At 35.0% G+C, this 243,793-nt stretch overlaps 3 protein-coding genes across 11 annotated transcripts; 1 reads left to right on the top strand and 2 right to left on the bottom strand.

Annotated features, from left to right (window-relative positions):
• Window positions 1-206: 206 nt before the first annotated feature.
• On the bottom strand, window positions 207-54,684 carry Culd (CUB and LDLa domain). Of its 2 annotated transcripts, none has more exons than XM_069833152.1 (13): window positions 54,584-54,684; window positions 52,261-52,455; window positions 44,771-45,091; window positions 39,799-40,028; window positions 35,921-36,074; window positions 31,434-31,469; window positions 30,140-30,304; window positions 26,629-26,835; window positions 25,995-26,114; window positions 22,458-22,580; window positions 15,007-15,117; window positions 11,724-11,934; window positions 207-4,603 (listed from the first exon to the last, which is right to left on the bottom strand). In XM_069833152.1, exons 1-13 carry the CDS (start codon window positions 54,603-54,605, stop codon window positions 3,193-3,195), a joined length of 3,306 nt encoding a protein of 1,101 aa, XP_069689253.1. In that variant the 5' UTR covers window positions 54,606-54,684; the 3' UTR covers window positions 207-3,192. The 2 variants fall into 2 exon arrangements, with proteins under 2 accessions (XP_069689253.1, XP_069689254.1); XM_069833153.1 differs by having other exon boundaries at window positions 11,724-11,913.
• Window positions 54,685-64,698: 10,014 nt separating this feature from the next.
• Prim1 (DNA primase small subunit) lies at window positions 64,699-91,367 on the bottom strand. 3 transcript variants are annotated; one of them, XM_069833149.1, is made up of 8 exons: window positions 91,111-91,367; window positions 86,602-86,755; window positions 82,227-82,402; window positions 78,648-78,846; window positions 74,761-74,971; window positions 71,008-71,213; window positions 67,453-67,628; window positions 64,699-66,303 (listed from the first exon to the last, which is right to left on the bottom strand). In XM_069833149.1, the coding sequence occupies exons 1-8, from the start codon at window positions 91,226-91,228 to the stop codon at window positions 66,284-66,286; spliced, it is 1,260 nt and encodes a 419-aa protein (XP_069689250.1). In that variant the 5' UTR covers window positions 91,229-91,367; the 3' UTR covers window positions 64,699-66,283. The 3 variants fall into 3 exon arrangements, with proteins under 3 accessions (XP_069689250.1, XP_069689251.1, XP_069689252.1); XM_069833150.1 differs by lacking the exon at window positions 91,111-91,367 and adding an exon at window positions 89,919-89,938; XM_069833151.1 differs by lacking the exon at window positions 91,111-91,367 and adding an exon at window positions 87,230-87,479.
• Window positions 91,368-91,516: 149 nt separating this feature from the next.
• On the top strand, window positions 91,517-237,637 carry Pex23 (peroxin 23). 6 transcript variants are annotated; one of them, XM_069833143.1, is made up of 26 exons: window positions 91,517-92,337; window positions 97,108-97,290; window positions 102,222-102,380; window positions 103,202-103,324; window positions 120,914-121,006; window positions 123,780-123,960; window positions 127,535-127,755; window positions 135,398-135,813; window positions 138,096-138,455; window positions 142,531-142,662; window positions 142,750-142,909; window positions 146,147-146,312; window positions 148,379-148,482; window positions 154,410-154,552; window positions 157,041-157,257; window positions 158,855-158,974; window positions 166,439-166,589; window positions 176,273-176,472; window positions 179,502-179,711; window positions 183,334-183,435; window positions 187,087-187,222; window positions 193,415-193,603; window positions 195,446-195,624; window positions 195,844-195,975; window positions 217,377-217,539; window positions 237,420-237,637. In XM_069833143.1, the coding sequence occupies exons 1-24, from the start codon at window positions 92,113-92,115 to the stop codon at window positions 195,901-195,903; spliced, it is 4,230 nt and encodes a 1,409-aa protein (XP_069689244.1). In that variant the 5' UTR covers window positions 91,517-92,112; the 3' UTR covers window positions 195,904-195,975; window positions 217,377-217,539; window positions 237,420-237,637. The 6 variants fall into 6 exon arrangements, with proteins under 6 accessions (XP_069689244.1, XP_069689245.1, XP_069689246.1 ...); XM_069833145.1 differs by lacking the exon at window positions 217,377-217,539 and having other exon boundaries at window positions 91,518-92,337; window positions 102,222-102,374; XM_069833142.1 differs by lacking the exon at window positions 217,377-217,539 and having other exon boundaries at window positions 91,518-92,337.
• The last annotated feature ends 6,156 nt before the right edge of the window (window positions 237,638-243,793 follow it).

The following is a 243,793-nucleotide window of genomic DNA, read 5'->3' as shown; positions in this document are numbered from 1 at the left end:
GTAGTACCAATACCTAATTTATTGAAGTTGCAACTGTATGAGCAATGGTAGGCTTTTCTTGGAAGATGATACGTGTGTTTGATAATAATTTAGAGTGCAATGTTAAGGATGAAATATGTACATTAGGAACTGATATGTTAAGGAAACAAAATATCGTATACCGGTAATCATTATCAGTAGGCTGTAGGATTAACAAGAAATATTCTAAAAAAAAGTGATACCAACTTTTAATAAGTTTAACTTACTATTACATCAAATTATAAGTTTACACACTATTACTCATTTTATAATATATTTGTGTTACATCAGCATTTGAACTAAATTCTACAAAAATATTATCCCACAATTGTATTATATACCGGTAATATACAGAATAATGATATGAATTAACATTATGGGAATATAAAAAGATAACTAAGTTATTTCCCAAACTGCCAATCTTAACATATCACAGCTTTTTCGTTCCACTCAATTATGGCTTTGTTTTTTAATATAACTTACTATTATTTCAATACAATTATTTTTAATTAAATTAAATTTATTTGACGTCCACCTACAACAAACTACTAATCATATAAAAGAATTAAAGAATTGAAACAATCCTACATATAAAAATAACATAATATTGCTGTCATATTTACGAGACTCGAAAATATATAAGTATTCCATTGTTTTATTAAATTTTAAATATATTTTAAAATTAACAAATATACTGTTACTTTTCCTTATGGAAGTATTATTACTTCCTAATTACCCTAATGAAATAATTAATTGAGTGAAATATTTGACCTGTCGAATTTAGCCAGCACATCATTTTAGAATGGCTTATACTGGTATAACTGGTTTTTCTATTATTTTTCCAAATTTGTTTTATTTCCTTTATTGTAGGCATCAGGTGATAGATTTTATAATCCTTCACATATTTTCTTACAATTGAGAGAAAAAAATAAACTGCTCCTTTAGCCAAATATTTATTTAAAACCATGGATATATAAGTAAAAAATTAAATAAAAATGAAATTTTGAGATCTACATAATATCAAATTAAATAATTTTATTTAGATAACACTTTTTAAAATATTCTTATTCTTTATTAAGGTAGTACTAGTAGTAAATAATTTGTATAGAACAAATAAAGAATTTTTGGTCCTGACTAAAAGTTTCTTGAAACTATGTAATTAGTATCTTCATGTAAAAACTCATAAAACTATAAAAGAACTGGTACTGGTATTAAAAATAACAACTGTAATACATCTCCTCAATTATTTAAATCTTAGCACCATTTACAAATTGAGAGAACAATATTTAAAAAAACCACCATTTCAGAAACTTGTTACTTAATAGTTATTAAATTTATCTTTATCACAATCCTTTAATTTGTGTTTGGAAAATTATAAAAAATGGCTTAATTACTGAATTTAAATACTGAATTCTGGCAAAAATCTATATTGTCAGAAAACTTAAATCACGAACATCTTTCTTCAAAATATACACATAATACCGTTAAGTGTTAGTGTATTGTACACAGGATGCGTACCTGTATCATGTGTACCTAAGTAGTTTATTAGCCATAAAGGGTTGATGAATAATATATAATAAATCTCTTGAATGAAAGACTATGCATGACGTGTGAAATATTTTTCTACAATATTTACATAACTTTGCGAGTAAAATAATACTGTATGTACCAAGTAAAGTCTGTTAAAAAGGTGAGGATGAGAGGGAAATTTCAGGAAGGCTTCAATCAAAGAACACGTTTACTGCAATCAATTTACAAAGAAGATCCTACTTTCATTTAAATACACATTTGAACAACTAGGTTCGGACAAAATATGAAATCCTTTATTAATTTGGGAACTGAATCCTGAAACAGTCAATTAATAATCAAAAGGCTTCCTCAAACGTGATTGATATTCATTTTCTAAGAATTTTAAAATATAAAAAATAGTACCTAAACTTAATAATGTAAGATTACAAGTTAAGAGGAATCTTCTGTAAATTAAATAATAAAACATGGGTAACACAAACATTACATTGCTACCTATTCCTAGTGGTATATTACAATTTTATATGGCATTTAGAGTTTAACCCTAGCACTACTAAGGTGCAATAAGTCACGTGGATGTCTGGGGAAGGAAGGGCAAAATTACCCGCATTTTATTTTTATTTTTTTTAATGGACTAGGAATTTAAACTTCAGACTTTTCTGTACTAAGTAATCAACAAAAACATATGGTACTATTGCAAACCACAAATAGCAAAACTGAAAATCAAAGTCACAAATTGCTTAATTTTCAGGAGCTTTTTCTTCGCTCACTTTCACTTTCACGTTCACAATTTGTGCATATATGTGTAAAGAGAGGGGGGCAAAAATTGTAGGCACTATAAATAAAGATTATAGGCAGATTTAAATAATTAATAAAAATTATAACTTCGGAAAACATATTTGTGTCTTTCACATGTTAAATTTTATTACCTTGTTAACATGTTTCGGCCTGCTATTGGCCATCTTCAGAACTGGCTGTTGCTGATCTTGGCGCCTTTTGTTTTGTTTCCTGTGGGGGTGTGTTTGTGTAGTGTAATGTAGAGTCAAAGAGTGTGTGTGTGTGTTCTGAATTGAATTGAGTGCTGAGAATTTAATTCGGGTGTGTTTTTGTGTGTCTGTATATTTCGTATTTTGACTCCACATTACACTACACAAACACACCCCCACAGAAAACAAAACAAAAGGCGCCAAGGCCAGCAACAGCCAGTTCTGAAGATGGCCAATAGCAGGCCGAAACATGTTAACAAGGTAATAAAATTTAACACGTGAAAGACACAAAATACGTTTTCCGAAGTGATACAGTTTTAAAAAATTATAAATCCATGTCATTATATACTTGAGATATTAATCTACAACGACCTAAAATATTGCTTCTTTAGTTCAACAATTACATAATATACGTTATTACACAAATAAAACCAATACTGCGGGCAATTTCTACCCCCCCCCCCCCCCTAGCAGTGCTAGGATTAATATTCCCTCCAGTTTTAAATACTTCGCATAGAATATTCTAAATCAGAGCAACAAATATGAAATGTATGTTCTAAAGTCTTTATGAAAATTGTATTATTACTCTAGATAAGAACAATGTCCTCAGTGGTCCTTTATAGGAATAAATGAACAAAAACGATCAAAAAACGTTCCATATTTATGTTTGCGTAATAATATTTCCCTCTAGAATCTCCCATATACTTCTTGAATCAGTCTGCCATTTATCTGCATTAATCTGATCACCTGAAGTGTTGCAATTTTGTAATGGTAGAACAGGAGTAGTCAGCTGTTTGAAACCAACTTCATGTTGAGAAAAGTATATATCTAATTCTCGCAAATGCCTAGACCTGGGCGAGCTGGATGAAGTTGATGGAAATCCTGCTGACAGGCTTCTCTTATGCTTTCCTTTTTTGTTTACATTTGATTTTAAGTTTGTGTGATTATCAATTGTTGCACATCCGCAAGCCCCTTCACATTCACAATTAGATATACTCGAAGAACAGATATTATTAGTCAAATTTCCATCAATAGGTGATCTATTTTTTGTAAGTTCCTTTACTGCCATTTCTTTATTTTCTACAAACAGACCTATATCTCTTCCAATTTGTGGATGTACTCTGCTACTACGCACATTGATGCTGGTCCTCTTGCGATTTGAATCCAATTCTGAATCACTACTGAATTCGCGTGAAGGTGCTGATTGCGGACATAGGCCTACTGAATTATGTGACGAACATCTACGATTAATTAGTGTGGGGAAATTAGCAGTTAAATCTTCCTGCCTCATTGGTAGTATTGAATGACGGATTCCTTCAGTAATCAAATCATCAAATGAAATAAAATTTCTTTGTAAATGTTTCACTTCTAACATTGTTTCTCTGCGCATACTTGTTTTCCCATTTTCCATAGATATCATCTGTGAGATACTGAAATCATCAGTCAGATTCGGAGATAATGATTGTGATGATGATGCTTCTTCAATTGAAATGAGATTAGTAACAGATTGAGGATCCACTTCTTCACGATGGTTCATTCTGTTTAACTTGTCAGGATGAAATAATGTTGGAGAACAATTTGAAAATAAACCATTTTCAGTTAATGGTGTAAGCAGTTTGTAGTTGGGAATCGCAATCGCAGGTTGGAAGGCATCATTTGTGTCCTGATCAACTGGTGGACACCCAACACCAGTAATTACAACTGACAGTAGCTGATCTTGTGCACTTTCCTGTCTAAAGAGAAGCCAGGATTGACGCAAAGTACGACCACGCTTGCTAAGTCTGTCAGATTTACATTTTCGTGATGTGTCATGAGGAGAGATCATCTGTTGGTGTGAACTGGGCCCTGGAGTCACAGAGTGTGTAGCATCTGCATATGGAGGTGGAGGAGAGTCAGGGATGGGGGTGGTCTGGCAACTGCGACTTGTTATCCCACAAGATAACTGAGATGGTCCACTGCTTGCATGAAGACTTGGTGTCGAACAGGCTACTGGGTTTGGAAGAGTCACTTCCAACAGTGCAGCAGGCTGAGTGCAGCATTGTTCATTTGCCACTGGAATGTTACCATTTCTCCTAGAATAACAGGATTAATTTAATTACTCGTGCACTATTTTTGGGCCCTTGTTAGCCGAATTACTGGAGCAAGTCCCTGTCAACGTTTATGAACACACTTTTGCGCTTTTTATACATTATTCATATTCATTTTCATTTATTGCGTCCAACTGATCACATATTATATGATATGGAACATGTTAAGAGTAACATATAACTACTAAGATACAACATACAGAATTTCAGCATAAATTATAAATAATTTCAACATTAACAAATACTGACCACAAAAACAGATGTAACACTTGACAAGACAAATTACATTTCATTTACCTAACAGTTTTACTATGATTATGATTATACTATCAATTGATTATGATTATACTACCAATTCCTAGCTATTATTAGTAATATTGCTCACTCAGAGACCTATGGCCATGACCAGTTGCCATGAGATTAAAAAAATTATGGTTTATTTAACGACATTCGCAACTGCAGATGTTATATTAGCATCGCCGGTGTGCCGGAATTTTGTTCCGCAGGAGTTCTTTTACTTGCCATTAAATCTACTGACATGAGCCTGTCGCATTTAAACATACTTAAATGCCATCGACCTCAGCTGGGATCGAACCCGCAACCTCGAGCATAGAAGGCCAGCGCTGTACCAAGTACGCTACCGAGGCCGACTCCATGAGGTTTGTCACAAACTAACAAATTAGAAACATCCAGCTTGAGACTGGTAGGATCCTGTAACAATATTCTATTCTATATACATGAAACATGTCCTTGAACTACGTTGTTGTTATATTTAATATTGTTTGCATGATAAATGTTCATTTTTTAAATAAAATGACATATGGTATAAATGAATTGTTATTTTAATGTTCTTAAAAACAGTATGTAGTAGGGTAATTAGTTAAATGAATAATTATTGTACTGATGCCGTCGATGTATTTTTCCTTGGTGCCTAATGTGTTTTTATCGTAATAATGAATTAATGTAAATGGATGTTTCTCATTTCACTGATAATGAACATTTTAATCAAATACAGAATAGAATATGACTGCATTGTTTAATAATATTTCAGTTAATAATAATAATAGTAATAATAATAATAATAATAATAATGATAATAATAATAATAATAATAATAATAATAATAATAATAATAATAAAATATTGAATTTTTGGTTCCCCATATGGAATGCATACAGGATAAGTTTCTCTGGGATATCTGTAACTCAGCGAATAGGGATTAATAAGAATGGACACTGAGCGAAATTCCCGGCTCTGCTTTTTTGTGTGTATGCGCTAGGTTAGCATTTGATTCCACTTTCAAACGCTAGAGGTCAATAATCGAGAATCCACGAATGGTGGAGTTGGAACAGCAATCCTTATTTGCTGGCAAGTCTGCTAAAAGTATTTCTACTATCGATTGCTGGTGCGATATTAGTGCAAACTCTAGGGAAAAAGGCAGAACCTAACGCTGATGCAGATAGGCTGGTTTGGTCATTGAAATAAGTCACTGCTACATCAAAGGTAGGACACGCAGTGTCCATACTTACATTTTATTTATTTTAGTAGGTTATTTTACGACGCTTTATCAACAGCTCAGGTTATTTAGCGTCTGAATGAGATGAAGGTGATAATGCCGGTGAAATGAGTCCGGAGTCCAACACCGAAAGTTACCCAGCATTTGCTCATATTGGGTTGAGGGAAAATCCCGGAAAAAACCTCAACCAGGTAACTTGCCCCAACCGGGAATCGAACCCGGGCCACCTGGTTTCGCGGCTAGGCATGCTAACCATTACTCCACAGGTGTGGACTCCATACTTACAATTCCCTATACACTGGGTAACCCTGGTTCCACGAGATTCATTGTGAGTTGACTTGTGATACAAATTAATTCGATGTGCAGTAAAGTGCAACTTTAGCGAGTGAATGACGACATTAAGTGCTTTGCGTCATATGGATATTGAAAGTTTATTATGTACCAGTACTCGTTTCATCGATTCTTCACTCTTCAGTAACAAAATCAAAATGAGTACCGGGTATTTTAGTGTCCAGCACCAGCACTTAGTAAAAAGCAGACAGATGAAGCAGGCCCATCACCATCAATTTAGCCTATTGGTTTGAAAAATGTTGAAGATAAAGGTGCGAGATCTCATCCAGCCTGCATCTTGTGAGATCATTTGGCAAAGAAAAGTGCCATTACAGTCAACAATGAAAACGGAAATATAGTTGGCTGACAAACAGGGAAGAAAAGAAACGTATTTTGTAAATTACCAGTATGTCAAAATTGAATGAAAATTTATGCAAAAGTTCTGCAAAAACAGGTAGGATGGACATAACCATTCCATTCACAATTTTCAAAAAAGATTTAGGAAAAAATGGAAAATCAGAGAAGCTTGAACACTCTTCAGCTCACACTGTAGGTGTAGAAATGGAAAACCTTAGGGGTGCTATGCATAGACATTTCGCTAGCCCGCGCTACGTGCGTGCTAAACTAGCCGCGGCTATTGAGTGATTACTTGTACTATCGAGTGATATCATATCATGTTGCTAACACTGGTTTATGAATACGAAAAACGTTAGTTCGCTGATCATCCACCGGAAGCCCACGCTAAGAATGTCTATGAATATGGCCTAGGAGGCTGCAAAATACAGTCAATTCACCACTTACTGTTTCTAGTTTAGCGTAAAACTGAATTGGAGTTGAGTGTTGATTGATTATATATACTCCGTTAGGGATTGGGAGTGATCGGGATGTTTATCGAGCATTCCAGTGGTTTATATATCTTCCACTAGGGTTCGTGATATCGAGACTTCTCCCCAGCATTGAAAATTCCTTTGTTCAGTATTGATTCTTCATGCTTTCCAAAAGAGTTGCAACTACTGTACTGATGTGCTGCAATATTCCACATTGCGAAACAGTGTGTCATAATCCAAAAAAATTTGAGAATCACTGGATTACAGAGTACAGAATATGCATACAGGCTAATAGTATCTGGATTCACTGTTTGAGCCAATGTAAATGACACGTCTCTTTATTCTAGAGCCACACAAGTCATGGAGCTTATGTGCTCCACCACTTCTTACACTCACTCTCTGCTGTTTCTTGTTTTCTGCGACGATGGTCTTGGGCTTGTTTGATTCATCTTCGGATGCCGGTTTTCTTGTTGTGCTCGTCACCACTTTTGCATTCTCTCATTATTTGAATTTCGGACCATTTTGAAAGTTCACAAATTTTCACGACTCCTTTTCAAAAGTTGAGGACTCAATTTACAACAGATCTTTTTTTTTTTCTCGTGTTTATTTAGTCGAAGTCGTTGCTCTCTGTATGCAGCATCTATCTAACACCAAACAATAATAATATAGCAACAGCAGAAAATGGTATTTATGTTCTTCAGAAAACCAACTTTTTAATTCTTCCCTTAGAAAAAAACTTGAAATAAAGGTCCTAGGAAGACCGCTTCCACTTTAAGCAATTTTTCTAGACGAATTATGTAAGGATAAATCGTTTTGCAGAGTATTAAAACTTTAAATTTATTAAAGAAATAACTGGATCAGTGGATGTAAAATCACAAACAAATTGTTCTATTTTTCATATTTGCTCTTTGTTAAAGGGAGTGATACAAGTTGAGTAAATCAGGGTGTGTGATTTAAGTAATCTGACTCAAATAATTAAAAAAAAAAACACGAATGTATGGTTCATAAGAATTCAACATTTGGAAAAAGAAATATCAGAGAATAACTCGACACTGCATTCTGGAGAGTATACTTGCAAGGCATAATGACGTTGCGAGAAAGAATATTTGATTTCAATGAGAGAGTGATCATATTTTCAACAAAAAAGAGAGAAGGTTGGATTTTCACTACACATATTCAACATTAACACAGACCTCTTCGAATTTATTGCGATAGGTGAGGGCTTATTTGATTCTTGTCTTATTTTATGTATAATTTATAGCATTCTTTTTCGTGGACATGAACTCGTTCTCAGATAAAAATATAATGTAGTAACTTGTGAGTATTCAATATGTGACCTTCTAACACCAAATCTCATGAGCCGCCACTGCGTCTTTGTATTCGGCACAGTACGTCGCCAACTGCTCGATAATAATGTCGGAAAAAAAGTGTTACATTAGAATTGCTTATAATTAAAAAAAAATAAAAACAGAGAAATGAAAAGTATATCTCCGTGTAGACAAAGGAGTACCCTAACCATAAACATCCACACAAAACCAGTCGGACCCTCAAGGCCGGCGAGACAGGTGGGGCAAAACTTGCCTCAAAAACTACGTTATGTTATCCATTTTACGTGCATAATTCTTTGATATCTGAACCGATCCAGATGTTTAAGGTATTGATCGACAGGTTCCATCATCAGGGTAAGACCAGAGAGGTAGTCTATTCTGTTGGGCTTATTGGAACTGAGCTCGGTTCACTCCGATTAGCCAGGCAAAACGAGCCCAACAGAATAGGCCATCTCTCTGGTCTTAACCAACCTGATGATGGAACCTGTACATACTTCCGAAATGTTGGAAATGTCAAGTTTCAGGACATGGTGGATTACCCAAATACCTAATTCCAAAAGAGAAGCCTGTTCCATAGGTAGCTTCGGAGAGAGAAGTGTGAATGACAGAGATGGGTAGTGTATGACAGAGAAAAACAGTATTGAAGCCACAACTTTCGTTGGCGACTACAATGTTTTTCTTAAACACTGTTTCCCTCTACTTCTTAAAACTTGCCCATCGCCACAGGCTGTTTTAAAAGCTCATGCTGGTTCACATCTGAGAATGAACCTAGCGATGCCACTGTATTTCATCCGACTTCACTGGCTATAGCTCGCTTATGCTCTAACCAAAGGAAACAGAACGTCTAGCAGTTTCTTTTCTGCAGTTACCCTTAAAATGATAATTATGAAATGAGTGGCGCAAGGGGCAGGGGTTTCAGTGAATCTAATGATGAGCCGCGCCTGCAAAGACGTGCGGTAATTCTAAGTTAAAAAGCAAAATATTTTGCATGAAATTCAAGCAGTAATCAATGATACAATTCTCAAGATTCCAGAATGTACTGTATTGAAGTAAAATGGTTGTCACACTAAGAATGGTGAATGCTGTCTTCAGAGCTTGAAGTCAATTTTAATGGCTTGTGAGCACATACAAAAGGAAAGTGCAGACTTTGCTTCGCCTGCAGAAAGCATCTTACTGGAAATTAGAAATGAGAGTTCCCTCATCACCTGCCATCTGATGAATGGATTCCACAGTGCGTGCACTCTCTTATCTCAGTAATGCTTTGCGAAAGGACTCGAATCTGGTCCAAGTCATCCCCCTAATTCAGTGGTTCCCAAACTTTTTCGCGCCATTGCCCACCTGACTCCATAAACTCATCCTCAGTGGCCCCCCTACCTTACCCAGTTCCACCTTATGATATGATATTTATTATTATTATTATTATTATTATTATTATTATTAATATCTCTCTCTATTGTCAAATCCACCCCTACTCTTATTTCTTCTTTTTTAGCCATTTTCTCTAAATGTTTTGTATACATTTTCTCTGTTTTACAGCACTTACATCCTTTATTATTCCCCTACTGTTCTCTTCTGTATTTATTTACATACTTATCACTTTCTTTTCGTTTCTACTTCCTTATTGCTATTCCTCTTTTATTGCTAATTCCACCATATATTTAGAAAAGCAATTCACACAACCCACAAGAAATGGTAATAAGTAATAACACTAATTAAGACTTTATAATAGCGTTAAGTTTTTTTACTTCTTCCATATTCTAGCTGTGAAGCAATGTACGAATACCATGGAATGTTAATAAATACAATACAATACAATACAATAACATTTTCAAAACAAATTATTAATTTAAATTTATTCTAAATTCAATATAAAACATTTAACTTTAACAGTAGCTTTACATTAAAATCTAATAAAACATTGTATTATCACGTTGTTGACTTGAATGTCCAGAAAATCCTTAATATGATAGATGAGCTAATGAAGTGATATCAGTTTTCCTACGTCTGATTTAATATCACATAACAGCGGTTATAAACTTCCACATTGAGTTATCTAGAGTCTATTTCTTTGCTTCGAAAGAAGTTACATTACCACACTATAATCACATTCCACTACATCATGTTGGAAATGCAATGAGGAGCTTTTTAACCATTCCCTAAAGTGAAGAATACTGAGCAAAGATCTCTTTCTGAACCAAAAATCCTGATAAGATTTCTTAAATTTTTGCTTGAAGTCAAAGTCATTTTATAGCTCAATTCGTTTTTCCTCTATGACTATCACTACAAAATTTATTACGCAGTCATAACCTCCTGAGTCCTGAGATATTTTTTGTTTTATTTTTAAAGTTCAATATAATTCTACACTTCTAAAAAAAGGTCACTAAAATGAGGCAAAATGCTGAAATATTTCTACAGGTTACAGTAAGGGCACAAAAACAGGTTTATTATACTATACTTCGGGTGTGTGCACATACACATCTTATATCATAATTTTTTTTACCATTATAGCCACTTATCAAAGAAAATAAATATCATGCCACTCCACTATAAGCGACTTTGACATCAGTTTCATATGTAGCTTTATTTTTATGTTTGCTGTTCCTTTTACGACAGTTATATTCATCTTCACATTGTATTTTACTTGTCTATCATTTATTGACGTCTAAGTTACTTATAGTGAAGTGGCATGATATTTATCTGATAAGTGACTATAAGGGTAAAAAAAAATTATGATATTGAAACTAAATGCATGTATGAAGTATAGTATACTATATTCCAGGACCCAGGAGGATAATAATAGTACAAATAGATTTTTTCATATGAAATGCGCTTTTATTTTCATTTTGCACTGTAACTAATGCACAATAAAATATGTTTCATAAATCATTTCCCATCTAAAGCATTGTCCCACTTACTATGCTTGAAGGTCACAGTCCCTTTATGAGCGCATTAACGAGGTTATACAACACTTCGTTTCGTGTAATGAGAAATTAAAACTGAATACAGAAGTGGTAATGAAACATTTTACTATAACAGCTAATCATCCTAAGGATTTTATTATAGTTCGAGAAGCACAGATGGTTTAATTTTAATATAATACTTACGGTGTGTTTCTTTGCGTGGATCTGCTTCTTCTCGTAGACCTTCCACGACGAGGTAATTGACACTTTTTCTTCTTCTGCCTCTGACAGTCGATTGGCTCTAAGAACACCTTGATAACTTCGTCATAATCAGGTGGTGCTTCGTACACTGGAGGGTCATCTGGAGGTCCTGCTTCATCTATCCGTGCTCCATCTTCAAACAAATCAATGTAAACTACCAAAGTTTTCCTAATGCTGCTGTATTAGAATGAAAAAAAAGAGTGGAAGGAATACGAAGAATAGAGGAAGAAGACAAGGAAAAGAAAGAAAAGGAATATAATGGTATTGAGAAGGAAGAAAGAGTGGGTTCACGTGACACCAAATCGGTAGTTTTACTGAATTGATTATTTCAATGTATACAGCAGTGGTAGTGAATGTTCTCATGAAACAGATCTAAACCATGTATGGTAAAATCACCGAATCGGTCGTTGATGACAGATTTTGTCACTGCAAACCATAAGATGCGATAAGGTTAAAAAAAAGGATTAGGTCGCCAGTGATGCATGTATTATATGAAATAATTTGATATCAAAATCATGAAGTTTTTGGACCATCAAATGCATTTTTCAAGGAGTGAAGACCATGAGAATCGACATCTATCATTTTACAGGAATCTTTTACCCTCCTTGGCATCACTTGATGATGATGAAGCTTTGCAATTTCAATCCTGTGATTTAAATTTGCGACAGACTATAAAAAGGGAAGAAAAAAACACCATATAACAATGTCCCACAATATTGTAAACAACAAATGATTTATTACGAAAGGCAAAAACCAAGTTACTTCACTCATTTACAAACGAATCTCTCTGCTTCAGTATCAATGATGAACTCAGTGGCTGACTAAGCGCAATCAACTGGAGCAGTATCAACTGTATATACCGCAAGTGAATCTGACTCTGATTTGAATCTGGATTTATCTGATTTTTTAATTTATGATTTGTGAAAATGTTAATATTTGTTAAGTGGTTTTGATTGATACCGTTAACATATAAATTAAAGGGACTGAATCTGACTCTTTTAAATTTCAATTCATACAGCTTTTGAATTTATGTTTTGTGAAAATGTTCTAATTATTTTGATTGATAAAAAAAATTAATTAGAAAGGCAATCTGATTCTGTTTTATATCTGGATTGATCTAACTTTCGAATTTATATTTTTGAAAGTATGAATAAATGCTAAGTGATATTGATTATAATAATAAAATAAATTGAAAAGAACTCACTTTATGCATATTGCTCATTTTTCTTAATGACTAATGCTTTTTCTCAGAGTTGTGTTTTGTTTTGTCAAAATTCCTTCAATTCTTAACAGATAATCAAAAGTAGACATCAACATTCGAAAACAATAAAATTGAAAAATTTCAGTTCATCTCTCCTCAATTTGCATATCATTGTGTGCAGCTTGTATATCCTATTGTTACTATGACGACGACAACGATACCAATACAGGGCCAGAAACAAAATTTAGACCACCTGAGTTTTCTAAGTTCCAGTTATTACATATGTGCATGCTCATTGCAGTACCGGTATGCTATAACTGGAACTTGGAAAATTCAGGTGGCAGAATTTTTTTCTGGGTCTGAACATAAGGAGAAACATAATCAGGTTCTTCTTGAGATTAGGCTCACTGGCGAGTGCGTCGCAATGCGGTAAAATACCGAAACATGTGAACACTAGTTACAGTTTACAGATTCAGTGAAATGGCTGATTCAGTTAAAATGCTGTATTCTGTGAACGTGCCCAAAGGTAGAATTTGAAAAGTGGTGGAGAAGAAAAGGGGATTAAGAGAGTTAAAGAAGAGGAGAATAAGATAGGTAGAAGAAAAGAAAACGGAAAATTTGGAAGCAAAAAAAAAAAAAAAAAAGAGGATTGAAGGTAAAAAAAAAAACAGAAGAACAATGCAACATGAGGGAAAGAGAAAGGACAGAAATGGCAGTGATGGTATTAACAATGCAAAAATGACGAAGACAAAAATTAATATAATTACAAAAGAATAAGAGAAGGAAGAAGAGGAGGAGAGAGTAAGAAGAAAAAGAGGAGAACATGAAATAAGAGAAAGAAAAGGAAAGGAAGGGACAAAAGAGGAAGAGAAAGCAAAAGAAGGATGAAGATGGGAGGAGAAGTAGAAGAGAAGGTGAGAAAAAGAAAGGAGGAGAAACAGAAAAGGAGAAATAAGTAGAACAAATGAAGAACAGAAGAATAGAGCAAAGAGAAAGAAGGAATAAAATGATAGTGATTGTGCTAATGATGTCAAAATGATGAAGGCGACAAAGAATTTGATTACCTACATTATAAGTTTTGTAAGTACCTAGTGCTGAAATGCTGGTTGGGGTTGCAAATGTTTCGAAATATGATTAGCTAGGACCCTTCTGGGACTGCCTCATTGATGTAGTTGTTAGCTTTGCCTGACTATGAACCAAAATATCCCAGATCTGATTCTCGGCTATATTGAAGAAATTTTTCAAAGGTGTAGGGTCTGAAATGGGGTCCACAAGCCTCATGATCGGAAAATTTTATAAAAAGGATGGATGGCGAAATCCAGTCAAAGAAAAGCTGATTAATAATACCTTTGTGAGATAGCAGCACTGATCATGCAGCTTCCCTTTTTCTTCTAGTTTCGTTTTATGACCTTTCTGAATCCGGCTAAACTTGCAATACTCAACTCCATATGTGAGGTGGGGGCAACAGTAAGGTGGAGTTCATTTCTTTCGATGACAGAAGGAAGAGTTAGTCAGCAGAAGCAACTGCACTTGATAATAAGAACGTTAGGCCATTATTAATTTTACTAATACATTAATGGTCCAATGCCATAAATTTTAAATTATCAAAAACTTTGTATGACTACCATGTCTTACTTACAAAAATAATCTCTCCATTAAATTTTCCAGCCTCATTTCACGTCACAGTATGTGAAGCAAGTCCAGACATATCCCTTATTCAGTTCTTATCAACAGATTACACTTTTCTTTAAGTAATAACTTTTACATGTGTAATGAAATTAGGTTTGTTTTTACCTTTTGTTTTTCCTAGCCATAATTTAGTCAGCTAGCTATTTATATTCCAAGAGATTAATAAAAGAAAATGTATAGATAGGTTAATGAATCGTTCATTTCTTTACAAAAAAATTAACAGAAAAGTAATTGTACTACACAAATTTTATAGACAGATAGTAGATAGACTACATCAGAAGTACTAGTCTCAGAGAATATTCGATGCTACTACCAACATTTAATGGAAATACATACCAAGAAGCTCACTTATTGTTTGCAGACGGTTTTGAATCTCTCTCTGCTGTCTGGCACGTGCTCCCATGCGATACAGTAGTATCATTAATGCAACAATCAGAAGTATCAATCCTATAGAAATAAAGATACAAATTAAAATTCTGAATTAAAATGAGAAGTAGCTTGGATTTTTACTAAATTGCTAGTGACAAACATATAATAATAATCTGTGGCGCTATAGCCCATGAAGGGCCTAGACCGACCAGCCGGCTGCCGAAGCAGAGGTGGATGATTATCCAACCACAATGGAGGTATCATGTGGTTAGCACGATGATCCCCCCAGCCGTTATAGCTGGTATTCGCAACCGGATTTCGCTACCTATCGTAGCTCCCAAAGTGCATCATGATGCTGGGTTGGCACCGGTCCCATACACTGGCCGAAATTTCATGAGAAAATTTCTTCCTCCATGATGACTCGAACCAGCGTGCATTCCGTAACGCAAGTCCTAGGCGGGATGCCTTAGACCGCGACGCTACGGCACGGGTCAGCGACATACATATACTGCACATAAAACTCACACCATTTTGAAGGTTTATTCATCTATCTTCGTCTACAATTGAACGAAGAGGTGAGAAGAGCTTCCCACTCGCTATGTGAGTTATAAATGGCTAGATTCACGACTCATTCACGAAGGTTGATCTAATCCACGAAATATTGCATCTGAGTTTTTACACACTTCACTAGCAATGGAAAAAGTTCAAGCTACACTTCTTAATATAATTCCATTGTTTTCTCACTTGTTTAAAAAATTGTTTAACTCAGGTAGGCTATATAAAAATGTTTGCTTTTTAAGTATGGTACAGAGAGTTTTAAACAAGAGAATAGTTTCATAAAATAATATACCAATAACATATTTTATTATTAATTAATTTTGTGATGTATGTTGATTTCAATCAACGAATATTAAAACTTATGTGTCACAAAAACCCATTTACGATAATGAAAGTATTCTATGATGTGTAACTTTTCAAGAACTGATGAATTTATATGACTAAATAACTTTTCCTTTAAATTGTAAATTCAAGTATCGGTATAGTTATTAAAATTACCTTGATTGATAATTTAAAAATTGTAAGTTACGGTACTCATAGTGATTTATGTTTTTTTTTCATGATGTTCAATCCATCTTCGACATGTAAGTATTTTTAAGAGAAATTTCCATCGTTCTGATATTGTTAATGGTGGTTTTAAAGAATAACAAAATGTGATGATAGTGGTGATGGTGGTGATCTGTATTTAGATATACACAAAATATATTTTTGAACTATTCAAGGTTAACAGATGCTGGGTAACTTTCGGTGCTGGATCCCGGACTTATTTCACCGGCATTATCACCTTCATTTCATTCAGACACTAAATAACACTAGATGTTGATACAGCGTCGTAAAATAACCCAATAAAAAAAAAGGTTAACAGTAAACATTTCCGAAATAGATTTCTAAATTTCTTAAATCGTATTTGTCTAGTAGAAAATCCACTCCAAGATTGCAGCATTGGGTAATTGTTATTCCAGTACTCAAAAAAGGAGATATAAGAAATTTTGAAAATTATGGAGGGAGTAGTTTCCTTAATGCAGGCTACAAGATATACTTCAACATTGTAAAAAGTAAATTGAATATTTTTTTATATAACTGGCAATACTTCACCTGATGAGAAAAATGGTTTTTCAGAAAAGAAGATCATATGCAGATGAATAGTTCACATTAAAACTTCTGATCGAAAGGAGATGCGAGTTCATTTTAGAAATACATCTCAAATTTATAGATTGCAAAAAAAGCTTTTGACAAATGAAATAGATATATTTTAATTTATATATTAAAAGAATACGGAATTCCAAATTACATTGCAGCCATTTACAACAACTATATAAACACAAATGTAGCTAAAAAAAAACAATTGTGAACTCTCAGAATTCAAATTGAAACAGCTGGATCAGACAGGAATACCCACTTTCTCCATTAATATTCATTATATAGGTACGTGAACATCCTGATAAACAACTGAAGGAACACGTTAGCCTACATTCAAATCAACAGGTACGAAAATAGATACCATACTATCCTTTTTGCAGACGACCAAGTTTTTTTAGCTAAAACTGAAGATGAACTCCAAAGAGCGACATAGACATTAAATTTAATCGCAAAAAAAAAAAAAATCTCCAACTAAATCCAAAATTATGGCTTTCACGGGAGAGGAACCAATTAGAACCAAAATAAGCCTTCACAATATAATCGTGGAACGAAACAAATTAATAATTTAAAATATCTCAGCTACACTATATAATATCAAAGAAGACATAGATTTGCAAAAGAAGGTTACCGTCAAATGGGATGAATTGAGACTGCATGGTGTCTTGAGACAAATGTGCCTTTCTCTGTTTAACCTAATCTGCATACAATTATTTAAATAGGCTCGCGATTTTTTTACCATTGGTTTTGACGGTTAGAGGAAGGCATCACTTCAGTTATAAACCAGTTTCAGGTTCGGCAAGTCTTCGAAACATATCGTGAATATACCTTCATTTATTCAAATTGTAAGTATTCGTTAAACTTCTGCATATTTTACTAACAATGAATATATTGAGTACCACTATTTTTTGAAGTATATACCGTATAATATAAAATGTATTTATTGACGATCCATTAAATTCGCAATGTTTGGTTTGCATTCTACATTTGTATTTAAGGCAGATTTTGGTTTTAGGTGTTTCTGTGGGGGTGAAATGAGACATGCCGAGGGTTTATAAGAAAAGTATGAATCAAAATGTTATCGAAACTATAACCCTTAGAATTTAATGAAAGCAGTGGAATTCATCCGTACACATTCTGGTCAGTCCCCAAGGGACACTGCTGAGTAAAAGGCACATACTTTAGTATGCCTGTAAGTGAACGAGTTTTAACTTCAGATAAAAAACAATTGGTTGACGAAATCATTGTCGCAAGTATATGAGGATTTCCATTTACCACTATAGACATCAGATTTATAGTGAAAGGTTACCTGGGCAGTAAAGGTAGAAACGAAAAGAGGTTCCGAGATAACAAACCGAAAGTATACTGGACAAATTCATTTCTCTGTCGGCCCTCCAGTGTCCTAACGCAAAAACTTGTTGAAAATATTAGTCATGCTAGGGCAGGAGTGAGCCATAAAACAATTAATGCTTACTGTGACAACTTAAAGCAGAGCATCGAAAGAATTCTGCCATCCTACATTGTCAACTATGACGAAACTAACTTCGTGTATGATCCTGGTCACACAAAAGTTGTAGTCAAGCGTTGTATAAAACATGCAGAAAACATAATTAATTCATGAATTAAACAATTTTGTTGGGCCACCTGTGCTTATCTTCTTAAACAGTTTTTATAGTTTTTATATAACATTAACGTTATCGATACTACTTACGTATCATCATCAGATGTTAGAGCATTGTGTTGACTATATGTAATGAAAACCTTGCCTCATGGTATTTTATGAATTTACTATTTGGTTGCATATTACTTATCATAAGATAAGCACAGGTGGCCCAAAAAATTGTTTAATTCATAATAGCAGCTTATCGGTATGCAATAAAATGAAAGTGATAATTAATTCATCCAAAGCAGCTATTTCAGTCATGTTTCCTGGCAGTGCCAATGGAACTTTACTGCCACTGTATATGTGCTACTATGTCGACCACCTCTGGAAATTGTGCTGCGAAAATGGCCCTCCAGGAACATGGCACAACCGAACAAAATGTGGTTGTTTGACCAGCATGTATTTGAGAATTGGTTCATGTTCATCTGACTTCACTCAGATGAAAAGAAAGTTTCTCATTGAAGACAACCTGTCCAGCCATCTTTCACAATAGGTGATCAATATTTGTCAGATCGAGAACATAAACTTGTGCTGTTAGTTCCAAACAGCACTCATTTGCATTTTTTGCTTCCTTCAAGAAAATATGATGCGTTGTTCTTTTGGCACTGAAGAAGAGAAACAGAGGTTGTTTGGCGAAAAGCTGAAATGATAACTTCGTGTAGGTCCTTGATTTTTTTTTATTTCTAATAGGATTTTGTTTCACATTTATATGTTTATATTTGTGTTTCATTTATCTTAAATTTGTTCATAAATGTGATTTTTAATCATAATGTTGCATATTAGGTAGTTCTTAAGTGATTTTCAAATTAGTGGATGTTTCTGTGGCATTAAAATATTTTTAAAAACAATATATCTCTCTCTAATTACACCTCAATTACAGTGTTACTTGAGATTTTAATTGATTTCCATGTGTGTTTCAAGTCATCCCCACTAACGGGTGACATGAGACAACATATTTATAAAAAAAGAAAGATACACTTAAGATATATAAATGTAATGAATTGCTAAAATATATCCTGAAATAAGAATACACTATCGGATTATAAAAAAATAGCAAAAAAAGAGAAAGATTGCAAAAATAATATAGAACATAATATCTAAAATCTGTCTCAATTCACCCCATTTGACGGTACAAATTTTGTGGCAGGCATAATTCAGTGTTCAAGCTGACTTTAATCCAGATGCATATCAAATTAAGAGTATCGTATATAACATATTGACTAAACCGATACTGGCATATGACTGTGAAACCTGGACTATTAGAAAACAGGATATATGGAAGATAACATGTAGCAAAATGAAATGAATGTGTGAAACAACTGGCTATATAATGCTTAACAAAAAGAGATCAGATCATATCCTAAAAGAATTAAGAGTACCACAAATTACCAGTATAACTTTCCTCCAAGACTACAGAAGAAAATGGAAAGCTCATGTTGACAGGCTGGAAGATCGTAGATGGCCTAAACAAATGCTGCATTACCGACCAACTGGTAAATGCTCATAGAGATGTGTCTTGAAGCTTTGGCATGAATCTGTTTTTGAGACAGCAATGTATCACTAGGTCCAATGCTTGCCAGGATGATGATGATGATGATGATGATGTTGATGATGATGATGATGATGATGATGATGATGATGATGACTGTGACTATGACGACGACAAAAACGATGATAACAAAATATACTCAAACAATCCAACAGAATAAAATGTAAAAATTGATAAAGCTTGGTTCCATGTCAGTAAAATAAAAACATGAATTGCTGTAGATACAGATACATACATGGCAAAATTCAGCTTCAAAAAAGACGAAACAATACCTACCGTACATCTGTAGTGATGAAGAATGCATAATTGAAACATTTGAAGTAAGAGTATGTATAGAACACTATAGAATTCTTCACTGATTTCATACAACAAGCAGTTAATTTTGCAAAGTTTGAGACAAACTCTATAGCAAGTACTAACAGAATACTCAATATAGAATTCCCTCACAAAAAATATAAAGAATTGGATTAACTTCTCCGAAGAAACTGGCTTCGCCGAAATTAATATCGAAATATTTAAATTCTCAAGTATGATGGGTCGTTTCATACGAATGACCGTCAAAATGTAAAACTTCCCCCTTCCTTTCTGTTTGTGGGAGAGATTGGTTCAAATCAGTGGCACTTCAAATACTGGAAGTATTTTGGCTTCATACACAATTTCTCTCATACTTTTCATCAACAGTGTTATCATAATCATAGTCATCATCATCATCATCATCGTCGTCGTCGTCGACGTCATCGTCATCATCATAATACCACACTTAACTAATGAATAATGAGTAGGGCCAGGAAGTTCATGTCCTAAAAACCTACTAAATATGCATGCAAGTATGCCTTTAAAAACCTTAAAAATGCCAATAAATATGCACTAATAAAATTCTATATTTCTTGATATATCATTAATAAATAAATATCAGTAATAAATGATGATGATGATGATGATAATAATAATAATAATAATAATAATAATAATAATAATAATAATAATAATAAGCAAAAAATATAATAATATTGTAGGCCAAACTAGGTAAGATTAAATTTAAATTTATATTTAAGAAGTTGAAGCATATGAATCCCTGTCCAAAAGAAATGATGGATTGCAGTTTACGATAATTATATGGCGTAGATTTTCAGTAGATATGGTATAGTATCTATTGTTTCTAAAGATGGATTTGTATCTTGAAAAGCTTCTCTCAACTTCACAAGACATTATTAGGCCATACTTAAATACTGCTGTTCCACAGTAAAAGATAATTCACTGTGATTAATGGAGAATTTTCCATTTAAATATTTCTAATTTTGCACATTTGTTTGTATCCAGGATTTTCTTTGATACTGATACCATGTAACTTATTTTATCCTTAAACTTTTCCCCTACACTAACAGGGACGGGGATTTAGACTGATATTGTTTCTTCAAACACTTACAATGCCACATTTAAAGATATGCCTACCAGAGACGACCGTGGCCTACCATTTCCAAGGATGTTATTGCTTTAGACACACTACTACTATGCTGCGAGATTCGCTAGGTGTGCCACAAAAATTTCAATACTTTTCTGGTAAAAATAATTATAATAGTCCACACCTGTGGAGTAACAGTTAGCACGTCTGGCCGAGAAACCAGGTGGCCCGGGTTCGATTCCTGGTTGAAGTTTTTTCCGGGGTTTTTCCTCAAACCATTATAAGCAAATGCTGGGTAACTTTCAGTGTTGGACCCCGGACTCATTTCACCTGCATTATCACTTTCATCTCATTCAGACGCTAAATAACCTAAGATGTTGATTTTATTTTATTTTAGTAGGTTATTTTACGACGCTTTATCAACATCTCAGGTTATTTAGCGTCTGAATGAGATGAAGGTGATAATGCCGGTGAAATGAGTCCGGGGTCCAACACCGAAAGTTACCCAGCATTTGCTCATATTGGGTTGAGGGAAAACCCCAGAAAAAACCTCAACCAGGTAACTTGCCCCGACCGGGAATCGAACCTGGGCCACCTGGTTTCGCGGCTAGACGCGCTAACCGTTACTCCACAGATGTGGACCCTAAGATGTTGATAAAGCATCGTAAAATAAGCTACTAAATTAAAAAAATACTGTAATTGTAATAATTTCACTCAATATCAGTTTTCAAAAATAGAATATGATACTTTTATTTAAAATCCAAACTAAGCATTTTTATGCAACATAAAATGAGCTTTGATGAGCTTAAGCCTGAAATATGCTACCGTACAATAATATAAATATCATGAAATATTATGCATTTATAAAAAAAAACAAAATATGCAAATATATGGAACATAAAATTTGGTTTGATAAGCTTAAATGTTAATGATTCGTGAAGATAAATTAATCAGCAATTAATTATAGCCAATTGAAAAATATATGCAAATGCATGAACTTCCTGGCCCTAATAATGAGCCATCATAACTCGAATGTAAAACTAGTCAGGCGAAATTAGCATAATTTTTCTTAAACAGCTAAATTCTCTGAAATCGAAATATCTTCTTACCAAGGCTGCATACTATAAAAATTAGCGTTGCAGTTTTTAAGTCAGGGTAGCGTTCCATCTTGGGAAAAAAGTAATTAGGAGTGTGTGAGTACCAGCGTCGGTCCTGAGGCTCAGCTTCCCAATCTGTCACATAAACCATACATTCGAAATTAACGTAGAAATATTTTCATTCTTATGTTTAGTGTGTTGTGTGTATCATTTACTGTGAAATGATCCTCGAGTTGTAAAAGTATAAAGCTAGGGGGCAATTTGGTCACATTGGTACCCTTTTCACTCTGTATTTTACACTTCGATTCTCCAAAGTTTCGGTCTCAGTCACAATTTTCCTGCACTGCTCTCTGTCTGCTGTCTGGCTTAGATATCCTATTTATTGGAGATACATTAGAATTGATTTTTCCATCTAAGCTTGGGTATGCCTGTGAATCTTGAGTCCATGAAAATTTTTTCATGAAGTTTCATGACTGTAGTCTCGTGCTTTTTGGATTAATACAATATCTGATTCTGTATAATTATATCATGGTAAAGATATAAATATACGTAACATTTTATGAATAATACTATGCACTACTCTCAGAAACAAACCAATTCTAGAGCTGCAAATCCTGTGACATAAACTCAACACACCCAGAGCTATGAAATGACGCATATTTTACATTAATAATTCATAATGTGTTTAAAAATTATAATTTTTTATTTAGGTTTCTACAACTATCTCATGAGTAAAAAAGGATAATTGAGGCATGCAAATGGAAAAGACTGAAAGTGCCGCAAATAAGAACTTGTAGAAATTACATAAAACTGTTTGAAGCTGGCATGTTTTAGTTTTAATTATTGAAAAAAAAGCGTTAATCCGAACTGTACTTTTTTTCATTTCATTTTCTTTATTTTGTAAGGAGAATGCATGGATAAAGGGGAAAGTTCTTTGTTCATAAACCTGGAGAATGGTGTAAGTACCACCTGGCTATTTATGAAAGGATGAAAGTTCATGGTACAAGGAGAAAATAGTGTTACATATTTTTATGTTATTTATTTTGTAACTTGAGAAGTACGAAGTGTAGACGAACTCTAATACTGCCTGTTAAAAAAAAAAACAATTCCTCTCATGGCACAAAATAAACTAATAGTAATATCTGCATGCTCTGACATAGGTTACAATAATCATTATGTACATTCTCAAGCACAAAGTAAATTAAATAATAAAATATGTACATTCTCAGTGGGAGACCCTATCAAATTTTTTTTGACAGATGCAACGAATGTCCTTCAACAAGGTGCACTACATTTTTGTTCCCGAAAATGACTCAGGGTCCCTTCTTTTTGGATTTTAAGAGAAGTTCTACTTTCTCAAGGTAGTTTATCATCCCCAGTAGATCTTGGTCTTTTCGGTGCTGATTTTGGAAACAAACTGAATCCTTGGCAAGTTTTGCTAGAAAATGTACACTGACGCCTACTCTCTCCTGGATCATCATATTTTCCACGAAACCTACGATCCACATTTTACATGTGTATTCATCTCAGTAAATAATTTACTTGTAGGATTTCATTAATTTTGTAGAATTTTACAACAGCTCCTTCTGTTCAGGTGCAAGATCTTTACATGCAAACTTACATGAACAGGTAGCTTGTTGTGGAAGTGGTTTTTACTTGCAGTTTGTTGTCCTGAGCTTGTTACATAGGGTTTTCCGTTCTGTCTTGCCTGTCCACGAATTTTCAACACAGTCACTTTACTAACAGGACGATCTAGGTTCATTTATTTGATAGACAACTGAACTTAGACTCAGACTACAAACACGTTCACAGCGAGCACAGCGAAGCAAACAGTACACAAGATGCGCACTTGGCACATTCACCCTTACTCAGATTTCGTTCACAGTGACTTCAACCTCAGCTCTACCTATCACTAGAAACTAAACCAATACCTTAAGGAATTTCTATATCATCCCACATTGTTGGTGACGTCATTTTCACCTGTTTTCAGATACAAAACTATATTCTGAAGTTTGGCACTTTCAGCCTTTTCCATTTACATGCCTCAATTAGTGCTGTTGATCGATCAAAATATTTAATTGATTACTGCTTTGAATTTAATGGACTAATCGATAGATTAATCGAGCTTTGGTCGATTTGAAAAAAAGTTTTAATGTACTGTAACACACAATTTACTGTTAAATTTAATTTGTGTTCGTTGATAAGCATAAGTTTAAAATGTTGTATACGTATATCTCTGTATACCGGTACTGTATCGTTATATTACAAAATAATACTATTATAGTTACTTACTAACATATTTATTATGTAGGCTTATAATTTATTGTGTCAATTTCTCTGGGGATCTTTGAGATAAACACAAATAAAAAAAGTATGAAGATTTACCTAGTTAATACTGCTTCATCCACAATTTTAAACATGCAGGTGCATTTACATGCTCCAAATTAAGTGCTGCTCTACGTTTAGTAACAATGTTTCCTGTATCACTAAACACGAAAAAAACTTTTTTTTCTGTCAAGCACTTCTCCATGATCATTCAATTGAAACCAAACGTTTCACCGAGTTTACGTCTCAAATTTTCATACAATATAATGGAGTCTTCACTTTTCACGGACCACAGAAATCTGATTTTTTTCTTTAGCAAACTAAACAAACAAGCTTCATCTACGAACACAGTAAAGAAATTGCAATAGTGTAGTGGTGAAAACAGCAGACTGGCTCCTATTGTAATTGGGTTACAAAACTTTAGAAAGAGAAGAAGATAGTTATTCTCTCACTTGCACGCAGTGTAGCCATGTCTAAAGGATGAGGGGGCGAATCCCAGAAAAGTATGTAATTCATATCTGACAACATGGCGGAAGTTTTCTTGGAAAACCGTAAAACTTAACAAAGGTTTTCAATAGGGATAGACCAGGTCACTATCCTCATATCTCCATCTTTTTCTGAAGTGTTTATACAAAGATTTGTCCTATGCTACCTGCTATCTATTGTGCAGTTACAAAATAATGGTACTACTGTGCTTTGAAGGAAGCAATTTCTTAGAGAGAAATATTGTCTGAAGTTTTAGTCTGACTTTGCTTTAACAAAATAATAATTACTATCAAGTACAACTGATTAATTTTAATCGACTCGATTATTCGATTAATATTACAACAGAAATTTATCAATTAATCGATTAAATCCCACAACACTAATAATACCGGGTAATATAAACATTGAAAGAAAATTATTGTAAAGATACATGAAGTAAGGAACACAATATTTCATGAATTAACATTCTTTAACAAATTTGTTTAATTTAATTCGCATAAATATAATTACAACTTTTGAAATTACACATTGTTCCTTGAGCTTCATTAGGGAAAATATGGCTTCCACTTCTCTTTCTAATTTATTTATATTCTGGGTTTATGTACCGGTAATTTCAGACCAAAAGTCTTCTTTGCAGTACTGGTAGTGAATGTAAGTGTACCTACACTGTAGTAAAGAAGAGTCCGATTAGCCGTGAATAACTACAGTTTTTCATTTAAGAATAATTGAATTTGTAACCTTGGTAACAAGTGTTGGGTTCATCACTGTTATCACCACAGTGGTCGAAACCATCACAGCTTAATTGAGATGGGATACAGCGATGGTTCTGACACAGAAAATCAGGACCTGTGAAGCAATCTGTAAACAGAGAAATATTTTAAATAAATTAAGCCATCTTCACATTTTCTCAGTAATAAAAAGTGATAGATAATAGTAAATGTAAATGGCAAGTTAAGATGATATGTAACTTAAACATCTATTTCTGATACTTTAACTCTATAGGTAAGACCAATAAATGGGATCAGTACTGATTTGCTTACGAATATACTTTACAGTCTGGGAACATTTGGCATCCCAGACACACACTATCGGGACAGGGGGACAGATGTTAGAAATTCGGGCATGTCTTGGTTAAACCGGGATGTCTGGGAGCTCTACCTATGCTTGCGTGGAAGCAGGAGGAAGTGAACACATTCTTCATGAAAGGATTCTGTAGGATATACCCACAAAACACTGAAGTCAGGATGATTGCGGAAATTTCGACGAATAATTGTGACTAGAGCTACGTCCCTTGCCCATGTAGAGTGCAGTGAAACATTTTTTTTAACACCTCTGTTTCTAGACAAAGTATAGAAGTTAAGAAGTGTCTTACCCATGTAGCTGAAAGCTGTGTAGACTATAGCAAGACGTGAATGAGGCCCAAATGTTCCACGCAGACTAACATAGAATCCAACATTTATTGGGACCACGTGCTCTCTGTGACTGGAAGATTGTGCATGGGCTGCTGGATGACGTAATATCTCCAAAATAGGAGTTTCGGATGTTTGGCCTTGCAGAACCTGCAGCTCAGTGCTGCCAGCTGTAATTATACACCATATATACATTATTTTTTTTTGTTTCTTATTTTTATTGTGTAATCAAGTAAATCGTGTTTATTTATTACTTAACGCCAATATGTATCCCACTGTGTTGTTTTTTATTATTAATCTATTTTTGTGTACATTTTATTCAATTGTCGGTTTCTGGTTTAATTATGTAAATCCTACTTAATTGTAATCTAATACTAATATGTACACTAATGTGTTTATTTTTATTTCTACTGTGTACATTTTTTATTGAATTATCGGCTTCTGTTTTTATGTGATTCGTATTATTGATTCCAACAACATTAATATGTATTCCACTATGTTTATTTTTATTTTATGAGGTAAATTTTTATGTAACTACCTCTTTTGATCTCATTATGTACCGGTACCTAAATTGTATCAGTATGTAATTACTTAATTCTGATCCAGTTTTATGTTGAATTATACAAGCAAGTAATTAATTGATGAATTAGTGGACTTACTCGTGTTAAATATGTAATATTTGTCCGGCTTACAGCTGTTTCAGTGCTTCACGCACCATCATCAGAGCCTACTAGATCGCGGCGTCATCTCGAACTTCTCTGCCTGTTAGGAGGGTGTGTTTTATTGTTGGAAGGTGTTGAAGTGTGGAGTCGAATAGTGTGTGTGTACTGAAATTGATCTGTGTGTTGAGGATTTGATCGGGGTGTGTATATTTCGTATTGTTCTAGTGTGTTGAGTTTTTGGTTCTTGGGTTGTGTGTGTAGGATTTCCATGTCCGTATTTATGTTATTGTATGTATGGTTAGTATTGGTTATATGATCGGCGTATGTAGATGTATTGTGTCCCCTGGTTATAGCTTTAATGTGTTCTTTGTAGCGTGTTTGGAATGATCTGCCTGTCTGTCCTATGTAGAACTTGTCGCAACTATTACATTTGAGTTTGTATACACCTGTGTGGTCGTATTTATTTGTTTGTGTTTTTTGTGTGTTGAGATGTCTTTGTAGTATATATATTGTATATCTGTATATTATGTTGTATTTCTGTTTTCTGAATGAAGATGCGATCTTATGTGTGCTTTTGTTTTCATATGTTAGTGTGATGTATTTCTTGTGTTCTTGTGTTTGTGTTGTGTTTTGTGTATTTTTGTGTTTGTTAAGTTTTTGTTTTGTCTTCCTTATGATGTTGTCTATTATGTTTGGATTGTATCCGTTTTCTTGTGCTATGTATTTGATTGTGTTCACTTCTTCATTGTAGTGTTGTTGGTTCATGGGTATGTTGAGTAATCTGTGTACCATTGTCCTGAATGCAGCATGTTTGTGTTGTATGGGGTGGTTAGATGTGTTGTGTATGTGTGTGGTGGTGGTGGTTGGTTTTCTGTATATTTTGAAGGTGTGTTTGTTGTCGATTTTTGTTATGGTGATGTCTAGGAAATTTATGGAGTTATTGTTTTCAAGTTCTAGTGTGTATTGAAGTTTTGGGTGTAATTAGTTTATGTATTGGTGTAGTTTGTGTATTTGTCTTTTGTTTCCTTTGTATAGTATGAATATATCGTCTACATATGTGTGCCAGTATATTATGTTGTCTACATACTTGTTGTGTTCATTGTTGAGTATGTATGTTTGTTCTATGTTGTTTAAAAATATCTCTGCTAGTATGCTGGATATGGGTGATCCCATTAGTAATCCTTCTGTTTGGGTGTAGTATTTGTTGTTGTGTGTGAAATAGTTTTGCTTTGTTATGATGTCTGTGATTTCGATGATTTCTTCGATGTATTCTTGTGGTGTGTTGTTATCTGTGAGCATTTGTTTTAGTATCTGTAATGTGTCCTGTATTGGTATATTAGTGTATAAGTTGGTGATATCGAATGATGCTAGTGTTGCACTGTGTGGTATGTGTTGTTGTTTTGTTTTGTTGACGAGGTCTATAGTGTTCTTTATTGTTGTCTGTTCTCTGAATTTTATGTTGTTTCTGATGATTTTGTCCATGTGTGTGGCTAGTTTGTGTGCTGTGTGCTGTGTGCTGGTGCAAGCAAGTTTTAATCCTGGTTGAGTGTAAGAGAAGGCCTTGCGTCCTTAACTCTGCCAGGTTAAATAAAGCCATTATTATTATTATTATTATTATTATTATTATTATTATTATTATTATTATTATTATTATTATTATTATTATTATAGAAAAAAATGTAATTTTGAAGAATGATGAGCAAAAAGGAAATAAACTATTATTTCCTCAGAATTAAAATTTGTTTTAGGAAAATTAAGAAGACAATCAAGTTCATAAACTATTAAATAAGTATCAATCAATCTTCTTAATGTATCCAGCTGTTTGCTGATAACATAAAGTCTACTATAATCCACTGTAGTCTATTCAATTGTTATTTTTCACGAGAAATGAGGGGTATTTTGATTGGCGTTCATTATAGATGCCTGTTGCTAGTAGCCAAAGGTGGGGTGTAGTAAATATATACTGTAGAGCTGTGTCTTCTGCACCTTGTCGTGGTGAGGGGGCTTAAACTTGTTGTTTAAGCTAACAAGTAACAAAGAGGTACCCACATAAGCTGCATTACCACCAACGCAGTCCCATTATATTTTTCACTGTTTATATTCATGGCGTCCCTAAGTGTAAAATTCTCCGGAGGTAAAATTAAATAAGTATATTTAATATAAAATACGGAGAACTATAGTACTCCAGAAAATTAATGTTAAACGAAAAGAGATGTTTAGGACCATCCAGGAGACGATGGTTGAGACCACATAGCCTAAGATGTGGAATGTTGGTGTTAGTAATTACTGATTTTATGGTTATTCAATGCATATTTTACCTCTTTGGAAGTAATATTGGTAATAGTGAGGATGAAGCTCAAACATCAAAGAAAAATTTCGATTACCACATTCTTATCACAAACAAACGAAAACAAAACATAAAGCTAAAATTCTACATAAATTTACTTCGTACTCTCAAGAAAAAAGACGGATAGTCCTTGATAGGTACTGAAAAACTGAGAAATGCTACTGTTAAAAGCCAATATGAGAAGTGTCACCATATTTAAGTTGAAATCAGACCGTGAATAGGTACCTTGCCATTTTTCTGTAAAGAATTAAAAGCGAAAGATGGGGATATACACTTCGTAAATGGCAAGACCCGAGAAAAGATCAAGAGCTCTGGTGAAATGTAGTGGACTCACGAAGACACTATAGCAATGAAGATATCTAAACAGACTTTATTGAGAGACTAGACACAAACTTGTTTAAGTGTGAACTAGCAGAAAGCAAGAAGTAATAACAAAACTTGTATATAAAGATAGAAAATACTCACCCATATCCTTAAATGTGGCCACCTTCAGAAGTAAATGTGTCCTGAGATGCAGATAATTTTTAGGTGGTCGGATGAGCCATACACAGTCATACGTTTTGACACCATGCTGTACCATGTTCATCATAGTAATAGCTCCTCCCAAGTTCTCCACATAGCCACCACAATCTGTTATTAACCAAAATACAGTACATACGTGCACACACAGCAAGCATACAGAAACAGAGATTTTCGTTTCCGTGTTCTGGTGCCTTTCTTAGGTGGGTGAAAGTGTGAAGGTAAACTAAAGAGATGTCGATGGTGTTTAGGTAAAAGGACTTGACTCTCATTTTTTTTAAATTGACTTTTTTACTGTAATTACTTCAATTTTAATTACAAAATGTGAACATATGGCTTTGGCAATTATGGCACATGGTATATTAGGTAACTAATAATAATGTGTTAAATTTTAATTTTTGTTGCTTCTGAAACATTTTCTGCTTTGTGGGATAAGCCCTTTTACCCAAACACTATCGATATAAGGAAGTTCTTGATGGGGTAAGAAGGTGATAAATGTATGCCTCTTCAGACACCATGAAGGCGTAAAATTCTATACTTCAATGACCTAGGTATTAGAATGAGGTGGTGTAGTCAGCACCATCCTTCGACCTCCTTTTTAGCCCCAGGAAGGACCGGATACTCAATTGGACGGGAGACTGAGTGAATCCTGGGTCTATTCTGTAACTTTAAGAATGAGAAAAATCCCACCATCACCCAGGACCTTCCAGTCCATAGTCAGTTGCTCTACCAACTGAACTCTCCGGTCTCTTAATGGTAGGAAGTGAATTATATGAGATAGTAGGCAGTGGTGATATTCAAGAAGTTTAACAACCAGTTCTCTCATGCGTACCTATGTTAAACATATACGGTATATGTCCATGTTAATTGCAAATATTACCTAGAAATAATTTAACAACCAGTTCGTCCGAACCAGACGAATATCACCACTGATAGTAGGTATCTTTTAAATTACTATGAGAAACCTATCTTTAAATTGCACACACTTGTACATTGCAAAATTAATTGAGTGAGGGGCAACCTCTGTAATTATAACAGGAAAAGTGACTCTGATGTGTATAAAAACTTACATAGGTATTTTAAGGTGACTGAAATGGGAGACAACCTACTTAATTACAATAGAACTAGCTTCGAAATTAATACACTCACTGAGTGATTGTACACATTTCTGCATATGAAGCAAAGGTTTAATGAATACTTGTTCATGTCAGTGAAAGTACCACAAAATATCTGATCTTACCTGTTACTGGAATTATAGCACTTTCTTGAAAATTTTCTGAAACAAATAAAACAACATAGTTTTACTACAAACAAATGAGTGCTGATTTTTATTTCAATAAGTGTATGGTTCAATAGTTGTAGATGCTGGTGGAACAAATTATACAATTTTTTTTTCGTGTTTTTTTTTTAATCACTCCAGACAACTGCTCTGAGAGTTAGGTAGGTATTTAAAGTAAACTTCTTCCCAAGCCCTGTGGTTAACAATTCATATTCATCTTATCATCATAAAGATAACAGATGGAGTAACGGTCAGAGCGTCTGGCCGCGAAACCAGGTGGCCCGGGTTCGAATCCCGGTTGGGGCAAGTTACCTGGTTGAGGTTTTTTCCGGGGTTTTCCCTCAACCCAATACGAGCAAATGCTGGGTAACTTTCGGTGCTGGACCCCGGACTCATTTCACCGGCATTATCACCTTCATATCATTCAGACGCTAAATAACCTAGATGTTGATACAGTGTCGTAAAATAACTCAATAAAAAAAAAAAAAGATAACAGATCGAATCTACATTTTAGGCCAGTAATCATGCTCTAAGTACTCTGTTTGTAATGCAATCATCTAATCAGTAAAACATCCTTAATAAATTGACAGTGATATGAAATGAAACAAATAAATTAAAATATCATTAGCAGTAGGCCTACAAAAATTGAGACGAAATAAAAACTATTTGGGAGCAAAAACCTGAATAGCTTATAAAATGATGATAATAATACTGCTACTAATATTAGTAATAACAGTAATAGTTACAGACTATATAATTCGATATTCTTTCTTTGTGTTATATTCCTAATCTTACAATATTAAGCAATTTTTGTTATGTTTAAAATTCGTGTAAAATTTAAAGGGGAACACAACACGTATATCAAATGTAAGTTGAGTGTTGGATAACTGAGATTAGCTTATTTTAAATCGAATGGTGCAACGTTAATATCTCAGCGACAATTAGAAGTCGAGTTATTCGCAATTTAAGATTTCCCACATGACGTCAGTAAGCCAGGCGCTGACCTTGCAGTCTGCTGGAGTTACGTTATGTAACACTCGAGTTAAATGGCTTCATGTGTTTCCCTTTTTATAACCATTGTTAACAACTTACTATTCACAACAATAACAATAAATTAACTTCATTAATAAAATCAGTAATGTAAACTTTACATCCAAATGTTATTTTGTTGCAATACATTAATATGAAGTGTATTTTCGCATTGATGGTTAATTTTTCTCTAATCTAAACCAATACTAATAAAATTCTGTCACGAACTACTGGACCTGCGTCTGACATTAAATTATTATAAAATATATAAACAAGCCTACCTCTTATCAGTGTTGTGTAGGAAACTGGGTAAACTTTCTGTGACTCATTTCCCCTGCAGGTGGCTTGTGAAATACACTTAACTGCATTCCAGATAACATTAATGCCAATGCAATTAACACATTGCCTCTTGGATTTCGACCTTGCATTTCCTGTGAATACCACTGTACATTATTACCCTCTTCACAAATAGTCGTAACACACAATATTGCCCCTTTAGTGTAACGACTCACTTTTATAACAGGCGATGCACAGCACGAACAAAACAACTCCATAAAATTAGAAACCAAGTTACTTCAATACAAGTTTCGTTGTTTATGTCTTCGCTATCATTGTCTTCAAACACTATCACTTTCGGAATTTTTACTCGGTTCACAACTTCCATCATTACTATTGTCAAAAGTTTTGTCGATAAATAATTTTCAAAATATTTCAGTTCCCATTCGCACTGAACTTCTTTATCTACATTAAATGTTTCTTCCGGATCACGGAATAAAATTTCCTCATTAACTATCACATCACAAGGTGTTTGAAGAAGCGTGAAACAATCTTCTTCCTCACTTTTGTCTCATATCGTAAATTTCTTGGTTTGTTTTCTTCAACTTTCAATATATTCACAGTTGGTATTATTCCAGATTTAAGGGCAGGTCCTTTTCTTTTATCAGGCATTAATTTAAACTTCATAATCTCAGATTCATCGTAATCATCGTAATGGCCAGAGCAAATAACTGCATTAGATATTGGGATGAAGTGTTTTCTCTTGGAAAACTGCACCCAGGCCAAGTGCCGCTTTGGAGAGCAATCTCTCTTAGGAAATGAGTAGAGGAAGAAACTCATTGTGACACGTGCCTTACTGCTACAGCTATGCGACTGCTTGGCAAAGTAACGTCATACTATTTCTAAGAATCTCTCTCCTGTGAAAACGGTGGTGAGCTGGAAGTAAAAAACTATTGCATTGCTGTGCAAATCTGGCTTTCATGTATAGCTCCCCGTGAAGCATACTTGAATAATTTCAAGGGAAAAATTGTTTCGGTGCCGGGTATCGATTCCGGTACCCTTTGCTTAGCGCACGAATGCTCTACCGACTGAGCTACCCAGGAACTACACCTGACACCGTCTCAATTTTTCCCTTTATATCCACACAACTCAAGTGGGCTGATAGGCACCATAAACCCAACTTTGAGTGCACACAAACTCTGTGTGACTTGAATAGTGGTTGAAATTATGAAGTCTGCTTCACAGGGAGTTATACCTGAAAGCCAGATTTGCATAATATATACGTTACTGCAGGTACATTAACAGAAAACCACAATTCAAGTCACACAGAGTTTGTGTGCACTCAAAGTTGGGTTTATGGCGCCTTGTCAGCCCATTTCAGTTGTGTGAATATAAAGGGAAAAATTGGGACAGTGTCGGGTGTAATTCCTGGCTAGCTCAGTCAGTAGAGCATTCGTGCACTAAGTGAAGAGTCCCGGGATCGATACCCGGCCCCAGAACAATTTTTCCCTTGGAAAAGGACGAGTACATTCATTTAAAAAATAGATATATTTTTTGTGTTGTGTTCCCCTTTAATATCATTCCATTAATTTAAAGATTATAGACAAAATAATGATGCTTTCTTGGCGCCAATTTTTTTAATTTACCAGCCAGAGATCATTTTCCTAAACTTTGCTTGTTTTACAGTTTTCCTTTTCTTTTATCCTCTTTCTATTTACTAATACAAACACAACACCATGCCTGGAGCAGGACTCGAACATACAGCCCTTTGGACCAAGTGGTAGAGACATTTTGTGCCTCTCTATTTGCGCCATCCAGACTGGCACCACTTGATCATAGGCATTTATAAGATAGGCCTACTGGTAACGTAAACACGTGTAAAAATATTGCCACCATTTAGACTTCAGTACTGAACTATGATTTTTACATGATCAGTCCGAAATTACCACATGATATTTTACACGAATACTTAAGAAAACTTTTAATACTTTGATCAGCTATTAGGGTTAAATACCATATTATTATTATTATTATTATTATTATTATTATTATTATTATTATTATTATTATTGTTATTTACTTACAAATGGCTTTTAGAGAACCCTGAGGTTCATTGCCGCCCTCACATAAGCCTGCCATCAGTCTCTATCCAGTCTTTTGCATCATATCCCACATCCCTCAAATCCATTTTAATATTATCTTCCCATCTACGTCTTGGCCTCCCCAAAGGTCTTTTTCCTTCTGGACTCCCAACTAACACTCTATATGCATTTCTGGATTCGCCCACATGTGCTACATGCCCTGCCCATTTCAATCGTCTGGATTTAATGTTCCTAATTATGTCAGGTGAAGAATACAACACATGCAGTTCTGCATTGTGTAACTTTCTCCATTCTCCTGTAACTTCATCAATCTTAGCCCCAAATATTTTCCTAAGTACCTTACTCTCGAACACACTTAACCTCTGTTCCTCTTTCAAAGTGAGAGACCAAGTTTCATAACCATACAGAACAAATGGTAATATAACCGTTTTAGAAATTCTTTTAATTTTTTTGAAAGCAGACTGGATGACAAAAACTTTTCAACCGAATAATAGCAGGCATTTCCTATATTTATTCTGCGTTTAATTTCTTCTCGAGTGTCATTTATATTTGTTACTATTGCTCCAAGGTATTTGAATTTTTCCACCTTTTCAAAAGATAAATTTCCCATTTTTATATTTCAATTCTGCACTGTGTTCTGGTCATGACCATATACTTTGTTCCTTTGGGATTTACTTCCAAACCTGTCTCATTACTTGCTTCAAGTTAAATTCTCACGTTTTCCCTAATAGTATGTGGATTTTCTCCTAACATATTCACGTCATCTGCATTAACAAGCAGCAGATGTAAACCGTTCAATTCCAGACCCTCTCTGTTTTCCTGGACTTTCCTAATGGCATATTATTATTACCCATTATTATTATTATTATTATTATTATTATTATTATTATTATTATTATTATTATTATTATTATTATTATTATATTAGCTAGACCTACTTGAAACGACTAGGCTGAATTTAATTGGAAACTACAATAACTCAGCCAAATGTGAAAATATACATCATACATGACACTATACTGAAGTTGTATAATATCTTACCTGTTACAAATGAATAAATAGCCTTAAATCCCGAACCAGTTCCGCCATTAGCATAGAAACGCACAAGCATTGATGGACCAGTTGTAAGAATCACAGGGGGGCGAAATAATGATCCGCTACTGACATCAAGTCGATGACCATTCCAGTCATAGAACTAAAAATAATAAGAATTAGAAAATTAAAAGAATATAATCAATTTTACTAATATCTTTCTGATCAGCTTTACTTTTGATATCAGCAATATATACATGCTATGCAGAATGTAGAATAGTAGTGAATAAAATTTCGGTTTTCTTTAATAGTAGGCCTACGACTTACATTGGATTCTGAATTAAACCTCTGTCATGAGATAAAATTAAATCACAATACTCCACATATGGAGATTACCCATGACCTGCATAAAGACATGAGAGTGTTGTACTTCGTTTCTTTCTCTTAATCACTAACATTAGTTACTACTATCCTTCCCTTCTTCATCCTCTTCCTGTTCCTCCTCGTTATTATTCCTCTTCTTTGCTGTCACTGCTATTATTAGTATTCTTTTCCTTTTTCCTCCTCCTCCTCCTCTTTCCCACATTCATTTACTACCATACATTAATTATGCTGGGTAAAATTGGTCATGACAGAAACAGGTTAAGTCCAGGGAGAACCATATTTGTGTGTATCAAACGAACTTTCGCCATATTGAATTCAACATCTCTACAATTTTAAATGTGAAGGGAGTGATGCAATACATGAAATAAGGCTGGAATTTCACGAGAAATGCAGTGGTGAAAGTTTTCTCAACATATCTTCAACCAATAAAAAGTTATGTGCATATCTTTCAGTTACAATTTGCTCAATATATTTTCCATATTCCAGGGGCGTATTTTGCGGGCTACCGGGGCTACCGGCGGTAGCCCAAGGAAATTACAAAAGAAAAAGTTTATAATATAACATAATGTAATAATTTTGTATTATTAGTTTTACCATAGTAATTAAAATTAAAGTAATTGTTAGATATATTTTATGTAATAATAGGGTCAGCGGTAGCCCAAACCCTTTAACCAGTATATGCCACTGCCATATTCCTGTATTAAACTCGTAGGCGTCTCTCAAACTCACGCAGAATTTTTTGTAACATAGCAGATGTGATAGTATCACAAACAGCAACTAAGCATTCTCTCAGATGGTCAGTATCACGGATTTTCACTGCTTATACAATTGTCTTCAAATGTCCCCAAAAGTAAAAGGCCAATGGCGTTGGATACGGGGAACGTGGAGGCCATTCAATAGCTTTCCATCTGCCAGTCAATCTACTGGGAAATTAAGCATGAAGAAACTGTCTCGCAATCTTTCTGTAGTGTGGTGGTGCTCCATTCTGTTGAACAACTCTGGAAAAGTACCATCCTCCATAAACAAGGATGGAAACATCTGTTCACGTAATAAATCCAAGCATTTCTTAGCATTAAAGGTTACATCAAAGAAAAACGAACCAACCACTCACTTTCCCCATACACCACACCATGCCATAAGCTTACCACCACCAACCATTCAGCTGGAGTCTGTCCAATGTGGGTTATGAGATGACAGATGTCGCATATTCTACTAGTTAATTAACTTCATCATGAACATAAAAATTGGCCTCGTCACTATGAAGAATTTTTATTCCAAAGGAAGGGTCAGGCGTTAATTGTTTGAGATACCATTCACAAAATTCAACTCGATCTGGTCATCCTCATTGAAACATTCTAACGCTTTTTTCTCACACCTGGAAAAGGAGAAACTGGTTGTTATCAGTATAATAAAGCATTTACCAGTTATAGATGGGTTGAAAAAACTGTCACTACGCATTTCTGTCTTATTTGATGTACTGCATCACCTCCTTTCCATTTAAATTGAGATGAATTCAATATGGCAGCGAATCTTATCGAAGATTTATTTCTCAGCTCCTCCAGGATGCACACTTTAGGAAAGTACAGGGTCCGACAGAGAAACCTGACAGTTTTTAAATTGAAATAAGAACTGCACGGAATGGTTTATATTCAATATTTTATTTTAGAATTACAGTTTAACTCAAAGTATTTACTGTCAATACATTGTTTGAGCCTCAACAATAGAAATAACAACAGTTTCAAAGGATTGCGCATAAGTGCATGGAGTGGGGAGTGAGGGGTGGGGTGACTGCGAGAGAGAGAAGGCGGGACGGGACAGTGGCAGCAGTGACTGACCTAGACCACATGTTTTCACCATTTCAGTCAGAATGGAGCGCTGGTCGGTACAACATCGAGCTTTTGTAGTGGAGACATTTTTTAAAAACAACAGTTCAGTTATTGTGACTCAGCGCGCATTTCGCCAGCATTTTGACATTCATCAAAATGACAGTGTTCCAAGCCGCAATACCATCTTGTTGTGGGTGAGGAACTTTCGAGAAACGGCTTGTGCCACAAAGAAGAAACTACCAGGGAAACAGCGTACTGGTCGAACCCTGGAGAATGTTGAACGAGTGCGTTACACTGTTCTTCGTAGTCCTAGACGTTCGGCAGTGAAACAGGCAAATGCTCTAGGGATTTCTGATCTCTCTGTACGCAGAATTTTGCATATGGACCTCCACTTTCATCCATACAAAATTGTTACGATGCAAGAACTCAGTGAGCGGGATAAGAGAACTCGCAGTGTTTGCTGTAATGAACTGCTGACTACTGTGAATGACCAGGTTCTAAACCAGCTTCTCATGACAGATGAGACAAATTTCCACGTTTGTGGCTATGTGAATACTCACAACTGTCGGTTCTGGGCATTGGACAATCCTCAAGAGATGCATGAACGACCTTTACACAGCAAAAAGGTTGTTGTGTGGTGTGGGGTAGCGTCGTTTGGGATAATTGGTCCCTATTTCTTTGAAGACAGAGAAGGGAGAGCAGTAACTGTAACTTCACAGCGTTACATCACTATGCTGCAGACATTTCTTGCACCTGAGTTAAGGCAACGGGGTATTGCAGATGTCACGTGGTTCCAGCAGGATGGAGCAACTGCTCACACTTCAAGAGCGTCGATGGGCGAATTGAGAGAGATGTTTGGAGCTAGAGTGATCTCACACCAAGGGGACGTTCAATGGCCTCCAAGATCCCCCGACCTCAACGCTTGCGATTACTTCCTTTGGGGTTATCTCAAGAGTAGAGTGTACCAGGACCGACCAAGGACAATTCAAGATTTGAAGCGGAACATTAGGACTGAAGTGGCAGCAATTTCTCCAAATGTTTTGCAGCGAGTGATGTGGAGTCTCCCATTGAGGCTCCAAGAATGTGCTGACAATGACGGACACCATCTTCGGAATACAATTTTCAAAAAGTAAAGCAATTTATGCAAATACTTTGAGTTAAACTGTAATTCAAAAATAAAATATTGAATATAAACCATTCCCTGTAGTTCTTATTTCAATTTAAAAACCGTCAGGTTTCTCTGCCGTACCCTGTATTATATAGCCCTATAAAACTTGTCTGTTTCAGAATGTACTGTACATGTTCACTTTGTTTCTCACTAACAGTTACTGTCAGGAACAACTCTCTTACTAATAGCAGTGGAGACCAACCGTCAGAGAGGCCATGCCTACAGTACTGTACAGATTTTATGCCACGTCTGTCTCCAGATAATAAGTGCACCATGTATGTATACATAAAGGCATGTATAATGTTGTTTTCGAAAGACGTATGGTAAGCTTGTAATTTTAAACCACTTGCTTTCTGGCAACCCAATATGAAGCTATCAGATCTTCCCCATCTCTAGTTAAACTTTCTCTTGTCACCAAGTGGTCCTTATTTGCGCGCGCGCATGCATGCATATACACACAGTGAGAGTTGAATTTTAAGTTAGTATTTCAATACTGGTAAGTTGCTTACTTCCATAATGGAGGCTGAGGCAAGTTGGAAGTCTCTGAAGACGATGCGAACTCGGCAACTGCTTGTATTGGTGGAGTCAGGCTGACATGTGACAACATATTCAATGCCCAAGTCCCGTGGATATTGGGAAGGAAAGAATGGCGAAGCCAGCACTCCGCTGTGACTCACATTGCTGGAGGGAGACACAACTGAACCATCACCAGGCGATCCCTTTATGTAGTGTCTGTTACCTGAAGCAGTATGGTTTACATTATCAATACTAGGGATTCTAAGATGATTATTATTTATTATTTAATGATATTATCATACCCGTATAAATTCTAGGATAAGTAGCAGAACACCCCTTCAAGCATTAACAGAAGTTTCTCGAGTAAAAAGTGTTACATATAGAATTTATTTTATGCTAAAGAGTAAGTTGCCATCTATTAATGACTTCGTTCATATAAAACTGGCGAAAGAAGGACAAGCTCATCTAACGCCTTGATTAATTTCAGAAAATAATCTAGAACTTAGTAGGAGGAAGAAGAATAAAGTGCATAAGATTTGCTGATATGGTGGTGTTAGCAGAAGAGGAGATGATATTAAGGAATATGTTACTGGCGCTAAATAACAGCTATGAGCAGTATGGGATGAAGATAAATGCACATAAGACAAAGGCCATGGTTATCAGAAGAAAAATAAAGATAGTAAACGTGCGAATTCGAGATGAGGCAGTAGAACAAGTGGACAGCTTCAAATACTTAGGGTATACTATAAGCAGTAACATGAACAGCTGTCAGGAAGTCAAAAGGAGGATAGCAATGGCAAAGGAAGCTTTTAATAGAAAAAGGAGGATCTTCTGCGGACCTCTGGAAAAAGAACTAAGGAAGAGATTAGTGAAGTGCTTTGTGTGGAGTGTAGCACTGTATGGCGCAGAAACATGGATATTACGACGAAGTGAAGAGAAACGACAGGAAGCATTTGATATGGATATGGAGAAGAATGGAGCATGTGAAATGGACAGACAGAATAAGAAATGAAGCTTTACAGAAAGAGTGAGTGAAAGCCATTCACCGTTGTCATATTTCGTTGTATAATGATAGAATTTCCTTCTCGTCTTCACCCAAGCATTTCACTAACTCAATGGGGAAAATATATATAGGCTATACAAGGTGGCCATAATTAAAGGGAGATATTTGAGGGGATCATAAATAAATTAAGGTGAGGCTAAATAAATTGTGATGTGGTGTACATACGTTTTAGACAGTGGGAATTCCATTCCGGAAAGAAAAATAATTTAATTGCGAAAGTCCGAAACATGTGCAGTGGACAGACAGAATAAGAAATGAAGCTGTGTTAGAAAGAGTGGGGGAAGAAAGAATGATGCTGAAATTGATCAGGAAGACGAAAAGGAATTGGTTGGGTCACTGGCTGAGACCAAACTGCCTACTGAAGATATATATATATATATACATACATATATATGAGAGAGAGAGAGATCAGATGAGATCTGGACAGGAGCGATGGGGTTTTCACTGTGCACTGCTGACATATTCGTGGCTGAGAACGGACAGTGTAGAGTCACGGTAATATAACCATACAAGTTTCCGTAAATATTTTAAAAAGTATCTTACTTAATAACTTACTTGATGGAGTTGCTGAACTGGCCACCTTCGTTGTCCACACATTTTTGGCACCTCTTTCTGAAATGTCCTATAACTTGCTGTAGTTCTGTTAGATTACTGCTGTTAATTTAGTGACAGATATTACCTTTCAGTTCTTCCAGGGTGCATAGAGTACTTCGTCATGAACAATATCAGGTTTCTCAGCACTCCAATAACGATTGTTTTGTGAACACACACAATCATAGAGCTGGAGCCCATGCCTCGTCTGAGAAAAATGTTAAATGTGAGTCTGTTAGTATGTTATGAATATTATTCAGCATCCACTCACAAAATGCGCGCCTACGTGCAAGATCATCCGGTTGAAGAGCATGTGTCTTAGTTGTTTTATATGGCTGCAACTTTAATAATTTAGTTGCTTTTTGCACAGAGCTATAAGAAATTCGTACTTGTTGTGAAAGACACCTAAGTGATATTCTAGGAGACTGTTCCAATCGATGACCAATGTCATCTAATGTTTCTTCTGTGAGAACCCTACGCTGTCTGTTTTTTTTCTTAAAGGAGCAGTCCGCGATAAAATTCGAAATTTTGATTATATTATAGGATGTTTACCTAAGTAATCCTTAGATTAACGGCGTTTGTCTCATCTCTCTCTATGCCTTTTAGTTTGTGAAATATTAAAGGTCTTACTGCAAGCTCTGACGTCATAACCACCCGATCGCTTCATAAGACTGCATTGTAGTTCCGTTTGACATACAGTGGTGTAGAACGAGTAAATACATATATGTTACAGTCAGTTATTATTAACTCACTTAGGACCTATCACATGCATATACTGTAATAGTAATAATAATAATAATAATAATAATAATAATAATAATAATAATAATAATAGTAATAATAGGCTACTACTAATAAGTTACCGAAACTCTATCCCACTTTAAATCCCGTGTACAATGCATTCTGTTCCATTCTGTGATTAGAACGACTTGGGTCTGATAAGGGTTCAAACTGAAAAGGTTTAATATTTTGATCAATTATAACCTAAGTCAACGTCTTCACTGAGTGAGTGAATGTATGTGAGACGTGAAATATTCGTTCAAAATCGTTCATATAAAAGAAAATAGCCCTACATAAAACCACAACGTTGGTATGTGCTATTTTATGATTAAGTGAAAAGCAAAATACGACTTCACTCAATCAAACTAAGTCCGAAATTCTGTTCACGTGTACTACGGCGTGAGAAGATTATTTAATACAAAGCACTGCACTCGGGATGTTCTTGGCCTACTACGCAATCACACCAGATTAGTGGATATGACGTCATAAGTATTTGTGCGAAGTCAGTAACTCAAGAACTATGCCTCGCATTGACATGCGGCAAATTACATTCTACTTAGATTGAAAACGTGTTTGATTAAAGCCAACTTAATTTTATCGCGAACTGCTCCTTTAAGCTGAACACTGCCCTTTGCCTGAAACAAATTATGAAGATTATAGACTTTTGTATGCGATGGAATTTTTACACCCGGGAATCTTGTTTCAAACCACCTTCATACTTTGCTGGCAGACTAGGAATCATAAATGTATACACATAGTTCAGTTGAAAATATTTGATTAGCCATTATACAGTTATGCATATAAGTGAAAGTGTATTATACGAGTTTTCTTATGCATATAAGAAAACTCGTATAATACACCATAGTATGTACCGTATCACTCGCCAGTCACTTTGAGACTGATTCACTAATCTCTACACGAGTCAGGACAAACACGTACATACTTATATCATCGTTATGGAAACTTGTATGGTTATATCACCGTGACTCTACACTGTCTGTTCCCCACAGTGAGTGTGTCAGCAGCACACAGTGAAAACCCTTCGCTCTTGTCCAGACCTTATCTGATCTCTTTATATATACAGCCTGTATCTCTTGTCCCTATTTTTCGGGATGTAAGCAACATTGCATTTTAAGGGATGACAGTAGAATTCAGGTGACATTCGTATAGGGAAATCTCCCTGCATACAAGTCAGATGCTTTACTTCTACACTACTGGTGACTTTGATAAACAAGGGAACAGTTAGTTGTACACACGAAACTGTCTCCATAAATGATATGCACACCAGCTCAAGGAGTAATTTGGGAACAATAATAACTAGTGATGGAAGAGTAGATCAAGAAGTACTGAACAGGGTAAAGAAAGCAACATCAGCATCCTATCAAACAAATAATACAATAGTTGAGAAAAAAGAAATAACTACTAAGACTAAAATACAGATATATAATTCAATTATTAAACCTTTAATGCAATATAGTACCAAAAGCTTACCACTCTTAGATAAACATCGAAGTAAATTAACAGCAGTGGAAATGAAATATCTTAGAAGAGCTGTAGGAAAGAGCAGAAGAGATAGGATAAGGAATGACAGGATAAGAGAAGAAGTTAAAATGAGAAAAGCATTAACAGAGGTGATTGATGAAAGGCAGTTGAAATGGTTTGGGCATGTATATCATATAGGAGAGGAAAGGAAGGTTAAACAGGTGATGGAAATGAGAGTGGAAGGAAGAAAGAGAAGAGGAAGGCCAAGGATTAAATGGGAGGGTACAATAGAAAGAATAGGCCAACAGAAAGGAAAAACAATGCTAGAGATGAAGAGAATGTGTACAGACCGGGAAAAATGGATGAAATGGACGGAGAGAGGCGAACCCGATGCTTAGCAGAAGGAGAAGAAGAAGAAGAATTACACTTGGTACATATAAACATAATTTACAAACAATTTGTTACACGAAATGTGTAAAAACATTTCAGTACTGATACTGAATGGTAGTCATTTGATGAAAAACAATGAAAAGAATTATACTTTTCACGAATTCCTGTGTGGTATACACAATGTAGTCGTTTGAAAATTATGCTTGCTAAATGGTTAATGCCTGACCAAGTGCCTGACTCAGGAATTATTCTTGATAGTTATGTTTTTTGAAAGAGTGCCAGTTTGAAAAATTTCATTTGTGATGCAGGGATGACAATGATGATGATGATGATGATGATGATGATGATGGTGATGATGATGATGATGATGATGATGATTAAATTAGATAAGATTAGATTAGCTATTTATTAGCTGTAAAAATTACAAGTATTCATGGCATCGTTAATACACAAGAAAAAATACATAATTTAAAATAATATACAATACAAATTTAATTGAGTGATGCCTTATTGGTGTTACTTGTGACGTTCTAACCAATTTTCGGACTGCTGTCTAAACATAACTTCACACATTGTAACCATTGGACCACCGACTTGTATACCATATTTTATAATCACTGCACTTCATTTACTTCAATTTTACAAGTAAGTCTACTTACGTTCAGCTGTATACTCCAATGTGAAGGCATGTTTATGTGTCTCACTGTAGAGAAGACTTATAGCTAGTGAACGTGTTTGAGATCGATACTTGAGTGGAGAATTTCCTATGGATGCCAGTAGTCCACAAAAAGGGACACCAGACTGGTCTTCATACGGGGGTTCTGATAGCCAAACATAGTCACAGCGGCAAGGACTATCCATTAGCATGTTCCCTCCTCCACAGTGGTGAGGAAGATCCAGATGGTGAAATGTCACCGACACAATACATGCTGGACATGTCACCAGTTCTAGGCCACATTGCTCATGTGAGCTCATATTTCCTAAAAGAAAAATTTTTATTTAAATGAAAGGGAGAGTAGCTCAAGTTATAGAATTTCTGGCTATAAATTTAACATACCCCAATTCGATTCCCAGCAAGAAAGCGGAGATTCATTGAGTTCCTTCCTTATTTTGTATTTACTCTGAGTTATTTTAAACAGTGGCATTATGCCATGCTAATCACATGTCTAGGGAATCATATTATTAGTGAAAGTCTAGTGGGGATGAAATAGGTTGAAAGGTCCAAATTTTGAAAGATGCATAAAAAAAAAAACGAAAACAGAGATGAGAAAGGGAAAGGAAAATGGTTTTATGTTATGTACAGGGTGGAAGTAATGTTACTGTGCAGATTTTAACAGCTTATTTCTTGGATAGAGTACAACAAAAATTCTAATACCATATTAATCCCAAATGAATATGGCCTTCATTTGAAAAGTTCGTGGTGTGACACATAGATGGCATTGAAAACGTGTCAACAATGCCACCATTGTTAGCAGTCATTTTTTACTAGTTCAAGCACGAAAAATCATAATTTTCTGTTGACTACGTTTCCGGATCTTACAGACATAGAGACAAAATTCAAAATTCTGATCTTAAAGCTCTAAATCAACTACATGAATGGAATACATCAAATTTGATGACACTCAATTTAAGCAAAAGTAACTACCAAATATTTTCACTCGGTAAAAAAGAAAGAGAATTCAATATCCAATACAATGGCCAACACCTTCCTAGGACTTATGAATCCAAATATCTTGGAGTTATTTTCGATAGTAAGTTAACATGGAGCAACCATTTGAAATACATTTCTGAAAAAGCTCGTAAAAGATTCTCCCTTCTAAAAAGACTAGCAGGGGGACTAGAAATGGGGATGCTCTAGGAATACTTTGAACACTACATACAAAATGTTTATATAGCCAGTGCTGACATACTGCGGAGAAATTTTAATTACTTCACCTTTCATAAACGACATAGAATATGTTCAAAACCAAGCTCTCAGACTCATTACTGGTGGAATCAAAACAACTCCAACAGATTCTATGAGATTCCTCACTAATATTAACAGCATCAAAGTGACAATAGAAGAAAAAGCACTGATTCAATATGAAAAACTTATCAGATTACCAGGAAACAATTGGCTTTCATACAGTCCTCTCTGTAGATTGAAAACTCAAAAAAGTTTCATATCCATTGTTCAAGAATTAAAACAGAAAATCAATATCCCGAATTTCAAAGAAAACTTACAAATTAAACCAAACCCTTTAACTCTATTAAATATAGAAAATTTAATAGAAGAAATACTGAAATCAGAAGTAAACACTGAAATACTGAAACAATTGTCTTTAGAGACAATTAATATTAGGTATCCTCCACAAAACTGGCTTCATTTATACACCGATGGATCCTTGATCTCCAGAGAACAAGGTGCCGGTGCAGGTGTTATGTGCTGTCTCTTCTCACTTTATAGATCTCTTGGATATGGAACAACAAGTTTTGATGGTGAAATCATTGCAATAAGTGAAAGTCTCAGGAATCTTCTATGCCACATCAATAAATTTAGGAATGCAGTTATATGGTCAGACTCCAAAGCAGCTATTCTATCAATAGTCTCTAAACACACACCTTCATCTCAAACAGCAGAAATAACTAAAATGCTCTCTCAATTAATATCAGTCAATAAAAGAATTGTATTCCAATGGATACCATCCCATTGTGGAATCCTGGGAAACGAGAATGCGGATGCTTTAGCAAAGAAGGGCAGCACTGCTACTTACAGACCTGGTACTAAATCTACATATTACTCTGTGAAAAGATTTATTAAATCTACATACTGTACTTAGACTACAACAAACAAAATTTGATAACAATCCCAAGAGAAAAAATGGAACTCTCTGCATCATAATCCACAGTTAATTCCCGATTTACCACGAAAATCGTCTGTAGCTGCATTTAGATTGGCAACAGGCCATGATTGTTTGGCCAAACACCTACATAGAATTGGAATATATCAGTCCTCTAACTGCCCATTGTGTAACTCAAACCAAGAAATGGATTCGGAACACCTCAAAATCTGTGCTTCAGTGGCTGGCCATGATAATATCTTTGAAAAATATTGGAGTGCAAGAGGTCAAATGACTTTATTGTCAAACGCCTGGCATTAGAAAACAACAACAACAACAACAACAACAACGTTTTGTGCAGTTCATTTTTGAAGTTGGTGCGCTGAACAGATTGGCAAAAATGGAAAATATCGAGCTTTGTGCTATCATTAAATATTTTATTAAAAAGGGAATGAGTCCAACAGAAAATATTTTATTAAAAAAGGGAATGAGTCCAACAGAAATTAAAACAGACATGAGTGCTACAGAGGGAGAATTTGCTTCAGCATATTCGACCGAGAAAAAATGGGTAGCAGTATTTAAACATGGTCGAGAGTGTGTGGAAGATGACCCTCCGCAATGGACATCCAGTAACAATAAGACTTATTGATGAAATCGTAGAAAAAATCCACAACAGCGTGTTGAATGACAAATGACTGAAAGTACGCGAAATTAGCGAGATTATGCGTATCTCAACTGAACGTGTGCGCCACATCGTAATATCCTGGGCATGTCCAAGTCTTCACAAGGTGGGTTCTGCAGTTGTTAATAATAGAAAAAAAGCACATCCAATGTCAAATTTCGAAAGATTGTCTGGCTCGATTCGAGAAAAATATGCTCAATTTTTTTAGACAATTTGTGACCACTGGTGAAATCTGGATCCACTAACTTACTACATACCAGAGATAAAACAGCAGTTGAAATAGAAGCACAATGATTCTCTGCCTCAAAAGAAAGCAACAGCTGTTTAATTGACTGGAAAAGTCATGGCATCCATGTTCTAGGATTCTATGGGTATAATCATGATTGACTATCTAGCAAAGGAGATATCATTAACCAAAGAATATTATTCGAATCCACTGCAGCAAATGAAAGGAAAAATTCGCGAGAAGAGGCTGGGTATGGCCAAGAGGAAAGTGTTATTTCATACTATAATGCACCTCTCACACATCTGCAATCACGGTTGTCAAACTACACGAACTACGGTTCGAATTGTTGCTGCATCCTCCCTACTCACCAGATCTCGCACCCTTAAACTTCTTTGTTTTACCAAAGCTCAAAACTCACTTGGCTGGAAAGATATTTTCGACAAATGAAGAGGTTATCGCAGCAGCAGAAGGCTTTTTTTTTTTGCAGATCTCGAGGAATCTGTGTACAAGAAGGCTATAGCACATTGCAGTACATGTGGACCAAGTGTGTGAATCTCATGAGGAATTATATTGAGAAATAAAAATTGTTTGAGAATAATCCCAATTTAATTTCTATACCAGGCTATGAACTTTTCAAACAACCCTCGTAATTTCCTCAGAAAAAAATATTTTTTTTTTCCTAAACTTTAACACGGTTTTGCTCAATAAATATTATCCATACGATTATGATTTTTACTCTTATCAATAGAGAAACTGATAAATGATTTGAAGACTGGACATAAAAAAAAGGTTGTAAGTGCCAAAGAGACAAACTGCAGAAAACAGAGCTTTTCATGTGCATTTAGTAATGTAACATCATATGTTTTGCACATCTACTGGAGAAGCTAGGCTCTAAATAAAATTACAGTGAGACTTATCATTTTTCTCAGTGGATTGAGCCAGGGACATAGACTCTTTAAAAAAAAAACTAATTTTAAAAATATTGGCACTAACAGCCTTTTTTATATCCAGTCCCTTTGCAGTTTTTCAATAAAAATGGAAGGTTTTCTTTTTTAATTACGGTAAGCGAAAATATTAAGAGGTAACGTTATTTCCTGCTGTTAGAAAGTCTGGTGGATTGCAGTAACCGAAGGGGTGTAAGTTATTGGTTGCGTTCAACCGGGACCGCTGCGGTAGCATTGAGATAGCGACAGCACTGAACGCCTTGCTGGCCGACAGCGCTGGAATAGCGGCCGCCATTTTTCGCAGCAAAATTTTTTTCGCTGCAAGTCTGCTGCTAGCCAGCGAAAGTGGAGGGGGTAGACCTCAACCAATGGTGCCGGAGTAGACAGAACAATGGCGTGTTTGTTTGTAAACACAGCGGACATTTTGCAGTCTGGTCGTTCAGCCACTAACAGCTGCTGTAACTCAGCAAAAGTGAATCGCTACTCCAGCGCTGTCCCGGCTGAATGCAGCCATTGTTCAGACTAAATACGTGTGTGTATTCGTAGGTGAGCAGGCAAAGTACTATTGTCAAATTATGCAGACTTTCAGCCCTTTTATATCACACAGTTAAGTTATATCATTTCCAATCTATATGATAAAATTAATTACTGGTATATTTTACAGATATCAATCAATTCATTGCAGAAAATTACATGTTGTTTGTATATCATCATCATCATCATCATCCTCACAGGTTGTAGTCCATTGAAGAACTGTTACGGTCTACCAAAGTTTTCTTTCAGTCGTTTTTGAGGACGTCCAACAACCTTTTTCCTGTTGAATTATAATTCAGGATTGATTTTGTATTCTATTGTTCGACATTCGATTTACATGTTGGAACCAATTGTTTTGATATGGATGTAATGATCCAGAACAGGTATCATTTGGAACTCGTTCAAGACCTCTTAATTTCTTTTCCTGTCCCATTTTGTTTAACCTGCTGTACAGTGCATGAATTTCATTTCACTAGCAGTAATGCGATTTTCATCACGTCTTCGAAGAATCCAAGCCTCACTGCCATAACACAGAATAGGTCTCGCCAAGGTTTTATAGAGGTGAAGGCATATACATTTTTGGACTAATGATGGTTTCATAATGCTGTTGATGTTACCCATAGATTTATTAAATTTAAGAATTTTGTCTCGTATATCAGGTTTTGCCATAAATGATATTTTATAACTAAGATAGCTGAATTAATTTACTCTTTCTAATATTTGATTACGATACAAATTTTGCTTGATATTGTTCTTTTCCATAAAAAGCCATAACTTTAGATTTGTCTGTAGAAATTTTCATTGAATACCTATCTGCTATTGATTTCAAATTATGTACAGATCATTGTAGGTCATCTTCTGTAGAGGCTAAAAGTACTAAGTTATCTGCAAAGATTAATATATCTAAATGTAGATGCCGAGTTACAGTTATATACCCATGTCATGTCAATTTAAATTCTTTGATGATAGCTTTCATTTCATTTAGTGTTCTGCCCAAGGGCAGGTCTTTCACTGCAAACCCAGCTTCCTCCAATCTTTCCTATTTTCTGCCTCTTTGTTTTCTCATATGATCCATATATCTATCCAGTTCAGTCAGTCCAATCCAGCCGGTCAGTCCAGTTCAGTACAGTCAGTCCAGTCCAGTCAGTTAGTTCCTCCCAGTTGGTAATTCCTATTTTCATACATTCCTTCTGAATTTCATCTTTCCTTCTACTTCGAGGTCTTCCCAGTGGCCTTGTGTTGTTAAAGGTATTCATATATATTCGTTTTGCGCTGCTGAAGTCATCCATACGTATAACATGTCCTGCCCAATTTAATCTTCTGGTCAAGTGGATCAAAACTTGGACCAAAAATTTTCTTCAACACTTTGTTTTCAGAAACCATTAATTTGTGTTTTTCGTTTTTAGTTAAGCTCCATGTTTCCGATCCTTATAATAGTACAGGTTGGATTAGTATTTTATACAAAATGATTTTTAAATTTCTGGTTAAAAAACGAAAAGATAATAATTTGTGAACAGCATAAAAAGTTTTGTTTGCATTATGTAGTCTGTTACGTAATTCATATTAGGAAATTTTATTACATTGTTCCCACAAAGAAGGAAATAATCCTTCAGTAGTATCTAGTCTACTTAAAATTGTTGAAAACACAATTACTATTTCAATAATATGTGATTTAATATAATAAATTCTTCCTTTCTATAAAAATTTTATGAATATTTTGTGTTTTCCTTTCTCTAAAATAATTAAATACTAAAACTGTCTTTAGAGACAATTAATATTAGTTACCTTCCACAAAACTGGCTTCATTTATACACTGACGGATCCTTGATCTCCAGAGAACAAGGTGCTGGTGCAGGTGTTACGTGCTGTCTCTTCTCACTTTACAGATCTCTTGGGTACGGAACAACAAGTTTTGATGGAGAAATCATTGCAATCAGTGAAAGTCTCAGAAATCTTCTATGCCACATCAATAAATTTAAGAATGCAGTTATATTGTCAGACTCCAAAGCAGCTATTCTGTCAATAGTCTCTAAACACACACCTTCATCTCAAACAGCAGAAATAACTAAAATGCTCTCTCAATTAATATCACTCAATAAAAGAATTGTATTCTAATGGATACCATCCCATTGTGGAATCCTGGGAAACGAGAATGCGGATGCTTTAGCAAAGAAGGGCAGCACTGCTACTTACAGACCTGTTACTAAATCTACATATTACTCTGTGAAAAGATTTATTAAATCTACATACTTAGACTTCAACAAACAAAATTTGATAACACAATCTCAAGGGAAAAAATGGAACTCTCTGCATCATAACCCACAGTTAATTCCCGATTTACCACGAAAATCGCCTGTAGCTGCATTTAGATTGGCAACAGGCCATGATTGTTTTGCCAAACACGTGCATAGAATTGGAATATATCAGTCCCCTATCTGCCCATTGTGCGACTCAGACCAAGAGATGGAATCGAAACACCTCAAAATCTGTGCTTCAGTGGCTGGCCATGATAATATCTTTGAAAAGTATTGGATTGCAAGAGGTCAAATGACTTTATTGTCAAACGCCTGGCATTAGAAAAGAACAACAACAAATAATATCTAAAATTGGGCAGGCCCTCTTGGTGCCTGAGCACCTCCACTTGAGTGGCGTCGTGCCCCCCTTCTATGGGCGGCCGTGTATTGACCTTTAATATGAAACATCATGTTTTTCCAGATACCTTGGTAAGGAGGCTTTTCTGCTTATGAGTTCCCTCTCAAAACATTAAAATGTTTCATCCAGATCCTTCCTTGAAGTTTTTGGTTAGAGTTCAGTTATATCCTGCATATAACATTTTCTTTATTATTAACACACTCGAATCTGGAGTTAAAAAAATAAAAATTTCCAGCTCTGGATATGTTGTTAGCCACCATTTGACAATGAAGATGATTCTATTAAATTTTACCTCCAGAATTTGTCTGCTGGAGATGTGGAGCAAATGTTGAAGTTACATTTATGGCAGTCAATGCTCCACGTTCTCCCAGTTCCAAATATAATCGACGTCCATTTGAATTTCCACAAATATTGTCTTGATGAAGTCCGGAACAAGGTGCGTTACAGTAGTAAGCAATGATGAATGCAGTCAAATGGGCAGCACCAACTGTAAAGTAAAAATATTCTATAAATTTATAGTGTATGGTATAGATTTCTGATGTGGGAGTGGTAAGGGATGCACGTGTATAAAATTTGGCTGGTTTCAAGTGCTTCAAAATATAGCCAACTAAGATTTTCTTTCATCTTGCCAATTTGGTATCGTCACAGAGATGTTGGTGGAATTTGTTAACCCATTTCCCAACTGATAGAATGATATGAGAGGATGATGACTAGCAAAGTTGAATTTTCATATACTCGTAGACTGGGAATAAGGTCCGTTTATTGACATAAGCATATGCCACGAAAGCCTACACTTTGCTTACATACTATGGAGTTTCTATCGTCCCAGGAAGTGTTAACCAGTGAACTATGCTATTAGGCGAGTATGGTAATTGAGGGCATATGTACATGAAACTTGGTTAAAAAATTAAAAAAGAGAGAGAGAGAAATTGAGAAAGTATCAGGAATATGAGATAACATTTAAATATTTTTTTATCAAATCAAATCTTCTTGTCATTTAACGTCACCCCATCCTATTGCATTTTAACGCTGGTAATATAGAAATGGTATTATAAAGTGACATCAAAAACTTTTGTTTCCGTGCATTTTTAATGTAGACTACCGTAATTACCAAGTACTGGTAATGTAGAAATGATATTATAAAGTGACATCAGAAACTTTTGTTTTCTTGCATTTTTAACTATGTCCTGATTGTACCTATGCAGTGTAAAATATTACCATGGCAACTAAGGAGAGGTATTTTTTGGCGAAAAATGAGTAAATTAAAAAAAAATTTTTTTTTTTTCTTTAAAATACCCTTTGATATGTGTGGAATGCATTATATAACATTTTGTGGGTATTTGTCCCCTTATTGGATGTTCGGACGCCATTTTTAAACGTCCTGCGCTATGGATTTTGTTGTTTTCGGTAACTTCATTTTTTTTTTTTGCTAGTTTACAAGTGTAGGGACTAATATCAAAATTCTGTTAAGACAGTTTGTAGAACATGATTTTGCAAGTACATTGCAAAAAATTGTTTGAATCTATCTTTAAAAATGACTTAGATATATCGGTTTTAGTAAAATCCTGCATTGGGTACATTATTTTTTCAAATCTGGGCCTCCAAAAATTTTTTTTTCAAAATATTTATATTTGGTTGAATTGCTACAGCCATGAGCTCTCTACAGGTACAACAAATTAATATTTTAAACCAAATAGGAAAAAAGTTAAAAAAAAAAATACCATCCTCTCCCCATAGCAAAGTCTGCATGGTATAGTAAAAAAAAAAAACAAGGTACAATAGAAATGTAAGGAAAAAGTTTTTGATGTCACTGTATAAGCAAGAATAAACATAAAATACATTTTCAGCAGTTAGAATACAATAAAAAAAATAATGAATCATATTCACAAGCCATTCTTCTCAATGAATTACCGTGTCTTAATATGTAGGCTACCAGGAATCGAATCTTGATTCTCTTTCCGAGATGAAGTTACACATCCGGTAAATCATGACTGAACTTATAGATATCGCAAATAAATGTTTAATAGATTGTACTATACGAAACAATCAAAGTCAATTCATATGCTACCAAGATACTTATATCTAAGGGAGCACTTCTTTCATTCATGATTAGCCTACTATCAATACAATGAACTAAATGGAGATAATAATGGTTTGCAGCTTATTCGCCCAGAACACTTTCAAGCTCTTTTGTTAAAACATATTTTAATAATTTACGGTAAAATGGGGAGAAATTCATTATGTATTTACAACACAATCAATACCAAAAAGGAAATAACATTTCTTGCGAATTGATGCAAAATAATTGTTTACAATTTAATAGGTCTGTATTACACTAAAACATTTAACTTAGAATAAGGGAAGATAATATTAAAATGGATTTGAGAGAGGTGGAATATGATTGTAGAAACTGGATTAATCTCGCCCAGGATAGGGACCTATGGCAGGCTTATGTGATGCCGGCAATGAACCTCCAGGTTCCTTAAAAGCCGTAACTAAGTAAGTAAATAGCTATATCTTTTTGACGTTAATGCTAAGGTATGTTTATAGTTAAATAATAAGTAAATTCAACCTTAATTTATGTAAAAATTACATTTTTTCCCCAAGAGACTTACCTTGTATGAAAAGTCCCATCATCACCTCTGTCTTGTACAATATATCTAGTGAGACGTTGGTATTGGGAAAGGAGTCTCGACGGCTGTTCCTTTTCACAGTAGACCCCACTAAATTGCATTAGACTTAATCATTACGGCTGTAATACCTGGCTAGCACCTTCCCTTTTAACAGTTGTAGGGTTTCAACATCAGGTGTCAGTAACATGTGACATTGCATATGCTACATACATTCTTTTCTATTTACTGCAATACAAGTTTCTCACACATGACTTCGAGCTATTTTCAACATTTCTGTTCAAGTTTAGAAGCTTGCAGCGTAAACAGGAGTAGATAGGTTTCTGTTATATCACACTGTTATATCAAAACCCCAGAATAGTCCAATAGAATATCCTTCACCCACTGATGACGCAGTTACTTGCCCCTCACATTATGCTACTATTGTGAAATCCCAATTTCATCATAAGCAGCTTACCTTCTTAGATATGTAGGCCTACGAAGTTCTATATTCAGAAGCCACATATTTTTATTATTATTATTAAATTTTTATTTTGGTTATTCAATGCGGCTTTATCAACTACCTACTAAGTTATGTAGTGTCATTGAAATTGGTGATAGCAAGATGGTATTCAGCGAAATTAGGCCGAGAATTCGCCATAGATTAGCTGACATTTGCCTTATAGTCGGGAAAACTTAGGAAAAAAACTCAACCAGATAATTAGCCAGAGTGGGAATCGAACCCACACCTTTGAACAACTCCAGATCAGCCTACTTTCTGAACTACGCAAGTTGATTTTTCTTCTTATTTATTATTATTATTATTATTATTATTATTATTATTATTATTATTATTATTATTATTATTATTACTACTACTACTACTACTACTACTACTACTACTACTACTACTACTACTACTACTACTAGCTGACTATTTCATCAGTTAGACTTGAAAGCACATCATACATCTCTTCAACTAGTTGCTGGCAGGGAGGTAAGTTCAGTGGTGGGGATACCACCTTTCTGCTCCTGGATAAGTGGAATGGTATTACACTTGCTCAATACAAGGGATGGAATAGTTATTCTGTTATGACTCAGATTTCAGAGTCTCATCTGTTAAAGTAGGTTGCACCAAGTTCAAATCTTTCGTTTATACCAGGACAGGACAACTGGAGCAAATAAGAGCAGTGAGCGTTATAGACGCTAGCGAGTGGCAGCTGAGAATGCAGTGTTAGATCTGTTACGTGGTCAGAGCTGGATTCATACATTTGACTGCAGTACGATAGCACTTTGATATTGAATGTGACCAGATCCATTGTTCTATATATTGAAAAAACCTGTTGAAATGACAGCAAAAATTTCGCAAATCAAGCAAATAAATGTTTCGTAGATTTTAATTACCGGTACTTTTTAAAATGATTGATTTAAGATAACTGATGAGAGAATAAATATTTCTTCCACTAGTGTTTTTATTATAAATATTTAGATATTTAAAAGTATATAGATTGTTGTACGAGGCGCATCCAGAAAGTAAGTTTCCCTATTTAAAAAAAAAAAAGAACACACACTTTCAGGAAAATGTTTATTGGCAACAGGTACAGCAATGTTTCAGCTATTTTTAACATAGCCACCATCAGAATTGAGACACTTGTCGTATCGTGGGATCAACTTTTGTATCCCTCTGTCGTAGAACTCTGTCGCCTGTGAATGAAACCAGCGTGTGACAGACGTCTTCAGCTCTTCGTCGTTGCCAAAACGCTCACCGGAGGACAGGAATTTCTTGAGGTGCAAGAAAACGTGAAAATCGTTGGGAACAAGATCAGGACTGTAGGGTGGATGATCAAACAACTCCCAGCCAAATTCCATCACAACAGTTGCTGTGCGCCGAGCCGTATGTGGACGAGCATTGTCATGGAGGAGCACAACACCTGCAGTAAGCATTCCACGCCTCTTGTTTTGAATGGCACGTCGCAATTTTCGCAGTGTTTCACAGTAACGGTCGGCGTTCACTGTTTCACCTCTTGGAAGGAAGTCAATGAGCAGAATGCCCTTCCTGTCCCAGAACACCGTGCACATCACTTTCCGTATCGACAGCATCTGTTTGAATTTCGTCCTGACCGGAGATCCACTATGCCGCCAATGCATTGACTGCTGCTTGGTTTCCGGGGTGAAGTGCGAAATCCAACTCTCATCGCCCGTCACAATCCTGTTGAGGAACTCGTCGCCGTCATCGTGATACTGTTGCAGAAATGTCAGTGCTGCTCCTAAACGTTGCATTTTGTGTTCGGGTATCAGGTTTTTCGGCACCCACCTGGCACACACTTTTTTGAACAGAAGGTGCTTAGTGACAATCTCATGCAACAAGGATCGCGATATCTGCGGAAAATGGCTGCTCCGTAATCGTGAAGCGACGGTTCTCCATGATGCACTGCCACACCAGCTCAACACGATGATCACTGATGAGGGATGGTCACCCACTGCGCTCTTCATCATGAACACTTTGACGACCTTCGGAAAACAGCCTACACCAGCGATGCACCATCTGCTTATTCATGATGTTCGGCCCATAGACCTGACAGAGCTGCCGATGAATTTCAATTGGCGCAATGCGGCAGCGGGAGAAGGAATAAGAGCTTCCATTTCGGACCACTGCTGCCATGCTACTGGCACCAGGCGGGACTTGTCCGGCTGGCATATGACTGATACGTCATAGATCTGTTATGCATGCGCAATTGACACGGCTATTTACGTTTACTTTCAAGGGGAAAAAATCGGGAAACTTACTTTCTGGATGCGCCTCGTATATACTGTATTTAGGAAGTAGCAGATATTTGGATGCATATTTGTCTCGTATTCTTAGGATAGGTCGGACTTGTTAAAAAAACTTAAGTTTTGTATACACTCAGTTGCTTCATGAATTTATATCAGAACTAGCCGTACCCGTGTGCTCCGCTGCACCCGTTAGAAATAAATATAAAGTAATTACATAATTAAAATAGGACATTTGATCCAGGGAACATTCGTGTTTGATATAAGGATAAATCGTTTATTATGTTACTTAATTTAAATTGTATTTGTATAATTAAAATGCGATCATTTTGATCCAGAGACACTCATTTGGTCATAAAAATTATTTTAGGAAATACAGGAAACGAATGTACAGAATAGCCTATCAAGTTTTCTGTGCTTAAGAAGCTATTTTAATCTTATCTGTCCTCGATTCACTCAGAAGTTACTCTAATAACATTATAGCATTATGTCCATCTAGAGAAACTACACTTTCCAATGGTGAATTAATAATTAATTATACAAATCGGTTAATTTAGCTTCTGATATTACTTCATACAAACACAGAAACATTATCTGTAGGCTATCTTTCATAGCTTTCGATTGTTGCTGTCCAAGGCCCCTTATAGACGAAGTCACTTGTTTTCTAATTCATTACACGTCCTTAGATGGCAGTTATTTTAATTTTAAAACTCATTTATCTCATTAAATATCAGTCCTATCAAAATTTTTCAAGGAATAAAACTTATCGGAAATTATTTTTAAAGAAACTTTTGTTATGTAACATTTTTCACAAAAATCAATAATAAGCGAGATATTTCGATTTATTTAATTCATGCCCCCTTATAACCCCTCTTTTAAATAATGTATTTTGAATGCCATATAGCCTAAAATCTAAGTTACAACGAACTTAATTTATATTCCAATTTTCATCGAAATCAGTTCAGCCATTATCGCGTGAAAAGGTAACAAACATACATACATACATAGACAGACAAACAGACAGACAGACAAAAATTTCAAAAAAGCGATTTTCGGTTTCAGGGTGGTTAATTGTATATGTTAGGTCCAATTATTTTTGGAAAATCGAAAATTACCAGAAAAATTTCGACTACAGATTTATTATTAGTATAGATTAGTTACTACTACTTTAAAATTTAAGGGATAATAATTTCTATCTTGCTCAATTAGAAAATGAGAAATTTTTACGAATAATTTTTAATTCATTATTGTATCAGACTTCAATAATTTGTAGAACAGATGAAGGATTTTTTTTTTCATAAACAGAAATGAATACAGATGGAATTACTTTCAGAATATTCATACTACATAATGTACTGCTATTAAATGCTATGTGTAAGTTTATTTTCTCAAATACGAATGTTTTGATTATTTGAAACCAATATGTTTACTTCGGAATATATATATAGTAGAGCATTGATTATCTGAATACTGATCAACCGAAACATCGGTTAACCAAAAGCGTTCTAGTCGGCAAATTCAAATTTACACGCACGCCATATAGAAGTTCTGCAAGCGTTGTTTGCGAGATTTGGTGGCAAAAAAAAAGAATCTCAGCTCTGAAGAAAAAAAAAATTGGACTTTTTTCCTAAACTGTAGGTCTACTGTAATGGTCATTTTGAACTTGTCAAACTAGGCTAGTCAGTTCTCTGTTTTATTTGTAACACGTGTGATACAAAATACATATGTACAGTTTTGTGTTTAATATCAGTGTTTCTTTGTTTCATACTGCTCCCATGACACCACCGGTACAATTTATTTTCGTATATGATCGGTTATCCAAAAAATCAGTTATCAGTTCCTAATTGTTTTGGATAATAGATGCTTTATTACCTTGTTGGAGATTAGTGTTAAAAGTTGTGTAATCAAGATGTACAATATGTTATTTCAATCCCATTTAAAGCCTATTAATTGCTGAGAGAGTGCATATGATTCCTGTTATATCCATGCATGATAGATATCTGTAATTTATAATACACCTCTGCACAGATTTTGCAGTATTATTTCGTGAGCAAGAGCCACTCTCTGCTGCTCCACAGAGCGTTCAGTTGTCTGGCTATGATTTATGCCATAAGTTCTCATAAGAACTAATATTTGCCAGGAATAATATTACCAGGATGAAACTATACAAAATTCTGATCAGACCCACTCTTGTCTAAAGTAGTGATGCGTGGATGATCTGTAGAGTAGAACAAAGAAAGAGTAACAAATTGTAGAAATGTGATTTATGTGCTTAACACTTCTGGACAAGAAAAAATTCTGAAGATGTTTTAAAGGAACTCGAAGTAGAACCTATAATAGATTATGTACCTACATCAGTATAGGCAGTCTTGGAAAGAAAATGTTCTCTGAATGAACAACAATAGAATGCCAAAAGTAATGTTCATATATGTTTCTTCTGGCCAAAGAAGTGCAGAGCAACAGTACAATGATGGATTGAGACCATAACAGACAAATGCGGTCTGATAACTGAAGAAGACCATCATCATTCAATGATTAGTATTTTGTCTACAAATTTAGCAGCAGGAGCAGCAGCAGCAGCAGCAACAATAGTAATGATGATGGTAATAATAATAATAATAATAATAATAATAATAATAATGATAATGATACCATTTAGAAGACGAAAAAGATGAAGTGAATGAATAGTAAGACATGATAAAATTGACTAACATTCCTCGTGCACTTGGATCAATCATGTAGGCTCATTGTGCCACTTCCAAATTTTGACATGGAAGGGAAATGGCTGTATATTTTGCCTGGTGCAATCTCGTTCACAGACAGGATTCTTTTACATGCTGTGAATCTATGATATGAAATCCTGAGTATTACGTCCGAGTTAGAAAGAGAAAGATATAGAGTGGTCATTGCGCCGCCATGTTTGAAGAAAATTGAACGACCGTTGATAATGAACTTATGTGCCCAAAACAAAGTGGGCGTGGTGATAACTGACATTAGAATCGTCAGCTGTCTTAATTTCGTTTGCATAAATCAGTTAAACTGAAGTGGAAAAACCTAGTATTTCGTCAAATACGTGCTAGGAACTTAATCTAAACTTATGTACGCTAAATTTAAAACACTTGAGCAATTCCTAGAAGGAATGCTTAAAAGAATAACCTAAGCAAAATTGTCATGTAGTATGACAAGAAATCCTAGCAAATATACTGAAGAAAATGTTAATATTCCTAGGTTCTTTTAAATGCGACCTGCAAGATTGCCTATAAAATGAACGAGTATGATTCGGATGATTTTATTAAATTGTTTTCCCAGTCTCTACACGTTGCAAAACTATTTACTATACCATAAGATATAGAATGAAAGTAGGCCCTATTTGTAGTAAACAACCTTTACCTCCAAGCTTGTAAAGTGGGTGAAACATGATAAAACACGCTTTCAGTTTTTTTGTTACAGTAAAGTATAATTATTATCGAAATGTGAACGTGAGGCCAACAGCCGGCTGGTCTGTCTGAGCCTTTCAAGGGCTGTGGCACCACAGATAATTATTAGTGTATAATTGAGCACCCACGAGGGAAAAATTGGATCGGTGTCGGTTAGAGTTCCCGAGTAGCTCAGTGGTAAAGCATTGGTATGTTAAACCAAAGGTCCCGGGTTCGATACCCGGCTCCGGAACAATTTTTCCCTCGAAATTATTCATTTGCATTACACTTCAATCATCCGGATCCCAGTAATCAACGTCACTTGACAGATGATTTTCAATAAATCTTAGTATTAAACAATCTCTGATACGTGACTATCCATAATATCATACAGCAGAAGCTATAACAAACATAACCTAAATAATATAAACAAGTGTTAGAAAAATTTTAATTAGGGTGATGAAATAAACAAGAAACGTTTTAATTAACGATGATGAAATAAAAAATAAACATGAATAATTTTAAAAGAAACAATTATTGAAAGTATAATTTTCAAATTTGAATGTTTTAGTGGTTAGTGGTTTAGTTGATATTATATTGGACGTGTGTATAAAAGAAGTGATCTCGTTGATGTACATGTGTAATCCTCAACTTATTCAGGATTTCCGAATGGTGCTCTTCATATATGACCAGTGATCTTGATTAATTCTTGTTCTTGAATGCCAATGCGAGTCATATTTGAAAGTCCTGTGCATCGACTGGAGTGGTTTGTAATTTTCTGTTTTTTTGACATCCAGACCAGTGCAGTTTGAAACATTGGCAAACAAAGAAACAAATGCTAGGGTAGCGATAAAATTGTGCGATAAGCAGCCATGATTGGTTGAAAGACATCCTTTCGTACCGTTTTATTGGTCAAAAGTAGTGTGACATAGTAAAAGTGTAATAGTCAGTGTAAACATTTTTGTGTTAAGATATTTTCTACTCAGATTAGTTTCACTGTTCCTCCTCTGTGCACCAAGATCATTCTTTGCTTTGTGTCTGTTGCCATGTCATTATAGATTCGTCAGTGCTTTTTGACTGCTAACAACTATGTAGTAGCTAATTTTACTGAGGCTGTTTGTAATAGTTTACAGATTTTGTTTTTTTTTATGGTAGAACAGCCAAACTTAAGATAGTGTTACCATTACAGCAACTTTATTCTACAGTTGCATCGCTGTTATTTCCGGCATGACTTCTCCTCTTTGCTTATGCCTTAGGAAGTGAAGGCTCTATAAAGTCTAGGTAGGTAGTATCATTTGCCATTTTTGTTCTTTCGTTGCCGAGCTATCAGACGGACCGTTAAACATTATCATGTTGTAGCTCCTATGATAATAAATCAAACACACTGTAATTGAGCAAATAATTGAACGACAAATAACATCCACGTGTGCTTTCTGCGAATGCCAACGAAAGAGCCAAAATGGCGAGCGATTATATTAAGTATTTATTGAGCCTTAGGAAGTGCATAATGTCATCAGCAGCGAATGACAAGAGACACACGTTTAAAAGTAGCCGACCTGCAACATGATTGGCTGCCAGAAATAAGAGTGACGAGACTATAGATGCCACAACTTTTAAATATTGTTACCAACAATTTACGTCTTAGTGACTAACAAGAAGTCTAGACATTTTGAGATTGCAGCAGTAACTTTGTTACTAATATGTATAATCTTAGACACAAAAAATGGCCAATCTCCTATAGCATGAATTTATCTAAGTCCAGCTTTGGACAACGCCTGATTCACAAGAGGAAAAATCTGTTGTATTTATAACCATTAATAGGAGGATTATTATGTTACACCTAATTTAACCCTTGTATATATCTTTGTTATAAATTATTTATAATATATGATGTATAAACACGACAAAAAAAGATACTGTGGTTTAATGTAACAGTATTATTTGAAACATTAACAAATTATTGGAACTTTGCCGCTGCATAAGAAATTCATTCACATGTAAACCTAAGTTCTCACGAAATCAACCGAAGTCTTCCAAAGAGGACTTAGCATATGGCAGGCAGTTGGTATTAATTTTTTTTGTCTACGATGATACACTTCTGAAAATAAAAAAGACTGATCTTGATGGTTAATTGTCTGGACTTGAAATAAAGATAGTACCTAAAATTGATCTATTTCCTTTCGTTAAATTATTATTTTATTTAAAAGTGTCTGCACATTAGAAACTAACCAGATGTAATTGTTATTCAATCCCTGCATCTGGAAATGAAGCCAATAGCGCTCTTGCGATTGCTACTAAGATGCGGAAGAAAATGCTGTTAATAACTGTAAAACTTAAACTAAATATAGATAGCCTTTTACATTTTTTATATCATTTGTAATTTTTAACGTAGTTATGATATGAAAAAACGTAAATAACTGATATTAGAATAGTGACAGAAAATTGCATGTATGTTTACAGTAAAGTGAACTCATTCTTTCATTACACATAACACTAATGGAGTAACAGTATGTCTGACTATGAAATGAGTGGGTCCAGATTCAAATCCTGGTTCAGACAAGTTACTTTGTTAGGTTTTCTTCCGAGGTTTTCTCTTGCTGGGTAACTTTCAGTGCTGACTCCTGGACTCATTTCGCTGGCATTATCACCTTCAATTCACTTAGATGCTAGATAACCATCGAAGTTGATACAGTATCATAAATAAGCCAATTAAAAAAAAGCAGTAATGTATTTTTTTTTGTAAAACAGTCTTATTTTTTAATATTTTCAACGATTAATTAAATACTGTAGTTGAGTTTATTGCCATTTCTGTTATTTATTTTTATTAAACAGTTTGAGTATACACTGAAACTTCGATGTTGATGACCCTGAAAAATCTGAGAAGTTTATCCAGATACATGACAGCCACTCTATTTCAGGTGCTCTAAAAGTAATTTAGAATCACCTCCAGACAGATTGGATAGAGTAGAAACTAGGACTATATAGTCAAGAGTCTTCAGTTGGAAGCAATTTCGAATTAATCTGGAATTGGTAAAATTACACTGACTTCAGTCTTAAATTAAAATTATAAAAAATACTGTTTTAAAACTTTTGCTATCTCTTATTGGCTGTCTCGTGTTTAGGAGGATATAATGAATGATACAGGGGAAAGGAACTGGCCATCCTACCCCATTATCTCCTGGCCTAGTTGCCTCATAAGTAGTGTGTTTTGGTATCACTTGTAAGGTTTAGACCTGTCTTCGGACAGTTGACTGAACAATGAATGATACAATGAACCACATGTGTGGAAATAAGACTTTGCAACACATGCTACCACCAAGCAAACAAAAAAATCGCCAAACTTTCAGTAATACAGTATTTGCCAAAAAAATCACTAGCCATGGTGTAATAGACTAATAAAATATTTATCAGTATAGTGCCATGAAACTAAGAAAACATATTCTACTTGGCCATGAGCTATCAACAAATTACGGGAAACTAAAAGTTTGATCATTCGTCTTCCTGACTCATAATACTGTGGAAATATTGTCAACAACTTTCTTTCAGTATTTAGGGACACAGTAGTATTCTTCGTGGTAAATGGTTCATTTACTGCAATATTCTGCATTTTCGGGGTTGGGCAAGAATAAATCATATTTCTGAGCCTCAGCATATTGTAACTACGTCTTTTTATTGAACAGTTTTGCATTCCTTATTTTCAAATAAATTTAAACAGGTCACATGGTATCTCAGTAATGCACCGTAATTTAGACTATATTATTAGTTTGTCTTTGTGTCACTTAACTTCCATTGAGCAACAAGAGATACATCACAAAAATTTGTACTTTGGCTACTGAAAAAAGGAGAAATGAGAAGAAAAATAAAATAGAAACATTTGATTAAAAACAGTATCTATTAACAAATGTGCATTTTTTTTTTATTACATACAGATCAACATAGAGACCAAGAGATGTCTTGAAGTGTGATAAAATTATTGTATTTATTGCATATTTGCAATTACAAGAATTACAAATGTTGTACCGGAAATCATATTGCCCTTTGAATTTGAGGAAAAAGTGGGGAACATAATAATTGTTCTGAATAGGACATAACGACATTATGTTGGTGTATCGTGAAAACTAACGCAAAGGTGCTAGCCTTGCTAAGGCCCCACAATAAGTTCAAAAGATGGCAGACTACTGTGTTCTATTTTGACAAAGCACTACCTTAGAATTTCCTTGAAAAAGAACATTTCACCTTTGGAAATTTATGAACGATTTGATTACAGAAACTTACGAATTGTCTTGTTATTATTTGGAGATGGGTGCATTTTAAATCTAGCAATATAGATATTTCTGATAAACCCCGCTCTAATAGAAGACGAGAAGAGACATGACATCCTTATAAATGAGAATCACCATGTAACGGTTCGAGAAATGGCTATCAAGGTTAATGTAGATCATAATGTCATCCGAAGTCTGTTGGAGAATCTGCACTACAGAAAAATTTGTGCATAATGAATGCCTATTTTGCTTTCAGAAGAACAAAAGTTGCAGCATTAAAACATATGCTATCAATTACTTCAGCAGTACAGTGAACAGGATGATGACTTTCTCTTAAGCAGAAATGCCAAAGCACAGAATGGCATGATCCATGATTGCTGACAAAGAAGAAATTAAGAACCATGCCCTTGGCTTTCAAGGTTCAGGGAACAGTGTTCTGGAATGCTGAAGGTGTTGTGATTTACTTCCTGGCTCACAAGAAATTTTTAATATAGATCAGTATCAGAAAAATTTGAAAAAGTTTCGAGTGTTTCGTGACAAAAACCTGGCAGAAAAGTCATTCTTTAACATGACAATGCACTACCAGTACATTGCACCATGTAATGGATTGAAAGAAATTGCTGGGAGACTCTTCCACCCCCCACCCCCTTTAAAGCCCAAACTTAGCAACATAACATTTCCAACTCTTTGGTTTCGTCAAGGAAGGCCTGAGAGGACAACATTTAAAGATAGATGAAGAGGCTGCCCATTGCTGAACAGATGTCTACTGCACAGGCTTATATTAAAACTGACAGTACTGCCAAATACGAGTTGATCAAACTGGATTATATAAGAAATAAAGAATCTTTAAGAAGTAATTTTATATATTTTCCTTTTACATGACATTGGATCTCAACAAAATATTAGCGATCATGACTTTCAGTACAACTTTGATAATATATAAAAATATAGTGAGAAGCAAATATCTCTTATTCAATTACGAAAATAGACTATTCTCCAGTGCTTACTGCGGTTGATATTGAAGTTAATTCACTTAATTAAAAAAAAAAGGGCTACAGCCACACTGTATATAAAAATATAACAAATTTTACATGCAGTTTTTTATATGTAGTTGCAGATAAACGTAACAATTTTCCTTTCTTAAATAATTATCTTCGTTAACATAAAAATGCCTAAAAGAATTCACTGCATTAATTTAAATTCTTCTTTTCTTCATATCTTCACTTCAAAAACTTCTATTCAGGCACTGTTAATATTCAAAATTCCATTTTCATATCTGTTAGAACAGAGAAACAAAACAATAGATTTAAGATGGTTGAACTGAGTAGATTTGAGGTTTTTTATTAACATAATGCAAAAGTGTTTCCAATGCTTCAAAATTTCTAGTTCAATCTTCAAAGACAGATAAGTGATGTAATCCTAAGATGTCTGTCTATTGTATACAGTATGTTTCATAACATGTGAGCCCACTTCATCGGTAGACAGGAGGGACAACAACAATGCAAAAGGTTTATATAAACATTTGTCCCATTTGATCTTAGTTCCATGTTTGTATGTATGTATGTAATGTGGAGCTGCTTACCATTACATAAAGAGTTCAAAACGACCATCTTCAGTCTGAATGCAAGCTGCAATCATCATTGTCACAGACTGTTGTATACTTTAAAAAAACAACTGGAATTTACTGGAAAAGTTGACAGTAGTCTTAGATATGCTAATAAAGTATTTCAATGTTGGGAATAAACAGTTGTTTTCAAGTTGCCCCACAAATAAAAGTATAATAAAATTTAGGTATGGAGAATGCGCAGACCAGCCATATCATACCTAATAAACAGATGAAGAGATAGCATGTATGCACAGTTCACTTGATTTTAACTTGACAACAAGAATGCAAGGGATAAATGTGTATATGAACTTTTTTCAAAGTCTCTGTGTCTCCTGTCCACCAATGAAGTGGGTTCCACATGTGGAACATTCTGTATTAATAAGTTCTCTGATTCTGTAAAGAACATGTAAAATAGCATCTTCTTTTTCCTCACTAAGAGTGTAGAAAACTACAAACAGCCTATTGTGTGTAAAACACCTTATACCCCTGACATCTGTCTTGCACTGGAAGGAATGGTGAACAGGAGAAGAGTTCGGGAGAAAAGAAGATATCAGATGATAGACGACATTAACCTATATGGATCATATGTGGAGACTAAGAGCAAGACAGAAAATAGGAAAGATTGGAGAAAGCTGGGTATGCAGTGAAAAACCTTTGGGCAGAATACTATGAATGAATTAGATATCTTTATTTGTGTATCTAGCATTCTATGAATATCTATTTTCTTTTACATTTTGATAATTTCACATCAAATAGAGTTTAAACTCTAACATGTATTAACATGTATTAAAGATGATTTTGTTTCATTGTCAGACTTACCACTAGCTTCAAGTCTTTTTCCTTTCCAGGTCTGTTCAAGTTTGCGAAGAAATTCTTCAAATATAACAACACCTTTCAGCATACTAGTTTTCTTATAATCTTTCACTCGTTTTGTTTCATCTGTAGATATCTCTTTAGTCTTTGCATCAAATTCACTGACCTCTTCTATTAATTTACTGAAAAATAAATCATAAGATTTAATTTACAATAGTTATTAAAAATTCGTTCTCTGATGAGTCCTATATAATTACAATTTCAACAATCTGTTCAAGAAATACTTCTTTATTTACCATTTTATATTACTGTACTACTCTTTCAGTTGTGTTGGTTATTAAGAGTTTGATAGGGTAATAGGATTATGAGTGGCACACACAAACAGATTCAGAAGGAAACAATATGTTATGGCTCATGATAAAGGTACTTTCTGAATCAGATGTCACATATACTATCCAGTTAAAGTTAATATGCCTATTGTTGTTGTTTAGTCAACTATCCAAAGACAGGTCTGAACCTCACAAATGATACCAAGAAGGCACCACTTATGAGGCAACTAGGCCAAGAGATACTGGGGTAGGGTGGCCAGTTCTTTTCCCCCTCCATTGCATACATCGCCGACTAGCTACATACAACACTAGTCATACTTCAGATGCATACAAACAATTGTTCTTCCTCTGACACATCGTCAAGTGAAATGTACTGCCTGATAATAGATATCATGCATATTTTACAGCGAAAATTTATTTATTTATCTTTTACTTTGACCATTCATGAGACATTTATAAATAATCATTTCAGAGGTTAGAAGAATCTCCTTATTTCAGCTCCAGCCTATCATCTCTAATGTGAACAATCAGCATACATTTTTGCTTATTATTATACGAGGAACCTTGTTTCACTATTCTTTCTCTGCTCATTCTGTTTGTTCACTGGATTCTATATTTTATTTCGTTAAGTTCTTATGTAGTTTTTATACTTTAAAATCTGAACATCTTCACTCTTGATAATCCATTTTGAATCTTGCGTACACCACTTTTAACACTTGAATATAATTAATTGATGAACTAGTGGACTTACTCATGTTAAATATATACAGCTGTTTCAGTGCTTCATGCACCATCATAAGAGCCTACTAGATCGCGACGTCATCTCGAACTTCTCTGCCTGTTAAGAGGGTGTGTTTTATTGTTGGAAGGTGTTGAAGTGTGGAGTCGAATAGTGTGTGTGTACTGAAACTGATGAGTAAGTCCACTAGTTCATCAATTAATTATCTTCACTCTCCTCAAATATTCTTTTTATTTTAGTATTATTGCATCCTATGTATGAAGTAGCAGTAATGTGGCTTAGTTTTATTATTATTTATCTTTTTTGCTGGCATATAAGACAGATCCCCCCTTTTTAATTTTTTTTTAAGGGAAAAAATATTATGACAATATTTCAAATATAAATAATATGTAGCTCTACATTCATGAAATACCTTATCTAACAAGGAAAGAATATCTTTTAATCTTCTTCGTCAAAATCCAAAAATTCATCTCCAGAGCTAAATGAAGAGTCACTTGAAACTTTAAATCAGAAGTCCTCATACAACAAATTGTTCTCTATATCATCCAGTGCATTACTAATGCCAAACTTCTTAAATGATTTCATCACTGTTTCAGTTTTCACAGCATCCCATGAAGCTTTGACTCATTCACAAACTGAATATTGGCATATAAGATGCACCCTGTTTTCCAGAATTATTTTCAAAGAAAAAAAAAATTGTGTCTTATATGCAGAAAATATGCATCTTTCTTTACAGATTGTTACTTACAGTATCACAAGCATTTCGATATTTCTTTAACAATATTTACCGTCTCTGGACCTTGGTTAGTATGATAGGCCAGCATCTCAGCTTTGTGACAATTTATTCGAGCGTGTTGATAATTATCAGTGAGGGGAAAAACTTTTTACACAAACATATGATGGAGCCCCCATGATGTCAGGTGAACTTGGTTATTTTTAAACTCTTGTTATGCAGAAATATTTGCATGCCATATTTATCCACTGCTACGTGCATAAGCTTAATTTGGTTTTACAGAAATCTGTTAGCTTTTGTAAAGAGTCTATTGAAATTGTCTCAGGGTGTTCTGTGTTCTTTACAAAATCCTCTGAGAGAACAAAAGCTCTGAATCATACAGTTGGCAGGTGTTTTCCAACCATTTCACATACAAGATGGAATTACAGAAACAGGGTGATAGATCTGATTTTTAATTTCAAGAGAGAGGTGTCAGACTTTTTTAAGTCCATGATGGAAAATACCGATAAATGGGATCTGAAACATGAGCTTGTGCATCAATTAAAATTTTTGCTTCATGTATGTTCAATTGTACTTCCAAAATCTGACGTTTTGTTCAGCATTTTTCAGAAGAAAATTAATGCTGTAGGAAACAGCAAAACGAAGATCTATGATTTCTTATGTGATCTCACAACAATACGCAACAATTTTAATGTGCTGTGGTTAAAAATTGATTGTACAAATGACACTGAAATGGAGCCACTGTCAAAAAGAAGGAAAGTTACTAAAGGCAGTGCCACTGTGAAAGATCTCTACTGGTGTCTATTCTATAAGATCATACACACACTAAAAGGCCAAGTGACTTAAGTTTTCAATTATTGAAAAACTGGAATTCCTGGCATTGCATGATGGTGATAAATGCCCTGAGTTATTCAGAGGTCTTTCCTGAAAAATGACTAAAGGTTCTGTTGCAAAACTATGGACAGTTTTCAGCATAATTTGTTTGAAGAATGAACTTTCTTAGTTATATTCTGCTTCAGAATTCACATCATCAGATTACGAGTTAAACACGAAAATACATGCACTGGGACTCACAACAGCTTTACTGGATGTGACAAAACTGTGTGCTTAGAATCTACTGATTCCTGTGACAAGTGCTTCAACTTATAATAACTTTAAGTTACTGGGGATTTTGTAGACTTTATGTTTTAAAAATATTAATTTTGGAAATTAATGAAGAGATGGAATATCTTTTCTCTAGAGTTTTAAAGGTGTTCCTAACGATCATTTTCTGATTTGCAGCAGATACACACATACAAGCGGACACTCAGGGTCAGAATAGAAGAAGTTCAACTTGTCTGTGATTGACAATAGAAAAAAAATCTACTTAAAAATCTGAAGAAAAACCCTAAATTTTATGACTTCGTTATAGATGTATTTGCGGAAAAGAATTGCTGAATTGATATGATGTACAAATAGACTTCCTGTAAGTACGTAATTTACTGTTTTTTATAGCATTTGTTAGCTTAACACATAATTAAATAAAAGAGCATGACTGGTAATAACTTTCAAAACGTCACATCATGCCACTGGAGAGAAGTTTTCTTTGCATTAACATTTCATTACTGCTCCACTATTCTCATATTTTCATCACACTATGGAGTTCAAATACAACCTTAAATAAAAAATATTCAATATACTTGCATTCACAACACACTTGCCACGTTATTTTATTTGAAAATTATCTATGATAACAATTACATTTTACTAGTCATACTTACGTTATAGTGGGGACTGTAGTGGGATTGAACTTATCAGCAGCTCGAGGATTGAATGGAATGCACACTTTTCCAGTTTTAGGATGAATACAAAATGGTGACTTCAACAAGTGATTGAGTCCTTTGGTAACATTAATATCAAGTCGAGGATAGGCATATTGCAACATCATTTCTTCTAATAGAAACTGGCGTCTTCGTTTCAGTTGTCCCTGTGAATAAAGAGAAGGAAATTAAATCTCAGTTTATATCAGGTATGTTAAATAAAATTATTCAAATGAAAAAAAGCTAAAGAAAAAAAAATGTAAGGCATAAACTATACAATACTTGGATAGTCTCAATACTAATGTATGGCAGTAACATTTGAAAACAAGACACTTGAAGAACAAACTAGCAGAGATGAGATTCCTCAGATATCTAAAATAGATGTATCTTTGTTAGATCACAAAAGAATCACAAAATTCCACAGGAATTGGAAATCATATAAATTCTTGACAGAATAAATAATACAGATTAACTCTTATTAAGTTTGGAACTAAATAAAGATAAAATGACTATAAAGATCTGTGAAATTTTTGCTGAAATGGATCACTTGGTGCGATATCATGAACAATGATAAGATTTTTTTTACTGTAAAAATCCGAACATTTACTTAAAGAAATACTGTTGCAAGAATACATCGCCAACTCTTCTGATTACATTTAATTATCAATCACTCAATCAATCAATCAATCAATCAATCGATCAATCAATCAATCAGTTTTCTTAATGTATCCAGCATGATGTTTATAACATAAAGTCCACTGCAGTCTTCAATTAGAGTTTCTTCTAACAAATCGGGGTACTTTGATCAGTATTCATTATAGACACTTGCCACCAGTAGCCAGAGTAGGTGTCATCAACATGTGTTGCAGAGCTGAGTTTGGTGCAACTGGTTTTGAAGACTTTAATTTGCTTTGTTTAGTATTTATGGTTGTGCAATACAAACGAATGTGTTTCAGATTTTTTTCATGATTATTAGGCTGTAGTATATAGGACAATAAAAATATATAATTTATTTCCAAGAAATAGTCCGCCCAGGCATCCTGGGTTGCCAAAAACACAGAATAATACACATATAAGAATAATAACGATTACAGTAAATAGATGAGTCAAATTGAAATGTGAACTTAGAACTTAAATTTAAGAATTAATAAATTTGTACATATATTGTAACAATCACACACTAATAGATAGAAGGGGGGGAAGATTATGATATTCCGTATAAATGATTTTTCAGAATCGCCACAGACCCTTTAATGCTAGAAGTAATTGTTTTTGGAATGATATGTAACTGCTATGGTCAAAAGAGAAACAAGGAAAAGACAGATAACATCTCGGAAAAAGTTCATAATAAACATAATAGAATACAATTTATACAGAACAAAACCAAATATCGTACTGAAAAAATTATAAACATATACATAAAGTTATTAAAGAAACAGCTAATATAAAAGGGATGTAAGTGAAAATACTACGTAGTATTCATAACAAGTAAGATACCATTCCCCTTTTTACCTAAAGATGAGTCAGTCTTCAAAATGTTGTGAATTCCTTTTTCATTATCAGCAATGATGAAGTCCATCCATACCACTTCTTAACAATGCACCATTGCTTACTTTCTCTTTTAGATTGAGAAGCATGTTATGCATACAATTCTGTGCAAATATGAATTTATATCCTTGGATGCAGTCGGCTTCCACTGTTGGAAACAAAAACTTTCAATTTCATACTGATCTATCTGACCTCAAAATTAATTGGGCTACTGACTTCATGGTGATAGTACACGAGAATGTGTCACCACTGTGACATGTCTGACTGTGAAACTAGCGGGCCTGGGTTCAAATCCTGGTTGGGATTATTCCGAGGTTTTCCCTCCTCAACCAAATGAAGCAGAATTGCTGGGTAACTTTCAGCATTAGACCTCCGACTCATTTCGCCTTCATTAATTTCAACTTCATCTATCATCTTTCAATCAGAAGGTGCAACAGAATGTACTATTGTGACTTGCATAAAGATGGCATTGATCTGAGGAGGCTGAAGAATTCTCTAGGGGATAGAGAGGAGAGTTCAAGGGCTTCAATATGGACTCCATTCGGAACTGAGTGTTGTGTAGCTGAATCAACAGATGGCACCTAACAGTGGATAACGATACTTAAAAGAATGTGGTCTTACAGACTTAAAACAATCATCTCTAACAAAGGAGGTAATCAACATTGGTCACCACAAGATTATCACATTATCAAATATTAATGACAATGAATACAACTGCAATAAAAAGGAATGGCAACAACATATCTGCAGTTCACAAGATTCATTCATTCGGTATAACTAGTAAAAGTGAGTAAAAATATTGATATAACAAGAGTTGCAATGGAATTCTTCGAGGATGTAATTTATACTATAACTACTGACCATGAGTGTCTAGCTCTTATCGACATAGACTCAACATCTACTCCTCAGCTAAACACCTGATAAAGAGCGTGAAACTGTTCCAACTAGTGGACATGAAAGTTCATCTACCCAGACTCAATATCTCTTTATCACCTTAGTGCATCTTTTGCAAATGGATACAATCATGAAAGGAGGCAAGGCAAAGAATAAAACAAATCCAGAATTAGCAAACAACAGTAACAATAACAATTAAGAAAATTAATTTAAAGAGATGAGTCCATATGTACAGTCAACACCAAGCTATTCTCAAGACTTTCCCAGAACCACGAGTAGGTCAAGGCTGATCAGTCTGCACAGTTGCATACACTGGAATTAAGTTTCATGTCTTGCCTAGTTATGAAAGTAAGTTACATTCACTTGAAAGTTTCATGATGCAAAATAATCTTAGGACAGTCAAGAGTTGCAGAATTGGAATAGGAAGACCACGACCTGTCCTTGGTCCTTCAACCAATAATAGAATAGAAATTCCATTTAGAACAGTATCCTCCGTGAAGCTTTAGCATTTGTAAAAGTGATCATTGTAAATTTGTGTGAATTTTCATTGTCTCTAAAATATCTTCTTGGTAACCATCGTTCATGTTCAATGTCATCTTCATTTCCAATAAAATCAAGAAACTCGATCGTAATCTAAAATAGATGCCATTTTTTTCTCACAGGCAACTGAGATCACCTCAAGATCACTGGCAGTCTCAAAAACTTGAATGTGCATACAAATACTGTGGCATTTTCTCAAGACAACCTCAAGAATGGTATCAAATGTGACTATGCATATGGGCTATACAAAAACTCCATCACTATTAATATCAGGAAAATAATGGAAAGGGAAGGATGGGGACTTCAACATGTCACGAGTATAGTGAGTGCATTTTTCGAAAAAGTCTAGTTAAATATAACTTATTAGTATGTATCCAAATGACAGAAAACTGAAATTAATATACTGTGCCTGTATAAATGGCTATGTGATTCAGTCAATTTTACAGAAGAATGAGAACACTTTAAAAAAAACTTGCGTGTATGTCACTGCACTAAAATATTATTTTCTTTATTACTTTACCAACAATGCAAATATATCAACTATTCTGCTCCTTTCCATGCAAGTAAATCATTTTGTAAAAAATGCATAAAGCCACTTTTGCAGGCACAGTGATGATTTACTGTACCAATATTTTTTCATTGAACATGTTTAATATTAAATATTCACACATTTTCTGAGAATCTCAAAACCTGCTGAATGTATTACATAATTATTTACATACATACACGCACCTTTGCTCTTAGGTCTTTAACATATGCAACTACTGCATCCCATCGCTTATTTGATGTGGAATATTTCTTTAATTCTTTCTCAAGCTCTTGTCTCAATGGCTCATCAGGAACCAAGCACAAAAACTTCTGCATTGCCTCTGGGGTTCCTAGTATGTCTTGTTCCTCTACACACATACTTATGAATTGTTTTTCAATTATGTCAGCTGCTCGTCTATGAAACAGAGAAATATGTGTGCATAAGATTGCAAGGAATTCTAATTAATTTTAATTAATTTAAGATTAGTTACCAGTAGTTTATATGTACAACTTTATATTGTGAAAATAGGCTAACTTAAATATAACAGATTATATATATTTTTAATTACAGACAATTTGATGATTTATATCATTCTAACATTCTTCATTCTGAGAAGAGGTCGCAACAAAAAATTAAATATTTTAAAATTAATTATCAGAACTCAAGATTTGTTTACAGCAGAATTAAAAAATTATAATCACTTGGAACTCGTTTCTAAGGTAATTTTTAATAGGAATGTTTATATGTGCATGGGTTAAAAGTACATTATGAATTAGGCTTCAGTAGGTCGACAAAGTTTTGGTTACCAATTGGCTTGTTTACATTTTCCAGCTATCCAGTGAGCTGTCTGTACAGTGTGAGGCACTTAAAACTACCACCTTAAAGGTGCTGTCCAGTTAAATTTCATATCTTTATAATTGAAGAGATTATTCTTTCACAAAAACAGCAAAGAAAATCAGAATCAGAGATTTCAGTGTCATGAAGTTAGCTAATTACGAAAATATTATAAAAAAAAAAAAACGAATAACACAACTTTATACCAATTTGTCAGAAATCGGTACACAGTGTGAAATGGGATATGAAATACAAGAAATTATGAAATTGAAAGTGAGAACTACAATGAAACAGCGACAATCCAGGATAAACCATTCAAAACCATTCACAGTATCAGACAATAATGACAGTTGTGAGAAGAAAAAAAAAAAGTGATGATGTATTTGTAGAAGTGAAGGAGTGAAAAATAAAATGTTCTTGGTAACATCTAGTATCTTTTTATGTATGCTGTATGAAATGTGGTAACTGGATACAACTCTAAAACCTTCAAGCACGAGATCATGTTTACATGTTGAAACTGAGTACACAGGCCACAGAAATATGTGGTAACAGAAAAACGTGAGTAGACATTCTTCAATGTGTGAGTTTATCTATATCAATTATGTAAAATGGTATGGGCTTTTAATTTTCAACTGTTTTTTTTTTTTAACAATAAAATTAGCAACTCTCGGACATGATAATATACAGAGTGTTTCTGGGCTGGTGTTACTAACGTTCAGGGATGATGGGGAAGGGCACATATATCAATTTGAGATAAGGAACCATGGTCCGGAAATGACTGAGTCGAAAGTTATAAACAAAAATAGTTGTGTGGAAATGAAACTGTAATTTGGCACCATGTGCCCTCCTTCCCTTAACCTTTGAAACAGTCGCAGAAAGATGGTATGGGCCGGAAGTCTCCTACATGGGTACTTGGCCCGATACAATCTGTGAGCTTGTCTACTGTTCCCATTGGCTCATCTGTATTCGAAAATCATGTCTGCATATTCCGCTTTCGTGTACTCCTCCATTTCACTAGGACTGATCGATTGGGCACTGCAACTTGTACACATACACTGTTGTCTACAGATGTGCATATCAGGAACGACCATGTCCGTTACACATTACGCCATTTGCATTGCTTTAGGGTAGCTTCCTGTCTCCACCCATCAGAGAGTGCATTGAATGGAATACTGTAGGTAGACAACGTAAACAATGTCAGATGAATACAGTATGTGTAAGATGTACAGATAAATACACATAAATAAGGTATACAGAGGAATAAAATTATTTGAAAGTTAGTAACACTAGCCCGGAAACACCCTGTATATTATATTAGCTTCAGTGGCTGGCCATGATAATACCTTTAAAAAATATTGGAGTGCAAGAGGTCAAATGACTTTATTGTCAAACGCCTGGCATTAGAAAACAACAACAACATATTAGTAAAAAACATATTAGGAGAGTGTGTGGGGGTGAACAGTTGTAAATTATAGTAAAGTAAAACAGAGTGTGAATAGCTGGTGATAGCCAATATGAGAGCCCTGGTTTTAGTGGCAAATGCGTAACATAGCTATACAACAATGGATATGACAGGCAACATTTTAAATTTTGTGGTGGTGCTGTGAAAGGAATTACTAAAGGAAAAATCGGCATAAAAAACACTGATTACTAGTCTCTTATCTAAAGGCCTCTGCACTAACCATCATTAAATGCATAGCTTATTTAGTGTATCTATATTTAGAACAGCATTTTCGAAAGAATCGTGAATAGTTATATACACTCTGCACTGCCTTTTAATATCATTTATACTAATATTTCGCAGCAGCAAAACCATTCTTCTGTTATTGACGTTACCTTACATTCATCACATTTACACCATTCCGTGTTGTTAGGGCTCATTTCTCTTTTCAATTGAACTGACTTCTGGCACTTCCACGCTAGGTTCAAACTGGTACAGTTCAATTCTGGCCATTGCTTTAGAAATACTGAAAGCCATGACAAGCACAGATTTAATACTGTCTAGTGTTTCTTTGTTTACATGCGCAGAATCAGTCCTGGGTGATGTTACATCATCCCCTGTAATATGCAATATTACAATGGCAAATAAGTGTTCCAGACCTCATAGAAAAGCACTGCTCTTTATTAGTGGTTTACTGTCATTATTATTATTATTATTATTATTATTATGTGGACTGAAGCTGTTTTGTTTCATTTTCGTGTCTTAGCACAAGAGCCATTTCAATTCAAACCTATCAAGTTTCATATTGCTATCTCCAATTTCTTTTTTTTTCTTCGGGCACTAATTTTAATTCTAAAATAAATTTGATCCATGTATATTTTTTCTCGAAATCTAATTTCGGCAGATATTAAATTACGAAATTTTCGAAAAACTGTTTATACCAATTTCTCAGATCTACTATCTCCGGTTCTAATCATTCATATTATTTAGTCTTGAGCTCAGATGAAAGGTAAAAATCGCAGTGAAATGAGATATTCAACATATCAGGATTTGTGGCTTGTCCACTTCTTTCACTGGACCCCTCAATAATTTCAGAGAGACTTATATTTTTAGATTATTGACATTATAAACTAATATGCTGAGTATTTATTAATTATATAAAATATGCTTATTTGAATGCATATGTGAACACTGTTTTTTTCATTAAACTATTATTGCTAGCCTAATTTCCAGCATGAACGAAACCCCGCCACTGAAATACTATATACCCACCAGCAGCAACGGATGCACTAGTGAGCTTGTGGGTAAGAGACACTAGCCCAAGAGTGCACTGTGATGATGACTGCTGGTTTAAAGACTTGAAATCGTTACACATAATAGCAGCATTTCCTCGCACTGAACATCCTGAGCCCTAGTCTACAAGCAATTGCCAATATGTTAGTAACAACATCAGTTTTAACCAGTAACCAAAAGTAAGACTTTCAACATTCTATATTGTGAGCATATACTTGAAAATGTGGTTTTGCAAGTGTTTTTTCGTAATTATTACAAATACAATTTTATTATTACATTTAGGCTCTGTATTCTCTTGGGATTCAAACTATTATAGCACTAATGACTGAGGAATGTACCTTTCTTTTAATTTTTTCACTGAAAAGGATCACAAGTAGGCCTATACATTCCATCAGAGTATTATATCTTCGTGAATCATTCTGTATAAAAATAATGTATCACTGAACACTAAAGTGTTTAGTTTTCTATATACAATGAACTGTGTAATATGTAACAAAGAGATAAAAAGAGATTAATATTTACTTGACTGAAGTATGCAATTTGTCTCCTGAGAGAACAACTTTCTTTGACTGATTTTCTCCACCAGTAATAAGTTGTAAATATTCTGCAACAACTGATCTTGCTCCAACATCCAATGTACGGGCAGTTTCATCACACACCCAACAATGGACACCTCGACGTCCAGAAAACACCCACAATAAATGTTCAAAGCCAAAATCCTCTGAAAGTAAGACATTCACATAATTTGAACAATAACAAATAATAAAAATATGAAACAAAATTAACTATTTTTATTTACATCATTATTATCATTATCTATCACAAATTAGGCCTCTGTGCACTGCTTCTGCTGCATCCAGTAATCGTTTGAGAAGTCTGTCTGGTCTTGTGTGTTCTCTTGGTCTATAAAACATCATTATCTTTGGAATTATTGTGCTGTCTTAATGGTACTACAGTGAAACCTGTCCATAACGGAATCACATAGTAACATATTTTTTTCCATTGTGCATAGGTACCTGTTGAGTACAGTTTAAAGTAAAATAAGTCCCATTTTACATACCTATTTTGTACTGGAATTCTGTAATGTGTGATGTTCTCCTATTGTTTTGGTGAACCATACACCCATAATCCAATATATTATACTATAACACTCTTATTACACTTTATTAAACTTCACAGAAGAAAACGTTATCAATTAGCTTTTCACTGTTTTGCGTCTTCACAATGGAATGCATTATTTGCAAAGAATTACTGGACTCTGGACGGAAGATTAATTACACCCTTGTCCATGCTGCGAATCGAACCATGAACCATTGGGTTAGGAAGTATATATGCTATCTACATAGCCACAACAGGAAAAAAAAAAATACAAAAAAAGTTCTGCAAACAGGACAAGGTAACGAAAATCAATTGGAATCAACAACAAAAAAAGCCTGGATATACGTAGGAAAATGCAATGAAAATAAAGCTTACATCACGAAAAAAGAACTTCACTGTGTTCCTGAAAACATACTTACTGAATGTGAAGAATGCATCCAACAGGGAGATCGTAATTACGACATTCTACTGTAAGTAGAAAAACTATGTAAAAACTGACTTGCAATTTATAAGACACTGGTGCACCAATTTGATTGAGGCTACTGCATAGTTGGAAATTAAGAGGAGGAAACTTATTGTCTGATATAACAATCCCTAAATGCAAAGTGCTTTCTTGTGCAAAGTAGGAGTCAAAATTATAATGGACATGTGAGAAGAAATAAACATTTACTCAATCTTACTTTTCAGTAAAGACAACTAGAATCTAATCTGTAAATGACTGGATAACCTCATTGTAAGCTAAGGTCCTAAAAATGTATTTTTGGTGTCTAAAATACGCATTTACTTAGAATGTGTTACGAAAAACACTGAAAATGAATCAGTATTTAAATGAAATCCAGAATCCAAAAAGACACGTAGTTTGTTAATCTTAACATAATATTTAGTCAGTTAACAACACTGTGACAACTACTAAGTTTAGAATTAGGATTTTGGGTAATCCACTGTGTCCTGAAACTTGACACTGAAATGTCACCATGAAAGCCTAAAAGCTCATATAACTACACACATCAAAATTGTCTAATAATAATAATTTAATAATTTATTTATTTATTTAATCTGGCAGAGCTAAGCCAGTAGGCCTTCTCTTCCGCCCAGCCAGACTCTAATTCTAATTGAATACAATTGGTTATATAGTTAAGGAACAACTTAAAAATTAGAAGTATTAAGAAAATTTACCAAGTTACAAAACTGAATGGAAGTGAATATTAAAGTACTAGTCATTTGTCGTTCTATTAGGTTACCATAGTAACCAACGTTATTTTGTATTGTTACATTGGAAAGAATTAAATTAGTGTGTTTTAACAGGGGACATAATATGTCATGTTGTTTGAATTAACCCAAGATGCCCCAACCAGAAATAGGAAAAAGTAGCGCTTGTTTGTTGTAGCCCTGTGCTCCACATAAGGACTTAAAGGAAATACTATACTATCCAAAGAAGCATCTGCATACACACTTATACCACATACTGTTACATCAAGTTAATATAACATGTTCAGCATATCACTGCTGCTTCTGGCAACGCCATATTGTATCTTTGGTCCAGGGAAAATACAATATGTCATTGCAGAAAGTGGCAGGATTGAGTCTTTCCATAAATGACGAGCACTTTTCGTGGACCAAGAATATAGTATGGCTTTCCTAAGAGGTGGGGGTGATGTACTAAGCATTTACCACTTTCGAAACATCAGTCAATGGAACCAATTTTACTTTTCTCACATATACCTCTACCACCACTAATACAGGCTTAGTTTTAAGAATCGATGCATGTGAGGTGCAAGCTGGCACTTTGTACCATCTTCACAATGATGTGCGAGGCTTGTGGTTTCTCACACTGAGGATTTAGTGGATCAGTTGCTGAATGCATGTTGTGGCCAATGAATCTCTTTGCCTGTTTGCCACTTTTGGGAAAGGAAGTTAAGGATGAAGAGGAAATTATCCTGCACACTTTAGTGGAGAAGAGAGTTATATCTTCAGTAGACTGTCAATACTCCAGTCAGTACTCAAGCACTGGTCAGCTTGATGAGTTAATGACTGAATTTGGTATAATTTTCCTCTAACCAATACCTAATTCCCTCTTTACCCTTTCCTATCCAGTCCTCTGACTGAACTCTTACTTTATTCGACCCCGACGGCATTAGAGCATTCGAGGCCTAGGGGTTCATTTCCCTCTCCTTCCTCCTCTTTCTATTTTTCTGTTCCTAGTGCTGACCTGCTATGGCACTAAAATCGTCCTCCAGTGGCTTAAGGAGGTAAAGCTGGTGATCAACAAGATCTCCCAGCTAGGTCCAATGGACCCGTCGACCAACAGCAGGTGTGGTCCTTCAGACATTCTGGGGGTTGTGTGTGAATGAAGTAGCCACAAAAACGTTAAAATATGGTGTTCACTTAAATCGGCTACAACTTCCATTTTTCACTCTAGAATTGGAATATATCTGTCCCCTAACTGCCCATTGTGCAACTCAAACCAAGAAATGGATTCGGAACACCTCAAAATCTGTGCTTCAGTGGCTGGTCATGATAATATCTTTGAAAAATATTGGAGTGCAAGAGGTCAAATGACTTTATTGTCAAACGGCTGGCATTAGAAAACAACAACAACATAATATGTAACTAAAAACCATGTAAAATCGTAATAAACAGTTAAGAATAGTTTTAATGATGATTGCATGAAAGCGGCCTTCATGACCTTTAAGGTGTCCAGCTATTCACCATGGAAATCGAGCACGTCGTGTTTTTTTGGTGCCAACAACATCAAAATTGGATAGTGGATCAATGGGGACAGGTCCTCTTTACAGATGAATCATGCTTCACAGAACTCGTGTACTCACATCTACATATTCATGAAATTGCATATACAATATTGTAGGCATATATAAGAACAGGAAAAGAAAAGTTTTTTTGTTTAAACAAAATCTACTACCTATTAGTAATCTAATCAAATACCTCTTACATGTCAGGTGAAAGACACAAGAAACGAGTGAATGTTTAAAACTGATATCAGACCTCTGAGTGCTGTATCCAGTACTTTGCAGGCAATGGCCATAAAGCGCCAACATTTAACACATATGTCAGCTCCACTGCAACATGAACGGACTTCATCATAGTCTGTCATATCTATGTCAAACACTAATTCCTTTTCCAGAGGATGAAATGATGGCAGCGTTCTATGTTCTTTAGGCCTGTAAAGCACAAAGGTACTCATAATTCTCTTACTACTTGTCATTCATAAAATCCTTAAATATATATATATATATATATATATATATATATATATATATATAATTTTATTTTATAATTTTATTTGTGCTTTGTGTGGAGTGTGGCATTGTATGGGGCAGAAAGATGGACATTATGATAAAGTGAAGAGAAATGACTAGAAGCATTGGATATGGAGATGAATGGAGCATATGAAATGGACAGTCAGAATAAGAAATGAAGTTGTGTTGAAAAGAATAATGCTGAAACTGATCAGGAACAGGGGAAGAAATTGGGCTGGGTCACTGGATAAGAAGAAATCAGATGATAGATAACATTAATATGTGTATGGATCATTATACAGAGACAAAAAGGATGGCAGAAAATAGGGAAGATTAGAGAATGCTGGATTTGCAGTGAGAGACCTGCCTTGGACAGATAACTATGAATGAATGAAGTAATTATTTTCATTTAATTAACTATTGTTATTATTGTAAAAATTAAAATTAAGAGGAAAAATTTGTGACAGGAGAATAAAAAAGAAATCAATCTTTTAAGCAGTACAATATCTTCGTTATAATAAAATTGTTAGAGTTTCATCTGTTGTAAACTAGAACTAGAAGAAACTAACAGAACAGATCACATTATTCAAATACTTGAAGTCGAAATAACTATTAACGTTAATTTGCAAAAAGCTGTAAAAAAACATCAAATTAATGAGAGCTGTAGAATGTCTGGATAATCATGTGATGTAATGTGGGGGAGAGAGGAATTGTTAATACAGGTTAAGCTTAAGGCATGTAAAACAATGATTAAGCCAATAACATACTAGAAGAGAGTTTAGAGTCTTACAGTTTCTTCTTTCTTATCCTGTGGTCCTTAGACCAAGTCCATGAGGTTGTGTTGTTGCAGCTGTTGTATCACTTTTTTTTTTTGGTTCTGAGTGTATATGGTCTGGAGTGAGGCCTATACATGTCAGAATATGATTTGATGAGGCTGGATCGTGTTGCATTTTGTACATAAGTTAATGACAATATCTTCTGAAATGCTATTATCTTCATATGCTTTGTGTGCCCACTTTTTAACCTTGCTAATGCAATTTGTGATTGACTAAATTGGCAGTTGATGGCTGCTCCTGGTTTTTACTTTTTATACCATTCATGTTATGGTGGCTGTTTCCAGATTTTATTTAGGCCTGCTTGTTTATTGTATCTGGAAAATAACCTGGTAACTATCCTGTTGTGCCAATGTTACAAAATGGAAACAGAGGAAATTATAATACAATAAACCAAATGAATAAATTAGCATTCAATGTTGTATATGTTGATAGGTTTATATACATATGCCTTTGTATCTCTGCACTCTGTTTACTTTATTGTGAGAAAGAGAAAGTACATGAAAGAAAGAGATGGAGCATTGTGCACATGTGCACAAGAACTTATCACAGTTCGTAAATGTCCCCAAGAAACATAAGAATTATTTTTTGAACAGTGACTACATGTACTTTTAAAATTGCAAGCTGCTTATCTGATCTCACATTTGAGGCTGTAAAGTATGTGTAAAGATTTATCATAATGAATTAGTATAAAAAAAAAAATTTCCCCTTCAGATACCATCTGGAACTTCGGCAATAAAAAAAATTCCGTCAGTCCATAGCCATATGCTCCATCATCTGAAATATCTGGCTGTCATGAATTGATAACGTATTCATAAATTAATTTGATTTATTATGTATGCTAAATTTACAGTGAGATTAGTTGGGGACACTCGGGTTTTGCAGAAGCTGTTCCCAACCAAGAGATGGCATGATCATCAGGAATAGCATTCTTGACGCGCAAGCATGAGTGACACTGCAGTTTCGCTTTAGTTGTGTTGTATTGTGTTGTGAGATGTAAATTGGCGGTGAAAGTTATAATCTTAAAAGTTTACATTAAGTTTAAAGTGCTCCATGTAGACTACTGTTGTAATGACTTGACTTATTCATTATGTGAATGTACTTATCTATACAATACATACATACAGAAATGAAATCTTGTGAGGCAACAAAATGCAAATTTTGGGAAAAGTTTCCAGAGAGACCTGTTCCAGCTGCCAGTACAATAAGAGGACTTTATAAGAAGTTCATGTGGACAGGTTCGGCAAATAATGAAAAACCGACAAGAGAATGCTGTGTTCTGTCAGGAGAGGAATTAGATGAGATTAGTGAAAGATTGGAACACCCTCAAAAATCCCTCAGACGTTCAGCACAGGAAACTGGAATAAGTAAAACTGTAACAACAAAATTACTTAAATTAAGGCCCTACAGAATGCAAGAAACCTACACTCCATGAACGAACTTAAACAGAATATAAGAGATGCAATAAATTCTATCAGTGCTGAAGAACTTGCGAGAGTGACTGCATATTTCATAAAAGAGATGTCAAATGTGTGTTGCAGTAAATGGAGGACATTTTGAGCAACGAATGTGAGCTTAGTAAGTACCGGTACTGTAACTTTTAAGCATTATAACAGTAAGACTGTAGGCCTAAAAGTGCCAGAGACATGCGCGTGTTCCTTGCAGTAACCAACACATTGATAGCCAGGCTGGCTCTGAACAAAAACCTGAGCGTCCCCCACTAACTTCATTGTAGTTACATTAAAATTCATGCACAGTGGATGTCTTTACCACGATAAACAATTTGGTGGTTTCTTTCCTCTTTGAAGTCATAGTGTGTATAGATGAGTAGCTGGAATATTAACTTACCTACCGGTACCCTTCAAATACAATAAAAATAGTTGATTAGCTGGTGCCAATACCTTATGGTAAAATCTAGATTTTGTTATAACATTTCTAGGCTAGCAGTGTGAGATATTCCATTTTTAAAGCAGGCAGGGACATTTTAAAACTGAATTCATTACCTCCTGGTGATAGAATAAGAGAGTATGATGACTAAGAAAGTTGAATTTAGATGGGAGTGAGAAATAGCTGATAAATTTAGCCTTGAAATAGGAGCAGGATTCTTTTATGTGCCAAAAATCCCCAGGTTTACTTATCTTCTGAAGAATGACACGCTGATGTTTATTTCGCCCCTACTAATCTACTGCCCTTAGGAACTAAGATTTTTTTGTGCAATAGCAGAGCGCTTAACTTCCCATTATTCGCCCCAATTGTACAAGTGTGGCTCATAGATGTCACTAGTGACAAGAAGCATAGACCACTTCGTTCGTCGAGATTATCCAGAGTACACCAAAGCAATGGGTCCACAATACACTCGTAATGAATGATGGAGAATTGTTGGGATGTCACAAGAGAACCAGAGTACCTGGATAAAACCCCCGTGTTGCTGGACCACAAACTTGTCCGAAAGGAAGATTCGTTATAAAAATAATCCATTGAAGTATGTACTTACTCTTTATAACAGTGAATTTCATTATACACTGCTATAAGCATAACTAAGACATTCTATAAAGCTTTCACATCAATCTTAATTTCTTTTAATGTGTTTTCAGTTCAAGTACCAAGCCCTTACCATGTGTCATGTTACAAATTTGACTACCCAGGTTAGGCACTTACTCATTGAGCAGTGATAAAAAATGAAATGTTAGTGAAATTATGGCAGTACAGGAGTTCACTGAGGAATCCTACTCTAATACTATTTTTGTCCACTAATAATAATTTAACTTAAGATTAAAGGGTTTATAATGTAAGTCGAAACTTTTGTTCAATGGTTTTGTAGATAATGAGTCAAAGTTACGTGAACCAATAAAATTCTTGTGGAAGGTGTCATTGACATTAGTGAAGTATTTTATCGCTTGCCCAAAAAAGCAAGTTTTATACATTAGGCCTAACCAGCCTCCTATGGTGCACTCTGGGCAACAGCTATCAGTAAATTGGTCTTATAGAACTGGTGCTTTACATGAGCGAATGACAAACAGTCAAGTACCCGCCGTTAGTAAAAAAAAAAGTATTCATTTTCTGCCATAACTAGGTGGTGAGAAAGGAATCATAAGTATCAAGAAATGATGATGATGTACTTTGCACTGTTATATGTTTACAAAAAAAAACATTTGAGGGTCACATGCAGCCTACTGGTTGCAATATCATTGCTTTAATCATTCAATTACTGGTATGCCAATTGAATTGAAGCAGTGGCTACTACAATGTACTGTTTATTCTCGTATTATTAATTTAAAAATGACGTACCTGTGTGAATAAATTGCTCCGATATCGATCTTGTATGGGCTTCTTTTGCGTATTTCATTTTCCATTTCTTCTTGATTTGTGAAGGATTGAAATCTTATATAAATGTCATCAGCCAGTGTGAATGAAAATTCCCGGTGATCAAAGTTATTTTCCACTATAAAATCAGAAAAAACATAGTTTAAAAAAGTCGTCAAGTTACAATTTCTCATTGTCAATGTAAGTAGCAAGTGCAGATTCACAGCTTGGACCTTGTCAAGCCATTCCATCGTAAGGTTCCATGGATTTTAGTTCTGAAGAAAATTTTTGTGTATCTATCATCCAGTATTCTCAGAGCATGACAAATCCCATTAAAAATACTACTTACAAGATGTTAGTAATAGTAATGTTTTCAAGGGTATCATAATGGCCACTGGCAATCTTTTCAAAATGCTAGAAATTTAATCCCAGAGAAAAATACATGTTGATAGTGGTAATTCTGCCGAACAAGTAAACCAAAAGAGACACATAGCCTATTTATATATTTTTTAATGCTTTATGCGAGGTCTAGGCCTAAAGGCTATACAGATAAGCACGAGGTTTTACTTTCTGTTTACAGATAGTTTAAACGCAACAATGGAAAGATACTTACCTGTATATTATTAATATTCTTATGGAGTGTAGCTATAGATATTCTATATTGAGTGAAGAAGGGCCTCTCATTTTTTCCCTTCCTCACGTTCACTGCACAGAGATTTGTCATGGACTTCCACTTTGGCATTGATGTAATTCCACAGTGAATTTACATCACATGGCATGAAGGAAAACATTTCCATTCAAGTTCAATACTTGGTTACATACTATGTCATAGGATGCTTTTGCACAACGATCTCTTTCCTGGATTTTTACTTTGCTGAGATGTCCAGGAAGAATTGCTGGGGAATCAAAAAATTTCAGCTCACATATGAAGAAGTTGATTCCAAACTGGCTATTAAGTCAAAACAAGTTAAGAGAAAAATGACAGAAACTGATAAAACAAATTTGAAGTTCCTAGTGCCTACATATTTTACTTCATTAGGTAGCTGAATTTGTTTTGACACTTCTCTGAAGCATTTACAGTCCCTCTGCTTGTTATACAGATTTAATGAACTAAGTATTTTCAAATGGACCTAATTCAAGACTTACGAGAGTCTAGTCTGGAAAATAAACTTACACAGGTATATATTGCCTTGCAAAGGATAAATTAAAACATGAATGAAACAATTTTTTAAATTTTGAGAAGGAGCAAATTTTATGTCCTAATCATTTCTTTCACATTTCCACACAAGCCATAGTTTCGTAACACTGGACTCAGGGAGGGAAGATAGCTTCTTGCACTATTTTCCCCTACCATAATGGCTCTCTCAACATTAAATTTCGAAATAAATGCAATGATCGAATCTCAGACGTGCACATCCCTTGTAGTTTGCCTGCTACCCCTCTCTTCTTTCTGATCTACTGTGACCTTGATTCATAAAATACTTACATAAACCATTCATTCTCTTCGTTGAACTTGGGTGATTGATAAGAGTATTTTTTTAGTGTGAACAGTAACAGGTAAGCCATTCCAAACACTATTTTGTAACTGTAGATTTATTTTAAAAATAATTTACGTCACTAGTTGTTTAATTATTAGCATTATAATCATCTGTTTCTTTATGAGAACAGGTTATATGTACTTTGTCTTTCATACCTCAGTGAAAAATATGGCATTTCGCTTTACAACTGGGATGTTACAGGCTTACTATTTGGAGCGAGGGGTTGTTTACCAAAATTTACATGTAATATTCTTAAATCCTTTAAAATTCCCTTTTATGAGGTTCAGAAGATTGTGATGGAAATTCTGACGGCCTCTCTTCAAATTCTACACTATCATTTAGGCCTATATGTTAACATATAAATTTTTGTTTTAATGTACAAATCGAATAATTATTTTACTCGTTTAATTTCCCTTTATATTTTCATGTTTGTTAATTCCAGATCCCAGTGGTCAACCTCACTTGAGGACGGATGATTTTAAATAAATCTTAGTAGTAGGTTTCCGTCTTGCATATGAAACTGAACTATTGCTCACATAATTTAGAATACATTTAATATCTTTCACTGCTTGTAAGAAATTATTTATAGCACTATAAAATATATGTTTACATCCCTTTGATAGAAGGTGAAACAATAATTCTGAAGCTACATTCAGTTAAAATCTTAAAAAAATTATCTTAGAACACTTTGGAATCAATCTCTTCATATATGGTGATATGTTTACTCCAACACAATTTTAAACAATCCTACATTACACCAAGTAAACGCCATTATTCTCAAAAGACTGCAATGTTAACCCTTCCTCTTAAATCACTGATGAGAGGTCCATGAAAAATTACTGGAGAACCGGAAAATTTCAGTTCACATATAGTGATTCGCTTACTTCTACACAAACAACCCTACATTACACCGACTAAGCTTACATACCATTATTCTTAATGAACTAATTACTTTTACTGCAAATATTAACCCTTCTTCTTAAATCAATGCTATGAGGTCAATGGCGAATTACTGAAAAAAAAAAAAAAAAATAAAAGTTAACATATTGCTATGATGTACCGAAGTACATATGATATTTCCATGCAAGAATTTTGCATTACCGTACCGTTCTACCCATTCTTCACCATCAATTGACATGCTCCTGTTTAACAAGAATTAGGTTAGGTTTGTTTTTGTGTATAGTTAAATGGAGGCGAAGTCTTCAAGATTTATTCTATAAATAAATCAGCCATATTGAGCAACATAATCTAGACAACAAGTATTTTTTTGTTTATAAATATTAAAGAGTTCCAATTCACCTATTTTCATAATGTATTTTTCATTACAAATTACTTATAAAGACTTCTTTAAAAGATAAGATGAAAAACTAAACACAATTAGGTTTTATTTAGAGACAGGGTTACAAAATATGAACATTCATCATCACCATCATCATAATTAAGCTTTTGGGTATTTCACCGTGTACTGGGACTTGACATTTCCAACGTTTCGGATATATAAAACAGTTCGGATTTACCTGGCGTAATGAGCCCAACAGAGTAGGTGACTCCCCTGATTTTACCTATCTGTCTTGACAGAAACGTCAGAAATGTCAAGTTCCAGGACACAAAGGAATACCCAAAACCCTAATTGTGATCACAGACACCGAGAAAACCTAAACATGTTAAATGTTATGTTTTATTTAACGACACTCGCAACTGCAGAGTTTCATCAGCATTGCCGGATGTGCCAGAATTTTGTCCCGCAGGAGTTCTTTTACTCACTTAAATGCCATCGACCTGGCCAGGGATCGAACCCGCAATCTTGTGCATAGAAGGCCAGCGCTATACCAACTCGCCAACCAGGTCGATACCTAAAAATGTATAGGGCTGTAAGTCATTCTGCATCTTCATCATGGGCGCAAACTCTACCATACTGAAGCAGCCAATGTTTAATGCATAGTAAATGGGCTTCAGAGCTTATTGCCAACAAAATGTAAGAACTATTATAAAGTTACGGCGAGATGTCAGCAGCTGGATAATTTTTATTTGTAATTTGAAGGCAAAACAGTTAGACCTCTATTACCAGTGGTTAAACTCCGTTTACATTTCTAATTTATATAGCCTAGTTTAAAAATATTTAAAACACTACACTTTCACTGTAGAAATAAAGGAGACTTTTACAAATACTTAAAGATTAAATAAATCTCATTAACATCTTCAATGTCACGCCAACAAAATGTAAGAACTATTATAAAGTTATGGCGAGATGTCAGCAGCTGGATGATTTTTATTTGTAATTTGAAGGCAAAACAGTTAGACCTTTATTACCAGTTGTCATATATGGTTGTGAAACTTGGACTCTCACTTTGAGAGAGGAACAGAGATTAAGGGTGTTTGAGAATAAGGTTCTTAGAAAAATATTTGGGGCTAAGAGGGATGAAGTTACAGGAGAATGGAGAAAGTTACACAATGTAGAACTGCACACATTGTACTCGTATTCTTCACCTGACATAATTAAGAACATTAAATCCAGACGTTTAGGATGGCCGGGGCGTATGGGTGAATCCAGAAATGTAGGCTATATAGATAGTTGGGATGTCGGTGGGAATAAGACCTTTGGGGAAGCCGAGACATTGATGGGAGGATAATATTAAAATGGATTTGAGGGGGGTAGGATATGGTGATAGAGACTGGATTAATCTTCCACAGGATAGGGACCGATGGCGGGCTTCTGTGAGGGCGCCAATGAACCTCCGGGTTCCTTTAATAGTCACATGTATGTATGTATAATTTCAAGGCAAGTAGCCTATTCAGAAAAGTAACAAATTGCTAAATACGACCATAATGTAAAGATGGTTTCATTGGCTAAATATGAATGAAAACACTTGTAATAAATATGTGGCTTCTGAGAAGTCAATGATCAAATATACCGTACTGAAAAGTCCTGCTTATTTCAATACATCGTGGTACATACCATTTCCGTAACTCAGCCACCTGTAATAAGGTCCATACGGAAAAAGCCGCTTATAATATAAGGGCAGAAGATCAGGCAAAGAATCTGGATTAAACTCGTCACATGCCGTATTATCCATTTAGACACCGGAGTGCAAAAAAATTGATATTTAACACAATTATTCTTTACTGCTTCGGGATATAGTATTTTACAATATTTACGCGCCAAAAGGTCGTCTCCAGTGTTGCCAATTCAGCGGTTTTCCTGCTAGATCTAGCGTTTTTCAGTGTTAGTTTAGCGGGTAAAATTTATGAAATTTGTATTGCTCATATAGGGATTTAGCGGTTTTTTAACACTCACAGCGGTAAAATATTTTTTTACATTGACAATATAGCAATTTAGCAGTTTCTGAACCGTATCTTCACAAGGCTTTAAGACTCGAGTTGGCAACATTGATTGTCTCCGTAACAAATGGTTGCCAATCAGGGGCACCAATATACGTGCTAATAGAACATTCGAAATGTCAAACGAAGATAGAATATATTGCTTTATTTGACGTTATCGTTAGTATATACTCAGACATACATATACATTATATAAAAAACGGCGTACTTAAATTGATTGGTGTTCAGATTAATTAGCAACTCTAAACTTTGTAAACATTTTGGTTTCGACCATTGCTATTCACGTTCAAAGATGAGTCACTGACGTATGAGAAAAAAAAGGAAGGAAAAAGTGTTTACTTTGATGGTGGAGGGGATGAGTCAGAATTGCAGAAGTGTTGTAAACTACTGTCAAGTGCTTCGTGTTTAGCCAAATACCAATATTTAAAATAATGTTATAATCATTTTAGTAGATGACATTACAGAAAATGGTGTACCGTCGTCTATGATAGTGATGTGCTCTTTAATAACATATATCAGGGCTTTCTTGCCTGATATCTTAATATTTTTCTGTTTGTCCTGAAGGGTGTAACTTTGATTGTTTAATACATTTCATCAACTGTATATCTGGATATGTAAAATGCCAAGCTCACTCTTATTCGCTATAAATAATGAGGGACGAGTGTTTGGCCTCTCAACCAATGGGACGAAATGGAGAGAATTTGTGTATCTCGGTTTGGAGTTTAAACATTTGTCTGCTGTTCCACATTTTATGTGGGCAGTTGGTGGTGATAGACAAATTTATGTCCATGTGCATGGGTTGGATATTCCCATTCGCATTAAAGAAGAGGCTTATGAAAATGAGGTATGCACAGAGTTAAAATGTCAACGTACACGATTGTACAGTATATATTTAGGCCTACAAAGATATTGTTATACCGGTAGATTAGTATTCATGCTTTTACGATATAGGTATATTCTGTTTTATTTAGTTTGCATTGTAGAGCGATATGTGGAAGGGATTTTTCGTCATGCTATAAAGAATCACTAAGTGATACTTACGCATATCATATCATTATGCTGTACCGAAGTGCATATGATATTTCCGTGCAGGAATTCTGTGTTATCATGTGATGAAGGATGGATAGAACAGAGAAAAATTCTCTCTGACACCGGGACTTGAACCCCGGTTTTCAGCTCTATGTTGTGCTGACGCTTTATCCACTAAGCCACACCGGATTCCAGTTCCACTGATTTAAGACGGCGCTCATCCCATCCAATCCCGGCCACTTAAGTCACTCGTAATGATTGTATCTCAGTACATAATGCATTGGACATTGTCACTGTCACATATTGTGACACAACACAGTACATGAGAGCAGGCCATCAAACGGAGAACTGAGAGATAGAGCTTAAACTAAGGGGATTCGATCGATGCAGTGTGGCTTAGTGGATAAAGCGTCAGCATATAGATCTGAAAACCCGGGTTCGAGTCCCGGTGCCAGAGAGAATTTTTCTCTGTTTTATCTATTCTTCATCATACGATAACGCAGAATTCCTGCACGGAAATATCATATGTACTTCGGTGCATCATAATAATACTGTATAATAATAAGTAATTGAGTCATGCTTCATATTTTAGCTGTATCTTTAAACTACTTATTTACGATTTTAAGGAACCTGGAGGTTCACTGCCGTCCTCAGATAAGTGCGCCATTGGCCCCTGTCCTGTGCAAGATTAATCCAGTCTCTATCATCACATCCCACCTCCCTCAAATCTATTGTAGCATCATCCTCCCATCTATGTCTCGGTCTCCCCAAAGGTCTTTTTCCCTTCGGCCTCCCAACTAATACACTATGCATTTCTGGATTCGTCCATACGTGCTACATGCCTTGCCCATCTCAAACATGTGGATTTAATTTTTTTAGTAGGTTATTTTACGACGCTTTATCAACATCTTAGGTTATTTAGCGTCTGAATGAGATGAAGGTGATAATGCCAGTGAAATGAGTTCAGGGTCTAGCACCGAAAGTTACCCAGCATTTGCTCATATTGGGTTGAGGGAAAACCCCGAAATCTGGATTTAATGTTCCTAATTATGTCAGGTGAAGAATATAATGCATGAAGCTCTGCGTTGTGTAACTTTCTCCATTCTCCTGTAACTTCTTCCCTCTTAGCCCAAATATTTTCCTAAGAACCTTATTCTCGAACACTATTAATCTTTGCTCCTCTCTCAAGAGCAAGAGTCCAAGTTTCACAACCATACAGAACAACTGGTAATATAACTGTTTTATAATTCTAACTTTCAGATTTTTTGATGGCAGACTAGATGACGTCTTTAAACTACATCAAAATTAATTTCATATTTCTGTGGTCTATTCGTTTATATTTGTGATCACTGCCAAGCATGTCATTTTGTTGTAGGAAGAATAGCAGGCTACTTCACTTCTTTCTACCATGGTGAGTTAGTTTATTTTCTGCAACCAGCAATGAATGAAACACTGAAACTGCTAATGATTTAGGATGAACAATTTTATTTAGGGCGCATATAAGATTCTACAACTCTGATATAGCATTTGCCTCATTTTCCGCATCTCGGCAATAGATTCCTCGTAATAGCCTACACTGCTGAAAATTCACTGGGTAATACATAAATAACTTAAGTCTCTGATCTTCCGCCATTAGCAATTCATTACGAGCTTATGGAAAATTATACGTCTTGATTCAACATATGCTAACATGGCCAAAATGATGTTCAGCATTCACAGGTACCTAATACACTCCAAACATTGTCAAATATTGTTGCTAACAATCTTTATGCTATTTCCTACAAATATTGGCAAATGAAGAAAATGTGCCATCTGCAGATTTAAGTTTCATTGATCATATTGAGTTACATCAACGGTGATATAATAAACTTACTGCAGAGGACATTACGGGTGTTTTTATCTACATAGATGGTGAGCTACCTAAATACCATTATGTTGTGTATGGCAGACATGAGGGACCAAATTAAGCTCTCACTATGATCTGATTAAATATATCCCCTCCTTTTCCCTGATGAATCACAATTGCAACATGCTCCACGCCAGCAAAACAAGCTCACTAGAAAGACTTTACTTCAGTTTGAACCATTTCAGATTGATGTTCGTAACCATTTCTCACACATTAATTAGTCACACAAGTTAATCCAGCAATATTTGGTTGATCAGTATTGTCTGGAGGAAGCGCAAAAATTATAATTTCTAAGAAAAGACCAAAAGGTATTACTTACTGACAAAATAAAAGGTGTACAAGATTTTGTAGTCTCTTGATCACCTCAGCAAGATCTCTTAGCAGGAAAAAGTGATTCTGCCCTCTACATTTCAAGGTAGTTCACGAAACATGTAGCAGCTATACCAAGGTGCTATGTCTTTTGTTCGAAAGTATGACAAACCTGACATTTTCTTAACTCTTACCTACAATCTGCACTGTCCTAAAATAGCTACTGGATTAACTTTGAAAATGTCTGGTATTCTTCATTGAAAATAACATTTTTATTTCATACGATGTAAGAGTAATGGAACGGAGAAAAATTCTCTCCGGCGCTGGGATTTGAACACGGGTTTTCAGCTCTACGTGCTGATGCTTTATCCACTAAGCCACACCAGATACCACCCCGGCGTCGGACAGAATCGTCTCAGATTAAGCTCCAACTCTTGGGTTCCCTCTAGTGGCCACCCTCTGCACTACGTCATAGATGTCTATGAACGTAGGACCGAAGTCCACACATGTGCTGAGGTTCACTCGTTATGAGTGACTAGTTGACCGGGATCTGACGGAATAAGCACCGTCTTAAATCACGAAGTGATTTACGCATATCATATATATTATTTTAATGTACCGAAGTACATATGATCGGTCCTACGTTCATAGACATCTATGACGTAGTGCAGAGGGCGGCCACTAGAGGGAACCCAAGAGTTGGAGCTTAATCTGAGATCGGTCCTACGTTCATAGATATCTATGATGTAGTGCAGAGGGCGGCCACTAGAGGGAACCCAAGAGTTGGAGCTTAATCTGAGACGATTCTGTCCGACGCCGGGGTGGTATCCGGTGTGGCTTAGTGGATAAAGCATCAGCACGTAGAGCTGAAAACCCGGGTTCAAATCCCGGCGCCGGAGAGAATTTTTCTCCGTTCCATTACTCTTACATTGTATGATGACGCAGAATATCTGCATGGAAATATCATATGTACTTCGGTACATTAAAATAATATATATGATATGCGTAAATCACTTCGTGATTTAAGACGGCGCTTATTCCGTCGGATCCTGGCCAACTAGTCACTCATAATGAGTGCACCTCAGCACATGTGTGGACTTTGGTCCTACGTTCATAGACATCTATGATGTAGTGCAGAGGGCGGCCACTAGAGGGAACCCAAGAGTTGGAGCTTAATCTGAGACGATTCTGTCCGACGCCAGGGTGGTATCCGATGTGGCTTAGTGGATAAAGCATCAGCACGTAGAGCTGAAAACCCAGGTTCAAATCCCGGCGCCGGAGAGAATTTTTCTCCGTTCCATTACTCTTACATCGTATGATGACGCAGAATATCTGCATGGAAATATCATATGTACTTCGGTACATTAAAATAATATATATGATATGCGTAAATCACTTCGTGATTTAAGACGGCGCTTATTCCGTCGGATCCCGGCCAACTAGTCACTCATAATGAGTGCACCTCAGCACATGTGTGGACTTTGGTCCTACGTTCATAGACATCTATGACGTGGTGCAGAGGGCGGCCACTAGAGGGAACCCAAGAGTTGGAGCTTAATCTGAGACGATTCTGTCCGACGCCGGGGTGGTATCTGGTGTGGCTTAGTGGATAAAGCATCAGCACGTACAGCTGAAAACCCGGGTTCAAATCCTGGCGCCGGAGAGAATTTTTCTCCGTTCCATTACTCTTACATCGTATGATGACGCAGAATATCTGCATGGAAATATCATATGTACTTCGGTACATTAAAATAATATATAAAATAATATATATTTTTATTTCAACTTCTAATGAACTTCGTTTGCAGTATTTTCTGCACGAGCCACTTGTATTAATATAACTTAATTACTATTACATTGACTTCATTATAATGAAAACAGATATTCCCCTACGGGCTTATTATTAACAACAACTTGTTCACATATAAATGTGAAAATGTTTGCATTTAGGTTGTAATAAACACATTGATAATTGGTTCGGTATTGAATTAATGAAATTCAAAGTTAAGAGTGTAAGTTACTATAAAAATGACAACAAACATAATATTATGAAAATATTCATGTGATACAGTATTTATTGTATTGAATACATTAAGCTATGTTCAAATATGTTTTCTTTTTAAGATCAGCCTAAAAAAATGAGTTATTTGCCTTCTTTATGTGCAGCCTATTTTTCACAATATTAAATAATAAAATTAAAACCTACAGTCACCAGATAATTTTTTCCATTTATGATTTCCGTCATGAAAGTACTTTAAGTAAAATTTAGTTTTAGACCTAGAACAAAATCTGAATTTCAGTCACAAATGGACATCTCTCCCAGTTTTTGTATGATGTGCTTTTTATTTATGTTGTTGTGTACTCTTGCAGCGTTGGCTTCCCTTGGAAGGATTTAGTGGACGTTTGTTACCAACGGATAGATTCCATTATTCTAGTCAAGATGGCACTCGTGACCGAAGTTTGGATAAGATTCGATTACCTTCTATGGCGTGGCAGTGGGAAGGAGAATGGCATCTAGAAACAACTCTTGAAGGACAACCATTAGACCATGATGTAAGTTCGATATACACATAATTAGTGGCTGACCATGATAATATCTTTGAAAAATATTGGCATGCAAGAGGTCAAATGACTTTATTGTCAAACGCCTGGCATTAAAAAACAACAACAGCATTATATATTATCGTATGTTATATTGTAATATTGTATTACATTACATTATACTACAGGGTCTTTCATAAGTAACGAGTCTATTGAAAAATGAACTATTTTGGATAATTTTTTGAAATGATGTTCATCCTCACGAGAAAGAACCCTTCCCAGTGCCGTACAGTCGATTTGGAAACAAACATCCCTTCCCCTCGCCGCCAGAGCTAAAAACGAAAGACTGATTAGTGTTTTAAACCTTTATTAAAACACATAAATCTAAAAACATTTTCAATTGTTGACAAATTATAGTGTACAATTTGCAAAATGCCTTCCTTTCTGCTGAATGCACAAATGTAAATGACGTATCAACTCTTTATGGACTCTGGTGAGCTGCGTGACATTTTATCATTCCAGTCTATCACAACAATGTGTATAGGCATGGCCATGTGCCATTATCCTTGGTGTATAGAAGGCTATGTTGCTGCAGGTCATTTTAAGTTGGCATCAAATGCACATTACATATTGACAGTGCTGACATACTGCAGAGAAATTTTAATTACTTCACCTTTCATAAACGACATAGAATATGTTCAAAACCAAGCTCTCAGACTCATTACTGGTGGAATCAAAACAACGCCAATAGGTTCTATGAGATTCCTCACTAATATTAACAGCATCAAAATGACAATAGAAGAAAAAGCACTGATTCAATATGAAAAACTTATCAGATTACCAGGTAACAATTGGCATTCATATAGTCCTCTTTGTAGATTGAAAACTCAAAAAAGTTTCATATCCATTGTTCAAGAATTAAAACAGAAAATCAATATCCCGAATTTAAAAGAAAACTTACAAATTAAACCAAACCCTTTAACTCTATTAAATATAGAATATAATCTAAATTTAACAGAAGAAATACTGAAATCAGAAGTAAACACTGAAATGCTGAAACAATTGTCTTTAGAGACAATTAATATTAGGTACCCTCCACAAAACTGGCTTCATTTATACACCGACGGATCCTTGATTTCCAGAGAACAAGGTGCCGGTGCAGGTGTTACGTGCTGTCTCTTCTCACTTTATAGATCTCTTGGATATGGAACAACAAGTTTTGATGGTGAAATCATTGCAATAAGTGAAAGTCTCAGGAATCTTCTATGCCACATCAATAAATTTAGGAATGCAGTTATATTGTCGGACTCCAAAGCAGCTATTCTATCAATCGTCTCTAAACACATACCTTCATCTCAAACAGCAGAAATAACTAAAATGCTCTCTCAATTATTATCACTCAATAAAAGAGTTGTGTTCCAATGGATACCATCCCATTGTGGAATCCTGGGAAACGAGAATGCGGATGCTTTAGCAAAGAAGGGCAGCACTGCTACTTACAGACCTGTTACTAAATCTACGTATTACTCTGTGAAGAGATTTATTAAATCTACATAGTTAGACTTCAACAAACAAAATTTGATAACTCAATCCCAAGGGAAAAAATGGAATTCTCTGCATCAGAATCCACAGTTAATTCCCGATTTACCACGAAAATCGTCTGTAGCTGCATTTAGATTGGCAACAGGCCATGATTGTTTGGCCAAACACCTACATAGAATTGGAATATATCTGTCCCCTAACTGTCCATTGTGCAACTCAAACCAAGAAATGGATTCGGAACACCTCAAAATCTGTGCTTCAGTGGCTAGTCATGATAATATTTTTGAAAAATATTGGAGTGCAAGAGGTCAAATGACTTTATTGTCAAATGCCTGGCATTAGAAAACAACAACAACATTACATATTGATAAGTAGCTTCCTCTGGCAGCTGGGGGAGGGGGTGTTTGTTTCCAGATTGACTGTATGGCACCAGAAAAGTTCTTTTTCGTGAGGATGAACATCATTTCAGAAAATTATCCAAAATAGTTGATTTTTCGATAGGGTCATTACTTATGAAAGACTCTGTATATTATATTCATCATTATCATCATCATTGGTGCTACAGCTTATTGCAGGCCTTGATTGCCGCTACAATGCACATTCATTCCTTCCTATCTATCTACCTTTCACTTCCACTATTGTACTCCCAGTAAGTACTTTAAAATTCTATTCAATGCTGCCAGCCACCTGATGTTAGGACTTCCAACTCTTCTCTTACCATCCATTTTTGCCATTGAAATTTTATGACATGAATCTGTCTCCTTTTTTCTATACAGGTGTCCAAGCCATCTAATGCTTCCTTCAAACTTTAAGGATGTTAACAAAATAAGGCATAAAATTTTGAATAATATGTTGATTGGAACAGTCTAGTGAACAATGTGGGTTCTGGAATTGCGACTCAGGATTTTGAGAATATTTGGAACCAGAACAAATAATTGACTTTCTTTCTTCAAAAGAAAATACTTTATGTTTGTTTCTTTTTGAGTCTTATAAAATATTAAGCTGAAAAATATTAGTCGTACTGTACTACAAAAACACTACAAATAGTTACACTTACTGCAACACGGCATACTAAAGTAAATAAGCAAGCAATACTGCAATGATGCAATCTAACTGCACTTGTTGGGGCTCAGCTGACGTCATCGTCACTGTGAAACGAACTTCACAAGGGGACTGCTAGAGAATGAATCGACCTACAACATTCGGATTTTCTGTACAGTTTTTGTGAGAGAATAATCTCTTCAATTATACAAAACATGAAATTTAACCAGACAAAGCCTTGCAATTAACAACTTAAATAAAGTTTGAAAATGGCATAAAGTCCTGCCGAAAGTAGTAAAGTAGTATATACATTAGAAGCTCGATTGTCTGCCCCTCTATTAACCATTCTGTGGATTATCCACCACCTAAAGAAAACGCAATTTTTAAGCAGTGCACAGTAATGACTTACAGTATAATTGCTCTTGTCTACTTTCTGAATTGTGCCTACCACGATTGCATAACTTTGTGGCATTCATAATTTTCGTTAGGTTCTCTCAAGCTTAATAAACACCTTCACTCCTTTGGACTATCATAAAAGATTTCACTTTGCACCCACTTGCTGGAACATTTCTTTCTAATTATTAAGTTTAGAATGGATATAAAAAACAAAATTGGTTGTAATGAAGTGCAGAAAAAATAACCGACTATATTCAAAGTACTATCTTAAAAGGCATCAGATTGATTTAAGGTCCATAAAAATTCGTAATACAGATTATCTGTTCTTCTTGAGTAACCGTTCAGTATACACCTTCCATTAAAATGTATAATCGAGATTGTACTGTAGTTTCAATATTTAATGTAGTGAAGGTATTTAAGTTGTTAATTTAACAGGTGTAATAATATCTTTTAGTGTTAATTTAGAGTTTAAGAAATTTTAATCCTTATGTACATCAGTCTCTTAGTGCTTTATGCATACATACTGCTAAATACCTAAGTTTCATTATCCCAGTTCTGTTTCTTGTAAAAATTGAAACATCTTGACTTAATACCGTTATTAGTATCTTTAATTTCTCCAGTTAAGTGAGACTCAAAGTAATTTCCATTTTGCAGCTTTTGAGTGCCTCATGCTTCAGACTTTGTGTTGCATTATTTTCTCCCTCCTTTCAAGTTTGAACTTATATGCATTTATTAGAAAAATATGTTTTTTTATATTTAGTATCTCACAGACCTAGTAATTTAAATTTAATTAAGATTCCTGAAAAATTAGTCAGTCTTTTGGCAGAAATTATTCTCTAGTCTTGCAGTTTTTTCTCTTTACTTCAGGTTTGAACTTGTAATGTTCATTTATTAGGGAAATGTCTCTTTTTATATTAAAGTATCTCAGAGATTTAGTAAGAACAATAATTTTCCTACGATATCCACATCCTGGAAAGTTGGTGGTATTCAGGGAGAAGTCAGGGAAGTTAAATTTCCTCATGGAAAGTTATGAATATCATTCTAATTCTTGAAAAGTCTGGGAAATTTCCCAGTGATGAAACTTGAGTGAAAAATTTTATGCTCTATCAGTCTTTTTCAATATGTGGCACACTAAAGTTGTAATTTAAATTCCCCCGGCACACTCTTATAATCTAAACCAGTGGTTTCTAACAGGGGGTGAGGGGATTTTTTTTTTCATAGAAACAACTAAGAAGAACAATATTTTTTTAAGATTGGTCCATAGTGACACTTGTGGCAGAAAAGGTCACAGTTGGGATTTACCTCGGAGCTCTCCTGTTTCTCTATATTAGGCATCTACATCATTCTGTCAACATTTCTTCAATCTGTCATCATTCCATAGCATTCACCGAACACCGGCTGGCGACACACAGAGGAGGCTGGCCTAGAGATGAGTGTGGATGCCTGCTCGAAACCTGGATACGCAGCGAACCTTAATATAGCGAGCTGGTGTGGGTTGGAAGTGCACCTAGTTTGAAGTTCAGGGCAATGGATCTTATAAGGTCGTAGCGATGGATCGTAGTGCCCCCGTCCTAAATTTAAATTCAGTTTAATTCAAGGTTGTGCCGAAATTTAGATTTTTTTAACAAATCGTAGGACCCCCGTATAGAAATTTCTTTCGGACTTCACGAAGAATGAACGAGCAAATGTCTAGACAAGGGATTTTGAAAATATGCATTGTTTTACCAAGTTGTTTGTAAAATAATTACTCTGTCACAACAACGAGAGGAATTTTACACAGAAAAGCTAAGAATGACAGAACCATGTAAAATTATCGCATTATTCGTGTTTATTGCTATATTAATCTTCATTATGGAGATTTGATTGCATGATTATGTTTATGATGATGATTATTGTTATTATTATTATTATTATTATTATTATTATTATTATTATTATTGTTATTATTAATGTTATAATTTTAGGGCTGGACATATGCAGTGGATTTTCCTGCCACGTTTCATCCTAAGAAGCAATGGAAGTCATGTGTGAGGCGTAGGAAATGGATTAGATATCGACGTTACAGTGCCATGAACTCTTGGTGTGCTATAGCACCACTGCATAAAGATCCTACCCAGGTACTAGTAATGATGAGTCCAGTGATATATAGAACGAAATCAAATAGTATGTTTCTTTTGAAGGCTTTACAGAGTTTCATGAAATATAAACACCACCTTAAAAAGCAGGCATTATTATATTTAAATTTCTTGACCGAGGAAATCGAATAACTTAGTTACCAATGAAACCTTTCTTGCCTAACAGAAGGAAGCCATAGACCTCGAGGTAAACTGTCCAGTCGGGTTTTCATCTGTACTAAAAAATCATCTTTTCCTGTGCGAGCTGAAGATAACTTTGTTGTTGCTGAAATAAATGTCAAACTAGGTTCCCGATAAATAAACTCTTGTAGCATACTGAAATCACCTGCTGCGTGATCCAATAGCAAGTTATAATTTTGCACACACAAGGTAAGAAGGTGAATGAGCACAGTTGGTGTGTCAACCGATTAGAAATAATACAGATGAGCAGATTCTTTGCCCTGGTAAAGAATTTTTGCTTTCGTCATAACTTACTGAACAGTTTCGGTGTGAAGTCAATGATGCGTTGTGTTAACCTCTTCATGCAGAGTAGGAAAGAATTGGAGCTTTTACCTTTTTGCCTCTTGTACAAATATATAGCAAATTTTCTGACTAGCTGTCTTTGTTTGATCAATTTTAAGTAATATTGGATTTTGTTTGTGTTTTATATTTATCAGTAAATTTAATCTCTAATGCTTTCACAGCAACAAGGTTGCTGGTAACTTGTATTAACATCAGTATCTTAAAGACTTTAAAAAAAATTGTAATGCTTAATTGTAGTTCGTTTGGTAAGAAAACAAATTGTTTGATCACGAGAATTATGTGTCTAGGTTACTCATGGTGGAGCTTCAGCTTCTGATGATTTTTCTGTTACACCACCCTCCTATGGTGCCTCAGCTCTGATGTCTTCTTCCGTTGGTCTCTGTTTTTCCCTTGCTCATCCCGTTGTCACTGTGAGTTTTTTTTTTAGGTTTTCAACTGTGTTATACAGCTTTTGATTTGTGAGTTTTCACAGTCACATTAGTTAATTGCCTTAACTTCTGAGCAGATGAAGCATTAGCTGTGAATGAACTAAAAATAGTCTAGACAAATGTACATTATCACTAAACCACTAATACATAAATTAAGCTACAATTTGATAGACTCTTAAAAGATATAGGCAACCTCTGATAAAATAAATTATTGAAGAAGATAAGATATTATATATGATGAATTGCTAGAGAATTAAAATTTTAAAGAAAATGGACATTTGTTGCAATTGCATAAGAGGTTGATAGAAAATAAATCGTTATAAATATACATGACTTGACTTATTTTGTCGACCTAGGTAGCGTAGTTGGTATAGCACTGGCCTTCTGTGCTCGAGGTTGCAGGTTTGATCCCGGCCCAGGTCGATGGCATTTAAGTGTGTTTAAATGCGACAGGCTCATGTCAGTAGATTTACTGGCATATAAAAAACTCCTGTGGGACAAAATTCCGGCACACCGACGACTCTGATATAATCTCTGCAGTTGTGAGTGTCGTTAAATAAACTATAATTAATTAAATTGACTTATTTCATGTGTCTTGCCTTGGCTTGATTTTTCAAGGATTCGACTTGGGATGGATCCATTGACTCATTGTGCTTGCCTCTATATATGTGATTGTCCAAGTCGGACAAGGTGGCCTGGATAGTGTTAGTGAATTTGATACTGACAGGTGGGCCATTCTGCCTCAGTCCTGACAGAACCAGATCCCAATCCCAGATAAGCAGCTGATATACCCAGTGCCCGGATATTTAGTGTGTCATAAGGGTATAACCTCTCTTTCATTGAAGTTCTCAGCCATCTCTTGAGTCTTCTCATTGCAGAAAACTCCTTTTACCAACTGCTGGTAGCAGCAGCTATTGGAACTTCATGCAAATTTGAGTGTAGGTTTTTCTTTACTACATGTTTAAATGACTGAAGCACTGAAGCCAGTGCAATTGAATTCAACTGCTCTGTTTCTAATACAGTTTGTTATAATTGAAATTTCTATTATAATTGAAATTTATACTTTGAGAAGAGTTTCATCTTCTTTCAAACACTCATTGTAATTCCTAACAAATGGATGTACCTTCTCAAAATCTAAGTTAAACAGACCAATTGTATTTGCCAGGGACAAGGATTTTTCACTGGACCTGTACCTTACTTCACTCGTCAAAACAAGAGAACTTTGAAATATACGTTTATTTTGTCTTCCAGTAGTCCTGATCACTTTGACTAATTTCACACTTCTCAGACTTCCCAACAGTTGAGAGTACAACTGTCTTTCAGGATCACATTTCCTTGATGCCTTCTTTTCTTGGATGCTTTTGAATTTTCTAAGCAGATACTGTTTTTAACAGTAAACTCTTAAATATTCCTTCAGATTTTAGAAAATTTATCGACAATTCTTTTCTCTTCTAATGTTTCTATAGTAGGCCTATCTTCTATCAGTTCTCTAGCACTTCCAAGTGTTACCTCAGAACGTTGCATATACTTGCTTAACATGTAACACCATAGTGCTTATCAGAAATTCACGTCTGATATCTGTAGGTCCATCTTGTACTTAGTGACATGATTTCAAAGGGTTTTTATCTTCAATGCTTCTTACATCTTTTAGAATAACATGATTAGAAGGTTTTAAGAACTGCACATACAGTGATTTAAGGACATTAAATTATATTTTTTTGCATTTTCCATGCATTTACAATGAGCTATAATAGCAAAAAAGTTAACAGCTTTTAACCTTCATAAAATTTTTTTCAAGTAAAATGTAGAAATAATGCTAATCATTTCATTCTCTATAGTTTTACTGCAAAATTCAATATTTTTATTAGGATTTTTTAAAATTAATTTATAATACTGGGCGAAAACCTCATACAATTTTAAGAAATTATCCTTGTTCTTTGGCTCTTTTGTTTCATCATGTATCCTAAAATAAACCTTGTCTTCAAAGAACCATAATAATGTAAAAAATTATCCGGTAGCTCTGGTTCTCCTTCGGCATCCCATCAAATCCCTATCTTTATCTCATCTCATTGTGGGTGTAGCATAGACCAGCCTCCTGTGGCGCACCCTGGCCAACGACTCTGTCGGTAAATTGGTCTACACAACTGGCTTCATATGGATGAATGACATAAGATAAGTGCCCGCCATTAGTAAAAAAAAAAAAAAATTGCTACTGATATGGTATTGTTAGCAGAAGAGGAGATGGTACGAAGGGATGGGTACCTATGCTACTGGAGCTAAATGACAGCTGTGAGCAGTTAGGGATGAAGATTAGTGCAAAGAAGGCGAAAATCATAGTTATCAGGAGAAAAGTAAAGAAGGTAAACGTGAGAACTCCAAATGAGGCACTAGAACAAGTGTGGATTGCTTCATATAGGGAGTACTGTAAGTAGTAACATGAGCTGCTGCCAGGAAATCAGAAGGAGGATAGCAATGGCAAAGAAGCTTTTAAAAGGTATAGGAGCATCTTCTGCGGATTTCTGGAAAAAGAACTAAGAAAGAGACTAGTGAAGTGCATTGTTTGGAGTGTGACATTGTACGGGACAGAAACATGAGCATTACAACGAAGTGAAGAGAAACAAATAGAAGCATCTGAAATGTGGATATGGAGAAGATGGAACATGTGAAATGGACAGACAGAATAAGAAATGAAACTGTATTGGAAAGAGTGAGTGAAGAAAGAATGATGCTGAAACTGATCAGGAAGAGAAAAAGGAATTGGTTGAGTCACTGGCTGAGAATAAACTGCATACTGAAGGATGAACTGGAAGGAATAATGAATGGGAGAAAAGTTTGGGGCAGAAGAAGATCTCAGATGATAGACAACATTAAGGTATATAGGTCATATGTGGAGACTGAAAGGAAGGCGGAAAATAGGAAAGATGTTGAGTTTGCAGTGAAAGACCTGCCCTTGGGTAGAAAACTATGTATGATTGAATGATTATTAGACTTCTTGTGCATTCTTTTCAAGTAAATTTATTCAGAGATCTTGTGGATGGCGATGCTGATATAACCTCTGCAGTTGCGAGCGTCATTAAATAAACCATAACATTTTAACATTTTTTTCTTATGGATGATAAGTTTTGTGGGTTAATGTAGAGAAAGAAATCTGTATATGTATGAAAAGACAGATAGAGCTTATATTCAAAATTTTCGTTATTGTGGCTACTAGAAACATATATTTTCACAAATGTCTCAAAATCAGTATTTTGCAGTGTCACAGTACTTTCTCAAAATTTTGTATACAATAAAGAAAAACAACAAAACGGAAAAGCTGTAGTTATTTCCCTCTCTTTGACTTCAACATATACAACGAAAATGAGACATTGAAATTGAAAATGGGCAAGAAATGACTGATAGATTTTGCCTGGGGTCCTCTATCAAAAACAAGTTCTTTTAGGTTCCATAATTCTATGACAGGGGCATTCTAACTTTATTTTCCCGATAGATTTTATCACCCTTTAAAATTCATTAACCTTGGACCAGGTTTGGATCCTCGAATCTCGGGTTCAGTGGTCAACATGGTAACCACTTATGTAGATCGACTAAAAGAAAGTATACTGATAGAAATTGAGCACTGAAATTTTTTAAAACTAAATATTAGCTAGCTGCAGGATATAACTCATATGTTGTACATATCTGAAACGGCTGTTGTCTAATGCTCATCTGTTCATAATATGACTGAAATATAACACTTGTGTATTTTGCCTTTTTTCCCCCAAAATTAATCTCTGTCTCTTGGCTGTAGCAACAACAATTGAAATGAGACACGTGGTCTGCTGCTGCCTTGAAGTTAACATAATCAGTAACCAACAGGCCCAAGATATCTTGCAAAAACGTGTGAATTCGCATACATCTTATTTAACTTTCTTTCTTCTCCTCGTTTTGTCTAATTTACATTACCCAGAAAGCAATCCTTTTAGTGCTTTCTTTGATGATACTGTGACTTCGAAGATTATATTCACGTAAAAGTGCTAATATAATACCGTATCTGTATACTTTACATTAGATAATATTCATCCAAGTAAATTATGTTTTGAATTGAATTTAGGGACTGAACAAATATTGTAAATTTGGCACTAGAAAGTAAAATACCCTGGCATGAATTGGTGTATTGCTACATAACGAAATGAAATATTATTGCAGTGAAAATAATATACATTTTTAATAACAATTGTGAATTTCTGACTGGTACGAGTATAAAAATTACTGTACTTTCTTGAGGTCCCAAGTATCATAGGTTTGAACCCAGATGAGAACAATACTTTTTTGAGTGAAAAAATTTCTAACCACGACATCCGTCAGATAAGGATGTAAAACTATTGACCCCATTTAGTATAATATGTAATGAATAGAAAAAATTCTTTCTTCATGAAAAAGGATGAATAAATGCGAAATTTTCGCTTAGCTACAGAGAAGACTAGGAACATATTGATTTAAAATTTGAATGGTCCACAGGCTTCTTTGTGGAACAGTATTCGTAACATAAATGTGAGTACAGAAATTAAAACTATATCTTATATAACAAGCACAAAGAAGTCAAGGAAGGCTAGTGATTTGGTTGACACTGAAGAGCAATGAAACAAAATTTTTTCTTATGTACTTGTAATGGTCAGTATTTAGATTTGTTTATTATATAATATATACCGGACATTATTTTCTTTTGGCTCTGATATGGGGTTGCCTGTATCTCTGTAAAGCATGTTATTATGCACTTAACACATACTTTTAATTGAGACGAGAAACTATGTGGTTTGGTCATCAGTTCCATGAATATGTGTAGTGAAGAATGAATCATTTTAAGAGGACTGAGTAAGACCCATTTTTCTATTCCGAATGTTCCAACATGTTAGAGTTGTCTATGAAACCATTAAGTTTGAGAGTACGGTACCTAAACAAATATGTGATGTGATATTCTAAGAGAATTTTTGCTTCACGGTGCCTTATATTTTGGTCAGTTTGTGACTGATTTCTGGCAAAAGAACGCTCAGCATTCTTGTAGTCAGAATATGACTTACTTTCATTTTACACGATTATTAAAATTTTGTTCAATATCCGTTATTTTTTATGGTATCCTGTATGAACCATTATTTACAGAAAATGTTCACGATTTAAATTTTTTTTATTTTATTATCGCTGGTTTGTTTAATGAAAAGATAAACTTTCCTGCTTTGCTAGAAGAGTTGAAGAGTTTCTTGTTCTGTCATGTTTGCGAGACCAAACTTCATATCTTTGATACTTGAGATGTATTACAGAAATAAGAGTTCAGCATACATTATCCGAAATCCATTCTTTAAATTGTGTACTGACAATTGCAATAACACAATAATTCAGTCATTTAATAAGGACACTGGCATATGCACACACAGATATTCGTAGCACACATCTCCATCATCATATTAACATGGCCATTGGGACATAATGTGACCGCTAGCGACACACAGACACTATCACAAATACACCCACTTGCATATTATTTATACATTCACTTGTACAGTAAGTTACACTAGCATAAATGCTCATTTGTAACACATACATTTGCAGTGCCAATAGCTAGTAGCATATTCACATGTCTACTGGCACATGCTGTACTTACTTGAATATAACTCTCATTATTTTCCCCAAAATTTAATTTTAAAGAAGTTGGAGTGCGTGATATATGCCGAGATTTTTAGAAACTAAAGTTTTTAAAGAAAAAAATTTAATTGACACTTATAATTAAATCCTCTATGGCTACCCAGACACTGGTGGAAGCATTATGGCCTTCAATCAAGTAAGCGAAAAAATGGCCTAATGGTGGATGTTAACAAAATAAAATATGTCATTTGGCAAAGCTTACTGCTGTAATTTATCGTAAAGAATTAATTTAATTTGATTGTATTTGAACGAGCTGCTTTCTTGCATCTTGATCGCAATAATAATTATATCTGTGAACAGGCTATAAGGTGTGTAATTCCTAAGTTATTGATTGTTGTCAGGTTGCTAGTGATGATAATACAGAAATATTACTTTGGTTGCTTACTTCGTACTTTATAAAGTACATATATTCGTATTAAAACAATTATATTTTGTGAGGGGGATAGACGTTATCCCTGGCATGGATGTTAATATAAATTTATGAGAAGAGGATAACTTTCCAAAATTCCCCTCATCCCCCTCCCCCTGTTAATTCCCACCCTGATGGAAATTACCCATAAGTTTCCAGTAGGTGGACACACATTCCTGTCTTGTGATCGGGACTTCGCATTGATCGAAAAATCTAAACAAGGCAAAAAACCATTTGTTCTCAGAGACCTTTTTGAAATAATAGCTCATGCAAACCAAAAATATCCATTTTTAGTAGTTAACAACACAGAGTTCTTTGACTGTATGGAAGTAGCAAACAAACTTTTGAATACCAAGGAAATGAATATTTGCAGAGTGACTGCGACAAAAGTTACTCACAACTTTGAAATGCTATTCATCTTTGGGGAGGGGGGAGTTTTGTGTGTGTGTGTGTGTGCGTGCGTGCGTGCGTGCTTGCGTGCGTGCGTGTGTGCGTGCGCGCTTCCTCTGTGACATTGCTTTTCTTTGTTTCTGAATTGGATGTTGAATCTGAGTTGGTGTACCGCAAATGTCTGCGGATGGGAACTCTTGTATCTAAGATTTTTTGTGATTTCATTTTTCTGTTTGTTATGTAATCACTAGTTTATGAATTCCCATGACAATTTCAGAAAGTAATTTTTGTTGGACTTTTTGGGAGAAGAAAGTGTTTGTATTCGTAGTTCTCAGTCCATTTTCTGCACAAAATTCAGCAGGCATTCGCTATTTTCGTTTCTTACGTCTTTATCTTTTTATGTTATTCCTGGCAAAGCGTGTTTCTGATTCTAGCATTGAAGTCATTGACTATTATAATGTTTTCTTTATTATTTTTTATTTTGTTTCTTGAAGGGCATTGTATAACTTTGCTACGTCGCTTCAGGTTTACTTTCTTCCAGGTCATAAATATTGACGATCATAAGTCCTTGAATTCCACCACGACTCTTCTCTCTGCTATATAACAGTATTCAGTTATTTTTTCTTTCATATTGACATAAGTCAAAATACCAGCTCTTTCTTTGGGACATTGGAGTTTTTTTAACCCACTATTTTTTAATATGTAATCTTGCAGTTTAGCAATAGATTTTCCTCATTTCTGTGTCTTGAAAGTTGTATAGATCTTTATTTTATATTTCTTCAATTTGTCTTTTACATACTCTTTCCCACTACAATACTCTTTCCCACTACAATAATTGGTCTAACATTCCAGAAGACATCTTCCTTATACTTTTCTTCTGTTCTACTTTTATTTTATTCCGATTTATCAGTCTGGCTGTCTCTGTGAATACTTCTGTGAGTAATGGAAAAATTTACATTTTTAAAATGATTTACTTGCCCTTCTTCGATGGGTATTTCTTTCTATCTGGTTCGTCCTCCATGACCTGCCAGGCAAGAGAGGCCCTATGGGTAGTTATGCTACCACCTGTATAGCTCATGAATTCATCAGGACACACTAGTCCCACCACCACGTCAATGTAGAAATAATGAGATACTTCATAGTATAAATTAGCAGAATTTAGTATCATGAGATACGAGGGGGATCCAGGAAATAACGACCGTTCGCGCATACGCGCCGCACAGCTGACTCCCCTTCCTTGTTTGAAGGTCAACTGGCTTCCTTAACATGTGTTCTCATAATGTTGTGAGTACTGGTTGCAACAAGTCGCCATTGTGCATTTTGTGTTACTTCAAAATGAACGACGTGATTGATAATCCCCTCCGACTGTGAGGTGAGGAGTGTGATTCGATTTTTGAATGCCCGACATTTGAAACCTGCAGAAATTTACCGGCAATTGAAAGAAGTGTATGGTGATACTGTAATGAATGAAAGAAATGTGAGAAAATAGTGCGAAATGTTCAACAATGGGCGAACAAATGTCCACAATGAAACTCGACCCGGACACCCATCACTCATCACAGAAGACCTGAAGACTAAAGTGAACGACAGAATCTTGCAAGACAGGCGCACATCACTCGACGAATTGCATATTGTCTTTCCTGACATTTCTCGTTCTTTGCTTGGTGAAATTGTGTCGCAACATCTTGGCTACCACAAAATCTGTGCCCGCCCGCACACTGCTGCTTCAACTCGAGAATTGCTGGAAATCTTTGATCATCCGCCCTATAGTCCAGACCTTGCTCCTAGCGATTTTCACCTTTTCACTAAGCTGAAAGACTTTCTGGGTGGTACGCGTTTTGGAAGTGATGAAGAGTTGAAGACAGTGAACGCCTGGCTTAATGAACTGGCGGCAGAGGAGTATAACACGGGAATTCTAAAGCTAGTGAACAGATACGACAAATGTTTAAATGTAGGTGGTGATTATGTAGAGAAGTAAAGGAAGCTTCAGTTATGTAACAGACTTTGTTTTTTCAAATAAATATATATTTTTTTAATTATTACAACAAAACGGTCGTTATTTCCTGGATCCCCCTCGTACTAGGAAGTCGGAGGAAGTATAATAGTTAGGTAGACGAGAATTTCAATGCAGTGAGGTTTTTTCTAGATCGCTTTTAGTGAACAATTGGAGTATGAGCTTTCTGCATAGAAGACTTTGATTTAAATTCTAGCAAGTTCAAGTGGAATTTCTGATGGGTGAAGACTATGTTTGGTTCAGGCTTTTGTGGGATGTTCCATCATCCTTTGTGCAAAGTGTTTCACCTTCACATGCATTGCAAGCTAGGCTATACACAAAGGAGGAGGTTTTTGGGAGTTAATCTTCCATTAAAAAAAGTTGCGAGAAATAAAAAAAATCCCCAAAATAGGTAAATAATAAATATAAATTACCGTTTTAATCGTTTATTTCAATTAACGTTAAGATTAATATGAAGAAAATACTTCACATTCTCAAGAATTAACAACCTACAGGACATCTCTCTTCTCTCTTCGATTTCCAAATCCTATACATGAACTTGATGCAAGCAACATCTAAGATTATGAAGTGAAACGTCTTCACTCCGTCACTTATGGAAGGAGACACATGGTTCAATAACGTTACCGTGAAGTACTCTTTGTTAAGGCATGATATAGTTAAATGACAAAATGTCAGATCAATTTGGTCTATTATGAGCAAGTACGACATATTACATGCAGATATTAATTGATTTTAAGGTTAATATTTCAATGAAATAAACTATGATTACAAGATATTGAGTTGAGGGATAGTTTTGATCTCTAAGAAACGATTATCTCTTTTTAATAAAATTTCATTCTTCAGTGATCTCTTAACTTTCATGACCATACCACATGGATATCACATTTTATCTGATAAGTATTTGGCATGAATCTTTCAACTTAAAATTGTGCCTTTGAGAGGAACTACGTTTCTTTGTAGCTGTAGAACATTGCTTGTTCTGTTAAAGCTTTTTAATTACTAGTTTTTCTTCATGCTTGGTGACAGCTTTGACCTTAAATTGTAGGAATTACCAGAGTTTGTCAGTTTATTTAAATTTTATCTTTTGCAGTAAAGAGCCTTGTGACAGCTCTCTTCCTCGTCCATTTTCTGTGTAAGAGCTTTGCTACTGAATTATGTACATGACACTTGTTTCCTTCGGATGATTACAGAATTTAAAAAAATGTTAATCTTTTTAGACTGTTAGTACTTTTTGTCTTTCTGAATAGATACATTGTTTCTGAACTATTTCTAGCAACATAAAGGCCCAGTGACAATAATGTGCCTAAGCTATATGATTGACTACTTTGGAGACGAATTTTGATTCACAGAATGTTTTAAGAAATGATACAGAGCAATTGGTGTAAGATTTATATAGGCATGTACGTTGTATATGTAATTAGAAATCTTACTTACTTATGGCTTTTAAGGAACCCGGAGGTTCATTGCTGTCCTCATATAAGCCTGCCATCAGTCCTTATCCTGAGCAGCGTATTAAAACTTATAAAAACTTCTACAGTTATCTGCTAACCAGACAAAGTTAAGAGCAATGTTATGTTCGGTTTAAGTGTTAAGTGTTATGAGTTAAACTTAATAGTTTGTAAATATAATTTATTGCATTTGAATTTAATTTACACCGTGTATGATAAATTAAGAAATCTGAACAGAATCACGAGTAATTAAAAAATTAACATTATTCCTTAACGGAATGTAGACATAAGGAGGAGATAGTGCGACATTCACTTTCGCTTAATGGTTGGACTAATGCACTTAATTAGAGTGGTTCAGTAGTGGAATGAGCTTACTCCGCAGTAAAAAAAAAAAAAAAAAAAGAAAAGAAACATTCTAAATTATGCTGTTATAATAATTGTAGACCTGAATTGACAAATATCTCGAGTACATTGTAGTAGTAAAGTTTTCAGGAGACCATAAAAACTATGTAAGCTTACCTTATGAAAGTATGGAAATAAATATTGTATAATTAGAAAACACAGGCTTAGATTTGGACTTCGGATATTCTTTTTTTACAGGATGGTAACCTATGCAGAACACAACATATATCAGGTAAAATGTCACGTTCGTAAATATTGGACTTTAAATGTTTGTCAATCCTAGGTCTTCAATTCTCATTTACATTATTCACGAATAACTTCTTATTTCAGAATGTTTTCGGATGCATTTTATGAGAAAAATTTTACGTTTTATTGCCTTATGAAAGATTAATAGAATTGTCATTGCCGTGTTTCATTATTTTGTATGTATTTTAAAAAACTGTTTGTGTTAATTGATATTAAGGGGATTAGTGATAACTAATTTTTTATCCATTCGTGCCCCTAATGATGAATTTGAGAAAATAAAAAAATTACATAATCTTTTTTAGTTGTCTGGGCTCGATCACTTTGTCACTGGAATGCTGTAGGTAATGTGCGTAAAATTATTCGTTTTCTGCAGTTAGTAACTAGGACACTAACACGATTGTTGATTACCAATTTGTAATTTTTGTTACTTTTTTACTAGGGATAGTCGCTATTGCATGATAGGAAAATTATATTTTTTAAGTACCGATACATTCTTAACACAAAGGCATGAACATGTTTTAAAAGAGAATTATTTAGAATTCATCTACACAGAACTGCATGTGATATTTAGGCTTACTTTTTATTATAGCATTTATAATAATCTGGAGTAGAGTTATGAATTAAAAGGATGCGATGAACTCTTGGGTTTTGCAAACATGGGTAGGGATTTAATTTCTCAAACGTTTCAAAGTAACTTTCGAGTTCTATCTTGTGGTATCATCACTGGAAACGTGGAAGATATTCGTAATACGTGAATGTTTGATCTGTTGTGCTTCACTTCAACCAGATGGGAAACCACACCAAAAGTGCTGTGTTTATTGGTGTAATGCGCATAATGTGACATAGCAAGGCACAATATGAAATTAATAATTATGGTAGCTTTTACTGTCAAATGTAATATTTATTTTTTTATCTGTGGCATGACAGCATAAGAGGACAAGGCTGACCTCATGTTTACATGCCTCTGCAGAGATGAACGATCATCCAACTAGTATGGGATTAATATGTGATTAGGAAGATGATTCTCCCCAGTCATTATACTGTAGTTCGAAACTGGATTTCGCTATATACTGTAGCTCTCCAAATTCATTACGATGCTGTGTGGGCTCCAGTACCATACACTGGCTAAAATTTCATGAAAAATTTCTTCCCTCCTGTCTACTCGAATCAGCGCTCATTATTGCTAGTCTAAGACATGATGTTTAGACAACACAGCTACAGTACTGGGAACATTTAATGTTTTATGCTGGGATTAAACTGTTAACACGACATCTGTTATACCTTTTATGCAAGAAAGGTGAATTACAAAGAAACACTCGTCATTACTGTGTCAGATCAGCCTTGGTATCTGCATTAAGAGAACTGAATTGGCAAGTCTTTGAAGATTCCCTAACTATCATCTACAGGTTCTATACAAGACATGCTGATATAGTTACCATTCATTGCAAAAGAAAAAAATAAAATAAAGCTTTAGTTACTGAACCAAGCATCTGTTTTGAACATGATGTCGAACAAGCAAGGGAAATAATTAATGAAGAGAAGAAAAATATTTATGAGCCATGTATTCATAACCTCAGCCAAAAATATAACTTCCAGCTTGAAAACTTATGTGTATTTGGATTATTCTTTGGAAGCAGAGAAAGTCTTACGAAATTTACATGGGAGATCATGAAAAGACTAGACATCACTAACGAGATAACTAAAAAAAAAATTCTCAACATCATTGAAGACTTTTTAAGTATCTTATATCATCATTTATAGTTTCAATTAAAAAAAATATTCTCAATGTCATTCAAAACTTTTTAAGTATCTTACATCATCATTTATATTTTCAATAGATAAGTCTTCATGTGATCCTACACAAAAAAAGTCTAATGGGCTTAGATCTGGTGACTTAGCAGGCTAGGATATTGGACCATCACACCCAATCCATTCACCACGAAAAGCATTGTCAAAGTGCCCAAATATATCAGCCTGAAAATATGCTATACTGTTTTGGGTTGTGGACTGAATTAAGGTACAGTGCAAGCGCATACATAAGTGTAGGAAGTAATTTTATTATCAAATTCTTTACTGGACACTTTTGTACCTTGTTGCTAAGAAAAAAAGGGTTTCCAGCATGTAGTTTACTACCTCAAAATACTTTAAATGATTCTCCTATCAGTCAACACAGTTTGTCGGTTGAATTTGAATTCACTCTTTATGAAATGGTATGCCAATTATTAGGTTGATGCATAAGTTCGTAGTGTTTTTGTTCATCTTCACAACAGTACATTATTAGGAGATTGTTCAACATTTGTAATTTGGAGTGTTGTGCTTGTAAATACGCCTTGAATATTGCGGATTTAAAGAAAATTTGTACTGTTTGTGAGCTAAAGAAGATGGAGTTTGAAGTGGAAAAAAAAACTAACGCTTCCGACATATATTCTATTTGAGTTTAATAGAGAAGCAAAGGCAGTGGAGACGACTTGGAACATTTATGCCGTATACAGGGATAATTCCATCAGAGAAAGCACTGCAAGAAAATGTAAATGCATTTATTTTTGCTAATAATTGTAACATAAAATATAAACAGATAAAGCTTTAATAATTTCAAGGGCAAATTGTTCCAGAGTCGGGTATCAATTCCGGGATCCTTCACTTAGCTGTCCACACCTGTGGAGTAACGGTCAGCACGTCTGGCCGCGAAACCAGGTGGCCCGGGTTCGAATCCCGGTCAGGGCAAGTTACCTGGTTGAGGTTTTTTCCGGGGTTTTCCCTCAACCCAATACGAGCAAATGCTGGGTAACTTTCGGTGCTGGACCCCGGATTCATTTCACCGGCATTATCACCTTCATTTCATTCAGACGCTAAATAACCTAGATGTTGATAAAGCGTCGTAAAATAACCCAATAAAATAAAATAAATTCACTTAGCTCATGAATGCTCTACCGTCTGAGCTACCCAGGAACTACACCCGACACCGTTCCAATTTTTCCCTTTATATCCACACAACTCAAGTGGACTGACAAGGCGCCAGAAACCCAACTTTGAGTGCACACAAACTCTGTGTGACTCAAATTGTGGTTTTCTGTTAACGTACCTATAGTGACGTATATATTATGCAAATATGACTTTCAGGTATAGTTCCCTGAGTTGTGTGGATATAAAGGAAAAAATTGGAACGGTGTCAGGTGTAGTTCCTGGGTAGCTCAGTCGGTAGAGCATTCGTGCTCTAAGTGAAGGGTCCCGGGATCAATACCTGGCCCCGAAACAATTTTTCCCTTGAAATTATTCAAGTCTGCTTCACAGGTAGCTAAACCTGAAAGCCAGATTTGCATAATTGATAAAACTTAGCTCACCCCTGAAAGAGTAGAACTCGATTCTGTCATTTCAGCACATAAAACCCCATACAAAAGTGTGTCCATCCACAGAAGATGATGTTATGCATCTGGTGGGATAAGAAGGTGTCCTGTACTACGAATTGCGTCCCAGGAATGTAACCATAACTACTGACATTTATTTTCAACAACTCAGACGTCTTGTAGCCACAATTGAAGAAAAACAACTGGGAAGACTGCATCGAGTGCTGCTACAACATGATAATACATGTTCATTCCTCTAACATAACGAAAGCAGCTAATCCAGGAAACATCTTCGATAATGAAGATGCTTTACAAACTTGACTTGACGACTCTTTTAACTCCAAACCAGCAAATTTCTTTAGGTACAGAATCCAGAATTATACCCAGTATTGGCACAGAGTCATAGATAATATAGGAGACTATATTACCGATTAATTTCTGTCTTCTGTTCATTTCACAAACATTTGTCACAGAATAAAAAGGCTACGAACTTTTGCATCAGCTCAATATGTGCAACCATATAATTATGCAGTGATCTAATGATTGTATTAATACAAGATGATCATAATGTTTCGTTAAGAAGAGTCAGTGGTTTTGTTAAATGTACCACATTAGAAACAGATCACATCTACATATATATTACGTGTTTCTTCCTTTGTCCTGTTTGGGATAATAAGCTTAACTGAGAAAACAGTGTAAGGAATGCTATCTTGAGTGACACTATCCAGAGAACAAGTCCCGTAAGAAGTTTTGATCAGTCTTACATGGTTGCAATATATAAAAATTTCACTTAAATGTGAAAGTCTGAAATTCATATGACTTAATCATTGCTTTCTCGGAGGTAAGCGTCTTTTTAATGTGTTAGTGTTAGTACTCCAGAACTACCCAGAGGAGCTTGTATGCCTTCTGTATTGTCGGTATTGGGATTAAATTGGTCAGTGCATGTTTATAACCACTTACCTCATTCTACTGTTGATGTTGAGAAAGCCATGCAGTGCTAGTTTACCTATCTGATAAGAAAAGAAATTTCTGTATATCAGACCTGTGTTAAAATGTTCAATCTCAAGATTGATAGTGCAAATAGGAGGCATAGTTTTTATTATTGTGTGTGTGTTTGTGTGCATGTCTTAAATTGACAGTAGTAGGAGAGTCATGGTATAATTGTACAAACCTTTTAAGTCTGATTTTATAAAAGTGTCTTTTTCTCTTTTTGAATATGAGTACCTCACTATCTGTCATTCAATTTACAGCATGATTATAGGAGTGTGATGCTAGAAATGAATATTTTTATTTATTGAAGCGAATTTTAAGAAATAAAAAATTGATTCATATCTGGAGTCTGCTAAAACTAGTATTGAAATATGCAAGCAAATACGTTCAGAATGCCCTGACCATGAAACGAGCAGGCCCGTTCAAATCCTGGTCGAGGTTCTTCCCATGGGTTTCTCTCAACCCATTAAGAGCAAATGATCGGTACCGGTAACTTTCAGCACTGGACCCTGAACTCATCTTGCTAGCATTATCACCTTCATCTCAATCAGATTCTAGATAACCATAGAAGTTGGTAAAGCTTCGTAAAATAACCAATTAAAAACGTTAAAAATGTATTGGTAGGCCTACTGAAATATGTACTATAAATGTGCATTTACAACTAATGAAACTATAATATAATATCATGCCAGTAAATTTACCTGAATGTCTACTGTTACAGAAGATAATGGAAGTTACTTTGAGATTTTCCGAAACTTTTGCATCTGTAGCTGAAATACATTTTATGCAGTAAATATGTTCGTCCTACTGGCTGAATAGATTTTAGAGAAACTGCACTGTGACAACCTGGCTCTTGACAGAGCAGCTTGGAGTTCTTGTTATACAGAGAACACATTATGCATGATACACATGATATGCACTGAGTATTGGTAATTCGACACACCTCAAACTATATGTACAATTGTATTAAAATGAAGTAGTTAAGACATCATTTACTCACCCAAATTAAGAAAGGAGATGCTGAAACTGTCCGCCTCCTTGTTTTAAATACTTAGACCTATTGTATCTGTTAAAGAAGTGACACATCACTTGCTACAATTCTCGTTCAGAGATGGAGGCGATGTTTTCCTGGATGCTATTTTTCAGTTCTTCTAGGGTATGTGCATTATTTTTGTGCAGTTTATCGATACCCCGACCTAACACTTCGTGACTTATACTGTATATTTGGGACACTCTAAAAGACAGAGCTGAAGAAAGAAGCTGCGTAAATTAGTGAAAAATGACAATTTTGCCAGTTTTGCATATAAAAGAATTCGAAGAGTCAACAAGTTGTGTAATGATTTTAATGAAGAGAATTCTCCAACAGAACTAGAAGAGTCTTTCAGAGTGAATGTTTTTCTGAAAGCATTTGACTTAGTAACATCCGAACTGTGTACAGGATTTTCAGCCTTAAAAGGTAGTTTCGAAGTTTTCATTTTTGTTTCCCCAAAACACGTTGACTTAAGCGAAAATGAAATGTTTAACAATACTGAAATTTTACAAAGGTTTTATAACACAGATTATTGAACATTTCCTTCTATTGAAGTTTTCTCAACATTTCATAGAATACATAAAATAATAGAAAACTGTCAATTGAACTGCAGACTTATTGACTGTGAAGTATTTCTAACTCTGACTGTGAATATATGTATTGCAGAATGATCCTTTTCAAACCGCACACTCGTTAAGAATTACTTTAGCAACAAGATATGAGAGGACAGGATCTGTGGATTGAACTTTATTGCAATAAATTCAAGTGAAACTAAGGAAATGGACACCCAAACATTAATTAAAAATTTTTCCGAAGTAAAGTAAGAAGAAAATATGTTTCTTATTGAAGCTGTAATATTCTTTCCTATTGAAACCATGTATAACTTTGTTATTTTTCAATAAGTGTTGTGTTGCTAATGTATAGTATATTATAAAAGTAAAATCAGTGTTAACCTAGGTAGTACCCCTATTTTAAATGCAGTCACATAAATCTTCGCTAAAAAAAAAAAAAAAGATCGCTCTTTAATAGAACTTGTTTCAATATCACATGTAAAACATTCACACAAAATTTGTCGAATTTTTGTTGAAATAATTAAAAGAAACTTGTTTCATGATAAACAAAATGTGATTTGAAGTATTTTTTATATATGGAAAGTTCTGTGAGTTACCAGGAGAATATTAAATTGTTTAATGTACTCAAGCAACATAGATTTATTACTAAAAGTTTAAATTTTAGCTGTCAAAACTTTGCGAAACTGGAACAGCTCTAACAGGTGTAATTCACGTAATGTTTCTTGTGGTGGTAATGCTGATGATTATGATAATTATTGATATTATTATTTTTATTATTACAAATACGAGGATATTATGTTCGAAATTCAGGTTTTAAAATTAAATAATCGCACATACTTTTGAAACGTTATTCATAGTGTATAAAATTTTAGAAAAAAAAAATGTTCACGGGTATATACATTTTTGCACAAATTTACATACACAAATGTTCATATCACAAATCTGCGGATTTATTTGGAGTAAGGTAAAATCAGTACTGTGTACTAATCTTTTAGATAAATAACTTACAATGCTATTGGAAATGATGATAATTTTTATTTACAAATTCAGGAGCCTTTCATTGGAGTAGCTGTAGGTGGCCAGAGTATACCAGGAGGGAATCCTGGAAATCTTCTAGTGTGGGCTATCACAGCACATGGACGTGTAAGTATAAGTAACATTATTTCTTCCATTGTTTATTTACATAGGAAGATAGATGCATAATTTGCCAGATGGCTGTCACATTTGCTTTCCATTGGTTTAAAATCTTATATATTTCAAACAGAATTTAGGAAGTGCCCAGTGTTGGCAACTATGGTTACAGTTAAGTCCATTCTCTGACATACAGTAGTGGCTTCATAACTGAACATTTGCTTGAGATGAAAAAGAAAGATAGAGAGAGAAATCGTTTTTGTTTTATTGAAATATTTCAATCTTAGTGTGATAAATTGACTTTTTGTATGTTCAGGAATGCCAAAAAATTATATGGATTTTAAAATCTTACATCCTTATCATAGAAAAAAAAAAAGACAAATTGGACGTGTGTCGAACTCAGGAGTTTTTTTATTATCTGTTCAGAATTTAAGATCTGACTGCTGTAGCTACATGATATAGATGAGAAAGAGGTAGCAGGGACGGCTCTACAATAAGAACTGCAGAGCTGCAGAACCACCATTTACATGGACCTGTAAAATTAAAAATGTAAAACATGCTTTTATGTAATCTAGTTCATTGTTTCATTTATATTTCCAATTCATTCTCTTTTGATTCGAGATTTTACTGTCTGTAGGATCCTTGAACTGCTTGAAAATTTTTATCTATAGTGTACTTTTCGGATCTGCGATCAGCAGTTTCTGGAGCTCAATGTAGGGTAGTCGGCAGCAGGAAACTGGTATCTGTCACTGTCCTGCAAGACTGCGTTAGAGCTGCAGCTGAAGCAGCTAACTCTCCGAATATAGAAAAAAACCGTCAACACTCTTATCTCTTTATGATCTGCGTTGGAGAACACATAGGCTTCTGGACTTACTGTATATCATTAGTTCATTACAGTTCCAGTGTCGAAAAGATTGTGTTATAGTACTGTGGGTGATGTGATGTGTTTAGTCAGTGTTCTAAGAAAATATTTTGTATTAAAAATGAATGAAGTGAAAAACTGATCAACCAACACTTTTCGAAATTAAACGAGAAATTGCATGTTAACTTAAGGAATTAGGACGTCCTACACCAAATTTAAATATTTAAATTTCTGGAAAAAGTCGAGGAAAATTATATACTAGTCATTTTAATACTGAAATGTGTAATGGAAACAATTGGTTTTTTTGTTGCGCTCATGAAAAGCTCTTTTTTTCTCATGTCTTCTGTTTGGAGGAGAAAATATCTGGACAAAGACCGGAGTGAAGGATTTAGTTCATTTGACTTAAAAAATACAAAAGCATGAAAATTCGAAAACTCATTTCTACAATTGAACAGATTTGTCACTGCTAGAGATATTAAAATATTCAAACATAACTTTATTCTGTGTGTTGGACTAACATTCAGAAACAGGATGAAAATGTTTCTAATAGATATGTGCTATCTAAAATAATTAACTGTGTGAAATTGTGTGGCACATTTGAATTAGCAACGTGAGGACTTGCCGAATCGGAAGATTCAACATACTGCAGGATATTTCAGGGTTTGACTGACATTTAGTTTAAACTTTCAAAAATCATTTATAGGGCTCGTTACAATTCAAAGAAACTACAAAACCAATTCAAAATGAATTGCTGGATAGCATGTTAGCAGTTATCCATGAAGAATACAATTATAGTGTGCATGCGTGTGTGTGTGTGTGTGTGTGTGCGTGCGTGCGTGCGTGCGTGCGCGCGCGCGTGTGTGTGTGTGCGCGCGCGCGTGCGTGCGTGTGTGTGTCCCCCCCCCCTATAGCTCATTTCTTGTTTTTTGCGCTGTTATGCCAAAGAATTAAATTTAATAATGCAAGAAACATGTTCACAAACTAGTAAGTTACAATACTTTATTGCAAATTTGTAGGAACTCCAGCTTTTTGACGTGATGATGTCTTATAGTTCTGTCTGCTGGTATAGGTGTAGGCTAGAAAAGTTGGCATAACGTAATTCGGTAGGAGTTAAAAGTGTTCGTGTGATAGAAAGTTCCTGATGGTTGTTCATTCAGGTATCAACATGTGGGGCATATCCTCCACTACGTGACTAGTTGTGCCAGGTGGGAAAGGTGTTGTGCTCGAAGTGGGTAGAGCACGCAGATTGTTGGAGTAAAGTCTCGGGTGCACAGTCAACTTCGAGAAGGCGCTGTGATTACACGTGTTGTCCAATTTAGATGCAATAAATTGCATGCATTTGCTAATTACACCTATTTTTGATGCATAACTGCCAACTATTATAATTGCAGGCCTCTACTGGGAGGTAGGCATATTAACTAAAGAGGTTGCAGATTGTAACTTTTGCTGGCAATAATTCGATAACCTTTGAGTGATGTTCAATTTACCCTTTGCTTTGCTTAGTTTCACATCATTAACTTCCATCCAGAATAGAATTACCAAAATTTGTGATCTCAAAATTGTATCTTTTCTTTGTCAGTCAATTAGTTGATGGCTTCTTACATAAGTAAACCTTGGGCTGATTCTGTGAATTTTCAGTTTCTCATTCCATTATTATTCCAATTGCTCAACTGTCTCCATTTCATTTCCTTAGTTCCAAATAGCTTAATTAGAGAATTCCTAATCGATCTCTTACAGATTGTACGAGATTTATGATGTAAAAATACTTGTTATGCAGATATTTCTTTTTTAAACATTACTTTGTTTTTGTTAAGAGACCTACCATAAATATGAGTAATATATGTAACTGGAAAACATTTTGAAATAATTACATAACATGACATCTGTATACTCTGAAGATAAAAACATTATGTGCTTTTCCAGGTGATGTTTCGTACAGGCGTTAGCACAACAGCACCTGAAGGCTTGCGGTGGACGTCAATCTCAGTTCCTCCTGGTTGTGAAGTCAACCAGATCAGTGTAGGTCCCACAGGTCTTGTATGGGCTGTTCTCTGGAATGGACGTGCCCTTGTGAGGGCAGGCGTTACTAGAGAAAGTCCTACTGGTAAGAAATTACAGAATAGGAATGAAATTCTTTGAAAATAACATAAATAACACATGATGAGTGTCTTTTGCTTTCATTGTAAAATAAGTTTCATGTTTGGAATTGAGTTAGAATTTACAGTTTAAAATACTAGAATTTCACCTTAAAATGCATTAATGCGGTCAATATTGCTTTCACCTAATTCTTTACTTCTCACCAATTTTATCCTATTCTTGTCGATGGTCTAATGAAAACTATGCTTGCCTTTGGACCCAAGTTTAATGGGTTCAAATCTAATTGGAGGTGATGGGTTTTTTAAGGGACAGTAAAAATAATCATTAGCATTGCTTCCTTCGTGCAGATGTCTTTGCAGTGCATCCTCTCTCAAGACCACAGAGGCTTTTACGAACAAAATAAGAAACAAAGTAAAACCACGAAATGCAGCAGTCTTAAAAAGTCGCAGAATTTAAGGGGCCAAAAATGGAGACAATTTAGATCCTGTCAGAGCAAATAACTCGAATTAATTTAAAATATTGAGAGAAGCTATTATTATTTTTTTTTTTGTATAGATCTTATTGATTTTTCAGTGCTGTGGCACTACACAGATCTGTGAGAAAAGACAGTCATAACAACAAATAAATACATAATAAGAAGGAGGTCAACCAATTTATAGGTCCCTCTGTGACAGAAAATATAAGAATATTTGAATACAATTTGTTAACTTTATGCAATTATATATTCTTCATCACATGAATTGAATGAATCTGAAAATTTTAGTAGAATATCCTGTAGAAGACAACTCTTGATTCTTGTGAGTTGAGTGGATCTTTTCCCGAGAGAAAAGAAAGCTGCTCCTGAGACATTGTTAAGTTGCGAGAAGAATGTTTTTGCCTGCCTACAGATTCATTCTTGTATAGTGTTTAATCCCAGTTCTCTATGTCTGTATGTAGTTGTGAGTTACAAATAAACCAAGGTTATTAACAGCAATTCGTATTACTTTGTTTTGAAATGATTGTATCCTTCGAATTTTGTTTGGCGCTGCACCATCCTATTTGGACATGCATAAGTGATTAGAGGGCAGAGTAACCAAGTGTATAATAGAACTAGAGGTGGGATGTCACAGCATTTTGTCGTCACAGCTCCGAACTGTAACAGCTCCAGAAAAATCGCTGTGACAGATAATAGCAATTTTATAGATCTAGATTCATTTTTCAGGCTGAGAGGCCGTGGTCTGTTGGTTGGTTTTCTACCAGACGTTTCGTCTGCAACTGCGGCAGACATCTTCAGTGGAGTGGTATCCGAGGTCGCAAAACTCTTCTCGGTGTACCTGAGGCAACTGATCCTGTGGCTGGTTGTGCGGGCATATTTATAGTGCAACTAGCAGGCCGAGGCCTGTTGTCGCTGCGGTCCGCACCACTTTGTTCGCTGCTCCTGTTCTGGGTTCCGTCCTTTTGTTGTAGTGGCTTCTTATCTGTTCTGTTTAGGACTGGGTACCAACACTTGTTTAGCTTTACGCCTTCTTCCTTGCGATTAAAGTTGTTGTCATGTTTATAGATTTCGATCGCTTCTCTATGTAGATGGGGGAAGAAGTGCGTCGTCGTGCTCAAGATGTCCGTGTCCTTGAATCATATGTTGTGATCGTCCTCTTGATAGGCATGTGCTGCCACTGCCAATTTGTCGATCTGTCCTAGGTGGCAATTCCTATTGTGTTCTGTCAGTCTCGTCCTGACAACAGGCCTCGGCCTGCTAGTTGCACTATAAATACGCCCGCACAACCAGCCACAGGATCAGTTGCCTCAGGTACGCCGAGAAGAGTTTTGCGACCTCGGATACCACTCCACTGAAGATGTCTGCCGCAGTTGCAGATGAAATGTCTGGTAGAAAACCAACCAACAGACCACGGCCTCTCAGCCCGGAAAATGAATCTAGATCTATAGACTCCGGCCGTGAAAGCCTACACTACAAGAATAGCAATTTTGTCACAGTATGATTTTTGTGTTCAGATGATTCTTGACGATTGTGGGGCTCCATTATCTCAGTGGCAGTGGCCATAATTAGGAACATTAAATCCAGACGTTTGAGATGGACAGGTCATGTAGCATGTATGGGTTAATCCAGAAATGCTTATAGAGTGTTAGTTGGAAGACCTGAGGGAAAAGACCTTTGGGGAGGCTAAGACGCAGATGGGAGGTTAATATTAAAATGGATTTGAGGGAGGTGGGATAAGATGCTAGGATAGGGACCGATGGTGGTCTTATGTGAGGGTGGCAATGAACCTCCAGCTGCCTTTTAAACCATTTGTAAGTAAGTAACTAAATATAAAACAAAATCGGAGTATATTTGCTGATGATATAATTCATTTTTTAAATTTTCTTTAGCAAGCTTTGTTATATAAATAATGTCAATTTTTTTATATTATTTAGGACTGAAAAATAAATAATTGACCTACTTGAACCAAGAGAGTGCAATGTTCAAATGCCGATTTCCACAACAAAAAGTAAAAGAATTTTAACAGGATTATTGCTAGTACAATGCAAATTTCAGAAGACACTGTTTAAAAAAAGCACATAATTCGGAAGCAATACAATACGGAATGGTTGAAAAATAATAATCTTCTTACTACATGCAGAAAGTTCTTATATCGTAACATTATTCATAGCCTTCATCATAGTTCTTTAAGGAGATCGTAACATCATAGTCTTCTGCACTTTTTATTCTTTCTTGGACCCAGCATCTTTCGTATTTTGTAGTTTAATGTTTTTACTCTATTTTATAATTAAAAGAGGTGATAAGTAAGCTGTCGAATGAGTTTCATAATCTGAAACTCTGATGCAAACATAACCACAAAATGCAATTTGAAGAATCAACACAGAGATACAAAGCTACAGTTAAACTACGGCTGCAGTAGCGTCTTGTGTGTGAATAGACTTGCAAACTCTAGTAGCAACTTTTGCAGCACTCGGATTGTGCAGCACAAAAAGTAGTGTCAATGTGTGAACACGACACGCAACTTTTGCAGCTGTAATAGAAAAAAGTTGTACAGCAAAAATAGCGATGTGTGATTGTGCTTTAAGGAAGCTAATTAGTCCAGTGTCCTCATCTGTATTTGAACCTGGGAACTTTGAATCTAGCTCACTTATGGGAGTTTTTGATGACAGCCTAATCATATCACTCAGAAATATAGGAACAATATAAGGACTATTTTTCACAATTTTAAGACACATTATTACCGAAAATTGGCCAAGAATACTGATAAATAAGACAAAGACCAAGACACTGTAAAAAGCTTTGCAATGACCAATTTCATCTAGACACAGAACTTTGTCTATTCCCAGAACTTCTGCTGCTGCTACTGATGATGATTACTGCTGCTACTACTACTACCACCACCACCACCACCACCACCACCACCACCACCACCACCACCACCATCACTACTACCACTCTTAGTTACTGCTACTCCTACTTCCACTACTGCTACTACTTTTTTACCTTTTACAAACAAAATTAAAAATATATTATTTGGACTTACTGTAATATGTTTTGTGTGAATAGATGTTTGGTATTTTGGTAAGTCAATGATTAACTGTTTCAGGTGAATTCTGGTTGGAAGTGGCGTCACCAGAGGATTTGAAACTGTCTCATGTTTCTGTTGGGACAAATGCTGTGTGGGCTGTTACTAGGGACCATCGTGTGTGGTTTCGGAAAGGTGTACGGGGAGAGAGTGCAGGCATCAGTGAGGAGTTAGCACGAGGTTCTGGTTGGGTGGAAATGGTTGGCAACATGGCTTTAGTATCTGTAGCTGCAAATGATCAAGTATGTGACGCTATAATTGTAGTATAACTTTTAATATCACATATTTTTTTATTCTATGACAGTTCTAAAATTTTTATTCTACATTGAGAAGGAAACTTCTGAAATTTTTCAGAAACTCTTTATATTTATGTCTTGAGTTGAGAGATTGTGTAATTAGAGATTGAAAGACATAAAACCCGAATTTCTCCATACAATTTAACCAACTCATCAACCTTCAATGTACTTAACTCATCTACTCAGTACTTAATGAAAAATACTAAAATCACGGAATAAAAAATAAATAAATAAATAAAAGTGAAAAATCAACATTCAGTTATAATAAAATATTCTTCTGGGCGATTATTTATTTGGTGAATCCCAACTTGTAAATTGAAATTTTGCTGTAAAATGAAGGCTGATATCAATGAAAGTGCAAATATTTGTTACTATACTTACCACAACATTCCAGTTTTATTAACAAAAGAGAGAGAGAGAGAGGGAGAGAGAGAGAGAGAGAGAGAGAGAGAGAGAGAGAGAGAGTTGAAGAATGTCTTAAAGACTAGAAACTTAAAAAAGTAGCATTTTGAGATAGGGAGATCTTCAAACCTATCAATTTACTATAGGACTAACCAGCTATGGATGTGTGTTACCATATTAAAATCATGCTTATTACTCATGTGAAGTTAGATCACTAAGTATCCTTCTCTCTCTCTCTCTCTCTCTCTCTCTCTCTCTCTTCTTTCGAGGTCCTGGCAAAATTCCTATACTTTCTATGTTAATTTATTTCGGAAATACGATTTTTGTTTACTGGTTTTTTACACTTATATAATGGTATTCTAAACCTCAGGAGATACGAAACTTTATACGTTCTAAATCAATTTTACTCGAAATCAGGTTTACCGTGAAAATGTAAGGACAGGAAAATATGGTACGTGTTTATAAGATGCGGCCTGTTTTGAAATTTGTAGAACATAGAAGCTGCCAATGCTTATTCTGTTATGTGCTAGCTTCAGTAAACCAGTTTTGCGTGAGTGGGAGAATCTATTCAGAGAGGTGAGATAAGTATGTGAATGAACTCTCACATCATGGTTTGTCGCACAGAGGGATCTGACACCAAAGCTATGACCACATTGAATGCCTACCTTAACATCCCTACAAACTGAAAATATTGTGATGTAACTGAACAAATGATGTAACAGTCATCACAATTCGAGGGCATTGGCTTATTTCTTGAGCAAATAAAAGCAAGAAGTCCAAAATAACTGACATTCTTGTAAAACAATCACATGCTATTAAATAATGTTATATCAGATATTACTAAATGCCATTTCATTTGGAAGTTTTTTCACATAACGGTATGCGTTTTTTCTTCAGACCCTATAAAATGAAGTTTAACTTACATTGGTACAGAATTTGTAAGTTACCACACATTATATTTAGGACAAAGACTGTTTTTGGTGCAAATTTTCGCTGGATCATCTACTGGGTATTTCAGATGAAGTGTATGATTCTGTAACTCTTGAACCGTCATTGCACTGTTTGATATCATTTGGTGTTATAAATTCAGTGACGAAAATATGGTCATTGTATTAAACCCACAAAAGGAAATCGTGTGATCTTAAATCAGGTGATTATGCAAGCCACCCTGAGGATCACGATATCCTAACCATTTACTAGAGACTTGGGTGTGCAACTCTTCCACAGCACAATGCACAGAATGGGCTGGATGATCTTCATGATGAATCCACATGCACATTTGATAAGTTGTTTTGTGGTGCTGGAACACTTAACATTGACATGTTGCTAGTGTTTCTGTACTTCATATTTACTTCACCTTACTAGCTGTAGTTGGACCAAGCATCCAGCTGTATTGGTGAAATATTGAAATAAACATCTTAAGTCATTCTTGACAATTGCAGACCATACGTAACATCAAACCTGTTAACTTATGAGAGATGAAATGTGGGAGATGGAAATTTTGTAGAAATTCTTCGTTGTGATGATGATGTTGACAATGACAATGAGAGCAATCACAGTGGGCCAGACTGAGTAAAAAATAGGACAAAATTGAAAAAATGAACTTTTTTTTACAATACTTTTGACAGTGTATACTCATAGTAGGGATCCTGGTGAGCAGTAAACTCATGTTGCATCATTGGTAACATGTTTTAACAACTGTGGCTACAGCCCTGAAAGAGAGCTATTGTAACAAGGCGATAGCGCACCAGTCAGTCCTAGGTCGTGCACTTGAGACAGTGGTGTGTGTTACGTGGTCATATTCGTGAATAAAGAAATGACAATGGCTGAGAATGTTAGAACAAAGGGTAGGTTTCATTAGGAATACTTGTAATTTTGAATTGGTTTATATAGAGTGTAAATATTTGTGATAACTCGGAGGAATGCAATTTAAGCTAATATATTTTAGTTTTCAATATTTAAAGAGAGTTATAAAGTGCGTGTCACTCGAAGTTACGAAAACTTTCGTGTCGATGGTTTAAACAGACTCTATAGATTGCAGAAAAGTCATATTCATCTGCAGCTACTTGCACTTTTCTGTTTAATGTGCGAAAATTCAGATACCGACGTACAGTATTATTTGTTACTATTCCAGATGACCGCTGTTTTTTACACCGTGAAATCATGGAAGCCTTGCTACAAAATAATAATGATAAGACAACTGTTTGTGAGTTTGATATTTCATAATTAGGATTTCGTGAAAAATGTCAACAAGATTTTTGTTCAGAACTAAAGAAAAAATTAGTTAATTCTGCAGTAATTTGAATAAAAGATAGCAGAATTGCTATGGAATGAAAAATAAATAGGAAGAAAAATATGGCAGTTCATTGGATCAAGAATTTAAGCTGCTCCCATGTAATAAATTTCATGTTGAACATGTGGCTGGATGTTCATAGTTGTATAGTCATTCTGGTCATCCAAGAAAATTGTTCTCTAAATCATCTCAGAAGACCAAGAGGAGGAAAATTGAACATCTCAGAGAAGCTGCTGATCCTGCTGTGCTTGCTCTTGCTACTCAGATAAGTCTGAAGGTTTCTGGTAAAAAGAAACAGCTAAACTAATGGAAAATGCTGTAAGTACACCAACCCGTGCGGCAAAAATTCCAACTCCATATAACGAGCATAGTGGTTCCTGCAAAAATGTTGCAAAATAGTGATAATGACGTTTTAACCCTGATAATGGATACGAAATTATCTAAGTACCAGTACACTTTATTGAGACTACAAGCAAAATGCAGAAATGTAGATTTATATCCAGCGTACAATGTAGTTCGAGAAGCAAAGCTGCATTGCTATGCATGTGATATTACTCTGACAGAAATAAGTGCAGAAGTCAAGTTACAGAGTCTGTTAGATCATACAGCCACACGAATTTATGAAAAGGAGAAAGGAAGAAATTCAGAGTCTGTTTCCAAATGAGATGGTACTTCTTGTGGACAAACCTAAACCAGCAGAGAGTGGAACCTCAAACAACGGGAATACTCCTAGAAGATTCTTCTCAAATCCCGAATTAACATCCATAACCGGGATAGATAAAGACTTAAGTATACATTTTGCAGTTGTTCTTCGAGTAATTTCTAGTGGAAGAGACATTAAAGTTGATTCTTTCAATCAATATGCGCTAGAAAATGCAAAATTGTTCATTCAGAAGTATCCCTAGTTTAACCTCCCAGCTAGCGTACACAAAATTCTCATCCATAGGTATAAGATTATTAACTCAGCTCTGCTTCCAATTGCACAGTTATCTGAGGAGGCTCAGGAGGCTCATAATAAAGATATTAAAATAATATATCGAGAGCCCCACACAAGGAAAAGTTCTCGTAAAAACACAATGACAGATTTAGTCAACAACCTTCTCATATCTTCCGATCCTCTCATTTCAAATATCAGAAAGTCACATAAAAAACACAAAACTCCCTTGTGGAAGGAAGGATTATAGCTATTGAAAGACTCTAGTGAGGAAGAAGAAGAAAGTGCCATTCATGAAGAAAATGTCAGTAATGAAAATGTAATGACGAGGAATCAGATATTGAATAAAAAACTATTATGTTGTGAAAATGCTTTTAACTTAAATAAAAAGTGAAAACTATTAAATAACTATTGATTTTATGCATCCAAGAAAACAATAGAGACATAAAATAATGTTGTCCCATTTTGAGTCGATTCTGGCCCACTGTGCAATGGAACAACAAAATAATATTAAAAACAGAAGTTGTACAATCACCTTTAAATTCATGAGATTGTGTGAATGCTGGAGAGCAGAAATTGTAAGCTAATTGCTGGTGACTTGAAGCTGGAGAGCAGAAATTGTGAGTTAATTGTGGCTAGCTAGAATGCTGGAGAGCAGAAATTGTGAGTTAATTGCAGGTGACTGCTGGTGACTTGAATGCTGAAGAGCAGAAATTGTGAGTTAATTGTGACTGACTAGAATGCTGGAGAGCAGAAATTGTGAGTTAATTGCTGGTGACTTGAATGTTGGAGAGCAGAAATTGTGAGTTATTTGCATGTATCTTGAATTCTAGAGAGTAGAAATTGTGAATTAATTGTGGGTGACTTGAGTATTATGCAGAAGACTTGGTAGGTTTGTAACGTAACCACAAACTGAGCAAAACAAACTGACAGTAGTGACCAGCTTGCGATACAACTTTTCCATTGGACATACAATACAGCATAGCAAACTAAAGCTCATTTGTTTGTGCACCTTGTCATTGATAATAGACAGCATATGGATTTGTTCGATGTCCAACATGCAGAATAGAATAAAACCTCAATCATTGAAAGATACAATAAAAACAGCCCTGTTGGGAGAGAAAAAAACCCAACACTGATGTCTCGTGGATGAAGGTCAGCACAGTCGGATTGTAACTACTGTGTAGTAACAAATATTGTGAAATTTCGCACCATTTAACTTCGAAACAAGTGAAGGTAGAAACATGATTCAAACGGTGATGTATTTCAGATAATATCTTTCTAACACGTAATAGAAAATGGTTATATCCCATTAAAAATACATTAGGACCATAACTTCGAATAAAGTGAATACATTCATCTCCTCCTCTTCCCCCCATTTCAAGTACATTCAAACAACTGAAATAGAACTTTCCTCATGCTATTGGTTCTAAAGGCACAGACATAAGCACTTAATGTGAAACACAATGTGCTTGCGCGCTTGTGTGTGTAAAAATGTGTTACTGTATACTGAGCAGTTCACTTTAATCAGTAACCACTTATGGTCAGTTTTTACATAATCTATATAGCATAGTTCGTATGTGGATTACATCTTGTTGCATGCTGCATACGTCATGAAAAACATAGCTCTGCATCTCATAGTGCCCTTTAATTATTAAACACGCAAAAGAATCTACACTTTAGCGTGTAATCCATAGTTCCGCTATGGATTGCATCTTGCTGTATGCTGAAATGTGAAAGTTAGGTTAGAGTGTTGATCAATGCTTGTATTTATCTTTTGAAATTCTTTTGATTTAGATGTATATCTTCAGGCCTGCACAATTAGATTATCTTTGGAGCCAAACCCAACTTGGGTAATCTGCTCTCACTTGGGACCTTGAATCATACAGGAGAATAGTCCAATTCATTTATAGCCTACATAAGTATTCAGATGATATAAATTCGGAATAGGCATTGATAAAAATCAACTCTGTTAGCAGTAAACTTGCTGCTGGCACAGTATATAGTGCTCAATATTTAGTCCTTAGATAATGTAAAAAAATATATATATTCGTTTATCCCCTCAGGTTTAAATACTTTATGTTTCGAATGTGTCTATGCTTTTTACTTTTTCGTACTGTCTTGGGATTAAAAGTAATGATGAAAAATGCACAATAATTAAGGTTATGAGATAATTGTTATGACTTTTACATATTGCACTAGCTGCAAACAATTGCCAAAGCTAGTTTTTCTTAATTGCTTATTTTACACTGCTTTAGAAAGCTCATGATATTAGCAGAATCACAACATGTGAGATGAGATTCATGAGGAGGACTGCAGGATACACTAAATTCGATCACAAGCAGAATGCGGATATCATGGAGGAACTCGAGACTGAACTAGTGATGGAATACATTTGGCGATATCAAGAAAACTGAGCCACTGGCGTGGCTCAGTCGGTTAAGGCACTTGCCTGCCGGTCTGAAGTTGCGTTCGGGCGCGGGTTCGATCCCCACTTGGGCTGATTACCTGGTTGGGTTTTTTCCGAGGTTTTCCCCAACCGTAATGTGAATGCAAGGTAATCTATGGCGAATCCTCGGCCTCATGTCGCCAAATATCATCTCGCTATCACCAATTTCATCGACGCTAAATAACCTAGCAGTTGATACAGCGTCGTTAAATAACCAACTAAAATTTAAAAAAAAATCAAGAAAACTGGAAAAATCACGTCAGTAGAATGAGCAACAACAGATTTCCAAAAGAAATTTTAAATTATCGACTGAGGGGAAAAAGATCCATTGGCAGACCTCAAAAGAGATGGACAGAAAACAAGACCGTAACAGGCTACTGGCCTAATACTTGTCAGGCTGATGATGACAATGCTTTATCAACTGCTTTGGTTATCTCATAGCTTCTGAATGAGATGAAGGTGATAATGCTAGCAACATGAGCTCAGGGTCCAGTGCTGAAAGTTACCCAGCATTTGTTCTTAATGGGTTGAGGGAAAACTCCGAAAAAACCTCAACCAAGTAATTTTTCCCAACCAGGATTTGTATTCGGGCCCCTTTGTTTCATGGTCAGGTATGCTAACCGTTACTTCACAGTGGTGGACTCCAAAGCTCATCATGGCCCCATGGTATAGCTGACTTGGTGCACGTACATTTTATTCTCGACCGTAGCAAGATTGTAGCAAGCATCATGTTGGGCATGGTCATGGAGACTTAATTTTATGTTGTTTCACAGCAATACAAACACTGCTAGAACCTTGTAATATGTTTTACATGGCAGCAGGAAATGCCTATACACAGTTTATTGTTGATTTGATGAATTACATAAAGGAAAACATGTTTAATCTTGGCAAAAATTGAATTTAATGCTGTTAAAAATCGTCTTATTTCATATTCCCCTTATGAAAAATTAATTTCAATCCGACAGCTGGACTGAAAATGTTTATGAGTTGCACATATGCAATATACTGGAATGGTGACATATGGAGTTGTGGCTTGATACCTGCCATGTGTATAACAACCAAAATGTAAATATGAAGTAATGTAAACACTTCATTATTGTTACAAAATGTTTTTCTGAATTTAACGAAAGAATGAAAGGTTATAAATGTGAAAGTTCCAATGTTATCATGTTCGTTATTTGAATGCAAAGACCATTAAACTGTAATGGTCGATAAAGTTCTTAGCAGGACTTCTTTCAGCAAGGAAGTAAATTCAGAAGCTTTTATTTGCAGAGTTTTGGGCGGTAAAGACTCATCTCATTCATTGAAAGAGCACCAAGCAAAGTTTATCAGTGAGCTGTTTCGTCACTTTATGAAGTTCCCTGTTTTGTTGACAGATATCTTTGGTATCAATTCAAGGGACAGATTTTCTTTGCATGATATCTTGTGAGACTTATTACAAGTGTGGTATCTAATAGATGCCTGAAGACAATATAATCTGAACATCATGTAAGTTTTACTTCTTTTGCAGGTTTTTGCAATAGGTAGTGAAGATCGCTGCTTATACTTCCGTACAGGAGTTCTGCCTTCAGAGTTGACAGGCAAAAAGTGGCGTGCTATCCATGCACCAACTCAGTTGAGTCGCACCAGCAGCAATGCGAGCTTGTGGTCTGCCAACTACAGGAACAGTCTGTCTGGGGGCACACCAAGGGAGAAGCGAGTTCGCAGTTGGAGCTCTCTTGCTAGGAACAGCTGTTCTGGTGAGGCACAGAGCTTAATACGGGACTGGGAAGAAACGTCACGGTCAGCACCAACACCCACGTCTCTAAGACTGCAACCAGCCCTGTGGCAGAGGAGTAGTGATGGTGCATCCCTTGCTCTTCATAGGCCGAGTTGCTCAGAGGATTCGGTCAGTGAAAGCAGTGGGGCAGGACAACTGGAAAGGAGGTGAGCAGTGCTGAACAGCTCCACAGGAGTAGCCAGCATTCACGTAGTTGCGAAAAAATTTCGTCATTAGTATAATGAAATTAAGATTAAAGAATGACTTCATATATTTCTTCAAGAATATTAGTTTGTCAATATATGCAGTACTTACATATCAACATTTATTTCCGAAACTATAAGGTCTAAAATAAAAAACAATACATTTAAAGGAAAAGAAATTGCTTGTATAGTTCAAATTAATCACTAATGAAATTACTGCAGGTTTAACAATCTGGTATAAATTAATAAATAAAATAATGAAAATTGAGCACTGAGTACAATTAACTACATTGCGCACAAGAGAAAATTGGCACATATATAGAATATTTTTTTTTATACTTCCCTCCTTTACAGAGCTTTCTGTAGTCCACAGCCTACTGCAGTGCATAGAGTAGAATATTTTTCCTTCTCCCTTACTTAGAACTGAGAACTCTTATTGTTTTCCTGTGGCTTGATATTAGCCTATTTCATTAATTTTCTTCTTTTCCAATATAGGTCTGCTAAGGTTAGTCGTCTTTGTTTTTCTGGATTAAATTTTATGCTTTGAGTCGTATCTCATTAAAATATTTTATGCACCCTTCATTAAAAATACAATAAAATTCCATTTATACGTTTTTATGAGGTTCTGAAGAAGAAAACATATAACTGAAATTACATTTGATAACTACATACGCACACACACACACACACACACACACACACACACACACACACACGCACGCACGCACACACACGAATGGGATAAAAGGCAACTACAACAAACCAGATTGACATAGAGATAAAAACAAAAAATAATTTCTTTAAATCAAAGGAAAACATTTTGACTAGGGAAAACCCGTTAATATCTCAACCAATTCACATTCAATTAGAGTTAAAAAACCAATTAGAAAATCCGAAACACCAATACCAGTATTAAAAACATTAGCGTTGAAAGTTACGATTACCAGGTACCACCAGAAGAATGGCTACATGTTTACACATACAGATCAACGAAAAATGACAGCTCAGGATCAGGAATAACATGTCCACCATTTTCATTATACCAACCAGTTAGACACAATACAGCAAACTTTGATGCAGAAATAACAGCTATCCACATCTTGCGAATCTTTTTAGTCCTTTTTAGGGAAAATACTTAACATTAAAAATAAACTATGGATTGAGAGCAATAGTTACAATCGATAGAATTAAGCTAAGAAGACAAAAATGCGTTGAAAACTGTAATTTTGTTTTGTAGATTAAAGATGTACAACATTTTAGCACGACCTACTTTAGTCTTTGGATCAGAAGCCTGGACTTTGACAAAAAAGATGTTCAACGTATAACTATCAACGAAATTAAATTCATGAGAAAAACGGCATGATACACACTTTAGGATAGAAAACGAAATACAGAAATTTTGGAAGATTTAAACGTCCAACCTATATTAAATTTTCTTCAAATCTATTGAGTTAATTGGAAACAGCATTTCAAGAGAATGCGAACAGAATGATGGCCAAAGGCAGTGCTACATTACCGCCTTTCTGGACAACAATCTGTTGGAAGGCCATTAAAAAGATGGCATGAGACCACTGGTACCACAACAGATCATCACTAGCTGTAGTGCTTGAATTGGATGATGATGATGATGATTATTATTATTATTATTATTATTATTATTATTATTATTATTCCACCCCCCCCCCCTCAACACTGCCAGTTTCTTTGATGAGATCACTATGCAGTCTTGTATATTTTCAGTAAAGTTTCATTGTTAATAGTAATGCATTTTAAAATAAGTTCTAGAAATTTGTTTTTACCCATAATTTTGACAGTTATGCATCAAATGGTGTTGATTTTACTTTTGTTGGAAATAAATTACTGTAATTATTGCATTTTCTCCAAAATCTTGTGAACTTAATTTTAAAAACCCAATAAGATATATCAAAAGTTCATTACTGCCTGGTGACAACAACGACAATATAGAGAAATTGTGAAATGTGACAAGGGACAGGATCATCCTAAGGAAACCTGTTTCATATTGTCTTTGTCAACCACAAATTCTACTTGATTGTGATTGATATTTGAATCCGAGTATCTGACATGGGAAGTCAGTGCTGTTTAGATTTCTTTTATGGTGTGATTTAGTGCGACAGAATGTTGACTTAGAATCCGTGGAAATCTCCGTCATTTTGTTTCACATTGTGTTTATGCATATAAGGACAAGATCTGTTGTTATTTTCTATGTATCTTACGCTATTTTGCAGATATGATGAAGATACACAGTCGAGTCAGAGCAGCAGTGAGATGATAAACACGACCACTACAATCCAGGAACATTCTGAAGGGGCAGTAACGGAGATCCAGCCTGTGTTTGTTGTTGGGAAGGGTGTTGAAGTGAAAAAGAACCCAACAGTGTGGAGTCCTATCCGAAGTGTAGGGTCCATGGTGGGAATGGAAGTGCATCCAGAGTCTGATGGAAGTGTCTTCGATCCTGTATCTGGAGATTCTGGGGTGTTCGGAGAAGACGAGGATGCAGAAGCTATGTACTGGGCTGAGGGTGATGCAGTGTGGTGCATGGTGGAGGCTGGAGCCTGCATTGTGGATCCACTATATCCACCTAATTGGTAATTAAATTTTATGCCATTAGCTTTCATTATCGCCATTGTCTCATTATCTGAAGTGTTTCAGTCTTTAAAGAGTTGCATTAAATTCTCATAACTTTCATTATTTTACAATTTTTAATTGTAGAGTATACCTATTTTTTCTGTCTGATTTTCCTGTTTCTTTTTCTGTTTATTTTATTCTTCCTCGTCTTTTCCCTTTTTTATTTTTCGTAGTCTTTTTCAACAATTCCTTTCTCTCTTCTCTCCATTTCTTTTTTCTTTACTTCCTCTTCTTTTTGTCTTCTTTGTTTTCTTCTTTTCCTGCATTTCTTTTTCCTCCTTTTCATTTTCATCCTTATCTTCTTCTTTCCTCGCATATTCCTTCTCCTTTCCCTCTTATTTATAGTCTTCCTTCTTCATCTTTCTCTCTTTCTTCTCATACACCTTATCTGATTAAAAATTCAGCTGTATGAACTTCCACCGACTATTTGTCCAATGTGAAATTTTTCCACTGTTAGAGATCCTGTGTATACAGTAACTTGCATTAATGCTATTGCGAAATCATATCTAGTGCATTAACTTTGGTCCCCAGCAGCGAACTTTTCTTCTTCCTACTCTCTCCACTAAATTGTCAAGGGTAACTATTTGTCATTATGTGCGTTAGAAAATATTGCAGTGGTGTGTGGGGTGTGTGGGCTCTTTTCTTCATCTTCCTTGTTTCTTTTTCTCCTAATTTTAAAAATCGCTACCTAAGTTGAGTAATAACTGTAGACTTGATAAATGGGTGAACATGTAAGTAATAACTATAATATTTTTATAAATTGGCTGGGCTACTGCTAAGAAGAAACTGCCTACTGAAGGATGCATTGAAAGGGATGGTGAATGGGTGAAAAGTTAGGGACAGAAGAAATCAGGTGATAGACAACACTAAGATATATGGATTGTATGTGGAGGCGAAGAGGAAGGCAGAAAGTAGGAAAGATTGGAGAAAGCTGGGTTTACAGTGAAAGACCTGCCCTATTTCTTCTTCTTCTTCTTCTTCTTCTTCTTCTTCTTCTTCTTCTTCTTCTTCTTTTGCTTAGGCCTTATGGCTTGTTACAATCTCATAGTTGAATTTTCAACCCATTGTTTCATTGGACGAACTAGAGATCTCTTCCTGTTTGGACAATAGAGAAACATAGCTTTTGGGATTCATGTGATGCCGATGATTTATACATTAAGTTCTGATAATCTTGTATGTGATTCATAACAGATTCTAATTGTAATTCTTCCATTACATCCTCATTGCGTTTATGATCCCATTTAGTATATCCTGCTGTGTATCTTATAAATTTAATTTCTTTAGCCATTATTCTGCTTTTGTCTTTCTTAATGCCCATGCCTCACTACTGTAACAAAGTACGGGTCTCACCAAGGTCTTGTGTAAGTGAATTCTAGTATGTCTTTGTACTAAAGAAGGTTTTATAATACTATTAATTATTACCAATGACATTAGGGAGGAAATGAAATGCAGAATAAATATGGGAAATGCGTGTTATTATTCGGTTGAGAAGCTTTTGTCATCTAGTCTGCTGTCAAAAAAATATGAAAGTTAAAATTTATAAAACACTTACATTACCGGTTGCACTTATATTACGGGTTGTTTTGTATAGTTGTGAAACTTGGACTCTCACTTTGAGAGAGGAACAGAGATTAAGAGTTTTTGAGAATAAGGTTCTTAGGAAAATATTTGGATCTGAGAGGGATGAAGTTACAGGAGAACGGAGAAAGTTACACAACGCAGAACTGCACGCATTGTATTCTTCACGTGACATAATTAGGAACATTATATCCGGACGTTTGAAATGAGCAGGGCATTTAGCACGTATGAGCGAAATCAGAAATGCATATAGAGTGTTAATTAGGAGGGAAAAAGACCTTTGGGGAGGCCGAGACGTAAATGGGAGGATAATATTAAAATGGATTTGAGGGAGGTAGGATATGATGATAGATACTGGATTAATCTTGCACAGGATAGGAACTGATGGTGGGCTTATGTGAGGGCAGCAATGAACTTGCGAGTTCCTTAAAAGCCATTTGTAAGTAAGTATTATTATTATTTATTATTATTATTATTAGGATTACTATTAATAATAATATAATAGTAATAATAATAATAATAATAATAATAATAATAATAATAATAATAATAATGTGTAGACCACGAGAATGTTGGTTGGATGAGATTTGACGGAGCATGTGGAGAAGACTAAGTGATGATGATGTTATGGACAGGGACATATGGCAACAGGAGATTGGTGTGGGTTGAAGGAGTAGAATATTTCTAACAAAAAAATATTATTCCTGCTGCTAGTTACATTACCGGTTGTTCTGTATGACTATGAAACTTGGACTCTCACTTTGAGAGAGGAACAGAGGTTAAGAGTGTTCCAGAATAAGGTACTAAGGGTTAATATTTAGGGTTAAGAGGGATAAAGTTACAGGAGAATGGAGAAAATTACACGACACAGATCTGCACGCATTGCATTATTCACCTAACATAATATCATAGGAACATTAAATCCAGACGTTTGAAATGGGCAGGGCATGTAGCACATATGGGTGAATCCAGAAATGCAGATAGAGTGTTAGTTGGAAGATCTGAGGGAAAACGACCTTTGGGAAGGCCGAGATGTAGATGGGAGGATAATATTAAACGAATTTGAAGGAGATGGGATATGATGCTAGGAACTGAATTAATCTTGCTCAGGATAGGGGCCAATGGTGGGCTTATGTGAGGGTGACAGTGAATCTCCTGGTTCTTTAAAAGCCATTTATAAGTATTATTATTATTGTTACCGTAATTATTATTATTGTTACTACTGTAATTATTATTATTATTATTATTATTATTATTATTATTATTATTATTATTATTATTATTATTATTAGTCCATAGTCCATATCTGTGGAGTAACGGTTAGTGCATCTAGCCACGAAACCAGGTGGCCTGGGTTCGATTCCCGATCGGGGCAAGTTACCTGGTTGAACTTTTTTCCGGGGTTTTCCCTCAACCTAATATGAGCAAATGCTGGGTAACTTTTGGTGTTGGACCCCGGACTCATTTCACCGGCATTATCAGCTTCATCTCATTCAGACGCTAAATAACCTAAGCTGTTGATAAAGCGTCGTAAAATAACGTACTAAAATAAAAATTATTATTATTATTATTATTTCTGTACTTTTGCAAAAAATGACTTGGCGAGTCACCTATTCAATTACTTCTGAACCACTCTGAATTCATAAATGCCCCTAACTGCTTAAAAATTATCTTTCAATACAAATATTTTAATGTTTTATAGATATTAATTTCCATTTTGTACAGCAAATGGAGAAGATTCGAAACCAAGAGCATTAATGAACAGCACCTTTTATTTTCTGACCTCATTATGTTATTATACCACCAAATAATAAGTAATGTCTTAGAGTACTAGAGTACTACAATTGAGGCCATTAGGGCCACAGTGATATAAGTAACAAATTTACGAAAAATGAGAAAAGTGCACTGGCATATACCTAAATATTGTATCTACTGAGGGACAAAGTGATATGCATGAGCTCCGTCATCTACATGCATTATTTGGGCAAAAGGTTTACTACGTGAACTGAAGGTATGCAGTCTCCCAACTTTCAAAGTGAAATATCTCAGAATATCTCCGATGCTACTTACATCACTGTGGTTTTAATGGCCTCAATAAAATTATTTAATTTTGTTTTATTAATTATTTTATTGTGTAATTGTGTAACTGTCTCTAATATACTGTTTTTCTTACAGGTTTGTTGAGTCACATGTTGCTCCAGAAGTGGAATTTATTAAACCCTGGAGAGTAAAAATATTGCAAGAACTTAATTTGTTTTATTAATTATTTTATTGTGTAATTGTGTAACTGTCTCTAATATACTGCTCTTCTTACAGGTTTGTTGAGTCACATGTTGCTCCAGAAGTGGAATTTATTAAACCCTGGAGAGTAAAAATATTGCAAGAACTTAATTTGTTTTATTAATTATTTTATTGTGTAATTGTGTAACTGTCTCTAATATACTGCTTTTCTTACAGGTTTGTTGAGTCACATGTTGCTCCAGAAGTGGAATTTATTAAACCCTGGAGAGTAAAAATATTGCAAGAACTTAAAAAACGGTTACCAGAAGAAGGTTCGAGCTTTGAAAATTACGAAAAAGCTGTTGAAATGTGAGTACAAGTCTAAATTTTAATTATAAGATTTCATAAAAACCAAATTTAAAAAAATTCTACTTTTTCTATATGCTTTTATTACAGGTCATCATGGACCAAATCTGGAAAAGCGCGGTGTCAGCTTAAAGACTCAAACCAACAGTTTGAAGACTGCATGTTGGAATTGGAATGGGTAGGCAGTGAAAAGGGAAGTTTGGATTCTGGTACACTGTCTATACTGAGTCTGGACAAGAAACATACAAAGGTACAGTCAGACTTACATGAAATAGAAGTTACTGGTACTTTAAATACAGTAAAATCCCATTATACCAAAGCTCTGTATACCGTGGAATCAGACACACCACAGATGAAATCATTTCCCACTTTATTCGAGGTATTTATGTTGTGATATATAGTGTCTATATTTTTCTGAGGTCATGCACTCTATACATGTTTTTCTAAAGTTGTGACATGACATAAGCACTACGATCGGAAAAACAACTGAATATCGCATAGCCTGAGAGACCTCTAGCTATGGTAACAAATGTTGTGTTGCAAAGTTACAGCTCGCACATGGTGTGTGCTTAATAGCTCTCTTGGCATCATTTTTTGTACATACAATGTCTGCTACTAATACATTTATTGGAGAGTTGACATGCAAAACTTTTATGCCCTGCAATGCTGCCAAGTGCATCATCTAATGGGATGGGCTCAATAGTAGACATGTCATCTTCATCACTGTTACTTTTCTGGTTGTCACCACATACAGGATCTTGAGTCATTTCTGCAAAAACTTCATCCTACTCATCACTTCTGTTGAAGTATTCAACCTCTCGGTTACTGCAGAAAAATTCATCTCAGCACAGATGATTAAGTTTACTAACATCCTCCATCACCAGAGTTAGAATTTTTAGGCACTATTTTCATAGGAAGAAAGGAGGGGAAAAGGTGCTAAAATAAGACAAAAAGGGGACAAAAAGGTACTGTTTCACTCAACTATTTCGGTGAATGCTCGTTCTCCTGTTTTATCTAATTGAAATCAACTTATTCAAAACTACGTACATCTCTATAATATGGGCTGTATTCAGTATGTAGTAGGTTACATATGAGTATCATTCACTAGAGGAAACGGTGCATTGTATCACAGTTCCATCAGTTTCGATCAAATCTTGCTTGAATTCCTGAGTCAGGATGAAAAATCCTTTGACATGACGAAATCTTGTATTAAACTCGTTAAGCAATATATTTACATTCACTAACAGGAGACTACTGATTCCAGTGAAATTAAAAAGAGAGTTGGTTCCATGTTTCTGCCCCATACAGTGCTACACTCCATACAAAGCACTTCACTAATCTCTTCCTTAAGAGGTCCGCAGAAGATGCTCCTTCATCTATTAAAGACTTCCTTTGCCATTGCTATTCTCCTTTCGACTTCTTGGAAGCAGTTCATGTCACTGCTTATAGTACGCCCCAAGTATTTGAAGCTGTCCATTTGCTCTACTGCCTCATTTAGAATTCGCAAGTTTACTTTCTTTACTTTTCTTCCTTTGACCTTGATCTTCGTCTTGTTGGCATTTATTTTCATCCCATACTGCTCACAGCTGCCATTTAGCTCCAGTAGCATATCCCTTAGTATCATCTCCTCTTCTGCTAATAATGCTATATCAGCAGCAAATCTTATACACTTTATTCTTCTTCTTCCTACTATCACTCCTCTCATGTTCTGAAAACAATCATTCACTAAAACCTCCAAGTAGATGTTGAACAGAGTAGGTGATAAAGGACATCCTTGTCGTATTCCTCTCCCTATTTCACTTACTTCTGACATTTCTTCTGTCCTGATGTAAGCAAGCAGAGGGAGATAAAATGTGTGCACTGTATATTAAACATTTAATGTGAATAAATGGTATAAAAAGTAGTGATTTATAGAATCATAATTTAAAAGTTTGTCCTGAAATCCAATAAAATGATACCAAATGTTGTTGTTTTCTAATGCCAGGTGTTTGACAATAAAGGCATTTGACCTCTTGCACTCCAATATTTTTCAAAGATATTATCATGACTAGCCACTGAAGCACAGATTTATTAAATGGCAAGTTGTAGCCGATTTAAGTGAACACCATAAATGATACCAAATGTATTTTACCTACCAAAAAACACATTTTTAAATTGTCCCACAAAATCTGCGCGCAAAAATAAATAGGTTCCACAAAACCGACAAAATATCTGCTAACTGAAAGGACACTGTTGCTTGTAAACTGTAAATATTCTACAAGCTTCCAATTGACTGAAAAATGGAATATCTGTGATCGTATGAAGCATAATGGATAATTTTTTTGGTAAATAATTGTGTTCTGTATGCTTATTGTTTTGACTTAAGATGTAAACAAGTTAACTTACGAATACATAAAATCATCTGCAGTTAAATATGCCATAAACTATGCCCAATTTCCACGCTTAAGAATTTTTCTAAATAAAGATTAAGCAGCTACTTGTTTGAAAAGACATTTTTCAGAAAAGTGTCTGGTGCGCATTTCATTGTGTTTTGTGGATTGTGGAAAGAAATTGTTAAAAATTAATTTAAATTATTCTCTTGTCAGAATTTTTCTGTAAAAAGATTTCAAGTACAGTACTAGTAATGTGAATAACAGAAACACTTTGTCTATTCTTTTGATACAATATATTTTATCAGTTATATAGTGATACATACAGTAGCACTCCCATTTAATATTTTTATAAGAGCAAAGAAAATTTTAACTTAAATGAGGATTTAAACGAAATGGAGATAATGGGATAAATTGTGGGACTGTACATTATCAATGTTAAATACGGAAAACGTTAAATCGAGGTTTATTTATGTATTTATTTGTATACCCCCCTCTCTCTCTCCCCCTCCCTCCCTCTTCTTCCCCCTCTCTTTCGTTCTTGCTGGCTCTCTCTCTCACACACTCATCCACACTCTCACCCTCCCTCTCGCATTCTGTTGCTCACACTCTCTCTTTTTCTGTCAGTATATGTATAACAGGTGTAGTGGGTATGTTCATATGCATGCAGGATGGCAGAGATTGGTGGGGAGGGAGGGTGGTAAGTGCAAGTGCAGCTGCACTTATACATTTTGCGTACTCCACAGCGAAATAAGATTGGCAATTAGGTAGAAGAGGCATTTGGAGATCCTGCACTGTCCCTTGTGTTTCTTATATTCGTTATACTCTTAGAGAATTCCAGCTTAAGAAAAATGCGTTGGGTATATGGAGCTATTCCATTAAGTGTCCAGTTACTATAGCTTCTACAGTGTACTGGACAAAGCCCATGAAACTAGTACTTTTTTTCTTAACTGGAATCCTCTATAGATACTGAAATGCAAGACAGTAAGATTTAATTCTAATGGATCAAAGAATTATATGCTAACTAAATTACCAATTAGCTAGCTAACTAAAAACATTATTACTCAATAAATACGTATATTTATATTGAAACTCTTCCTTATTTTTCTCTCTCACAGATGCAGTTCAGTTTATCAGAGATCACATGTGTTGTTTGCTGTAGTGAACCTTCGAAACCCCGAATAGCCATTCATACACCAAAACTAACAAAAGGTTCAGCGCCTCTTAAGCTACAGTTCAGTGGTGATACAGACATGGAAGATTGGATGGCCAATCTCACTTCAGGTAAAAATTTATTTAATACAATTAACCAATTATTAATACATTTGGATTGTTTAATAGCACGTAATTTGAAATTCAAATAAGATTTTGTGGTAAAATCCTCCCATTTTATACATACATATCTTAGTGACAATAAAATAGTTCTATGTATATTCACAGTAAATGTGTATTGACAGATTTTTTTAAAGTCAATTCGAATTCAAACCGAACAGTATTTTATCAAGTTGGAAGTTGAGTTCAAGTTCAAGTAAGAATGGCATTTTGTTGGTTGTACATCACTGTCTGAGAATTTAAGTCTTCAATTAGAGTGCTAATGATTGAGAGATGGTACTGCTTATAGATTACTAATGTGTAGTCTAGTTTTGCAATTGAAATCTTTGTTACATGAACTAATTTTCTTTTATGTGTTTTTATTGGTTACAACTTCTTTTCGAAGTTTTGTCCCTTATCCAAGTCGCTTTACTAGGTTTTGTACTTTGGGGTGAGACAAATGGCCAGTAGACTTGGAGCTCACTTATATATTCTGTTAATCACGAGACTCTTTGCAAAGACACAACATCACATGTATTTTTTAGAATTATTTTCTCTTTCTAGCTTTAAATCTGTTTTTTTTTTTTTTGCTATTACCACTTTGATGTTTAGGTAATGACTTTCATACCTTGTAGAATTTATCCACTTGTAGAATATTTAGACATTAGTTATTTCATTAATCAGTGGAATAACTGCACAATATAATAGCTAAATGAGTTTGTTACAGTATAAAGAAATAGTCTTTCAGAAATGGTAATCAGACCTTTTCAGCCTCTGCTAACCCAGCAGTATGAAGAATTCTGTTTTGCGGTTTTCGCTACTTGTCCCACTTCGGTATAGGCCTACATAATTCCCAATGAAGAAAATTCGTTGCTTACGAGATTATACACACTGGCGCATAACATGATCAAAAATGGGTCTCGGAGCGTCATTACAATTTCTGCTGCTAGGTTCTTCTCACAGTTCTATTAAATGTTTAATAGTTCCATTACTTATCATTGTGTATCGTGAAAATTCTTTGGTTAATTCTGCATTACTGATAGAGTACGAAGATTATAAACATGCCAAGCATATTACAGTCTTATTTGAGATTTATTGATAGAGTTGAAAACCCGGGTTCGAGTCCCGGTGCCAGAGAGGATTTTTCTCCATTCTACCCATTCTTCATCATATGGTAATGCAGAATTCCTGCACGGAAACATCATATGTACTTCAGTACATCATAATAATACCTGAAATTTGATTTACCACTTAATTGTTAGTCCTATTTTATTGGCTAATTATCCGCTTCGTCTGCAGGAATTAAACAGGAACCAAGAGCAGATATAAACTTGCGTTTAAGGGGATACCATACATTTGAACCTAAGTAAAGATTAAACGGCTTTATGAAGATTGAAAAATGAACACACTAAAATGCACCAAATATAAAACAGAAGCATCCTATCCTGCAATAAGAATACACTCAATGATGTGTAAACTCACTTAATTACACATGATAATTCAAAACAAAAAATATAAACTGATAGATTATTATAAAAAGAAATTAATTCTTAGATTGGGATAAAGAGGAGAAGGAGAAGAAGAAAATGATAAAAATATTGAAGTTGTGCCGTTATTGCATCATTCCCTCTTGCTTTCTAATATATATTAAACATTTTGTTTCCTTTTGTTGTGCAATTTTTGGCAAGTTATGGGGTGTTCTTTGGTAAGGGCTTGTTCGTATTTGTTACTTACTGTGCATTTTGATTTTTATGTGTGTTCTGTTCTGTTATGATATTGTTCCAAAAATCATGGCCAATGTGTATCTGGGCTTGAATGGAATGATGGAATACTTATTTTCCACTGGTAGTAAAATGGGATTTACATGCTTTTAATATTGTATTCTTTTTTGTATCTGATTCACTGTACAATCTTCTGACAGTTTGCAAAATCAGAAGTATAATTGGTAGGAGGGTGCATTATTTATTTGAATGTCTACACTATCCTTCATTCCTCAGTTTGTCCTCTTCTAGTTTATATTATAAATATTTTTGTGTCAGTGTGTTGCCAGATGTTTGGTGTACATGGACCTCCAAGCCCCGGTGCCATATGGATCACAACAGGACTCGGAGATGTGTTTGTTTTTGATCCTGCAATCCTTGAGGTAAGAAAATAAGCTTATCATTTCAATAGCATATTGAAGTTTTTCTCGTCCTCCTCAGGGTTTATCTATAACCCATTTTTCTTTGTCTGTTTCTTTTTTATGTTGGACAGAAATTTCCACGTCAAATCAGACACTGATAAAACACGACCTTTTCGTAAATGGTGAAATTTTTTTAATAAATTCCAGATATCAAATGAGTCGTGTATTTTTTTTATTTCCAGCATTGTTTATTATTTGTGTAGTTATGAGTATTAGAATTACACAAATTATGTAGTCACTGTAACATAAGATCATTTGGTACTCCTAGTCTGTATATAGTTGAGATTTGGGGTTTGGCGCATTTGAAAAATTAAATACAATACTTTTTACTGCTTTAGGCCTATCAGAAATAAACTTAAAATTTGGCCTAATTTTTAATTTTTTTTTCAAATCAAAATTATTACATTAAAATACCACGTTAAAAACCTTAAAAAGAAAAAAAAAACTTATTTCCTGGTGTATTATCTGTGAACTACAGCATTAAAAAATGTGGGACCTGGATACGTAAATTTGGAACAATTTATTTTCTGGAGGCATGCACGCACTTGTGATCCACCATTAAGGAACCATTTTTGTACCGTACATGTGTTTGTGAGAATCACTGCCATGAAAAGTTTTACGAAATTCCGTTGCATATAATAACTGTTAGCGCCTCTATGCAGCAAATTGTATTGTACAGTAGAATTCCTCTTAACCGACACCAAAGCGACCAGGTTAGTTCTGGATACGAGATTTTGCCGGCTAATTGAATAAATACCGGTATATACAAAAAAAAAGTTCCTATTTCATAGTGCCATATGTTGAAACCGCAGCCATGTGGAGCTTATTTCTCTATTACTTGCTCGTAACTGAATAAATGTAAAAACTGTGTGGATTTTTCTTATTAAAACACATCACACAACACAAATAATATACTAATTTTAGGTTCGAATATTCATAGAAAATGAAAGTCCATGCAAAACTGACCGCCCATACTGTGGCAATGTGGCAAATTTAAACATTTTTTTTTTTTTTTTGCCCAGCCAAAAGTGCTGTTGTTTTGGTATTGCCAGTTATTTGGGTGGCGGTTACAAGGGATTTTATTGTACCGTATTGTATTATTTTTGGGTTATTGGCTCTAAAAGCTTTTAACCTGCGAGTGGTCACTATGTATGATTTTCTCTCACACTTCTTTAAACATTGTTATATTTCAACCTTGGTTAATAATTTGTTAGTTTTAAAAGTCAGACATTTCACGAACCTCGTTTGGTTGTAATAACAGTTTATGTCCATGAATGTGATTCTCTCTCACTGCACGACCAATGGCATTACGATTTCTTGTGGTCAGTTGCTATAAGTGCTAGGCCCCACTTGGCGCTATAGGGCTGTATGCAGAAGGTTGATTGTCTCCTTTATGTGTTTATACACCTATAATCTGCAAGCTGCACGTGGCCTGTTGTTATATTTGTTGCTGTCTGGTATTGTCAATAAAAAAATTAAATATGAATTTAGTTATTTGACAATTACAAATTTATGTAAATTGCACTTAATAGTCATATTAATACTAACAGGTCTAGTAATAACAATAATAACATTCATAATAACGAATAAGTAAATCAATTCAAATCAATAAATAGATTTAATTAATTTTTATTGATTTAGAATTTTATAATTAATGTGAAAAATTATTATGGAGCAATGAAGAATTCAAAATCATGCTGAATAATAATGTTAGCTATGCCATGACGAAAATAAATACTGTTAGGGAAATTGTCACACTGGACCACTCAAGTGAGTTTTACTCTAGCAACCCATGACAGGTTAATATTATTGCATAGGCTGTTTGTGTCCAATATTCATTCTTGGATGAGTTCTGTCATCCTGCTCAAGTTGTAATTTGTAAAAGAAACGTACAGTAGAACCTCTATTATCCGTGGTAATGAAGGGTGTGAACTGAACAGTTAATCGAAAAAATCGGGTAATCCATATCATAAAATATTTTCGTAAATTAAGGGAACAGTACTTGTACTTTCGTAATTTTCTCCGTGATCTTGTGTTCAACTTGCAAGGTAATGAATCAGAAGTTCATTCATTCAAGTTTGGTTGTCAACGACTGGATTTTAAGGGGCGAAGAAACTCCTTGTAATGGCTGTCAGCAGACAGATAGAATTAGTAGAGGTCTCATGTTGTAGATTTACATATTTTATACACTTAATCCTTGATTTTTTTATTAAATCGCGCATAATTGTAACACCAATCTCGTATTCTGATGCGAGATGAGTCATAGTTTCTCTTTCCAAAAACTACTCAATTATTTGCACTTTAATAGATACTTAGCACAAAACGTTTTCTTTTGACATTTTGTACAGAAGTTGAGTAGACCATACTGTGTTAGTGAAAAGGCATGTAATAACACTCTCAAGTAAAAATACGTACTAATATAACGTAAAGTAGTACTTCATAGGTTTCTGTAGCAAAAAAAAAAAAAATGCGAGAGACAGTCTGATAATCCGTCAATTGGTTAATAGTGTTATGAATAATCAGGGTTCTACTGTAGTATGTTATGAATTTGCATATGAATACAGCTTCATATAATTGAATACCGAATTGCTATTTCTAGTTGACAGGATTAACAGAATCTGATCATCCTTCACAACCAGATGCCTATCTTCCTATAGCCTGTGGCATTTTTTTTTATTCCATGATCGTTGTGATCTACATCTCTTACATCACCCCAGTGAAATCTTGTGATAATAGTATTCTACCATCTTTCTTCTTGCATGATGATAGCACAGTCACTTTTGAGCCATAATTTCTGTTTAGACTACTATATCATCCCTATTCTTCTTACATTCTTGTTTTGGACTCCATCATTCCTTTACACTTCCTGAAGACAATCATTCCATTTGTTTATAACTGATACATTGAAATTATACTGATTGTATTCATTACATACAGAGTCAGTCATATGGACTAGCAGTGATGTGGTGCTTCTGTACAATGTATCCCAGAATATATTGTGTATATAAAGATATGGTCACACCTCGCTACTTTTGCTGCGCAACTTTTGTACTGCAGCTGCAAAAGTTGTGTGTCATGTTCACACGTAAGCCAAAAGTAGCGTGCTGCACAACCCAAGTGTTGCAAAAGTTGCAATCAGAGGTTGCCAGTCTGTTCACACACAAGACGCTACTTTTGCAGCCGCAGTCTAGCTGCAGGTTTCCAGCTCCGTGTTGACTTTTCAATATACATTTTGTGGTTATGTTCGCATTATTATGAAACTCATGTGATAACTTACTTATCTATTATTTGCTTTTCTGTCCTAACTAGTATTCAGAAATTGGCATTATTTTTACTATAAAGCTTTTAAAAACGCCTACTGGCCTTAGCTCTGCCAGATTAAATAAATAAATTATTATTATTATTATTATTATTATTATTATTATCATTATTATTATTATTATTATTAAATAAAGTATTATATACTTAAATAACCAATGGCATATTCACGTAATCAATGTTGACAATGCTCCTGTTTGAAACTATGCTACTGAAAATTAAAAAAATGAATTATATCGTCAGCAAATATACTCAGACTGTGTTGTACATATAGTAATTGTTACAAATAATTTATTTTCATCACATCTAACATTAAAATATATCCAAACAATAAAAGTATCATTGACACATTTGGGAGGCAACACTGGTCGCAACTGCAGCAAAAGTTTCAACAAAACCGATATCAGAAATGCTGCGGCTGCAACCCTGAGAACCCTGTTCACACATCGCTACTTCTAAGCTGCGGGCAGCAGGTTCGGCAGCCACTACTTTTCGGGTTGCACCGTTGTTCACACGTTGCAGTACGAGAGTTGCGCAGTTTTTTGTACTGCAACACTGCAAAAGTAGCGATGTGTGACTGTACCTTAAGCAATATCATTTATATATTGTTCATCAATCGCAAACAGTTTATGGACGTCATGGGTGCAATTTCAGCAAAATTTTTGGAGGAGAAAAGTGTGTAGCAGTGTCCCAAGAACAACAAAATATGTGTATTATACCTGTGCGTGTTTATCATAAATTCAATATTAAAAGTTTTATAGTACCTACTTCTGTTCAGTCAAACGTGCTTACTAAAGCTATACCATATAAACAATTATACAGAGTGTTCCATTTGGAATGTCCTATTTTCATTTCACTGTTTCTCCCAAAGTATGAGTCATCGAAATTAGCTAAAAAGGTAGCTAAAGTCTAACTCACCATGTTTGTGTAAAAAAATCAACACATTTCCACATATGCTTCATTAATTGCATGGAGAATGTTCAGCCCATAGTTGAATTCTTTCTATGTGTGTTGAAGCATTTTGGGAGTGGCAGTTGCGATTACATTCTGAATGTGCTCATGCAACTGCTGGGTGTTTGTTACTCATGTCGCATAACTGTAAGGTGGAATGTGGATGACGTCAGTAAATTTTGTCCCATTACAAGGCACTGTCTTTTTTTTTTTTAATTGATTATTTTTGGATTCTGTATTAACTGCATAGTTATTTATTATCAGTGGACTTGTTGACTGTTATATGATATTTTGGTGGAATGAATCTGATGATTTATTTATTTATTTATTTATTCTGGTGTAGTTAAGGCCATCAGACCTTCTCTTCCACAACACCAGGAATACAAATACAATAATAGAAGTAAAGAGAAAAAAAAATACACTATATACAAAATAAAGCTACATAAGAAATAAAGAGAGAGAAAAAAAACCACTATAAACAAAGTAAAGCCACACAAAAATATACACAGGTTGCAGTCACACAAACTTTAAATGAGTGATTAAGTATCATAATTAATTGTATCCTAACTAATTAACTAACATAAACAAGAAACTTGGAATTTTAACCTAGATTAAAAAAGAAAAAGAAAAAAAAAGCACAAATCAATACTTCTAGCAATACCTAAAAACGTTAACTAAGACAAAATTTTCCAATTTAATTTTGAATTGTGATAAAGTCCGACAGTCCCTGATATCATTAGGTAACGAATTCCAGAGGCGAGGTATTTCTACAGTATAGGAAGATGAGTATAAAGATGATGATTTGCCATAGGATTAGTGAAATTTGCGTTCACTGGGGAAAAGCAGGTAATCAGTACAAGTGGAATTTGAACTGATACCTGAGCGTCATCATCATCATAAGATACGTGAAATTCGTGACATGCTATAACACGAATTGTTCACATTTTGCCAATTTTTTGCACCATTACATGAATGTATTTTTAAGAATCATTTTTATAATTTCAATTTATGACACATTTCTTTCTACCATTTTGTCAAAAATGAATGCAGTTATGTATTAAAATTTATATAAATTGTAAAAACTGAAAATTGATGCTGAAAATGCTGCATACCACTCTTATTGTGTTGAATTTTTTAAGCTAGGATAATAACTTGGATATAATATAATTTTAAAATAACATTGCCAACTTCGCATTTTTATTTTTATTGATATTTTAAAACGGATTCTCTTTAACAATAAAAGCATTTTCATGGGACTGTATATATAATTGTCACCAATTTTATTGATAATAAATAACCACACAGTTGGAGTCCTAAAATAAACTATCACAGGAAAAAAAAAAACACAGTGATTTGTAATGGGACAAAATGTTCTGCCAGCATCCACAAGCCATCTTACAGCACTACTTCTGTACAGTCTGCATTATACTTTTCTTTTATACATTATGTATAATCCAATAATTTGACATAGTTAGTGAACTTAATATATATATATATATATATATATATATATATATATATATATATATATATATATGTGCATTCTTTTCAACAGAAATAAACTGGCGAACAAACTCACAACTCCTGGAACTAATATTAGAAATGCTTGTTTTCTACAGGCTAGTCAGTTGAGTGGGGAAATGTACACACAAGAATTGGATGTGGCTGGGAAGGCAACACCATACGAAGCTCATCTGCATAATGGGTTTCCACCTGGGACCATATTAACAGTACAAGGCTGTGTACACGATGACTGTGATAGGTGAGACTTCCCTTTCAAAGGAAGCAATTTTGTAGATTTTATCACCATCTGCCGAGCTTGAACGCATGAACCTTGGATCCAACAGAAACACGATTACCATTGGACACCAACGACGACTCCATGGGTAATATTGAGGACATCAAAGTGGTCTGCAGTTTCAGTGATTTGCTCCTAGAGGGGAATGTTTGAGGCCAGTTGATGACAATCAAAGTACTTATCATTTGATTAAATAAAGTTCTGTATTTTTGTTTTCCTTATATTCAGCGTACAACTTATTTGTTCTTGATACAATACTGATATCCAATATCTTTTTTAAATATGCTCCAAAATGATTGCTATCACAATGAAATGTAATACCATTTGCGAATTTGTGTATAGATCAGTGGTCATCAGCACTCGTTTAAATGGGTAACGGGTAAACAATGCATCGTAATATGCCCCGTTGTGCAGCACAAAGAGGGAGAGAGCATACCCGCCAGCAGCCACGGATGCACCATAATGCAGTCTCTTATCCTCGTGTAGGAGATGCTAGCCCGAGGGTGTACTGTGCTGATGACCACTGGTATAGATCTTAGAAAGAAGTGAATTCGAGAAGAAGTCTAATTACAACTTCAAGAGTTTATCAAAACAGATTTTTATTGTTTACTGGTTCACTCAATTATCTTGTTTTATAATGATGTAGGAAAAATTTTGATTATGCATTACTACTAAAACTTTCCTTATAAACTCCACAATAAATGTTAACATAGGATTTGGAATCCGTGAAAACTGAAAAATTACACTAATGTAAGACAATGATGCCTCAGATCGCCTATTCTGTTTAGTTCATATATGATGAAGTTGTGAGAAAATGGGAAGCACAGCTGGCTTCAAATGAAGTTGTTAGAGACATTGATGTACCCTACCAACCCCACTCAAGCAAGTCTCACGACAAACTTCTACATTAATGTCAGCTAATTTTTTTCGAGTTATGTCTTTCAGTTCATCATTGTTTCGGGGTTTGTTCAATTGTGCACAAGACCCCACAAAAGGAATCAGATGATGTTAAGTCCAACGATTGAGACATTTTATTTCAGGGAACAGAGAACACAAAGGTTACTAAGTCAGCACGTCTGTTACAATTAATATATTTTAAGAAAGGAGCTATCATTCTGGACTTGTAATCCTGTGGACCCAGGTTTGATCCCCTGCTGGGCAAGCCCATGGTCCAGTAACTCAGGAGTTTTCTCTTGGAGGTCTGGTTCCCCTGTGGTATCCCAACAAATCTCCATCATCATCTCATCTCGTCGCGGGTGTAGCGTAGACCAGCCTCCAATGGCATACCCTGGGCAACGACTCTATTGGTAAATTTTATTGGTCTAAACAACTGGTGTCATATGGGTGAATGACAAGAAGTCAAGTACCTGCCATGAATTAAAAAAAAAAAAATCAAGCACACACACACACACACACACACACACACACACACACACATATATATATATATATATACCTTATACTTCACTGGTTAGAAAAGGGCGTTATGTTTGGTGAACCCTGTACATATGTGATCAGAACTACAAATACAAAATTAATAACATTTATTAGAGTCTTACAGAAAGCAGTGGCATGAACATCTTTTGAGAATGGATTCTACAAATATACAATTATAAACCTGTGGGTAAAAGAAATTTAGGCCGACCAGCAGAGTGATGGAAGGCCCAGACATAACATTTCTGGAGACAGAACAAACTGAATGGCCTAATTCCTTACAGTATGTGACTTTCCTCTCTTTTAGAGTACAAGTTGGACTGTTGATAAAAAATCAAATCAGTGCACTTTATGTGTATAACTTGTAACATGTGAAAAATTAAAATAATAGTTATTGGTATGGTAAATGCATGGAAAGTGTTTTTGTTACTGGAATATCATTAGCTTTTTTAGGACAAAAAAAAAAAATAAAGAAACAGAAATACTGATATAAAACTTTAACTTAATCTACAATATTATTACATAATGACGTCATACAATTATTTTCATTAAGTCTGAACTGTAAATTACGAACTACATGATTTGCAGGAGGATGATATGAGTGACAGACGATGCTAAATAAAGTATAATCACAGCCTGAGATCTAGGTGATAACGAGGCTTCATTGTGACTTTTCCTAGTGCTTGCTGCCAGCAGGATATATTCATTCACTGTTGACTGATACATCAGGAAATAACTACTATTTACTTTCAGTGTCCTATTATTTTTCACCCTCTTGCTTATTGACAATAAAACTAAAATAATGTAAGAAATGTAAAAATGTGTCCTTTCATTGATATTATTAACTTTCATTGCGACAAAATTTCAAATTACAGAAACCACAGTCCACTTAAAACCAATCTGTCTCTCCTCTTAGTGAACTTATATTTATGTAATTACTGGTACTAATTTTAATGGTGTCTGACATAGTTAAAGAGCTATGTTACTGTCTTTATCCATGACTATTGTTTTTTTTCAGGTTTGCCATCAACTTGCAGTGTCCATCAATTTCTCAAAGACATAAAAATGAGACAGATGTTATATTGCATTTCAATCCACGCTTTCCCGATTCAATAATAGTGAGAAATTCTATGTTTTGTGGTGAATGGGGAAAAGAAGAAAGAGAAGGAGATATGGTTTTGAAACAAGGAGCTGAATTCACCATCGATATTTATTGTCAAGAAGATGGATTTAAGGTATTTCAAATTTTAGTCAAGCTTATTTAGCTGTTAGTAAAATTATTCTTATTGGTACATTTTAATTGTATCAGCAAACATTCTACCTTATGTGTGCACGTGTAAGAATGGGTATGTAGTCTCGTGTTTGGTTGCGTGAACGTATGTGATAGAAGCTTGTGTGTGCTCATGCATGCAACCTTTTATCCTAAAATATCCTGATTTTATTAGTGTTAGCTTTCTATTAGTGAATTTAATTTTTAGTTATTTCGGTGCATTATAATTATAGTCGATGGCGATCAAATGAAATTCTCATAGTAACAGCTAAAATACCGTGTCCAGACTAGTTAAATATTTAAAATAGAGCATGATTATGTCCAGATAAAGGTTTGTTTAATAATGTAATTGAGAAAAAAATTAAAGAAACATTTGATATTATCAACACTTCTTCATTTATGTCCGAGTTTATATTTCCTTAAATATGATTGCATAATTACTCTAGTCCAGTAAATCAGTCAGGTCTGTTACACCATTCTGTTCCTATGGATACACAGTTGAAAAAGAAATTCCACAGAAGTCAGCACAAGCCAGGATGATGCACAAAGAGCCATCTTGATTGTACTGCTATGTTCACCCATTTTGATTTGGCGAGTTTGTGTGTCATACTCTTGCTTTGTGTTTTAGTCTAAGCGTGCATTTTTACTCTGTCAGATCTATGTGCGTTGTCTTTTCCACAAATAACAATATATAAAGTCAAGATCAAGAGGACATAATAGTACACGTGTGCCCTAGTTAAGTTGCTATTTTGAAGATTTTTAAGCAAAAAAAATTATAGGTTAGCACACATTTATGTTTGCCTTGTCATGTCTGTTACCTGTCAGATCTGTTACTCCATGTCATGTCTGTTACATCATTCAAAACAGTGTCTTCATTTTTTCTAATTATCATTAAAGAAGCTAAGGCTCAAATATCTTCGCCTTCAGGGCAATCTACTAAGATAATCGTTACTGAAAGAATGGTTTTCTGTTAGTTACAGAATTAGGTAACAAATCTGATATTAAGATATTTAAAATATTTGTTCATTTTTGATCAGAAGTTAGTTCTGTTACTATTCTAAGATTAATACACTGTTTAAAGAATATCTGGTATAAAAATAAAGGAATTTTTCTATAAAAGATCCATTGTCTTGTTCTGTAACACACCTGACATTTACTCGTGCCATCAAAGATTCATTGATACTTGTAGAGAATGCTGTAGAGTAAGGTAAGTGTACAATGACTGATTACTATGGCAAAAACATTGCATTATATTAATACATGCAGAATATGCACTAAATAGTACTTTAATTTTGACATCCTCAATCGTCCATTTGTTATACAAATTTTGCAAATGACCCATTTATGTTATGTAAAAATGGAAAGAAAATAATATTAAAAAAATTCTTAAGCATAGTGTCCACTGCAATTTAAAAAGTGATTGGGTGCCAAAGCTTACTTTTCATTTGAAGAGCAAAAAATTAAAACTTTCTTTTTTCACGTTAAAAAAATATCTGGCTTAACGAGTTTTTTCAAGTCTCTGATATAGTGATGAGAAAGTATATAGTTTTATTTGTTCGCAGATTTGTGTTGATGATGCTGTGTTTACTTACTATGCACATCGTCAGAAGCCTCACAATGTTACACATATTGCGATAAATGGTGGGGTTTCATTAAATAAAGTCGTATATCAGTCTAAAATGGTAAGTAATTGAAATACAAGTATTTTTAGCTCTTTCTCTTTCCTTCTTTTTCCCTTTCTATTTTCTCATTCCTCCCTTTTCTGTTTTCTTCTCTCCACTCTTATTCTCCCCCTCCTCCACTTTGCTCATCTCCTGTTAACCTAGTAAAATGACAGTGTACTCTCTTCTAATCCAATCACAGTTCTTTATGATTATCAGTCAGTATTTGAGCTCATCCTGTCTAATTTAGCTTCACAGAATCAATATTTGAGGAGAAAAATTTGCTCCGGCGCCGGGGATCGAACTCGGGTCCTTCAATGTTTTCCCTTTGTGCCTAACATGGAGTCAGGCCATAAAGGGAAAACATTGAAGGAGGAGAATTCGATCCGGTGCTGTGGATTGAATTCGGCGTAGCTCAGTGGTCAGAGTGCTTGTTACGTAGAACCAAGGACCCGGGTTCGATCCCCGGCACCGGAGCGAATTTTTCTCCTCAAATATTAATTGTCAATATTACAGATATTATTTTGCATGACAAATTAATAAATCTATAATATTCACAGGATCAGTTCAAAATGATGTCGCCAGTGCTTCTTGGTCTGTTAGCATTCCGGTTTTGTCTTTCCCACAGGGATCAGTTCTTGGCCCTTTACTATTTACAATTTATATCAACGACATATCAGAATCTCTAAAGTACTGCCGACACCATCTCTATGCAGACGACCTTCAAATATACATAAAATTCCACACTGACGAAATAAATGATGCAATAACTAAAATTAATGACGACCTGAACTCAATCTGCACATGGATACGGAAATTCCGACTTAAACTAAATCCAGAAAAATCACAGTCAATCATTGTGGGCCATTCACGTTTGTTAAGCACTATTACCATACCAAATTTGTCCCCGATTAAAATACACGGCACCGAAATTCCGTTCAGTGAATCAGTAAAGAATCTAGGTATTTATATGGATAAAAGTTTAAATTGGAACATTCAAGTTGCAGAAACCTGCAAAAAGGTATTTTCATTAATCCACTCGTTTAGACGATTGAAGAATTTTCTACCCCTTTCCATGAAAAAAATGTTAGTGCAAACACTCGTGATGCCCCACTTCGATTACTGTGATATTCTGCTTACTGACCTAAGCGTTACTTCGGCGCAGAGACTACAACGTGTTCATAATATGTGCGTCCGTTTCGTCTGCAATATTCGCCGGGCTGATCACGTAACACCATCCCTCGAAATGTTGTCCTGGCTCCGTCTAGAAGATCGTAGGAAAATCCACTGTCTTTCCCTTCTCTTTCACATATTACATTTCTCCACTCCTGTCTATCTTGCGTCTCGTTTTCAAAATTTATCCACCCATCATAACCTAGACACACGATCACAACACTCCTCAATATTATCCATTCCCTCCCACCGAACATCCTCATATTCATCTTCTTTCACTGTGGCTGTTCCTCGACTTTGGAATTCCCTACCGAGTAATGTCAGGGACTGTCAGACATCAAATCAATTTAAGAATAGGTTAACGAGATATTTTTCTAACAATTATTGTCAACAATAATAGCTGTTTCAGGTTTCTCAGTGTTTAATGGTTATATATATCACAGATAAATATATAAATTATCTCATTATTATTATTATTATTATTATTATTGCTATTATAATTACCATTATTATTATTATTATTATTATTATTATTATTATTATTATTATTATTATTATTATCATTATTATTATAACTATTTCTTACCAGTGTTTATTATTGTCACACTAACATTAGTTATCCAATTTTCATCATTTACTTTCATGTTGTCTTATGATCTAGATATTAATGTAATAACTATGTAAGCAAATGTATTTAATTAGAATTAGAGTCTGGCTGGGCGGAAGAGAAGGCCTACTGGCCTTAGCTCTGCCAGATTAAATAAATAAATTATTAAATTAATTATTATTATTATATATTCGGAATGATATTGCATGTGGGTCCATTCTTAGTCTTACCTTAGCCTGCGGTCTGTAATTATTTCTATATGTTTGTAATACAGTGTGTGTACAAAATCTCTCTGTAGTGATGTGAGCAGCGTAGTTCTCTTAACAATAAGAGATAGGAAGTTGGTATCACATTCCATCAGGTTTATCAAACAAGGGAATGCAGGCGACAGTATGTAAAGGTTTCAGTTTAGCAAGAAATTATCCATAAATTTCCTAGACATCACAATAACAAAAGTCGACAACAAACGCACATTCAAAATCTACAGAAAATTCACAACAACAACAACAACAACAACAACAACAACAACAACAACAACAACAACAACGAGACACAATCACAACACATCCAATCACCCAACACAACACAAACAAGCTAAATTTCGAACAATGGTACACAGACTACTCAACACACCAATGAACCAACATGACTACAAAGAAGAGCTAAACACAATCGAATACATAGCACAAGAAAACGGATACAACCCCAACATAATAGACAACATAATAAGAAATACAAAACATAATCACATAAAGCATAAGAAAACAACAAGAACGCAAAAAATACATCACACTAACGTACGAAAACAAAAACACACACAAGATTGCAACCTCATTCAAGAAATTAAATTACAACATCACATACAGAACAAATAATACTCTACAAAAGCATCTCAACAACACAAACAACCAAATAAAACCACACAGGCGTATACAAATTCAAATCCAACACCTACAACAACTACATAGGACAGACAGGCAGATCATTTCAAACACGTTACAAAGAAGACATCACAGCCATAACAAAACTACAAAACACTTCCACATGCAGACCACATCACAAATGCTAATCACACCTACAGAGACATCAACAGATATGGAAATTCTACATATTCAACCAAAAAGTCAGAAACTAAACACTCTAGAACAATACGAAATAATATATAGACACACAAAAACACATCCAAATGAAATTCTCAACACACAACTCAATTTCAGAACACACACACTCTTTGTCTCCACATTACACTACACAAACACACCCCCACAGGAAATATAAACAAAAGCCGCCAAGACCAGCAACAACCAGTTCTGAAGATCGCCGATAACAGGCTGAAAGATGTTAACGAGGTAATGTAAATTTAACACCAGAAAGACACATAATACATTATCCGAAGAAATTTAGCTTTATGACAAGTGGATATTACTTGTGGTGACAATGCAATCTGTTTATGAATGAGTGTTCTTAGTTGATCTTATTTTCCACTAAGGTGATAAGTGTAAAATTGAAATTTCTGAAACTTTTTCCTAATTCGACGTGTCCAAACCATGATGATTTGATAAAGAAAATTAGAGAAACTGGTTCAGTCAGGTGGTGTAACTAGCTCAAGAGACAAGTATATATCTTTGTGGTTAGCATATAGGGCTGCAACAAGAATACTTAACTTCAGATTGGTTCATGATTTAAAAGGGTCTTAATTGTCTTTTAATTGTTTTTATATATGGTATATTTTGCCGCACTCCAGAAGAAATAATGCGAAGGAGTCAACAGTGCTCCAGGAAATAGTAGGTTACGATTTTAAAGTGAAATATCTAATTACGTGAAATCAATTAATCAGAAACGTTAATTAAATTGTTTGCAATCAAGTGTAAAGTCGAACTCTGTCTTCAACAACAAGAAAATCACTTCCAGCATCTGTTGTGATTGTGGTGAGTAATTTTACTTACTAATTTACTGATAAGCAGACATCGCATTCTAGGGCAAATGCCTATTTTGTTTCTTTAGGAGAAAAGTAAAAATAATTATTAATATTTGTGTTTCATGGAAATTGAAAGGTATTCAAAGAGTTTTATAGTGCCCTAAAATGCCCTAAAACGGTTATTAGAGCCTAATTTGTTAATATTCGCCTAAAAATGCCTAACTCACTGTAAAGTTTCGCATTTTACTCTTACTTTTTATAATTTATACATGCATTCACTGCGAAATTTAAGGCATTTAAAAAGTGGAAAGTTTGCTTCACACCGGCCATGAAACCATTGATAAAGGAAACAAAATGTTTTGAATCTCACGACACTCGCAATAGATTTCACCGAATTTAACATGTTTGGAGGCATAAATGCCGACAAAGAACCAACCTTAGTTTTGAAGCAGGCAACAATCACAACATGTACTGCTACCGATTCAGAGATGTACTATACTATAAAAATGACTGTTTTCGGTCTGAAACCGATTAGCTGTACTGCCCTTCAGAGTGTCATAAAATCACAATTTTTGGAGAAAGAGTGTTTTTGAAATATTTATGAAAAGTCGTAAAACTGCGAATTAGTAGGGTAAACCGTTACAAAATATTTAAAAGAATGGCCCTCCTAGTGTTAACACTACCAGGAAATGCAACAATAAGTGGAACTTTGTATTTTTGTCCAATTGAATCTCAATAACAACGGTTCATTTGAATGCTCGTTAACAGTTGCTCTTTCCCTCACCTTATTTGTGTTGAGAAGTTTTGAGCGGTAGGATGTTTTCCTGTGAAGTTTAACGCGATAATGCCGAAAAATATAAGTGCAAAATCTACATTGATTCGGCAATGGCTAACAGAATATTCAGAATTCACTTATGATGGAAAAATAATATTCTGCAAGATTTGTAGCAAACCGGTATGTAACAATAGTTGAAATATATAAATTCTATTAATTTTAATGAGTAGGCCTATAATATTTATACATTGACTGAGCTATCCTGAGGTATAATTCTTTTTAAGACCACTACAATTTAACCTTTTAAATTCCGATAGTTAAAGTATTTGCAGGTCATTAAAATTTTGATTGTTCGAACCCACTAACTTTGTGATAGAAATACGGCAATACAACAATTAGGATTTTATTTTAATTCAGTTTACTTTACATTTTTAGATTTCGCAAGAAAAGAAGTGCCACCTAAATCAGCATGTGCAAGAAGCGGCTCATAAGGCTAAAGCTCAGCAGAAAAATCAACTGCAACAAACTTTACTAACACAGCCTACTTCATCCAATCTCAGCAGCAATTTCTATGCTCATTTAACCAGAGCGTTTGTTGCTGCTAACATTCCCTGGAATGCAATTGAAAATCCGGTTTTAAGACAGTTTTTACAAAAATACTGCAAACAAAATATCCCATCTGAGTCGACCCTAAGAAAAAATTACTTAGACAGAATATACAATGAAACTTTAGCTTCCATTCGGGAGGATATAGGTGATTCTTACATATGGGTCTCTGTGGATGAAACCTCAGATCCTATGAATAGGTATATAGCAAATATGGTAGTAGGAAAACTTAGTCCTGATGGACCTTCGATTCCACACCTCGTATGTGTTAAGGAACTTTCGAAAGTGAATAGCCAAGCCATTGCTTATTTTGTAAATAAAGGCCTACAGTCTTTATACTCAGGTAATATAGACGATTCTAAAGTTCTGTTGTTTTGTACTGATGCTGCCTCATACATGGTTGCTGCAGCTCCACTTCTTAAAACATTTTATCCTAACCTCACGCATGTAACCTGTCTAGCACATGGCCTTCACAGGTTTTCTGAAACAATCCGGAATGAATTTCCTCTTGTCAATTCGTTTATTTCTAACACAAAAAAATGTTTTTGTAAAGCCCCATCCAGGATTTCAATATTCAGAGAGAACTTTCCAGATATCCCACTCCCACCTCAGCCGGTTGTTACACGATGGGGAACCTGGATTCAGTCAGCGGTGCATTATTCTAAGTATTTTAAAGAAGTGGTCACAGTTATTGATAAATTACTGAAACTGATAGTGCAGCATGTGTGAAAGCAGTGAAAGATTGTCTGAATGACTCACGAGTGAAAAACGATATTGCCTACATAACATCAAACTTTTCTTTCATACCTGCAAGCATTGAACAATTAGAACGTGGAAAACAATCTCTTTGTAGCCAAATAGCAATAGTAAAGGAAGCTCAAGTGAACATACATTCTGCTTTGGGCGAAACTGGGAAAAAAGTTAAAAATAAGTGGGACAACGTATTAAATAAGAATGTAGGATTTTCATTGTTGGAAAAAGTATCAAGAGTGATATCGGGGGAAAGTGTAAATGTTCCAGTAAGTATTGATGTTTCTATTGTACCTAATTTAAAATTTACGCCTCTCACATCAGTTTCGGTTGAAAGAAGTTTTTCTGCTTTCAAAATGATTCTCAGTGACAAAAGGCAAAGGTTAACTGTGGAGAATTTAGAAAAAATTCTGGTGGTGTACTGTGCAGATAATTATAATAAAGTCTGAGCATGGAACTGAATTTCAATAACTTAAAATGAGTAATCTTGATATCAATAATCATTATTTCATTAGTTTCAATATATTAAATTTGTGCAGCTCTGTTTATAAATATAATATAGTATTCTTTTTTAATGTTTAAACATACTTTTTTGTGCGTATTTTAGTGTATAACTAAAAATTTCAGTGAAAGAAATAAGTATGATACCTTGATGTGCCTAAAATGCCTATTTTCATTAAAATAGAGCCTAATTTTACAAATTTTGAGCTTATTTTAGGCGCCTAAAACTGCAATTTTTAGTGCCTAAAAATCCGATGTCTACTGATAAGTTAATGTTAATATTTCAAATAAAATCATTCAGAGAATGCTCGAAGGAGAGTACAGTTTTATGCAAATCTAGTCTTTCAGGTAAAGCTCCCTGTAAAGCAGATTTGAATAATTTCAAGGGAAAATTGTTGTTCCGGGGCCGGGTATCGATTCCGGGATCTCTGGTTGAACGTACCAGTGCTCTTACCAACTGAGCTACCTGGGAACTCCACCCGACACCGTCTCAACTTTTCCCTTTATATCCACACAACTCGCGTGGGCTGACGAAATGCCAGAGACCCACATCGAGTGCACACAATCTCTGTGTGACTTGGAATTGTGGTTTTCTGTTAACATACACAGTGACGTATATATTATGCAAAGCTAGTCTTTCAGGTAAAGCTCCCTGTAAAGCAGATTTGAATAATTTCAAGGGAAAAATTGTTGTTCCAGGGCCGGGTATCGATCCTGAGACCAACGTACATTCAACCAGAGGTCCCGGGATCGATACCCAGCCCCGGAACAACAATTTTTCCCTTGAAATTATTCAGAGTACAGTTTTGTTTCAAAGTGGGAGTCAGTGTTTGTGCTGCCAACTTACTGTGATTGTGTCAGCTACTTCTCACTCCTCTCAGCTTCACTGCGTAGAGATTTTGTATATGCACAGTACTTAACTCATTTCTTAAACTGATTATGACACATTTATCGTATTGGTCTTATTAAACTATTCAGATAGGGCCTATGTAATATGGAAACAGTTCGGTCTGCCCAAGAAAGAGATGGTAGGGTTATAAAATGAGCCACAGAAAGCTATGGGCCTAATGCATAAAAAAATTCCATTTTTATTAAATGTTGACTTTTAAAAACTTTTAGAAATACTCGTGTTATTTAAATTTTGATTTTGTACAGGTCATTGTCCCACCACCTGATATGTTCTGGAGACAAATGGGTGGACACTTGAGAAGAGTGGAAACATGTTCTGCAGGTGTGACATGGGGTATTGGTTATGACAATACAGCCTGGGTTTACACTGGAGGCTGGGGTGGATCATTTTTGAAAGGTGAGATAATAAAGTTTGAATATTTACGTGTCTGTGTATGAAATTAAGACAACTGCCCCATATTTTACTTACGGTTCGTGTGTCATTATGTTGTGAGTTTCTACTATCCTTTTCCTTTGCTGTTGAAAAGCAGTAGCTTTTTCGTTGTTTTCCGTTTACTTCGTTATTTCTCAGTCATTTTATAAAATCATAGTTCCTCATTAGGTATAATTCGCTATTGTGCAGCTATTTTAGAATTGATTTATGTAAATTACAGTGGAATCACTCAGATCCAGCAATTATGGGGCAAAGCCAGTGCTGGATAACTAATTTTACCAGTTAATTGGAAAATCATTTTATTGACCTATCAGTTATTAAAGTCATATTGTTACATTCGTTTAAAAGTGCCACCTCTTGCAACTGCTGTTCAAAATCTAATTGGCTATCTCTGAAGCTTTAGGGTCTGAGATTGTGAATTAACTGTTCATCATTAATTTGTTGAGCTGACAAGAAAATATGTATTACCTACGTAATTGCTGTTTGTGCACCAAAAGTGGCACATAACATCGGAATTTTGAGATAAGATTACATTGAGCATATAACAGAAAACAGAAGTCTGTGGAACCTACACAGGTTCTTGACTGCTTCAAAGGCAGCTTCCAACCTCCCTTCCTGATGTGAAATTAGCAATCTCTGTAGGTTTGAAATCTGTGGTTTGTGCACTCAAAAGTAGCACATGAATTGAAATTTCGTGATAATGTCGCACTCAATATGTATACTACACATCTATAGAACATAAACGGAAATCTGTGGAGCAAACACACATTCTCGTTCGCTTTAAAAATAGCAGCTTCCAGCCTCACTTCCCGATGTGAACTTAGTGATCTAGATGATTGTTTCTTTGTTCACTTATGCACACATAGATAATAATGCCATCTAGTGGCGATAGCTACAAGCACCATGTTAACAAATGCATAGTCGGATTTTTTAAAAATCCGATACTATGTGTTATAAGAATATATAAAAAAAATAGTTGCTGTGATGTATCCACTGCCTGCTGGATCGCATCTTATGGCTGCTCACACTGCCTGCTCAATCAGCGCTAATGTGCGAGTAATGAAAAAAAGTTATTTTGCTGCTAGATGGCGGGTAGTGCCCACCTCTATTAACATTATTAGCAGGGACCGGATTTTTATGTAATATCAAGGTGTGAAATATGTACATATTTATGTAAGAAAAATAAGCTGAATATGTACCAAAATATGTAAAATCATGAAAATATTTAATATCAATATCTGGCAGGTATAGGATAGGTAAGACTCTCCAGTTGTGATTTTATAGAGCACCCGAACTTTTTTACCGTACACTTGACACATTACTATTTTTCCATCTGTAATGAAAGCTTCGTCCATTGCAATCATGATTTTATTTTTGTCCTTAGGGTTGAAGATACAGGGGCCATTTTAGTTAGTTAAAAGCAGTAGATAAACTCACTTGTAATTAATACTGTAAGTACTAAAACTAGAGAACTGAGTGAAATAAATGACACAACAGTACTGCAAAGACTGTTTCGCTTTACTGGATTAGGAGAAAATAAGAGGAGATGTGGGACACATGCATTTTAGCTGCTCCCTGTAAGAAACAAAGTACCTACCAAAACCTCAAACTATAGGCATTTACAAACTGTTGTTTGAAAAGTGACATTCCTGTCTCATTCAGAAGGGTAGGATTATTCCAGCTGAGAACCATACTTTCCAGTTGCTTGGAAAATCCCATTTCCGTATAGGTCTACTAAATTTAAAGTAAAGATGTCAAGCAATAACCTGAAAAGCTATTTATTTTAATCTTTCAACATCTTTCCAGTTTATTCCTTTACTCCAGCTTCTTTTCAAAAGTCGGCTACTTTATTGTGGCTCATGTCAGACTTGACACAGGTTTTCCCTGGAAGGATTAGGAAGAGGGTGGGTAAGGTTGCAAATTGCATGGGAACGGCTTGTTAAGACGTATGCAGAACAATTATAGTTCAAGACAAATCATGTCTTCCTCGTCCCACTGCACCACATGAAGGCAACGCTACTTTCTGAGTGATTTTTACAATACAAGGTAGTTGTATGAGAAAGGTTGCCTTTTGTTCACTCATATTTACGGTGGGCGGTATGTGGTGAGTGCCTCTATTACTTCCTGGAACTAAGGACGTTTATGTTTCGTCCCGAAATATATCTTTCCTCAGGTAAGTAAAAAGGCTTTTTAAAGCTGTGTATTTCAAATTGTAAACTTCCCCAGCAGAAGTTTTTTTTTTTTTCCTTTTAGAGAAGTAAAAATGAATAAACCCCCTAAACATGTAGATTTATGTAATACTAAACCATAATATGTAATGTGGGGTAAATATGTAAAAATATGTAGTATCAAATTTTAATATATTAATGGTAATTACAAGATTCGCAAAGATTTGTTATTTATATACGGTTAGGTTGAAAGGAATATAATATGTAGTTACATAAAAATCCGGTCTCTAATTATTAGTATATGCAAAGTACCCTAAAATAAATATCGTTACGACGTCCTTAAGTACCAGAAGAGACAAGGGCTTAGGGAAACGATGGCCCAGGGTGTCTGGATTCTTCCGCAGTGCTTAATATGTAGTAATATTATTACTAAATTTAAAACTTATTTTTTTTTTCTAAGCAATACTACATCCAAACACAAGTTCTAACTAACGGGTTTGTATCATATCATAAATACAATTATACAAGTAGGCCTGTGCTTGCTTTAGATGTTTACTATAATTATTATTAAAATCAATTAATGTAATAAAAGTAATGTCTGATACTGATATAAAATATTTCAACAAGTTTAAACATATTTACGAAGAAATATAATATGCTTCCTGTAACCGAAATCATGGACATTATTGAACCATACAACAGTATGGTGGTAACTTCCTGCTTGTAAAATAGCAGTTTCTTCAAATCTATGGAAATGTTATACGGATACTAGATCTACTGTTTTATTAAGTTCTGTATTGCCAGAAAGTAATTTCCCCATATATAAAAAGACTCATTCGAAGTGTGATAAATTTTATGCTCATTAAAAAAAAAACTCCCCGCCCCCCGAAAAAAAAATGCTGAGTAAAATACTGCAAACAGATAATTTACCCCATACTTTTGGAAATATTAAGTTATCATTCAATGTGTTTTACGAGATATAGTGTTCTGATCCTTTTCATTTCATGTTGCTGTAATACCATGGCTGACAAGAAATTAGGGTAGTTATTAAGATTCTAATGGGGAAAACTTGCACCACTGTAAATATATTATAATTAATGTTATGTTTAGGAAACCAAATTTTGTTTAGAAAGCAACATTAAATTAAATGTATTTTATCTCGAGTATTTCTTACTTCCAATATATTTTCAAAAACAACCACGTAATTAATAAACAATTACTTACATCCTACACTGTAATTACTTCTAAGATTTCAAATTAAAAATTATAATTCACTCTGCACACTTAGCACAGCCAAACCAACGGCAGTTACTTGCTGCACTCTAGTGTCGAAACTCAATGCTAAGAAAGAGGAATGAGCAGGCATAAGATGCGATCCAGCAGGCAATGGATGTATCAATAGTTAAATGTATGATGTACATTAGTTAGTGAATTAACAATGCAGTGACAAAAGAGAGAGTATAACAATGTAAACAAACTTGAATAGACTATTATGGCATGAAATATAATGACTGTGATGTGTGCTATAAAGAAATGTGTTATAGTTATATAAGTTTTGAAGGAAATGTGTTATAGTTATTTAAGTTTTAATAAATATCATTATTACCACTATGTAACTTGAAGGTAAGACACTACAGTCACTACTTTAATTTGTAACTTATTAACCGACTGTAGCTCGTATTTTCATTTTTTTACTTCTTATTCAGAAGTGCCGTTATTTTGAAATTGCAGATTGAGGGATTCCATTGTATTAAGTTGAATCATTAATAGTGGCAACTATTTATTTATTACTAATACAAAAGTGATACCTGCGTGAAACTTTTACAGTCCTTTAATGTAGTCACCAATATTGTCAACAACTCGTCAGCGATGTGGAAATCATAATATCCTTGTAGCAGCACCTGTTCTGTTAGTATTTCTGATGGAGCAATTTACTGCCTGCAGAATCTCAGGAACAATCCAGAATTGAATGCCACTAAGTGGCTCCTTCATTTTTGGGATCAAGTTATAAACACAGGGGCTTAAGTTTGGTGAATATGGTGAATAGCAAAGCACTTTCAAATCCCAACGACTGTAGGCCTACAGATCAGTTACAGTGTGTGCCACGTGTGCCCGAGCATTATCCTGCAAAATTATGACAGGATTTTCGCCATTGTTCTGTATGGTAACGCCGTTTTCCCATATGCCTCAATAAGACTTTCAGGTAATTATAGACGAGATGTCGCTGAGTCAATGATTCAATTGAATTAGTTCTTGATTCAATTCTTTTGAATTGAATTAAAATAATTTTAAGGCTTTTTCCTGCACGTCTCCCCTTCTTCTGTTTTCTCTTCAACTTCTCTCTCCTAGATGTCCCTACCTCTTATTGTACCACTTCTCTCCTATACATGTGTCTACTTTTATTTTACTACTACATCTATTGTGTCACGTAATTCAACATATCTCAAACTATACTACTATATCATACAAATCCAATTTTAATTACCTTGGCATTTTGGATGGGATTCGTTCCTGGGACCTTTGACACCATAATACTTTGCCTTAACACACTCGGCTAAACATCTACGTTGTGAAATAAAGTTTAAAATAGGTCTCTTATGTTTAGGGTAGGATTAAAGAAAATAAATAAAATAGATAAAGCAAATTTACGTAATCTAAATTATTCCTGACGTTTAAAAAACAATAATTTACTTGTTTATAGCAAAAGAAAAGCTGGAAAAATATGCATAAAGAGGACAACATTGACGTACATTATCTATGACGTCACATTTCCAAAGCAACCTGATAAACAAGCATTGTTGGTTCAAGCGCCATTTTCAAGATACTACGACGTAACGACAGTAATAATAATTTATTGCATTAGCCATGGAAAGTAAAAATAATTGTAATTTGAGAAAACTTTTCAGTAATTTGAGCAGTGAAGAAGAAGAGATTGATTTCGCCATGTCGCATAAACTAATACCTGACAAAAGTGCAAAGAAATGTGTGAGTTGCAAATCAAGTGATAGTGTGAATTGGCAGAGAAGGGCAAAATACTCAAACTATTCATTCTGTTTGAAGTGTGAAAAGTGTAAACAGAAACGTCTATAACCCACAACACATGGTTAGAAAACACAAAAATAACTATACGTCAAAGCTTGGTTCTTATTTATATGTGGTTGCTTCAAACAACTCTTCAGATAGCTGCTTCAGAGGCAGAAGTTCACTTCAGTACTGCACTAGATTATTTCTGTTTCTGCAGAGAAATATGTTATGTTATAATTACACAAAATACCAAACCCATAGGAGGAGAAGGACACATCGTGGAATTAGATGAAACACATGTCTACACCAGAAAATATAAAAGGGGCAGACTTCTTAAAAACGAGAAAAATAGCGTATGGGTTTTTGGAGGTATCGATAGAGAGACGAAAGAATCGTTTGTATTGAAAGTGGAAAAAAGAGATAAAAATACCTTGATACCCATAATTAAGTCATTCATCAAACCACATACTAAAATTATGACAGATGGTTGGAAGTCTTACAGTGATTTGAAAGATGAAGGATATATCCATGAAGTTGTGAATCACTCGATAGAATTTGTACGTGAAGATGATTGTTCTGTGCACACCCAAAAAGTGGAACGAATGTGGAAAACGCTGAAATCGGTTTTAAAAAGAGAAGGCAGGGAAAGTGAAAATGATCATTTATACGTGTTTGAGTTCCTATATCGTGAATAACAGAAACTGAAAGGAATGACTACACCCAGTGAAATGTTTCCGCAGTTTTTACAGCATATCCACGACACATATCCAGGGTACGGAATAGAAGGATTAAAACCTAAAGACTACATTCCTCAGCAATGAGTGATAGTGTCATACGAACAATGTTTTTTTAGGAAGTGTTCAATTATTGAAAGAAAAACTTGGCGAACTATACAGTGTTACGTATTATAATACGAACAATAATTGTAGGAAGTCTTCAGTTAATAGTGAATAGTATACCTAGTGAACTATACAGCGGTCACCAAGGAATCACTCATTTATATGAACTATTGGTAGTTTAATTCTGAGCGTGTTACCTAGCTTCGTATTACAATGAGAACAATGATTGTGAGAAGTGTTCAGTTAAAGAAGTGTTCAATTAGGTGAATGTCACTTATGTCCCGCCCACTATAGGAGACATATGCCAGTTTTACACTAATCCTAAACATATATAGTATAACTTGTTGCTTGCGAGCCATCCAAAACCCCAACCTCCACCCGATACCCCGCTTTTTTTATCATGTGCTACACGTCATCATCATCGGGGCTTGCAGCCCCGATACCCTGCTTTTTACATCATGTGCTACACGTTGGATCATCATCGGGGCTTGCAGCCCCGATACCCCGCTTTTTTCATCATGTGCTACACGTCAGATCATCATCGGGGCTTGCAGCCCCGATACCCCGCTTTTTACATCATGTGTTACACGTCGGATCATAATCGGGGCTTGCAGCCCCGATACCCCACTATTTACATCATGTGCGTGTAATAAACAATAAGCAAATCATCTTTGATTACAGCAGTCACCAAAGAATCGTTCACTAAAGTGAACTATTTAATTCTGAGTGTCACCTAGCAACAAGAATCGTTGCTTTAAGTAAACTATTTAATTCTGAGCGAGTCGCCTAGCAACAGGAGTCGTTCATTCAATTGAATCATTGACTCAGTGACATCTCGTCTATAATTACCAGACTTTCATGACATTATCTTGCTGTGCGACTATGGGTACATTGAATTTTCAAGCAACTTTGCTATTCCTGTTCTGTGAACATGGCGAAAACACAACAGTTTAGATTGGTAACTCACACAAGACTATCTTCTCGTCATAGTTTAAGTGCTTTGAGTCGGAAGGGAAAGTCCATTTGCTGTGAGATAGGTTAGACATAGACTAACATAATGTGGTAGAAGTGAGAATAATTAATTCCGTTTCATTTCGCTTCCACAGCAGTGTTGCCACTATTAAAGTTCCAACCCACGTATGTTGCACCAACCAGTCTTGTCCTATTATGAGGAGAAAACTTGTAGTCTATCTCAAATTTTCTTGAGAAGTGTAATTTTGTAATAGATACAATTCCTTTTATCTTTTTAATTCCTAAGAAGTGGCATCCTTTCAATGTGAAGTGTTTCTTTCAATAGTATGAATTATTATTGTATTTCTTCTTTCTTTCCCATTTATTTATTTTGTTTGTTTGTTTTGTCTGTCTGCCTACCTGCCTGTCAGTATCTGTCTCTGTCTGTCTGTCTGTCTGTCTGTCTGTCTGTCTCTTCTAATGACGTTGACTTTAGGTGTTGTGTTTATCTTGCATTCCAGTAGAGGCTTGGAAGGTGGACTACTGTTTTTTTACTTTCTCATTATACGAAGTGTAAAAAGAAATCATTGTGATGCTGCAAAATATTCACGTCGAGATTTTGGCGGAAATGGACACTTTCAACATTCCTTATAACTAAATGTGGCTTTGGGCATGTTATCTGTGTACAGTGATTTCGCCTAAACTATTGTACACATTTTATTTATTTTTAGTGTTCATTTGCTGATTTATCTGGGAATGATACACGAAAAAGTATGGTAATGTTAGTAAAAAAAATAACTTTTTTTAATGTAATGTTTTATTTTGACTGGCATAGTTAAGGCCATTTGGTCTTACCTTTCACTCAACCAGTATACTGATAACAAAAAATTACTACATTAGACAGTCATTCCTAAAAGTAGATCTTTCAATGCTAGGCAAGCGTGTTAAAAATCGACTATTATATTATGGTAACCTGCAAAAAAGTACTTTTAATACTGACTTTCAATTGTTTGGATCGATTTATTTTGCATTTCGCGCATTTATTATGATAATATACACTAAGATAATATAGGCTACCCAGTACTTGTTTCATGATAATCAGTCAATTCATTGCGATGTTACGTCATATTATTCTTGCATCTGCACATAAAATTCAGTGAAAAATTTTCGGTATATCTGGGTTAACAGAATGACTATTGACAGAGATGCCAAGTTGAGCAGTAAATTGTTTGCTTGTTATGCATCTTTCGTCAGGAATAAGCCTATCGACACATTCAGTTGTTGCTGGTGTCACAGCAGCTTGTGGCCGTCCCGAATGTGAAGGATCTGAAAGCCTTGCTTCATCTTGTTCTGATGCTGACACTCGGCTTAAAACAACTCAGGACTGCTTCTATCCACTGCTTTAAATCTCAGTAGGCACTTTTAAGTGCTTGTGAATGTTTCAATTGTCTTCTCCGCGAAATAAAATTCAGTCACAGTTCTCTGCTTTGTATGTACTTCATGTACACTTGCCATCTAATGGAAAATTATAAAACTATATGGAGTTGTGCAGGAAGGTTTCAAGATGCTGTACACATATAAAACTTTATTCTTCACAATGAAAAGCGGCCAAGAAAAAGAATGTGGTGCATTACTTATTGAACCATGTAATAAATGCAGATTGATTTCTATTTTTCCTTGCAAATTTTATCACAGTCCGGAAAACCCCCACACACACACCACACCATGCTAAGACAGTATAGTCGGTACCCTTAGTGAAGAGCACGTCATTGTTATGGGATTGTGTCCTTTGACATAAACTCTTACATTATACATACGGGTACATATTAGAAGTAATTATAATATACCTACAGCTACTTTACGTAAATGTGTGCAAATCACGTGTATACAGTAATTCAAGTTAAATGCCTTAACATTTTGGGTTATAAATAATGTCTTTTTTGTTATGTAATCTAGAAAATTGAAGTTCTTATTTGTGTGCTATTGAATGATTTCATACACACAGCTACGTGTTTTGAATAATAATTAATTGAAGAAAACTATCCAAAACAGTGTATTATTATTATTATTATTATTATTATTATTATTATTAAGTTATTATTATTATTATTATTAGCATTATCATTATAATGGTCATAATGGTATTTTTACCATTTTTTTATTATCTTAGTATTAGAGGTCCTTTCTTGGTCTTTTTGTTTTACCTCTAAAGTTACTGTATTTTTTTCCAGGGTTATTTCCTTTGTATAATATGTGATTTAATTTCTTGTTTTTATTTCCCCACAAATACAGTTTGTATCGTATGGTCCACACCTGTGGAGTAATGGTTAGCGCATCTGGCCGTGAAACCAGGTGGCCCGGGTTCGATTCCCAGTCGGGGCAAGTTACCTGGTGGAGATTTTTCCCGGGGATTCCCTCAACCCAATATGAGCAAATGCTGGATAACTTTCGCTGCTGGACCCTGGACTCATTTCACCGGCATTATCACCTTCATCTTATTCTGACGCTAAATAACCTAAGATGTTGATAAAGCGTCGTAAAATAACCTACTAAAATAAAAAAAAAATAATAAAAAATGTATTATATGGTATGAGACTCGTGTACTTTTTTGTTGCGTGGGTTTCATTTTTTGTCTCTAGAGTAATATTTTTTATTGATTTTTCAGGACTTGAGACCAGTAGCTCAGGAATTAACCCAATGACTGACACTCACTGCTATTATGTGTACGAAAACCAAAGATGGAATCCTCTAACAGGGTATACTGCTCACGGCTTACCCACTGATAGATATATGTGGAGTGATATTACTGGGAAACATAAAAGAACGAGAGAGAAGACGAAATTGCTATCAATGCATTGGCAATGGGTATGTGATATTGGTAAAAACGTGTGTGTGTTGTGTGTATGCACATGCACGTGCGTGTGTTTATATATAGTGTAATGGAATGGAAGATACAAAAAAGTGACATGTTACAAAAAGCAAATTTTACAAGAGACAATAATACCTTTTTTATTCCTGAAAATCATGTTGTTATACATGTTGTTACCTGTGTCACTCTACAAAATTTGGCACAGGTAACTTAATTTCTGTATGTATACACAACATGCATGAGTCACAGAAATTAGAAAGTTATTATTGTCTCCTGTAAAATTTGTTTTTTGTAACATGTCACCTTTTTGCATCATCCGATTCATATATACTAGTGGGCTTGTGCAGGTGTACACTCACCTGGCAAAGGCAAATGATTTTATTCTCTATTTACCTTTAGGTGTAATAATTCGATCAGGAAGAACCTACTTCAGTAACATTATATCAGTTCATTATTAGTTTGATAGCACAATGTAAGCGAAATGTCTGATATTTGCAGAGGTCCCTGAATCTTGAAATATGGGTTATCATTCACTGCTGTGACGACGTGTTTAAATCTTAACAAATTTAGTAAAAAATCTTTCTTTGCCTACGAGACATGAAGTGGAAACTTAATCAGCTTTATGTTTTGGTGGAAGTAAATCCAATATGTAGCAGTGAATCTGGCCTTGAATTTTGAAATACTATGGGCCATTACCAGAAATCTGACTGAGAATGAGACAAATGTCATAGCACTATTATAAGACCATATGTTTAGCATGAAATTCTTATCACATAACATTAATTCTCTAAGTTCTTCGTCACTCCTTTGATTTCCAAAGGAAACTAAACCATTGGAGTGTCCCGATATTTTCTCGGCCATGAAATGTTGTGTGAATGGCAATGGTCGCAAACATTGTACATTTGTCTTAAGGTGTGTGGAGTTTCATCTATTATCACAGTTCTGCATGCATTGTCCAGGGCAGTAAAGAGTCTGCTTGAGTAATTTCAACATTTGCTTAATAACTCTGACCATGCCTTTCCACTACAGATTGGATTGAACGAAATTTCTCGTGGCTTCGTAGTCATTAGAGCACAAAATTAATTTATTATACAAGTGGCCCATAATGAGCTATTGAGTGTAGTATACCCAATGCAGTACATTTATAAGTTTGTAATAGGCTGGTAACCACTACTTTATATAGTTATACAGGAATGTATATGAAGCTTAGTTACAGAAAATTGTATTACACTGTAGTTGTTGTTGTTGTTTTCTAATGCCAGGCGTTTGACAATATAGTCATTTGACCTCTTGCACTCCAATATTTTTCAAAGATATTATCATGACCAGCCACTGAAGCACAGATTTTGAGGTGTTCCGAATCCATTTCTTGGTTTGAGTTGCACAATGGCCAGTTAGGGGACTGATATATTCCAATTCTATGCAGGTGTTTGGCCAAACAATCATGGCCTGTTGCCAATTTAAATGCAGCTACAGACGATTTTCGTGGTAAATCGGGAATTAACTGTGGATTTTGATGCAGAGAGTTCCATTTTTTCCCTTGGGATTGTGTTATCAAATTTTGTTTGTTGAAGTCTAAGTATGTAGATTTAATAAATCTTTTCACAGAGTAATACGTAGATTTAGTAACAGGTCTGTAAGTAGCAGTGCTACCCTTCTTTGCTAAAGCATCCGCATTCTCGTTTCCCAGGATTCCACAATGGGATGGTATCCATTGGAATACAATTCTTTTATTGAGTGATATTAATTGAGAGAGCATTTTAGTTATTTCTGCTGTTTGAGATGAAGGTGTGTGTTTAGAGACTATTGATAGAATAGCTGCTTTGGAGTCTGACAATATAACTGCATTTTTAAATTTACTGATGTGGCATAGAAGATTCCTGAGATTTTCACTTATTGCAATGATTTTTCCATCAAAACTTGTTGTTCCATACCCAAGAGATCTATAAAGTGAGAAGAGACAGCACGTAACACCTGCACCGGCACCTTGTTCTCTGGAGATCAAGGATCCGTCAGTGTATAAATGAAGCCAGTTTTGTGGAGGGTATCTAATATTAATTGTCTCTAAAGACAATTGTTTTAGTATTTCAGTGTTTACTTCTGATTTCAGTATTTCTTCTGTTAAATTTAGATTATATTCCATATTTAATAGAGTTAAAGGGTTTGGTTTAATTTGTAGGTTTTCTTTTAAATTCGGGATATTGATTTTCTGTTTTAATTCTTGAACAATGGATATGAAACTTTTTTGAGTTTTCAATGTACAGAGATGACTGTATGAATGCCAATTGTTTCCTGGTAATCTAATAAGTTTTTCATATTGAATCAGTGCTTTTTCTTCTATTGTCATTTTGATGCTGTTAATATTAGTGAAGAATCTCATAGAATCTATTGTATTACACTGTAGTATTGTTACACATACAGCTTGATTCAACGTTATTGGCCCCTGTCCTTGGTTGTTTTGTAGTGAGCTAGCTGTGTGTTGCGTTATAAGAAAGAAATTTAATCACAAATGTGCATAGGCGGGAAGAAGAAAGAGGAAGAATGAAAATAATATCTATGCTCGAAGCTGAGGGACACTCATGTCAAGAAAATATAAGTCATCATGACATTGTTTAGTCAACAGACGTATTGGTTAGTAACGGGATATGTGGAAGAATATTGTGTTTTAAGGGGGACATGATAAGAAGAAAGTGTTAGGTGTTATGACTGCGCGGCCTGACCTGTGTGACTCAGCCCGCCAATAGTGATGAATAACTCGCTCTTAGTTTATCCAGGGGCCAAAAAACCTGAATCAAGTCACGAATAATAAAAGAAATAAGACAATTTAACTTAAAGAAACGAAACATACCTACCTAATACTGTTTAAATTTCTTTCTAATTAACCTTAATTTTGGTATAGTTTTTATTTATATTGATAGAGAGCATAACTCTTTTGCATATCACTGATAGAATAATAGTGTTTAGAAAAACAATGCACATTGAATACAACATTTTGTTACATTACAGTTTTGTTTTTCTCTGGAAGGTAACAGACTGGAGTATTGACTATCATACACCAGGTGGAGTAGACAAGGAGGGTTGGCAGTATGCCATTGACTTCCCAGCAACTTATCATGGCCAGAAGCACTTCACAGATTACGTGAGGAGAAGACGTTGGATTAGAAAGGCTCAGCTTTCTACTAGTGGACCATGGCAAGAGCTAGGAAACACTAAATTAGTTGATGTTTCACTTCAGGTATGAGAATGATGCTGTGCTATTATAATTGAACTCCCCGGAGAAAGGATGTAACATCAAATTCTTGAAATATTATGTGATATAAGTGGAAATAGTAATTTTGAATGATTTATTTGTAACTATAAATTATTGAATTGAATGTTGTGTTCTTGTTTAATCAAATGGTTGTGATAGTAAATACGGGCCTTGAAATATGCCTCTGAAATTATTTTCCTCTCTTCTGAAACATGAAATACAGTTTTGTTGATGACATCCTTATTCCAGGGAGTTCTATTGTAAAATAGAACTGTGATCTGCAAGGTGTTATAAATCAATTTATTTGTTTAATTTTTGTGTAAATTGGTGCATGTATAGAAGAAATTACTGTATTTTCTGATATATAAGACTCACTTTTTTCCTTCGAAAATGGGTGTGAAAAACAGGGTACATCTTATATGCCAATACTGAGTTCGTGAATGGGCCATTGCTTTATGGGAATCTGTGAAAACTGAGACAGTGGTTAAATCATTTAAGAAGTGTGGCATTACTAATGCACTGGATGAACAGGATGAACAGAACAGCCTTGTCAATGAGTACTCGCCACAGGAATTTGCTCACTTTAGTCAGTTCTTGCTCATAGGTACACACTTCTCTTCCCCTCCCACGGCTGTAAGAGGAGTAACAAGGTTCTCATATATAAGGGATGAGTACACATGCCTTTCAGTGTCAAACCAGAAGATGCCTAACCAAACTTGCAATTAGAACTCATTTGTCTCGTGTTACAGCAAAATGGAAGAGCAATGCAAGGAGAATGTTAATGTTTCCTTTTATCAGTACCAATCACTTAATAGCTTCCTCTTCCCTCAGTTATATAAACTTTCTCCAGAGATCATTTCAATATTTGGAAGCACACACGCATGCATGCACGCACATTTTGTTTGTTTGTTTTTTTTTTTTTTTTTCGTTGTTGTTGACACTATAGCATCTATTAGTGCTTTATGGTTGTGCTAACAGATGGAGTTACTTGTCAGCAATGTGACACTGATACTTGTATTCAGGTTTACTGTCCAGCAACAGTCCTGATATATAACACATATACATGTAAACATTTTCTTTTTTTTCCAGAATGAATTTCAATAAAACTACAGACATCTCGTTTGACAGACAATCATCTCACAAATTAAACCCAACACAGACATCATTATCGCTAACAAACAGATCTCTATTGAACCAACACGAATTTAAAATGCTTGATAGTATCATTCATGTATACCTACAAATCTCCTAATGTAAAAAAATAGCACTGAATAGTGGATTCTTAAGTTAATTTCTTTAATTTGTACCATAAATGAATTTAAGCAGATGTAATGCATAAGAATTAACATCTTAATTTACAATAAGTTGTGTAATGACTAGACCTCGGATTTTTAGGCAATTAAAAACTAACTTTTAGATACCTAAAATAGGCCCTAAAACATAGATTTTGGCACCTAAAAATACAATTTTATTTCAAGCAGCTAAAATTACTATTTTATGCAACTAAAATGTAATTACTAGCCACACAAATTACAGTAGCTACAAAAATGCAATTATTATTCAGTGAGTATTAAGCATTATAGTATATAGCGACAAAAACAGTAAAAAAATATTGCAGTTAGATACTTTATTTTTGTTAAATCTTAAATTTTGAATACCAGTACGTAATTTTAATGAATTCATCTGCCTCATTGCTCTAAGGCTGCTAATACTTAAATGCTCATATTACAATAATTAAATCAATTAATTTATCAATGAATTTACGATTAACACATTATTCATAATTGACATTGCATACATAACAATGCTCTTCCCTAATTCTCTATCATGAAACTTTGTCTTTTCTTAGATGGAACCATTTTATAAGTGAAAAAATTATTCGAATGATACCGAAGCAATGGATGCATATTTAAATCTAGCAATATTTGTCATGCTGATTTCTTTAGCGAGAACTACATCCTCCTGATTCATCATATTCCTACTGCCTGCTCAAATGCTCGGAACAAAACCAGACACCTTCCAGGAATTTCTTTATTCCTACAACCAAACTATCACAGGATATTTGAACCGAACCCACCCCATGACATTCAAAACTTTCTCTTTCACTGCTACACAAAAATTTAAAAATATATATGTAACAAATATAAATGGGCAAAAATAGGTCTCAATGGACAAAATAGGCATTTTAGACACCTTAAAACTGCTTTTCAACGTTCATATTCTATATAAAATGTGAAGATATTTAACCTAAAATCCAAGATCTAGTAGGTAAGTTTATGTATCATCATTATCATCAATTTTATTAAAACCTTCTATTGTTCACAAGGAAAGCTAATCTAATTTATTTCTGCAACTATTGAACATGGATCAAAATCTGTAAATGTTTTTTTTTTTTTTCAGAAGACATTATTACGAGTTACATGGATATATAAATGTTATACTTCTTAGTCCAGCTATTAATTATGCTGCTATTTGTAGTGATACATGCATTATATACAACCCTTTCGTTCATGCTGGATGCACTCCTCCCCTACATTAGGCTAGGTACCCGCACTAACATTACAGTGCTTGCAACTCCCTGTGGATGCACTGTTGCCTGACAAGGCTGATATAGAGAATAATTTGCTATAAGTGACTCTTCATTTAGTTCTGGAGATGAATTTCTAGGTTTTGACGAAGATTAAAAGGTAATCAGAGATTTTGACAGCACTCCTGTGATGTGATTCATGTTTTTAGTTACTGGATAGGAACTGAACTTAAATACATGTTCTCATAGTATACAGTATACAAATACACACGGATACACACAAATATATTCAACAAATAAGAAACCATACTAGAGTATTCAATAACTAATGGCAACAATACTGTAAATCAGCGCTTCTAGCTATGAGCATCGGAATCTTTTAGTATTAATAGAGGAGCGATTGTTGCATAAATGTGGAATATTAAAAATCTTCGAGTAACTATATTTTGTGCATACAGGGACTGTTTCTGATTTGTATTAAAAAATAGGTAGGCCTACCACTCTAAAAATGTTCAGTAGGTATGAACAAAGATGCTTCATAAAAATACAAGTTGCAAGAGGAAGAAATGCAACCCAGTGCTTTATGGCATTACAAAAAGCTTGTGGAGAAAAGTCCAACCATAACGAACTATTGCAAGATAATTATTATAATGATTATAATCATTATTACCATAACAGATATATTCTGTTGGACCAAAAATTAATCTTTACGTATATTGCAAGGTGGGTGGAGATTAGGCATTCACTTTCAATCAAGAGTTGACATTCAAAGAGCTTTAGATCGATCAGCAAGATAGAGATCCAGAAATGATGCTGCAGGTGGAGTCCGCCATCTTCCAAGGATTTGACAACATATTGTTGACATGGCAAGGGACTATATTTGAAGAGTGGTAATGCCAAAATAACCTAAATAAATGTAGAGTGAAACAGTAACTATGTTGCCATTACTTTTCGAATGCCCTGGTATACTGCATGTAGATAGTCATAAAATGACAGATTCCCAGTCTAATTAGAAACATTTCGCAAAATTTATATTCGTCGTTTTAACTGCATACCTAATGTTCTTGTTGTGTGTGACAGGTGAGCAACACAGATAGTATAGACAGCTTAGTGGATGTTTGGGCAGTTGCAGCCAATGGAGATGCAGTCTACAGGAGAGGAGTCTCAAGCTCATGTCCAGCTGTAAGTATGAACTTGTTTATGTATTACATATTTGATGGTGATTAATTTTGATTATTTATAGGAGAAAATTGTAGAATACTACTAATATTGGGTTTTTACCTTTATTAGAAACTCAACGATTTGCAGTTTGATAATATAATTATTTTGAAATTTCTGAACAATTTAATGAGTTCAATACTTAGAGTGGAAGAGATGTTGTTTAGTCAACTGTTCGAAGACAGGTTGGAACCTTATAAATGACGCCATTAAGACGTCACTCATTAGGCAACTAAGCCAGGAGATAACTGAGTAGGGTGGCCAGTTCCTTTTTCCCTAGTGAAAGGGATATAACTGCGTTAATTTTTGAGGCAATTATATTTGTAGAGATGATGTGAAAATTATTAGTTTAAGAAATGGGTTGGGAACGAGAGAAATATGGAGAGAATGCGAGAGGGTGGATGGAATAGATCTAAATTGTGATGTACAAAAGGGACCATTTAAAATTTGCTTGCACTGTAAGCAGTTGCAGCATTGGCAAGTGCTGCCTGACCTGGTATACCGTTGAGGGGGAGGATATGTGAGGTTAAGATGTAATGTGCAATAAGTAAATAAGTAATAATGTTGGAAATTATGTAATTTTACTTTTATCAACGCACATCTGTTAAAAATGATATCCACTTCTCTGATTGCAAACATCACATCAGTGAAGAAGATTTCATACACCTGCTGCAGCTCATTTTCTGTAATTTTACTTACTACTTTCATATGTCATGGCAACCATGTCATATCTTCGGAACATGTGACAACATGGTTACTCTAGTATATACGTTTGAAAATACTTTGTTACACTCTAAGGAATGCCACCGCCAGATGACATCTCTGTGCCTTGGTGTCTAGTTAGCAGCACACACAAACATTAGTGTGCTGGCTGCTGTGCAAATAACATAATATATTGAAAGTAGATGATGAAAGATGACCAAGAGAAGCTAGCTATTACAAGTCTAAAGGACGAAGTAGTGGAATACTGTGATGAAAATTGTCAAACGAATTTCAAACTTTGAGACTCGGAGAGGGTTACCATATATCAGATTTATGTGGACATATCCTCTTTTTGATAATAATAATAATAATAATAATAATAATAATAATAATAATAATAATAGTCGTTCACATATATTTTTGAAAATTCTCTAATTTGTCCGTGCTTTTCATATTGAACTATTATTTATTCATTTTTGTTTTGTTTGGTCTCATGTTGCTGTGAGCTGTGAGAAGCATATTGCAGTGTAGATGATTGTTAAATGTGTAAATGCTGTTTATCTAGATATATCCTTCATTTTGTTAATTGTAAATAGCAGTGAATTTATCAAGAAAGTTATTAAATTCCATGGATTAGACTTACCTTCGATTCTGTGAAAGACTTGTTTCAGTAAAATTTAATTTCCGACATTTTACATGCAAACGTGTGTTTGATTGTTTATACAGGATGTATCTATATATGTGTCCATAAATGTGGGGGCGTATTCCTGACACCAAACCATTATAAAAAGTTCATATGAACATGGGTCCGCAAACCCTTTGTTATGGGTTTATTGGTGATGGTACATGTGACACATTTAACAACACACATTTACAAAAATTGCTCAAAGTGACTTCCTCCTGCTTTGATGCATGCCCTGAGCCTGCATTCCATACTTTGCCGCACTCTGTGCAAATGTCCTGGGGTGTTATGGATTTGATCAAATCCATTTTGGATATGCTCCCTCAGAACATCAATAGTGCATATGTATTGCATAGCTGTCATTTTTCTCACTGAATACATATTGTGATGTCATGAATGTTACTGTGAATAACACAAAACAGAACAAAAGGCAATCAGACAAAATAAAACAAATGTCATGACCAACTGTAATGAAGAAAGTGGGAAAAATGCAAGTTTGAGGTGAATTACATAATCAAGGGTCACTACAAGAAATTCCTTTCATAACTCCCTAACAAAGGGTTTGCGGACCAATGTTCATATAAACCTTTTGTTATGTTTTGGTGTCAGGAATACGCCCCCACATTTATGGACACACATATAGATACACCCTGTATAGTAAGTAACAAGGAATTGTTAAAGAAAATTAGATCTAGTGATAAATATGCAGAAATTACAGAAATGATATAAATGGCAGAAGGTGCATACAAGGTGTTTAGATGACTTGTTACAAATTCTCGAGAGTAAGTGTCAAAATGAACAAGTTTTGCTAATGAAGTCTTGTCCAGTATGACACTATGCATACGTACTTTGAAGTATCCTGTCACATTTGGCCATTAGGTACTAGTACCTCTCTTATTTATTTGTGTTTTTGGATGTGTGGAGGTAGTTGGTAATTTTTATTTAAACCACACTCTTAACTTCCATTTGTTTTTATTTGTGTTTTAATTATGTATTGTATTGTACATACCTGTTAATTATAAAAAAAATTGTATGGTTAATAGAAGATTCTGAAATGCGTCCATCCAACTTGTTGCGCACATAGTAGTGTGTTGACTCTGAAAACTTACTCAGAGGTGCTTGGTTTTGTTTCAATGTCATCACAAGCAACTAAAATTCTCATTAAAAGTCCTCTCAAGTTGTTCACTGATATTTCGTTCCACTGATAAGGTTCCAGAGGAAATAGTTGAAAACTAGGGGGCATATTGGCCAACCTCCATTTCAGGTCTGTGGTTTTTTTTTTTTTTTTTTTTTTGGATAAAGATTAAAGACCCCTTTAAAGGATGTAGTAAAGGATGTAGTATCATACTGAGGTACCATTCAGTATGACTACTTTGGCAATACGTGTTCCTTTTGACAGTTGCTGTGACTCTGTAGAGTTTATGACAAACTCTTCCATACACACACTGTATAACAGTTTAAGATACTATTGACCAACTAGTTGAGTTTGAGGTCATAGGTCGAGCTATAGATACAATAATAGCGTAAGTAGATTTAAGTTATTTTGAGAAATTGAAAGACAAAATTTTAAATTTGAATAACTAAACTACAAAAACACTAATGTGACGTTAAATGTTACACAGATTATTGTTAACAATGAGATAAGGCATTTATAAAGTTTATACTTGAATATCTTGCATGATTTCAAGGCTATAAATAATTAAATTTTCTTAACGTATGCTGTTATTGCATGGAATTAACAAATATTATTTAAATACAAGTTTTGACTAAATTATCAGATGAACATGAATGCATTGTGATTGGAAAACAGGTTTGGATGATTCTTTGATTTAATTAACATGACTATGATTCAGTTTAACGTTTTTATTTCCCTCATTACTTTTATGCACTGTTCTCGCACATGTCTCACTAGTAGGCGCCATTTTGTCCTATTCATGTTGTAGCCGAGGTATCAATTTTGTTCGGTGCAATAAGAGCATAGTACATGGCAAACATTTCTGTACACTCCTGATCTCTAGGAGCTGCTTACGGAATTAAGAAGAAGTTTATCAGAGAGCAGAAGGTTTAAGGATTTTGAAAACAATGCTTATGCAATAACAGCTTGAGTATACTTACGCTGTTATTGTATTCAGGTCCTCAATTATTGTAATGCAATAATTTTACTGACAAAAAAATATCTTAATTCAAGTTCATTTAGTTAATCAGAATTATATGTGCTTTTTCTTGCTTAGGGTACAGCATGGGAACATGTGCCAAGTGACCAGTCTCTTGCTAGCATCAGTTGTGGTGCAGACAGACAAGTGTGGGCTGTGGGAAGGAATGGTTCTGCATATTGGAGATTTGGAATTACGCCTTCCAATTCCATTGGTGAGTTAAAATTATGTAAAAGTATTACCATGTGATTACCTTTAAGCATATGCATGCCAAGCTTAATTCAAACTCTATAAATCAAATTACGTGATATCATAATAGGGTCTCTTATATTAAATTATTTGCAAGTTTCTGTTAAATTCTTCCTTGTGCTTCAAGCAGTACATATGTACCAACTGTTGGACCTCATTGCAAAAATAAAATGAGTCGAATTATATTAACTTATCCATAAGAAGAGAATGCTTAAAAATAGTAGCCTACAAAAAAAAAAAAGTTTAATAGAGAAAAGCCTGATGTGTTGGAATACTCTTAAAAGAGATAGGAGTAGCTTGATGATGTCGGGGAGAGAGAATTATAAGAAAATTTGATTAAAGAGCTGGAGAATAAAATAAAGGACAGGTCAGAATGGTAAAAAATTGCTAAGACGGCACCAAGAAGTGTTGTAGTATGTTTGCTCCAAGATTTTCGTTTGAATCATGTAGTTTCAAAACTGACTAATTCCAGTTTGTATCAATCATGTAACTTGTAGAACATTTTCCACTCATTATGAATTGACGAAGGTTTTATTTCATATTTGGTAAAATCGTAATACAGCGAACGCTAAGCTCTGCGCACGACGCCTTTCCACTTTTCCCCTACTAGCTCACCAGACACACTATGTGATAGGCGAGTGTTGTGTCGAATGCACATTTCATGTGGGTGGAGATAACTTCCCCTACTAGCGTTCGCTATATTGCGATTTATCGTCATATTTTAACATAAATGAGGAAATAAATAATATGAAAAATTGATGTTAGTTTCAAAACCACACAATTCGGACAAAGTGTTTTTCATTCTCCTGATGAAAACGTGAAAATGGAATTGCCTGGTTTCGAAAATACGAGTTCAGACAATTTAAAAACATGTCTGGTTTAAAAAATGTGGTTAATTTTCAGAAACTTGCCCTTAAGTCTTGTCCCCTTCAATATATCCCCCTTCTTTGTCTACACAACGCTGCATGCGTGTCTTCCATTGTTCATAACAATGCTGTAGCTCATCAATCCCCAACACTTTCAGTAGTTGTGCCGTTTTTGCCTTCTCCTCTTCGACGAACGGAAAAGGGTTCCCTTCAGGACACTTTTCACTTTGGAGAAGTGGAAGAAGTCACAGAGGGCTAAATCTGGCGATCTGGAGGATGTTCAAGCACTTGAATGCGTTTATCGACTAGAAACTTTTTCACCGAAAGAGTGTTGTGAGTGAATGTATTGTCCTGATGCAGCATCCACGTGTTGTTCTTCCAAAGATCAGGCCTCATTCGTTCTCTCAGTATTGTCAAAACCTTAATGTAATAATGTTGGTTTACAGTCTTGATCCTCAGGCACCCATGCAAACATGACAACACCCCTGATGTCGAAGAAAACAATTAGCATTGCCTTGAATTTTGACCTGGATGTTAATCATCTTCCACTTCCTCCCGACCCTCACTAAAGCTTTTATGCCACTCATGAACATGACATTAAATTGGCCCCATGCACCTGCTTTAATAATTAATTGAATGCACTTCATAGGGGATTTTCCCAGTTTCACAAGAAATTTGAGATTAATACGCTGGTCAATCTTTTCACTAGGCATTATTCCTGCAAGTTAACAACGCAGCGTCCATTTCAAACCACTCTCAATGACAAACTAAGTTGAATAGCGTGATGAACCAACCCCTGCTGCATTGCAGAATCTTCAAGGTTCACAACTTTCACTGGCAATCTGCACTCCTCCTTTCACTCTCGACGGAAGTGGAACAGTCCCGTTTTTAAATTTTCAGACCTCGTACACACTTTAATTATAAAATGTGATAAGACTTCTCTTCTTCTTGCATTTTGTGTAGTTTGTCATCCTGTTCTAAATAGAATATTCCACCTTTTTCTGAGTCTGGGGAACTCTTGTTAACAATTCACTGTATGACTAACAACTCACTTAATTTTATTTGATTCCATGCTATATGATTATTTAATTCTGTTCTGCGATTGTCACCCAATTTACGATTGCATATTACTTTAATCCCTAACTTCGTAGTTACTAACTCTATTCTTGTTTTTCATTCGTGTCTCGGGTATTTGTTTCATCATATGATGTTAATCTGACAGCTTTATTTGCTTGGCCCTTTACCTCTGTATGTAGGGAAACCATTTGTTGGTGATATGACCTATTACCTAAGTATTTCTTTTTCTATTGTTTACTGTACCTTTTTACCTAAAATTCGTGGGTGCTCGTGTAAAGCGGATTAAGGATAAGTAAAGATTTGAACCCTCCACGATTACTTCTGTCTTGTGTTAAAGGGGTTAAATCATTCTTCCATCCATGATGCAGTTACAGTGCTCCGTATTTTGTGACAAAGTGGTTTTGTTCAGTACCAAAGGAGAGAAATTTACATTTCTTACAATTTGACTTAACCCCCTTTACATGAGCACCCGCGAATTTACAATGAATAATTTCTTTGTTTGTTATCATTTTCTTGGTTTCACTTTATTTATGGGAAACCATTTTTGGTGATATGAACTAGTAAGTATTTTAAGACTCATTACTTTTTATGTTATGTACTTTTCTACCTATAATTAGGCTATTTATAACGAAAAATTTCTTTCTTTACCATCATTTTCATAGTTTCACTTTATTAATTGCTAAGTTCTTATTATACAGGGTGTAACAACTTTAATGTTTAGAATTTTTGGAACATGTTCCCTGACACGTTCTACGTCGATTAAACCTAACATACCTATATCCAAAGTTCTATAGGTTTGGAGTATTTGTACCCCAAAGTTAAATTTTTGATTTTAATTTTATTACTGAATACTGAAAGAAGTAACACCAATTTCCGAAAGTAACATGTCTATGTCATTATTTTTATTATTACCATATTACATTTTAATATCAACTACTTGTGAGTATGAAAGAAGCGGTGCAAAGTTGAAAAAAAATGTCCTTAAGATTCCAAACGCTGTACTTCTTGCGGAAAATGTGATTAATTCGTCTCTGCTTGAAATGTCCTCCTTGAGCGGCAATACAGTTCTCGGCTCTACGCAGAAGTCCATTTGTGGCTGATTGAATGGTACGAGGGCTGTTCTTTATTAATTCAGAAGCAGCAATGATTCTGTTTCGCAACTGTTCACGTGTGTCAACTTCTGTTGCATACACCATTCTTTTCATATCACCCCACAGGTAATAATCCAAAGGTGTTAAATCAGGTGACCTTGGAGGCCATGCCTGAGGACCACCACAACCAGCGATTGAAAAAATGTTCATTCAAAAAGTTTCGCACACGGAGAGAGAAGTGAGCACGATGACCATCATGTTGGAAGTACATGTCATATCTCACAGCCAACGGAACATCTTCCAGCAAACCTGGTAGTTCATTTCGTAAAAATAATTCATAAACTTCTCCTGTTACATTGCGATTGAAGAGGAATGGGCCTATAAGTCTGTCGTTTAGCATACCGCACCACACGTTAATAGAAAATCGACGTTGAAAATGTCTTTCTCTTATTGCATTCGGGTTTTCATATGCCCATGTATGACTATTTCGAAAATTAGTTATGCCATTTCTGGTGAATGTAGCCTCATCAGTGAACAAAATCTTTGCAACCAATTGAGGTTCAATCGTTAACCAGTTACATAAATTCAAACGAGGAGCCAAATCTTGTGGCTCAAGATGCTGTACTCCTTGGTCGTGATACGGATACAAACATTCCTTATGTAGTGTTCTCCATACCTTCATATGATTTACAACGAGCTGTGCAGCAATCCTCCATGTACTTAACCATGGATTTTCGTCTACAATATCAATAATCATGTCTTGTACCTGTGCCTGTTCTTGTCGTTGTGCATTCTCCTTCTTCACACAAGTGCTTGGAAGTTGACCAGACTGTGAAATTTTCCAATAGGACGTGAAAATACCTGTGCACTAGGAATCCTACGATTTGGGAACTGTGCTTGATATGCCAGAAAAGCTGCTGTTGCATTGCCATCACACAGTCCATACACATAAACTATGTCGGCGTATTCCTGATGTGTGTACACAAAAGGCATGTTTTAATAATCAAAACTCAATAAAAAGACTAGTCACAATACGGTTTATTTTTCCCACAACTGTTATTTTAAACTTTTGTCTGTTTCGTTTCCTTAGCAACCTAAACAATTTTAATTTAATTTCTCTTAAAAGTAAATTTCCTTCATTCACTGCTTTTCAAATGTTTCTTATGTATCTCTACTTAGTAATGCCACAAAATAGGCCTTGTATAAACTGTATAATGCTTGGAGCTGCAAGAAGTTCTATTTTTTCCAGCTCTGTTATCTCTGTAACCTCTCAATTTCGGATATAGGTATGTTAGGTTTAATCAACTTAGAATGTGTCAGGGAACATGTTCCTGAAATTCTAAACATTAAAGTTGTTACACTCTGTATAATCTGTGTTAGAAAAGTTTCAAGACTAACAGTATATGTAAAAGGATGGTGTACTCACACTCTCGTGCTGGAGATCTTTTTCGAAATACATAGTAGACAAAATGAAATACCACAGCGAGTCTCTAAAAGCTCTTGGGTTTATGGCTCTATTTACCCTCGTAAACTTCTTGGCTACAGAACTCATTTTTATTTGCAATACTCTCACGAAAAAATCTTAATAGAGAAAGTGTCTCCGAAAATTCCATTGTCAATTTCCAAGTTTTCTTGTGCCAGATAAGACAACAATATGCAGACAGTATATGTTTAACGAGACGTACTTGGTTCAAAATAAGAAGCCTCAGGTGAATAAACAGGTCTTAACAGAGGAAAAATTAGACGAAACAGGTTTTCAATTAGAACAAAGTCCTCATAAATCTTTGCTCTGATTAGCTCAGCCATTAGGGATGTCTAAAACCTCAGTCAGGCCACTAAATTTAAAGACAACTATATACAGACTCATAAAAATTTAACAAAACAGGCTCTGTTCAAAATAAGAAGCCTCAAGTGAAAAACGGATCTTAACAGAGGAAAAATTAGACGAAACAGGTTTTTGATTAGAACAAAGCTCTCGAAAATCTTTGTGCCGATTAGCTCAGTAGCTAGGGATGTCTAAAATCTCAGTTAACCACGCCACTAAATTTAAGTTAAAGCTGTACAAATCTCATGTAGTGGATCAGATTTTGCTCCCAAAGGACGCGACTAGGATAAAGAAAAACATATGAAAAGAAATATGGACATAAGTTAAAATTAACTACAGAAAGTGACCAGGAATGTGCTGACGAGATGTGAAGCATGCTTGAATGCAAAAGGTCTCCATTTCCAGCATTTACACCAGTAAGGTAAACATCTTATTTTAATTTATCTTACCGCAAATTACAATCACATTCTGATGGGGGAATGTGAAGGCCACTAGACCTTTGGTTGAGCAATGGCGTTTTGTCTTGTCCACTTTGTAGTTTCTTTTTGCATTTATGGAGATATCTCAAACATTCTGTAAAACACTTTATGAAATACTATAGAATGACCTGAATTTCAACATTATTTTGACTATCAGTACTCACACTATGATAAACTGATGAATATACAGTTCACAGAGATTTGATTATATGATTTTATTTTAACAACTGTTCCTTGATGGATTCTGCTTGCTTGTCGATTCAGCATATCTCAAGCATTAGACACATTTGCCTCCTGATCCGGAGCTCCAATAAGGTATGGGTTCGATTCCTGCTTTGACATATTATATTGGGATTTTTCCGCGGTTTTTCTGAACTTTAGACAAATGTTTGATAATCACATAGTGAATCTCGGCCTTATCTCACCAAATACCATTTCGCTGTCACCAATTCCATTGATGCTAAATAAGTTAGTAGTTGATGCAGTATTGTTAAATAACCAACTAAAATTAAAATACTAGTCGATTAGCACAGATAAACTGCCCAGTAACATCTCACAAAACATACCGGCGACGCTGATATAACCTCTGCAGTTGCGAGCGTCGTTAAATAAACCATAATTTAAATTTTAAACAACAAACATCTTTAGCACAGGTATGAGCATGGCAAAACTTCAGCAGTGATAGACGAACCAGAAGCAGAATTGGCTAGTTACTCCTAGTTTATTTGCAATATTTTCAGTCTTGAAACTTCCCGGACACACGTTTAATGAAAAATTATAGTAAGTTTAGACTAAAAAAATTGCTTAATGGTGTGTTAGGTGAAGTATGGGAAGCAGTGGAACCACCTACAGGGAAAACATTAAAACAGATCTCTGTTGGATGCTGTGCTGTTTGGGGACTAGATTCTGCAGGTCAGCTGTCAGTAAGGCGAGAAGTGACACCAGTTTTTCCAGAGGGCACACATTGGCAGACAATACCTACAACTGCTAGTGATATGGGCAACTATGGTAAGCTAATATCGTAGATTGAAGTCCTTGTACTATTGCAAGAAAATGAATAATAGCTCGAAAAGTTTGGCAATAATGTAGCAATAGTTAGGAACTATTCTAGTGTATTGTATTTACCCCTTGCACCAATGTTGGTATAATGCGTGAGCAAGACTCTGTTTATGTTGCTGAAGTTCATACGCTACATCACTGAGTGTATGTTATTTGATTAGCTTCCATGGAAAATTGTGAGAAGATATTTGGAAAGGGTTTACCAACGTTGATACTTGGAAAAGAACATGTTTAGCAACCACTTTATCCACTACAAATTTCATGGGCACTATTAATGGAAGCTACCAGCAAATTAAACTACTACTGGACCAGAAAATCCTCAACTTTTACGTTATTATAATACATACTTCTGAAATTTGAGGAATACTTGCCGTATATTTTGAGCCAGAAACACTAGAAACATTGTGCAGATTTCATTTACATTGTGGTCCACACCTGTGGAGTAACGGTCAGCACGTCTGGCCGCGAAACTAGGTAGCTTGGGTTCGATTCCCGGTCAGGGCAAGTTACCTGGTTGAGGTTTTTTTCTGGGGTTTTCCCTCAACCCAATATGAGCAAATGCTGGGTAACTTTCGGTGCTGGACCCCACCTTCATCACATTCAGACGCTAAATAACCTTTGATGTTGATAAAGCGTCGTAAAATAACCTACTAAAATAAAAAAATTCACATTGTGTAGTAATAAGAATCAGAACAACAAAAGTACAGTATATGTCAAAATAAAAAGTATTGAAATTGTCACTTGGATACTGCACATGTTTGTCTAGTAACTAAGTACTTATTTATTTGGCAGAATATTTAGACATACTACAGATTCAGTTCTTGGGTTAGTGCTTATTGTATGGTTCTCAGAATAGAGGAAAAAGTCTTTATTGTTGAGCATTATTTCCGTTCATACGGACTTGGACGTGCAAATAGCCCAAATTTGAAACATGTTTCAAATGACTTTCGTGAAATGTTCGACAAACCACCACTGAGTAATATGATTATGTTATAAATTGATAACATGGCCATAAACATGCTTTGCTCCATGAACAGTTTGAGTAATGCATAATTTTCCGTGAAAAACATTTTCCTTATCCATCACATTCACCAGACCTTACTTGTCCCAATGCTTCGATGACTATGCATGGAGATGTTAAAGGAGTCCATCTTTATGAAGAATCCACTGATAACAATTGTGGAATTATGGGAAGAATCCACTGATAACAATTGTGGAATTTCAGGCAGCTTGCAAGAGTTGTAGTATTCGAAATGGCTGTGGGTCACGTTTTTATCTAGGTATTTTTGTTTCTTCTCAATTCTCATTTTATGATTCATTTCATTGTTTCTAAATATCATCCTCGGTGGTTGAGTGTTTATCATGTAGGTATTCACCATCAAATCCAAGGGTCTCGTTCCCAGCTCAAGACTGTGGAATTTTAAGGGCAATGAGATAGCTGCAGGCAAAATTAACGATCATTAAGTCACCTATGAAGTTTTTTTGTTTTGTGGATACATAGATGTCTTTGCAGATATATGAAACTTCAGATATTTGATGTGAGAAAGAGAAGTAGAACCTTCTAGCATTTGATACGAATATCCTTGAAGTTGTGAAAATTTGTGGGAGAAGGTGAACTGGATTAACACATTGCATATCCTGGATCGTACACAAATCCAAGAAGCTGTCATACATTGAGGCTTATTCTTTATCCCAAACTGAATCGCATTAATTTAATCTAATCCAATCATTTCTTAATATTAGTAAAAGACGTTAAATTAATAATTGTAACTACTTTCCTGTGTTTTTTAGATAAGACTAACAGCAGTAATAGCAACTCATCACAGAACAACACAGTTGGGTTCCGCCACTTATCGGCAGGACCTGTGCAGGGTGAGATCTGGGCCATCACTGCAACGGGCATTGTGTGTCGTCGTCATGGCATAACACCAGACAATCCAGCAGGAACGGGATGGTCTCATGGTATTGGAGTAAGTATTTTGAACGTCACTGAATTTTAAAGAACAACATTCACTTACCTTCTGATAACTCCTAACGTGCACAATCATAATCATTTGTAAGTGATTTCATAAGGAATGACGCACAGATTTTTAAGGATGCTGATTTTATTTAAGTACAACTGAACAGTGACTTATTTTTAGTAAAATAGAGTCTAATACCAGTATGGTTTCTTTTTTTATTTTTTACAGGGTAATTGGCAACATGTGAGTGCCAGAGGCTGCAATATCAAACCACAGACCTCTACATAATAACAAAATTGCAGACGTCTTCATTTGTCTCACCTTTTTCTGAGCAGGATAATGTGTTGTGAAGAACTGATGGTATGTTATGTTGGTTTTGTTTATTTTCGTGATAGATAATTTTGTGCATAAGCATATTGTGCAGCAGGATGGCGTAATAATCTCATTCCAGTCTCGAAACTGACGTTATAGTCTCTCTTGTATTTTTCATAAATGTTAATTCCATCCACTGTCATGTCCAAGTCATGTTAATATTGTTATTCTATTAAAACTGAAGCACATGACATCACATTCATTGCCATTCATGTAAATGTTGTTATTTTATGCAGTGCTTGCTGCAGAAAACTTATTTTTATGTTGATGTTTTGAATTTTTATTCTCTGAAGAGATGTTTGAATAGATTAGAATAAAATTGACTGGAACTAAATGTGTGTTAGGTTAGTCCTATGCATTTCAGTTTCACTTCTAGTTCAAGTCCATTATATCTGTCTATTTAACCTGTAAATATTGGAGTTACTTAAACAACACTAAAACCTCTATCCATTTTAGCAGCTTACTTACAATTCTTTTTGCTGGTATTCTCTTTCCTAGATTTATGATGCCAAACGATTGATGCTTCTGAAACTTAACAAATTTCATTCATAGATTACATGCCAAGCAGTCTTTATTTGGTCTGCAAAGCCTACATTAGGATTGCCATTATAGAGTGCCATTCTGCTCATTAATGTTTAAGCATATAGTGCTCCGTCAGTAGGCTTGTCACAATCCTCAAGTCATTTATTTTCAAGACCAAATCCTAGTTAGTGATTTCTTTAGCTCTTTCATTTTACGTTTGAAGAAGCTGTTTTGGCCAGTTTCAGATAAAATAGTTAGCCAAAGCAGTCTGAGGAGAGAACTTTCATAGCTGCCTGAATTTTCATAAACACCCAGACTTGTATCACAATGATTTTTACTTGGAAAACTGTGGATTACATATGATTAAACTATATTACTGTACAGTTAAAACATTTCATCATGCTCGTAAAATGTATATTATGATTTGAATAGTAAATAGTTATACCAGCTATCCAGCTAGTAATATTTAAAAATGAAATTTGTTTATATACGAATTAATAAGGAAATTAGAAGTATAGCATCAGTTATATTATTTTGTCTTTTTGCATGCACAAGTACGGTACAGTTTATTTCGTATTTAATTAAATGCTCATTTATCTATTACATCAATTATGATCCGAGTCTCCTTTGTTAAGTATTAACTTGAGAAAATGTTTGTGGTACACCTTAGCACAAGAATATTCTAAGTTATTTTTTTCATTTAAACATGGGTACTCAGAGATTTAAATAAATCAAGATTAAAAGTGGCACAGATGAGATTTTTACTATCCTTAATTGGTGTGACAAGAAGAGACGAACTTAAAAATGCTAATATACGAGACCAATTGGTAGAATAGAATATAGTTGATGATATTCAAAGATATCAGACACAATGGAGAGATCATGTGTTGAAAATAATTCCTTCAAGATATCCTCGGCAAGCATTACTTTACAAGCCATCTAGGTATAGAGATGTCAGACGACCTGGGAGAAGATGGGAGGACCAATTTAGCCTCGGATTAGGTCGTAAAGACATAATTCTTGATGTGGGAGATAATGACGATGATGATTTTTTTTATCTAAAATATTCTTTTACCGAAAATGTATCAGTACCTAATTCTACGTTTTTATGACTAAATTTTGTTGGAGTTACGAGAACTTTGCAAGTTTTAAAAGAGAAGAAAATTAAAATTAGAATTAAAAACTGTTACTCTTGATACTGTAAATATTACAGATATAGGCTCAAATATTTTTCTATTAATCAATACATTCATACAGTAGATTTTGCTTTGACAGTTTTCCGACATAAATTATGTTCCATGTCCACATATATCTTATAGTATGCTATATCATATATAGTATTCTGTAATTTCAGTATTGATCGTTGATGTATTACATTTCATACGAGAATGCCAGTAATGATATTCATTATGTAGGGCTTTATTTACAAGTCTTGTCCACTCACGTGGTGTTTTACGTCTTGGCACAGCTGGGAGCACCCATAGTTCAACCTCCCCCCCCCCCCCAACCATTGCACGACAGTTCATGTCTGAACCTGTTCTCTGACAATCTCACAGCAGTATACATTCATTTGCGAAGATGGTTAGACAGTTGAGTTTAGAGCAACGCGTTTTTCTGTGTAAACATAATTTTAAATACGAATCAGCTTATCATGCACTTGCGGAATTTATTCAGACATTTCCTTCTCAATAGACTCCTTCCAGAAATGCAATTCACTATATCATGCAAAAATTTGAATATTCTAGTTTAATGCAAAAAAAAAGAAGAAAAAAAAACAGGAGCAAAATTTATGGCACAGTTTTAACAAAGAAAACAATAGATGAAATTGGTGCAAATCTTGAACGTGAGCCAACAAAATCTCAGAGTTTACAAAGCAAATTTTCACACATTGGAAGAAATAAAAAAAAAATATTAGAAGTGAAATCAGAAACATTACAGTGGCTGAACTTAATTGTATCAGTCAGAATGTGGTTTCCTGAGGCAATACAGTGTCTGTTTAGCTGAGAGAAGTTGACATTTCCAGCATCATCTATCTATAAGGTAAGATTTCATACAAGTGTTAGAAAGCGGAGTTGAAGTACAAGTGCACACTTAGTAGTCGAGATGAAAAACACGCGTGAGCAGACAAGATTTATAAATAAAGCCAATTACTTATGTACTGAATGATATCAGTGAAAATAAACTGCCATGCAATATAATATGTGCTTTGTGAGTAAGGCAGTACATGCTGGCAACCACCACAGCACTGGCACTAATGGTAGTGGTCCAGGACAAGGCCGGTCTGTACAAGCTAGCATTGTGCATTATAGGTACTATGTTTGGTTCATGTTTATCGAGTGTGACAAGAACCAAAGTCTACTTTGAAGAAGCAGATCTGTCCAGTTTGTTCGAACTTGCCTCTTCAAGTTTGTTGACCTTTCCTACCCTCTGCTCCTATCCCTTCGTTTTTTAGCTGCATAAGGATTTTAAAATAAATCTTGTGAAGTTTTGTATAGATTTAAGAAAAGGTAATTTTTATTACAAAAATATGATTAAATATCTGCAGAATTATACATACATATAGAGAAATCACAATATCTTTAAAAAAATGCATGATAATTTTTTACTATACCAACTATCGATAGAAAGTATAATTATATTCTTTACATAATATTCAAATAAATCACAGATGTTCGGTAATAAAAGATGTGTGGCTATACTGGTAAGGAAAGTATTATAACATGAACACATGAATCACTCGCCGGCAAAAAATTAGGTCTCTTTGAAAAATTTTGTTTTATTGAATATAATGTTAGTCTTGTGTCCTAAATAATGAATTACACTGATAGTACTAATCAAACATCATGTTCCTTACATTTTAAATACTAAATGCACTTTCAAACTTTATCTCACATTCACTTTATTATGACATTTTGCAATTTTTATAATTGTTATTTTTACTCACTTGAATTTCTTTCACTGTATTCAATTTCACCACTTCCACTGATGTACACTGTCAAAAAATGTTTTAATAAACCATTAGAAACATTAAAATCTGATGTTTCCTCCTCTGTCAGTGATGACCTCTTGGAGGCGTTGAGATACACTGACTACTAGGTTCCTAATTGCTTCCTGAGGAAGATTGTTTCATTCTACCACCAGTTGTGCCCGCAGTTCAGCCAGGGTCTCGATATTCTGAGACCAAAGTCTTCTCCCATTCATAACCCACTTGTGCTCGATGGGATTTAAATCAAGGCTCCTTGCTGGACAGTTCAGAGTTTAAATCCCAACTCCTAGTAAGTAATGTGTGATGATACAGGCTATGTATGGACAAGCATTGTCTCGCATTAAAATGAAATGGTCGCCTGTAAATTGTGCAAATGGTACAACATGATCCCCCAGAACTTTTTCCATACATTGGTGTGCAGTGAGGGAACCGCCATCAAGTATCACAAGTTTGGTACGGTCTTCAATGTTTATACCCCCCCACAGAGCCTCCCCCAAATGGTGTCGTTTGGAAGCGAGTTATGGACGAGAATCGCTCTCCAGGCCTCCTCCACACTCTTCCTCGCGCATTTGGAAACCTCAGACAGAAGCGGCTCTTGTCTGCAAAAAGCACCATGCTCCAGTCCTGAATGGTCCAGTTTCAATGCTGCATCGCGAACTCGAGTTGTCTTCTCCAATGCTACCCTGTTAATAGTGGGCCTGTAGCAGGCCTTCTTGAAGTAAGATTAGCCTCCTGGAGTCTTTGCCGCACGGTTCTCTCACTCACACGGCATTTCTTGTGGCCTCTAAACGATTTCTCGCCTGAACCGCTGTTGTTCTTCGGTCTCTCAAGATTTGGGAGACAAGAAATGAGTTGTCCCTCGCATTTGTAATCCGTTGATGTCCAGATCCAGGCCTCCTTTCTCATGTTCCACGTTCACGATAACATTCCACGGTCCGCTGGACACTTGCATAAGATGCTCCTACAGCACAGCTGCATACTGAAGGTTGCAATCGTCTTCGACTAAGGCGATTACATGTACAACATTTTTCTCTACTTAGAGGCATTTTGACTCAATAAGGATCGAACAGAAACTGAATAAAATGGCATAGAACTCCCCTGAATTTACAAAGAACATTTTATCAGATGTTTACAGCAACTTTAAAGCTTTATTAGGGGTGAGGAACCATGTTAAAAGGGAGCACCATAAAACCATAAAAGTTAATGTAAGGGAAAATTATCTCTAAGAGTCATTCAATTCGGACCACACTCACCACACACTTATCAGAGTGTGATGAAAACATTTTTTATAAAGAGAAACGCCACAAAATTAAATATTCCCTTAAAATTTTAACAAAAACAAAATTTTTCAAAGTGATCCACTTTTTTTGCTAGTGTATAAAATAAAATAATTTCATTTTCATACTACACATCATTATAATGTATAATATCCAACCTATCTACAAATAAAATATTAATTTTCTTACTACATATTATTTAGCTTATAATGTCCAACTTGTTAATAAAATAATAAAATAAATTATTTCATTTTCATAGTACTCATTAACCTTGTGCATGACAGATGCTATGTTCGGTTCATGTTCATGGTGTATAGCGAAATTCGATATTCGCCTATGTTCGCTCCGCAGAAAGAGAGCTGTCATGGTTGTTCGACCTTATGAAAATATTCGTTATCCTCCTTTCCCCAACCCTTCATGTTTTAGCCTCATAATGTTTTTAGCACATATCTTGCGGTTAACTTTTCATACAGAATAAGATGAAATTTGAAATGTATTGGTTTCTGCTTTCATGTTTGAACACTGTACGTCACTACTGCACAGCATTATGTTAATAAATAACATTAATGATTTCATTTTCATACTACAGTAGAACCCTGATTATCCAACATCCTATTAACTGATTGACAGATTATCCGACTGTCTTTTGCTCAATTTTTTTTTTTTTTGCTACAAAAACATATGAAGTACTACTGTACGTTATATTAGTACGTATTTTTTTTCTAGAGAGTGTTATTACAAGCCTTTACACTTCCAGTTTGGTCTATTGTTCGAGTTGCCGTACTGTACAACTTTTAAATAAAATGTATTCCATGAGTGTCAAAAGAAAGTTTTTGTGATAAGTATCGGAAAATGCATATAATAATACCGATATTAATAATAATAATAATAATAATAATAATAATAATAATAATAATAATAATATTTTATTGCCAGAACAAAGATACATACTGATTTTTTTTTTTATATAAGAACTCTCTAGCACCCACAGAAAGACTAAGTTATACTCGTGAGTAATTGAGTAATTTGGGGAAAGAGAAACTGTGGCTCATCTTGCATCAGAATACAAGACTGATGTTACAACTGTGCGCGATTTAATAAAAATTAAGAAATAAACATATAGAGTATGTAAATCTACAGCCTTTACAAGGCGTTTCCTTGCCCCTTAAAACACGTCCTTGACAACCGAACTTAAATTAGTGAACTTCTGATCCACTACCTAGCATATTAAACACAAGACTGCGTAGGAAATTACGAAACTTCAAGTATTATTCACTTCATTTACGAAAATATTTTATGGTACGGATTATAATCATTCAGTCAACCCCCTTCATTACCACGGATAATAGAGGTTCTACTGTACATATAATTAATTGTAGCTTGCAATATCCAACTTGTGAGTAAATGAAATTATTGTCATATTACAATAATAAACTTAGAGCAAATAGCTTATAAAGATAATAGCAGAAACTTTCATGAAAATGCATATGTTCCATGTGAGACAGCACCCCTAATTCCATCTAGCGGTTCGATATTAAAACTTCACTTGGATGAGTATTCTGTTTGTATCTTTCAGGACGCAAAAGGCACAAAAACTGTCACAATGCTAATATTTCTTGTCTTATAGGGAAAGTAGTTGCATTGACATGAGTTATGAATTATATAACAGACTTTTTAATATAAATAGAACATACTTTGGGTTTAAAATCACTTTAATGTGATGTATAATACCAAAGGTATTCACACTATTTGAAATTGTAAACTGTTACTTAGAAGTTTATTATAAATATGTCTATTCTACAAAAAAAAAAATGTTTTCCCTCATCGAATCACCTTTTTTTAAAAATATTGGGTTCAGTCCAGAAAACATTCGGTGTAGTTCAGGGTATATACCCACATTACAGATTAAGTTGTATTAATCCCTACTAACCTTTAAAAATATTACACAGTATGCCTACTTATTTTGTAGGAAATTTATAAATATTATAAAATACTTACAATATAATAAATGTATAATAAATACTTATCCCCAATTGGGAACTGAATTACACAGTACAGTACATTATGAGTTATTATGTATTAATAATAAGTCATTGACATCATCTGGATAAAGTTGACTTCTGTGGATTGTTAAAAGCATTCTAACTTTACTGAAGTTCCATTCACTGCTTGCACTTGTTGCTGAAGTGCATAATTTACTCTGGGCAATTATAGACAGAGCTGTAGTATGTGATCATACTTTTTTCATCAACATGATAGATCGCCAACATCAAGAGCCCAGTAAATGCAGATGAAACGTCACTAAGCCACTCATTGAATTTGTTCTTTTTCTTTGGAAGCACTTGTTGGCTAGTAGATCCACTCATATTGGCAGGTGAAGGAGTTTGTTTGTTTAGTAGGCGTATTTTACACATACATTTCACGTCATTTAGGACTGTCATTCTTACATTCTTTTGAAGCATCTTCAGGTGGCGATATTAAGCCATAAGAAATTTGCTATTTTGTGTAAAGAAGTTATCTCCAACTTTTCGCCTAAAAGTTCATGGTCTCTGATCTTTATCTTACGTAATTTCTGAAAAATATTAGAGGCATATTGTTCTTGTAATAACTGCAAACAGGGCCGCAGACAGAATTTATGGGCCCCTATGCAATATTGTACTCGGACCCCCGTTGAAAAAAGTAACAATTACAAGTTCCTTACCAGTTATTCTAACCATAATAATTATTTGCAAAATAAATAAGAGTTACCCCATACACAGATAAAAACTTAAAAATATACACTTTTATTACATTGAAAACTTTTAGCAAAACTTCACATTAGCACAATATATTATATTCGTAAAACAGTGTTCCTAAACACCTGTAATTTCTAATGAAATCCAACATCAACAAACAACTCTCCTTGAGTTTACTGATGCAAAATCATCAATTATATCATCAAAATTTAAAAACCTAGCAAGATCGCTCTCCATACTAAGGAGGCCAAGTTTACTCAGTCGTTCTCAACATATTGTTTATCTGAATACATTTTTTTATTTCCTTCATTTTGCTGAAGGATCTTTCAGCATCAGCAACTGTCACAGGAATTGTATAGAATATTCTAATGGTTATACAAATATTTGGAAATAAATTGTCCAATTTTAATTCTCTTAGACTATTTAGGAGATTCATAGGTTTTAGTGGGGTTGGCCCTAAATTGGAGGCATGAATTGATTTTAAATTTTCGGCTCATCACTGATCTCTTTGTTAATGTCTCCATAATATTTTTCACGCAGTCTAGCACCCATATTAATATCTTCCATTTTTTTTGTCTCTCCTTGTGCTTTTCAGCTCCCGACTTATGCCTGTACTTATCCATTGTGCAGTTAAACTATAATCGGTAATACTAATGAACAGAATTTACTAGACAAACGACAACGAAAAGACGAAAGTTTCGACACGAAACATACAATATACTGAAAAGAAAACGTATCCTGCGACTTCGATTTGGGAGAGTCCACTAGCATATCGCGGTGGGCCAGCTAAAAAGGACTAGCCAATAAATAATTGTACATGTTCAGTACAAGTGACGGGAACATAGTACAGGCAAATGCCAGGGCCCTCAATTGTCGTGTCGGTGAACGTTAATGCGGGAAACTAATATTCTATTATATAAAAGTCAAATATTTATGTATGAAGTGGTAATTTGTATTAATTCTACTATTGTTAAGTTAATATGTCAAATTTATGTAACAAATGTTCTTACAAAATTTTATAGTACCCGTATGTATCTACGAATAATTATTAATGATAATAAAAAGTAATCAGACTCATTTAATCTGACGGGCCCTTATTGCTCACGGGCCCATATGCACTTGCCCCCTTTGTTCCCCCTTCTCGGCGGCCCTGACTGCAAATACATATATATATTCTCTTTACATTCTATTAAAAAACAAAATTAATTACAAAATTTCCATTACTTCTGAAAAGTACTTTACAATCAAAGATGAACTTAGTACATTTCCATGTAGTAGCCCTCTAGGCATAGCCCCCATCTTTTTGTGTAGACTGGAATACTTTATCCAGCATAGTGGGCGTAATGTCGCTTAATTCTGCAGCTGTACACTATTGCAATTGCTCTATGGTGTTCATCAGTTCTTGATGCACCTTAGAATTAATTAATACCCAGACGAAAGTCTTGGTGAGCCACAACCAATCCACCTATTGGGGAAGGTTCTATCGAGGTATTCCTGAACAGTTTTGGCAAAATGGAGTGGTGCACCATCTTGCTGGAAAACTAGTATTTTTTATCCCATCCTGTTCCAGCTGAGGTTTCAAGAATTGTTATAGCATATCAAGGCAGTTGTTGGTCTACAAACATCCCGTAAAATTTTCGTCTTAGTTATCCCCAGCCACACAGTTACCTTAGGTGAGTCCCATTGTCATTCTTGGACTACTACTTTTGGTTGTCCTGCTCAAATCCAACAATTATGCTTGTTCACACAGCCACATGTGTGAAATACTGCTTCACTGCTTATCAGCACATTGTCCATCAGGTTTTCATTTTCAGTTGCATCTAACAAGTCAGAATAGATAGCTTGTCGAACTGCAGAGTCCTCAGGTTCAAGCTTTGCATTATCTGAATGTGGTGATCTTTCTGTGAGAACTATACTATCATAAACTTAATTTAAAAACTTAAAATTAGTTATGTATTGTGCGTTAAATTATTTATCATTAACTGAATCAACTAACTGGTACATACTAAGTTAAAGTATATAATTAAATAATGCATTGACTCACCAAATTACTTTTTAAGAATAGTCACTTCTAATGCACAGGAGTACTTCTTCATTAAAACTTTGCTGCTTGAGAGAGAAATACAGCAATCCCTGTTACTGTGCGAGTACATTCGAATCTCCGATCAAAGTTTCTTTGCCCTTAGCATGCTCTTCTTTGGTTACGAATTCGAACTTAATTCCACTCAAATTAGTAACTGCCTAGTTGTACAAATCAAATACTGTTAATATTTGGTCGCAAGAGAGATGCTGAAGGCTTGATCGTGCTGCAAGTAGTTTAATACTTCCTCCTATGGCATCAAAAGAGCCTTTTCCATGTGACATGGCAAAAAAATGTCATTCTGCTTTTATTTCGAAATCTTCCTCATGAAGTTATTTCTGTTCTTATATTGAGATGATGCACCATTGCTGAAATAATTCATTTTTGAAACTGTCTGGAATTTGTCTTTCAAATATGAGATCAGGTGTTTCTGGAATGAGTAGACTGCTACTGTATCGTGTTTCAAACAGTCCGAAATCACGACGAAAGATTCACTGTATGTTAAGTTATTTGCTTTATAATAAATTACAAAAGGATGTAATGTTGCTTGGTTGTTATTCCAATGGAATCCTTGCACTGCGTTTTGAACTACGAAAGCATAGTTTTCTGAGAAATCACATACAGCTGCGAACTCCTCTGGATTCAAACTTGATTTAATTTCTGTGAAAAATGAACTTTGAATTGTGGCATGTCTTGTTAATGCACCGAGCTTCCTAAGGAAGTCGTCTGTGAAATCGTGTGCATCTTCTGCACATTTTCCAGAATTTAATTAATTGATTCAAGATTTAAAATGGATTTCCAGAATAGTTCTGTCCACAGCAACCACTGTTTGTAACAGACAGTGTCCACCATAACTTCCTCAAAGGCAGACTCCTATTGTTCCTGTAGTATCATGGTATTGGGGCACTCAAAACAAGAACCGAAAAAACAATTCGATCTTGGAGGATTGCACATGATACTAGCCACACAGTCTCGGTATGTCTTTAAAGGTAGTTCATGGTTTTCTGTTAGTTCCGGTAATTTTGCTCCATCTAACATTAGTTTGATATTTTGGTGGATCATACACACACAGACTGTATGTGTATCAGCAGAACCAGCAAGAGCACAATGCCTTGGTCGCAGCTCTGCAAATTTAGAGAAAGTGACCTTAATTTCGGGATGCTTATCTTTAAAATTGTGAAACAATTCCTTAAGATTGCCCAGAACAAGTTTTTTTGGACATGTTCTTTTTTACCATCTTTCATTACAATTACAAAATCCTTCTTCCCCGGCAGAACACGGCTCACTTCATCCAATTCATAATAATCTACAATTAATGTAATTGTGTCTTCTGGCACGGAGTTCCCCTTTTTCTCTCCAGGTATGCACATCATAAGCCCCTTTTTACTCATTTCTTTGGCCACACGAATCATATGCTGTGTGGCACTGAAATTGTGTTGAATTTTTCTTACTGTCCAGGATACAGGCAACAAGATTAATATTTGAATTTCTGCGTTTCTGTCTGGTGCAGAATTAAACACTTTCTTAAGATCGTCTAGAATCTCGTGTTCCGAATCTTGTTTTTTGTTACTTGAATTCGACACATGAAATACTTTCTCTTTCAAAGACCTTTCTATTTTTTTTAGTTTTGATTTGTCATACATTTTCTGTGAAACTTTTCGTTTCTTGATTGATGATTCTCCAATCGCCATTAATGTTTCATTCAATGAAGGTATGACAATTTCTTTAGGTAATTCAACTATGTCGTCACTATTACAATCACTATAGTTGATTTCATGTTAAGAAAAAAACATTGAGCATATGGGGTATTCTATCAAATGACCAGTTGCCATAGAAACGCCAACCTACCACATAGCTTGTACAATGTATTAAGCAAGGCCCATAAAACTAATGCTTTTTTCTTACGTGGAATCCTCTATACCATTATCCTAATCACTAACTTCAGGCCGCTTATCTGATTGTGTGCCACAACTGATTAATTAACAGAGTTCTGATGATGGCACCTAGGCCGAAATTAGTCAACAAAGTAATCTAGTTTTAACACATAAAACATATACATACTTTATATTCCGAAATAAATAAATAATTGCAGTGATATTTACAACTACAGTAAAATATTTGAACTTACCTCAGAGTCTCTTTCTTCGACTGAGCAATGCTATCCCAATTTATGGAATCAAAGGAGTACTAAATGAATTGTTGGGTCTGTTTCACTTTTCGTATCATCAGTTGCCTCTTTAAAAAGCTTAAGAAAAAGTACAATCTGTCCTATAAGTTGTAACCAGCTAGCTTCTGCAAGGCATTGTTATCTCTTAGCAATGCAAATACATGATCATGTTGTATATCAACAAATTTTAACATTGCATAAATACTATTTCACCTCGTGCTTATCTCTTGCTTTACTACTGTTTCCATCTGAACAAGGAGGTTCTTTGTGGAGTTGATTGTGTTTGCAATAGCTGGATCATCTTCTACAAGAAAGCTCTCATCAAATATGTGAGAAAGTGCTGTATTTTATGCAATGGGCATCACAAGTCAGATGTTTGTGATTTTCTAGTACTTTCTTTATGTTTGCACCTTTGTCGATTACGAACATAATTTCTTCATACTGGACCTGGGGAATGTTTAATGACGACATTTCTTCAGAAATTTCCTCTATTAACACCCGTTTTCTTTGTCTAGAAATTTTGTGGTAAAATATACATGATTGACCAAATTCCACTCTTTGTCTATTTACTGTGTGGCCAGTGTCAAATAATGAATCACATTGTAGAACTGAATAGTCCACAAATCTACAGTGACCGAACAAGATTTGTTTTGCATCGCAGAAATAGCCTGAGGCACTATTTTTTTTACACTACCTGACCTTCAAAGGTTTGCCTATAGACATAGAATAACACACAATTTACAATAATGGTTGTACATGAATGGGCACGTGAAAAAAATATATAGATAAAAATACATATTTTCGATCACAAGTATATGTAATTAAACAATTATGTGGAGTCTTTACCATATAGGTGATTTTTAAGATGGCAACTGAGTATTTAATTATGTTTTGGACAATTTCGTCTTGAATATCTTTGCCTAGTTTATATTTCCCTTTCCACGTCACAAAAAATTTAGGGACTGTTCCTCGGGACCCCAACAGCAGACCTGTCACTGTGATACTCTGGATGTTGTATTTGTTACGGAAGTAAGGTATTGTTGACTCATATATTTCTTTTTTCTCTTTATCAACATCCATAGGTTGTGCTTTGAACTGTTCAAAGTGTATTGTAGGGTTGATGATCTCTGCTACAGATTTTTTTCTATCGATGATGATGATGTCAATCCTCCATACGCTATCCTGATCAGCCGAACAATGAACTTCTTCATAAACTTCCAAACCTTTGTTTCGGAGAGCAGCAGCAAGAAGGGAACGAATGATGTTATGTCGTTTTATTCTTAGGATTTCTCCCTGAGGACACCTCCCAAGCACATGAGGTAGAGATTCAAACTCACTATAGTGTGTGCAGTGGGATGTGCCTGTTGAACGTTCTGGAAGAGCTCAAACTGGCGCTACCATGGCTGTCATTTTTATCATATCTCTCCACTCTGAACTGGAAAGACCTTGCTTTTAATAATCCAAGCATTGGCAGATGGTACTTCTGAAAATAATTCAACACCTTTTCCTTTATTTCATCTGCCTTTTTTTGTGACATTTCTACTAATGGTAGAGAAATGTGGTAGCACATCAACAATATTTAATTTGCCAAAATCAACACTATCATTAATCAATTCTTGCCCTAATTAGTACAGTCTTTCCCCAGAAACAGTATTAAAAGGCTGTAAGACTGAGTGTGTGCTCATTGAAACACACACACTTGTGTTTGCTTTATATTGTCAGGCAATACTTGGCGAGATACAGCATTCAATTTTCAAACATGATTTTTCAAATGTGTTTTACCTGAACTGTATGTTAACAAAGTACCACCTGTTTGACAAAACACATATCCAGTTTGTTGATTGTCTTGAGTGATTATGAGTAGAAACATTTTCAAACATCAACTTAATCCTTCTCTTCTGTTTAATTTGTACTTCTTTTTCTCAGTTTCATACTTAACACTATCTGTTGATACACGTGGCTCTACTGATTGAACTATGTCCCAGACCATCCTTTTATACCTCAAAATTTCCGCCAATTGCAATAGTAAATAGTCATAACTTTTTCTGAAAAGTCGTTGAAGTGGGGTGGATAGCGTCTTGCAATCTTCGAACATGAAAGAGAAAACCAAAATACTATAAACTATGCCTATTCCGTAGGCATCTAGTAATACGTAAAAATGAACCGTGTAATCCAAAATAACCGAGCTTGTTTTTCAAAGGTCATGTCCATAGTGAAGTTTATGGACTGGAGTGAATGACTTTTTCCTCTTAGTGGGCAATTCTCCGGAATATGAAACCACAGGATTATTTTTTTTTAAATAAGAATTTTCAAATTACACTCTACATATCCTAAAGAGCATTGTCTAAACAGTAAAAAACTGAAGTTTTAAGCAAGTATTTTAATGAATATACCTGCAGCATAGTATCAAAGTAGCACAACATTTCAGTGCTGAAGAAACTTTAAGCTGAGGTAGTTAATAAGTCCTCAATAAATATTTAATAAACGACTAAATTTATTTTGCTTTGATTGAACTGTAAACCTTGTAATCCCTCTCAAACGTTGATTAATATTACATATCTCAGAAGTAAATATATTTGCAACTCCAAAATAATTTAGATAAGCATGTATGGCAGTGTCCCATGCATCACATTTATCACTCATTTTTTTATTTGTGAGAAGTAAAGACAATAGTTTTCTTCCAGATCTAAGTTTTAAATTCATTTGAATGGTACAAATATTTATGTATCATTAACGCAGTTCATAGTCTACATTTTGAGTTTATATCTAAAATTGTAAGTTTGTCCCATGCATCACTTAAACTGCTTCTCAATGCATAAAGTCTTTGAAGTGGAACTAGGAACCTTGCATTTTTAAGTCCTGGTGGATGAATCTTAAGTAATGTCGTTAAATTTATAAAAAAATCTTGCACTAATTGTTGCCAGTCTTTATCATAATAGACACTTCAACATCTTCGTCAGTTACCTACCTGTGTTATTTCACCTGGATATTTTTTCCCGTCATGTGATACCAACACTTATTCTCCTGGAATAAGAGTATGAACATAGTCTGAGCATGTTCGTACTGAATTTCAGTAGCATTTCAGACCTTAGCATTGAAAAATAGTTCCAGACCACCATATGAAGCAGCTTTGAACACATGTACATCCTTAATTCGATTTAAAGCTTTTACCTTAGGAGAGACTGTTGTACCTTTAAACATTTTTCACATTTTATTTCTTTTAATTTTGGGAAATGAAATTTTTTAAATGAAAAAATGCTTGAAATAATTATTGAAGATTCCTTTACAACTTCCTGTATGTATTTTCCTGCTTTACAGATCTCTTAAGGATGGAAAAAATAAAATGAAGGGATATGTAATGTGTTCAAAGTTACAACAGGTTCATGTACCTTGGAACATACCCTCGTATAATTTGGAACACATGGAATATAGGTGGGAATATAGCTGTAAAAACTGACAATTATATTTAAAATGTATTTGCCATCATAAACCAGACCAGGCTTCTCTGATTGAAATTTTATTTCCTGGAGGAGCAATAACTGCTTCAACAGCTTTCTTCAAGGCATCCTGATCAATTGGGGGCCTCTTAACTCCAGACTTACTTCGTGACATGGTCTTAAAATAAAACAAAAACAAAAACTGATAGTATTGTGTACTTTGGAACATGTTCCATGGTACAAGATGTTTTGTGTTCATAGGTACAAGAGGGTGCACTTTTAAACAAATATGGTTCCCAAAACTAGAGATTCGAAAAAATCATGGAAATTAAAATATGTTATTACTCACCAGATGATAGGAAACATACCGTACTTGAAAGATATTAACAAATACAATCTGGTTTTGTGTTAGAAAACATATATCAATGAACGAAATGTTTACTTTTGGTACTAAAATAACTTCTTTTGTCCACGGAACTCACACTTTGGAGTAAATCAAACTGAAACTATGACCAGAGCTACTTAGCGGCTTTCTCTACAGTCTACTTCATTTTGAGTCCTCCAGGAGCAATAAAAATTTAAAAACAAAAAATGTTCAAAGGTACATTATGCTAAAGGTACAACAGTATCCCCTACTCCAGTCATGCTATGGAATGGCTGTAGCTGGAATATATATATATATATATATATATATATATATATATATATATATATCCCTTCCCTCCCTCCCCCTCCCCCTCCCCTCCCTCTCTCTCTTATGTTATGAAATGGCAACGTAAAATGAGAACAGCCACCAGAACCTACACTGTCTAAAAGGCATTTTTGGAATGATAATAAAAGTGGTTGCCTTCAAAGTCCATTAGGCTGATCATTCTGTTATTTGTGATTAGGGCTGGAATGTAGAAAACTGTGGCATTTAGAAGTTGGAAATAGCTGTCGTCTGCATTCTGAACCAGTGGAGCATTTCTCTTCTTACTCATGACTGGGGTTTGCACCAATGATTTAGCCTTTCCTCCAATTCCATCAATCACTGGGAATGCAACAAAATATTTCCAGGAGAAGGGTTTCTTATTTAATTGCTGTAAAAACATGGCCATGAACCTATTCTTAAATTCAGGCGAGAGTCCATCTGTCCAGATAACTTCTTCGATGTTTTCAAGCATTTCTGATGAATCAGAGTGGAGAACATAATATAAATGTGAGACGAATACTGAAATAGTATTTTTGTCTTTTTCTCTGACATCAGAACACACAAGAAAACGTATCTCCTCTGTTCATAGCTGCAGCAGTAAAGAGGGGCACTCTGTTATGACCCTATAGGACACTCTGAACCTTGCTTTGATATTCGCAACTATAATTCTTGGAAAAATCCAATTGCACAATTCTAATTTTTGGATACCTTGTCTGCTTAAATGCTTCTGCTTGTATACATTAGAAATTAATGTTCTTAACAATGGTTGTAAATTGTTATTGTAGTAATCCTTACATCTATCTTTGGATAACTTTGGTTGCTTTCTCTCTGTTTCCATTATTCTTAACTTTAACTAAGTCTATTATTAGAGCTTTGATATTATGATTGAAAGAAATCCTACGTAAAGATTAATTTCTAGTCTTACAGAATTTATCTATTATGGTAACAATGATTATTAGAGGAAAAAAATTAGCTCCAGTGCCAGGGATCGAATCTATATCATATGACGAGAAGAAGATGTCTAATGACTTAATGAATAGCATGCAGCTAGCAACATGGCCGACTGGAAGAAAAAAATACAACCATGTAGTTAAAATGTTTACGGTAGGTACATTGTTAGCCAAATGGGTAGAGCATCGGCTTTCCACTCTGCTAACCTGAGTTCGAATTCCAGTGGATCCAAGTGGAATATGCAGTAAACAAAGATGGTACTTAGTAGTAGGTTTTCACTTTTTTCTATTGAAATTCCACCGTTGCTCCATTAATCATCATCATGGTGCACTGGGGGCAGTGCCTACTGTGGTAAAAAGAACTACAGCTTTGACATGTTGCTTATAGAGGGGAACACTCAGGTGACTGACGCAAAGTCAAGTACCCACCATTGGATAGAAAAAATTAATTTTTTTCTTTGCACTTGTAAATGAAGGCTGACAATAATGCAATTTCCATTATTTAATTTTAAATATTAATATATAATGTAGATTTAAAACTTGATTTTTAAAACCATGGCAATTGCAGAATAAAGACGTCATGACATAAAAAAAGAAAGAAAAGAGACTGATATTTATACGATTCCTTTAAAATTGATGGCAGTGACTGTGGATTCATGTGATTTCGACAAGTAACCTGTACTAGAGCCTAGTTATGACTTTCAGTTAATAATTAAATTTAAAAACTTTTGTTCACAGTATTGGGAAGTCTTTTGCAAGTGCCTTTTGCATGGCCACTGCATGCTATGATGGAAAACTTATCTCTTGGTAAAATTAACCTTTCATAATTGAAAAAGTAAAACTGTATATATCTGTCATAGTAGATGCTTACAATGATGGGTTTAATTTATATGTATGAACAAGTACTTCCCTGAAATGCTACGAGTTTATTTTATTTTGAGCAGTTTTGTGGCTTGATACACTGTACTTTTTTACACTCCCACCCTCCCACCTACTGCGTCGAATGGAACCACGACATTGGAGTACTAGTCTTTAATAATGAACGAATTTCGTGTAACGTTCCCTTGATTAAGATGAGCCATTCTCTGCTCATTTTTCTAATATCATTGATTTCGTTCAGAATTTCTGCAACAATTCTTCCACATAGGTTACTTGAAGAATGTCTAAAAAAAATTTTTTTTGTTCAGAATTATACTCCATTTTGAGTCCTGTGATCAGTATTAATATATGCGTAACATCTGTTAACAGTATAGCCAATATGAGTGGAATGTCAGCAGAAAGAAATCTCAGCCAGGAATACATTTTCCCAAGTCCTTTGGTGTTTGTAAAAAACTTCCCAATATTGTGGATCTGTAAGTAAAGAATACTATTTCCATGTTAATACTAATCTTTAACAGCAATGTATTTTGTGTTTCTGTGTATCAATATTAGTTACCATAGTACACATAGTTTAACGGATTTCTTGTTATGTTATAATGAAACAAATTCCTTGTTTGACGATAATGTTAAATAAAAAAAAGTATAATTTATTTATGACAATATCACATGAAGAAATATTCTTATTTGGTAAAAAATTGAATCTCTAAGCTAGTGATAAAAGTGTGTGGGTTATAATTATTTCAATCTCTTGTAATAGATAGACTCCACAATACAGTATGCTTATTACTGCAGATTGTTCTGCCATTCTTAACTAAGTTAAGATGTCCAAGAATGGGAAAACTTAAAGTAGAAAAACATACACATTTTTGTATGCTTTCATTCTGTTACATAGAATATGAATTATAATGTACTAAATATTTTCGTAGCATTTAACATTTTAGCCTTGACATTGTGCCTGGTAGATGAATTTTGAATAGATTGTTGTCATTATTCTTCTTTTAGTTGCATACTGTTACAGAATTTTCGGGTGCTCTTGTGTTATATGAATAAAACTGTGTGTATGTTTGTGTGCCTGTGATTGCTCACAATTTAAAATGCAGTAATGATATGTTTAATTTTTGGATGAAATATCTTCAATTTCAATTTGATAGCATAATATTAATATTACTTCGCTCTGTAGCATTAAACTGTTTTCTTCTTGTGTTGGGTAATAAAAAAATAAAATAATGATTCCTTACACAAGAAGAAATTCATGTTATAAATTCCTAATTAAAAATATAAAACTTGTCCATTTGTATAGGCCTATTTACTGTGTGAAATCACGGTATGCTGTAATACACAGTGTGTTTCAGAGGGAAGTCCCACTTTTTTAATAGATCAGTCACTTGACTTAATAAGTGAACAGTAACGTAAGTGTATGTAAATGAGAGGTTAACAATGGCAGAATGACTTACCACTACATTCAGTGCTAAAAGTTTTCTTCTCTCCTCTTTGAGATACATTACGCGTGTTTCACCATGTTTTCTGATAAACGTCTCAACATGCCTGCATCAGTACTGTTTATTTTAGTCGTGATTGTTTGCTCGAAGCTCCTGGATGATTCGTGGTCTGTTGCTGTAGACATTTTTTCGTAAGATAACTTCACAAGAAGTAATCCGCTAACTTCAAGTCGGTGACCTGCAGGTCCAAATAAATTATTATTATTATTTTTTTTGAGATAACATATTTCACAAAGAAATCGTTGATGAGCGCCATGGACTCAGTGGAGGTGTGGTATGTGGCACTGTCCTGCTGGAAGTACCTTGCACAAGTTCAGTACTATATTATAGTTGCTCCATGAATGCCATGAAAATGTTGTTGTACACACGTGTTCATAGTCCCTTCAGAGAAAATAAAATTAGTCCAATGACTCTCTCAGCTGAAAGTGTAAATTACACCATGTGCCCTCTTTTGCGAATGAGAGTTTTCCAATGCCGAAATTCTTTTGTTTTGAAAAATCACGTATTCTGAGGTATGAAACCTAGCTTTGTCGGTAAACCACGTCATCATCAATTTTCAAGAGTTCCTTTTCAAGAATTGAACCAATTGCAATAACCTGCATGCTTGATTTGGTCGTGCTCCATCAGTTGGTGTATAGCTGTCACTTCGAACGACCTGATTTCTACATGCTTTGCTGCTCTTTGGCACATCGTCACACAGTAGTTGGTCTCCTGTGACAATTGGTGTAATGATTTCTGCAGAGAGCAAAGCAGTTGCTGAAGAACATCTTCACACTGTGGCACTCTTGACGGAAGATTGTGCTTTGCTTTTTAATTCAGTAATAAACCTGTTTCTTGCAGCTTCGCCACAAACTTTGGAATAGTCTTTCGATGAATACAATCGTGAATATTGTGTTCACATTAGTAGGCCCCTTGTGTAGCAATAATGAAATTGATAAGCCAGTAATTCTTCACGATAACATGTGCTTCTGCACTATGAACGAATCGTATGGCTTGTTGTGAGAACTGACTAGTGAATGCAGGAACAGCCTTCAGTACTATGTGTAGAGAACTCCTATATTTTGCTCATATTATCACCACGGCCACAAAGTTGTAACAAATTAAAATGTGGGACATCTCACTGAAACACTCTGTATTAGAGCAAGCTTTATAAGGAGTGTGTTGAAATTAGTTGTAATTACAGGACAAGGATTCTAGAAATTGATTATCAAAGAAAAATCAATGAAAGTAAATATTAATATAAGTGGGTCTTACATATTAGCTGCATTTTACACGTATTATACCCACCAGACTCCAAGCTGCTGTGGACATAGTCATAAATTACTATAAATGACAAGTTGGATTCTCATTGCATCCCAGAGTTCGTTATTTACAGATTTATTGCTGTTAAGGCCACTATTAGACAAAACCACTGGTGGCGCAACCAAGCTGATCCACCAGTGGCTTAGCATGGGACATTGAGAGCTATTAGACTAGGGCAACTGGTGGTGCCACCGAAAACAGGCTTGCTGGTGAACCCCCCCCGTAACAGATCAGGCAACATTTGGTGTTTTTTTTTTTTAGTAGGTTATTTTACGACGCTTTATCAACATCTTTGGTTATTTAGCGTCTGAATGAGATGAAGGTGATAATGCTGGTGAAATGAGTCCGGGGTCTAGCACCGAAAGTTACCCAGCATTTGCTCATATTGGGCTAAGGGAAAACCCCGGAAAAAACCTCAACCAGGTAACTTGCCCCGACCGGGAATTGAACCCGGGCCACCTGGTTTCGCAGCCAGACGCGCTGACCGTTACTCCACAGGTGTGGACCATTTGGTGGTGTCACTATGAGCTGGGGCACTGTTTCATATATATAGCCTATTAAACTATGTCGCTAATGGCGCCACCACAACTGCATGCGCATCCCTACCATCTTCTTCACGTAACCCCGAAGTTCATAGTGCCGGTTCACAGGTGTGATAATGTAGAGTGAAAACGTTATTAAAAGTGGTAAGAAAGACGACGGAACACTTAATTTGTGAGACAGAAAAATACTCAGCAATTTGACACAGCAAAGAAATTACGATTTTGACATGTGAAAGTAATTAAAATATTAAATCATTTGCAAAAAATTTCTCAACTAAAGTATAATACAATCTTTTTTTTTTTTTTGTACATCTGTTATTAGGCAGTACATCTTGTATGAAGATACGTTTCAGAAGAGGAACAATTGAGGGGTTTGCTGGAAAAAGAGCGTATACGTCAATATGGCGAATTGAGATACATGCAATCTAAGATTTTAAAACACATCTGAATAAAATGTTATATACGCACGCAGCCCTGTCCTGCAGGTATGTACAGTACAATCAAAACAAAATTTCGCCACTATAATTATTCACTACATTTTAAACTGTTTTCCCGAAGAAGGGCGTATAGGTCTATCCGCCTTTCTTCTGGCAAAGCCCTCAATTGTATACATCTGAAGTGTGATTAGTGTAATAGATGACCATTTTGTATGTGGAATGTAAACAGCAGCGCTTAGATCTTATATTGTTACTCTGTGCGAGAGAGAAAGATACAGTCTATGACCAGAATAAGAGAATGATTGAATTGCACAGATGATGTAACAGTGGTGCGCTGTGTTAGTACAAACAGAATTGTTGGGTAATAATATTATGTAGTTAGTCGGCGATGTATGCAATGGAGGTGGAAAGAAACTGGCCACCCTACCCCATTATCTTCTGGCTTATTTGCCTCATAAGTGGTGCCTTATTGGTATCACTTGTGAGGTTTAGACCTGTCTTCAGACAGTTGACTAAACAATAACAATCTTTCTTTCTCTTGATGCTAGCATTGGATATATATATATATATATATATATATATATATATATATATATATATATATATATATATATATATATACATTTTCCTTACTCTTTGCCGCCTCTTCTTTATTAACAAAGCAAGAAAAAGCACATTTTCTTTCGATAACATTTTCTCAAATGAACAAAAAAAAAAAAAAGTACTTTTGCGGTGGTGCCACCACTGGGTGATAAATTTTTTTTGCAGTTGCTAATGAATTTAATGCGTCAGCTACACCAGTTGCGCCGCTGGTGGCCTAATCTAATAGTGGCCTTAAAGTGACCCTTCTGGCTGTTTTCACATTACTGTACGTTTTCAATCGATATTTGTCAGTAATTTGTTGCAAGTGGAATTCTGCAAAGCCACTTTAAGAGAGAACGAGAGTAGAATGTAAATTGAGGTTACCTATTTTACAAAGGGAAATAACTGTAGTTTCATCCACCTCTATTCCTTCTCTAGAGCAGTATTTCTTATCCTTTTTGATAATGACGCTTCTGTTTTACTCACATTACTTTATTGCGGCTCCCTGGCCTAAGGTGTAAAGTAGAATGCAGAAAAGTGAAAACTTTAATTTTATTACCCCTTTTCAACCTCTTGCTTCAAAATATTCACAACATTGACAGGATTTACGGACGTCATCATTAAATTGGTACAGTAGCGCTCAAAAGTATTTTGTAGAAAGCATTTGTCACAATTACATAAAGACAAGTATTGAATAGAAAAAAATGCCAGTGGATAATTGAAACGTATGTACAGTATTTCTAATCCATTCAGTACGAAAATACGTTTATTTTAAACAGAGTTATCTTGCGTAAAAAATAATTGGAAGTTCTTCTGGATCAAAAGTAATTTGTAAGTCCAAGTATGTAACAATAAAACAAAAATATTCTGGCCTCAGAGAAAAAAATCAGTATTTCGTTGCATACCCCGAGCTTTGATCACAGCAGCACATCTGTTTGGCATTGAATCCACAAGATTTTGCAATTGCTTGAGTGGAAGTTGTGACCATTCTTTCAATAAGGCAGCAAAGAACTGATCCTTATTTCTACGACGAACATGTCGATCCGATTCATCCCAGAGATGTTCAATAGGATTAAGATCCGGACTCTGGCTTGGCCAATCCAGAAGTTTGATTTTTTTTATCTGCAAAGAATTTTTTAAATGGCTGGAAGTGTGTTTTGGATCATTGTCCTGCTGAAAAAATCCAATTACTTGGAACCATATTCTTTTCTAAAATGTCACTATATAGTAGCATGCAAATTAATCCGAACACGACATATTTTTACATTTTCTGCCATTGTTGGCCTCACAGCAGCTCATACCGCTTTAATTGACATCTGTAGTACATGTAATTCCATTGTTGAAGGTCTGTCGTTATTATTCTTTTTATAATATATGACATTTTGCCTGTCGTTTTGTACTTATAAGCATTTCAGTTGTGTTGAAGACTTAATACTGCAATCCTGTGTACATTCTGTCGTCTTCACAAATGGATACAACTCCACGAAAACGGTCTAAAATTATAACATTAGCAGAGCATTCTTCTATGACACAGAGGCAAATTGCTGCAGAATGTCACATCGGTTTGGCTACTGTTAATTCGATCATAAAACGATACGGGGAGACTGGATCCATCACACCCCAGAAAAAAGGAAACTGTGGCTGGAAAAGGAAGACTTCACCTGCAGATGATCGTTTAATTGTCAGGAAAATTAAATTAAATCCTAGACTAACTGCAGTCGACTTAACCTGCGAGTTAATGGCTACCACTGGGGCGAATATTCACGTCACAACAGTGTGGTGTAGGCTTTTGGAAGCTGGACGAAGGGCTCGTAAGCCTATTAAGAAGCAACTGCTAACCCCTGTTATGTGCAAAAAACGCTTAATGTGGGCAAAATTACATCAACACTGGACAGTGAATGACTGGAAGAATGTACTTTTTTCCGATGAGTCTCATTTCGAGGTCCACGGCCACCGTGTTTCTTACGTACGGAAAGGATCCGAAAAAGTAACAGCAGCTCATCTCCAACAAGCACCCAAATACCCCCCTAAAGTAATGTTTTGGGGTTGTTTTACAATATGAAGGGCCTGGAGCATTAATACCTATCAAGGCAATGATGAATTCTGACAAATATATTCACTTATTGGAAACCAGAATCGTACCCCAGCAGCAAAAATCATTTCCGGATGGCAGAGGTGTGTTCCAACAAGACCTGGCACCATGTCATACGTCTCGAAAAACTACAGAATTCTTCAACAAGAAGAATATTCAGGTACTCCCCTGGCCAGGCAACTCACCCGACATCAACCCCATTGAGAACTTGTGGTCAATTTGCAAAAGAAGAATGCAAAAAAATGGATTGTTCTACAAAGGAGAAGATGATTTCTGCCCTCATTGGTGTATGGTTTCGCGATGAAGAAATGGAGAATATTTGTGGGAAATTAGTGGAATCCATGCCAAATCGTCTCAGAGCTGTTATTAGGAACAAGGGAGGCCCCAAAGATTACTGAGATATGTCTTAGATCCTTTTTTTTATCCCGTTTGAGTGTTTTTGCATAAGTAATTACGTTGTTCGGATTAATTTGCACGCTACTGTACATGAAACGATGCATATACCCTTCTGTTTGGATTAGAGGACTAACTCCACTTCTAGAAAAACATCCCCACACCATGATGCTACTACCACCATGCTTAATGGCCGGTACCTGGTGTTTTTTGTTTCTTTGGTTTTTTGGTTGACGTACATACTGCACACCAGCAGAAGAAAATAAATTAAATTTACTCTCATCACTCCGTAACACTTTATGCCCGTCTGTAGTGTTCCATGTTTGATACATTTTTGCAAACTCTAACCTGGCCTTCCTATTTTTTGGATTTATGAGTGGTTTTCGTGATAGTCGTCTACCATTTTAATCACCAGCCACTTGGCAACATTTTGCAGTGGAGACATGTAGGTTCAGTCCATGGTGCTGCTCTAGATCATTCCTAATTTGTCGACTCGATTTTAGTGGACAGCAACCGACTGCTTACAGATCATTCTGTCCTCCCTCACTGTTGTTTTCCGAGGACGACCAGACCTTGGCTTATTGTCTACTGACCCTTCTTGTTTTTGCCGTCGACTCCACATCTTATGAGTTGTGATATATCAAAATCTTTAGCAATTCTAGACTGCGATTTTCCCTTCTTCAAAGTGTTTAAAACAACATGTCTCACATCCACGGAGTATTCCTTTTGTTTTGACATGCTTGCAATGGTCTGTACAAATAAATGGATAAATTTCAGAACACGGATTCCTTCCTTTCCCCTCTTACTTCAAAATTCCAAACTTGTGCACACAAAATAAATTATTGGCACTGAAAAATGCCTTTTCATAAGCATGATGATGTGCATTCGACAAACGCAGGCAAATCTGCTCTTTTTAGTATTTTAAGATATAGGCTAATTGTCAGTGAGGAATCCGTATACTGAAATTTTCCCACTTATGAGCTAATGGAATATACATTTATATTGTTATTCTATGAACTTGCTTGTTTCCTAGATATGTAAGCACAGCAACGTGACGCTACTCATAGATTGACACAGCTGTGTGCTTTGCGTTGTTGTAACTGCATGCAAACAGTACTGACAACATAAAACTTAACTACAAAATACTTTTGAGTGCTACTGTATATGCTGAAGTCGAAAATGCTACAAGGGAAAAACACACGCGGAACAAGACTGACTGTGAAAGACACTTGTATTCACTACCGACTGATATCACTAGCAAGATATCACTGTGCAATGTGCGTGTTTCTTGCTGTGAAGTGACAGCTGTAAGATGGCATTTCTAACCCATCACAGCACACGAAGAATAGGTGATTGCAGTCGAACATCACATAACAAAAAAGCGCAACAAATGACTGTTACCACGCCATTTGTGGACCCAAAATTAGGTTGGTGTCAATTTTTTATTACAATTGGGGTGCCACAGTTGTACATCGGTTGGGGAGGTTCTCTTGTGAGACAGAATGCCACTAACTACTGTCATTCCTTTCTGAGTGCTGATTACTATATTGTCTGTCACTGACAGGTGGAATAATGGAAATATGAACCTACGCAATAAATATTACTATATATGTGTTCCAATAAGCAAACAATGTGTATTGTGAGCTTTCAGTCACATGTTATATCAGCCGGAAGTGATGTGACAACTCGCACTTTTTTTGCACTTTGGAAGCTTTTAAACAGTCAGAACAAAGACAGTGTTTGTTACGGCACTTTCGACTCAAGTTTTCAGTGGAGCACATTTTGATATTCGAGCCATACTCTGAAAGTAACTCTTGAACAGTAGTTGTCAGGACTAGCTGGTGTAACAGACCACTCCATATAATCGTCCTTCAAGGTAGGGCTATGTGTCAATTGCAATTTACGAAACGCACTGTAGTTGTACACAAAGTGGCATAAAATTTCACCAACAAACTCTTGTTGTGTGTTCCATTGCTCAAAGAAATATGTCAGAAAAGCTCTACAATATTTCTAAGGGCCTCCAAAATGGCATATTTTCAACAGGATAAAGGAAATGGTACTGGTATTCAAAAGTTTCCGCCAATGTGGTCTGTCTGTTATGACTACAACCTGAAACAGTGGGCAGTAATGATAGCAAAATAATACAACTATCCTCTCCTAGCTTCGGAACATTTCCTGCGTAATTCTAAAAAGGAAAACCAGATAAGTTCCCAAAAGGTAATAAAATATCTTTCGTGAAAGAACATAGAAGATGAATCTGATTTTGTTGCGAAATCTAACAATTTTGTTAGAGAAACCAACAAACTTGTCAAAGAATCCCCATATAGAGCTGATTGTGTATTTAATACAGACCAGTCACTTCAGGCAGAACCTTATCAGAGACAGGTGAGAAACACACGTTGCAGCAGTACAGTCAATGGCATCATTTACACATTCCTCCTACATGATCCAAGTCCATTATGTCATCAGCTGGTACACTAAGCACACAACTTTATATCTGGTCGATAATAGTAGCTTTGGCAAAGTGACAAAGGATCATATGAAAAGATGGCTAAAAAGGTATTCATTCCTGATGTTAAGAATGATACCGTTCTACTATTGAATTTCTGGAATGGCCAAAAGGATAATGAAATTTTTAATGCTATGGAAATAGAAAAATATATTAGGTGAAAATCCATTCAAACTCAAATCATTTCACCCAAGACTATAAGATTTGTTCAACCCCTGGATTCTTTTGGCAGTATAAAATCATGGTCAGAAGACTTAAGAGTGTTTCAGTCACAAAATTATAACTGACGGCACTCCAGAAAAATTAAAAGATAGACTTCTTGTCATGAAATTGCACTCCGTTGTCTATCATTAATTCCACTCACTGGTATTAAGAGTATGCTAACATATGCATGGGTAAAATGTGGCTATTTTACAGACAATGAGGTGCAACATTTCGTAAATATCCTTCAGTCTGTGTTCCGTGTTGAAAACAGTGTATGTAGCAAGGGTGACTGTGAAGTACAGCCGTTATAAAATGCTTGTACTGTTCAGAAATTCTCTGCCTGGACCATTTTGTTCTAAATCCACATTACCTCATATAAGGTGAGTCGTCAAGTTATAATCAAGTATTATGTTAATTTGATTTAAATAGAATATCAATTTAGTGGAGCCAAAACGAAACCCGTTATCATGAGATATGATAGCAGTGTGTAGTAGGGCACCCAAGAGGAGGGAGGCAGGACACGATTGTGCTGTGGGCAAGAATGTATATTGCATAAACAACAAAAAAGCGCAACGAATGACTTACCATGCCATTTGTAGACCCCAAATTAGGTTGTTGTCAAATTCTTTTTACAATCGGAGTGTCCTAATTGGAGAGATTCCCTTGTCAGTAACACAGCAAGCAAATGAAACCATACACGTTGAAGGAAAGAATATACCCTTGTTTGTTGTTTCTTTCGAAGTTTTCGACACATTCCCTCATTCATAGAATTTCGTATGTTGAATCTTATGACATATAAACAACAGGGATAATGACATCCTTTTCTTGTAGTCACTCTTGGGCATACTGTGCAAGTGTAGCAAATATTCACGAATAAAATATCATATACTGTGAATATTAATATCATATACTATGATGATCGAAAATGACATCAAAGCTCAATGTATTCTTTTTTATTGTATTTTGATTTCTCGAGTTAGGCGAGATCAGAGCTACTACTGTTCACATACCGCTCTTTGGTTTTTTTTCGGAACTCCCTAGAATATTTGAAATAGAATTTTGTGACACTCTATACTCTATATTATATTGCCTTGAAGATAAAAGTATTAAATGTTTTTTAAATAGTGAATCTAAACATTAGGCTATTAATACTGGGTGTCTCAACGAACTCTTTTTTGTATCAATAAACAATTCTGATTGTATATTAAAAGGGAAATTAGCAAATATAAGAAATTAATGTCAATAATATGCCATGTTATGTTATAAGGAACATTATTTTAATTTTTTAAAATTCAGTCTTGCAAATGGCCTCTATTTCTGTGATGACTTTTCGCCAGCTTGCTATGTAGATCATTCAATGAATGTTGTATCATTTCAGCTGGAATGGCATTAATTTCTCTGCGAATCCTGTCTTTAACTTCTTCATATCTGGAGTATTTTCTGGCTAAGGCAGCAGAGGGACATTCTCTTCCTGTAAAAAGGCTTTTACTGATCGGACAGTATGACAGGAAGCTCCATCTTGCATAAAAACGAGTTTTCCGTTTGGGAACCATTCCCTTAATTGAGGCAGCAACTTGTTCCTCAACACCTCTTTATAGTGATCTTGCAGCATTGTCCCATTAAACATGTAGAGACGCCCAGTGCTCTTGTCACTAGTAACAGACCAAATCATGATGGAGAATGGATTAAAGTTTTATAGCCTGTACCGTACTACACAATCTGGCTGATATTTTTTACCATGGCACCTTATCACGAGCCGATATTTGCTTGTCAGGATTTCAAATGTGGACTCATCATTAAAACAAACCTGAAATAAAATGGAAAATAATTATATAATTCAGTTTAAGTGTAGATTAACTCAAAATAGACAAAGGAAAATACCCTATAAGCCTAATTAAATATACCGATTTCCTTAAATCCAAATCACAATCCCTTAAGATCCTTTGGCCACTTAAGATGTTTTGCAACCATAGCAGGAGTTAATCTGGGATTCCAAGTAGGCCTACAGGTCTTGAATTCATTTCTGAAAGCATGCTCCTTACAGTTCTTTCAGATACGGGAATGCTGTTCCTTTCGACCTTCAATTTAATTTGTTTTGTAGTAGCAAACCGTTTTTCCCAGCAAATCTTCTTTAAGCAACATTCTGACCTTGGTATAAATATTGGTTTTCGGCCACATTTTTCTCCCTTTGACAGAGTAATTATTAACCTAGTGACAATTTTCCTCTTGATTCGCCTCACAGATGATTTAGACTAGTCAATCTTCAAGACATCTCTCGATTAGAATAAAATTTGGTGTCATGCAGGGCTTTTTAACTCTGCAATATTTAGAGATGTTAAATGACTTGTTTTACCCATCACTTTTTGTTTACACAATTACTATTTTACATTCCAAGCAACTGTTTAAAAATAGGAAAGATATAATTCGAAGTATCAGTTCACAAATAGATAACACTAAACCTGAATAGCACCTGCTGAAAGGAAGTCTGCTGCTGAAGAGGGCAAACAAATAAGACCTTGCAACAGCTGCTGGGTTTATACCTTTTGTATTTACCTTGGAATGAAACTTGAATACGAAAAAAAAAATCCTGTTGAAACACATTTTAATTATTATCACGACAATGACATGTCATAAAACAAGGTTCTTGGCTACAAAAGTAGTATCGTAACATTATTAAACCCATTTTAACAATGATAAAATGAGGTACATTATTATAAAGCTGGTCCTTAGAAGTCAGATGTTTTTGGAAAATTAACATGCATCTAATAATATGGCCAGGGACGGTACATTAAAGTTATTTGCAATATTATTCTGGAAAATTAACATACATCTAATAATATGGCCAGGAACTGTATATTAAAGTTATTTGCAATATTATTCTTTTTAGCAAATTCAAAAGCCATACGGCAAACCTCCAAGGGTGTTAGTCCATAAAATTTCTTTGATAACAGCAAACTGTATCCGTAATTGCTTTCTCTTCTTCTTCTTCTTCTTCTTCTTCTTCAGAAAATACAGCCGTTTTTCCTAAGGTAGCACCTGATGAGTTACCTGATTTTATGCGTTTTTGCAAAGTAATGTAGGGGAGACTTCAGTAAAGTATATCAAATAAATATTTAAGTTTACGCAAATAATTAACATGAAATGTCATTAGGAATAGTCTACTCACAAAAAAAAAAAAAAAAAAGATGTGTATTAAATATTGAATTCTACAATATATGTATATACATAGAGTGTTAATTAAGTATGAAATATTACGCCTACTCATAACTTCTTAAATCTTAATTAAAAATAAAAATTTATACAAAAGCTGTTGGAGATGTACCATACATTATGATACTGGTGTTCGAAAAACATCAGCTATTCAGGCACACAGAGTGTGACAATAAACTTTATTTTTTTAAATGGCACATTATTTTAAGATTTACATATTCCGAACCTCCATTAAATTTTACGTATGAATTCATATAAATTTTACCCATTCATATTTTACCGGTAATTATTTATTAAACTTGTTTCATGGACTTCAAACTCGAGACAAATAATTATGTAAAATTATGTTGAGTAGGCCATAGTGAGGCGTGCATATAGTACAGCCACCATATTCTCACTATGAAGTTGGCTCTTCGCCACTATATGGAAGCAACTGTTGTGATTGAGAATTTTGAAGCATTTAACTGCAAAATAGGCGGGCACTATTAATTGCTGGACCCCATTGCCCCCTTCCCCTACATATAAACGACTAATTTCTGTTTATTGCTATGCAACAAATGTTCTGCAATCTGAGCAAGTGCATATGTTTTCCATATAAACATACAAACAAAGCTGAAGTGGACAGTTAGCAGAGGTTTAATTGAAGAAATGGAGGTGAGAAAATGTCTCACAGATCCTTTAATATGGATTTCAAAGATAGAAATATTCTTAAAGATTCTTTAAGTGTAACTCCTTTAATTTTGCATACAAAAGTCGGGTAATTTGAGAAGAAGCTTCACAACTTAAATAGTACAATAGGGAATTAGCAAGAATTGAAAATGTGACTTACATATTATACTATGCAACATGTTTTCAGTGTAAACTCTCTTCATTTATTTTGTATGGAACAGGTCTGTGTAATATAAAATGTCATCTGTACTAATGTTCCTAATGAAAACACACTTTTATAAAACAATTTACAGCTATGACACGTTGAGATACAGACCACACTTCCGTGTGTACAAGAATGACATGAAATGGGTAATACATGTTCTCATTGTAAACTCTCTTCACTTATGGAACAGGCCTGTGTAATACAAAATGTCATCTATATAAATTTTCCAAAAGAAAACATACCTTTATAAAACAATTTTTCAGCTATGACATGTTGAGATAAAGACCATATTTCCATATTTACAAGAATGGCATAAAATGGATAAACAGTAGACAACGTTCAGTGTTACTACCATTTTCCATAAAAATTTTCTAAAAGAAAGAAACAATTTCGTTTCATTGAGATGCCCAGTATTTGTAATGATTCATTTTCTGAAAGAACTCATAACCACTATTTTCTCAGAGAATTACGGAAAATACATATAGGCCTATTAGTGCAATGCATTAAAGATAGTAATAGACGAAAAATTGTCAGCAAAATCTGGCCGGAAGAGGTACTGTATTTTTTTACTGAATTTCCTTTAGAAATAATAATATGTGCTTGTCTGAAGAAACTATTGAAAGTAATCAAAAAGACTTATTTATTATATCTACAAATAGTGTTTACACTGGTTGTTATTGGTACAGTATTAAAGAGAAAGGCATTTTGCAATTTCATTAAGTCTAATGTTTGTGCGGAAGCTGAATTGTAGAAGCTGTCTCATGGTGGTTGAAGCATGACCTTGGATGCACTGTGGACGAAAATGCGTCTACTTCGTAAGATTTCAATGTGCTGCCACTCACGTAACCTGCGCGAGATGACAAGGCCATGGTTCAACTATGGTGGAACGACTTCTGTAATACGTTAAATATGTGAATGTCTAAGATCTGATAAATTTCGCTAGCTGTGTGGTATAAAGATGCATTTCTAAATACTATGTGCTCTAAATGAATTTAAGAAAATATACAAAGCATTATACTGTAGTACATCTTAGTTGATTTAAAATGTAGGTATGTATCATTATATGCTGTGTATATAAAGTGTTACATGTTCTGTTTCTCTAATTTGAATGGTAATACTTAAATGTCTAAAGAAAAATATGTAAATTTTATGTATTATACAGCGATATTAATCACAGATAAATTTAATTACTTCGTGAGTGAAAGAAAAGTAATCACAGAAAAATATAATGTACAATGAGCAGGAAGCTTGAATTAGATGTGGTGTGCCTTCAGAATGAATGGCAGTCTAAATACCACATGAACATTTAAAAAAATAGAACATTTCAGTTTGATTAATTTGAAATTATTTTTTTATTGTAATATTTATTAACATACCAAAGAAATAGAAGCGAAATTATGTTAGTTTGAACAACCTTCTTATTTCTTTCTCTTTGGGATACTTGTAGTTGAATCCGTTTAGACTCATCACCAAAAATACTTTAGTACCTTCTAGGTACATCTTGTGACATATTTCAAGACATATGGTATCCTTCTCATTTCACCGGTGCTCCGTTATAGTTACATAATCAACATAGAAAATCCTCAGTAGTTTACAGGATATAATTTAGCTGGTTGTTTGGTTATAATTTGTGATGAGCTGCAGAATTATGTAATAAAATGTCCATAGGGCTTCATTGGTAGTTGAATCACTATGGACACTGTGTGTTAAATATACATTTTGTTTTTTGGTAGGATTTCCTGCTAACAAGCGGAACATGGATTGAAAAATACATGAAAGTATCTTCGTGGCAAATGAACTTGATTGCTACCTGTTTTGTTTCGTTACCAGTTTTATCGGTGTTGGGTTTGCTTTGTGTTTAGCACAAACATGTAAATCTGCAGTATCATGATGAAAATTATTCGTTTTCTACAAACTGAGTATTAAGTGCCCAGAGAATCTTTTCTCACTAGAATAACAATAGCAGCACATAAGTTTAAGTAACTGTAAAGAAACAGTACAGCAGCTACGTGAAGAGGGAGAAATTTGATACTTGCACCAGGTATAGGAAAACCTAAATTTGAACAGGATATCTTGCACTAGGGACATAAATCAGTAATAGTTCTTAGTATGGACTTTGGATATGCTTGAGTCATAAGAAATCGGGAGGTTTTACAAGAGTGAAAATATTATTTTTCATAGAGATTTATCATTCACTGTGGCACTAGCGAGATCTTCAATTAACTTATTACAATTGAAACAGAAAATAATTATAAGCAAACAAAGTAATACAAAACTGCAATTTTATAGATCGGAGACTTTTTTTATAACTTTAAAGATTCTGCAGTGCAGAAGTTAAACATTATCAGATGTTAGGAAATCCTACCATTGGGATAAAATATACTTCTTCTCTTTCCTATACTCCGTTTTCTGCACTTTATTCTCATTTTCACTACTTTGCTTCTTTCTTTTGCTCTCTTTTTCTAAACATTCTCTATCTGCATCATTTCTCATTTTTATTACCATCTTTCCTGTTCTCTCCTCATTTTCAGTTTCCTTTTTTTCTGTTTCTTCTCCCCTTGCCAAGTTATAACTTCGATATTTTATATGTATGAAGAATTGTTATCGAGCCAGGTAGGCTATCTGACTAAATATTTTATCACATTACGCCTTCAGAATTCTGGACTAACAGCATACCGATATATATATATATTGTATAGTAATTATGTTCTTTATTGATGACCGGAGAAATAAATTCATCACTGATTATATAGAATTGTTAATGCATAGTGTACAGATGTAATTTTTAAACTGTATAGATGTTAATTCAGAAAGTTCCATTTAGACTTTTTATCACAAGACATTTATTAATTATAGCAGTAGCAGAAAAGAGATTGAACTCTGTGATAATGAAATTTTTCAAACTTTAAATTGCTAGTGGAACAGATTTTTTTTTGTAAGGGTGTTACTTGCATCAAAGTTATACTGGATGAATGAATTATCTCCCGAACACAAAAGTGGCAACTTCATTATCAGACTGATGTGCTCCTATGCACTGGTTACAAAGAAAGCTGTTATCGGTGATATGACACAAGCAACACAAAATCATTTCCACCTTTGGGTATTAAGAGTTTGTTTAAAATGTGGGATCTTCTCACGACTAACAGCGCACTATATTCGTATTTTCACAACATCGAAAGATTTTTCATGAAGGAGGTTAAATTTTGTCGGAGCTCCAATACCTGTTGTTTTGGGTATTTACATACACGTGGAGATGAAACCAAGCCTTGTTAAAAAACAGGAGGAGGCTAGGGTCAATTTTGTAGTTACGCACTCCATTTAAAACCACTCACAACCTACCCCTGATTACAGGCTTACTGGGTCGTGGTTCTTGAACCACTGTAAATTGGTATGGTTTTAACTTCAATAATTTTGTAGCATTCGCACAGAACTGTAAAAAGACATACCAATATTAGTTTTATGCAAAAGGTAATGAAGCAATTTTTAGGGGACTATTCCAAGCACTATCCAGTGTCATCCAAATTTTCTTCAGTGAAGACAGTACCCCATCTTCTGCGTTTCTTATAACACTTTTAACTCTTTCTGTCATCTGGAATTTATTCACAAAGTCATTAATCGTTGAACTATTTGGAATGATAACTCCAGGGAATGTTTGCCAATATCGTCTTCAAAATTCATGAACTGAATTTGTTTACATATAATTATCGTACATAAACATTCACTGTTCAGTACTGTATCAGTGTCTCATTTTAAGCTCTTATTATAAACACGAACACACGTGAGTACAACTAGTGTTACCTTGGGTTCCATTCAGATTCCTTGTGACCTGTGACCTTTGTCGAGAATGTGAGTATGTCTGCAACATATTGGGTGGTATGCATAAAGTTGTAGTATTACCTTTTGCTTTGACTATAGAAAATACTTGAAGTAGAAGTATATATTTCGTTTTCTACGTATAAACCTTATACTACTACTATTCAGTAAGAACTATGCAACGGTAGTATGAACTATCCATAGTGGAAGAATAATGGTGAGGTGGTGCACAGGTATCGTTCCCTCTCACTTGCACAGGTGATGTCACGCTGGGACCAAGATCCAGCCTTTCCTTCAGTGACATAACGTAAAGCTTTACATTGAGGCAGTTCTAATCATAATTATGTTACTCGAAGGCATCGTTGATGAAAATAAATATTTGTTACGGGATATTATAATTATGAACAATGAAAATATGCTAACGATACAGCAATAACTCTGTGCGCTGAAGGTGAAAATGAATTAATGGGCAACCGCAAATAAAAGCAGTTACACAGTTCAGAAATTATTGGTATATTACGAACAAGTATTGAACTCTCTTTTAATTTTGATAATTATTATATTACAACTGTGAATAGGACCACGTTTCTTGGAATTTTTGTCGACAACACTTTAAAATGGTAGGCCTATGTTCATATTTATTTTATTTAAAAAAAGACAAATACAGTACTGTCAACTTCGACATTTTTACAGCTTAGGTCTACGTTGAATGTATACATTCTTTCTTATCTACATATTATTTTGATTTTAACTACTGTATGATACCTTTTATGAGGAAATGCTGTTAATATTAGTAGAGCCTTTATTGCTTAGAAACAAGTTATTAGAACGATTTTATTATTAAAAGTACCGAATCTTGTACATCTTCTTCTTCCTTTTTTTTATTTTTTTTTTTATAAAGGAATTCAAAATATTAGAATTTTTTATAATTATATATGTATAGCCTATGCTGTTTGAGAATCGTGATGAAACTGAATATATAATAAAATATTAGATTGTCATGATTCTAATACATATAATGCAGAACTGTAATAACAGAACGTCACAGATTAAAGAAATATAAAACGTCTTATTATTGTTTAATAAGTTAATCTCTAGGGAGTCGGCCATGGCAGTGACAGTGATTTGAACTGATTTCGTATTGGTATACCGAATTAAGTTCAATTAATAATCGATAGTGATTTCAGTTTTGTGTTAATATAGAGAGTTCACTTACTTTTAAGTGTTTGCGTGTGTTTAATTTTCAATAAATGGTTCATTATGGCATACATTTGGATGAAGTGAGGACGTCAACAGTGCACACGCAAATAATTATTTTCATTTGCTAGTAACATATTATTGATATAAATTTTTAGCATGACAATAACGTTATACTTACATGATTATTCGTATTATTGGCAGTAATATTTTGCATATTGACAGTGATTTTGGTTTTAGAATATGATTGAACACAAATTTTACAATTTCGGACTGTATTGGTTGAATAGGGTATCTATAAATAAATAAAATGAAACTAATTTTCAAAAGATAATTAGTCAGCGAGACATATTACAATATAAATTAATTATATTCTAATGGCTGCATTCGAAAAGTCATTTTTTCTGGTTATTGCATAACCAACATAAATTTTGAGAAATTTATGGAGCCAGAAATAAATAAAAAATAGAAAAATAATAAGTGTCAATAAAAATAGTGACATTAATGTAAATAATAATAATAATAATAATAATAATAATAATAATAATAATAATAATAATAATAATAATAGTAATAATAACAATAATACTTATGGCTTTTAAGGAACTCGGAGGTTCATTGCCGCTCTCATGTATGCCCACCATCAGTCCTTATCCTGAGCAACATTAATCCAGTGTCTACTGTGAAATCCATTTTGATATTATCCTCCTATCTAAGTCTCAGCCTCCCCAAAGGTCTTTTTCCCTCCGACCTCCCAACTAACACTCTATATGCATTTCTGGAATAATAATAATAATAATAATAATAATAATAATAATAATAATAATAATAATAATAATAATAATAATAATAATAATCCTTATACTGCTTGTTTGAGGCTTGAAAGTAATGTAGTTTTCCCTAAGATAGGTTACTAGCCTTATCGTTAGGTAGTCCAGTAGTGGGGCTGCCACTTTTAGCCTCTGGACAGGCTTGTAATGCAGCATTTCCTCTGCATTTGATGAAATAGTTATACCGCAGTGCTTTAACATTAAATACCTTACTCTATGCCGATGATCAAGTCATAATTTCCAATTCAGAGGATAATTTACAAAGAGGATTGTATACATTAAATGAAATATTAAAAGATTTTGGGATGGAAATTTCAGCACAAAACTCAAAAGTAATGGCATTTTTAGGACAAGACCCAGTGAGAAGTAAGATAATACACAATAACCAATGCCTCGAACAAGTGCAAAATTTCAATTATCTGGGTTGTGAAATATCTTATCAAAATGAAAAAGATGTGAACAAGAAAATTACCAAATTTACACAAATTCTAGGAATAATAAACAATACATTAAAAGCTAAATTAGTACAAAAATCTACAAGAATAAAAATATATAATACACTAGCATTACCCACCCTTCTATACGGAAGCGAGATTTGGACATTAAAGAAAAAAGACATGAACAGAATCAAAGCAACGGAAATGAAATTTTTCAGGAGAACAGCAGGATATACTCTTTTAGACCGAAAAAGGAATGAAGAAATTTTAGAACAATTAGAAGTAGAGTCAGTAGAAGAAAAAATCACCAGATACAAATTCAATTGGCTAGATCATGTAAGAAGAATGGAAAATTCAAGAATCCCAAAAATTATGATGCAATATAAACCTAGAGGACATCGTCGACCAGGAAGACCGTTAAGAAGACTGCTAGATGGGGCCGAAACAGGTCTACAGAGGCCTAATTCGTGAAGGATGATGATGATGATGATGATGATAATAATAATAATAATAATAATAATAATAATAATGGTAGTAGTAATAAGAATAATAATAATAGTAATAATAATAATAATAATAATAATAATAATAATAATAATAATAATAATAATAGTAATAATAACAATAATACTTATGGCTTTTAAGGAACTCGGAGGTTCATTGCTGCTCTCATGTATGCCCACCATCGGTCCTTATCCTGAGCAACATTAATCCAGTGTCTACTGTCAAATCCATTTTGATATTATCCTCCTATCTAAGTCTCAGCCTCCCCAAAGGTCTTTTTCCCTCCGACCTCCCAACTAACACTCTATATGCATTTCTGGAATAATAATAATAATAATAATAATAATAATAATAATAATAATAATAATGGTAGTAGTAATACTATTAATTATAGTTGTAATGACAATATTAATAATAATTGTGGTAGTAGTAGTAGTAGTAATAAGAATAATAATAATAGTAATAGTAATAATAATAATAATAATAATAATAATAATAATAATAATCTCCACATCAATAATATTTAATATATTTGTAAATGCGTGCATTCAAATGTTTCTACTGCCATGAGAAAGACTTTAACAAGTATTTTACTTTTATAAAGTTATTGTAATGTTCGTGTTTTAAAAATCGTAATTTAGCGTCTTTTAAATTGAACTTGTCCGCACTTCGACAAGCAGTAAACCACGAGCTCGCTACGTCTTTGTCCTTCGGAAATCTGTAGTACCGGTATCTTATGTTGGTTCATTTCGTTTTTTTCGAGTGGCTGTTGCAGCCATACATAACACAGCCCAGCATTCTATTGCATATTTCTTTCGCATAGATTAAAATAATTCGCGCACCTTTGTCACCATAACAACGCGACTGTTGTGCTTGATTCTCAGCTCTAACCAACCTCCCAGTGTGACGTCACATGCGCACGATCCGCCACACCATTATTCTTCCACCATGTGAACTATCAAGTGTACTACTGTTCGCGCAACTTATCTAGGCAGCTGGGTCCCCTAGTGCTCTCTCGCTGCCCCGTAGCCAACTGCTAGCTACCGGACCGTCGATGCTTCAGTTGTATGTACAGTTACAAAAACATCGTTCGGTATTTATTTTCAGTGCTTTCTATTGGATATGGTAGGTTAAGGTGTATGGATCCACAAAAATATAAATAAATCGCATTCTTCTTCGTCTGTGTACATCCATTCATAGTGTTCTGTCCAAGGGCAGGTGCTTCACTGTAAACCCAGCATTCTCCAGTCTTTCCTATTTTCTGTCTTCCTGTTTGTCTCCTCATAGATCCATATATCTCAATGTCGTCTATCATCTGATATCTTTTTTGCCCCGAACTCTTCTCCAGTGCATCTTTCAGAAGGCAGTTTCTTCTGAATCAGTGACCCAGCCAATTCTTTTTCCTCTTTCTAATCAGTTTCAGCATCATTCTTTCTCATCCACTCTTTCCAACAAAGCTTCGTTTTTCACTCTGTCGCTTCACACACCATCCTTCTCCATATCCACATTTCAAATGCTTCTACTCACTTCTCTTTACTTCGTCGTAATGATCATGTTTCTGCCCCCATGCAATGCTACACTCCACACAAAGCCACTTCCCTAGTCTCTTAGTCTCTTTCTTAGTTCTTTTTTCAGAGTTCCGCAGATGATGTTTCTTTTCTATTAAAAGCTTCCTTTGCTATTGCTATTCTGCTTTTGATTTCCCGGCAGCAGCTCATGTTACTGCTTATAGTATACTTCCCAAGTACCTGAAGCTGTCCACTTGCTCTACTGCTTCATTTAAAATTCGCAAGTTTACCTTCTTTATTTTTCTTCCTATGACCATGATGTTCGTCTTGGTGGCATTTAGTCGGCCTGGTTGGCGGAGTTGGTATAGCGCTGGCCTTCTATGCCCTAGGTTGCGAGTTCGATCCCAGGCCAGGTCGATGGCATTTAAGTGTGCGATAGACTCATGTCAGTAGTTTTACTGGCTTGTAAAAGAACTCCTGCGGAACAAAATTCCGGCACACCAGCTGATATAACCTCGACAGTTGCGAGCGTCGTTAAATAAAACATAACATTAACATTAACATTGTTGGCATTTATCTTCATTCCATACTGCTCACATGTCATTTAGTTCCAGTAGCATATCCTTTAGTATCGTGTCCTCTTCTGCTAACACTAACAACGCCATAATATCAGCAAATCTTACACAATTTATTCTTCCTCCTCCTACTATCACTTCTCCCATGTTCTGAAAACAGTTCTTCACTAAATTCTCCAAGTAGGTGTTGAACAGGGTATGTGATAAAGGACATTCTTGTACTCTCTATTTCACTTCCTTCTGACATTTCTTGTCATTGTTTCATACAAAGGTTACTGAACAGCCTCCTCTGTTTCCAACCCACGCCAATTTTCTTTAGGATCCCCCATCAGTTTATTTCAATCCACTCTGAAACGCCTTTTCTAGGTCCACAAATACTGTATACACTTCTTTATTCTTGCCTAGGTATCTTTAGCAGCAAGCAAGCAAATGTATTTTACCTGTCTCGTAGACTGTCCTCCCCTCTCCTGCCTCGCTACCGCTAGAAGCTACTTCTCTGCTCCCCGCGCCCCTCCCTTTTAGCTGCCCAGATAAGTTTCGCGGACAATATTCGATTATATCGATTATCGACAGTACTTCGGGTTTATCGGCATTCGTTCATTAGTTTTCGCATTCCATGCATTGCTGTCAATTTCTTTGTGCGAAAATTGAGTTTAGTTGAACAAGATTGTTTAGTTTAACCAAAAATGGACAACTATGGCGAAGTGGGAAGTGCAGAAGAGAGAGAAGGAGAACAATTGCTGTTTATTAATCTCTAAAAGAATACTCAGCATTATTAAACAAGTCGCAAACTCCTGCCACAAGAAGTGATAAAGAAATAGCGACCCAGGCGGTGAAAGTTGCGCTAGAAGTTTACAGCGGTAAAAAACATCGACGAAAAGCAAATTATGAAGAAAATGAATAACATGAAAAGTAAAGTAAAGTCAAAATCAGACATAAATTGGACGAGAAACCGAAAAATAAAGCTACTGCCTTGGGGAAAAGAATTATTGTCTCTCTTGTCCAGTGAGGAAAATCCCACTATGAACAGAATACCGGGTAAATAAGCATTAATTTATTTTAGCATTTTAGTTGTGTAATAGATTAACAAATTGTGTTTGCAGCTTTAATGATGGTTATCATTATTACTTTGATAGTATGTGCACAAATAGGCCTATAGCAGTTCTTGTAGGCTACATGTTGTCACGATATTTCTTTCAGGTGCTGTAGACGTAGGAATATCCTCTTCAGAACTGGCAGGACCTTCACATTCTTGGACTCGAGATTTTACCGAAAACATCCCTCCAAGGCCAAGGCCGGCCAAGTGTCATACAAAAATTGTAAAAACACTCATTGTATTCTCCGCTTTGTTTTAAGCTAATACACATATCATTTATGGATATGAATAAAAAGAAAAATAAATATTCAAATAACAATGATGTGTAGTTTGGCTTAAATTGATTTCTTTACCTAATGATTAATGATAACGTACATGAGACTATAAAAAAAAATTATAGCTGTTCAACATTTTCAGTAAAATATGTATGTAACTTATTGTTATTATACATATTGTAATAACCGGAGTTAGAATTTTTAGGTGCTCACCTTTTTTATGTAGAGTAAATTTGAGCTCTTTGAAGGAAACAATTTTGTGAAATGTAGCCCCCAAATGAAACTGGAGGTAATTTTCTAGCACCTTTTCCCTCACCTCCCCTTTTTCACTTTACTCTGCTCATAAACCCCCTTCTGTTTTTTAATATTTTCCACAGCTTATTTTAACATTTAATTTACTTTTGAATTTCACTGTATTACGTTACCTGGGTAGCGTAGTCGGTATAGCGCTGCCTTCTGTGCTTGAGGTTGCAGGTTCTATCCCGGCCCAGATCAATGGCATTTAAGTGTGTTTAAATGCGACAAGCTTATGTCAGTAGATTTACTTGCATGTAAAAGAACTCCTGTGGGACAAAATTCCGACACATCGGCGACACAGATATAATCTCGGCAGTTGCGAGCGTCGCTAAATAAACCGCAATTTAAATTTTTTTACTATATTGCAGTGTGTACAAAAAATTTCATCACTGCCACCGTAAAAGATGAACATTTTATTACTATTTGACAATTAGCCTATTTCTACATACCATATTAATTATTTAATGAAAATTATGACAGGAGCAGAATTTGATAAGTCTTAAGAAGTAGTTTTGACTGTAATATATTACAACATTTCAAACTTTGTGAAAATTTAGTAGACTAACACTTGAATATTATAATTTACATGTTATGTACAATTTCAGCAATTTCATTCCTCTTGCACTGACCTCTCTCACATACTGCACCTGCATTACCATAATCAATATCACCATTATCATCATTGTCACTGTCTAAATCACCACTGTCACTAAATTCATTAAAATCGTCATCGTCTTCAAGATAGTTTGCAATGTTATGAAGGATGAAACAGGTCAGTATAAATGATGGTACACGATGTAAATCAACCCTCACACCATAGCAAAGACTTGGAAATCTCCTCTTTAGCTGGCCAAAACATCATTCAATAACCACTCATTCTGCAACTAGTAGACGATTGTAAGACCATTGCTGGGTGTGTTAGGATTTCTATAGGGTTCACATCCATAACCCTCATCTGCTATTAGTACGGTATTTTTGGTTCTGCTTGTGTGGTATTGTTCCACCAAATTGGTGAGTCGTGCACCAAACCAGAGAAATAGACGTCAACACTTGTGAAATATTCTTTAGAATCGCATGTTGCTTGAACATTTATTGAAGCAAAATCTTTACGATTGATATATTCATCTCTGTTGACCTTGGGTTTAGGAATTTTAACATGTGTGCAGTCGAGTGCACCTATTTCAGTTGGAAAGTTGTACTTCTGCTGCCAACTAGCCTTTGCTATCCTCATATATTCAATGTTGGAAGGAAACTTGATCCAGATATGAGACTTTTCTGTTATTTTTTCTGACACAAAAGCAATTGTTCTTGAAACTGTACTCTGATGAACCCCTGTTTCTTCTCCTATTCCATTGTGGAAACCTGGGTCTGCTACATAACGCAAGAAAATTCTAATTTTTTGTTCAGAGTTTAATGCTCCTCCATGTCTTTCTTCCCTTAACCATTCCACGTTTTGATTCTCAAATCTATAAAATTTCTTAAAGTCACTATCTGCCGGTCCTCTTCTTTCTTTGTATGTTTTCGCAGCCCGAATTCGCAAAAAAGCAGCCATTCTAACCTATGATAGCCAATTTACTAAACAAGCGAAGCCACAAAACAGGCATGCTACTATTTTTCTTAGGAAAAACTATGAAGCAGAGACCTAAACTACGTATTATGCATGAATTTCATAGTTTCTACTAAGGTCAGCTTCCTAGATCGTTGTTTTGCTACAAACAAAAGAATTTCCTAAGGATTTTGTGCATATTGGTCATTATGCTATATAGTCGCTTGCCAATAGCAGTGTTGCCACGTTCTGATTGAGAGAGAATTTTTACTCCCAGTATAATATTATCTTATATTAAATTTATTGAGAATTTCATCATTCCAGTAGAAATACGTATACATGTGATTTAAATAATTGATTAAATGGCGATCTTACTCGTGTTAATTGTGTAAGCATGTGCGGCTTACAGCTGTTTCGGTGCTTCTTCACACCATCCTCAGAGCCTACTAGATCTCGGCGTCATCTCGAACTTCGCTGCCTGTTGTGTGGGTGCGTTCGATTGTTGAAAAGTGTTGAAATCGAACGCACCCACACAACAGGCAGCGAAATTCGAGATGACGCCGAGATCTAGTAGCCTCTGAGGATGGTGTGAAGAAGCACCGAAACAGCTGTAAGCCGCACATGCTTACACAATTAACACGAGTAAGATCGCCATTTAATCAGTTATTTATATTTAAGTGTTAAAAGTAGTGTACGAAAGATTCAATATGTGATTTAGTTTAGTTTTGTGTACAGTATGTTCCTTTTTATTTTAGGTGAATATAGTTTGTAAAATAGGGAGTGAATAAATACTCTGTTGATACTTTTATTATACTGCACATATTGAACAATTTGAAAATTAATTTTGAATTGAATTGTGATGCACAAATTAAAAATATGTGTTCAGAATGTCACCATTGTTAGCCATGTATTTCTGAAGGGTTCCTATGGCTTCCTTATGTTTTAGAAAAGAGCAAGGTTGCTGTATCCTATAATTTTATAACTTAAGGTCATTCCTATCATTCTTAGTGGTGAAAGTGGATTATTATCTTCAGAACATGGTAGTTATTTAAGAATTACTTTTGTTTATGTATACTTTTTAAATGTGTGTTCGATTTTGGTGACTTTCTGTTTGTGTCATCAGAAAACGATCTCTTCATATTCTCACAGTAACTAGTATATAAAAATAGTTGAACTGTCTGGTTCTTATTAATCAGAGCCAGAAACTAACCAAGTCTCCTGTTAATATAGAGAATTTATAATATACCAGGAACGCTGGAGTGGATGAGTAAATGATACACAGAAAGTTTAGGGAAAATGAGGGCCTTAACTTGTTCAGTAATAGGAAATCAGCACTTCTGGATGTAACGATGTTTCAAGTTTGAAACGTCGGTTTACAGTTACATTACTATGTTATACTTCTCAGATACAGGCCGAGAATAATACTTTCAACTGTTTTGTTAGACAACATAAATATTAAAAGTAACTTGAATGTGAAAATTTCCTAACAATTGTTGTGTGATATTAAAGTAGGGTTTTACAGTAATATGTAAAAATATGCTTACTGTTACTTGTTTATTTAGTCAACTGTCCGAAGACAGGTCTGAACTTCACAAATGATACCAATAAAGCACCACTTATGAGGCTACTAGGCCAGGAGATAATGGGGTAGGGTGGCCAGTTCTTTCCTCCTCCAGTGCATATATCGCCGATTAGCTACATGTTACACAAATCAGACTTCAGATGTATACAAACAATTGTTCTTCCTCTGATACATATCGTCAAGTGAGATGTACTGCCTGATAATAGATGTACATATCAGCCAGAACCTCATTCAGAGGTGTACTGTTACTTATACACGATTAATACATTATGAGAAGTGTGTGAAGGATTTTGGTATTAAATAATTATTAAAATGTGTAATATATTAATTTAATTTTAATTTTATAAAGGTTGTTCCCTATAACACAAAGAATATTAGACATACGAGTACATAGTTTACAGTATTTGGAATTTGGATGAAAATGCAAAAAAAAAAAAAAAAAAAAAAAAAATGCACAAGAGGGAGAAAGAAAAAGAATTCAAAGAAATAACATTATTACACAAAGGGTGGAATATTTGGAAAGTAAATTTTGCAAAAGAGTGAGAAAGAAGAAGAAAAGGAATAAAAAATTCAGTGAATGCCATTGTTATATAAGTAGTTCTTAAAGATGGAAATGGAATCTTTTATGGCCTTAATTTCCAGTTCTTGAAGAAATTTGTTACACAGCCTGAAATTTTTTTACTTCGGTGTCATCAAGTTCATAACTGCGATTGTAGAAGTTTACAGTAGGGATGTAAATTTCTCTCTTCTCCCCATGCACTTCTTATGGCTGGTTAGAATGTGATTCAAGCCGGACTGTGGAATCCAAGATGTAATTTTTCTTCTTGGATGGCTTTTCAACAAGCATGTCAATCCTTCTATTGATCCCATTCTTAGCAAGTCCGTGAACTTCTTCAAAAACCATAAAGCCTTTGTCTCATAGTGTGGTGGTGATAGATGATCAGCTGATGTTATGAAGTGTTTCGCCAAAGGGACCTAGGACATGCAGCAAGGTTTCAATCTCAATGCATCTTCTGCGGTGATTATTGTCCTGGCTTCTGCGTGGAATTGATTGCACAGGAGCCATGTTTGCAATCATTTTAAATGTGTCTTTTCATTCAGCACATGATAAACCATCATTCCTCCTTATCCAGATGACTGGCATAAATTTACCTATAAGTAGACCCATTTTCCTCTTTGTTTGAGATTGCACCAGTTTTGCCACTCCTTATGCCTTAATACTTTTCTAATTTTTATAGTGTCTCTGTTTTGAATTTGAGTGACATCTTCAGAAGGGGACATTTTGTCATAACTGTACATAGATGGATAATTTTTGGCAGATGCGTCCATGTCGCAGGGATGGGCACCATCTGGTGGCTAAATTTTGTTGGGGTCCCAGCAACTCAGGGTATAATGATTCCCCTGTGTGCAGGAATACATGCGAAGTCTTCAACAGTTTTGAAAGCGACACAACATGGTTATCACCTATGACCGATATAGTTTGGGGAGCAGAGGAAGCACCTATCTCCAGGGGATAAAGTGGAGGCCCATCTCTGGGATAACAGGGAGAAAGTTCTCATTGGTTATATAGAATAGTGGAAAAGGCAACCCACCTCTTGAAGTTAATACATTTCGAGGATATGGTGATTAGCCTAAAGCTGGCAGTCCCAGTGATCACCTTACCCTGCAGAATGTTAGTAACATACTCAGGAGACATAGCAAATACTAAAAGTCTAGTGAAAGATAACTGGGTGATTCAGTGATGACAGTCATAGCTAGGAACAGAAACAAATGATTGGGAGGAGTGGAAGTATTGAAAATTGGTGTATGAAATCCCAGAGGCATAATGAATAAAAAAATAGAGCTACAAAATGAAGTAGGTAATATGAAAGTGAATGTTGTTGTTATGCAAGGAAAAACTAAAGGGATCTACTGAACTACAAAAATATTTGATGATTTATAATGGTGTAGGTACCACAAGAAAGGAAAAGTTCAATAGGAATAGCTAAATTTGTTAAAAATAACTGGAGAAATCGAATCCACATCGAGTCTTAAGACGTTTAAGAATTGTAATCGTAGTAGTTTCTTTACAGTAGCGGAAATCGTGTCTCCCCAATAATTTCATTCAAGGTGACCACCCTCCCAATATTCCTAGGCTGTGTATAAACAATTTTTATTCATTTTTTATTCTTGTCACATAATTTTTATCAGCAATATCATGGAATTAATGTATATTCATATGCTGAAGTGTGTGTGCGACCAGGAGAGGAGGAAGTCGGAGGGAAAGGTAACCTTGCTCGCTCCTGTGATCTGAAATTGTTATTATTCAGGCAGTACATCTTACTGGATGATATGTGTCCGAGGAAGAACAATTGTTTGTATATATCTGAATTCTGATTAGTGTAATATGTTACTAGTCAGCGATGCATGCAATGGAGGGGGAAAGGAACTAGCCACCCTACCCCATTACCTCTTGGCTTAGTTGCCTCATAAGTGATGCCTTATTGGTGTCACGAGGTTCAAACCTGTCTTCAGACAGTTGACTGAACAACAAACAACAACTTCTAATAAATAAGAACACCGTGACAACGCTTTTTAGTTCTTTTAAGCCTTCTGATTATTATATTGTGTTTCTGTTTTGTGAAGGATTTTAGATAAGGGCGCAAATAGCCCTAGTAGCTGACGCGCCCTTTTTAAACCGCACTAACTGATAATAAGAACAGGAAACCATCACCCAATACTCGTCTTTCCTCCTCTGTTTCCATTCACACAACACAATAAAAATCAGTGCAAACATTA

Source organism: Periplaneta americana, chromosome 8 (genome assembly GCF_040183065.1).
Source record: "Periplaneta americana isolate PAMFEO1 chromosome 8, P.americana_PAMFEO1_priV1, whole genome shotgun sequence".
NCBI classification, from domain to species: domain Eukaryota; kingdom Metazoa; phylum Arthropoda; class Insecta; order Blattodea; family Blattidae; genus Periplaneta; species Periplaneta americana.
The sequence above is the reverse complement of the archived record's forward strand: the minus strand, read 5'-3'. Positions and strand labels throughout refer to the sequence as shown.

Coding starts and splice junctions, on each gene's coding strand:
- Pex23 (XM_069833143.1), top strand. CDS start 92,113: ATGCCAAGCTCACTCTTATTCGCTATAAATAATGAGGGACGAGTGTTT. Junction 135,814..138,095: donor GCAGGACAACTGGAAAGGAG/GTGAGCAGTGCT, acceptor GCTATTTTGCAG/ATATGATGAAGATACACAGT. Junction 179,712..183,333: donor TAGTTGATGTTTCACTTCAG/GTATGAGAATGA, acceptor TGTGTGTGACAG/GTGAGCAACACAGATAGTAT.
- Culd (XM_069833152.1), bottom strand. CDS start 54,605: ATGATGGGACTTTTCATACAAG. Junction 11,935..15,006: donor AACAATAAGTGAGCTTCTTG/GTATGTATTTCC, acceptor AAACTTTGGTAG/TTTACATTGATTTGTTTGAA. Junction 4,604..11,723: donor TCCACGCAAAGAAACACACC/GTAAGTATTATA, acceptor CTGTTATTCTAG/GAGAAATGGTAACATTCCAG.
- Prim1 (XM_069833149.1), bottom strand. CDS start 91,228: ATGGATAATACGGCATGTGACGAGTTTAATCCAGATTCTTTGCCTGAT. Junction 82,403..86,601: donor GGAGCAATTTATTCACACAG/GTACGTCATTTT, acceptor TGTGCTTTACAG/GCCTAAAGAACATAGAACGC. Junction 67,629..71,007: donor ACTACAGTCCCCACTATAAC/GTAAGTATGACT, acceptor TTTATTTTTCAG/TAAATTAATAGAAGAGGTCA.